The sequence below is a fragment of the Microcaecilia unicolor genome, chromosome 8, assembly GCF_901765095.1.
Source record: "Microcaecilia unicolor chromosome 8, aMicUni1.1, whole genome shotgun sequence".
NCBI classification, from domain to species: Eukaryota; Metazoa; Chordata; class Amphibia; order Gymnophiona; family Siphonopidae; genus Microcaecilia; species Microcaecilia unicolor.
In genome coordinates this window covers 61079445-61326678 of record NC_044038.1, presented here as the reverse complement: position 1 = coordinate 61326678, position 247234 = coordinate 61079445, and the positions used below count along the sequence as shown (strand labels likewise).

Genomic DNA, 247234 nt, shown 5'->3' with positions numbered 1-247234 from the left:
AAGAATAAAAATAAATACCTGAGTCCCGTCAGCTGAAGATGTCCTCTGGTGGCCAGAACAAGTGATTTCCCTACTTCCTACGGCTGTCATGCCAGCCTCTCTCCTGCTACACACACTTGGTTTTCACACATCTGCAAAAACCGAGCATGTGCGCATAGGCGTAGTTTGACTGTTCCATTGGTGGTGGTGGGAAATAGGAACACAGTTTATTGGACAGTGAAGATTGTTTCACTGAAATGAGCTAGCACCAAGGGAAGTTTGTCTCATGGTGCCCACTCACAGCTCCAAGGGCAGTGCACACTATCCCTCTCCCCTTCCCCTCACACACTTCCCTAGAATATCAATACACCTCCTACTGGGAAAACAGAAGTTGGACTGTTACAAATCCATAGGTGGAAAATATATCCTAGCAAAACACAACACCACACTGCAAAATTAAATAGTAGTAAATCACCTGGACTGGATGGCATACATCCAAGGGTACTCAAAGAACTCAAACATGAAATTGCTGAACTGCTGTTAGTAATATGTAACCTGTCGTTAAAATCATCCGTAGGGGTGATACAGGAAATTATAGACCGGTAAGCCTGACGTCAGTGCCGGGCAAAATAGTGGAAACTATTATAAAGAATAAAATTACAGAACATGTAGACAAACATGATTTAATGGGACAGAGTCAGCATGGGTTCAGCCAAGGCGAAGTCTTGCCTCACCAATTTGCTTCATTTCTTTGAAGGCATGAATAAACATGTGGATAAAGGTGAGCCGGTTGATGTAGTGTATCTAGATTTTCAGAAAGCTTTTGATAAAGTTCCTCATGAGAGACTCCTGAGAAAATTAGAGTCATGGGATAGGAGGCAAGGTCCTGGTGTGGATTAGGAATTGGTTAATGGACAGAAAACAGAGGGTAGGGTTAAGTGGTCATTTCTCTCAATGGAGGAGGGTAAACAGTGGAGTGCCACAGGGATCTGTACTGGGACCGGTACTATTTAATATGTTTATAAGTGATATGGAAATCAGAACGACGAGTGAGGTGATCAAATTTGCAGATGATACAAAACTATTCAAGGCTGTTAAAACACATGCGGACTGTGAAATATTGTAGGAAGACTTTAGGAATTTGGAAGACTGGGCGACCAAATGGCAGATGAAATTTAATGTGGACAAATGCAAGGTGATGCCCATTGGAAAGAATAATCCAAATCATAGTTACCTGATGCTAGGGTCCACCTTAGGTGTTAGTGCACAAGAAAAAGATCTGGGTGGTGTTGTAAATAATACACTGAAATCTTCTCAATGTGCAGTGGCAGCCAAAAACACAAACAGGATGCTAGGAATTATTAGGAAAGGGATGGTGAATAAGAATGAAAATGCCATAATGACTTTATATCGCTCCATGGTGTGTCTGCACCTTGAGTATTGCGTTCAGTTCTGGTCGCCGTATCTCAAAAAAGATATAGAGGAATTATAAAAGGTTCAAAGAAGAGCAACCAAAATGATAAAGGGGATGGAAATTCTCTCGTATGAGGAAAGGCTAAAGAGGTTAGGGTTCTTCAGCTTGGAAAAGAGACTGATGAGGGGAGATATGATTGAGGTCTACAAAATCCTGACTGGTGAGAATTAGTATAAGTAAATCGATTTTTTACTCGTTCCGAAAGTACAAAGACTAGGGGACACTCAATGAAGTTACATGGAAATACTTTTAAAATAGGAGGAAATATTTTTTCACTCAATGAATAGTTAAGCTCTGGAACTCTTTGCCAGAAAATGTGGTAACAGCGGTTAGCGTATCTGGGTATGGAGTGTTGCCACAATTTGGGTTTCTGCCAGGATACTGCTAGATGGAGAACTGATCTGACCCAGTATGGCTACTCTTATGTTCTTATGATCTCGGCAACTCAACCACCTGACCTTCCATCTCTCCACAACAGCACAACAGAGGCTTGGCAACCCTACTACCCAACCTTCCATCTCCCCACAACAGCATAAAAGGGGTCAGGGATCCTACCACGTCTACCCCCCCCCCCCCCCACACACACACATAAAAGGCAATTCTTTAACACAACACCTATATTTAGGCACTTGATAGCAGTCGATTCTATAAAGGAAGGTAGGCACCTACTTTCTTTCACAGAATAGGCTCCTAGCAGGTACTTAAATATAGAGTGTCCTATTATAGAATTCCCTTAAAATATCCCTTCCAAATCTTCTTTTCTCCCTGAAAACGTTGTACAACAGTTTCTTCATTTTCTTGCTCCTCATGCTGACCTCCACTTTCATCCTCGAATCCATCATAGGCAGTCAATGATTCAGCTGTTTGGGGAGGTTCAGATGGGTGGGACTAAGGTAGTGGGGTGGGATGGGGTAAGTTAAAATCCTTAGGGTGGGGGGAACTCCTACATCAACAGTAAACGTACAGTAGGAGCATTTTTGAACACAGCAAGGAAGGACCACTTTAAGGTCTCTCTGGTGCAGAACCAACAACTGCCACCCCCAATTATTTCTCTTACTGATAATATGCACACTGAACACCACTCCAGGAGTGCCAAAAAAAATCTAAATAATGTACAACAAAATATTACAGCACAACACCACAGTGGAGGAAACAAGGACAGCACAACAACACAGTGGTGGAAGCAACATATTAAACAGAATATTATTTGCAGTATTCTGGTAATATACGCAGATATTTTAAAACTTGGCTAACAATCAGTTCTAGCTCTCCAGTCCAGCGTCTTCATCAGGGGCGTAGCCACGGGTGGGCCTGGACGGGCCCAGGCCCACCCACTTTCCCTCCAGGCCCGCCCCAACATCGTTGTACCAAGGCGGGGCGATCCGCCCCGCCGGCGTCGCAGCTCCATCGAGGAGCAGACCACCCGGAACCCAACCTTAAAAGAAGAATCGGACGGTGAAGCGCCTCGCGCTAGCTGCTCTCTCTACCCTGCTCTGCGCTGCTGCAGCTGTAAAGCGATTTGCTCATCGGCCCTTCCTTCACTGTGTCCCGCCCTCTGATGTAACTTCCTATTTCCGCGAGGGGCGGACATGGTGAAGGAAGGGCCGACGAGCAAATCGCTTACAGCTGCAGGCAGAGCAGGGCAGACAGAGCAGCAGACACGAGGCGCTTAAGATGGAGCATTAGCAGCAGTGGGGTGTCAGAGGGAGGGGAAGGGAAAGAGGTCAGATGCTGGAAGGAAAGGGGAAGATGGCAGAGGGGACAGGAGCTGGATGGGAGGGTCAGAGTGAGAAAGGGAAGGGACACGTGCTGGTTGGAAGGAGGAAGAAAGGGGCTGGATGGGATCCTGAAAGAAAGAGTCAGAAAGAAGGGGAGGAGGAAGATTTGGAAGAGACAGTTACTGAATAGAGAGTGGGAAGGGACAGGTGCTGGTTGAAAGGGAGAGAGCTACTGGGACATGGGAGGGAGAGGAAGAAGGGACTGGAGGGAAGGGAGAAAGCTGCTGGGACATGGGAGGGAGAGGAAGAAGGGACTGGCTGGAAGGGAGAGAGCTACTGGACATGGGAGGGAGAGGAGGAAGGGGCTGGAGAGCTGCTGGACAAGGGAAGAAGAGGAAGAAGGGACTAGAGGGGAGAGAGCTGCTGGACATGGGAGAGAAAGAGGGGAGATGGATGAAAGGATGCAGAGAAAAAGCGGAGAAACTAGAAGGATGTGGAGAGAGGGAGGAGACTGAACAGACAAGGGTAGAGAGATAGACACTGGATAGAAGGAGAGGGGAGATAGAGACACTAGATGGAAGGATCAGGAGAGAGGGTAGATGAGTGGAAGGATAAGGAGAGAAAGAGGGAAGACTGGATGGAAGGGTAGGGAGAAAAAGGAGACGCTGGATGCAAAAGAAAGAGGGGAGACACTGGAAGGATGGGGAGAGAAAGAGGGGAGCTGCTGGATGGAAAGAGGGAGAGGACAGAGTAGGGAAAGACTGGAGAATAAGAGGAAGGGGCATGTGGAGATCAAGGGTGAGGAAAAGATGAAAAGCCATAGGTGACGAATGGACAGGAAACCCTGGCAAGAGAAAGACGAAGGAAAGCAGAATCTAGAGACTGGGAGCAACAGAATGAGAAAAAGTAAATGGCCATACAACAAAGGTAAAGAAAATAATTTTATTTTTAATTTAGGATAAAGTAATATGGTACCTGTGTTAATAAAGTTTCAGAGACCAATACTTCCTTCCTTAGGTCAGGAGAGGATACCATAACAGCATTATACTGACCTGAGGCAGGAGGTTTTGGCCTCTGAAAGCTCATTGAAAAGGATGTTAGGCTATTAAATAAATTATTTTCTGAAACCTGATGCACTGAAAAGTAGCACTTTACCCCTGTGTTACAAATGCATCTGATTAGTGTGACTACATTTTGCTGGGGAAGGGGGGTAGAGAGAAAATTTTGTGCCCACCCACTTTAGGTTCAGGCCCATCCAAAACTGGCAGTCTGGCTACGCCACTGGTCTTCATGTTGGCCATGTTGACAGTAATGTTCGGCAGCACTGTAACAGAAATCTTGTGGTTTCCAGCAACCATAAACTGATTTGCCTACTACATTACGAAATAGCCACCAGGCTTCAGATCTGCCAACCTTTAGTTTATTGTTGGGTTACCAACCATATTTGGATTAAGTATCATCTGTACTAGCTGTACCTAATGGTTAGAGCAGCAGGTTGCCCACTAGGGAAGTCAGGGTTCAAATCCCACTGCTGCTCCTTGATTTCTAGAACAAGTCACAACACTCCATTGCCCCAGGTACAAATTTAGACTGCAAGCCCTCCAGGAAAAGGAAATATCTACTGTACCTGAATGCAACTTGCCTTGAGCTACTACTGAGAAAGGCGTAATCCAAATTCAAATCCAAAATTCACTAACAGACATATTTTAAAGTAATACAAAACCCTACAATTGTCACACAAGAAGGGCCTACCTAAGAAAAAGCTGCACCATAATAAGTGTTTACCTAAGACAAGCTGCACTAGAACATCAATACACCTACTGGAAAACTAAACAAGCCAGATTAGTACAGATTGATCCTGCATAGGTATTCAATGCTAGCAGAACACCTGGCCTCTTCCAAACACACAGAATGCGGATAAACCCTCACCAAATATATAACTACAGACTAAAGCGAATGCTACATACCTGTAGAAGGTATTCTCCGAGGACAGCAGGCTGATTGTTCTCACTGATGGGTGACGTCCACGGCAGCCCCTCCAATCGGAAACTTTACTAGCAAAGGTCTTTGCTAGTCCTCGCGCGCGCATGCGCGGCCGCCTTCCCGTCCGAACCGGCTCGTGTTCGTCAGTCCCATATGTAGCAAGACAAAACAAGGGAAGACACAACTCCAAAGGGGAGGCGGGCGGGTTTGTGAGAACAATCAGCCTGCTGTCCTCGGAGAATACCTTCTACAGATATGTAGCATTCGCTTTCTCCGAGGACAAGCAGGCTGCTTGTTCTCACTGATGGGGTATCCCTAGCCTCCAGGCTCACTCAAAACAACAAACATGGTCAATTGGGCCTCGCAACGGCGAGGACATAACTGAGATTGACCTAACAATTTATCCAACTAACTGAGAGTGTAGCCTGGAACAGAATAATCATGGGCCTAGGTGGGTGGAGTTGGATTCTAAACCCCGAACAGATTCTGAAGCACTGACTGCCCGAACCGACTGTCGCGTCGGGTATCCTGCTGCAGGCAGTAATGAGATGTGAATGTGTGGACAGATGACCACGTCGCAGCTTTGCAGAACTCTTCAATAGTGGCTGACTTCAAGTGGGCCACCGACGCTGCCATGGCTCTAACATTATGAGCCGTGACATGACCCTCAAGAGCCAGCCCAGCCTGGGCGTAAGTGAAGGAAATGCAATCTGCTAGCCAATTGGATATGGTGCGTTTCCCCACAGCCACTCCCCTCCTGTTGGGATCAAAAGAAACAAACAATTGGGCGGACTGTCTGTTGGGCTGTGTCCGCTCCAGATAGAAGGCCAATGCTCTCTTGCAGTCCAATGTGTGCAGCTGACGTTCAGCAGGGCAGGAATGAGGACGGGGAAAAAATGTTGGCAAGACAATTGACTGGTTCAGATGGAACTCCAACACTACCTTCGGCAAGAACTTAGGGTGAGTGCGGAGGACTACTCTGTTATGATGAAATTTGGTGTAAGGGGCCTGGGCTACCAGGGCCTGAAGCTCACTGACTCTACGAGCTGAAGTAACTGCCACCAAGAAAATGACCTTCCAGGTCAAGTACTTCAGATGGCAGGAGTTCAGTGGCTCAAAAGGAGGTTTCATCAGCTGGGTGAGAACGATATTGAGATCCCATGACACTGTAGGAGGTTTGACGGGGGGCTTTCACAAAAGCAAACCTCTCATGAAGCGAACAACTAAAGGCTGTCCTGAGATCGGCTTACCTTCCACACGGTAATGGTATGCACTGATTGCGCTAAGGTGAACCCTTACAGAGTTGGTCTTGAGACCAGACTCAGACAAGTGCAGAAGGTATTCAAGCAGGGTCTGTGTAGGACAAGAGCGAGGATCTAGGGCCTTGCTGTCACACCAGACGGCAAACCTCCTCCATAAAAAGAAGTAACTCCTCTTAGTGGAATCTTTTCTGGAAGCAAGCAAGATGTGGGAGACACCCTCTGACAGACCCAAAGAGGCAAAGTCTACGCTCTCAACATCCAGGCCGTGAGAGCCAGAGACTGGAGGTTGGGATGCAGAAGCGCCCCTTCGTCCTGTGTGATGAGGGTCGGAAAACACTCCAATCTCCACGGTTCTTCGGAGGACAACTCCAGAAGAAGAGGGAACCAGATCTGATGCGGCCAAAAAGGAGCAATCAGAATCATGGTGCCTCGGTCTCGCTTGAGTTTCAACAAAGTCTTCCCCACCAGAGGTATGGGAGGATAAGCATACAGCAGACCTTCCCCCCAGTCCAGGAGGAAGGCATCTGATGCCAGTCTGCCGTGGGCCTGAAGCCTGGAACAGAACTGAGGGACTTTGTGGTTGGCTCGAGATGAAAAGAGATCTACCAAGGGGGTGCCCCACACCTGGAAGATCTGGCGCACTACTCGGGAATTGAGCGACCACTCGTGAGGTTGCATAATCCTGCTCAACCTGTCGGCCAGACTGTTGTTTACGCCTGCCAGATATGTGGCTTGGAGCACAATGCCGTGACGGTGAGCCCATAGCCACATGCTGACGGCTTCCTGACACAGGGGGCGAGATCCGGTGCCCCCCTGCTTGTTGATGTAATACATGGCAACCTGGTTGTCTGTCTGAATTTGGATAATTTGGTGGGACAGCCGATCTCTGAAAGCCTTCAGAGCGTTCCAGACCGCTCGTAACTCCAGGAGATTGATCTGCAGATCGCGTTCCTGGAGGGACCAGCTTCCCTGGGTGTGAAGCCCATCGACATGAGCCCCCCACCCCAGGAGAGACGCAACCGTAGTCAGCACTTTTTGTGGCTGAGGAATTTGGAAAGGGCGTCCCAGAGTCAAATTGGACCAAATCGTCCACCAAAACAGGGATTTGAGAAAACTCGTGGACAGGTGGATCACGTCTTCTAGATCCCCAGCAGCCTGAAACCACTGGGAAGCTAGGGTCCATTGAGCAGATCGCATGTGAAGGCGGGCCATGGGAGTCACATGAACTGTGGAGGCCATGTGGCCCAACAATCTCAACATCTGCCGAGCTGTGATCTGCTGGGACACTCGCACCCTCGAGACAAGGGACAACAAGTTGTTGGCTCTCGTCTCTGGGAGATAGGCACGAGCCGTCCGAGAATCCAGCAGAGCTCCTATGAATTCGAGTCTCTGTACTGGGAGAAGATGGGACTTTGGGTAATTTATCACAAACCCCAGTAGCTCCAGGAGGCGAATAGTCATCTGCATGGACTGTAGAGCTCCTGCCTCGGATGTGTTCTTCACCAGCCAATCGTCGAGATAGGGGAACACGTGTACTCCCAGCCTGCGAAGCGCCGCTGCTACTACAGCCAAGCACTTCGTGAACACTCTGGGCGCAGAGGCGAGCCCAAAGGGTAGCACACAGTACTGGAAGTGACGTGTGCCCAGCTGAAATCGCAGATACTGTCTGTGAGCTGGCAGTATCGGGATGTGCGTGTAGGCGTCCTTCAAGTCCAGAGAGCATAGCCAATTGTTTTTCTGAATCATGGGGAGAAGGGTGCCCAGGGAAAGCATCCTGAACTTTTCCTTGACCAGATATTTGTTCAGGGCCCTTAGGTCTAGGATGGGACGCATCCCCCCTGTTTTCTTTTCCACAAGGAAGTACCTGGAATAGAATCCCAGCCCTTCTTGCCCGGATGGCACGGGCTCGACCGCATTGGTGCTGAGAAGGGCAGAGAGTTCCTCTGCAAGTACCTGCTTGTGCTGGAAGCTGTAAGACTGAGCTCCCGGTGGGCAATTTGGAGGCTTGGAGGCCAAATTGAGGGTGTATCCTTGCCGGACTATTTGGAGAACCCACTGGTCAGAGGTTATGAGAGGCCACCTTTGGTGAAAAACTGTCAACCTCCCCCCGACCGGCAGGTCGCCCGGCACTGACACGTTGATGTTGGCTGTGCTCTGCTGGAGCCAGTCAAAAGCTCGCCCCTTGCTTTTGCTGGAGAGCCAAGGGGCCTTGCTGAGGCGCACGCTGCTGATGAGAGCGAGCGCGCTGGGGCTTAGCCTGGGCCGCAGGCTGTCGAGAAGGAGGATTGTACCTATGCTTACCAGAAGAGTAGGGAACAGTCTTCCTTCCCCCATAAAAACGTCTACCTGTGGAGGTAGAAGCTGAAGGCTGCCGGCGGGAGAACTTGTCGAAAGCGGTATCCTGCTGGTGGAGCTGCTCTACCATCTGTTCGACTTTCTCTCTAAAAATATTGTCCGCACGGCAAGGCGAGTCCGCAATCCGCTGCTGGATCCTATTCTCCAGGTCGGAGGCACGCAGCCATGAGAGTCTGCGCATCACCACACCTTGAGCAGCGGCCTTGGACGCAACATCAAAGGTATCATATACCCCTCTGGCCAGGAATTTTCTGCACGCCTTCAGCTGCCTGACCACCTCCTGAAATGGCTTGGCTTGCTCAGGAGGGAGCTTGTCCACCAAGCCCGCCAACTGCCGCACATTGTTCCGCATGTGTATGCTCGTGTAGAGCTGGTAAGACTGGATTTTGGCCACGAGCATAGAGGAATGGTAGGCCTTCCTCCCAAAGGAGTCTAAGGTTCTAGAGTCTTTGCCCGGGGGCGCCGAAGCATGCTCCCTAGACCTCTTAGCCTTCTTTAGGGCCAGATCCACAACTCCAGAGTCGTGAGGCAACTGAGTGCGCATCAGCTCTGGGTCCCCATGGATCCGGTACTGGGACTCGATCTTCTTGGGAATGTGGGGATTACTTAGAGGCTTGGTGCAGTTCGCCAGCAATGTCTTTTTTAGGACATGATGCATGGGTACTGTGGACGCTTCCTTAGGTGGAGAAGGATAGTCCAGGAGCTCAAACATTTCAGCCCTGGGCTCGTCCTCCACAACCACCGGGAAGGGGATGGTCGTAGACATCTCCCGGACAAAGGCCGCAAAAGACAGACTCTTGGGAGGAGAAAGCTGCCTTTCAGGGGAGGGAGTGGGATCAGAAGGAAGGCCATCAGACTCCTCGTCAGAGAAATATCTGATGTCCTCCTCCTCCTCCCATGAGGCCTCACCATCGGTATCAGACACAAGTTCATGAACCTGTGTCTGAAGCCGTGCCCGGCTCGACTCCGTGGAGACACGGCCACGGTGTGAGCGTCGAGAGGTAGACTCCCTCGCCAGCACCGGCGAAGCTCCCTCCACCGACGTCGTCAGGGAGCCTTCCTGGGAGGCGACCGCAGTCGGTACCGCAAGCGGCACCAATGTCGGAGACCTCACCCCGGGCAAGGGGCCAGCCGGCGCCTCACTCGACGGTACCGGTGGCGCAAGCACCCCCGGTACCGGAGGGGAAGGGCGCAACAGCTCTCCCAGGATCTCTGGAAGAACGGCCCGGAGACTCTCGTGCAGGGCGGCTGTGGAGAAAGACATAGAAGCCGATGCAGGCGTCGAGGTCAGAGTCTGTTCCGGGCGTGGAGGCTGTTCCGGGCTGTCCAAGGTGGAGCGCATCGACACCTCCTGAACAGAGGGTGAGCGGTCCTCCCGGTGCCGATGCCTACTGGGTGCCGACTCCCTTGGCGACCCAGAGCTCTCGGTACCGATGCGGGAAGGAGACCTGTGTCGATGCTTCTTTGACTTTTTCAAACGAAGCATGTCACCGGAACTTCCCGGTACCGACGAGGAGGACGTAGAATCCAACCGTTGCTTCCTCAGGGCCGAGGCCGAAGAAGGTCGGTCTCGGGGGGGCTGTACCACAGGAGCCCTCAGGGTAGGGGGAGACCCACCCGAAGGCTCACCGCCACCAGCAGGGGAATGGACAGCCCTCACCTGCACTCCAGTCGAAGCACCACCGTCCGACGACATCAGCACTAGTGGAGGTCCCGGTACCACCAACGCCGACGCAGCCTTCCGATGTCTCGGTACCGACGATGCAGAGGGTCGATGCCTCGATGCAGTCGATACAGCCGATGCCGAGGTCGGAGGTCTTGACGCTGTCGACGTCGATGCACTCGATACCCCCGGTGCTGTTGTCGATGAAGAGCCCAAGAACATCACGTTCCACTGGGCCAATCTCGCTACCTGAGTCCTTTTCTGTAAAAGGGCGCAAAGACTACAGGCCTGCGGGCGGTGCCCAGCCCCCAGACACTGAAGACACGACGCATGCCTATCAGTGAGCGAGATTACCCGGGCGCACTGGGTGCACTTCTTGAAGTCGCTGGGAGACTTCGATGACATGGGCGGAAAAATCACGCCGGCGAAATCAAAACTCGTAATTGCGGTAAAGGCACCAAAAAGAGGGAGAGAAAAAACTTGAACCGAGGCCTCAAAAGGGCCTACCCCGAAAACGAAAGTAAACTTAACGGGGCAAAAAACTGGAAATACGGGAAGGGGAAAAAGACCAAAAAGGTCTTTCTCCAAAATCCCTTTTTTTTTTTTTTTACTCTAGCGAAAAGCCAAAAGACGCGCGAGGGTCAACTTAAGGGGTGCAAATGGCGCAAGCACGACCGTCCCGAGTGTGGACAAAAGAAGACTGATGAACACGAGCCGGTTCGGGCGGGAAGACGGTCGCGCATGCGCGGTGCGCATCGGCGCGCGAGGACTAGCAAAGGCCTTTGCTAGTAAAGTTTCCGATTGGAGGGGCTGCCGTGGACATCACCCATCAGTGAGAACAAGCAGCCTGCTTGTCCTCGGAGAAAAATAGAAATATGTAGTCAAAAATTAAACTGAACTCCTAAACAGCCAGACTTTGCACACTATACACCAGAAAAACAGCAGTGTGTTCCTTTATACTGTGTAAAATATAAAGACAGAAGTTGTAAATTTCAAAACCTGACATATTCTGTAAACTACATTACAAATTAAAGATGACCATTTTATACCTATGAGCTTCTTAGCATTTAGCACATGCCAATCATTAGTGTGTGCTAAATCCAGTGCGTTTTTTCTAATGAAAAAGGTGCCAGTACTCAAATGCCAAACTATCCTTCAGGGGTGGGGTGATCACTGAGGGACCCACCCCACAATAGCCAGGCCCCCTGCAACCAGTCACAGAATCTATGACAAGGCAGAATTGGCATGTAGAGCCTGAGCTCTTTGATTAAAACTTGGGGACCATGGGTCAATTTTAGCAGACAATGGGAAAGGTGCCGGTACTCAGTAGTACCCCCTCAAAAAAAGCCCTGTACCTTAATAAAAGGACCTCTAAGCATGGTATACTATCCGAACCAGAAGAAGGTGGTTTAGGCTTTTGAAAGCTAACTGAAAAATGTATTCACTTAGACCAATAGAAAACCATTATCGTATTTTCAACTTTGCACTGTTTGTAATATACTAGTTTTTAAATTAAAAATTCAATTTTTTTTTCTACCTGTGTGGTCTGGTTATTTAATGTTTCTAATCATGTTGATTCCAGTCTCTGGTTTCTGCTAACTCTCTTGCCAGGGTTTCCTTTTTGATTTGTCATTTTTCTCTCTCCTCCTGTCTTCTTCATTACATCTATATCAAGCATCTCCCCCTCTTTCTCATTCCTTTCCATCCAGTGTCTCCCCTTCATCCCTCCATCGAGCATCTCCCCCCTCTCTCTCCTTTCCATCTCTGATTCCTTTCCATTCAGTGTCTCCCCTCCCCCTTACCTCCAGCCATCTCCCCCCACTATCTCCCCCTTCGCATCTCCCATCTCATTCCTTTCCATCCAGTATCTCCCCTTCCTCCTTCCCTCCAACATCTCCTCCTCTCTCTCCCCCCCCCTCCATTGCCTCCCCCTTCTATTCACTGTCTCCTCCCCTCTATCCTCTTCCATTCAGTGTCTCTCCAGATTTTCCCCTGTTCCATCCAGTGTCTCTTCCTTCCATTTAGAATGTCCTCTCTCACTCCCCTTCCCTGATGCAGCCATCTTCTCCCTCGCCTCACCTGTCCTCTCACTTGCTCTCACCAGCTCCCTCCCCCCCCCCCCCCCCCGGGGCAAGGTTAGGGACATAATTGCCAAAATACTAGCTTCTCCTCCTGGCTGCTGCTGTGGTGGCCTGGAGAAATCATGAGCTTCCATGCTCTGCCCTGCCCTTCCCTTCCTCTCACTCACTTTCTCCATCCCCCTGCACCCGACACAGATACAAAACATACTAAAAATGTGAGTGGGGCTGTGCTCCTGCACATGCTGCTCCCTGTTTCCTTCCTCCTCTCTCCAGAAACAGGAACTTACATTATGAGGTGGGTGGGGGAGGAGGAGGGAAGCCGGCAGTGGCGCACACAGCAGGAGTTCAGCCCCCGCATATGTTTTCATTATGCTTTGCCAAGGAGGGGAGGTGGAAGGAGTGCGCTAGAGGCAGGGAAGGAAAGGAAAGGGAAGAGCATGGAAGCTCATGGTTCCTCCAGGCTGCCACAGCAGGAGCAGGGAGGAGAAACTAGTGGTGGGCGTTTGCTTATGTCCCTACCCCTGACCAGGTAGGGGCAGCTCATTTGGGGGGGGGCAATGTCCCCCTCACCCTCCAAACTATGCCCATGCATGCACTTAGGGTGGGGGGTTGGTGCAGCAGCAATGAGTGGAAAGCACCACAGCACCGCCAGCTATAGCAGATAGGGAAATCACTTGTTCTGGCTGCTGGAGGACATCTTCTGCTGGTGGAGCTTAGGGATCCCCATCAGCCACAAGGGTGCCAGAATTATGGATGGGCCTGAGCCCAAACTGGGTGGGTCTAGGCCAATCCATGGCTATGTGTATCCCTTTTTAGGAGAGCCGTGTTGATCAGAGACTGATACATTGCTTTTATTAGAACTAGCAGGTAATGCATGTTATTCTGCTGGTTTTCAGTTTTGGTGCAGGGACCCTGAAATAACTTGCTTAAAGTACACAGTCTGTGGCAGACAGAAGATCTGAACTCATGAGCTACGTCATTTCCCAAACTGAAAGGCTTATTTCTAAAACCCACCAAGTCCACTTTCAGCAAAAAATGAGCTATAATTTCATATGGACAAAGGACATTGTTAATCTACCAGTATAATTAATTGTTGAGATGAAAAGTGCATTTGTCATTCGCCTGCAGCAAAGTTAAAATAAAATTTGTTTCCTAAAATCAGCTAAGTCCAGGCGGATGTTAATTCCAAAACCAGTTATATCTTATACATTCTATGGCTGTAACATACCAGGTAGCCTGGCATGCAGTAGCCAATAATGCGGTATGCCAGTTTTGTCACATGTAGTGACACATTTGGATAAACAGGCAACAGATAAATTCTTTGCAGTTTTAATCTTAATTCAATATTTTTAATATATTGCACCTAACGCATTATGGGGTCCTTTTACCAAGCTATAGGAAAAAGGGCCCTGCAGTAGCCATTTTTTCCATGCAACAAGTAGAAAGCCCCCCCCCCCCCCCCAAAAAAAAATATGGCCACGCGGTAAGATAACTCTTACTGCATGGCCATACATATACCTATTGAGATGGTGGTAAGGGCTTCTGCGGTAACCCGGCGGTAACTGGGCAGCATGCGGTGATGCCTGATTACCGCCAAGTTACTGTCACGCTAACCATTTCCAGGGTTTTAATTATTTTTCCAGAAATGGCATGAGCTTGATCTGGAACTACTGCCGGCAGCTGTGTTGGGCTGGTGGTAGTCCCGGAATAGCGTGTGGTAAGCCCACGTTGGGATTACCGCCGCTTCTTAAAAGGGCCCCTATATGATTCAGTTTCTAGATTTATGTGATAAGACTGACAAGGAATGAAATGCATAAGTTTTTACATTTTTTCCATATATAACACAACTCATGCAAGATTTTATAAACTTTTAATTATGTTATTTTTCTAAATGTATATTTACTCCCTCTCTTGTGAGAAATGAAAAATATTTGTTTACATGAAAAATGGATTTTTCTCTGATGCAGCTAAAATGGACTCACTCAGTAGACCATGCTGCCTCTTTTTTTCAATAACAATACACCAGTAGTGAACTTTACTTACAAAGATATCCTGGGTATTCCTCAGCTGAAAGTCATTATTCCCCATGATTCCTGCCACAGATCATGGTGAACTTTAAAAGAAATCTATCACTACGGTTCTTCATTCTTGGATTATCTGTGCCTATACAAAGAAAAGTGTGACAAAAGTAGACTTAATTGACAAGAAAAACTGCGAACAGAACAGGGCACTAGGCCAAAAATGAGTCAGCAAAGGAGAGAAGGGGCCGGAAACAGAGATTTGAACAGAATTCTAATGCAGAATTTTTTAATGACATACCATTGAATATAATAATTTAATTCTCATAAGGCTACATGCAACTACAATGTTGAAAGTGTCTTGCTGGCTTGAGGATGAAGCTCCAGCCGACTACCTTTTAGGAATGGATTTATAACAGTAGGATTAACCTACAATAGCTTTGCTTTTCAAAAGAGGGCTTAATAAGCCAGTAGGCCCATGAGCTAAATCTGAAAAGTGAGTCTTGTAAAAACAAAACCAGGTCATGAACAACTGTAATTTATGTTTAAATCATTTTTATTACTGTGAATAGAAAGACCTTACAGTAAAATACTTTAAATCATAGTGTTATCACAGACATTTTTCACAATCTTAACCATCAGAAAACCTGCAATAACCATTTCTTTCAACATATTTCTTTGTCCCTACCTATCTTACCCCACTACCCACCCAAACACCTTCTTCCCGTCCCTTCTCCCCCCCCCCCATCTTTTCCCCCTTTCCTTCCCTTCCTCCCCTTCCCCTTTTATTACTCTGGATTGAACAGGTCCGTACTCCTCTGTTGCTCTGCCTCTTAAAGGCTATCTATTCAAGAGACAACTCCATGCCATTGGGGTTAACATCAACACAACACTGCTGCCAGTTTTCTCCTTTCACTGAGGAAAAGTTCTGAACACCCATCCTTTCCATCCGCATCAAAGTAATCATACGTAATCTCCATCCTTGTAAAGTGGGATATCTGTTTGTAATCCAGTCCGCCAGGATGCATTGTTTTGCTGTGATAACAGTTTTCTCTATAAAAGCTTTCAGTCTTTTCACACTACGGAGAGGGGCTTGATAGCGACCGAACAACATACGAGCATCAAGCTGCCAATTCACTTTCCACAATTTCGACACTTGGGCTACTATAAGCTTCCAAAATGCTTGTATTCCTTTGCAAGACCACAACATATGGCCCAATGTTGCTCCATCAGTCCCACACTTCAGACAAGACCCCCAAGGGGACATTCCCATATGAAATGCCCTCCGTGGTGCAACGTACATCCTCAGTGCGATTTTATACTGCACATCCCAGTGTACTGCATATCCTGAGCGTTTCCGTATGGACAAAATGTGATCTTTAAGTTGCTCTGCGGTCACCTCCAGTGATAAGTCCTTCCCCCAACATTCTGCCAATCGCTTGCACTCTACCTCCGGGGCCATGTCTTTATGTGACGGTGATGGTATGCCAGTGGTACTTTGTCTTGCACTCCAAGAGAGTAAGCGGAGGACAGTTCATCCTGTGCATCTTCTGTTAAGTCTTGTATGGATGTAATGTTGCAGTTGTACATAATGGAAGTTGTCTCTCCGGGAGATTAAGTACTCTGTTGTCAAGTCTTGAAATGGTTTGAGTTTACCTTCCAGAGTCAGGACTTGTAAAAGGTACGTGATCCCCTTCTGTTTCCAGTTAGAAAAGGCTGAACGAATGCATCCTGGTTGAAATTTAGGATTATTGACTATGGAAAGGAATGGGGTTACTTTGGGAGAGAACTGGTGCAAACGACAAATCCATTTCCATGTCGCCTTTGCTGAGCTCATTATTCCTGTAAGTTTCAAGATTCTAGGTATCTCCCCACCTCCAGTATGTAAACAGGTACTGAAATGGGTCTCCGGTAGCAAGCTCAGTTCCAAATCTGTATTTGAAAAGTAAGATGTCTGACGGAACCAGTCATTAATATGTCTCATGCTACTGGCCACCGTTATACTTTTAACACTAATTAACCCCATTCCCCCGTACTCTGTTGGAGTATACATTGCTTGTAGGGAAAGGCATGCACCCTTCCCTTTCTAGAGGAATCTCCTTAATATTTTATTCAGCTTGCGTTCTTCTTTATTTTTAAGGAACATAGGCAACAATTGGAACACATATAACCATTGTGGTATTATAAACATATTATACATTGCTATTCTTCCCCATAAATTTAATGGCAGAGTTTCCCACCCCCTTAGCCTCTGTTCAGTGTCCCTCAGTAATCACTGTATGTTAATTGTGTATACTTGCGTTAGGTTCTCAGGTATCAGTACTCCTAGATATTTTAACACCCCATCAGCGTGTTTAAAGGGGAACCCGGCCTCTTCATTGAGTGCCCATCCTGGAACTATTGACAGGGCCTGGGACTTGTCCAAATTTAAGGAGAAGCCCGCTACCTGCTTGTAATCTTCCAGTACTTCTAGCAGCGGGTTAAGGGACTGCTTGATATCTGTGACTATAACCAGTAGGTCATCTGCGTATGCCAATACTTTAAGCTGATGGCCTGCCAAACTTACTCCTTTTACTGTTTCTGCTCTACTGATTTGCCTCAGCAACGGCTCCAAGGAGAGCACAAACAGTGGAGACAAGGGACATCCTTGTCTTGTGCCGCGGCCTATGCTAAATTCCTCACTCAGTGCCCCGTTGGCTAATATGGCCGCTCTCGGTTGATTATATAAGGTTTTCACTGCTTTCTGGTATCACTCGCCGAATCCCATATGTTTCAAAGTTTGGAAGAGCAAGTCAAAAGCTTTTTCAGCATCCAAACTTAGTAACATTGCAGACTCCCCACCTCTTGGCACCTGGCCATGGCTACCAAAGCTTTCCGGATATTCTGGACCGAGGACCTATTTCTAACAAATCCAACTTGTTCTGGTCCTATCAACCTAGGCAGGACTGGGGCCAGGCGTTCTGCTAAAATGTTTGCTATCAGTTCGGTGTCAACATTTAATAAAGATATGGGTCTATATGACTCTGCTAACTCTTTAGGCTTGCCTGGTTTTGGAATGGGTGTTATCGTTGACGTATTAGCATATGGAGGAAAGACCCCACTCTCTATCACCTCTTCAAAATACTCTAGCAATGCCCCCCCCGGCCTTCGGCGGTAGCATTTTATAGTATTCTCCGGAGAACCCATCTGGCCTGGGTGCCGAATATGTTTTCAAGTTTTTCACCACTGCCTGTAGTTCTTTCATGGTCAGCGGGGCGTTCAAAGCCTGCTGCTCCATTACTGACAATTTGGGGAGCACCGCTTGTGCCAGATACTGCTTTATTTTTTGTGGACTCCCAAGCTGTTCCTGTTTATATAAGGTAGTGAAATGCATAGCTAGAATTTGTGCAATCTGGGTTGGATTGTTTGTTATCTTTCCCTGTTGGTCTTTTAATGCATCTATCGTTCTCGGGCCTCCCCCGGTCTTTATTACCCGTGCTAACAGGTGGCCCGGTCGGTTACCATATCTTTCTAATTTGTATTTCTTATATAATTGGGAATGTGTTTCTTTTTCATATAGTAAGGTATTGAGAGACACCTGAGTGGCCTTTAAGTTTTCTAGCATCAATGTTGTTGGGCTCTGCGCATGCACCCTCCTCGCTTTTTGCAATTGCCTTTCTAACAATAACACACTGGCTGCTGCCTTTTTTTTCCTAAGGGTAGCATATGCTATGATAGCACCCCGCAGGACAGCTTTAGAGGCCGACCAGTATAGGGATGCCTGATCTTCATGTTGTGCATTGAATTTTACATATTTGTCCCACTTCTCATTAATATAGTTTTGAAAATGGGGGTCTGTAGATAAGTATGCTGGAAATCTCCATTTTCTCCCTCCCTTTTCACCAATATTTGTTTCCAAGTCTAGCCACACCGGAGTGTGGTCTGATATCTCTTCCGGCCCTATTGTTACCTTGTGTATTCTGTGAAACATCCCTCGCGCTATTAACATGTAATCCAATCTGGCCTGCGTCCCATGCGCCCGGGATCTGTGTGTAAAATCTATTTCTGACGGGTGGAGGGCCCACCATGTATCCACCAAGTCTAAGGTCTGCACCATGTGTGACAAAGTATCCCCTGTATATCCTTGGTAATGCTGGGAAGTGGGGTTTGTGCAATCTTGTTCTTGGTCCATGACCAAGTTGAAGTCTCCTACTACCAGTAGCGGCCGGTCCCCGTATTGGTGACATAACTGAATTATAGTCTGATAAAACTTTGGGTCCTGTTTGTTTGGCCCGTAAATTACTAACAAATTTATTTCTAACCCTTGCAACCATACTTTTAACATCAAATAACGCCCTTCCTGGTCTTTCACTGTCAACTAGGCTCTGTAGGACAGACCTTTCTTAAATAAAATAACCACCCCTCCCTTCCGGCCTTGAGGGGAACTCGCGAACACCTCTCCAACCCAATTTCTTTTTAGCTTGTCATGTTCTGCTGCGGACAGGCGGGTTTCCTACAAACAGGCTATGTCTGCGCCGTGCCTGCGTAGGGCTGTGAGTATTTTTGCACGTTTGATCGGGGATGTTATCCCTCCCACATTCCATGTGATTATATGCGCGGGCATAGCCTTGACCATTTGATATACCCTAGTGTGTTTAGTGTTGTCTGACATCTGTTCGCTACCTTATGTATTTCTCTCACCTGTTGTGTCCAATCACTTACGTCATACCACCCGTGGTGTAATATTGAACCTCGCAAAGCTGCCCTCTGACCTTGCAACACTGGGAGTACTTGTGCCTTACTATCCCCCCTTCCCCCTGCTCCCCACCCTCATCCCCCCCCCCCGCCCCCCCCCCCATTATTAACCACTACGTTACCCCACATCATTTCCCCAGGCCACTGTGCCGAAAATGTGAAAAACCACGTTCCTGTGCTGTGAGACCCCCTCCCCCAAACATTTCCCCGTCCTTTTTTCCCCCACAACTTTTTCACTCCAACTTGCCCTTAGCAAACAAAACAGCAATCAGATCCAATGCCATTATCTTCAATGTTCTTACTTAGGTTTCATCCAATAACTGTTGGCCTGCCAACGCTGTACGCGCTTCCTCCACGGTGTTGAAAGTTTGCCAGCTATCTTGCAGAAACAAACGCATTTTCGCAGGATATTGCAGCGCAAACTTTATCTTTTTCTCAATCAACTTGGTACATAGGGGGTGAAACTTCTTGCGCTGCTCTTGGACTGCCATCGTATAGTCCTGAAAGATCAGTATATTTCGACCGCCATATTTTAACGAGTCTCTCCGGAGCTTGAATCCTTGTAGTATTTCTACTTTGTGTTTATAATTTAGGATTTTTGCAACCACCACTCTTGGCCTATTATTATTTTCCGGTCGTCGTCCTACTCAATGCATTCGTTTTATGAACAACGAGCCTGATGAATCCGTGAGGGCCAACTCTTTTCCCAGCCAGTTCTCCAGCCAGGATTCTAGGTTGCGTTCCGGGAGCTGTTCTGGGAGCCCAACTATCCACACGTTGTTCCGTCTTGAATGGCTCTCTAAATCCTCCAACTTTATCTCTTGGTCTTTTAGCTGTTGTTGCAATCTGCGGATATCCGGGCCATAGCCACGTGAGTCATCCTCGATCGCCGCCATTCTGGTTTCCAGGTCTCCCATCTTGATCCCCAGGCTGTCTAACGTCATCTGAAAGGTATCCAATTTATTGTGTAAAGCCGACCACTTCGGGGCCCATGCTTTCTCGATCGCGGCGGTCAGTTGTACCAGCTGGTGCTCCGTAAAGCTTGTTGGTGGCGTTGCGGTTCCCGGGTTTTCCGCCACATTTCCCTCCAGGGTCCCCGCTTTAGTTTTATCTTTTTTTGTAGCTCGTTGCGCCATGCCTCCCGGCGATTTATTAATATATTTGTCCATATGCACGTTACCTGCTAGGCTGGCGATGTAAAAGCAGTTTCTAGCAGCGAAAATAGGTGTTTTGTGGGAGAGGATCTCAAAGCCAGAGCAAGTCACGTCTTGCTCAGCTCATAGCGTCACGTGGTCTCCGAACAACTGTAATTTAAACTTGTAATAAAGGTTCAAGAATTGCATATGCAATATAATACACTGTTTTCTAAATTAACATTTTCAATAGACTTACATTAAAATAAATTTTTATAATAAACAGTTTTGTGGGTGCAAAACCAATCTTACATTCTCTTGAGTGGAGGAGTAGCCTAGTGATTAGTGCAGTGGACATTGATCCTGGGGAACTGGGTTCAATACCCACTGCAACTCCTTGTGACTCTGGGCAAGTCACTGAACCCTCCATTGCCCCAGGTACAAATAAATACCCGTATATACTATGTAAACCATTTTGAATGTAGTTGTAAAAACCACAGAAAGGCGGTATGTAAAGTCCCATTTCCATTTCCCTTATGGATCCAAATCCACAGCCCCAGTTATACTGACAAGCAATGAAACAGGCCATAATTTAAAAAATAGATTTATTTTAGAAGCACATAAATTACTAGAATAAAGGAGGCAACAATAATAGGAGAGTTATGTACAAATGCTAGGCCCTTCATAGCAAAATGGCTTACACTTATTAAAAAGAATTTAAAGCAAACACACGCTTAGGCCGTAGGCCTAGAATCTGGGGGCCACCTGCTTATTACCCGATAGCAATACAGAGCAGGTTTTATACAAGCTGGTGGTGAAGTCTTCTCCTGGAGGGATGCTGTCCATTTGTGTCAGCAACTTTGCAATTCCTGGAACCTGGATCCGATCAGTCCAATGACATGGGCTCTGTGGCCTTGATTTCATGCCCAGGCGCTGAAGTGGCTGGGTTAGCCTGACCTGGGATACATGTCACTGTACAAGAATGTTTGTCAAGTGATCGCATTAGGCAAGTAGTTCTTAAGCAATCCCTTTTGTTGCTGATGCAGGACCTTGGTAAAAATTAGGACACAGTTCATGCTGTATTGATGCATAGCTTGAAGCATCTGGTGCTGAGGTTGTTACCCGCTCTGGTAGTGGTTACCTATGCAGGGGTCTTACCCCTAGAGTTTGTTGTAGTATTTGTAACTGTCATTGTGGCCCCTTTTACTAAACCGCGTTAAGTGCTAACATACGTTTAACAAGGGGTAAAATGGCCTAATGCAGGATGCATTCAAGCGTTTAGCATTAGTTTTGTCATTTGCTAACTGTGATATCTATTTACTTTTGGGAGGGGGAATATCAGGGATGGAGGATAGACATAGAACCACTATTCAGGTGATATTAGCGTGTGCTAACTGTATAATGTTGACAATGTGAGAGCTCTGAGTGGTCCTTTTACTAAGGTGTGCTGAAAAATGGCCTGTGGTAGTGTAGATGTGTGTTTTGAGTGTGCACAGAATTATTTTTTAGTGCACCTACAAAAAATGCCTTTTAAAATATTTTGCTGAAAATGGACGTGCGGCAAAATGAAAATTGCCGCAAGTCCATTTTGGGTCTGAGACCTTACTGCAAGCCATTGACCTAGCAGTAAGGTCTCATGTGGTAACCGGGTGGTAATGGTCTACGTGCGTCAAATTCCACTTGACGTGCATAGCTGCCGTGCGTCAGAAAATAAAAAATATTTTATGGATGTACATAGCGGATGCACGCCAAAATTGAAACTACCACAAGGGCCACGCAGTAACCGGGCGGTAATTCCAATTTGGCACATGTTGGGCGCATGTAGGTGTCCAAGTGGCTTAGTAAAAGGGCCTCTTAGTGCCTCTTAATTGGAGATGACAAGGGGTCCCACATTAATTTTTTTCAGTGGCCACATGCTAATGCTAACAGCTTATCACCAAAAATGTACCAAATTTACGCACTTGCTAGAATTGGGTTTTATCACCTGAGGAAAGTCCCACGTTAGGACGTGCTAAGCCCATTTACTAGCATAACTTAGTAAAAGGAACCCGTATAGTACCAAACTGGACACTGCAATCAGGCCCTGTCACCGGGCTAAGCTTAGGGTAGGAAAAAGTTCTCCCCTATACAGTTTCCAGTCAGCTGCAGGAAGGAAGGACCTTTGCTGACACAGCTGGCCAGGGTTGCTCTCTGATGATGTGGCTGCTAGTGTATGAGAACCAGGGCCAACTCAAGGGATTGTGGTGCCCTTTTAATATAGATAACTGTAATAAAAACAACAAAAACCTAAACTGGAGTATTTTATAAAAGCAGGCATTTATAACATTTCCCTAGCGTCATAGGAGCCGACTCTGTGGGTGCTTGAGCACCCCCAATATTGAGAAAATTCCTTGTATTTGTCCAGGGAGGGGTTATTTCCACTGGGCTTAGCACCCCCAATAATTTTGAAAAGTTGGCTCCTATGCCTAGCGTATACATTTACTCTTGCTCTCTCTCCCTGTTCACTTTCTCCCACCTGAAAGCTTTTTGCTCTCCTCCCAATCTCCTGGACATCTTCATACACTTGGTCTGCCCTTTCACGTTTCCTTTTATTGTTCCCTCTCATACCCTCTCCATGCTTACCCCCTTTTCCTGTCAGAAATTCTTGCCTTCTATAAATCCCTTCCCATCAGGAACTTCTCCTACTGTCTCCACCTCATTCCCCTCTCCTATCAAATCCCTCATCCTCACTGGACACCTTCTTTTCTCCACCAAACACATCTACTCTCTTCTTTACTCCCCCATTAGGCACCCCCTTGTCTCCTTCTTCTCCCATCAGGCATCTCTTTTCCCCCTTCTTCCCTATTAATTTCAGGTATATTTATTGGCATGAATATTTCATGTGTTTGACAAACTATTATGCATCTGTACTATCCTCTTCCTCTCTCATTTCCATCAGGCAGTGACTACATTTTCAACCTGCTCCCCCATCTAGCACCCTTTCTATAACAGGTATCCCTACTCTCGTCCTCTTTCTCCACCAGACACTCTCCTCTCATCTAATCCCTCCCTTCCATCAGGCATCCATCCCCTTACTCCCCTTTCTATATCTTTCTTTCCCCATCAGGTTCTACTCATCAATCCCCATTTCCTCATTAGACAACTTCTTTCCCCTCCTACTATCAGGTACCTTTGTTTCCTTCATATTTCCTCTTAGGCATCCCTACTCTCCTCCTTCTCCATAAGGCACCTCACCTCTCCACCATTGGGTACTTTTCTCTCACTACCATGCATCATCCTTCCTCCCCTCTTCTATATTAAGTATCCTGTTCCCCAATCTATAAGAACCCATGTCTCCTTACCTCCTGTTGTTTATGCCTCTTTTCTTCTTTTATCTCTCCTGTGTTCCAGCTCATACAGTCAGCATAGTTCACTGCTGGGGCCATAGGAGCCAACTTTTCAAAATTATTGGGGGTGCTAAGCCCAATGAAAATAACCCCTCCCTGGACACATACAAAGAATTTTCTCAATATTGGGGGTGCTCAAGCACCTACAGCACCCACAGAGTCGGCTCCAATGGCTGGGGCTGCTTCTATCCCCATGCCCCCCTCTCTCATGCAGCTCCATGGAGTTCAAACAGAAGATCAGTGAATGGCATGGGAGGGCGAGAAGCAGCAAGAGGTGAAAAAAGGGAAACCCATAGAATTCAAGGTCTTGCAACACCTCTTCTTCTGGATTCTGCTCTAGCCACACTTAATCAGACAGAACAGTGTCTGGTTAGCCCCAATAACTGGACTCTGTACAATTACCTCAAAAACCAATGTAACTGGTGGAGCAATGGTTTGACAACACCCATTGCCGTCTGATGCCTAAAACAGCTGCCCTATTCACTCCCCTCCTCCTCCTTCAGTTCTGGCATTGCCTTTAGCCACTCTCACTACTTCTTAACCTTCTTTCATTTTACACTGATAACTAATACCTAGCTCAGACATACATTTATTTCCCAAATGATTTTAGCATAAGTATATAAGTATTGTCATACTGGGACAGACCGAAGGTCCATCAAGCCCAGTATCCTGTTTCCAACAGTGGCCAATCCAGGTCACAAGTACCTGGCAAGATCCCAAAACAGTACAATACATTTTATGCTGCTTGTTCTAGAAATAAGCAGTGGATTTTCCCCAAATCCATTTTAATAATGGTCTATAGACTTTTTATTTAGGAAGCCATCCAAACCTTGTTTAAACCCCGCTAAGCTAACCACTTTTACTACATTCTCTGGCAAAGAATTCCAGAGTTTAATTACACTTTCAGTGAAGAAATATTTTCTCAGATTCATTTTAAATTTACTACTTTGTAGCTTCATTGTGTGCCCCCTAGTCCTAGTATTTTTGGAAACAGTAAACAAGCGATTCACGTCTACCTGTTCCACTCCGCTCATTATTTTATAGACCTCTATCATATCTCTCCTCAGCCGTCTTTTCTCCAAACTGAAGAGCTCTAGCCACTTTAGCCTTTCCTCATAGGGAAGTCGACCCATTCCTTTTATCATTTTTGTCGCCCTTCTCTGTACCTTTTCTAATTATACTATATCTTTTTTGAGATATGGCGACCAGAATTGAACACAATATTAGAGGTGCAGTCGCACAATGGAGTGATACAAAGGCATTATAACGTCCTCATTTTGATCATTTTATCACTTATTCAGAGTCTATGATAATGAAAGAAGTGAAGGATCATTTGCAGGTCATTCCCTAGCGTAAGTGAAAATGATTCTGCATACCACATACATATGGAAAATGGAACATATGATTTCTGATTCATCTTTGTTACAGAATTTCTCTGTTTACTTTCTTCTCAGTTTCAATAGTCAGGGCTTTTATTCAAGCTGGAAGAAGATAATATTGATTGACAGATATGCCATGATGTAATTTCAGGGGCACATTAAGGTCTTTAGAAGCTCTATTCATGGTTTAGGTATATCAAATAAATATGAAGAACCAATTTACAAAGTTTGGATTTAAATGTGTAAATCAACAAAAACCCCTGGATTCAATATAGCATGCCTAGAGATCGACACTGAAATTCAAGTGTAAACTGTAACAATACACGTAACTTAATTGGCTTAACAAGCCAATCAATATTGATAACAGCACTTAACAAGCAATAATGAGCACTAATTGGCAATAATTAGAATTTACACGCACAACTCGCTAAGCATATTCTGTAATGCAGTGTGCCTAACTTCTAACTCATGCAGCCAAAAATGGGCATGTTTATGGGTGTGGAAATGGGCATTTTGTGGGTATTCCAAAATTTATGCATGTAGTTATGGCACGGTGTATCTAAATCTATGTGCCGGGATTTACGCTATATTTTCATTGGTGTAAATGGACACACATAGTTTTAGGCCCTGGGATATCAACTAAATGTATTCTATATACTGCGCCTAAATCTAGGCACCGCTTATAGAATATACTTAGGTGGAAATGTATATTGTGTCGATTTGTTAGGCACCATATATAGAATCCCCCCTATATGCACATGGCAAGGGGGTAGAACTATATAGGACCTAAAAAATACACATGTCCTCATTTAGCAGACAAATATTCAGACCGCAAATCAGATGTTGAAATTATGTGGAAATTGTTCAAAGAGGAGCTACATGACATCTGCCTGAATACACTGGGTCAGGCACAAAAGAGTGGACAAGTGAAGAAACTTGGAAATTTATAAGAAAGCAAAAAGAAATTCAGTCATTAATTGCATCACAAGATGATACTTAAAATTAGTATTACAGCAGTATAGTCAGCCAGATAAAGAGTACAAGACGTGAGAAGATGAGCTGAAGAAAATGCTCAAAAGCAGAAGCAGCAGCACCACAAAATAGAGACTTCAAAACAGTGTATCATATCACAATTGGTTAGCAGGAACAAAAGAAAGAAATGTACCCCTTGTTAAAGACAAAGTCATTACAAAGAAAAAAAAGTCCAACTTTGGGAAGAACATTTTAAGGAAATGGCCCAAAGCTTGAAACTAATCAATAAACACTGTCACAAAATCCCAAAGGGAGAGACAAAATGTAGAAACTAGTAATAGAAAGTCAATCCCTAAATCCACTAGTGAACAACAGCGGGGTTCAAAAGGATGTTCACGGAGAATGTTCTGCAGAATGTTCTCCGTGAACATCCTTTTGAACCCTGCTGTTGTTCACTAGTGGATTTAGGGATTGACTTTCCAAAGCTTGAAACAATACTCCAGCCAATTGCTGAAACATCAGCAGAGCTGTAGATCAAAACCAAGTCATTCAAAACAAATGAGATAATCAAGGTTATAAAGGAACAGAAAATCTCCAGGATGAGACAATATGCAAAACTCTTTGCGGAAAGGATCAAATCAAATGATAGAATGGCTATTACAATTTTCTAATGTGGCATGGATAAGGGAAAAAAACACCCGATGACTGGAAGAAAGCTATAATTGTAAAGCCACCAAGGAAAGGAGATCTGTTGGACTGCAATAATTGGAGAGGAATTGTTCTATTATCTGTACCTCCAAAAAGTTTACAGTTGAATGATTCTTAGCCAGATTAAAGCTCATGTGTATAACTTACTATAAGAACAAGCAGGGTTCTGACCCAACAAGTTTCCAAGTTTTTTTTTCATTTGATATACTGCCTATCAGTCAATGCCATCTGGATGGTTTATAAATATTCAATAATAAAAGTAATATGATACAATATTTATAAGGAAAATCCTTAGATCAATGTGCATTTACAGCCTTCACCGGTATCCCATTAACCAGAATATGAACCGCAACAGGAATCAAGAATTATAGGTTTTCTCAAAAAAAGTTTTTAAACTAGCTTTGAAGTATAAAGTTTTCCTTGCACAGGTATAATGGAAGGTTGTTCCATAAGGATGGTTCCGTAACACCAAAAATTGAAGAATGTATAGTGTCAAAACAGATCTGATGGAAAGATAGAATGACCAGAAAAGTTGTTGAGATGAATGCAATTAATGAACAGGTGTATAGAGTACAAATAGGCAAGATAAGAACAAAGGTATTCCGGAACGAATGCTAATATTTTATAAGTGATTTGGTAGTCCTTTCTCTTAAGTATGACTGCAGTATTTTGTGTAAGTTGTAATCTTTTCATATCTATTAGTGGAAGCCCATAAAAAGCTGTCTTGATTAAAAAAAAGATTTAACTGAATGAATCTGTTTCAATTTAGAACATTTTTTATTTATTTAGATTTTGCTCACACCTTTTTCAGTAGTAGCTCAAGGTGAGTTACATTCAGGTACTCTGCATATTTCTCTGTCCCAGGAGGGCTCACAATCTAAGTTTGTACCTGAGGCAATGGAGGGTTAAGTGACTTGACAAAGATCACAAGGAGTAGCAGTGGGATTTGAACCTGCCACCTCTGGATTGCAAGACTGGTGCTCTAACCACTAGGCCACTCCATACTAGATCACACCAATGGTCCATCTAGCCTAGTATCCCATTGCAGAAATCCACATAGTGGCAACATTCTTTGCTACCAATCCCAAGGGAAGCAGTAGCTTCCTCATGTCTGTCTCAATAGCAGACTATGGACTTTTCCTCCAGAAACGTGTCCACATTTTTTAAAAAAACCCAGATATGATAACTGCATATAAAAGCATTTTGAACAATGGACAAAATGTGTAATTAAAAATTCAGTTGGTCATCGACAATGATTCCTAAGATTTTGAATGAGTGGACAATATCAATTTTTATACTATCCATAATATGAGGTGCATATATAAGGAGCATTCAGTTGTTCTTGTGAAAACTAAGCTTTTGTCTTATCTACATTTATAGTAATTTCATTTTATGCAGTGTTAGCCAAGCTGCAATTATATCAAGCTTATCATTCAGTGCTGAGATGTCTGATGATTGTGTCAAATCTAAAGTAATCAAAATTTAGATGTCATCTGCATATGCAAATGAAGTGAAGCTCAACAGATCCCATGTGAATCAGTATTAGAATATAAAATCCCAGTAGTCATAAATTTTGTGGATTTTGAAAAAGCATTCAACAGCATTGACAGAGATAGCTTATGGAGTATTATAAAATCATATGGGATTACTGTCAAGTTTATCAGAGTTATGAGAATAGTGAACGCGTCAGAGCGGAAGATGATTACATGATTTGGAGTCAAGCAAGGTTGCATATTGTCACAATTCTTATTCAGCTGGCAACCCCTAATGGTAGTCTCATGGCACTAACCACTAGGGGTCAGGTTTCTGTAAAAAGACCAAAGGCTATCACTAGCCTAGGGGTTGCCTGTGCCATTTTGAACCTGGTAGCCAGGAAGGGCAGAGCAACTAGGGATCACTCCTGCTTGACTTCACTTAGGACCAGGGAACTTTGAAGATAGGCCAGGGTGGGGGGAGGAGGTCCATGGGAGGATCTGTGAGTGGGGGGAAAGGACTTCTGGTCAGGGTAGCTGGATTTGGAGGAGCATCAGGGAAGGTGGCTTGGACATGGGGAGAGGAATTGGGGGCAGACTGAGGGGCTGTGATTGGGGGAGGATCAGCTTAGGGGTCTCTGGTGATATCATCCTAGGGGGAAGGGGCAGCTTTTTTTTGGCTACTACCAACTCCTTTACCAGCCAGGAGCATCAGCCGCAGCTTTGTCTCACAAGCAGTTATTCAAATACAACTGGAGTTTCTAACTTGTGGTACTCAGATAACACTGAATGGTGACTCCCATGGTAAAATAAAGGGGTCCTTTTACCAAGCTGCGGTAAAAAGGGCCCTGTGGTAGCAGAGGGGTCCCTTTTTGCTGCGCCCTGCGGCCCTTTATACCGCAGCAGTAAAAAGGCCAAAAAATGGCATGGCAATGCGGTAAGATTTCACTTACCACATGGCCATATCTGTGTGTGTATGTGTGTGTGGGGGGGTGTTGGTGAGGGGGAGGAGCACTTAACACCACTCATTGGGGTGGCATTAAGGGCTTCCACGCTAACCCGGTGGTAGCTGGGTAGCAGGGCTGCCCAATTACTGCTTGGTTTGTGCCGCACTGGAAAATATATAGGTATTTTCTATAGCGCAGCATTTGGCACGCACCGGGACTGGAACTACTACAGATTCCTGTGTTCCAGATTAGCGTGTGGTAAACCCGCGTTAGGCACTAGAAGCCCAACATTTACTGCAGTTTCATAAGTATTTCCTTTTAATTTTTACTTACCTGGGTTTTTGTTCACCTCTACCTGATGATCTTAGTTTAAAAGTTCTCTTCAGTAGGTTAGCTGGTCTGAGGCAGAAGAGGAAGAGGTGGTTGAGGAAAGTGAAGAAATATGGCATTTAGGTTTGCTCTCCCTCTGTGTCTTATTCACTGCTTACCTATGGATCAGCTTTTTTTTCTGCATTTAGAATAGAACAGAGGTTATGCATCCATGATGGCCTACTGTGTGTGTTTTAAGTCCTTATGACTATCATGTCTAGGGTTAAAAAGGTCAAATAAGTCTCCACATTTCTGACATGAAGCTAAGGTCTCACAGAACTAAAGCACAACTTAATTTACATATATTAGTAGATTAACTTTAGCTCTCAATAAAACCAAGTTATATGCACCTTGAGGGTTCTTTCCAGAAATTTACATAAAAGCTATTTCTCTGCAAAGAAGAGGAAATCACTTTGAATCAATCAAGTACTTTTAAAGAACTTTGACCCATGGTTGACTAAGCCTATGATATCACCAAATGCTAGTAAAGTTCTATTTTTTCCCATCAAAATATAATTTAGCTATGGTTATTCTGCAGAACATACCGGGGGTATGAATTTACAAAAATCAGAGTTAGAGCAACATTTCAGGAAGGCCAGATTCTAATGAGTGTTTTTCAAAAGGTTTAACTGGCTAACTTTGGATGTTAATTGGTTCTATAGTAAATTTTAGAAATGCCATTTACACGTACAGAAAGCAGATTTACATAACTAAATTGTCATGTAAAAATAAGTAGTGATTTTAGAAATGGTGTTACTTTATATGTATCGGTGGCAGTAGATTTTAAAGGTGGTGCATTCTCAACATGGTTCGAGCTGTCTTTCAAAGTATTAGGGCCCTGTTTACTAAGGTTTGCTAGTGTTTTTAGCGCATGCTAGCACTAGAGACAACCATATATTCCTATGGGTGTCTCTAGCATTAGCACGCGCTAAAAACGATAGCGCGCATACAGCGCAGCTTAATAAACAGGGCCCTAAATCTATTATGTATTTTATAACAACACTAAACTATATTTTGGAACATTTTCCCATCACCACTTACACATGCTTCAAATCAAGCATAATCCAGCTAACATCACCTTTGGATTTACACTTGGAAGAATGCTTGAAGGGGAATTAAGCTTGCTTCTAATGTTCAAAACCATTTCCTTGAGAATTTGGTGTTTTGTGGGTTCGATCTCTCATTGATCATTCTTGTACATGCAGGCTTGCCTTTCTGTTTGCTTTTTGATGTGGTGTCCTGTTGAGACTCCATGACACATTGTGGCTTTTTCAGCACCATTTTGTCTTACCATTCCCTGAGAGCGGCATCCATATACGTTTACCTATGGTACTCACTCCAGGTTACTTGACTATATTGATTTCAAACATCCATCAGTGTCTCTACGACCCCTGAGGCAGGCGCGTTTGCCCTGCCGAAACACAGTCCTGTGTCAGGTTGATACCGGTGCAAATAAAGGTTTTCTCCTGGACAATTGCCTGTGTGGGATTTTTTTTCACATATACTCCCAGAGCTGCTACTTTTGTTGTCTCATCTTGTTTATTGCCTTTGTGTTCCCATAGAGGTGGTTTCCTGTTCTCCTTGCTTCGGCTTGCAAAATCTGTCCACATATGGCACCACTTACATGTATACCCCCAGATTCTATATAATGTGACCAAAATTGTGCATGCAAATCCGGTCGTATTCTGGATTTGCGCACACAATTTAATTACTTAGCAAGCCAATCGGTGCTGATAATTGGTAATTAACAATTATTGACCATAATTGGCATTAATTAGAATTTACGTGCACAACTTGCTAGGCGTATTCTGTAAAGTCGTGTGTGTAAATTCTAATGTGTGTTGTCAAAAGGGGCCATGGCTATGGATGTGGACTGGACGGACCGTGTGCATTTCAAAAATTTACGTAAACAGTTTAGACTACACCTACTCTGTGCCTAACTCAGGTGCTGGTATTTACACCAAGTTTTATTTGGTGTATATGGACACGCCTAGAGTTAGATGCAGGTATGGCTGCTAGGCGTATTCTATAAACTGCTCCTAAATCTAGGTGCAGTTACAGACTACGCCTAGGTGGAAATATTTTCAGCAATGATATTTCAGGTGCCATATGTATAATCTAGCCCATAATCAGCAAAATCATGTCTTAAATGTGTATGTAGCACTACTTATATGTTTAAACCCTGTAGTAATGGCACTTCCTATATAATAATTCTCACCTCCAACATTCTGACTTGCCTGGGACCGTGGCTCATTCTGAGTTGGTCTGCTAGGCTCCGTAGATCAGGCTGACATCACCTTAGCCATTATGATGTCAACTTCAGAACCCAGGGGGGAAAAAAAAACATGCCTCACAGCTGATCCATGTCCAGAGGAGGGTCGCTGGACATGGGTGGCTGCAGGGGGGGCAGGGGGTCGCTGGACATGGGTGGCTGGAGGGGGGCAGGGGAGAGAGGAGGTTCGCTGGACATGGGTGGCAGCAGTGGGCGCAGGGGGAGAGGAGGGTCGCTGGACATGGGTGGCTGCAGGGGAGCCGAGGAAAACCTTGCTAGCGCCTGTTTCATTTGTGTCAGAAACGGGCCTTTTTTTTTTTTACTAATTTTAGATAATGTGTTGTGCACAATGCCAAACATAAGTTCTTCTTAGGTGGTGCTATACACGTTTATAAAAGGTTGTGCATTTTCCAAGCCTTTTATAAAATGCACGGACCTATGCATCCATTTTCCTACCAGGACAACCTCTGCTTAAAAACAAAATGTTCACACATATTTATAAATGATCTAGAGATGGGAGTAACTAGTGAGGTAATTAAATTGGCTGATGACACAAAGTTATTCAAAGTCGTTAAATCGCGGGAGGATTGTGAAAATTTACCTTACGAGACTGGGCGTCTAAATGGCAGATGATGTTTAATGTGAGCAAGTGCAAAGTGATGCAAATGTGAGCAAGTGCAAAGATCACCTCCATGGACACCAGAATGCGGAGTTCCACAAGGCTCCCCCCCCCTCACCAACCATCTTCAACCTAATGATGATACCTCTAACCAAATTATTAGCCGATCAAAACCTTAACCCTTATATATATACTGACTATGTCATGATCTACATCCCGTTTAAACACAACCTAAACGAAATCACCAACGAGATCAACCAAACTTTCAGAACCATGCATAGTTGGGCAGACTCATTCCAGCTAAAACTCAATGCCTAGTACTCACTTCACAATACAACACAAACAATTACTCCACTATAACCACACCATACTGCACCCTACCTATATCAGAAAACCTGAAGATTCTTGGAGTCACCATCGACCGAAACCTCACTCTCGATACCCACGTGAAGAACACAACAAAAAAGATGTTCTACTCGATGTGGAAACTCAAAAGAGTTAAGCCTTTCTTCCCGAGAAATGTTTTCCGTACTTTGGTACAGTCTATGGTAATTAGTCACCTGGACTACTGCAACACCCTCTACGCTGGCTGCAAAGAACAAACTATTAAGAAACTCCAAACAGCCCAAAACACCGCAGCCAGACTCATATTTGGAAAACCCAAATACGAAAGTGCGAAACCCTTAAGAGAAAAACTTCACTGGCTTCCACTCAAGGAACATATCGAATTCAAGATCTGCACAATCGTACACAAGATCATCAGATGCCCCACTGTACATGTCTAACCTTGTGGACCTACCGCCCAGAAATGCCAAGAGATCAGCCCACAAGTTCCTCAACTTGAATTTCCCTAGTTGTAAAGGACTTAAATATAAGCAGGTATACGCCTCTACCTTCTCCTTCAGAAGTACACAGATATGGAATGGGTTACCTCCAGCCCTAAAAACCATGGACAATCTAAGCAACTTTCGCAAATCTCTGAAAATACATCTCTTCAATAAAGCCTACGAAAAGAACCCTTAAAGACACAAATTCACCCCTAATATATCCCATCTAACACTATCCTCTCTAATTCCACATCCATTTTCTGCATACTTTCGATTGTATAAATTATTCTGTCATGGCTCTGTCATAACAACACTCTGTAAGCCACATTGAGCCTGCAAATAGGTGGGAAAATGTGGGGTACAAATGTAACAAATAAAATTAAAAAAAAAAATGCATGTGGGAAAGAGGAACCCGAATTATAGCTACGTCATGCAAGGTTCCACGTTAGGAGTCACAGACCAAGAAAGGGATCTAGGTGTCGTCGTTATGTTGAAACCTTCTGCTCAGTGTGCTGTTGTGGCTAAGAAAGCAAATAGAATGTTAGGTATTATTAGGAAAGGAATGGAAAACAAAAATGAGGATGTTATAATGCCTTTGTATAGCTCCATGGTGCGACCGCACCTCGAATATTGTGTTCAATTCTGGTCGACGCATCTCAGAAAAGATATAGTGGAATTAGAAAAGGTGCAGAGAAGGGCGACGAAAATGATAAAAGGGATGGGACGACTTCCCTATGAGGAAAGGCTAAAGCAGATGGCTCTTTAGCTTGGGGAAAAGGCGACTGAGGGGAGATATGATAGAGATCTATAAAATAATGAGTGGAGTTGAACGGGTAGATGTGAAGCATCTGTTCACGCTTTCCAAAAATACTGGGGCTAGGGGGCATGCGATGAAGCTACAATGTAGTAAATTTAAAACTAATCGGAGAAACGTTTTCTTCACTCAACGTGTAATTAAACTCTGGAATTTGTTGCCAGAGAATGTGGTAAAGACGGTTAGCTTAGCGGAGTTTTAAAAATGTTTGGACGGCTTCCTAAAGGAAAAGTCCATAGACCGTTATTAAATGAACTTGGGGAAAATCCACTATTTCTGGGATAAGCAGTATAAAATGTTTTGTACATTTTGGGGATCTTGCCGGGTATTTGTGACCTGGGTTGGCCACTGTTGGAAACAGGATGCTGGGCTTGATGGACCTTTGGTCTTTCCTAGTATGGCAATACTTACGTACTTATGTACAGCAGCACAGAGGGTTCAAAGCACAGAACAAATTCCAAACAGCAAAAAAAAAGCACCTTCAAAAAAAGGGGACACAATTCCTTTAATTGTATAGCTTGAACATCAATCTTCCATAAGATGACCCGACATGGGCCATGTTTTTGCACACAGCGCCTGCGTCAGGGGTCAAATGTGTAACAGCATCAAAATGATGAAATGTGCAGAGTACAAGCTTTCTCCCTTGCACATATATTAGTAGCAGAGCTGGATCTGTGAAGCAAAAACCAATCTATTTACAAAGGGACTGGCTCTGCTACTAATATAAGTGCAAGGGAGAAAGCTTGTTCTTTGCACATTTCATCATTTTGACACTGTTACACGTGACCCCTGTGACCCCTGACGCAGGCGCTGTGTGCAAAAACATGGCCTGTGTCGGGTCATCTTATGGAAGATTGATGTTCAAGCTATACAATTAAAGAAATTGTGTCCCCTTTGTTTGAAGCTCTTGGTGCTTTTTTTGCAGTTTTAAAATAATGTTTTCCATTGACTGGCTACATATACAGTGACATTTTAGGAAGGACATCCAGCTCAGAACATGGATGTCCAAGTGTCATATATTTTAGAACAGGATCTATCATCACAAAGCCTGTTCTTGGATTTATAAAAATGAGATTTAGAAGTGCATGCAATATGGATTTCTTAAGTGTTGGTTTTCACACATCTAAAACACGAATAGAACTTCTAAAATAAGGGCCTTAACCTCCTAAATTTACAAGGTGGCCAAATTTAGAGTGTCAAAAAAAGAAATTGGCTCTGGGAGTGTTCCTGAGACTGGCTTGACTTAGCTAGTAAGTTCCAATTTTCTAATACTAACTATGAAGGCAACACCAGTCACACAAAAGCATCTTAAATTTAACAGGTCAAATTTTGACAAGCTATACATAGAAACATTTTCACCTGGAAAGCTAGCTAGATAAAGCTGAGAAAACAATTCAGCCGACATTCAGTGGTGGCGGCCAATGTTTAAAAAAATTAGTCCCAGTTATTCAGCACCAGGCCATGTCCAGGCACCGGCACTGAACATCCAGGGCTAACTATGGATGTCCTTTCTATTGGAGCTCATGCGGGTCCTGGTTGATATTCAGCCAGGACCTGCATAAGACACTGAATATCAGCTGAGATCCACTTAAAAAACAAACAAAAAAACCCAGGTCTGGTGCTCCCCCATTCTTATCTCCCCTCTGACCCCCCAAGGAAATAAGAGCTTCCCTGCCCCCCCCCCCCCACCTACCTGGAGAAGACCCTGGTGGTCTAGGGGGAAATCAGGCAGGCGCATTGCTCACTCGCTCCTGCCCAATGCTGACCTGTAGTTCAAAATGGCTGCCACGACCTCTAATGGCAGCTTTGTGGTACTTCAAGTACTGCGGAAGTACTCATGGTACTTGAAGTATTCTGAGGCTGCCACTAGAGGCCATTTTGGATTGCAGGCCAGCACTGGGCAAGAACGAATGGGCATTGCTCCTGCGCGATTTCCCCCTAGACCACCAGGTAGGCCTGGGAGGACCTAAGAAGGTGAAGGGTGGTGGGCTGGGGCAGTCTTATATTGTCTTCTAGTAGGTGGGAGGAGGAATCATGAGGGATGTTCCAGACACTATTTGAATTTAACTGGGCACTGGCCAATATTCAGACTGGTGCCTGGTTGATCTTGGCACATAAAGTTAGGACAGCCTTTTCTTCCTAACTTTATGCACTTTCCTAGCCAGTTAGTGGTCTGAATATTGTAGCTAACCGGCTAGGGCCATGCTCCACCCCCAACCTTGCAGGTTGGGGGTTGGCTGTTTAGTGGCAATATTCAGCGGCACTGTCCAATTATGTGCTGCTGAATATTGCCGGTTAGCCCCAGTCAAGTGATTTAAATATTGGGCCAAATAATTTTGTTTTTTTATTGCTGATGCTGCAAGTTTTGAGTTTGATTTGCTGGACCAAAGGCTCATGTGAAGTATTATGAGGCACTGACCCAGAGGTGGGAAAACTCTCTGCTAACACAATCGTTCCCTACTCATATCCCTCCATAATCCTGTCCCTGGGTAATGACCCTACTTCCACATAAATGCCATTGTCTGTTGCATCCTCATCCAGATTCCAAATTTTGGTCCCCTCAGCAGCTACCTCTCCTTCTTGGCTGATTATGCCACATGCCTTCTTGTCCCAGTTATAGAAATTGGATATGGCTGAAAATCTGTCTAATGATAAATGTTGTTGCAACAAAGGCTATTGAACCAATTATGAAAACTTATTATTCACTAACCTATCAGTTTTCTCATCTCATCTGCAGACACCTGGACCATCATCCCTTAATGATAATATTTTGGCCCTTAGCTAAAAAGAAGTATAGTGAAGGAGGGAGCTCTCTTCTTATCTGTGCTGTCATTTATTAACTCATCCTGCTCTGATACTGTAAATCTTAGCTTGCTCTTTGAATCCATTGTGTTTAGAACCTGTAGCTTAACATGGTAAAAAAAAAATTACAAGTAATGTCAGTTGCTAACATGGCTTTATTTTGTCATTTTTGTCCAAGGGAATAACAATTTTTGACTAAGAAAAGGGAATAGCATATCATTCCACAAGATAATGCTCAGAATAATAAATAAAAAAAGTAAAGAAAGCTGCCTGAGTAAAAAATGTTTTACAAAGAAGGATGTAATAGATACATCTCCCTCTCTAATAGATAAATCACAAGCTCAGATGTCACAAATTGGGGATGGAGAGATATCTAGAAGTCATTGTCACTGTCATCAAGAGCCTCTGGCTTCTTTGCTCGACGGTTTGCCTTGGTGGGTGAAATTTCAATGCTGTTATTGTCATTTTCCAGATCAGCATCTTCATCATCCTCATCTTCATCCTCATCATCCATGTCCATTTCACTATCATCAGAGTCATCCTGCAGGAAAGAGGATTCAATCACAAGTCAGGGCTCTTACTTGATTCTCCCAGAATAGCCTATGAATCTTACTTACTATGTAGTCATTATCTGCCAAGCTTAGAAATAATAACCTGGCACACTATGAAGATACTCCAAAAGAAAGGAGAAAACCAAAAACTTCCATAGAACAGCACAAGCAGACAAATCCCAGGAGTGGAAGGAAAAAAAACCATCAAGATGATCCAGTATAGTAAGAACAGATTTCTTGACTGCTCACTCAAGTCCCAGACAAGCGTACATAACACAGGCTGTGTTTCGGCTTAGCAGTCTTCATCAGGAGTTAAAAGGGGCTACATATAAGTGCTGATGGTGAATATAATAAACCTCTGCAGTAACAGAACCTGATCTGTGATGTGTACACTGTGCTCAAAGAAAAATGCAAAATTCAAAGCCTCACAGTCTCTGTGAACCTATTCCACCAAATTTGTACCACCAAAGCATATACAAATGCTGCGGCATTTGTTTTGGGAAGTCTCAGCAGTTAACGCCTGATGAAGGCTGTTAAGCCAAAACATGGCCTGTGTTGAGTACGATTGTCTGGAACTTGACTGATCAATAAAGAAAATGGTTCTTACTACATTGGATCATCTTGATGTTGTAACACTATCAAGATACATTCAGGGCACAGGGACAAACTTGCCAAATAGCTAACTGGAAAACACTAGACTTATCTTGGATTTTCAAAATTTCACATTCTAATATATTCTGGCAGTATTAAGCTTGTTATTCCACTAGTTCATTTACACACTTGCTCAATTATCCATGAGGAAATGAAAAACAGTACCAGAATGCACTGGGATAACAAGTATTATTGAACTTTCAACTCGGAAAAAGCATAAACATATTTACCAGCATCTGGTATATACATTTAACACATCTGATTGTGAAAGGCAGGGTTACAACTATCAGAATCTATTGGGATGAAGAATATAAAATATGCTGGTGTTTTCTGTTGTATTCCACTGGTTTTGCAGCATTTACCTCAGCACTTAACAATGTTTGTGACCCCTGAGGCAGGTGGTTCTATCTGCTGAAACACGGTCCCGTGTCGGGTCCTTTTGATGGTGCTTGCTCAATAAAAACTATGTTTATTATCCATCTGTTTGGCTGGAAGTCATTCTTTATTGAGTAGTTTGGCTTACCATAGGGGTTTGTTTCCCATTTTTCTTGCATGTGGGGAAATGTAATAAGGCATGACAAATTCACGGTAAGGGTCATGGATTTGATATACTGCCTGTGGTACCACCAAAGCAGTTTATGTATTATATTCAGGTACTTTCTCTGTCCCTAGTGGGCTCACAATCTAAGTTTTTGTACCTGGGGCAATGGAGGGTTAATTCACTCAAACCTGGGTCACAAGGAGCTGAAGTGGGAATTGAACATTGTTCTCAGCTCACTAACACTAACCATTAGGCTACTCCTCCACTAATCACAATAACACCGGTTGTTAACCTGCTACTACTACTTCATATCATTTTTATAGCACTACTATACAAATGTAACACAGTAAACAAACATGTAAGAGACAGTCCTATGAAGATAGTGGTTTTTTTTTTTTTTTTACAATTTTACAGAGCAGGCAACAGATGCTGAACTGGCAACTCTGGAAATCAGTAATTCACATTATAGGAGCAGCACTGGCTGGTGGCCATGAAAGCCTCTTCACACTGCTTTGCAAATGTGAAAGCTGACACAAACAGCTACCTATTAATGATGTGTTATGTTCACCTTTTGGTCATATAAAGCCTGGGACTCTAGACTAAAACCAACAAATCATTTCATAGGCTAATGCAAACAAAAAAATAGTAAATGAATGAATGACAAACATTACTGTTTTCTAACTTCCTTTTCCATGCATCCTGGTCTTTACTGCCTTGCTTTCCATAAGACATAGAATAAGATTTAGAAAACACAGAAATCATATGGCATAGTACTAAGCTCACAACTCAACAAGATCAGAGTGCCTTTTGCCTTTTATGATCAGAGTATTAATAGTTAAGCAAATCATTGAAGTGTTTCCTAAAATTATAATACGGTTAGACATTTGCACAAATTTCCTGGCAAACTATATAATGGGTACCGTCAGTGAAGTGAAAGTAAATTTGTATATGTTTGCTCTCTAAATACAGTTCAATGGAGTTACAAATGTGGGTCATGTGATGTGTATTGTTTGACAGTGACTGGATAACTTTCTAGAAAAATCTTCCAGGTATATATGGAAAGGAATCTGGATCAATTGCCACTCATATGAACATAACGTAAGAATAGCCCAGTATCATGTTTCCAACAGTGGCCAATCCAGGTCACAAGTACCTGGCAGAAATGAAACTGTAGTAACATTCTAGATACTAATCCCAGGGTAAGCAGTGGCTTTCCCCATGTCTATCTCAATAGCAGACTATAGACATTTTTCTCCAGAAACTTGTCCAAACTTTTTTAAAACCCAGATACGTTAACCGCTGTTACCACATCCTCCAGCAACGAGTTCCAGCAAGTTAACTATTCATTGAGTGACAAAATATTTCCTCCTATTTGTTTTAAAAGTATTTCCATGTAATTTCATTGAGTGTTCCATAATCTTTGTATTTTTTGAAAGAGTTAAAAAAAAATCGATTCATTTCTACACTACTCAAGATTCTGTAGACCTCAATCTTCTCTCCTCCTCAGGCGTCTCTTTTCCAAGCCAAAGAGCCCTACCCTACCCTAACCTCTTTAGCCTTTCCTCATATGAGAGGAATTTCATCCCCTTTATCATTTTGGTTGCTCTTCTTTGAACCTTTTCTAATTCTGCTGTCTTTTTTTGAGATACAGCAATCAGAATTGAATGCAATACTCAAGGTGAGGTCGCACCATGGAGCAGATACAGTTGTCTTTTTTACTATCCATTTTCTAATAATTCCTAGCATACTGTTTGATTTTTGGACACCGCCTCACACTGGTCAGATTTCAGCATATTGTCTACAACTGACACCTAGACCTTTTTCTTAGGTGCTGATTTCCAAGGTGGACCCTAGCATCAGGTAACTATGATTCAGATTATTCTTCCCAATGTGCACCACTTTGCATTTGTCCACATTAAATTTCATCTGCTATTTGGATGCCCAGTTTTCCAATTTCCTAAGGTCTCCCTGCAATTTTTCACACTCCGCCTGTGTTTTAATGACTTTGAATAGCTTTCAGGCTTATTTTCGAAAGAGAAGGGCGCCCATCTTTCGACACAAATACATGTTATGATTTCCTTCAGTCTGGTTGTTAGTTTTATGTAGTGCCCTCTTGTTTTAGTGTTGTTTGAAAAGTTAAGCAACCGTTCCTTACTTAACTGATTTATTCCTACATAATTTGCAGCTGTTTTCTTTTAATAATAATAATTGAACTTTTCCATCCCCGTCATCATTTTGTTTGTCCTTATTTTAATCTTTTCTAGTTTCACTATGTCGTTTTTGAGATGGGATGACCAGAACTGCATATACTACACAAGGTGCAGTTGCACTATGAACCTATAGGATCTCAATTGTTGAGAAGATCTATACATTTTCAATACCGAAGCAATACTTTGAGGAGCATCATTACTCAATGTCTTACATATCAAAACTAGAATGAAAAATGTAATATGCTAAATAATGGGTAACCAATGCAAACCTTTTAAAATTGTAGAAATACTTACATCATCCTCACTTTCTCCACCATGCATTGTCCCCACAATACGTGCACCATTTCTTCCTTTAGATAGAAAGGAAATATTATGTAATAAAACAAAGTACAAGCTTATGTGTTAAAGGCTAGATTTTATATATAGTGCCTTAAAAAAATTGGTGCCGAAAAAAAAGCGCTTAGCACTATTTTGTAAACCTTGCCTAATGTTAGCAGCCATTCCCAACCCAGTCCTTGTGGCACACCTACTCCCATCGGGGAAAGAAGAGGAGATACATAAACAGAGAGAGATTAAGTGCAGGCATGAAACTGGAAAGGAGGAAAGAAGAGACAGAGGGATAGATGGAAGAATAGGGAGAATCAAGGGACAGTAGATACTGGAGAGTTAAAATATAGCACCTTTAGAAGGAGAAGAGACAGATGGCATGTTGTGAGTGTGGGTGGACAAGAGGAGAGAAATAAGAAAGGAGAATAAAAAAAGAATGAAGACTAAAAGAAATGAGGGAGGGAAAACTAAAACGAAGAAAGGAAAAATATGAAACATGTGGGGAAAGCATGCAAAGCATGGCTCATGAAAGTCACTGGGCAACCCACTCAGTGGCGTAGCCAAGGGTGGGCTTGTGCTCAGGTGGGCTTGAGCTCAGGCCCACCAGTAGCAGCACACCTATGATGTGGCTGGCAGAGATTCCCAAGCTGAAATCTCCCAGCAACGGTCCCCCCTGCATACCTTACAAATAGCAGATCTTCGCCTGCAGGCAGCAGCAACTGATACATACTGCTCACACCGACCCCAAAGCCTTCCCCTCTGACGTATTCCTGTCTATGCAGAAAGAGGAAGGATGTGGGGCCAACATGAGTCCTGTGTATTAGTGTATTAGTTGCTGCTTACTGCCGGTGAAAATCTGCTATTTAAAAGGTGTGCAGGAGAGGGGGGATATTTGAGAGACCATATGGCATGCAGGCGAGAGAAGGAGAGACCAAATCACCTGTGGGATGGGGTGGGGTTCTTCTGCTCACCCATCTTGGGCCCAGGCCCATCCAAAATTGGGTGTCTGGCTATGCCTCTGAACCCAGGCCCATCCAAAATTGGGTGTCTGGCTACGTCTCTGAACCCACTTAAACCTCCACTGCTCAGAAACAGTCATACATCCCTTACACTCTTAGTTTTGGAAGTAGACCCCATTGGGGAGTATCATAAATTTCATCACACTCATTAATATCTCATATGATGTTGCTGGTCAAGACTGTTGTTACACTGAGGTAAAAAAAAAAAAAAAAAGACCTGCCTTTAGTGATAGGTTTCTACAGTAAAACATGTTGGAATCAACACTTAACTTATTTAAAAAAACAAACAAACACACAAATTTAAGATTGTGGGTGCTTACACTTACAGTAATTTTCTTTTAATTTTTAAAAGTGCCCTAAAGGAGAGATTCCCCATAGCTTCTAGTAAAATGGTCCAGCTGACATTTCACCTTATGCACTGAATTCCTTTCAGACATACAAGCCAGGGCATGACACTAATCTGATCAGGTGAATGTGCCCTAATGCTTAACAACCGGGTCATGTCATCTTTGGAAATCAGAGTATAGTAACTGTGGACTAACACAATTCAGTATGTATGTAAAAGGTAATCTATAAGCCTTTCACTAACTGCTTTCAAAAGAGCAGTAGATCTGAACACAACATACTGAAAATAACAAGTGCTGGTAGGGTTATTTGCCAGGTGTACTTACTATGATGCTACACAGTTCCCAGAGACCTCTTCAGCCTTACTGAACACCTGAGCATGCAACAAGTTTATTTGCTTTAGACAGGTCTTCATTTTCATTGTTCTGTGACTGCAACCCCATATATTTTTCTTGGAAATGTTTTGGAAGGCAGGTCAGAGGGTGAAGCAGAAGAGAAATGTACCTTGCATCATGACGTTCCGAGCCGTTCGTGGATTCACTGGCCGTTTCTCTTCTATGTCGCTGTCAGAACCCTCATCCTCTTGGATCTCAATGTCTGAATCATCGTTGTTATCTACCAAAAAAATGGAATGGGAAGTGAGTTCTGGATTTAGTTTTTCTCACTGGTTATCCAAACTATCATTCTTTAATATTAGCATCTATTTAATGACAACACAGAGCACACCATACATATATTCTGGCTTTAATTCATCATTCTACAGCCTCAGATCTCCTTAGAGCAGGACCTAAGAAGGTTCTGCTACTGTATTCTTCTAGCAATTACCCAGTTCCACGATAAAACAGTGTAAATGCACAGAATGAGAAGCAGATGGTTCCCCGGTAGACAGTCAAGTTTTTCTCTTTAATTAATCTTTACTGACTGGCCACAGATTTACAGTGGAAATAGCCTGAAGTTGCATTTTGCTTTCTCAGATAAAGGAACATGGGAAAGCTACTTCTGGGTTTACTGAAATGTAATTTTGACTCTTTACATAGGTAGGTAACTTCACTTTCTTTTAGGACAAGAATCATTGTGAATCCTTATTTATGGAACTCTCTAGGAACAGAATAAAGGGAAACAATATATAATGTGGCATAGCAGCACAGAGAAACCAATATTTTTGGTAGCAGTAGGCATTTTATATTCTTTCTCATTTTTTTTTAAATGGAAGGCTGCCTGAAACTAAAACAGAAGGGTGGGTGGGGGGGGGGGGGTTGGATTCTAAACAACAAATAAATTCTGGAGAACTGCCTGGCCAAACCTCTTGTCACACTGACAGTCCTGCTCTAAGAAACAGATGTGAATGTATGGATGGAAGTCCATGTCACAGCTCTGCAAATCTCTTCTATGGAGGCTGATCTGCAGTTGGTCACTGACACAGCCATAGCTGTGACATGACCCTTAGGAGTCAGCCCAGTTTGGGCATAAGAGTAAAAGAAAAGCAGTCTGCTAGCCAATTAGAAAATGTGAATTTTCCAACAGCAAGCTCCATTCTGTTTGGGTCAAAAGAAACAAAAAGCTTGTTAGACTTTCTATGTGCCTTAGTCCGCTCCAGATAGAAGGCCAAGGCTCTCTTGCAGTCCAAAGTATGCAGTGCGCTTTCACCTTAATGGGAATGAGGTTGGAAGGACTATTTGACTGGTTAAGGTGGAACTCTGACACAATTTTAGAAAGAAACTTTGGATAAATGTGTAGAACCACTTGGAGCTCACTAACCCTGTGCACTGAAATAAGTACCACTAAAAACAAGATCTTCCAAGTCAGATACTTCAAGTGGCTCACAAGGATTTTTCATCAGTTGGGTAAGGACAACACTGAGGTCCCATGACATGTAGGAGGTTTGATGGGAAGTTTCTTAAGTAGCAAGTCTCACATACAGAAAACAACTAAAGACTGTACAGAGATGGGTTTACCTTCTACCTGATGATAAGCTCAAATTACACTAAGATGAACCCTTAAATGTAGGCAGTATTCAAACAGCTTTTGTATAGGGCAAATTAAGAGATCTATAACTTCTCCTAAGACTAATCCATTTGAAACCTTAAACCCTTTTAGTGGAATTCTTCCTAGCAGCTAGCTTAGCCTTGTACAGAACAGCACTGTGAAAACTGTTTTATTCTTCTTTGGAGAAGTAGTCTAATGGTTAAGGCAGTGGCTGAGAACTAGGGAACTCAGATTCAAATCCTATTGCTGCTTTATGTGATCTTGGGCAAGCCACTTTACCCTCTACTACCTTAAGGAACAAGCTTAGATTATAAGCCCTCAGGGACAGGAAAAATGCCTATTTTACCTGAATGTAATTCACCTTGAGCTACCACTGAAAAGGTGTGAACTAAATCCAAATTCTCTCCCCTCACCTTTCTTTCATTAATTAAACAGCTTTGTAATTATCCATAAAACAAATAAACCTGTGCAATTTGTGTCTCAGCTACCTTATGTAGTATAAACCTCCTTCCAAATGCTCCAGATTAATCACTGCAGGATGGTGGCCTTGATGTACCAAATATGGTATTTCTGAAGTTCAAGGATAAGCTAAATCCTCACTAAAGAGATATGTAAAGAAAAACTGTGAAAACTTAGCAGTATAAATACAAATTAATGGAATCAGATGAATCAACTCCTGCAAGATCTTTCCAGGCTTTAACCTAATTTATTGAAACTGTATGTGTCTTTTGGGAGATGTGCATGTCTGCCAAGTGTTCAAAAGCGTGTACAGCCAAATGCAATATTATGACATGTACAAGTGGAAGACAACAAGCACTGATATCATTTTATAGTATTCAGGGTCGAAAAGGATGGATTAAAAGATGTATAGTTGGGGCCATATAAGGCACACTAACATTGGGTGAATCTCTTCATAAAGGCAGTTAATAAATTCCAATAAATAAATAAAGCAAAATCCTGCACAACCTTACTGATTATATTTTTCTACAACTGCATGAGAATTACAGAAACATAAGGAAGCACTCTTAGAATGGCCTCACACTTTCTTTTTGTGTGATGGTCATGATTAACATTCAGACTATAGTATACTCTAATATATGGACGGTTTTGCCCTTTTTCAACCCTCAAAGGCAACTGCAAGGTCAGAAACTTGCACTTGATAATCTTAAAATAATGAGGTTTTGTATGCACAACAGTGATTGCATCCAGGCTCAACAAAAACAACAAACATTGGTCAATTGGGTCATCGTAAAGGCGAGGACATAACATAGATTAACTAGAAACTACATACAATCTGAATGAGAATGCAGCTTGGAACAGAATAAAATGGGCTTAGGAGGGTGAAGCTGGATCCTAGACCCCAAACAGATTCTGCAACACTGTCTGCCAGAACCTACTGTCAATTGGGTATCCTGTCAAGGCAGTAGTGTGATGTGAATGTGTGGAATTTCTTCAATGGAGGCTGACCTCAAATGGGCTACTGATGCGGCTATGGCTCTGACATTAGGAGCCATGACATGACCCTCCAAGGTCTGCTTAGCCTGGGCTTAAGTGAAGGAAATGCAATCTGCCAGCCAAATTGAAACGTGCATTTCCCAATGGTGACCCCCCATCCTGTTGGGATCAAAAGAAACAAAAAGCTGGGTGGACTGTCTGTGGGGCTTTGTCCGCTCCATGTAGTAGGCCAATGCAATCCAAGGTGTGCAAGCTCCTTTAACCAGGATGGGCATGAGTTCAGGGAAAGAATGTTGGAAAGACAATCGACTGGTTCAGATGGAAATCCAACACCAGCTTCGGCAGGAACTTAGGGTACGTGCAGAGGGCTACTCTATTGTGATGAAACTTAGTATAAGGTGCATTCACCACTAAGGCCTGAAGCTCACTGACCTTACGAGCTGAAGTAATAACCATCAAGAAAATGACCTTCTAGGTCAAGTACTTCAGATGGCAGGAATTCAGTGGCTCAAAAGGAGCATTCATCAGCTGGGTGAGAATGACGTTGAGATCCCATGACACTGGTGGAGGTTTGACAGGGGAGTTTGACAAAAGCAAACCTCTCCTGAAGCGAACAACTAGAGGCTGTCCAGAGATGGGCTTACCTTCTACAAATTGATGATAAGCACTAACTGCACCAAAGTGAACCCTTACAAAGTTGGTCTTGAGACCAGACTCTGACAAGTGTAGAAGATATTCAAGTAGGGTCTGTGTAGGGTAAGTATGGGGATCTAGGGCCTTGCTCTCACACCAGATGGCAAACATCCTCCATTTAAAAGATAACATCTCTTAGTGGAATCTTTCCTGGAAGCCAACAGGACCTAACAGACACCCTCTGAAAGACCCAAATAAGCGAATTCTAGGCTCTCAACATCCAAGCTGTGAAAGCCAGTGACTGGATGTTCGGATGTAGAAGTGACACCTCTTTTTGCATGATGAGGGTCAGAAACACTCCAATCTGCATGGTTCTTCGGAGGATAACTCCAGAAGAAGAGGGAACCACATCTGCTGCAGCCAGTGCGGCGTGATCAGATTTCATGGTTCCACGGTCTTGCTTGAGTTTCAACAAAGTTTGAGGCTATGCATACTGTGGAGGAAGGCATCTGATGCTAGTCTGTTATAGGCCTGAAGCCTGGAACAGAACTGAGGGCCCGTATGATTGATCTGAGTTGCAAAAAGATCCACCGAGGGGGTGCCCCACACTCAGATCATCTTGCAGGCTATGCCCATATTGAGAGACCACTCGAGAGGTTGCATTATCCTGCTCAGTCTGTCGGACAGGTACTGTTTTCACCTGCCAGATAAGTGGCTCGAAGGAACATGCCATGTTGGTGAGCTAGTGCCACATCCGGACGGCCTCCTGACACAGAGGGCGTGATCCGGTGCCCTCCTGCTTGTTATCCCCTGGCAAGGGTCATCCACTAACCTCTGCTGAACAGAATGTTCCAAGTCAGAAACACGCAGCCATGAGAGTCTACACATTGCTATACTTTAAGCAGAGATCCTGGATGCCACATCAAAAGTGTTGTAAATGCCCCTGGCCAAGAACTTTCGACTTACCTTCTGCTGCTTGACCAACTGGTGAAAAAGCTCGGCGTGCTCTGGAGGGAGCGTCTCAACAAGGTTCGACAGCTGATGCACCGAGTTTTGCAAGTAGACGCTCGTGAACAGCTGGTAAGATTGTATATCGGAAATGAGCATTGAAGCCTGGTACATGTTCCTCCCAAAAGAATCCATGGTTTTAGCTTCTCTGCCTGGGGGCGCCGAGGCATAGTCCCTGGAACTCTTGGTTCTTTTGAAAGTGGACTCCGCCACTATGGAATTGTGAGACAACTGAGGCCTATAAAAACCAGGCGCACTGTGGAGCCGATACTGGGTGTCAATCTTCGTGGGCATGACAGGGACCAATGGAGGGGACTCCCAGTTCCTAACAAGGACTTCCCTGAGTAACTCATGGAGAGGTGCATTCACAGCCTCCTTAGGAGGAGATCAGTAGTCCAGAACCTTGAGCATCTTAGCCCTGAGGACATCCTCCACTTCCAAAGGAAATGGAATGGCATCAGCCATTTCCTTTACATAAGATGAAAATGAAAGGCTCCCTGGAGGAGACTTTCTCCTTTCAGGTGGAGGGGAGGGTTTAGAAGGAATTCCATAAGACTCGTCTGAGGAAAAGTACCTGGGATCTTCCTCTGAATCCCATGAGCGCTCCTCTTCGGACAGTATCTCTCGATGAGATTGTCGAGACTGAACCAGCCTCGGTGCTGAGAAACCATGTCCTCGAGAGTGGCATCGATAAGCCGACTCCCGTCTCTATTCCAGCGAAACTTCCTCCACTGATGTCGAGTGCCAGCTTGGGTGGCAGTTGACACTGGTGCCGCAGGCAGCGCCGGCTTCGGAGGCAACACTGCAGGATGAGCGCCAAGTGGGGCTGCAATGGGAAGCAGGGTACTGGCAAGCACCCCCGATGCCGATGCACACCGTTGCATAAGGCCACCCAGCAGCTCGGGGAGCAAGGCCCGGATATGCTCATCGAGGGCCAAAACCAGGAAAAGCTGGGATGCTGGATGAGATGCAGGTTGCAGAACCACTGGGGTCGACACAGGAGCTGGATCTCAGCTGCTAGGAGACAGATGCATAGGCACCTCCTGTAAGGAGGGGGAGCGGGTGCCAAGTCCTTCGATGCCCCGGAGCTCTCGGCACTGTGTATTGAGGGTGACCGATGACAATGCTTCCTTTGCCCGAAGCACGTCACCAAGAGGGGCATTTTCGAAAGAAATGTCCAAGTTGCAATTTGGACGTCTTTGCAAAACATTCAAATCCGGGGGCAGGGAAAACCGTATTTTAAAAAAAAGATGGACGTCCATCTTTCATTTCGAAAATACCAAGGACGTCCATGTCAAAAATATCCAAATGCAAGCCATTTGCATGTGGGAGGAGCCAGCATTTTAGTGCACTGGCCCCCCTGACATGCCAGGACACCAACCGGGCAACCTGGTGGGCACTGCAGTGGACTTCATAAATTGCTCCCAGGTACATAGCTCCCTTACCGTGTGTGCTGAGCCCCCCAAAACCCACTACACCCAACTGTACACCACTACCATAGACCTTACGGGTGAAGGGAGACACCTACATGTAGGTACAGTGGGTTTCTGGTGGGTTTTGGAGGGCTCACTGTTTCCTCCACAAACTTAACAGGTAGGGGGGGTATGGGCCTGGGTCCACCTGTCTGAAGTGCACTGCACCCACTAATGGCCTAGTGGTTAGGGTGGTGGACTTTGGTCCTGAGGAACTGAGTTTGATTCCCACTTCAGGCACAGGCAGCTCCTTGTGACTCTGGGCAAGTCACTTAACCCTCCATTGCCCCAGGTACAAATAAAAGTACCTATATACAATATGTAAGCCGCATTGAGCCTGCCATGAGTGGGAAAGCGCGGGGTACAAATGTAACAAAAAAAACTGCTCCTGGGACCTCAAAATATTTTTAAAGATGTTTTTTGAGGGTGGGAGGGGTTTAGTGACCACTGGGAGAGTAACAGGGGGTCATCCCCGATTCCCTCCAATTGTCATCTGGTCATTTCGAGCATCTTTTTGTGCCTTATTCATTAAAAATGTCTGGGTGAAAATGTCCAAGTTTTACTTTAGGACGTCCCTGCTTTTTTCAATTATGGCTCAAAGACGTCCAAGTGTTAGGCATGCCCAAGTCCCAACTTCACCATGCCTCCGACACGCCCCCTTGAAATTTGGACATCCTTGTGATGGACTGCAGTTGGAGACGTCCAAAATCGGGTTTCGATTATACCGATTTGGATGTCTCTGGGAGATGGACGTCCATGTTCCAATTTATGTCAAAAGATGGACGTCCATCTCTTTCGAAAATGAGCCTGAAAGGCTCCTTGGTACTGACAAGGATGATGACGAATCCTCACGTCGCCTCGGGGTCAGGTCCGAAGATGGAAGGTCCCAGGGGCCCTTGCACAGCAGTAGGCCTCGAGGCAGGTGCAGACCCACTTGATGCTTCACTGCTCCCAGTGTCTATGGGTCTAATAGCAGCCAAGCTTATCAACGCTCCCAATGCTGGCGCAATGCTCGGTGTCGATGCCGATGTCAAGGAACCAGACTTGGCTCCTCTTCATGCGAAAACAGAGAACACAGTTAGCATGGCTATGGTCGGGCCCAAGACACTGCAGACACCAAGAATGAGTGTCTTTCCCTGAGACTATATGACTGCATCGGGTACAGCACTTGAAGCCACTGGTAATCTTCGTAGACATGGATGGAAAAACTTTGTCGGCGAATGCCAGGAGCCTAAGAAATAAGATGGGGGAGTTAGAATATATTGCACTAAATGAAAAATTAGATATAATAGGCATCTCTGAGACTTGGTGGAAGGAGGATAACCAGTGGGACACTGTCATACCGGGGTACAAATTATATCGTAGTGATAGGGTGAATCGGATTGGTGGAGGGGTAGCATTGTATATTAACGAGAGCCTTGAATCAAATAGATTGAAAATTCTGCAGGAAGCAAAACACTCCTTGGAATCACTGTGGATTGAAATTCCATGTGCAAAGGGGAAAAGGATAGTGATAGGAGTGTACTACCGTCCGCCTGGCCAGGACGAACAGACGGATGCGGAAATGTTAAAGGAAATCAGGGACGCAAACAAACTGGGCAACACAATAATAATGGGGGATTTCAATTACCCGCATATAGACTGGGTTAATGTAACATCTGTACACGCAAGGGACATAAGATTTCTTGATGAAATCAAGGACAGCTTCATGGAACAGCTAGTTCAGGAGCCGACAAGAGAAGGAAAAATACTAGACTTAGTCCTTAGTGGTGCTCATGATCTAGTGCAGGGGGTAACGATACGAGGGCCGCTTGATAACAGTGATCATAATATGATCGGTTTTGATATTGGCATTGAAGGAAGTGAAACTAGGAAATCAAGTACGCTAGCGTTTAACTATAGAAAAGGTGATTACGACAAAATGAGAAAAATGGTGAAAAAAAGACTGAAAGGAGCAGCTCGCAGAGTAAAAAACTTGCATCAGGCGTGGATGCTGTTTAAAAACACCATCCTGGAGGTTCAGGACAAATATATTCCACGTATTAGAAAAAAGGGAAAAAAGACTAAACGTCAGCCGGCGTGGCTAAACAGTAAGATAAAGGAAATCATTAGAGCCAAAAAACAATCCTTCAGAAAGTGGAGAAGAGAACCAACTGAAAGTAACAGGATAGATCATAAGGAATGCCAAGCCAAATGCAAAGCGGAGATAAGGAGGGCAAAAAAGGACTTTGAGAAGAAATTAGCGTTGGAAGCAAAAATACATAGTAAAAACTTTTTTAGATACATTAAAAGCAGGAAACCGGCCAAAGAGTCGGTTGGGCCGCTGGACGAAAATGGTGTTAAAGGGGCGATCAAGGAGGACAAAGCCGTAGCGGAGAAATTAAATGAATTCTTTGCTTCGGTCTTCACCGAGGAGGATTTGGGGGGGACACCGGTGCCGGAAAGAATATTTGAAGCGGGGGAGTCGGAGAAACTAAACAAATTCTCTGTAACCTTGGAGGATGTAATGGGTCAGTTCAGCAAGCTGAAGAGTAGTAAATCACCGGGACCTGATGGTATTCATCCCAGAGTATTAATAGAACTAAAAAATGAACTTGCGGAGCTACTGTTAGAAATATGCAATCTGTCCCTAAAATCGAGTGTAATACCGGAAGACTGGAGGGTAGCCAATGTTACTCCGATTTTTAAGAAAGGTTCCAGAGGAGATCCGGGAAATTATAGACCGGTGAGTCTGACGTCGGTGCCGGGCAAGATGGTGGAGGCTATTATTAAGAATAAAATTGCAGAGCATATACAAAAACATGGACTGATGAGACAAAGTCAGCACGGATTTAGTGAAGGGAAGTCTTGCCTCACCAATCTAATGCATTTTTTTGAGGGGGTAAGCAAACATGTGGACAATGGGGAGCCGGTTGATATTGTATATCTGGATTTTCAGAAGGCGTTTGACAAAGTGCCGCACGAAAGACTCCTGAAGAAATTGCAGAGTCATGGAATCGGAGGTAGGGTATTATTATGGATTAAGAACTGGTTGAAAGATAGGAAGCAGAGAGTAGGATTGCGTGGCCAGTATTCTCAGTGGAGGAGGGTAGTTAGTGGGGTCCCGCAGGGGTCTGTGCTGGGTCCGTTGCTTTTTAATGTATTTATAAATGACCTAGAGATGGGAATAACTAGTGAGGTAATTAAATTCGCCGATGACACAAAATTATTCAGGGTCGTCAAGTCGCAGGAGGAATGTGAACGATTACAGGAGGACCTTGCGAGACTGGGAGAATGGGCGTGCAAGTGGCAGATGAAGTTCAATGTTGACAAGTGCAAAGTGATGCATGTGGGTAAGAGGAACCCGAATTATAGCTACGTCTTGCAAGGTTCCGCGTTAGGAGTTACGGATCAAGAAAGGGATCTGGGTGTCGTCGTCGATGATACGCTGAAACCTTCTGCTCAGTGTGCTGCTGCGGCTAGGAAAGCGAATAGAATGTTGGGTGTTATTAGGAAGGGTATGGAGTCCAGGTGTGCGGATGTTATAATGCCGTTGTATCGCTCCATGGTGCGACCGCACCTGGAGTATTGTGTTCAGTACTGGTCTCCGTATCTCAAAAAAGATATAGTAGAATTGGAAAAGGTACAGCGAAGGGCGACGAAAATGATAGTGGGGATGGGACGACTTTCCTATGAAGAGAGGCTGAGAAGGCTAGGGCTTTTCAGCTTGGAGAAGAGACGGCTGAGGGGAGATATGATAGAAGTGTATAAAATAATGAGTGGAATGGATCGGGTGGATGTGAAGCGACTGTTCACGCTATCCAAAAATACTAGGACTAGAGGGCATGAGTTGAAGCTACAGTGTGGTAAATTTAAAACGAATCGGAGAAAATTTTTCTTCACCCAACGTGTAATTAGACTCTGGAATTCATTGCCGGAGAACGTGGTACGGGCGGTTAGCTTGACGGAGTTTAAAAAGGGGTTAGATAGATTCCTAAAGGACAAGTCCATAGACCGCTATTAAATGGACTGGAAAAATTCCTCATTTTTAGGTATAACTTGTCTGGAATGTTTTTACGTTTGGGGAGCGTGCCAGGTGCCCTTGACCTGGATTGGCCACTGTCGGTGACAGGATGCTGGGCTAGATGGACCTTTGGTCTTTCCCAGTATGGCACTACTTATGTACTTATGTACTTATGTACTTATTAAATGACACGATGGTGCCTGAAAAAGGGACAAGGCAAGGTAAAGAAAAGGGAAAGTCCTGGCTGAAGTCAGGGCCTAAAAGCGGCCCAATGATGATGGAAAAACAATAAAAACCAGGCAAAAGAACTCTAAGGAAAATAAAGGCAAGGTAAAATAGGTTCCAACAAGAGAAGCTTAATTATAAAGACGAAAAAATAGCCAGAAGGCACAAAAAATAGCTCTCTAAACCGAGCGAATGAGGAGAGGGCAAGGAAAACACCTTCTCCTCACGCATAAAAAGAAGAACTGAGGAGACCATGTTCATGCGATGGGCGGGAAGGCACTCTTCCATGAGTGGTGCAGCATGGCTCGCGTTCCACAAAGCTCTCTTTTAGTTATGGCAAATACCAGACTGGGCGATGCGGATCAGCGTCACCCACTTGTGCTTGTCCTTGGAGAATTTTCTTTACAGTTCAAACGACTATGAATAAGAACAGACATTTAACTTACCTAATCAGATTGCATAAACTGATGCAAAACTAATGGTCAATGATTGTGCTAAAGAAAAGTTGAATAAAAGTGTCCAGGAAAAATCCATACAAGTAATATCATCAAGAAAAAAAGATATTCACAAACAGAACCCATAACTGATTATCATGAGTAAGCCACAAGTTTAGTTTACAATTAATTCAAAATACTGTAGTTAAGCTCATTCATGGAGCTGGAAAATACGACAGTGTTACTCCTCTTCTGAGGTCTGAACACTGGCTCCCCATCCAATTCCGTATCATATTTAAGGCACTAGCTTTAACACATCAAATCCTTTATTCCGGAATACCACAGTTTCTGCTCAGATCACTTCTTCCTCACATGCCAATTCGCTCTCTACATTCTTCTAACCAACATCTCCTCGTCATTCCATCTCATCTGCAGATTCATTCACACCATGCCAGTTCAACTTGCTTTTCCATGGTTGCCCCTACCCAGTGGAATCTCATACCCTTAGATCTTCGTATTGAGCTCTCTTTTATGAATTTAGGGCAGTCTTGAAAATGTATCTTTTCAGAAAAGCTTTCAGTATTATATAATTTAGATCCAAAAACCTTGCTATGCAATTCAGTCGTTGATTCTCTGCAGGCCTTGGAATTGACTTTGTTATTTTGTCTGTCCATTTTCTCCTCATTCCCTTCCCTCCTTTTGTTTTCATTGGGGTTATTTCCTACCCCATGTTCCCCTTCCTTATAATTATAACATTTGTAACCTAGGGGTCCTTTTACAAAGCTGCAGTAAAAAGTATGGGTGCATCTATTAGGCACACGCTGGGCCATTTTTTACCATGGCTGGGAAAAAGGCTATTTTTAATGGGCTCGCGCTAATAATAAAACTAGTGCATATCTATTTACGGCCTGAGCCCTTACTGCCTAGCAGTAAGGGCTCACATGCTACCCATGAAACATGTCGTGGGCACGCTGCTGGTTACCACCGGGAACACCCCCCGTGGTAGAAACTTATCTACCGCGGGATTCGGTGTGCACCAAACTCAGAATTACTGCCGGGTGCATGTGCTACCCCAGCAGTAGTGCCGATTGAGGCACGCTACTCGCGTGTTAGTCATCCCATTCCTTGGTAAAAGGGCCCCCTAGTTTTCTAATGTGTCGCTCCATTACTCTTTTTTTTTTCTGTATACTCCCTATTTTTTTAGTTTCTTGTATTATCTACTGTAAACTGCTTAGATTTTGTGACTTGCAGAATATTAAATAAAGTTGAACCTTGACTCTTTATTGATGGTAACAGTCTCCATTTTAGTTTTAATGTGCCCACTGTTGGCAATCAGATGCTAAATGTAGGTGATTGAGCATTCCACCGTACTTACTTCCAGTCTTCAGCAGCTGTGTCTCCTCCTCCTTCAGCTTGTTCTGCATTAGACGTAGTGTATTCTCTGCCTCCTAGTGAAACACAAATCATTAACAGTCAGCACAGGAGTGACACAGAACAGATGAAAGCTGAAAAGGGAAGGAGGAAACTTGAAATCCTGCTACCTCAAAATATGGTCAGGTTGAAAAGTGCACTAATTATATTTCTCTTACATATTTATTTATTATAGCATTTTCCCACTAAAAGCAGGCTCAATGTAGCTGCACACAGCTCTGGAATTCTCTACCAAAACGCCTGAAATCTAAGAATAATCATCTAGAATTCTGAAAAAAACCTAAAAACTCACCTGTTCAAGAAGGCATACCCCACAGTATCTGACATAAACACCGAATAATGAAATATGGCATTTTAATCAGGAAATGGACAGTTTTCAACCCAGACGCATGATCACACCCTAACATTTTGTCTGAATCACCCCAACCTATTTATCGATACTTCTTTACTGTACTTGTCACTGTAATAGTACCCCTATACTATATTTGTTCACACTGGAGTCTGTAACCACCTCTCCAGAACTATGTAAGCCACTTTGAGCCTACTAATAAGTGGGAAAAGGTGGGATACAAATATAACAAACAAATAAATAAATAAATATAGAGAGATATGGCTAAGTTCATCATCAATATAGATTTTCTACCCAGGCAGAAGAAGTTGCTGCAATGAATCAATGCATTCTCATTCTCCCTTATACTAAAGGAAAGAAAGACCAGGTATGGTAATGGATGTACTGTACAAGCACAGCAAGTTGCCTTATCACTCACATATTTTATTTCTGAAAAAAGGACTACATTACAAAGCCTTTCATCACTTACAAAGAACATAAGATTAACATCCGCTCAATCACCTTTCACATCTAGACCATGCAATATCCAATAAAAAGATCCTGCTGATCATATGATTGGAAATCCCTTTGTTCATTACAGATTGTGATGATGGCATTAACTAACCATACACTTTCATCCCTTTGTATGGATGTATCCTGTCCTTTTATACAATTGTAGTTCCTGCTTCTTAATACTGGATTGTACACTGCCCAGCTCTGCGTGTCAGTATGGGCGGTATAGAAAGTTTAATCAACTGTACTGTAGATTCTTTAAGCAGCCTTCGGTACAACAGAGATTTTAAATAGACAATGATTTCTATAAATTGAGAAGTAATTACCATTTGGGGCAAAATTTTCAATAGAGTGTCCACCTGAAAAGTTACATGTGTTATATTTAAGACCAAACAAAACAAATCAATTTCAATAAGTTAACCACCTAAACAGAATTCCTTTTGCAAAAGTAAGGTATGCATGCAATTTAATAAATTCTCTTTGATCCCCCTGCTCCAGAGCTTTTATACAGTCAAGGTTGCCTGTGCTACAAAAGTAGATGTGTACTTTTCAGATAACTGAAGAGCTACCAACCTACATATGGCTGATGTAAACGGGAAAGGAAAGGGGATGAGACTTGTTATAACACGTCTTATAGCCCACCAATACCTTGTCATTTCGAGGCGGGGTACAGAAACCAAGATGCCAGACCAAAGATTATGGGAATTACAGTAAAAATTTCAAACAACTTACTATACTGCCTGTGGTTATAATCAAAGAAGTTTACATATTACATATGGGTACTTATTTTTGTACCTGGGGCAATGGAGGATTAAGTAACTTGCCCAGAGTCACAAAGAGCTGCAGTTGGTATCTAACCTAGTTCCCCAGGTTCTCAGGCCGCTGACTAACCACTAGGCTACTCTTCCACACACAGGTTAGCTATATTTTACCCATATTAACGGTGACTAAGATGCCTATTTACTAAAGTGCAGTAAGTGATTACTGTGTGAATTAGTGCATGGTGAGATTTAGCATATTGTCAAGGTAACAGATACTGCATAGCCATGATGCCAGGGCCGCCGAGAGACTGGGCCGGGCCCGGGACAAGGCCGCCCCTGGGCCCCCACCGCCGGGCCCTTGCACTATATGTAGATCCTTCAAGAGGTAGTGTGTCATGATTTAGGCTCTACACCTTTTCTGATGTTTTGGTGCCACCTCAGTAAAGCCAAAACACAATCTCTCCACTGCAAAACACTATACACAAACTTGTGCAAAAACCCACTCATAACCTTACCAAACCATAACAGCACTAATTCCAAGGACAGGACGAACTACAACCTTATGCGTGGAAAGGCAGCACTATAATTACACCGGGCTCTAAAACACCAGTACACAACCTAATAAAAAACAAAACAAAAAGGGCTGCAAATACTACACACTAGCAGAATACTGTACCTTGATCACACATGAAAAACACATGGCAACAGATATGACATAAGGAACTAGAAATAAAAAAATATGAAGGCAAAATACTGAACTAGAAAGTTACCTCAAGAAGTCAGACTCAGCATGCAGCAATACTAGAAAAATTGAAACCTGCATGAAAAATATCACAGATACACATTTCCAAAAGCTGACATATTCCAATTAATAAATTCTGAATAAAATACTTTTTTCTACCTTTGTTGTCTGATCATAGTTTTTCTATTCGCTTTGGTCCCAACTTCTGTTTTATGCAGTGTCTTCTTTCCATTTGATATTTTTTCTCTCACCATCCTCCTGTGTCCTTATGCGTCCTGTCTACCATCTGTAGCCCTGTCCCTATCCTTCCTCAAGTTTCGGCATCTGTCCTGAAAGTGTTCCGATCCAGCCCTTAAATTGAGCATTTCTCCTCACTCTCCTCCCCTCCATCCATGTGCATGTATTTCCTGTCTTCCCTCCCCTCCATCCATATCCAGCATTTCTCCTCTCTTCCTTTTCCCTCCATCCGTGTGCATCTCCTTCCTTTGTCTTTCCTTCCCTTCATCCTTGTCCATCATTTCTTCTCTCTTCCCTGCCCTCCACTCCATCCATCCATGTTCAGCTTTTCTTCTCTCTTCCCTTCCCTCCATCCATATGCATCTCCTTCCTGACTTCCCTCCCCTCCATCTATCCATGTCCAGCAACTCCTCATTCTCTCCTGGCCTCTCCTCCATCCAACCATATCCAGTAAATTTCCTCTCTCCCCTGCCCCCTCCAATCATCCATCCATGTTCAGCAGTTCTTCTCTCCCCTCTGCCCTGCCCAGCAATCTCTTCTCTCTCCCCCCTGCCCTTTTGTCCAGCAATCTCTTCTCTCTCCCCCTGCCCTCTTGTCCAGCAATCTCTTCTCTCTCCCCCTGCCCTCTTGTCCAGCAATCTCTTCTCTCTCCCCCCTGCCCTCTTGTCCAGCAATCTCTTCTCTCTCCCCTGCCCTCTTGTCCAGCAATCTCTTCTCTCTCCCCCCTGCCCTGCCCTCTTGTCCAGCAATCTCTTCTCTCTCCCCCCTGCCCTCTTGTCCAGCAATCTCTTCTCTCTCCCCTGCCCTCTTGTCCAGCAATCTCTTCTCTCTCCCCCCTGCCCTGCCCTCTTGTCCAGCAATCTCTTCTCTCTCTCCCCCTGCCCTCTTGTCCAGCAATCTCTTCTCTCTCCCCCTGCCCTCTTGTCCAGCAATCTCTTCTCTCTCCCCCCTGCCCTCTTGTCCAGCAATCTCTTCTCTCTCCCCCTGCCCTCTTGTCCAGCAATCTCTTCTCTCTCCCCCCTGCCCTGCCCTCTTGTCCAGCAATCTCTTCTCTCTCTCCCCCTGCCCTCTTGTCCAGCAATCTCTTCTCTCTCCCCCCTGCCCTGCCCTCTTGTCCAGCAATCTCTTCTTTCTCCCCCCTCTGAGATCCAAGGCCTGCCCCCCCCTCCGAGATCCAAGGCCTCCCCCCTCCCTCCAAGATCCAAGGCCCTTCTACTACTGCTTATCATTTCTATAGCGCTACTAAACTCCCTCCCTCCCTCCCAGATCCAAGGCCCCCCTCTCCTTCCGTCCATCCGACTGAATTCCAAGGCCCCCCTCCGTCCCTCCCTCCGAATTGCAAAAGCGATCTTGTTCTTACTTCGTTGGGGGTTGGCGAGAGCAGCATGCAGAAGAGAACGCAGGGAAAAGCGTGCAGGCTCCCGCTTCAGCCTTCTCTCGTTGTCTGTGGTCCCGCCCTCAAAGGCGGGACCAGAGCTGAGAGACAGACAACGAGGGAAGGCTGAAGCGGGAGCCTGCACGCTTTTTACTGCGTCTGCGTGCTGCTCTCGCCGTAACCCCCGACGAAGTAAGAACTGAACAAGATCGCTTTTGCAATTCGGAGGGAGGGAGGGACGGAGGGGCGACCACCCACGGACTCGGCGCCGGGCCCCCCTGGAGGCCCGGGCCCGGGGACTTTTGTCCCCCCTGTCCCCCCCTCTCGGCGGCCCTGCATGATGCTTACAGCATACTAATTCACATTGTTTAGTAAATGCTTATCCTGGAAGGAGGTAGGAAATGGGTTCAGAATGGGTGATTTATGGATAAAAAGAAAAAACAATCAACAATCCTAAATCATACTGACTGTGAGAAAAACACACCTCATTCCAGTGTCTTACTATATTCAAATACAACATAATTATGCCTTTCTCCCACACAATCTCACTTTACAAAGGTAAAAAAAACCACACAAATTAGCAGGTATTTGTTCTGGAATTATACTACTGGAACCCACAAATAATGGCATTCAAACTGAAAGTCTATTATCAGAGATGCAGAGATGTACAGAAGCAATTTTCAAACTATCTGCACTGAAAAGTCTGTGCGTACTTTTTACATGCAGTTTTTGCACTCATTTTCAAAACAGAAGTACATGCGAACTCTCACTTTGAGAGCTGCAGTGGGGACACCTGCTTTTTGTGAATGTAGTTGCTTGGAAAGTATTCATATAGGGATGAAAACACAATACACAAGTGGACATTTCATCTGCCAATCTTAACATGTGACTTTTAATTCAGCTAAAGTCCACATGTTGTGGAACAATGCTTGTGTACATGTTTCAATGGAGAGGCAATCCACTGCAAAAACACAAATCCAAAATGATGAGTAGTAAATAATCTGAGCTAGCTGGATTTAGAAAACTTCTATTTTCATAAATCTAATATAGCATTTAAATAAATGGTGACAACAGTCCATATAAGAGGCAATTCTATAATTGGCACCTCAATATTGGCGCTAAAATGGAGCATGCTTAGTGACAATTCTTTTATGTTTAAACAGTTTTTTATTGAATTTTCAGCATATTAACCAGTTCAATACAGTTAACTGAACAAAGTTTCCCAGCGGATCGGTCAATATACATTTGGTGCCACATAAGACATTATTCATATATTTTTGAGTTAATGATCCCCCCCGTTCCCTCTAGTCCTCATACCCCCTTCCCCTTGAAACTTTAAACATCCCTCTGAACAAATAACAAATATCAACAGTATATGTAATCCTTTGCAAGCATTAACTATCGGCTCCTAGCCGATAATTATCTACAGTTAAGTATAGTCCCCCATTCTACGTTACTATATGTTTTTGTCAGTTATGTTTCAACAGTTTTTATTGATGACAAATATATATATATATATATATAACACAATCAAGCTTATCATATAACTGCAAACTTAGAATTATTCACCAACATTAACCTCTTCCCCCACTTCCTCGTCTCCTTAATGTTCTACAGCCCACCCTCCCCTCAGACTGTTATACATCTAATTCCCTGTTATGTTCATGTTGAAATATCGCTCTTCACTCTCAGTACTGTCAGTTATTTTATACAACTTGTCTCCATCATTCCTCTGTCCCTCCCCTTCTTCTCTGCCCTCCCCACCGCCTGAGAAGCTTATCAACTGCAAGAGACTGAAAGGTCTCTCCTTATGCATCTTGAGCCCTGTGTCCAAACCCTATTTCCACATTGGGTCATATACAATGTTACCTAAAGTCATCTCCTCTGTTGTTAGTGACAATTCTTTTAACGACACTTAGGCATGACTAAGTCATTATAGAATAGTAGCACAAACCCACACTGGCATGCCAACAATTAGGTACAACCCCTTACAACGTGTCAATGGTAGGTGTAAACGGTCATGACTACGTGCGCCAAGTGACCAGTGTAACTAAAAGCATTATATAAGTTATGAATGTTACTTGGTGCAACGCCCATGGTTTTCCTATGTTTACTCTCTCCTTGCAGTTATGCGCCACGGCACTTAGGCACTACTTTACAGAACAGCACTTAATGTAGTTATGTACAAAAATGCCAATTAGAGGCGCCTCTGACATGTGTAAGTGTCGTGTAGCCCTAGGCATGAGCTTATTCAATTACCCCAAATAGAGTCCAATCGTATAGCTATCAGCCCATGTTTCAGCTTTTCCACTTGCTTCAGGGGCTACTGAAGATAATTGGTGTGGTGTTACCTTAGTGAACGTTGAACAGCAATTACGCAAACATCTTAAAAAAAAAAGTCAACACCCACCACAATGTAGAAGGCACAAGCATGAAGATTCCGTCATTTAAAATCAGGTTTTTTTAAACATCTGCATAACTGTTGTTCAACATTGAGCCCAAAAGATGCGCTCACACTACTTCAAGCTACTTTTTACTGCAGATCAGTAAAAGAACCCCTAAGTCATGTGCATGGTTATAGAATACGCTTCAATTTCTATGCGGAAATCTCAGCACGATATATAGAATCCAGGGGAATATGGGTTTAAATTTAATGCAAGCAGTACACATGCAGGTTTCTCTCATGCATATTTATTTCAGATATCCTGAAAACCTTTCCTGTTTGTGGCCCTTGAGGGTTAAGGTTGCGCACCCCTGTCCTAAAAAATGATTGAACGTTTGAAGATGCAATATTTTTAAGCTACTATGGATTTTTTCCTCAGACATCTCATACAGGTGTTACCTTTTCCCAGCTACTTAAATGGATTCCTTTTAGATAATTTATTTTTAGCAATCTAAATAGTCTACTTCCCTTTCTGTATTAACAAAATATTTCATAGTAAATAATGACAGAAATTTGATATGTTGACCCATCCAGTTATTTCTGCCTACATTACAAAGATATACCTGTAGAGGACAGTTTTATAACAGGGCGTAACATATGAGCCTAGTAGATGACAGCATATAGAGTGTAATTGCCACACTGGATTAGACAAAAGGTCCATTAAGTCCAGTATCCTGTTTCCAACAGTGGCCAATCCAGGTCATAAGTACCTGGGAGGAGCCCAAAATGTGGTTTCCATACTTCCCTCCAAGAATAAGCAGAGGCTTTCCTAAAAGCCACTTAAAACAGTTTTATGGACTTTTCCTCTGGCAATTTGTTCAAACCAGTTTTAAACACAGCTATGCCTACTGCTTTTACCACATCATCCAGCAACAAGTTCCACAGTCTTACTATCTGTTAAATGAAAAAATATTTTCTTCTACTTGAAGTACCATGAGGCTTCTGCCACAAGTCACGCAAGCCATTCTGAAGCAGCCTCTGACCTGCATATGTCCCAGCTGGCCCGCATAAACTCTGGTAGCAGGGGTAATGTGAATTAGCCTAGAATATTCAGTGCTGGTGCCCAAATACAGGGCTAATTCTGCCCATGGTGGTCAGTGCTTATAAAAAGACCACTGCGGGCTAAATATCGACCAGAATGTAAAAAAAAAGAAAAAAAAAAAAAAGAGACACCCTTTTAAAGAATTGTTACCCTCTTACCCCCTAATTCTATAATCTTAGGGGACTTTTTACTAATGTGCACTGAAAATGGCCTGCGCTGGTGTAGATGCATTTATTGGACGTGCGCAGGTACATTTTTCAGCACACCTGCAAAAAAGGCCTTTTTTGGGGGGGCCAAAAATGGACGTGCAGCAAAATAAAAATTGCCACACGTTCATTTTGGGCCTGAGACCTTACCGCCACCCACTGACCTAGTGGTAAGGTCTCACACGTTAACCGGGCGGTAATGGTCTACGTGCGTACAATGCTGATTACTGCCCGGTTAGCACCACGCACCGGAAAATTTCTGGCATGCTTAGTGGACGCAAGTAAAAAATGAAATTACTGCCCAGGCCACACGGTAGTTCAAAATTGACGGATGTAGGACACGTGTAGGTGCCTATGCGGCTTAGTAAAAGGGCCCCTTAGTGCCTAAATGTGCCATTTGCATGTTAAGATTATAGAATTCTAGCTCGTATTGTAATAAACACAGGACTGCCCTAGCCTGAGGAGGCCGTCAGAGGGCGCTGTCCCAGGGAAAAGTCTGGAAAATGCCCTGATCTGGTCACTAGAGGGAGCCAAAAGGGGTACATCCATGTAATGACCTGACGGGACAGCTAGGGGATGCTCATGGTATAGAACCTGCCCTTCCCTGAAGAGGCCACCAGGGGGAGCTCTCAGAGTAGGTGAGGGAAAGGTGGCGAGAGTTCTGGGCCTGGACCTTTCTGGAACCAGGGGGAGGGGCCTAAAGAGGTGGGGAGGATTATTAGCCACCCTATAAAGAGCACCCTCCAAGAAGAGAAAGGGGAGAGGCGATGGGGGACCTGGAATGGATAGAGCCTGAAGCCAGAAGGAGAAAGCAAAGGAAGAGACCTGCTGGAGGAGAACTCCCCCCCACCCCTCGGAAGGTGAGAGAGAAGGTTCACTCTAAAACCCAGAAGGTACTTACCTGGCTATGGATATGTTAGTAATGGAACTGAGTATCATTTGAAGTTCACTAACAGATGTGGGGTGGAGGACAGGACTGTAAAGTTAAAGTGAGTGATAAAAGTTCTGTCCAGGTCTCCCAAATAAGTGGGCTCAGTTGAAGAAAGCCAAAGGAACTGTTGCTGGAAAGAAGTTGTTCCCCACAAGACTGGAGCAGGGTGCTAATAAAGTAGATTTGCATCTGGTGTATCTAATTTGCATATGTGTGAAAGCAGAGAAACCAGGGTTATATTCCCAAAAAGGTGACAGGGGGCCCATCAGGGGTACCAGAAATGTGACCGGTTACCAGAGGATACAGCAGGGAAGGATTTCCAGAATTGGTGATAAATGAAGAACAGTCATCTGAGTTAAAAAGGGAAGTCCAAACATTAAGACTGAGATGACAGGCTGCTGTACAGGAGAATGTCTCTGAGCCTTTCTCAGAGGCAAAGCGCTAATGAGCCCTGGCTGAGGGCTTGTGATGCTTGACAGGAGCCACCAGGGGGTCTTCACACGAGAGTACCCCTGGGGGATAACAGTATATGCATGAATATAACATTTTTTTAAATTTGTACCCCGCGCTTTCCCACTCATGGCAGGCTCAATGTGGCTTAGGTACTGGTTGGGTGCTAAGTGGTATTTTACCAGCTTAATACATGAGGGCATACACGTGGGTGGGTCCTACACTTAGGTGTGTAACTTACAGAATATTATAAGCTATGCACTAAAATACAACATTTAAGAGGGAGGTTATCAACATGGGCTACTGTTGGGTTGTGTGCTAAAATAACCTGATTTATCAGTAGCTCATGTTGATAACTTCCCCCCTTAAGCATTTTTACATGGTGTGCAAATGCCGACTTGTACTCTATTCTGTAACAGAATTGGAGTGCCCATATTCCATTATAGAATTTCTGCCTGATATTTATAGCTATTTAACTGGTCAGAATGGATGCTGACTGGATAACTAGCGCTTAACTGACTATCCACCAATATTCAGGAGGAATAACCAGCTATTCTCTGCTGAATATCTGCGGTTAGCAGGTCGTGGATTACATGATATAACCGGCTCTCCGCTGATTTTTAAACCAGGTTTGGCAGTTAAATTTGGCCGCATCAAACCCTGGTATATCTTTGGCTGGTTTAAAGATAATCGGCTAAGTCTGAATATCGACATAGCTGGTTATCTTCAAACTAGCCAACCCCCCCCCCCCCCCGGATATTTAATGCCTGTCACCGGAAACGGCCCAGCACTGAATATCCGGGTTCAGTGTGGATCACGGGAGACAGCCCAGCTATCTCCCATGGTCTGAATATCGGGGCCTTTGTGCTCAGTGTTTTAGCGCCTAAATTTGGGTGACCTTTGTAGAAGTGCCCCTTACTGTACAAGTATGCACCAGCTTGTACTGCATATACTTTTAGGCACAACCTAATGTTATGAGTCCATTTATGCCTGAAAAACATTTTATGTGCAAAAATGGTTTTAGAAAATTACCCTCGTAAAGATCAATTGGCCCATCTGATCTGCCCATTTAGACCCTAAAGTTAAAATGATCAAACACTTTGAAGAAAAAAAAAAAGAAGAGACTGATTTGGTCTCCTCCCCCATTACTGGCCAAAAAGCTGTCACTGTGCACCCTTTTAAAAATTCTTTGCACATCTAAACCAACAAACAGATGTTAACAACAATGAAGTTAGAATTCACTATAGGCTTTAAGTCACTGTGGCATTATAACCCAACAGTGAAAACAACATTGTTATTTTATCAAACTGGGCACTGACAACAGACTTCCAGTCTGTGACTGAGAACTTGGATGCAGAGACAAAGAACTTGGATGCAGGATGACTACTAAAGGTGAGTCAATTCCGGTGCGTCAATGACTGCTTTCAAACTCAGAAACCTACAGAACCCTTTGAAAATGGAGCTGAAACACCACTGACTCATTAGCCTTTATGACCTGGCATCAGGAGGTCTTAGTACTTATTCATCAAATCAAATATTTTTCACATGAACAACAGTAGGGGAAGCATAAAAACGTAGCAAGTGAAAGATAAACATATTTGTACTTAAGGGAAATACAACATGCGCTATCTAGCAGCTCTAATCCTGAAGGAAGTGAATTGCATGGTATGATTTCATAGGTCAGTGAGCAAAAAGGTACATAACTTTCCATTTTTTCTAGTCCAGAGTCTTTTCAAGGGGAATTTTATCCACATGAAAAACCCGCTTAATTGAATTAGTAAGTCTCAAGCTTTAGGGAAAATTGTCTGTTCTTTAAAATAATTTTTAGCAGATTTCTTTGGTCCCTTGAAATGTTCAGTTCATTCTATATTAATGTTTTGGGCGGACAATTTTCAGAAGCCATTCATTTAGATAAACTGTCTAAAAACTTCCCATCCGTTCCATAGGTAAAAATATATATGAGGATCTACAAAACAGAAGGAATAGGTAAAAATCAATCAGTACTAAAAGGGAAGAAAACAACAGAATCTGCAAAGGAAGAGAAAAATCTCTTCATGGAATTGAATCAGCAGGGGAGAAACAACAAGTGGAAAATTCGTAAGTATAGCAGGAAATACAAATTCTTACTCCAGGAACCATTCAAGGATCAATATCGGACACATCAATGGTTTAGAAGAGGTGAATTGAAACCTAAGGAAGAGCGATCGATAGTTGCAGCCCAGGACAGTAGATTACGGACAACATGATTTACAGCAAAAACTGAAAAAACTGGTGCCACAGACATGTGTAGATTCTTTAAGAAAGAGCTGGAAACAGATACTCATTTCATGGCTGGCTGCAAACTGTTGATGGTGGAAAATGTTTATACAGAAAGGCACAACAAGGTGCACATCTCATTCACTGGAAACTCTGTGAGCATTATAACATCAGTGGGCCATAAAAGCGTTGAGATCATGACCCTAAGAGAATTGTGGAAAACGAAGAGGTTATGATCACCTTGGACATCCCCATCCTGACTGAAAAAAAGCTGGATGCCAGAAAACCAGATATAGTAGTAGAAGAGAAAATCACCAGAACGGCATAGAGGTGTCGATCCCAAGCGATTACTCCTTTTACAGGCTCCGCTTAATCAGATCTATGCAACCCTTGCTACTACCCTCAGCACTGACCATTCTCTTACACTCATGAGCACTAAGTCAACTGGACTACTGTAATTCTCTATATAAAGTAATTCATATAAAAGATCTTCGCCGTCTTCAATTAGTTCAAAATATAGCAATACATATCAACAGAACCAGTAAATTTGACATTACCCCCCCCCCCCCTTATGTTATTAAAATTTACCCACTGGCTTCCCATCTCATGTCGTATTATGTACAAATTACTACTTTTGGCATTCAAAATCCTATCAGGTGAACCTTCCTACCTCTCCCCATTTAGTCTAGTTTTCTCATACCCTCAGATCTCTCACTCAGAACCAGCTTTCGGTACCTAATGTCAAAGATATCATTTATGAACACACCAGAGCATCCATATTTTCTATTCAAGGACCCCAACTGTAGAATTTGCTGACCCTACACCTCCATCTACAAACATTCCTCACCCAATTTAAGGCAGATTGAAATCCCCCTTTAAGAAAAATTTTTTTTACCCTTTTTATTGTAGATTGTAAGCCACCTAGATGGCTTTGCTGTGTGACAGGATAGCAAATATTAATAAAACTTGGACCCTCAAGCACCAAGAAATGCAGTCAGACTAAGAAAATACATAAATATTTCTCATTGTTTTGGGTGTCACAGGCTTGATTAAAAAGAACTTCCAAGCACACCTGGATAAGTTGCTTATACATCTTGCATCTTATGAACTCCAGAAAGAAGCTTTCTTTGGCACAATGCAAAACCATCCTCCACAAGCCCTAGCTTAGGAGTGAGGTTCATTCGTGTCATGGTATGCGCAAAAAACCCACTTGGAGAAATTGACCCGAAACAAACTTTAACCAGCAGAAAAAGTAAGCAAGGTTAGGCCAAGGTTTCATTTTCAAAACTACATGCAAACTTTTGAAGAGAAAAAGTACCTAAAGAAGAAGCTGTTTTTTAAGCTGCTGACAGCCATGGACTGAATTAAGCCTGGATATTCAATGCCAGGCCATGTCTGGCCTTCAACACTGAATATCCAGGTACATTTAGAGGCATATTTTCAAAGCACTTTGGGAGGCTAAGTTCCATAGGTTTCTATGGAACTTTGGGAGGCTAAGTGCTTTGAAAATATGCCTCACAGTCTCCTGGAAGTTAACCGGGCACTAACTGACATTCAGATCAGTGCCCAGTTAGCTCAGTGAATAAAGTTAGGACAGCCCTTTTGTGGGCTTAACCTTATCTGCTTACTTAACCGGTTAGCAGACTGAATATGACTGCTAACAGGTTAAATGCTGGCTTTGCCCAAGTTCCACCCCTGGACAGCCTCGGCACTACCTGGGAGAGCCTGAGCGGGTACAGATAATATTCAATGACATTACCTGCTTAAATGCCACTGAATATTGCCACTTGGCCAACTCAGTGGGATTTAACTGGGCAGAAGCTTATCCTGACCAGTTAAACCCTTTTGAATATCAGGCCTATAAAGCAGTGGTGTGTTGGAGCCGGCTGTTATTTTTTTCAGAATTTTGGGAGCCGGTTGTTAAAGTAGCTACTTTAACAACCGGCTCCCAAAATTTGGGCTCTGGTCCCCACCTGGCAGTGTCGATGGTGTCCCCTGTGGCTTTCAGCATCTTCTTCTCACACGCAGCACCACTTCTCTTTCTCTCTCTGTTTCTCCTCCTCCCCCAAACCTCTCTTCTTTAGCTGCACGTGAACCCACACTTAATTTTTTTTTAAGCAGTGTTAATACATCAACAGGAATAGGCTGCTTCAGCCAATCCCGGGGGCCTTCCTTCAGCCCTCGGGGGCAGAACACGCTGAAGGAAGGCCCCTGGGATTGGCTGAAGCAGCCTGTTCCTGCTGACGTGTACCAGCACTGCTTAAAGAAAAATTAAACGCAAAAGATGGGCAAGAGGCAAGGAAGTGCGAGGGGAGACAGCAGAGAGGTGCTGCTTGGGGGGGGGGGGGGGCAACAAGGGAGACAACCAGCTAGGTACTGCATATGGAAGGGGAGGGAGGGAGGGAGATGCTGCATCAAGAGGGGTAGGGTCCAGATTCGGGAGAGAGGTGCTGCATGGGGGGAGGGCAAAGAGGGAGACATACTGCATCATGGGGGGGGGGGGGGGGGGGGGGGGAAACAAGGTAGGCAGCCAGCCAGGTACTGCATGGGGGGAGGTCGGAGGGAGGAAGAGAAGTGCTGCATTGGGGGGGGGGGGTAAGGAAGGACTACTACTACTACTTATCATTTCTATAGCGCTACTAGACGTATGCAGCACTGTACACTTGAACATGAAGAGACAGTCCCTGCTCGACAGAGCTTACAATCTAATTAGGACAGACAAACAGGACAAACAAGAGATAAGGGAATATTAAAGTGAGGATGATAACATAAGGGTTCTGAACAAAGTGAACAAGGGTTAGGAGTTAAAAGCAGCATCAAAAAGGTGGACTTTTAGCTTAGATTTGAAGACGGTCAGAGATGGAGCTTAACATACTGGCTCAGGAAGTCTATTCCAGGCATATGGTGCAGCAAGATAAAAGGAATGGAGTCTGGAGTTAGCAGTGGAGGAGAAGGGTGCAAATAAGACAGATTTACCCAGTGAACGGAGTTCCCGGGGAGGAATGTAGGGAGAGATGAGAGTGGAGAGGTACTGAGGAGCTGCAGAGTGAATGCACTTATAGGTCAATAAGAGGAGTTTGAACTGTATGCGGAAATGGATAGGAAGCCAGTGAAGTGACTTGAGAGGGCTAATATGAGCATAACGACCCTGGCGGAATATTAGTTGTGCAGCAGAATTTTGAACAGATTGAAGAGAAGAGAAATGGCTAAGTGGGAGACCTGTGAGAAGCAAGTTGCAATAGTCTAATTGAGAGGGGATAAGAGCGAGGATGAGGGTTCTGGTAGTGTGCTCAGAAAGGAAAGGGCGAATTTTTCTGATATTATAGAGAAAAAAACGACAGGTTTTAGTAGTCTGTTGAATATGTGCAGAGAAGGAGAGGGAGGAGTCGAAGATGACCCCAAGGTTACGAGCTGATGAGACAGGAAGGATGAGAGTGTTATCCACAGAAATAGAGAATGGGGGAGGAGGAGAGGTTGGTTTAGGGGGAAAGATAAGAAGCTCAGTCTTGGTCATGTTTAATTTCAGATGGCGTTGAGACATCCAGGCAGCAATGTCAGACAGGCAGGCTGAAGGAGAGAGTTGCTGCATGGGGAAAGGAGAGAGGTGCTGTATTGGAGGGAGCAATGAGGGAGACAGGTACTGCATGGGGGGAGCAAGGAGAGAGTGAAGTGCTGCATCAGGAGGGGGTAAAGAGGGACAGAGTTGCTGAATAAGCTGTTTAGCCACGCCAGCTGACGTTTGGTCATTTTCCCCCTTTTTCTAACATGCGGAATATATTTGTCCTGTACCTCCAGGATGGTGTTTTTAAACAGCATCCACGCCTGATGCAAGTTTTTTACCCTGCGAGCTGCTCCTTTCAGTCTTTTTTTCACCGTTTTTCTCATTTTGTCGTAATCACCTTTTCTAAAGTTAAATGCTAGTGTATTTGATTTCTTGAGTTCACTTACTTCAATGCCAATATCAAAACTGATCATATTATGATCACTGTTATCAAGAGGCCCTCACACCGTTACCCCCCACACCAGATCATGAGCTCCAGTAATGACTAAGTCTAGTATTTTTCCTTCTCTTGTGGGCTCCTGAACCAGCTGTTCCATGAAACTGTCCTTGATTTCATCAAGGAATTTCACCTCCCTAGTGTGTACCGATGTTACACTAACCCAGTCTATATGTGGATAATTGAAATCACCCATTAATATTACATTGCTCAATTTATTCGCTTCCCTAATTTCCTTTAACATTGCTGCGTCCGTCCGCTTGTCCTGGCCAGGTGGATTCTATGACAACTTTCTGCTATACCATTCAGCTTTAACTCTCCAGTTCTTCCATAAGGTTAATAAACAAAAAAGATGTTGGCGGCTTTATTTAACCTATATAACAAAAGATCACATGGTCCAGCTCAGCCAATAACATAATCTGGTTAGATTAATGTCATCCATTCATTCTCCGCATACAAACCCTTTGGTATGACAGTATTCAGATGATCAATTCAGTAATGTTCCTTATAATACAAAAAACAATATCTGTTTTATAAGAACATGGATAAAATGAGTTCTTTGCAATCTTAAATCACAACAAATGTGGCAGCTGTCAATGGTGTCAATCCACCATAGAAGGTCCAACTTGGGAAGACCTGCAGACAAAATACTATCAAGGAATAATATAACATGTGCAACTTCTTTTGTAGTATTATGTAATCTTATATCCCTGCAATCTAATTTATGTGGGAAGATGTAATAGGAACATAAGCACTGCCACACTGGGACAGAACAAAGGTCCATCAAGCCCAGTATCTTGTTTCCAACAGTGGCCAATCCAGGTCACAAATACCTGGCAAGATCCCAGAACACTAAAACAGATTTTATGCTGCTTATCCTAGAAACACGAGCCAGCACACATAGTTTTCTGAGGCAGTAACCGGATTTGGTGGCACTCCCCTTGACAAAGTGAAACGAAACGGGGACCTGTCGGGGTTTAAGAGCGCACCAACCTGCCTAAGCTAAGTGCTGAGTGTATTATAGTATTGAGGGTGTTGTAAAAGTTAAAAAGCTATTAGCCACATGCGATTTTGTTTGTAGATTTAGGATGGTGGAGGCTGAGTCAATGATTAAGAAACAAAGCACGAATAAGCGATTCACTTGATGAGACAAACATTATCGTGTATAATATATGAGACTCTACCTCGCCTTAGTTTATTGTCACAGCACTTGCGGTTATTTCATTTGCATTTATACACTCTGTGTATATTTTTTGTTATCCTGGTAATAAGCAGTGGATTTTCCCAAGTCCATCTTAATAACGGCTTATGGACTTTTCTTTTAGGAAACCTTTTTTTAAATCCTGCTAAGTTAACTGCTTTTACCACATTCTCTGGCAACAAATTCCAGAATTTAATTACATGTTGGGGGGCCCTTTTACAAAGCGGCGGCTTACCGTTCGCTAAAAGAGAAGTACCACCAGGCTACCGCAGCAGCCTGGTACCCTGTTTCTCCGAAAATAAGACATCCCCTGAAAATAAGACCTAGTAGAGGTTTTGCTGAATTGCTAAATATAAGGCCTCCCCCGAAAGTAAGACCTAGCAAAGTTTTTGTTTGGCCCCGATGGGACAAGGACACAGAAACCTTAATTTTTTTTGCTGCAACCCAAAGACGAAATAACATAAAAGAAATGCAAGAAACAAGACTGAGGTGGAAAATCTATCATCCAGCGGACTCCTACTGTTATGGTATAAGCCAATCATCAGAATTAAATGTGTAGCATGATGTTGTGTTGGATCAGATATATATATATATATTTGTGCAGCTTTTAAAAATACACTGCAGCAGAACTGGCTTTCATTCCAAAAGCCCTCTTCCCCCATCTCCCTTTGGGGAATCTCATTCCTTAAACAAAAGACTTAAGACTGCTTTAAAGTTTTAAATGACTCTATTCCCTCTGATCAACACAAACAAAGAGTGGACCTAACCAGTAGAGGGCAAGGAGACAAGCAGGTGGGAAAAAGGTGTGAATACCCATTTGGGGAAAAACAGACAAAGAACTTCAGAGGGGAAACCCATAACAAAGACATTTGCGTGTCAAAGGTTATACCGCCCCTCCCATCAGCTTTCAGACATGTGCCCCCCCCCCCCCCCCCCCCCGTGTGTTCTGAGTATATGTTATCTTTTATATCTAACTTAATTTATTTAATTTATTGTCAATTATCACCTTTGGTGTTGGTGGAGAAATTAATATCCTAAACTTATAAATACAGCACCTGCTCTTAAATATAAACAGTTAGCGAGTGCTCTTTTCCCAAATAATCATTGCTTGTAACACTACCATCCTCCTTCACGCTTTTGTGAAGATCAACTACCGGGAAGTGAGCCGGAAGAAAGAAACATTCCTCTTGCAGAAATAATAAAAGAAAAGAAAATGAGTAACTGAGCCCCTTTCGGCGCTGGGCTTCATCGCCCAAGGGCTAAGTCAGACTAGAAGGATGGAAAGTGTTGCGAATGTACCAGGAGGAGTGCATAAATCACCACCAACGGGGAACGGAGCTACCGTAGAATTTTTTTTTAACGTTTGTTAATACGGTAGGGAATGATCCTGTGCCCTAAGCCCTCTCACAACCTCCCGAGACCCCCAGCCAGAGCAGCCCGGCCCCACATTCATTACCTTCCCTAGTTCAATACCCCTCCTCCAGTCCCAGCCAGGGCCAGGCGGCTCTGCTCCGCTCGAGTCCTGCGGTCACTGTGGGCAGATAGGCGAGCCACGGCCTACTCCTGCAGGATACCGCCCCCCACTTCAATACTGTTCCCGACCGCCACAGTCCCCCTACTACTCCCAAATAAGACATCCCCTGAAAATAAGACCTAGCGCATCTTTGGGAGCAAAAATTAATATAAGACACTGTCTTATTTTCGGGGAAACACGGTAGTAGCTCCCACCCTCCAGCACACACCCAGTGTATCTTGCGGTAATCGCGGGGTAATCCGCCGGGGTAGTGCAGGAGCCCTTACTGCCACCTCAATGGTTGGTGTAAGTGCTTCCACTCAAAATGGGCATGCGGCAAGTGCTTCACTTGCCGCGTGGCCATTTCTTTTTAAAAAAAAAAAAACCCTGCCTTTTACCTGCTATGGTAAAAGGGAGCATCAGCGTGCGTCAAAAACACACACCGACTCCAGCGCAGGACCCTTTTGCCGCAGCCTCATAAAAGGACCCCTGAGTGAAGAAATGAGTAATCATCTGGTACATCTGCGAACAACTTCAGATTGTGATTGTGAATTTGCAAGCACCATTGATGGTGAATTATTTATCAAGTTGGGTGGTAATTTTCAAAGTTTTTAGAATTGTAAGGAACAATACTGGATTTATCTCTGAATATTGCCACACCAAAGAGTCTGAATGTGGAGACTGAATGGATGATGTTTCTTTTATTGTTTCTGGCAGCCCAAAGTCTTCCTCTATTTTCCTCATCCTCCGCCCAGTCTACTAGCTGCTTGCATCACTGCTCTTGCACTTGTATTTTTCAATCTGCTTCTCTCACCCAAACCTCCTGCTAAGAAATTCATTCCTTTGCTTGCTGTATCCTCAAAGCATGGAGCCACATGGAGCTTGGATAGTTTATAAATGAGAATATTTGAAAAGTTTTTGATAGCTCTTTTATGGCCGCGTCATGAAAGGCCACTGTTGGAGGAGGCTCCAGGCCGTCCACCATTTTTGTCAGTTATGTACTTACTATGATCTCTGCTGGACCGTGGCGTTTTAATAGGCATACTTTGTCTTCTGAACCAAAATGCCCCAGATCATAATGCCCTGATGTTCCAAACACTATTATTGTTGCTTCTCTGTTACTTATTAGACTGAGTCCAGTGTGAGGAATGAGCTTTTAAGAGGTTTGCGTGAGTTAAGCGAAGACAGCAGACTCAAGGCATCCGCTCAGGTTGCCACCATTACATGACCCCTGAATGGATGATGTTAATCTAACCAAATTCTGTGATTGGCTGAGCTGGATCATGTGATTTTTTTTAAAATATAGCTTAAATAAAACTGTCACTGTCTTTTTTTTTTTTAATTAACCTTATGGAAAAACTGGAGAGTTAAAGCTGAATGGTTTATCAGACAGTTGTCATAGAATCTCTTCTTGAGGACTGGTTTGTAAGCAGATTAGTTTTTCAAAAGAGTTCATTTTATTTTTATATTACCCTTGATACACCTTGAGGCAAACAGTATTCCTGTTTCCTGCTTGAGTATGATTCCTCTGAATGAACTGTTCCCCTCAAGGTCGAATACAGATGTGATAAATTTTATTGGTTTATTAATATTTTTAAAAATTGAAATTTTGAAATTTGAAGATTGCCTTAAATTTGGAAACTGCTGTTATTGGACTAATGACGATTGATAATGCCTGCTACCCAGTGCTAACATAAGCTCTTGAGGGCTAATTTCAGACAAGTCAATAAAATTAGTATAATATCTATTTAGATAAGAATAAGTGTATGGCTTGTTTAATTTTTATCCCATTATTAAAATGTTTTCTACAGAATGCCTTTTATTTTATGAAGGCAATATAATTGTTACAAAAACAGGCTCCTAGAATAAGACCCTGAGGAGCACAAATGCTCTCACACAAAATTAAACCTGCTAGGAGGATAGGCTTGGAGTAGGGGGTGGTGGTGGGTCCCCAGTATGCTGCTATAAGCTATCTGACACTCGGCCTGCACTTGTTTGTGCAAAAGTGAAGGACTAACTCCCAGGTGGACTTCTACAGTCTGAGTCCCATATATAACAAGCCAGATTGGAACAGGCTGGAGAGGGCTTGGACAGCACCTCCAGTAGCTGGAACATAAGGCCAGTGCTGGGTGAACTTCTACATTCTATTTCCCCCAAATGGAAAAACCAGGATCAAGCATTTTTATACCATATTCATTGTTGGTTTAATCATGAATTAATGAGTGTGACTGTTGGGCAGACTGCATGGACTGTTCAGGTCTTTATCTGCTGTCATCTACCTATGTTAAAATGCTTGAGGAAGTGGATGTATATTCCCTAAACACCATAGGGAATGCACATCTAGATTTCAGTCCTCCCTAACTCTGCCCATAACATGCCCACAGCACACCCCCATCCAAGATGGATCAACTTTCCATATGCACGGATAAAAACAGGCTTTCTAAAATCAGATTTCACATGAATGCCATATATGAAGTGCCAGTTTTCACATGTGCATATCACAGGGCTTCTAAACTAAAGGCGTAACTACTTACACTTTTGTACCCAACAGGTGTTCCATGACAGCATATGCTTTCTGCAACCTCATTCAGCCCCTGAAGTAATTGCCACTCCCAATGTATACTCCCCCTCCTTATCTTCCTGCACCCTTCCCGAACATCACCTCCCCCAATTAATATATTTCTTCTCCTCATTCACTCAAATCTCCCACTTCCTCCCCTCTCAAATCAACCTCCTCATACCCCCCCATATGCATTGGATATTGTGCAGTTTTAGGAAGATCAGTTCTCCCTGTCTCAACGTCAGCCTCCTTAGAAACATAGAATCATGACGGCAGATAAGGGCCAAATGGCCCATCCAGTCTGCCCTTCTTCAGTAACCACTAGCTCCTTTTCTAGTGGTCACTGAGGAAGGGCAGACAGGATGGGTCATTTGGCCCTAATCTGCCATCATGATTCTATGTTTCTAAGGTCAGTTCCTTTTCAGCCAACTTCCTAGTCCCTCCAGCTGCACAACAATGCAATCACTCCTACTGGTCTCTCCCACAATATTAGGTTCAATATTCAGTATCCTTTTCATGTCCCTGTCCATGCTTTACTCTTAACAAGTCTATATGGCACGCCACTTCCTGCCCAGCGCTCCGTTACTTGCCACCAGCCACCCCGGGTGTCTTTCACACTTTTCCATTTCCATCACTAGCACCACTTGAATGTCCTCACCACTGAGCACATTTCTTCTCTGAAACCCCTTATCACTTCCAGAACGCTTCTCTCTACACCTGTGTAGTTGGGAGCAACTGCTCATCTTTCGCCATGTCCACCCAAATGTAGTGCGTGTCAGGCTTTGGTTACATCCCACAGATGAGTGCTGTTTGCCAGCAACATTCAAATTAATTTGAAAGGGAACGTATGAATAGTACTTGATCTTTCCTTTGTTCAATATGTCTTTGACTTGCTGCAGTTCCCCTCTTCCTTTCCAATGTGAATGCTGACAGGTCCTGACACATGTGAACCTGTGTCTCCTAGTGTTCAAGAGCCAGTAGCAGCCCTACCATTAGGCCAACTGAGGCGGGGGCCTCAGGTGACACTCTCTAGGAGCAGCACTCTCCTCAACCCTCTTCCCTATGTTTACCTTATTGTATTTCATTTCCAAAAGGTAGCAGTGGCAGCGATTCCCATAGGCTGCCCTGCTGCCGGCACCGGCCTCTTCTCCCTACTGCGGTCTGCCTCTTGATGTAACATTCTATTTCCTCAGAGGCAGGATGCAGTACAGCGAAGAGGCTGGTGCCGCGGCAGGGCAGCCTATGAGAATTACTGCCGCTGCAACCTTTTGAAAAAGAAAATTTTTAAGTAAATGCGGGGAAGAGGGAAGGGGGAGATGCCAGATCGGGAACGGGTGGCATCTCATCCTTGCTTCTGGCAGCAGATTGCCTTGGGCCTCTCCTGCCAAGAGCACCATATGTCCTAGCTTTCTTAATGATAGCATATGAATCTTTATACTTGGAAAAAATGCACGACTACTTCTCTTAGTTGGTTAGTTGGAGGCTTTCCCAGTGCACAATTCACATGTTCAATTTCACTTGTTTATTATTCCTTTTTTTGAGATCTAATCTTTCCCTTTTTACCAACTCCTCCACATTTTCTAGCCCTGCTGTTTAAGGCACCCCTCTGAACTGCATATGGTTTTGCCTGTTATGATTCTTGATGTCATCCAATTTATACTACAGTTCTTGCTACTCCTCCCGCTGGCAGCTAATTTTTCCTTCAAATGCAGTAATGTTTTCCACGTGTTTCTTCAACTTGCTTTCTGCTTCCAACCAGGGACAGACTGACTATTGAAACAACAGGGAAGCGCCCAAAGGACTAAAACAGTAGGGGACCCACTCTCCCCTAGCTTCCATCTATTTTAATCATTTTTAATAGGTGGTTAGGGGTCCATGATCCTTAGTGCCCAGAGGCTCAGATCACTGTCAGTCCGCCCCTGCTTTCACCATCCATTCCTCTAATTCCTGCAAGTGCAATGGATATCATCTATTTTAGACATAACTTCCACGTGCAGCTCAGTGGTCAGCTCTGTGAAACACTTCTGGCTATGAGTGCTAGAGCACCAGGCTCTGTGCCAGCTGCTCTTTAGTTTCTTTTTAGAGCTCACAGCTGCTGCAGTGGGAAGATGTCATGGAATCAGGGCAGGTTTGTGGGGAGGGGACAGACTAAAGGGCGGCATGCAAGAAGGGGAAATGCTTGAAAGGGAGAGAAGGCGAGATGCTGGACCACAAAGAGAAGGGGAGCGAGAGGGAAGAACTCAGTACAGCAGTGTTTGGGGGGGGGGGGGGGGGAGGGAGCAATGCCCCCTTATCTTCCCAAGCTATGCCCGCAACTGTGTACTCGAACTTCTAAGTAAGAATAGCAACAAGAACACTGCCTGAGTTGTGTGAAAATGTAAGTACCTCAGTAAACAGAACAAGGTCCTGACAAATCTGTGAAAACATTTGCAGCTTCTCAAACAGTAAGAATGTTTTTGCTGTCAAATTGCCTTTTCTGTTCTGAAAAGAAATAGCGTTTTGACCTCTCGAGGGTTTGTCTCTACATCTACAGTGAGCATCTCCCTGTGAGTGCAGAAAAGCAGCACATTTGATATTTTTCCTTAATAACCCCGTGATCCTGCATCATCACACAGATATGATTGTTCTAGTGAGTAAAATGCGCATTTTTTTCTAACCTCTTCTGGGGATGAAATATAAATACTGCACTTGTAAAAATGACAGCAAGGGATGGAGATGCTGTTCTGTTCATTAATTTGCTGCTCTATGTACTTGTTTTTTCAAAGAGCACAGCTGTGTATAGTGGAAATCTATTTCACATAGAAGCAGAGACCATTATACAGAAGTTAAACCTTCCTGGGGCCAAGAGATTTTATGGATGAGAACTGTAGGTAGGGGCTGATATAAGTCAATGTACTGACATGACTAATAATTTCACATCTAGAGGACAATACGAAGCACAATGAAGAGTCTATTCCTTGCACAGCTCTGCGACTATTAGATGAATAAATATCAACAGTTACTTTTGTTGAGAAATTGTCAGTTGTACATTTATTTATTCATTCATTCAATTTGATTATATACCTGATCAAATAATCTCTAAGCATAGTACAATTCAATAAAAGTAAAAATCAATCATCACTCCACCTGCTCTGCCTAATAAAAATAAAATTAGCATCAGTAATCATAACACAGAATATAACAAAAATATTTTAAAAAATCACATCACCGTCTAAACTAAAAAGGAAAAGTAGACAATCCATTAAAAGAAAAAAAACAAGCTTTAACCAATTTTCTGAACTTAAGATAATTAGACTCTAATTGAATACCCAAAGGCAAAAAGAGCAAGTCTATAAGGTGTGCCTCCAATTAGGCACCAATAACATACACATATTTATACAATAATAGCTCTTACACGTGATTGGCATCAATAATTGGCAGTTATGAGCGTAAGCGCTAGCTGCTATTCTATAAAATGTGCATGTAAATCTCTTAACATGTAACTGCATGGTGGCCTTAATGTGGGCGGAGTATAGGCGTGTCTTGAGTTTTGCCTAGTGACATGTACAACTTATAGAATAATAAGTAGCATACATGGCCATACCCACTTACACCTGCCATTGAGTTGACATAAGTGGTCGTGCCTATATTTTGGTGCGCCAATGCTACCTTATGCTTGTAATTATGGCTCCCAACTCTCCTCATTACACATTCTCCCTCAACCTTCTCTGCAGACTTGCTGCTGGCATACCTCCATATTGTTGTTTTCTGTCTGCATCAAGCAGCTCTCAGTGAGTTTGGGCAGAATGTTGCCCAGAATTCAACACTATTCTTGCAAGACCAAGAACCGTACAGGACTTCAGGTACCGTTATGTGCTGGAAGAAAATTGAATAGCTATTCCAGAGATGATCTAACAAGCTTCCATAGAAATATTGAGGAGGGGTGATTAAAAGCTGGGGGAAAGCCAGCTTGAAGGGAATGGAAGTGGAGATAGGATGATGGAAACAGACTGACTGATACTGGTTTAGAGAAAAGTGTGCAGGAGCTGGTGATAGCGGCTGTTGGATCCCTAGCATTGGATGTGACAGACCAGTAGCCAAAAATGCTCTAGAACAGTATTCTTCATTGCAAGGCCCTTCCTTTTCCATCGCCTTCTCCTCCATTAGGCTGGGTTTTGTTGTATCAAAGACATAAATGACTCAGGATGGTAAACTGGAGAAGCAAAGAAGAAGAGGAGGAAAAGGAGCTGATAATGTCCACTGGATGTACTGAAGTAGCCTGGATGACTCAGTTGGGTGACAACAGGAAACAGGTGGCTTCTAAAGATATACAGACCTTGTTCTGCCCATGGAAATGATGCAGGAAGGGAAGAGGAGCTGGTGTTGGGCAGGGGTGTTTTTGTCCCTTTCTCTCTCCATTTTTGTGGGGCTGAACAGAGCAACTGCTGTTACTGGAAAACACAAAGTTGGAAGGAGAATTTGCCTGAGGTTAGTGAGAGCTGAAGCTGCTGCAAAAGATGACTGGGTCAGAACTTATGCAGTGTTAGACTTCATCCACTCTTCTTCATTTTCACAGATCCTCTGTGCTTATCTCTTTCTTTCTTGAATTGTTTTTCACTGTTCTGGCCTCCACAATTTCCAGTGACAGGCTATTCCCTGTACCGCCACCCTTCCTGGGAAGCATTAGTTTGCTATGTTACTCTTAATCCTACTCCCTTTCAACCTCATATCATGTCCTTTTGATCTGTAAACTTTCTTTCTACTTGAAAATGCTTGCTTTGTCTGCATTATTTACGCCTTTCAGGTATTTCACTCTCTCTATCATAGTCCACCCACCTCCCCTCAATCAATGACACACATTTACACAGTAATACAGTAAATAATGGCAGATAAAGACCTGAATGGTCCATCCAGTCTGCCCAACAAGGTGGTCAGAGCCACACCCACCGCTCTGTGTGGGCCACAGTCACCAATGCTTAAGCACTGGTTGGCAAGTCTCCACCATGTCAACCACATATAGGCTGCCAAACATGATGGCATCTTCTGAGTCCCATGAACGTTCCCATTCAAATTTCTCACCATACTCAGATTAGGCTGAGTGAGTCAGTGAAACCATGTCCACGCCCTGAAAAGTGCTGAGGTACAGCCTTACCCTCCGACTCCAAGGAAGCTTCCTCCCCCGATGTCAAGAGCGGTATTGTGTGTGTGTCGATGTCAATAACCTTTGAGGTGCCTGTGTTGAGGATCTCTGCACAGGCATGGATGGAGACTCAGGAAGAATCTGGGGCTGATCCGCAGCTGGCTCAAGCGCCCTCGATGACTGAGCAGTTGCTCCTCCCTGAACATGGCTCAGAATTGCTCATTGAACATAGGCATTGGCAAAAGGGGGAGCCGGGAAAGCGATCTAGGTGTTGTCATTGATGATACGTTGAAACCTTCTGCTCAGTGTGCTGCTGCGGCTAAGAAAGCAAATAGAATGTTAGGTATTATTAGAAAAGGAATGGAAAACAAAAATGAGGATGTTATATTTGTATTGCCTTTGTATTGCTCCATGGTGCGACTGTACCTCGAATATTGTGTTCAATTCTTGTTGCCATATCTCAAAAAAGATTTAGTGGAATTAGAAAAGGTTGCAGAGAAGGGCGACGAAAATGATAAAGGGGATGGACGACTTCCCTATGAGGAAAGGCTAAAGCGGCTAGGGCTCTTCAGCTTGGAGAAAAGGCAGCTGAGGGGAGATATGATAGAGGTCTATAACAATAATGAGTGGAGTTGAACGGGTAGATGTGAAGTGTCTGTTCACGCTTTCCAAAAATACTAGGATTAGGAGGCATGCGATAAAGCTAATGTAGTAAATTTAAAATGAATCGGAGAACATTTTTCTTCACTCAACGTGTAATTAAACTCTGGAATTCGTTGTCAGAGAATGTGGTAAAGGCGGTTAGCTTAGCGGAGTTTAAAAAAGGTTTGGATGGGCTCCCTAAAGGAAAAGTCCATAGACCGTTATTAAATGGACTTGGGGAACAATCCAATATTTCTGGGATAAGCAATTTAAAATATTTTGTATGTTTTTGGGATCTTGCCGGGTATTTGTGACCTGGATTGGCCACTGTTGGAAACAGGATGCTGCTCTTAATGGACCTTTGGTCTTTCTTATGTACTTATGGCAGCCTGAGAAAAGCATCAGTGCGGGATTTGGCTGCCCGGAGACTTGTGCACTGGCACCTCTTCCAAAGAGGGGGAGTGCTCCTCTCAGTGTCGGAGCTTCTTGAGTACCGGCAATGCCGATGCTCTGGTGCTCCTGGCACTGTGCATCGATGAGGACCGATGCTTATGCTTCATGGGCTTCCTCCAATGCTCAGCATCATGGTCCTTTGGTGCCAATGAGGACAATGTCAAACCCGTTTGTGCCCTCTGTATAGAGTCCGATGTTGACCGGTCCAGGGGCCTACTCTCAGCACCCAATGTCAAGAGAGGTGGAGACTTTTTCTTGATGCTGGTGCACTCCCAGTGGATGCTGAAGTCTTGGTAGCCATCAAGGTCAATGCTTCTGGTGCCAATGTCAATGCACTGTTCTTCGAGGAACCAACAAGTTTCTCCTGTTGGACCTGCTGCGCCCCTCTGTGTCCTCAGCTGCATTTTCAAACAGAGAGAACAAGAGCTAGGCTCATGCTTAGGCCCAAGGCACCCGATGCACCAAGAGTGCGGGTCTGCCACGGAAATCACCCGCTTACAATGGGTGCACCTTTTGAAGCCACTGAGAGTCTTCCGGGACATCGATAAAATAATCGCGGCCAAATTAAACTCCTCAAATGTGAACAGTAAAAAGGGGCAGCATTCAAACTGAGATCAGTGCTCTAGCCTAAACAGCCTAGCTATTCACGAAAATGAAAAGAAACTTTGTGCAAAAAACTACGAAAATTAGAGGGAAATAGAATAAATAAGGAAAAAATAAAAAATATTGGAAAAAAGAACAAAAATACCCACGTGGGAAGGCACTGCGAATGAGAGAAAATACGCACTGAGAGTCTTCCCTGCTCTGCTTAAAAACGAAGACTGAGGAACACATGCTCGCACGTCGGACAGGAAGGCACCAGCACATGCGCGGTGGGACACAGCTAGAAAGTTCTAAGCTAGTATCACTAGGTATTCAGCGTCTGCACCGAATTCTGTCGGATGACGTCAACTAGCTGTGAGAATATACAGGCCTGCTTGTCCTCAGAAAATGGTCAGTATAGGTCTTGGTCTCACTTGGAGCCTTGAGGCAAAGTTGAATCAACTCCTCTAGAAAATTAGAGCTTCTTTTGCAAAGCCGTGTAGCGATTCCCTCGAAGCAAATGAGAGGAAGCCCATAGGAATTGAAAGGGCTTCTTCTCATTTGCCGCATCGAGAATCAGCAGCGCGGCTTTGTAAAAGAGGCCCTCAGTTAGATAAGTTTTATGCTAGGAGGTCTTCAAGATTAGAATCGAAGGCAGGCCAGGCCAGACAAGTCCTATGAACCACCAAGACCAGAAATCAACTGGTTGGAATTTCTGGCTGACTCAGGGAAATGTTACAAATTACCCCTTTACAGTTATAATGCTAAATGTTAAAATTTTGCTGCTTGTTGCCTGTAGATGTGATTGTGCTGGCTGGCTCAAGTTAATGAACAGAAGCAGCTCATTCATAATTCAGATGGCTCTCTGTAGCACTGACACATCAACACACATTCTCTGTACCCCGTGTTTACTCCATTTCAAATTATTATATTTAGAGAATATTTTTTAATTTTCTCAAAATAAAAATACAGAAATGTTTAAGAAGAAATCTTAACAGAAAGGGTAGTGGATGTGTGGAACAGTGAAGGAGGTGAATACGAGAACAGTATCTGAATTCAAGAAGGCATGGCATGAGTACTGAGGATCTCTGAGAGAAAGAGGATGGAATTATAGCTAGTGTGGATGGGCAAACTGGAATAAGCCATCATATTTTACCTTTGCTGCCTTTTCACCTAATAAAATCTTAACAGTAACCAGAGCAGGGTGGGCAACTATGATCCTCAAAGGCCACCAGCCAGTCAGGTTTTCAAGGTTTCTACAATGAATATGCATGAGATCTATCTGCATAAAATGGAAGCAGTATATGCTTGTCAATCTCATGCACATTCATTGTGGAAATCTTGAAAACCCTCGACCGCATGGGCCTTTAGAAGAGTGGCAAGTTTCTCTGCAAGTACCTGCTTGTGCTTAGAGCTGAAGTGAGACGCTCTCGGTGGGCAATTTGGTGGTTGTTGATGTGAATGCAGGGCATAACTGAGATGGATTATATAGAGAGCCCACTGGTAGAAGTTACAAAGAGCCACCTGTCTTGGAAAAAATGTTGCCTCTCCCTGAATGGTAAGTTACCTGGGCCAGTTACCTTTACTGCGGCTATGCTCTGCTGGAGCCAGTCAAAAGCTTGTCCCTGGATTTGACTGGGGAGCTGGCTGGGCCTTGTGCATACGCTGTTGACAAGAACAAGTGAGGGACGTTAAGGTACTGGGGCCGCTTGATAACAGTGATCATAATATGATCAGTTTTGATATCAACCTTGAAGTAACTATACATAGGAAGTAAAATATGTTAGCGTTTAACTTTAAAAAAGGAGACTATGATAGAATGAGAAGAACGGTAAAAAAAACCCCAAAAACTTAGAGGGGCAACTGAGAGGGTAAAAACTGTACAACAGGCGTGGATGCTGTTCAAAAGTATCATCCTAGAGGCCCAGGCCAAACATATTCCACGAATTACAAAAGAAAGACGGGTGTCCAAAAGACAGCCGGCATGGTTGAAAAGTGAAGTGAAGGAAGCTATTAGGGCTAAAAGCACTGCTTTTTTTGTGCCGGTACGCGCCAGTACGGCGTAATGGCACCTTTTTTGTAGGTCCCCTCCCCGACCCAGTCCCCACCTGCCCCTACCAGCTTCGTACCGCCAGACGACCCTCTTCTCCTCCGCCCGGCACCTGACCCAGTCTTAAAAAAAATGTATGAAGCGGCGGAGCGGTGCCTCGCGTCTGTGACCGTGTAAAAGAAGAAAAATCACCTCTCATCGGATGGCCGGAGGCAGGAGCAATCGGACTACAGTTTCTGGGTTGCTGTAGGGAGGGGGCGGGAACTTTCTGTGTAGCTGCGCGGTGTCCGGACACAGGTCCTGGGCTTGGTTATGGCTGATTCTGGCGCTCCCAATCTCGTGGCCTGCCCTGTCTGCTTGCAGGAGCTGCCGACCGGCCGCATTATTCGCACCTGGACTGCTGCTTGCAGCGGGGCGATCCCACCGCCCTTCAGGGCAGCAAGAGGATACAACTCTCGGGACAGCAAGAGGTGAAGGAGAGCGGCGCCACCACCGCTTTCCCTCTCTTTTCCAAGCCTAAGACTGGGGTGGACAGTGCCTGCCCCTCTCCTCCCACCAGAGGCCGTGGGGCCAAGAAGGACGATAGCTAGGGGCTGACAACTGGGGCTTCCACTTATCAACAGAAGAGCATGCCCGAGAAGCTGGATGGGAAGCCTCTAGCTGACAAGATGAGGCTGTGCAGTCTGGAAGATTACGTGGGGCAGAGTAAAGTGCTGGGGGAAAACACGCTGCTCAGGACTCTGCTGCACGCCCACGAGATTCCCTCCATCATCCTCTGGGGACCGCCCGGCTGTGGCAAGGTGAGTGTTGGCTGTGGCACAACACCTTGAGGACTGGCCTAGGGCTCAGCTCAATTTTTTTCTCCACTGTTGTCTCCCTTTACATTTACGTGAGACACCTCTACCCCCTCAAAATCCAGTGGAGGTCCTTGCTGTTTACAAAACATTGTGTCTCTGCTCTGTGATCTGAGACATTCATCTGGCAAACTGTTTTAAGGTAATCAATCTCTCCCTGCCTCCTCCTGTGCTTCAACCTGGCCGGCCTTCCCTCACTCATTGTTGTGTCCCGCTCTTGCGGAAATAGGAAGCTACATCAGAGGGTGGGACACAATGAGTGAGGGAAGGTAAGGAGAGTTGCTAGACATGGGTGGAGGGCAGGGGGGATGGGGGGGGGGCTGGACATGGGTGGATGACAGGGGGGACAGGGGGTTTGCTGGACAGGGGTGGATGGCAGGGGAGGGCAGGGGGGACAGGAGGGTCACTGGACATGGGTGGATGGCAGGGGGGGTTGCTGGACATGGGTGGATGGCAGGGGGGACAGGGGGGTTGCTGGACATGGGTAGATGGCAGAGGGGACAGGAGGTCACTGTACATGGGTGGATGGCAGGGGGAAGAGAGAATCGCTGGACATGGGTGGATGGCAGGGGGGACGGGGTGGTTGCTGGACATGGGTGGATGGAGGAGAGGGAAGGGAGAGAGAAGAAATGCTGGACATGGGTGGATGGAGGGGAGGGCAGGGGGGAGAGGAGGGTTGCTGGACATGGGTGGATGGAGGAGAGGGAAGGGAGAGAGAGAAGAAATGCTGGACATGGATGGAGGCGAGGGAAGAGTGAGGAAGGAGATGAGATGAGGGAAAGGAAAAGAGGAGAAAAACTGCACATGGATGTAGAAAATAGGCAGAAGCTGGATCCACTTGGACAGTCAAGTCTGCGGAGGACCCAGCTTTTACTTACGGATGTAGGGCAAGAAATGAAGAAGAAAGGCGGAAAGTAAAGAAATAAATGGAAAGGAAGCCTGGAAACGGAGTTAAAAGGACAGATATACTGAGCCAATCAAGAAAAACAAAGTCACCAGACAACAAAGGTAAAAAAAAATCATTTTATTTTCATTTTAGTGTCTGGAATATGTCCAATTTGAGAATTTACATTCTGCTGTCTTATTTTGCACTGGGTATACTGGAGCTGTAACAGCTTACAGAAATTATTTATAATGAAAAAAAAATCATGTTATTTTTTTCTCCTATACTAGTATAAAATTTTCAATGATGTCTATTTATACGCGCTATGGCTGGTATAAGGGGTGTGGCTAATGTGGGTGTGGCTATTATAGGGTTGGAGTCATATGTGGTGACTCCGCCCACAATGAGTACTGGCACCTTTTTTTCTACAAAAAAAGCACTGGCTAAAGAAACGCCTTCAGAAATGGAAGACGGAACTGTCTGAAAATAACAAGAAGCAACATAAGGAGTGTCAAACAAATGCAAGGCACAGATAAAGAAGGCCAAGAGAGATTACGAAAAAAAGATAGCATTAGAGGCAAAAAAACATAGTAAAAATTTTTTTCGGTTATGTTAAAAGCAGGAGCCGGCAAGGGAATCGGTTGGGCCGCTGGACGATCGAGGGGTAAAAGGGGCAATCAAGGATGGCAAAAACGTAGCGGAGAGATTGAATGAATTCTTGCTTCAGTCATCACCGAGGAAGATTTGGGTGGGATACTGGTGTCGGAAATGGCATTTCAAGCGGACAAGTCAGAGAAACTTACTGAATTCACAGTAAAACCCGGAGGACGTAATGGGGCGGTTCAGCAAACTGAAGAGTAGCAAATCTCCTGGACCGGATGGTATACATCCTAGAGTACTGATAGAACTGAAAAATGAGCTTGTGGAGCTTCTGTTAGTGATATGCAATTTATCCTTAAAATCGGGCATGGTACCGGAAGATTGGAGGGTGGCCAATGTAACGCCGATTTTTAAAAAAGGTTCCAGGGGAGATCCGGGAAATTATAGACGGTGAGTCTGACATCGATGCCGGTGAAAATGGTAGAGGCTATTATTAAAACAAAATTACAGAGCACATCCAAGGACATGGATTACTGAGACCAAGTCAGCACGGATTTAGTGTGGGGAAATCTTGCCTGACCAATTTACTTCAATTCTTTGAAGGAGTAAACAAACATGGATAAAGGGGAGCCGGTTGATATTGTGTACCTGGATTTTCAAAAGGCGTTTGATAAGGTACCTCATGAAAGGCTACAGAGGAAATTGGAGGGTCATGGGATAGGAGGAAATGTCCTATTGTGGATTAAAAACTGGTTGAAGGATAGGAAACAGAGAGTGGGGTTAAATTGGCAGTATTCACAATGGAGAAGGGTAGTTAGTGGGGTTCCCCAGGGGTCAGTGCTAGGACCGCTGCTTTTTAATATATTTATAATGATTTAGAGATGGGAGTAACCAGCGAGGTAATTAAATTTGCTGATGACACAAAGTTATTCAAAGTCGTTAACTCGCGAGAGGACTGTGAAAAATTACAGAAGGACCTTATGAGACTAGGAGACTGGGCGGCTAAATGGCAGATGATGTTTAATGTGAACAAGTGCAAGGTGATGCTTGTGGGAAAAAAGAACCGAATTATAGCTACGTCGTGCAAGGTTCCACGTTAGGAGTTACGGACCACGAAAGGGATCTGGGTGTCATCGTTGATAATACACTGAAACCTTCTGCTCAGTGTGCTGCTGCGGCTAGGAAAGCAAATAGAATGTTGGGTATTATTAGGAAAGGTATGGAGAACAGATGTGAGGATGTTATAATGCCATTGTATCGGTCCATGGTGCGACCGCACCATGAATATTGTGTTCAATTCTGGTCGCCGCATCTCGAGAAGATATAGTAGAACTGGAAAAGGTGCAGCGAAGGGCGACAAAAATGATAGCGGGGATGGGTCGCCTTCCCTAGAGGAAAGACTAAGGAGGCTAGGGTTTTTTCAGCTTGGAGAAGAGACAGCTGAGGGGAGACATGATAGAGGTATATAAATAATGAGTGGAAGTAGAAGAGGTGGATGTGAAGCGTCTGTTCACGCTTTCCAAAAATACTAGGACTAGGGGGCATGCGATGAAACTATATCCCTTTCGTGATATAAATTTAAAACAAACAGGAGAAAATTTTTCTTCACCCAACGCATAATTAAACTTTGGAATTCATTGCCGGAGAATGTAGTGAAGGCGGCTAGCTTGACAGAGTTTAAAAAGGGGTTGGACGGTTTCCTAAAGGGCAAGTCCATAGACCGCTACTAAATGGACTTGGGAAAAATCCACAATTTCGGGAATAACTTGCATAAAATGTTTGTACATTTGGGTAGCTTGCCAGGTGCCCTTAACCTGGATTGGCCGCTGTCGGGGACAGGATGCTGGGCTCGATGGACCTTTGTCTTTCCCCAGTATGGCATTACTTATGTACTATAAGTGCGCTGGGACTGAGCGCTGATGATGCTGGTGAGAAGGGGCTTACCTACATCTCTGAGAGTAGCAGGCATCTCTCATTGACTTGCCCAAAAACTTCCCAGATGAGGAAGATGCAGCAGACATCCAACAGGGGAGAGAGTGTCAATGGTGTCAGAGTTATTTCTTGATGAGGTCAGTGACCTCCTCCACCATGTCTCCAAACGGTTATCTCCCTGGCATGTGGCATCCGCCAACCTCTACTGGACTGGAGGTTCAAGTCAGAGACACGCAACCATAAGAGTCTGCGTTGTCATTATATTCTGGGCAGAGATCCTGCACATCACATCAAGGTGTCATATGCGACCCTGGCCAAGAACTTTCTATACGCCTTCTGCTGCTTGATCAACTGGCAAAGTGATATGCCCTGCTCCTTGGGAGAGAGTCCACAAATCAGACATATTGTGCATCAAGTACTTGCAAGTACAGGGTGTGTAGAGCTGGTAAGATTGAATATGGGAGATGAGAATAGATGCCTGATACTCTTCCACCCAAAAGAATTCAGGGTTCTAGCTTCTCTGCAAGGGGGTGCTAAAGCATAGTCTCTAGAACTCCTGGCTATTTTGAGCTCGGATTCCACAACCAGGAAATGTTGAGGCAATTGAGGTTTATCAAACCCTGAGGAACTCTGGATCTGATACAAGGTGTCTATGTTCTTGGACAGGACAGGGGCCGACAGAGAAAACTCTCAATTCTTCACCTTTCAGGATCCAATGAAGAGGAACTGTCACAGCCTCTCTAGGAGGAGATTCGTAGCCTAGGACCTCAAACATCTCAGTCCTGGGCTCGTTCTCCGACTCAAATGATCCGACTCCAAACGAATGGCAGTGGCCATTTCCAGCACAAAACCTGGAAAGAAAAGGCACTCGTGAAGACTTCCTCCTTTCCTCTGGAGGGGAGGAGTCAGATGGGATGGCATAGGACTCCTCCTCTGAGAAGTATTGTGGACCCTCATCAGACTCACATGAGCACTCCTCATTAGTGCTGGCAAAAAAATCCTCCTGGGAGGGCTAAGACCAAGCCTGCCTTGAAGCAGAAGATCTATGTCCTCCAGAAGGGCACTGAGGTGTGGGTTCCAACCTCGATGAAGCTTCTTCCACTGACACTGAGGGAATGCCCACCTGGGCAGCTGTCGACTCCGGTGCCGCATGTGACACCGGCATCTGAGACCTCACCGAAGGCTGAGGGCCTTGCGGGGCAGTGGGAAGTGCAACGGCTGGTGCAAGCACCCCAGATGCTGATGCATACTGCTGTAAAAACCCCACCAAGAGCTCGGGCAGCATGGCCCAGATGTGCTCATCAAGAGAGACCATCGGGAAAGGCTGGGGTGCCAGTTCAGAGAGACTGCTGAACTGTCAGGGTTGAGATGGGTGCCTAAGCTTGGCTGCGTAGAGACCCACGCATCGGCACCTCTTGTATGGAGTTGGAGCAGTCCTCCAGGTGCTGACACTTCTTGGGGACCGAATCGCTCAGTGCCCCAAGAGCTCCCGGCACTTTGTGTTCGAGAGGGATCAATGCCATACTTCTTGGCCTTTATCCGATGTCAGTCATCAATGCTCCTCAGTGCCGACAAGGATGATGCCAAATCACCACGTCGCCAGTGTTGGGGCCCTGCACAGTGGCTAGTGTCAAGGCAGGTGGAGACCCATTTTTGATGCGAGTCCACTCCCAGTGCTGAGGACAGGCCTCACAACCACATGGACCGTGTACCTGATGCAACTCCTGACATTGATGCCGACATTGACATTGAGGTTTTGGAACAGGCTCCAACAATCTTTTCCCTTTAATCCTTTCTGGCCAGCTGGGTTCTTTAAGTACGTAAGTACTGCCATACTGGCAAAGACCAAAGGTCCATCAAGCCCAGCATCCTGTTTCCAACAGTGACCAATCCAGGCACAATACCTGGCAAGATCCCAAAAAAGTACAAAACATTTTATACTCTTATCCCAGAAATAGTGGATTTCCCCAAGTCCATTTAATAATGGTTTAAGGACTTTTCCTTAGGAAGCCGTCCAAACCTTTTTTAAACTCCGCTAGGCTAACTGCCTTTACCATATTCTTTGCAACGAATTCCACAGTTTAATTACACGTTGAGTGAAGAAATATTTTCTCCCAATTCGTTTTAAATTTACTACATTGTAGCTTCATCGCATGCCCCCTCGTCCTAGTATTTTTGGAAAGCTTAAGCGGGACACTTCACATCTACCCGTTCAACTCCACTCATTATTTTATAGACCTCTGTTTGCATCTCTCCTCAGCCGCCTTTTCTCCAAGCTGAAGAGCCTAGCTGCTTTAGCCTTTCCTCATAGGAAAGTCGCCCCATCCCCTTTTATCATTTTCGTCGCCCCTTTTCTGCACCTTTTTTAATTTCCACTATATCTTTTTTCAGATGCGGCGACCAGAATTGAACACAATATTCGAGGTGCGGTCACACCCATGGAGCGTACCTAACATACATAGTAACATAGTAGATGACGGCAAAAGGCATTATAACATCCTCATTTTTGTTTTCCATTCCTTTCCCTACTAATACCTAACATTCTATTTGCTTTCTTAGCCGCAGCAGAACACTGAGCAGAAGGTTTCAATGTATCATCAACGACGACACCTAGATCCCTTTCTGGTCTGTGCTCCTAACGTGGAAGCTTGCATGACGAAGCTATAATTTGGGTTCCTCTTTCCCACATGCATCACTTTGCACTTGCTCACATTAAACGCCATCTGCCATTTAGACACCAGTCTCGTAAGGTCCTCTTGAAATTTTTCACAATCCTCCCCATGATTTAACGACTTTGAATAACTTTGTGTCATCAGCAAATGTAATTACCTCACTAGTTACTCCCATCGCTAGGTAATTTATAAATAAAGTAACATAGTAACATAGTAGATGACGTCAGAAAAAGACCTGCATGGTCCATCCAGTCTGCCCAAGACAACTCATATGTGTATACCTTACCTTGAATTTGTACCTGTCCTTTTCAGGGCACAGACCTGCCCAGCAGTATTTCCCGCCTCCCAACCACCAGACCCGCCTCCCATCATTGGCTCTGGTACAGACGTATAAGTCTGCCCTCCCCTATCCTAGCCTCCCAACCACCAACCCCTCTTCCCCCCACCTGCTCCGCCACCCAATTTCAGCTAAGCTTCTGAGGATCCATTCCTTATGCACAGGATTCCTTTATGCATATCCCACGCATGTTTGAACTCCGTTACGTTTTCATAAAGCAGCGGTCCCAGCATAGACCCCTGAGGAATCCCTAACTACCCTTCTCCATTGAGAATACTGACCATTTAACCTTACTCTGTTTTCTATCCTTCAACCAGTTTTTTAATCCACAATAGGAAATATTACCTCCTATCCCATGACTCTCCAATTTCCTCTGGAGTCTTTCATGAGGTACTTTGTCAACGCTTTCTGAAAATCCAGAATACACAATATCAACCGGATCCCCTTTATCCACATGTTTGTTCACCCCTTCAAAGAAATGTAGTAGATTGGTGAGCCAAGATTTCCCTTCACTAAATCCATGATGACTTTGTCTCATTAATTCATGCTTTTGAATATGCACTGTAATTTTGTTCTTAATAATAGTTTCTACCATTTTGCCCGGCACTGACGTCAGACTCACTGGTCTATAATTTCCCGGATCTGGAAACTTTTTTAAACTCGGTGTTACATTGGCCACCCTCCAATCTTCCGGTACCATGCACGATTTTAAGAATAAATTACATATTACTAACAATAGCTCCGCAAGCTCATTTTTCAGTTCTATCAGTATTTGGGATGAATACTATCGGTCCAGGAGATTTGCTACTCTTCAGTTTGTAGAACTGCCCCATTACATCCTCCAGGTTTACAGAGAATTCATTAAGTTTCTCTGACTCGTCAGCTTCGAATACCATTCTGGCACTGGTATCCCACCCAAATCTTCCTCGGTGAAGACCGAAGCAAAGAATTAATTTAATCTCTCCGCTATGGCTTTGTCTTCCCTGATTGCTCCTTTTACTCCTTGGTCATCTAGCGGTCCAACTGATTCTTTTGCCGGCTTCCTGCTTTTAATATAGCTAAAAAATGTTTTACTATGTGTTTTGCCTGCAACGCAATCTTTTTTTCAAGTCCCTCTAGCCTTCCTTATCAGCGCTTTGCATTTGACTTGACATTCCTTATGCTGTTTCTTATTATTTTCAGTCGGTTCCTTCTTCCATTTTCTGAAGGATTTTCTTTTAGCTCTAATAGCTTCCTTCATCTCACTTTATAACCACGCCGGCTGTCATTTGGTCTTCTGTCCTCCTTTTTAATACGCAGAATATATTTTGCCACGGCTTCCAGGATGGTGTTTTGAATAGCATCCACGCCTGATGTAAAAGTTTGACCCTCGCAGCCACACATCTAAGTTTTTTTTCACCGTTTTCCATTATGATTACTGTTATCAAGCGGCCCAGCACCATTACCAACCGCACCAGATCATGGGCTCCACTAAGGACTAGGTCTAGAATTTTTCCTCTCTCGTCAGCTCCTGTACCAGCTGTTCCATAAAGTTGTCCTTGATTTCATCACGGAACTTTACCTCCCTAGCGTGCCCCGATGTTACATTACCCAGTCAATATCGGGGTAATTGAAATCACCCATTATTATTGTGTTGCCCAGTTTGCGTCCCTAATTTCCTTTAACGTTTCTGCATCCGTCTTTTTCTTTCCTCATACGAAGGTAAAGAACACAGCTGGAAGGGGTATAAGAATGAATGTCTTTGCCAGAAATGGTCCTATTGCACTGGCTACAGCGCTTAAAACCAATGGGAACCTTTGATGACATGGAAGGAAAAACAGCCATGGCCAAATTAAATGGCTCAATGGTGACTAAAAAAAGGGGCACACACCAGAAAATTAGAGGGAGAAATACCTGAACAGAGCTCAGGACTAAGAGGGCCTATTGAGCACATCAAAAATAAAAGAAACCTAAAAGTGGGGGAAAAATAAAACTAAATCTATACAGGAAGGGAGTGGACCTTTCTGAAGAAAAGATAACAAAAAGTCAGGGCAAAAACTCCGAATGGAAGGCACAAAAATCAAAAACGCATGCTCATGTACCAGACATCGTGAGGAGCGTGGGACAATCACGTTCTCGTCTCACTACAGGTTAGACTGATGGCTCTGTGCTCTTGTGGCGGGTAGGAAGGCACTTGCGCATGCACATACTCTTAAAGCTCTAGTAGTTTCACTGGGTGACATGGATGACGTCACCCACATGTGAGAGAATATGACCTGCTTGTCCTTGGAGAAAAGGCCTTATGGACCAAACTCAACAATTTAAACTTCATTTTAAACTCAATAGGCAGCCAAATGTATTGAATATACAAACGTGTTATATGGTTCTCTTACACCCGTAAGAGGAACCATATAACACCTGCCAGCAATTTAATCCTGTAAGAGGAACCATGTAACACCTGCCAGCAACCTAATCCCAGTATTCTGAGGATAGCCACGTGATCAAATAGCGAGTAATCTCAGCATACCACATTCCGTAATCCAACCTAGTGACTAGAAGAGCATGTACTAAAGTCAAAAAGGCGATAAATAAATACTAATAAATAAATAATACATGGCATGCATGAAATGTTCCATTGTTTATGGTATAATCTTGATGAGTGTAGGGACTTGATTGTTTATATTGCAGGACCGAGGATTTGAAATTCCTTACCTTTTGAGGTAAGGGTCTTGAAGAATTTGAATGAGTTTAAAAGGCTGAAAAACTGTGCTGTTTCAGCAAGCATTTAATATTTCTACAGGATAATTGCCGCTGATTAGGACTGTTGCACTTTGATAATAGTGTTATTGTTTTTATGTGTTTGTCTTTGAATGTGAGATTTATAGTAGTATATTGTTTTATTTGATGTACATGATTGTGCATGCTTTTTGTATTCTGCTCAGAACTGTAGATGGTACGGATGAGAAATTTTATAAATAAATAAATGATTCAAACTATTACTCGTTAAATCATTTTGCTATTTTCTCTGTGTTCAGAAAACAGGTCAAGCAAAGGAAATCTTTAATGTGGCCTTGCAATATTATTAAGGGGCTCATTTTTGAAACATGGAGGGAACATCCTGCTGTTGCCGTGGACATTTTCTCAACACGGGGACCAGTACCGCCATTGCACATTTTGCATACTGTATTTTCAATTGAAAGAAACATTTATCTTAAAATGTCTATGATGTTTGCAGTGCATCCTCTTTCTAAACATTTCTTTTCTGTATTTTTGAATATTTAATTCTTCCATTATGCACTTGCGCTTTTAGACATTTTCTGATAACATTTATTTTGCCATTTGAACGTCATATCGAAAATACCCCTCTAAATTTTTTAAAACCCATTGTGCTTTCTATTAGCAAAGGTTATAAATCTGCACTGCTTGGCATTTTCCCAAATTAATGTTCACTGAAGAACACACCGAAATCATCAGCTTGGAACCAAGTACCTCGGCATCTCTTTACAAACACTGATACAGACAAGAGCTATTTAAAGACAATTTTTTCAGGTAATGTTGAGATTAATGTGAATGAATCATATACTGAGGAGCCTCTTTTATTAAAATGTGCTAGAATCTGGGCTTAAAGCATGGTAAAATGGGATTTACAGTAGCTTGGCCCAGATTTAAGCAGCACTAGAGTTGCAGGAGTGGCCTAGTGGTTAGGGTGGGTGGACTCTGGTCCTGGGGAACTGAGTTCAATTCCCACTTCAGGCACGGACAGCTCCTTGTGACTCTGGGCAAGTCACTTAACCCTCCATTGCCCCAGGTACAAATAAGTACCTGTATATGTAAGCCGCACTGAGCCTGCCATGAGTGGGAAAGCGCGGGGTACAAATGTAACAAAAATAAAAAATAAATAAATAAAATGTGGGAGCACTTACCACATTTTATTAACTCAGCATTTTTTTATGTGTTTCTGTGGTAGTCTGTTTGCTCATACTAACCACAGGTTAAGGGCACTGTTCCTTCTAAGCCCAGCGGGAGTCCTCTAACTAAATTGCTGCTAGTGGGGGATGGTGCTTCAATATTGTGTTTTTAATTGCTAGGGACAGGCAGGTTATCTAGAGTCCTGCAGAACTTGCCTGTCCTTCACTATTGAAAATGTAATAGTTAAACACCACCTCCCACTAGCAGGACTGTGGGTGGAAGACTCCTGTTAAGCTTAAATGGAACAGTGATTAAGGGCTTAACCTCTTTTACTAAAAGGGCCCTGAATAAGTATAGTTGTTAAGTGCTTCACAATCAGTATTCATTGTACAACAGCTGAAGTGTGCTGGATATTTACAATCTTCAAAGAATACTGAAATTAATGAAAATGAAAAAAATAAAAAGGTACTAAGTAAATACAATAAATTTAACCCAGAGGATTTAAAAAAAAAATGTAGCTATTAAAGTTTACTTGTTTTAAACATCTGCTACAAAGAATCACTTTAGAAGCAATTTTCAAACTGTCCACACTGGAACAAAGACTAAGTCCAGGGATATTTTAACCTGTACAGTTAACATAAATTTTTCAAAGGGAAAGAATATGCGCACTTTTACTTACCTGAGGATATTTGCAATTATTCTTTAGTTGGTAAAAAAAAAACACATGTAATTTTGAGAATGCAATTTATGCATAATATTTTCCTCTCTTAACCTAAAAGATGCCTTTTGAAATGTCTCCTCTTAATACATTTAAAATACACATATACCCCCCAATCTTTATAATGTGACTTAGGTTGCGGGGTCGTATTCCGATTTGCGCTTGCAACTTAATTGGTTTAACAGCCAATCAGTGCTGATAATTGCCACTTAAGCACTGGCATTAATTAGAATTTACATGCACAACTTTCTAAGCATATTCTGTAAAGTGATGCACGTAAATTCTGAGATGCAGATCTGAAAAGTGGGCATCGCCATGGGTGGGTCACAGACGTTCCTTGAATTTATGCGCACTGTTATAGAATATAGCGTGTAACTTAGGCATGGGCATTTACAACAGGTTTTAGTTGGTTGTAAATGGTTGTGACTAAATTTAGTCATAAGAACATGTGCTAGGCGTACTCTATAAACCGTGTCTAATTTTAGATGACGTTTATAGAATAGAGCTAAACGCGTTTTTAAAACAAAAAATGCAAACAAGAAACAATAGCAATACCCGAATCAAATATTACTACTACTACTACTACTATTACAAACAGGAAAACAATACACACTAGTTCACATCTAGGGAGCTGATAAATTGATCATAAGAAGAATATTTACCAAAATAGAAAGCAGGTAATACAATATTTTGAATGTTCTCCATCAAACTCAATCCTATAACCAACTACTCAGGAAACTTGTCCAGAAAGCACTGGTTTGTCCAAAAGAAAAGATTCCAAATGAGAAGAATCTACAAAGGTATATCTATTGTTACCACAGTGGATCAGGCATTTGAAGGAAATTTTAGGAAAAAAGCTGCCCCCACAGCCAAAGCCTTAGGCTTCAGCTGCAGGAACTGCTTTCTACGGACCTGAGTTTGCCTGGGTACATCTAGATTTGTTGACCACAGAAAGGCACAGTCTTCTTTTGCGTGTAATGTTTTTTTCAATTTCAAAAGAAATTTTAACTAGCAGAGTAGGTCTCTTTGCTATCAAATCCTGTGTGGATTCCGGAAACTGAGAGACATCAAGGCTTTCAACAGGAGTAGATACAACTTGATCCATTTCACCTTCCTCTCTTATTTGTATACAACTTCTCTGAACATAATACATACTCTCTACAGATAAGGAATCAGCTTGAGGGAATTGGAGAACATTCTTCAAATACATTTTTAATAGCTCTAATGGAGCCAGATAATGAGTCATCAGGAAATTAAATATCCTAAGGTTCTTAATTCGCAACTTATTTTATTTATTTATTTAGATTTTGCTCACACCTTTTTCAGTAGTAGCTCAAGGTGAGTTACATTCAGGTACTCTGGATATTTCTCTGTCCCAGGAGGGCTCACAATCTAAGTTCGTACCTGGGGCAATGGAGGGTTAGGTGACTTGCCCAAGATCACAAGGAGCAGCAGTGGGATTTGAACCGGCCACCTCTGGATTACAAGACTGGTGCTCTAATCACTAAGGCCACTCGTCCACTTCCTTATTTTCCAAAGCTTCCAGATGTGAATGGATTAAACAACTACCTTAACAGCAGAAAGAAGCAGATTGTAAGTAGCAACAGACTGATCAGTCTTAGTAAATGTTGTTTCCAACTTCGAAAGCCTCTGGTTGTGCTCACATATCTTAGCTGAACTTTCTTGAGAGAATATACATAACTGAGGAATAGTCCACCTGAAATAAATGTTCAATCCTCTTAACAATCTGCCGAGTGTCAAATATCTTGCAATGAACCACAGTCAAGATAGCACCTTCCTTAGGCAACTCTGAAGTATTGGGTAAAAATATTTTTTACTTGCATAAATCACTAGGCATGTCAGTGTTATTTTTAGAGGAAACAAATTGCGGAAACTACCATGACCAGGCAGATTTAGAAGGTGACACAAGGACACCCCCCAACTTGTACTCAAACCAATACTTAGGGGACTTTCTTACTAAGTGCCGTAAAATCTGGGCTTAACGCAGTATAACTCAGGGACTTATCATGAACTAAGCCTAGATTTAACATGGCAACTTTTTTAGGGCTTTTCCTTCCTCTTTCTTATTTGCAGGTCGAGCGCTAATGTTCCTATTAGGTGTGTGGTACCTGCAGAAAGTTAACAAGGGAACACTTAGCACCTCCTATTTAGGAACGGCTAAGTGCTCCTGCAATCAATTAGTTAGCACACTTAATCATAACATGCTAGCTGGGTATCGCTTTCCATTGTCCATAGGCTCCTGCCCATGCTAAACATTCTTAAAAATTAATATGAATGATTATAGCTGTAGCACATGGAAACAGGAAAAATATCACCAAATGCTTTATTTGTGCGGTATCCCGTTGTTGCATGCTAGACTGTACGTTAAATGCTTAACACCTTTAGTAAAGAGCTTCCTTCGATTCTGGCCTTACCTTAACTTCATATTCATCTACCATTTTCTGGGTAAAACGGACTATCAAAATCCACCTTCTGGCTTATCTTCCCTGCACTGCAGCCCTGACTTGTATCTATGAAAATCCTATATTTGTATTCAAAACAAAATTGTTAGTTTCCATCCTAGTGTTTAGAAAGAAGAGTCACTATACTTTCAGGGGTATGTTTACTAAGGTGCGTTAGTGTTTCTAACGCACCCTTAAATTTAAGGCGCGTTAAACGCTAACGTGACTATACATTTCTATGGGTGTTTAATGAACGTAAACCATTTACGCGCGTTAAAAATGCTAACGTGCCCACAGCGCGCCTTAGTAAACATAGGTGTCATGCTTTCTTTGATGGTACACTGTGCATAACCATAAAAGCAAAACAGTAGTCCACTCTTCTCCCAGCAATCCTAGAGCTATAGTTAACCAGAGAAGCAGAAAATCCAGTTGGAAATCAAACCCAGGTTATGCAAGGGGCAGCACATAGTGTTAATAACAAGGTCACAGAGTTGACTACCATATTATTTAGCAAGCAAATATATGTACTTTCACCTCAAACCTCTCCTGTTCCATCCTGTGATAGTCATCTAGCTGCTGCTCCAGGTAACATAGATTACGGAACTTTTCTAGGTAGATTTCATACTGTTTTTGAAGTTCTTCCTCAATTTTCTCATACTCATCCATAAAGGCTGGCCTGGACAGTACAAGAAAAAAAAAAAAAATTAGAAAACAAATAGCTATGGAGAACAGATAAAAACTGTTATGGCACAAGAACCTCTGGGGTCCCGGGGCCAAAATCTGCCTACAACTGTTACAGAAATAAAGCAGTACTACATACCTGTAACAGAGGTTCTTGAAAGACAGCAGTATAAATCATCTACAAAAGTGAGTGACACTGACACCAAGTGGCTCTCTGAGGGCTCAAAAACGTTTCTCAACATGCTTGTACCTTCCCACGTATTGTGTGCTTGAGGAGGCACTTCAATTAGTCCATGGCTTTACAACTCCTCTCTGGGAGGCAGGTGGGATTCTGTGGTTGATTTATCCTTCTGTCTACAAAGAATACACGTTACAGGTAAGTAACTTTGCTTTCTCTGTTGATAGGCAGGATGAATCAGCCATACAAGAGAGTTTTTCTCTGTTAAGGGCTGCTTTGACACTTGATCACCCCTGTAGAACCAATGACCACTTTTTGTAAGGAGTGTTTTTAAGATGGAACACGTTGGACTAGCAGATTTAAGGCAGCTTGAGATCTCGTAGATTTGATAGAATTGATGTTATCTAAGCAATAAGACTTTTTTTTTTTAAATACTGCTTGTCCCATTCCTCTGTCTGTTCTTGAAGCCTGATTCTGAAAATAACATGAGACAAAGGTGTGCAGCAAGGATTATGTGGCAGCTAGACATGTCTTCTATCAAGATCTTTTTTAAATAGGCTCTGACATAGCCTAATCTGATATGCTTTTATTTTGTCCTCTAGAGCAGTGTTTCCCAAGTCCAGTGGTAGAGTACCCCACACCAGTCAGATTTTCAAGATATCCACAATGAATATGCATGAATTTAATTTGCATACACCACCTCCATTATATGCAAACCTCTTTCATGCATAGCCATTGTGGATATCCTGAAGACCTGACTGGCAAGGGGTACTCCAGGACTGGACTTGGGAAACACTGCTCTAGAGAGTGTCATGCTAAGAATGGGATAGGCAAAGATTTACTAAAGATACAGAACAGAGTGAGAGCAAAACTCTTGAACAGAGACAAGGAAAATGATATAAAACTAAACAGATCAAATTTATTGTCAATTAATTATGATTTCTAACATTAATACTAATATACGTAATCATAATATAAAAACATTTTTTTGGTGCTGCTGCCAGGTCAACAGTGAAAAATCAAACGCTCTCCACCAAACCTCAAATACAATGAAATATTAATACTGTGTTGAATCTTCAGACCGGAGCGTGAATATATGCATATGCACTGTTTATCAAAGCTCCTCCTTGTCAATCATTGAATGCAAATAAAGATTCAAAATTTCACCATGTGAATATTTTTACATCAACATACAGTCAACATTATAAAAGTCCAGGATCTCCTCTGCTGAAAGCATTGTAAAAACAATACATCAGAGCCTGCCATGAGTGGGAAAGCGCGGGGTATAAATGTAACAAAAAAAAAAAAAATAGTATTCCTATTAAGTATATATATAGATCTGATGTCCTGTGGTCAGAAAATCATTCTATAAGTGCCTTCCCATCACATCAATAACTAATGTATTGTTAGAAGGACACTTATCTTGGTCGAACAACTGTAATTTCTTTCACTGCAGGGTCATCAGAAACTCGCTCATTCATCCATTTGCTCAACCCAAGATTCAAGTCAGGGCACTTTATCTTTCAGCTTTCCTAAGTGGAATGTATGCTATGAGAAAGTGCTTTCATAGTACTCTGCTTCTTCTGCTCCCTGTCAAAATCTCTTCCAGTGCCTTCCCTCGATGCTGTAACTAGCAGCTTCTTATTTGTTATGGTTTCCGTGTAAATCAGTCTGTGAGGTATACTATAAATGATGCACCCCAAATCACAACTTTTCCTGAGTAACATTGTTGTCTCTAAGGTTACAGCCTCCAGATCATAGCTATAGTTTAGGGGGGGGCACAGCTCCTCTTCAGAGACTTCAGATGTTGATACTAAATTGTTCTCTTTCCCTCCACTACCAATATGACCACTCTTTCTCTGGTAGACTTTTTTTTTAAAATAATAGTTAATGCTATAGCTTTGAACAAGGGTGGGAGGCTACTTCTCAAAAGATCACCTACAGGTCGGTGCTGGAATGCTGGATGCTAAGCGTGGATTCTATAACAGTAATTGTGCATTCAATTATGGTATACGTCCACATTTATACACCTAACTTTAGGCTTGAGCACTTATGCTAGTCAAATGGCTGGTGTAAGCGTGAGCACCTAACTGTAGACAGTTACACATTTAACTGCAAGTATTCTATTTGTTGTTAATTTTCTTTATTGAATTTTTCAATTTTACAAGATAAACTTATAAATGAAAATACAGCAGTAAAATTGTCATAGGTTACTATTACCATGAAACAATCAACATGATCTCAAACTAATAAGTATTTCAGTATACCTAACAAATATTAACTATGAAACATGGAGGGGCATAATCGAACAGAAACGCCTATCTCCATGGGCGTTTATCTCCGAGAACGGGTCCGTGAAGGGGCGGACCGAAGCGTATTTTCGAAAAAACATGGACGTTTATCTTTTTTTGAGCTGGGCGTTTTTGTTTTTCAGCGATAATGGAAACCGAAAACGCCCAGCTCAAAAACGAATAACTCCAAGACATTTATTCGTGGGAGGGGCCAGGATTCGTACTGCACCGGTCCACCTCACATGCCAGGACACCAACCGGGCACCCTAGGGGCACTTTTACAAAAAAAAAAAAAAAAAAGGTAAAACAGCTCCCAGGTGCATAGCACCCTTCCCTTGGGTGTTGAGCCCCCCAAATCCCCCTCAAAACCCCTGCCCACAAGTCTACAACCATTACTATAGCCCCGAAGGGGTGAAGGGGGGCACCTACACGTGGGTACAGTGGGTTTGGGGGGGCGGTTGGAGGGCTCCCATTTACCAGTACAAGTGTAACAGGTGTGGGGGGGGGGGGGGTGGCCATGAGCCTGGGTCCACCTGCCTGAAGTCCACTGCTCCAGTGACCTGCATACTGCTGCCAGGGAGGTGGGTATGACATTTGAGGGTGAAAATAAAAAGTTGTGAAACGGCATATTTTGTGGTGGGAGGGGGTTTTGTGACCACCTGGGGGAGTCAGGGGAGGTCATCCCGATTCCCTCCAGTGGTCATCTGGTCAGTTAGGGCACTTTTGGGGCCTTAGTTCGTGGAAAAACAGGGTCCAGGAAAAGTGCCCTAAATTCTCACTAAAAACGCATATTTTTTTTCCATTATCGGCGAAAGGCGCCCATCTCTGATCGGCAGATAACCACGCCCCAGTTCCGCCTTCACCACGCCTTCGACACGCCCCCTCAACGCTGTCCGCATCCGCGACGGAGTGCAGTTGAAAACGTCCAAATTCGGCTTTTGATTATACCGCTTTATTCGTTTTTGGGAGATAAACGTCTATCTCCCGATTTGGGTCACAATATAGGCGTTTTTCTCTTTCGATTATAAGCAGGATAGTCTACTTTCTTAGACCACAACAATCAGAAAGGGAGAGGGGAAGTAAAGCAATTAAGGAGATAAAACAAGAAACTCAAAAAGTAAATATCCTGGCTCGTATTCCCCCGTCAAATTTCCATATCCTTAATATCTTTTACACATTTACTTGGATAGCTTTTTAGCATCTATAAACTTTTTTAGCTGGTCTGGTTCAAAAAATATATATTTATTCCCTAAATACTTGATACAGCATTTGCAGGGATAAGCCAGCAAAAAGGTAGCACCCATAGTTTTAACCTCTTCTCTGTAAGCTAGAAACGCTCTCCTGAGATCCTGAGTAGTTTTTATCACGTCTGGAAAAATCCAGATTTTTTGACCATGGAAAAGTTTAGTTGCATTCTTGAAGTAAAGTCTTAATAACGCATTTAAATCTTGCTTGAAAACAAACGATATCAGTAAAGTCCTTCGACAGGTTATTTCTGAAATAGATTCTTCCAGAAATGCTGATAAGTTTTGCAAGTTTATCTCTGGACCTTGATTATTATCACTCGGATTCGCTTTGGAGATTTTATCTGGCAAATAGTAAACTCTGTTAATAGGTGGTATTGCTGATTGAGGATAAGCCAGAACTTCCATTAAATATTTTTTAAGGAAATCCACTGGGGTAACTCCAATTTGAAAAGGAAAGTTCAGTAACCTCAAATTTAATCTTCTGTTATAGTTCTCTAAATGTTCCAATTTTAAAGAAATTTTCATTTTATCTTTTATCAAAGCATCTGTAACAGATTTTAACCATGTTATTTCAATTTTTTGAGCAAATTGTTCAGTCTTAACAGTTTCTAAGGTTGATGTTAAAGAGTCAAGCTTATTTATCAGCAATGCTGTATCTCGAGAAGTTTTTGTGACTGTAGTTGTTAGTTGTTGAAATGCTGCCCAAATAGAGTGTAGAGTCACCGCTTGGGGAACCTTAGGCTCTGTGATCGAACCATCTGTGTCCTGGGGAACAGTTCTGCCGTCTGAGGCCCTTTGGTTACCGACTTCCGGTCCCATCGAGTCCTCATCGCTCATCCGAAGGGCTGCAGGGCAAAGCGGCGGATTAAGCTCTGGCGGGGATAGTGATGTCTCCGACCCAAGCGGAAACGCCGCTCCTTCGGCGGATCCAACAGCGGGATTCCTCACGTCAGTATCCACAGGGGTGCTCGTGGCAAACTGTAGGAGCGTTCGCTGGCCCGAGGGAGTGATTGGGCCGACGGTAAGACACCCTTCACTGCATCTTTTCGCTTTGTATGCGGCATATTGGAAAAAGGTAATGTTAAGCAAAGCTCAGCGTTGGCTTCCCCAGATCCTCAAGCCCAAACTGCCATCTTGACTCCTCCCCGGAGCGATCCCTCTAACTGCAAGTATTCTATAACCCATGCACACAACTGCCAGAAACACACCTCCTAGGTCCATGCTCTCTTGCAATTGTGCACTCTAGAATTTGTGCATACAATTTACAGAATACAGACTGGGGCAGTTATATATATAACTGCTAATTACTGCCAATTAATTATAGCCAATAATTGCATTCTAGTTGTAAAGTTGGAATTTGTGCATACAATTTACAGAATACAGACTGGGGCAGTTATACATATAACTGCTAATTACTGCCAATTAATTATAGCCAATAATTGCATTCTAGTTGTAAAGTTGGGTGTGCAACTTTATAGAATTAAGAAGAAGATGCAGAAACCAATAAGGCTAAGGTGCATAGTTATGTGGGCTACCATAAGATGTCTTTCCCAGTTGCCATACTGGGAAAGACCAAAGGTCCATCAAGCCCAGCATCCTATTTCCAACAGTGGCCAATCCAGGTCACAAATACCTGGCAAGATCCCCAAAAAGTACAAAACATTTTATACTGCTTATCCCAGCAGTAGTGGATTTTCCCCAAGTCCATTTAGTAATGGTCTATGGACTTTTCCTTTAGGAAGCCGTCCAAACCTTTTTTAAACTCCGCTAAGCTAACCACCTTTACCACATTCTCTGGCAACGAATTCCAGAGTTTAATTACACGTTGAGTGAAGAAAACGTTTCTCCAATTCGTTTTAAATTTACAACATTGTAGTTTCATCACATGCGCCCTAGTATTTTTGGAAAGCGTAAACAGGCACTTCACATCTACCCGTTCAACTCCACTCATTATTTTATAGACCTCTATCATATCTCCCCTCAGCCGCCTTTTCTCCAAGCTGAAGAGCCCTAGCTGCTTTAGCCTTTCCTCATAGGGAAGTCGTCCCATCCCCTTTATCATTTTCGTCACCCTTCTCTGCACCTTTTCTAATTCCACTATACCTTTTTTGAGATGCAGCGACCAGCATTGAACACAATATTCGAGGTGCGGTCGCACCATGGAGCGATACAAAGGCATTATAACATCCTTATTTTTGTTTTCCATTCCTTTCCTAATAATACCTAACATTCTATTTGCTTTCTTTGCCGCAGAAGGTTTCAACGTATCATCAACAACAACACCTAGATCCCTTTCTTGGTCTGTGACTCCTAACATGGGACCTTGCATGACGTAGCTATAATTTGGGTTCCTCTTTCCCACATGCATCACTTTGCACTTGCTCACATTAAACGTCATCTGCCATTTAGATACCCAGTCTCGTAAGGTCCTCTTGTAATTTTCACAATCCTCCCCGCGATTTAACGACTTTGAATAACTTTGTGTCATCAGCAAATTTAATTACCTCACTAGTTACTCCCATCTCTAGGTCATTTATAAATATGGTAAAAAGCAGCGATCCCAGCACAGACCTCTGGGGAACCCCACTAACTACCCTTCTCCATTGAGAATATGGACCATTTAACCCTACTACAAACACAGGACCCATTTTATGCAGTAAGACCTTGTTATTAATAACTTGGGTTAACAGTATAAAAACAAATCTTAATGGTAGTCCATGTTAACTTCCCATTATGGCTGGCTATAAATAAAAACTGGTTTATGCACATTCCATGCTACACTAACCAGTAATGCTCATATACTACCAAACAAAGGGCAAAACAGACCAATCTACGAGTCTTTTTCCAGCACACTTCATCATACCAAACCATCTGAGAAGAAAAGGTCTGGAGTAACAAAGGCAGAGATGTGAGCTTGATGAAATTCAGAAACATCTGAAGTGGCTGAAAAGTCAGCACTTGTGCTTAGCTGCTGCTTTACAATGTCATTATTTACAGCAAGGGAACCTAGTAAAGGATCTTGTTCTAAATCCCTAATTATTTTTAGAACATTAGAGTAAGATGCAAGACATAGGGCTGGTCCCACAAGTTACAGGACCAAAGTTATATTATTCTGCAGGCAACAAAATGAACATACCCCCCTCCAAACCTATATTATAACAGAACTGGTGAATCACTTGGGTTGCTTTTTTTTTTTTTAAGATTCTATTTAAATAATAAAACTTTAAAGTCCATCCAAATTAATTGAGGCCTTCCTGTTCCTCCTCTTTTACTTTCATGTCTTTAACCATGAACATTTTGCTACTTCAAAAACACTCGATTGGGAGGTCTTGATGCCAATCAAGATGGCCACTTGAGCTTTTTGCTCTGTGCTTGGCCTCCCACTAAAACCTTCCATACAGTCAGTGGTGTCCTGGAGCCGGCTCGCACCGGCTCGCAAGAGCCGGTTGTTAAATTTTCTTCCGGCATGCGAGCCGGTTGTTGCCGGCTCTGGCTCTCCTCCCTCCCTCCTCCCTCCCTCCGGATCCGCCTCACTGCCTGCTTGGTTCGTGAATTCTTCGGGGCAGGCAGTCTTGCCTGCCCGCTTGCAGCGCTGACTGTCCTCCCTTGCCGATTCGCCCTTTAAAAATGGCCGCCGAGACTTCCAGAGGCGGCCTCGCGAGACTTCGGCTGAAGTCTCGGCGGCCATTTTGAAGCGCGAGTCGGCAAGCAAGGGAGGACAGTCGGCACTGGAAGCGGGCAGGCAAGACTGCCTGCCCCGAAGAATTCAATAAACAAGCGGGCGGTGAGGGACCGGATCGGGAGGGAGTGGCAGGGGGGTAAAGGGAGTCGCTGCTGGGCATGGGTGGATGGAGGGGGTCCCTGGGTATGGGTGCATGCAGGGCAGGGGAGAGGAGGGTACACTGCTGGACATAGGTGCATGCAGGGCAGGGGAAAGGAGGGTCACTGCTGGACATGGGTGCATGCAGGGGAGAGAAGGGTTACTGCTGGACATCTGGGTGCATGCAGGGCAGGGCAGAGGAGGGTCGCTGGGTATGGGTGCATGCAGGGCAGGGGAAAGGAGGGTCACTGCTGGACATGGGTGCATGCAGGGGAGAGAAGGGTCACTGCTGGACATCCGGGTGCATGCAGGGCAGGGGAAAGGAGGGTCACTGCTGGACATGGGTGCATGCAGGGGAGAGGAGGGCCACTGCTGGACATGGGTGCATGCAGGGGAGAGAAGGGTCATTGCTGGACATCTGGGTGCATGCAGGGCAGGGCAGAGGAGGGTCGCTGGGTATGGGTGCATGCAGGGCAGGGGAGAGGAGGGGAGAGAGAAGAAATGCTGGACATGGATGGAGGGGAGAGAAGAGTGAGGAAGGAGATGAGATGAGGGAAAAGGAAGAGAGGAGAAAAACTGCACATGGATGAAGAAAATAGGCAGAAGCTGAGGACCAGAAATGAAGAAGAAAGGAGGAAAGACATAAATGGAAAGGAAGCCCTGGAAATGGAGTTAAGAGGACAGATAGCATCAGAATCGGATACTGGGCCAGCATGATCAGAAAAACAGTCACCAGACAACAATGGTAGAAAAAAAATCATTTTATTTTCATTATAGTGTTTGGAATATGTTCACTTTGAGAATCAGGTGCTCAACATTAAAAGTTTATATTTATTTACTTATTTATGGCATTTTATCCCACATTAAACATGAATTAGATTGGAACCTGGGATCATTTACATTTTTTTCCTGGAGAGAGTAATGCATTGCCCCCCCCCCCCCCCCGGCTATAGCCAGCTCTGCAATTTTGGGGGGGCGCCGAGGTGGACGGGGTGGGGCGCAGTGGTGGACGGGGGGGGGGGGGGGGGCGCCGAGGTGAACTGGGGAGAGAGCCTGTTGTTAAACATTTACCCAGCACACCACTGCATATAGTCCACGAACCTTCTTGGAAATGCTCTTAACGTATTGGAGACACGGCAACTAGCAAAGGTGATAAAGCTGATCCACCATTCGCCTTGACATCGGGTTTGAAAATGTATAAGATAGATCTGTTGACCTCGGAGAAGCCAATGCAAAGTAAAGACCAGGCAACTACCTAAAGTGCAATGATGGATAAATTGCTGACCATTAAGGCCATGGTTGGACATTTTTATAACAGCACTGTTAACCTGTTAGTTTGATCTACTCGTAGGTATTTGCCTTTGTTTGATGTATGCTACAATATTTGTATTCACTTTCACTACAGAAATACAGTTCAGCCCTTTTTTTCAAACATCTCTGGAATCCTGGCCCTGTTATTTTTTTCACCAATTTCTCTCCTCTCCACTTGCTCTGTTTTAGAAGAGTTTTGTACTTCTATAATTCTACTCTATGTTTCAAGATGTGGACATGTTTTTTCTTAATGAACAGTATCCTGATAGGAGTTGGTCAAGCGCATTGTGGTCTGATGACTGGTACCAGGTCCCCCCACATATGGTCTTGTTCAGTATGTGTGACCTTTTTCATGTTCGTTACTCTGGTTTTATTAGTTATGTTACTTGTAAAGGGGGAATCACATATTATTTCTGTCCTGGTCTTACCGCAGCTAATCCTGCAGATGAATACCTATGTTTGGATTTTATTGCTCATGCCTCTTCACGTTGTTTCTTTAAATATTAATGGTATATTAACCACCCCATAAAACAGACCAATATCTACGTAAGGAGTGTGCTGATGTTGCTTTTATTCAAGAGACTCCTGAATCCACCAAATTGGTGCATGAATGGAAAGGGTTGGGTTGCTTCTCCCCTGCTGAGGAAAATGGACTCTCTGTGTACTATCTTTGATAATACCAAGGTTTTGCTTGGATGTATATATGCACCCATGGCAGATATTCCTGAGTTCTTCCAGTCTTTTTTAAATTACTTGTTACCTTTTTTGAGGACACCTTTGCTAATCAGCTGTGATTTTAGCCTACCTCATGACCTTTAGTTGGACAGACAATTGAGGTGCAGACAGTCTAGTTCCTGGTCATGTCAGTCCCTAAGAAATTCATTAGGAGAGTTTGGTTTAGTGGATATATGGAGAACCTGATGATAGACTACACTTTTTACTTTCATTGCTGTATGACTTATAACAGGATCAATAACATTTTCCTCTCCAAAGACCTGGTTTCCTTGACAGAATTGGTGTTCATCTGTTCTATTCTAATCTCTGATCATGCCGCAGTTGAAGTGGACCTCTCCAGTCTAATGATCTCTTGGCACAGCACAACCTGGAGATTGAATACTGAATTTACTGTGAATGACATCCTCCTGCAGAAACTTAAGCAATTTTCACACCACTATTTTGCCGAAAATGTATCAGATTAAATTTTTCCTGCAATAGTTTGGGAGGCCTACAAAACAGTGGTCCAGGAACAGATTACTAGCCACAAAGCGGGGGTTCAAAAAAAGTAGAGAGACCTCCATCAGGCAACTTGAACATGACATTGCGCTGTTAGAACAGCAATATATGATCAGGTTCGACCATGCTATTTTTATGCAGCTCCAACAACATAAATTTGATTACAATCTTATATTAAGTCATCAAGCAGGTCAATCAATATTTTTCATAAGAACCTATTATTATGCATCTAACAATAATGTGGGCCGCTTCTTAGCAAAACATTTAAGGGGCGAATAATTCATAAATGGATTACTGTCATGCAAGATCCAGAAGGTTGGCTCTACACATTACAACAAGATATTGCCCAACAACTTGAGGACTTTTACTCGTACCTTTATGCCTCAGAACGTACTCATGTGACAACACAACGAGAAATGTTTCCACAATTCCTAGTTCATTCCAAGCTGCAGGAAACCCAGAGGCAGCACTTAGGTGCTCTAGTTAAGGAAGAAGAAACCCTTCTTGCAATCAAGCAGCTGGCCCTGATGGGATGCCTGTTGAATTCTATAAATCGCAATGCAAACAATTGTGTCCTCAACTGCTCAAATACTTTTATCTTTACAAGACTCCAGTGGAAGTCTGTTGCTCTAACGAGGCTACAATTATAGTGCTGGAGAAGCCTGATCGGGATCCTATTCAAGTGGCCTACTATCGTCCCATATCACTACTAAATGCTGATTATAAGTGTGTCTCAGCTCAGCTAGTAAGTTTGCTCTTTGCATGCAGTAGAAGCCATGTGGAAACCTTTTGTTCAACTGGTACAATGCATATTGATTTCTCCAGCAGATAAGGCTGTTGACTCTTGATTGCTTTTGTTTTTTGTTATTTTTATAAAACAGAGAGCTCTGGTTTTGGTGCAATACGTAAAGCACTTCTCCAAATTAAATCTGGTTGGAATTTATGTATATATATATTTCAGGTACATACTTTTTGATTCCCCTTGTTTCTTTTGTTTTTTTGTTGTGCTCTTTTCTTTTTCCTGGAGTACGATTGGATTATGTTTATACATTCTTTTTTTTCTGTTCTTAAAATCAATAAAGAAATTGAACTAAAAAAAACCCCACTCGACTGGTAGTCAGTGATATGATGACAAGTCATAGAGGAAAAAAAGACAAATCAATGGTTAGCAAGCTATCGTCTAGGTTCCCAGTTAATTAGGCTGAAATGCATACAGCTAACCAAAAATAGATCAAATAATGATGCCACTGCTACTTCTATTCTTTGCTGGACTTATAAAGTCTGGCAAGATGGTTTCCTTTTGTCTCTGAGTCAGGAAAGAAGGGAGTGGGAATAAGATAATTAGAGTGAATACATGGCAAGGTGTATCTGTGTGAGAAAGAGTCCATCTAGCAAGCTGGATAAAGTATGTGCTAAGTCTTCACACCATTCTATATTTATCACATTCTGCTGTCTAAAAAATACTATTCAAAATGCATTAAGAGTTAGTTTCACTGATCTATATAACATACTCTACTCCCCTCCTACACCAATATTGAGCCACACTGAGCCTGCAAATAGGTGGGAAAATGTGGGATACAAATGCAACAAATAAATAAATAAATCAGTGTTTCATTAATGCTGGCCTCTACAGGTTTATTAATTTCAGATATTTAGCACCAGTAGCTGGATACCGGCCACCAGCTAGAACTTGGCTGCCAGCACTTATCTGGGTACCAGCAAACTACAGACTGGTACTTGGATAAGTAACTGGTTACATTTAGGACAACCCTAAAATAGAGGAGCTAAGGGTAAACACACGGTCTGAGATCTGAATTTGGATTGAAACCTGTCTGACATAAGCCACATTTTCTGCATTCCTTCCCTCTCGTTTCTACCTGGCAAATCCTTTCTTATCTTGCCTGTTCTGTTTACACTGTGTTTTTAAAAACTGTTATTTATTTTATTTTAGTTACATTTATACCCCGCGCTTTCCCACTCATGGCAGGCTCAATGCGGCTTACATATACAGGTACTTATTTGTACCTGGGGCAATGGAGGGTTAAGTGACTTGCCCAGAGTCACAAGGAGCTGTGCCTGAAGTGGGAATCGAACTCAGTTCCTCAGTTCCCCAGGACCAGAGTCCACCACCCTAACCACTAGGCCATTCCTGCACTGCATTTGAAAACCATTATAGTTTCATAGCTAGGAAACCCACAGATCTTGCTTCTTAGGCCCTACCCCTTAGCCCAAACAGTGGTGTAGTGGGGTTGTTTAATGTAGCTTTGGAGATAGGTTTCACAGATTCTACAGATACTTGGTTGTTTAGGCCCTCCCACCCTGCCCCTCATCCCATCCATGCAAAGGGTAACACTATATAGTTTGCCTTATCCACTGTGTATCTCCAGAAATTCATTCTATCCTGATTACATCTGTTTTATTTGTAAGCAAATCATTTCTGACTGAAGTAACTCTCCAGCCTTCTATTTTGGCTCAGTTGCCATTCCTGTGTCTAGATAAAAAGGATCTCATTTCACATATGCACCACTTTGTTACTCTTCTATATACCTATAATAGAACTAAGGATCGTAATCTAACTTCTCCATCCCTTAAAAATGTTCCCAATAATAGGCAAGGAAGTATATTGAACTACTCCCACAGAGTAATCTGAACAAGTTCCTAGATATCTCACAATAAATCTATCTGCTTCCTGTATCCCCCAGAATAGGGTAAGTGAAAAAAATAGAGTTGGGACTTTGCAGCCCTTTCATTTTCCTACAAGCTCCTACACTTGAAATATGGCAAAAGCAACACCGTGCCCTTAAAGCTGCAGCTCCCATTAGAGCTATTGCCTCTGTCCAGACTGAATGCTTGGTCCATGGCAAGATTTTCATGTCATAAATGTATGCACATTGAATCCCTCATGAAAGAAGTACAAGAAATATGAGAGGAGGTGGCAAAACTAAGAAGCATCTGTGACCACCAGAAATTCATCCCAGAGATGCATGTTGAAACACTGGGGATCTCCAGCAAAGGGACACAAATCTTGTGCAGAAAGAGGACAGCTGGACAAAGGTCACCAGATCCTGCATTATCAACTCCCCAACTCCATCTTCAGTTGGACTGAAGAATCGGTTCGCAGCCCTGGAGGCAGAAAAGCTCAAAACATCTCAAGAACACTGGATCGGTGGCCAACAAGAAACGAAAGGTAGTGGTTGTTGATGATTCTCTTCTGAGGGGTACTGAGTCACCCATCTGCAGACCAGACATGTTGTCCAGGGAGGTGTGCTGTCTTCCTGGTGCCAAGATTCAAGATGTAGCGAAAAGATTACCTAGACTTATCAAGCCTGACTACTATCCTATGCTGCTCATCCATAATGGCACAAAAGATACTGCTAGGCATCCTACTGAACAGATCAAACGTAACATTATGGCTTTGAATCAGAGGGTAAAGCACCTAAGTGCGCAGGTGGTGTTCTCATTGATCCTTCCGATTGAAAGTAAAGGCCGAATGAGGGAAGCTTGAATCCTGGAGCTAAATGTGTGGCTGTGTGGATGGTGCCGACCCAAGCACTTCGGTTTCCTGGACTATGGGATGATTTTCCAAGAGCTACTAAGCAGTGATGGTGTCCATCTCTCAAGTAAGGGACTTAGTGTCTTCAGTACCAGACTAGATACTGTAAGAGGGATTTTAAACTAAATTTGCTGAGGATGGGTGAGAAAAGCCCAAAAGTCATTAATAACCCTCAGGAAGGTAAGACAGCACATACTCTTATTGAAAGGGGAAAAAAGAGCAACGTCTGGAGAGCCTTATATACCAATGCCTGTAGTATGGGAAACAAATTTCAAGATCTAGAAGCTGCAATGATAGAAGCTGACTTGGATTTAGTGGCGGTCACGGACATATGGTTCACGAAGAACTATGACTGGGATATATTTATACCTGGCTATAATCTACTCAGGAAGGATAGGGTAGGAAAAATGAGTGGAGAAGTGACATTCTATGTTAAGAATAATATTAATGTGATAGAACTGCACAATGTATGGGGTAAGGAAGAAGCGCTGTGGGTTAAACTGGAAAGAAAAAAATGAAAATATATTTACATTCGTGTAATATACAGGTCACTTTCACAGTCAGAAGAATTGGACAGTGACTTAATTGAAGACATCCACAAGATAGCTAGGAAAGGGGAAGTACTACTGATAGGTGATTTTAATATGCCAGACATCGATTGGGGCGTCCCTGCTGTGGGATCGTCTAGAAGCAGAGGGTTCTTGGATTCTTACAGGAAGAATTGTTTCAGCAGTGGGAGGCGGAACCGATGTGGGATTGTATGGTGCTGCTTATTGGCTATCTGTTCGCAAACTCTAGCACACTGTTTATCAAGGTCTTCAAGTAAATGTTCATATAGAGTTGGTATGACTGGATGTGGGAAATGAGCATCAAGCCTTGAAAAACCTTTCTCCCAAATGATAGAGTGTGTGCATCCCTGCCTGGGGGAGCCAAGGCATGGGTCCTCGAACTTCTGACTCTTTTGAAAGCAGATTCAACCATCATGAAATGGTGCAGAATCTGCAGCTTCTCAAATCCAGAGGCCTTTTGGACTCTTTAGATAGAGTCTGCCTTCTTAGGAATAATCTGCATAGAAAGTGGGGTCTCTCAATTCTTCATCTGTACAGCTTTAAGGATGTTGTGAACAGGCACTGTCACAGCTTCCTTGGGATGGGACTTGTGGTCAAGGACGTCCAATATCTCAACCTTAAGCTCATCCTTGACCTCTAATTTAAATGGAATGGTCTCTGCCATTTCCCTCAAAAAAACCTACAAAGGAGTGTTCCTCTAGGGGAAATTTCTTCCTTCCCTGTAGTGGGAAAAGCTGTAAAGGTAAGGAATCTCTCCTCCAAGAAGTCCTCTGACTGAACAACAGATCCCCAGGTGCTGTTCGGCTCTGACTCAACAAAATATTCCTCATGAGTAGACTGAGTCTGTGCTTGCCTCGGTCTACTGGACGGATGGCCAAGCTCAGGGAAAGAGCACTCAAGTGCGGATTCTCTTCTGCACTCTGGGTCTGCCTCCCCTGATGGACAGAACAGAAACACCGCATTGATCGGTACAGGCATTGACAAATGTTTGACGGGTAGGGGGGCATGGATCTCCAAGATAGGCTGGAATGACACCATAGTTGGCACGACTGCCCTTGATGCCTTGGTGTCGCACTGCTCCAGGATGCACCCCAGCTCCTCTTTTAACATGACCCAGAGCCCCTCCTTGAGGGCAGGCATCTGTAAAGACATGGCTATAGAGACAATCTGTGAAGATGTTGGTGCTGAATCAGAGGCCCAGCATTGGAGTCCTTGTATGCCAGTGAGGGCAAAGTGGAATCCATGCGGGTCCTCGGTGCTGGGATGCCTGGCTCAGACGGGCACTATTGGACCTCAGTGTTGAGACAGGGGAGACTTCCTCGATGCTGATGCCTCTCCAGCGTCCAGTGCAGCTCCAGAAGCCATGGGAATCAACGCCTTCAATACTAATGCCGACATATCGCACTTTTGCATGCCAAAAAGTCTCTGATGCATGGCCTCTCTCTTTTTTGGGGTTCTCTTCTGCATTTGAGCACAAAGAGAACAATTAGAGGACCTATGTTCAGGATCCAGATCTTTAGGCACATGTCATATGGATCAGTCACAGACATGGTCTTAGAGTAACTTATGCTAGCATTCTATAGTGGCATCTTGGCACTAAGTGCATGGCATTGGGGTACTTACATCTTGGTGCCAATTTATAGAATTGCCTCTTCCGTGTTCAGTGATGTTGAGTAACAAGAACTGCTTCTATATCTTCTCACCTGACACTTTGTAAAGTCTGGAAGCGTTTCTGATTTCTTTCCAGTTCCAGTTTTCTCTTTTCAATCTTGGCCTCCAAGCTAGCCTCATCAGATGCCACGTTATTTAGCATGTCCTTAGTTTTCTGCACTTGTTCCTGGTGAAAGAGGGAAAGAAAGTGTGGTTGAGACATGTTAGCATTCAAAATTCACAGGAATCTGTTACCAATACGGTGCGCTATTTTACACCTCATCCTTAGTGGAATGCAGCATCTGGTGCAAGAGAGTTGAGGCCACTCAGCAATAGTGGTCATCATGTGATTAAATTTGACTGAGGCAAAACATTAAGGAAATCTACTAGGCTAGCATTTAACTTCAAAAGGGAAACTATGATAAAATTAGGAAAATGGTTAAAAAGATAACTAAAAAGGAGCAGATGCAGTGGTTAACATTTCACATCTTGGAAGCCGAGACCAGATATATTCCAAGTATTAACGGTTAAAAGGCAAAGTGAAAGAGGCTATTTTGGGTCTAACATCTTTCAAAAAATGCAAAAAGGAGCTAAACAAAGAAAACAGGAAACAGCATAAGAACTGGCAAGTTAGTTGCAAAGTACTGATAAGGAAGACAAGTTTTATTTCAAATTAAGCTGGTCAAAGAGACAAAAACTCATAATAAAAACTTTTACAGGTACATTCAAAACAAAAAGCCTGTGAAGGAGTTAGCTGAACCATAAGATGATCACAGGTTAAAAGGGGCACTCACCTGAGAAGCTAAATTAATTTTTTGTTTTAATCTATACCAGAAAATAGTATTCAGTGGTGAGGAGCTGAAACAAATCTAAGTGAACCTGGAAGAAGCAATAGGTTTGGCTCTTGTTTGCAAAACAGGATGTTCCAGGTACATTGGTTAAAATCTCCTTCTGATATCCACAATTTGTCCTGTGGTGTGCCTCAAGGCTCTGTTCTTGGACACCTTCTTTTTAATATCTTTTTAGCTTCTTTTACAGACATTGGAGATTATTTTTTATGTTTATACAGATGACATCCAATTATTGTTCTCTTTGGAATCGCCAACACTGAGAACTGTCATTCTAATATCAGATAAACTAAGCATCATTGCAAATTGGCTTATTGTTAAAGCTGAATGTTTTCAAAACAGTCCCCTTATATTTTGCTTGATCTGATTTATTTACTTTGTTATGTTTGCCTTGCATTCAGAGGACTCAAAGCCCAGTGAAGAACTCAATAAAAATTCTTGGTGTTACCAATGTCAATCATCTTACCTTCAGCAAACATGTTTCGATGTTAATTCAGAAATTACACTGAATTGTGCAGCTCATTCTTTCTTTGATATTGCATCACTCTGTTTGTCAATTTATTCTTTGGTAATATCACACCTTGACTGTTATAATTCAATTCTGCATGGATGCCATCAGATTGAAAGAATTCAAATGATTCAGAATAGTGCGGTTAAATTAATTTATGGGGCAAAAAAATTGATAGTGTTACTTTTCTAATTTATGAACATTGCTTCCCATCCATTACCAGTCACCATATAAATATTAATACTGGTTTTTCTATACTGGTCTTCCTTCATTTATTTACAAGTTTCTTGTTTCATATTTACCAACACGCACGCTCAGTTCGTCTCAACTATGTCTGTTAGAATTCCATCCCATCTAGAAATTTGCTCTCATTTGGCTAGAACATCTTGCTTTGAGGTTATGGTTCCTACCCTTTGGAATTTTGATTGGAAGTTTCTTTTAAAACTCTTAAGAGTACACTTAAGAGACACCTTTTTGCGAAGCCTTTTCCTTCCATGAAAATATGATTTCAGGATCTAACAACAGCTATGGCAGTGTATCCCTAGTACAGCAATGCTCACATAGGTAATGTCCATTGCTGCACACTCCTACCATCCTCTTGTACCTTAGAGTAATTATGGGGCCCTTTTACCAAGTTGCAGTAAAAAGTAATCTTACTGCACCCTTACAAGGGTCTTCCCTGTGCACAACGGCCATTAAAAATATATTTATAATTTCAAATATAACATATCACCAATCATATGTGATATACAGGAAATATACAGAAAATAGATCCAGGAAATATTTATCAATTACAAATAAAGCAAAACAAAAACTTTTAAACATTCATCTACAAATCAGAAAACTTATTCCAAGAATAGGGAAACAGTAATAACAGAGAACAACAAAAAAAGTCAATCAGAAGGAATCACCACCCAGATATACAAATTACCCAGCCAGCCCACTAGCAGTGAATATAGTGATCATACAACATTAATATCTTCCTTAGCATTTAGAAAATCCTCCAGTTGCTTGGAATAAACAACTGAAAATGTTTATCCTCAAAAACTAACAAACAATTACAAGGAAAACACAATACAAAATGGGCTCCGAAGGCCTGAACTCTGGCTTTCAAGGCCAAAAAGGTCCTCCTCCGCCTCATCTGTTTAACTCTATCTAGATCAGGAAAAATCCTTATTTTTGATCCTATAAACAGCTCATTTAAATATATGAAGTAAAGTTGTAATACTGTATTGTGATCTGGTTCCAACATAGAGTTAACACCAAGGTTGTTCTCTGGGTAACTACTTCAAGATATACAACTCATAACCGTTTCTCCTTGACCTTGATTTTCTGCCACACCAGATCTTCCTATCCCCAAGATATACTGGTCTTTTGTTATAAGTGGCAAAGCATCCACAGGCATCTTCAATACCTCAACTAGATATTTTTTTAACCATTTCTATAGGAGAGATCAACGGAGACTTTGGAAAGTTCAGGAATCTCAAGTTGTCATCTAACTTGATTTTCTAAGTACTCCAATATGCGATGTATATAGTTCTTATCTTTAAGTGAAGCTACTTTCAACAGCTTTAACATTAACTTCCAAAGATTCAACCTTAGAGCATTGCTGGTCCATAACCTGCGCTTGTGCTAGAACAACAAGCAGAACTTTAAATTGCTAATTTTTAAATGAAGCCAATTAAACCTTTAGAAAACAGATCTGATAGCAATTTATTTATAGTCAAGCACCTGTGAGTTGAGACTCAAAAACATGCATTTTACTTTCTTGTTACTTCCTGAATATGTCAATTACTCCCAATTGTTTAAATAGGTAAAAGGTAACGCATTACTTTCATTAAAAACAATGTGTGATTATATATATACATAATTCATCAAAACCCCACTTCACCTGCAAAAGAGAGTTCTGTTACTATGGAATCAACATGTTGACTACGGCAAACTAGAACAAGCAAGTTACGGAGATAATCTTCACTCAAAAAGAATCTAAAGAAAAGACCACAGTGCTTTACAACAACCAAACATTTGTAATATATTTCAAGATTTATATGACTTATCTATTAGATTGTAAACTCTTTGAGCAGGGACTGTCTTTCTTCTATATTTGTGCAGCGCTGCGTACGCTTTGTAGCGCTATATAAATGCTAAATAATAGTAGTAGTAGTAGGCTTCTAGTCCTTAGATGTGATTTGTTAACATCACATATGCTTTACGTGAAAAATTTGTACTGCTATTAAACACAGACAGCAGTGGCGTTCCTAGGGCGGCTGACACCTGGGGCGGATTGCCGATGCACCTCCCCCCCGGGTGCATTTTTACCTGCTGGGGAGGGGGAGGGGTGCCGCGCACCTGTCGGCTTCGCTTGTTCCATGCTCCCTCTGCCCCGGAAAAGGAAGTAACCTGTTCCGGGGCAGAGGGAGCACGGAACGAGCGGTGCCGACAGGCGCATGGCACCCCCCCAGCGGCGTGCACCCGGGGCGGACTGCACCCACCGCCCCCCCGGGAATGCCACTGACAGACAGTACAGTGCAATTCGCTTAAGTGCAAGAGTCTGGGACCAAAGAAATACATGCAGTTAACTGGAGTGTGCACTTAACTGTTGTGACCTAAAGAAGCTCGAAATCTGATAAACACATGTACTGTTTATTATATGTACAGTATACAGTCTCCGTTAACTGACGTTAGGCTTACTTGAAGTAATCAGTCATAGTCCTCTGTACACTATTATGTCTGTGAGTTCCATAGACTACATCTGCCAGACGGTAAAAACTGTCATAGCACTGACATCCAGTGGCCTCCAGATAGGCCCGCACGGTGTTGAGACTAGAGACCTGCACAGGAACGGAAGCAGTTCTGCGGGGATCCCGTGCGGACGGAAGTAGTTCCTGCGGGGTTCCTGTGGGGACGGAAGCAGTTCCTGCGGGGTTCTCATGGAAGTGTATGCTGCACTTGCACCAGCCTCTCACCTACCGAGTACCAAGTTCTTTGAGTGCTGTCTCCTCCTCCTCCTCCTCCTTGCTTTAAGATGCAGAAAGTCTCCATTAAGAAGGTGGTAGAGATACAAATGGTGATAACATTCAAAAAGGCATGGGATGAACACAGAGAATCTCTAATTATAAGATGGAAGTTATAAAAAACAAACTGAAATGGCTGCTTGTGTGTGGATGTGTCGAGTGACACTTAGCCCTAGTTCATCACAGCCAGAGTCACCATCTGATACCGGGAGACCCTTTACGGTCTGTCTCATATATGGCAGTCTGGTTTAGTATGGGCTGGAAAGGGTTTAGACAGCAACTTTAGTGGCTGGAACAAGAGGACAGTGCTGGACAGACTTTTACGGTCTGTGTCCCGCAAATGAGAAGATAAATAGGCTGCAGTGGGCTTCGAGGGCAACTCCAGCAGTTGGAATATAAGGATAGGGCCAGGCGGACATCTATGGTCTACGTCCCAGAAACGCCACAGAAAGACCATAATCAAGTATATAATATCACATTCATTGTTGATTTAATCATGAATTGATAATGATTGTGACTATTGGGCAGACTGGATGGACCGATCCGGTTTTTATCTGCTGTCATTTACTATGGTACTATTAATCCTCTCTGCTCACGTGCTGATACACAGACCTCAGCTCCGACATAGGCACGAGCATCAGATGTCACCTGACCTACTGCCGCGTGCATGTGGCAATCTCTTAGCACACAGTGCCAGTGAATCAGAGAAGTCTTACATGTGCACACCAGATTGTTCCAACTTCCATTCCTTCCTTGCCTGCAGTGCTGCGGCTCAAACCCAGAGAGAGACTGAGAAAGCCAACAGCAATTTTTTTAATGTACCATTAAATTCTTGCAGGACTGGGTAAGGACAAGTTAAATTCTTGCGGGGACGGGTGGAGACGGGTTAGATTCCCTGTGGGGACGGGCGGGGATGGGTTGGATTCCAGTGGGGACAGGTTGGATTTCTGTCCCCATGAAACTAGTTGAGACTCTCCAGCACTCTTGCAAAACTGACAGGAGATTGTTGAATTTCGTCAGCATGTGCCTCGCTGCTCATTTCATCATCTGTTTCATCATCAGCCGTTGCCTGCGTATAGGCGCATAGCTCGACATCAGTGCTGTCGGCAGCTGTTTGTAGATCGTAATCAACAGCTACATAGTGATAAAACTCCTCTTCAGAAACACCGGCTGGGATGTCAATAGCCTGTTCATCTGACACATTTGCAACAGCTGCATCTGTTTCGTCCCTCTCCACATCCTTAACAAAGCTTGCCTGCTTTTAGCAGTTCACAATGGTTGCCTGTGTAACATGATTCCAGGCTTCTTTCTGCATATGTAGGGAATCCAACAGTGATAGATTAAGAGCCAGTTCAACAACACATTTATCCTTGCCAGTCTGGTCATCCATAACGCTCATCAGATGACCTACCACAGGACCACCCATGGCTACACCACTGGTTCATGTATGTGACACACTGCACTAAAATTCACAGCTGAAATCATGCCTAAATATATCATTGTTTGACTGTAAGTTTAGCATGAATTTGCCTACTCCATAAAAACTGTATTTAACACATCACTCCCAGATTTCTCATGTATACAACAAAACAAATATATATTCAAGTTCTGGTGCAACCTCAGTAACAGCAACACAAAATCCCTCCACTGCCGGATACTGTGAAGCAACAGAAAAACCTGCAAATATGCTACTCAGAAACTATGTAGCAGACCTGCAACATTTTCAGTTGGGACTTGAGGCAGCAGTTATTGATGGGGGTAGTGGGGAAGCTGAAATAGGGCCCAGTTATGGGAATTTTAAGAACCCAACTCTCAAGATTTCTGGTCTCTCCAGCTTGCAGGCACTGATAGTTGTAAGAAAACACAGGCTTGAGGTCTACACCAAATTTTTTGTGACAAACCTTCCACCTCTTGAGGACACATCAGTGTGTCCTGAGACACTGGTTGAAAACCACTGCTATAAAATAAACAACTTCTCCACCTCCAAACGCAAATGAGCTGTTATAAAATTACCCTTGTATCATTAAAAATGGGAAGAGTAATCTGAACAGTCAACATAATTTCAGGGTACCTTACAAAATGGGACTGTATTCTAATTAGAAATAAAAGCAATGCATACCTTTACCTTTGAATGACAGAATGAATCTCACTCTTAGGCCACGTTACATTGGCTATGATTTCAGTGTCATACATTTTCTGCTAGCAGTCTTCTTATTTGCTTTCTGCTAAAGAAAGCTTCCATCAGAGGTTCATAGCATGAATATGGACATTGGAAAAGCCACTGCTTGCCCCGGGATTGGTAGCATAGAATTTTGCTACTTACTGGGTTCTACCAGGTACTTGTGACCTGGATTGGCTACTGTTGGAAGCAGGATACTGAGCTAGATGGGCCATTGGTCTGACCAGTATGGCTATTCATATGTTCAAAATACACTTGAAAGTTCTCTGCCATCAGGTCTCTGGTTGTAGGTGGCAGTGTTTTGGCCTTTTGCTGCCATATTCTCTTGATCTCTGGTTGCATCTAATAGTACCTGGTGATGTCCTTTGGTGCTTATTATCAAAGCACATAGACTTAACAAAGTTACGTGAAAAGGTATTTTTGAAAGAAACATCCTAGTTATGATATGGACGTCTTTGCAAAACTGCGAAATCCAGGGGCAGGGAAAACCGTATTTTCGAAAAAAGATGGACGTCCATCTTTCGTTTAGAAAATACCGTCAGAGATGTCCAAATCCTTAAATTTGGACGTCCCTAGATGTGGACGTCCTTGCATTTGGACGTTTCTGACTTTCAGTGATTTTCGAAACCAAAGACGTCCATGTCAAAAACGTCCAAATGCAAGCCATTTGGACGTGGGAGGAGCCAGCATTTGAAGTGCACTGGTCCCCCTGACATGCCAGGACACCAACCGGGCACCCTAGGAGGCACTGCAGTGGACTTCATAAAATGCTCCCAGGAACATAGCTCCCTTACCTTATGTGTTGAGCCCCCCCAAAACCCACTACCCACAACTGTACACCACTACCACAGGCCTTACGGGTGAAGGGGGGCACCTATATATGGGTACAGTGGGGTTGTGGTGGGCTTTGGAGAGTTCGCTGTTTCCTTCACAAACGTAACAGGTAGGGGGGGGGGGGGGTATGGGCCTGGGTCTGCCTGTCTGAAGTGCACTGCAATACCCACTAAAACTGTTCCAGGGACCTGTATGCGCTGTCATAGACCTGAGTATGACATCTGATGCTGGCACGAAAAAATGTTAAACATGTTTTTTGAGGGTGGGAGGGGGTTAGTGACCACTGGGGGTGTAAAAGGAGGTCATTCCTGATTTCCTCCGGTGGTCATATGGTCATTTTGGGCACATTTTTGTGCCTTATTCGTAAAAAAAAGGTGTCCGGGTGAAAACGTCCAAGTGTTCGTCAGGGACGTCCTTGCTTTTTTCGATTATGAGTCAAAGATGTCCAAGTCCTGCCTTCGCTAAGCCTCCGACACGCCCCCTTGAAATTTGGACGTCCTTGCAACAGACTGCAGTTAGAGACGTCCAAAATCGGGTTTCGATTATACCAATTTGTCCATCTTTCGCTTTATGTCGAAAAATGGACATCCTTCTCTTTCAAAAATGAGTTGATAGTAAACTATGCAACTTTATAAGTCTATGTGCTTTGAAAATGAGCCTCTATGTCTCCTAATCACTTGGTACAGATACTTCTGTATTGGAAATGCTTCTTTTACCTACTATATTTTAAGTTTCAACATTTTATTGATGATATTTCAATGGAACTATATCAAACAATATGGGTATACAAAGAGTCAAATATCAAAACCTATCAAATAAACACAGTATGACAGAATCAGTCATCAAACTTCTTACAGTTTTATTCCCCCACCCCTACTTGAAATCCTCCCCCACTCTTTATTTCAAATTTATTAATGAAATAACAAGACATCAAAAGAAGAAAAATAACAAACCGTACAGAGAGATTAGTTTCTGATAGCCCCGATCACGATCAAACCAAGTACAGTCATACCTCCAACTAGAGCTTCCACCCCCGCTCTCCCTTCCCAATACACAAAGAACTACAACAATCCAATTAAGGGGAAACAGTAAAACTGCAGTAGACTCTTCTATCCTCTGCCAGGTGTATACATATAATTCAAAATCAAGCTTCTTGCCATCTGTGTGAGAGACTGTAAATATGGATCCCATACAGAAGGCACTGGTGTACCTACTACTTTTATCGCACACTAGTGGAAATGAGAATGTCTAGTCTTCTTGTGCTGAGCATGTTATCAGTGTGAATCAGCAGTCTTGTACTAATGGATTTTTACTGGATTCTATCAGCATGCAAGGAACCATTTAAAAATTCACTGGCAACCAAACTAAAATAAACTTCTTCCCAAACTTTTTACTGGATGTGAAGTTCTGTAATTTATAGTTTGGTATATATTTTTTTTCTTTGTTACAGACACTGCTTTCTCAGTGGGAAAATTGTGACTGATGTGCTGCACACAGTTTGTCAATACAGGGTTGAACGGTAGACAAACTTACACGCATTTCCCTGTCAATGTCAAAAAGTATGGACCTATTTTTAGACTCTATTTTAAGAGTTGAAAAGGCAGTCTCACATAGGTATGAAGTAGAAAATAGAATTAAAATATATAAAGCTCTATTTGAGATTACAGGGTACTCATTTTTCAGAGAAGTCCAGAATGAATCAAAAGAGGAATCAAGGAATCTCAATTTTAACCTGGTATCTAAAGACATGTCAAATAACTCTTCTTTCTCTGTGGAAATCAGGTCTGATGCTATGCTGATATTTTGTTCTCCAGATGCTCCAAATGGTGATATTACCCATGCTATTCCAGTGGTTGAAACAGATGGGAAGTATTTTTTCAAATCCTGTTGAAGAGTTGACAAGTGATCAGTGATCAACATTTTTAACTGAACTTTTTGTCCAGCTGAGCAAAGGCATTCATTGCAGATGGAAAATTGGATACATCACCAGTTTCTACTGCCGATATCCACATGGCAATCTTTTTTGAAAAACTATTCATTTTATCACTTGCTGAGATTACATTTTCTTTTTGTGCCCTGCATAACTGGCATTCAAAGAACTGAGTTTCTGGAAAACATCAGCAAGATAGGCCAATTCAGTACACCATAGTGTGTCGTTCAATTTATCTGAAAACTCTGGTTTCTCTATTTCAAACTATTGGTGTAGCTCTTTTTAAGTTCCAGGACACAATTCAGTATTTTGCTTCTTGAAACACACCAGATTTCAGTATGCAACAACAAAATTTTGTGACCTGCACCCATTTCTTCACACACTTTTTCAAACAATCGGTATTTCATTGGGTGAGATTTGAAGTAGCTGATCATGTTGATGACTGTTTTCCTCCATCCGTGCTTTTCACCATGAGTGTTTCCCAATGTAATAAACATTGTGTTGTAATTAAAGATGGGTTTTCTTTTTTTGCAAGGCTGAAAAATCCTTTCATTTGCCCTGCCATAGCTGTTGCACCATCAGAACAAATCGAAACACAGACATTCAATGCAAATCATTTTCTTGAAAGTATGTGTTTACCGCACCAACAATATCAGCATCAGTTGTTCTAGTTTGGAGCTATCGACAAAACAAAAACAGCTCAATAATTTCAGGCCCTTCATCAAATTTTACAAAGTGTATTAATTGAGATTTTCCCCATATATCAGTGCTTTCATCTAATTGTAAGGCAAACATTTTGCTTGCCTTCAATTTGTCTTTAATATTACTTTCAATATTTTACATTTCACCGATTCTTCGATGGAGTATGTCATTTGACAAAGGCACCTTTGACATTTCTTCCACTGCTGCAGAACCAAACATCACTTAGACGATTTCTTTGTATGCTGGTAGAATCAGTTCCTCCCATACAGTTTCAGGATGCCTGTTGGTGGGCCTGTGGTAGTAGAGGTACCTTTGCTCACATCTGGTGGACTTGTCCAATGGTTGTGAGGTTTTGGGACCTGGTATTTGCTTTGATATCTGATATCATTGGGTTGGCTCTCCAGAAGTCTATGGGTTGTGCTCTTTTACATATCAAGCCACAGGAGCTTCTGGAGAAGTTTGCTCATTTAGTTTTCTATATTGCCATCGCAGTTCGTGGCAGTGTCTTGGAAACAGCTCTTTCTGCCATCCTGTTTGCAATTCTTAGCTAAAGTAGACTTTCTTTGCAGGATGTCTCACCTAACAGTGCTGTGTTGTAATCGCTTGTTCCATTTTATCCGAGACCGAGACCCTTATGTTAAATGGCAAGATCATACAACTGTTTGAGTTATAATGTTTACTGACCGCTTTCCCCATAGCTGGTTTTGTTAGTTTTCTCTGTGGGGGATGTTTTTCTTGGACTTGTGTTGTTGGATGTTATTGTATTTTCTATGAACAAGTGTTAAAAATATTTGACAAAAAATAGAATCAGTTCCTCCCCAATATTATGTGCTTTATGTTGTTTGTCTGCTATTATCTTTGAAACTTTGTATGATGCTAAAAGAGCTTTCTCAGATATTTTCAAACTTTTTTGCATCGTCGAAGATCTTTTTAGTGAGGAAAGGAGATGAAAAAAGTAGCCTACTGGCTTCTGTGCAATATGCCCATGGTTCTGCTCTAAATGTCTCATAAGTTTATTTGGCACCATCGATTGACTTGACAGAGTCATGCCATATACAGGATATTGTGGAGTGGGGTGGGGTGGGGTGGGATGGGATTGTTGTCCTCACCGGTCCAAGTAAACCTGAAATGCAAATAATCTTCATTATGTTTACAAGAATGTTCTTTGCCCATTTTTGATCTGGGATGTGTGATAGCATCACTAACAGAAATGTTCACACCAGCACAGATATTCAGAACTAGAGTACTTGCACTGCTTGTGCTTGGATCTTCAAGTGTGGCTTTCTTGTTAATAACAAATCTATCCACGGAAGTTATAAACTGTAACTCTAAGAACAGAAGTAACTGAATAAGGTGGTTAAGAAATATTCTAACTTAGGTCCTTCTCCCTGCCAAGGGTCAAAAAACTATATTAACATTTTTCTCTTAGTCCTACAATTAGGCCACTAGGGTGGGAAGGGGATTATACCCATTCAATTGCACCTCTTTCCTCCTCCATTACTTTTAGTCCAGCGTCTCTTTCATTCCCCCCTCCCCATTGCAGCCCCTATCCCTCTCCCTCATTTCTCCTCCCCCCTCCTATCTATCCTTCTCCCTTGTTTCTCTCCTGTCCGTTGCAGCATCTATCCCTCTCCCTAGTTTTTCCCCTCCCACTGCAGCATCTATCCTTCTCCCTCTCCCTCGTTCCGTCCTGAATGCAGCATCTATCCCTCTCCCTTGTCCACTCCCCCCCCCCCATGCGTCTATCCCTTTCGCCCCTCCCTGCAGTCCCTCTAATTTGATTAGGTTGCCGCTGGTAGCACAGCAGCATACTAACTAAAACAGTTCGCTTCGGAGCTTCGGCCGTGACAGCCCTTCCTTATGATGCGTCCCACCCTTGGCAGAAGCAGAAGCTGCGTCACAGGTGGCAGAACACGTCACAAGGAATGCCGTCAGGCCAAAGCAAGCTGTTTTAGTTAGTATGATGCAGGCATGATCTAAATCAAATTAGAGGGACCGCAGGGAGGGAGTGAGAGGGATAGATGCTGCATCGGGGGGTGGGGGGATGAGAGAAGTAATGAAGTACTGGTACTTTTGGGAGCTAAGCCTCCCCAAGCCTCTTATACCAAGCACCTATGGTGCCTAATTTTACGCAACCTGTACAGAATTATCCCCTATACCTCTAAAATAAGGTTAAACAGAATTTCCCACCTCTGTGTGACAGCTTGATTGGATACTGCGAACACACGCTTCACAGATAAAAAGAATCTGTAATGAAATTAATTTTTTAAAAAACAACAAAAGCAAAAAGACATTTACCAGAACTTCCTTGATTGCGATCCTCATCACTTTTTCTGTCTCATTTATCTCCAAGGGTCTGGCAATAGCTGCTGTTCTCACTTCCTACGTAAATAAGACATTAAAAAACAATCATTCATGTAGGAAACAAATGACGATTCTTTGACTTTCACATATCTACAGAACTAAAAAAGACATTGATTACTATAAATTGTATCCCAACAGAATACAACTAATATTTATGCATTAGCTTTTCCAAAGTGAGACACTCAGTGTTTGGAAGAATGTTGAATATTTCACAAGCAGATTGAAAATGATCATTTTACGTTCATTATTTATTTATCAGTTTAAATAACTTGAAGTTTTAAGACATTTTGGTGCCTTGCAGACATTTTCAGGCTTTCAATCTGAAAAAAAAAGACTGAGCTCAGAGTGAAAAACAGGAGACATATCCTTTCTGCAATTATGGTCTTTGAACAATAAAAGGTACCAGAAGATGCCAGAGTGACATTATAGTGATAGTATCAAAGTTACTGTTAGTTTGTAGCACACTTTATTTTTTAATGTTTTACCACTGGGAACTGTACTGAAACCACAGTCATGTCACATGCACTGCCACACAGCTATTAGATGCTAAAGCTTAGTAACTTCTGACTCTAGATTTCACTGTGTAACCTAAGCACTGTAAAGTTTTATGTCTAGGGCTTCTTTAGTTAGGTGCTCACAATTTGTAAATTTAGGTGTTTATTGTCCAGTTAATTAGGAGTTCTTTCACAGCATAAAAATCTGTGTTTTCACAGTGCAGAAACCATTCTGAGGAGTTGTCAGAGTGGACCCCCCCCCCCCACACACACACACACACAAAATCAGTGTGGTCCATTGCAGATAAGGCAAGTGGTAAAAGTACAGTAATGAGACCCTGTTAGAAGTTGATGGTGTCATTTTGAACTCGAGGCTGGAAGGACACTACCTGGGATTTGGAAGGCAGGCCCACGGGGGCTAAAGGGATGTTGAGTTTGTGTGTGTGGGGGGGAGGATAATACTCCTGCCCCCCTTAATAAAGGGGCTGGGATAAAGTATCAGGCAGCAGCTGGAAATATAACACTGCTTAGGAGGTTGATTGTAAGCAGCATTAATCTTGTACCACAGGAATAACATACAGACCTCACAGATTTTAGACTTCAAAACAAGAGAACTAGTCTAAGCTAACTTTTAAAACTTATTATGTTTCTTGATACTAACAAAAACTGGCTTATCTCCCAAATTACAAAATATACCTGATTAAAGATCAGTGAAAGAATGTTTTTACACTGTCATACTCTCTGGAGTTAAGAGATATTAAGATCTTAAAAGCATGAGTCTAAATCCCTCAATGCCTGCAAATTCACTAAACTAGTAGCCATCTGTTCCCACTTTAAAAACTAATAAACTAAAAACAAACTGCAGAATAGAGAGAAAACAGTTTTGTACCAGATGTTTTCAACATATGCTATTTTAATTGTGCCATACTTTTTACATGAAATAGGAAACATAGGGGATAAAAGGAAATAGCGATGATGATAAAAAAGTGATAGGCAGAATAGAAATAATTTAAATAAAGAGAAAGGCCATGCATTCCTTTCAATCAGCTTCATATTCTGCATACCGTATTTTTAATTGATACATCATGGTTAAGTTAGACTGGTATTACCTTGTGTTGATTATTTTACTGACTGTTAAAAAGGGAATATTTTTCGGTAGTCTTTTCCAATAAGTAACATTTAAGCCCTTTAACATATATATTAGGAAAGAAAGCATCATACTGTCTGCATTGCTGCAAAGATTTTGCACCAATTTTCAAGGTGAAAATATACACATATTTACATTTTGAAAATTGCCAGAAGAAGTAACTACAGACACTTGTACCTCTCTTATGGATAATTTTTCCAGCCAACCACCACATGTTTTGTCAGTATAAACCTATATTGTACTGCTTCAATCTCTACCCTAACACCCTTATCCCCTCACCGAATGCCCCCAGTCCAGTGCAGATAAAAAGTACAGTGTGGTGGAACAACATGCATGCTTTTATCAATATATAGGATGGGCAATTTTCAAGTTCACTGTTTTACCTGTGGAAATGGTTTTGAAAATTGCCCTCCTTGACTTTGACATGATCACTACAGAATGAATATTTAATACGATCTCTCACTATGAATGTATTCACATATTCTAAAAATGTCAAATACATGTCTTGGTTTTTGGCTCTACATTTTAATGTAAACTGCCTAGAAACTTATGAGTCAGGCGGTCTAGAAATCCAATGTAATGTAATAATGTCCATTATTTTACTTGTGCCCACAAATTTACATTAAGGAAAATGCCTATTAAAATGAGGTGCAACAATGAGCAAAGGTTTCCTGCTTATCTTGAAGCTCAGTGAATACAGCACTGGGTAAGTACAAAGCAATCAGGAGTCAGATGGGCCAAGTATAAACCAGTGTAGATAAATCAAGGCTGACAGCTAAGTGAAAAAAAACAGAGGTGGGAGGGTCTTTTACTAAAGCTTATCTCGAGTTATAAGCAGCAGGGCCCTGCTGCAGATAACTCAAGCTAAGCTTTAGTAAAAGACTCCCAGACAACACTGCCTACAAGTCATGCAATCTTGAGAACTATCAGGCCTGCCTGACTCATCCATGTCCACAGCTCCAAGGGTTGACATTTTAATGATTGAACTGTACATGGGCCAGACATCGGGCTCCCCTGGTGCTGATGAGGATGACACAGAATCCTCATGTATCCTTGGTGTCGGATCTGATACAGATTGGTCTCAGGGCCTGCTACTAGTGCCTGACGTTGAGGGGAGGAGGAGATCTCCTTGATGTTGATGCACTCCCAAGTGTTGGACCCAGCTATCAGGGTCAGTGCTTCAGATGCTGATGTTAATGGCCTGGACTCTGAAGAGCCAAAAAGTTCCTTCTGACGGGCCTGACATGCTTTCTGTGTTCTTTTCTGTATTTGTAAACAAAGAACACAGTCATGGTGAGGCCCCAGACACCCCCACACACAAAATGTGTTTGTGGGTCTTCTGGGGCATGTCAAAAAGAACAGCGGCTAAATCAAAAGTCTCAATGATGAGGCCAAAAAAGGCCTTACCTCAAATTGAGCTTGATGCTCCAGCCTAATAGGGACTTGGGAGCTGCAAAAAAAGAAAGAAACTTTAAAAAGTGCCAAAAAAGGCTAACAGTATAAAAAGGAGGGAGGAAAAAAAAATAAAACTATGAGGGGAAAATATCAAAATGCCCCACACAGGAAAGCACAAACTTTTGAAAAAGAAGCACTAAGGGGGAGATCCATTAGACACAACCTCCCTGCTCCGCGGAAAAACTAGACTGATGGGTCCGTGCTTGTGTGTCGGGCAGGAAGGAACTCGCACATGTGCAGTGGGACCACTGCCAAAAGCCTCTTAAAGATATAGTGTGCTGGGCAGCATCTGCACCGGGCTCCACTGAGATGACGTCACCCAAATGTAAGGATACATCTGCCCTGATTGTCTTCGGAGAAAAGTTAAGGAAAAGATTTTGTCCTCGGAGAAAAGTTAAGGAAAGGATTTTCTGTGCTTTTATATCAAAAGTCCAATAAACTAAGGAAAATTCTCTGGTTTTTCTAAATCCTTTCCAATTATGTATCACCCTTTTTAGAGAAAATGTGCCATTGTTAGAGATTCTTTCTACTCAGTAGAGTGACAGGAACAAGGACATTAATGCAACTACTTTAAGCTTTTTGCATAAGAACCTCTCTCTTCCAGAAGGTAATGCCATCCTGCATTTGCAGAATGAAAAGTCATCAAAAAAGGCTGCTTAGTAAGATATTGCCAATGCCAAGAGCCACTAGAACCCCTCTTATGTTTATGCTGTAAAATAATTAATGGCGTGTGTTAGTCCTACCATTAGTTCACAGTGTTCCCAAATGAATGAAGCTGTTCAGGTCAGCACTCATTGAAGTACTCTGCAGAGCTATATAATCTATTTTTTCAAATTAGATGAGAACATTAGAGAATGAACAGCAGCCTACTGGCTCCACACAAAAGATTGTACCACTGACTAAAGCAGCAGCTCTCTGACTAAACTAGTAGGAGAAACCTGCCTAATCTAGCCTGGTTGTTCATATCCACTCCCTTATCATTCTATCCTCTTACACAAGGGTTCAAATACCTTTGAAACACATTATTTCCTGGAATGAACTCCAGGTATCCAGCTAGGGGCAATTCTATAACTGGGTGCCCAAACTTTGGTACCTAGAGGCATCACACCAAGTGTTAATTCTATGTCAGCATCTGGCACCCAGATTCTATTGTAAAATACTGGCATAATTATCCATCTATGTGCTTACATTTAGGCGTGCCCACTTATGCCATGTCAATAGCAGACGCAAATGGGTATGCATAAATACGGCACTTTAGTGCATCATCTTCAGTATAAGTTACGCACGTAAATGTTGGACCTGCCCATGCACTTCCCCTGTTCACGCTCCCTTGCATTTACACACTACGTTGCACGCTAAAATGATAGAATACCACTTAGGGCCAGATTCCATATAAGGTGCTTACAAAATCCGTGCGATAAACATTTCCGCCTAAGCGTATTCTGTAAGTGACGCCTAGATTTAGACACAGTATATAGAATACGCTTTGTTGATTTGCTAGTGCCCCAACTTGACATTTCGTTCTTTAGATTGTAAGCTCCTTTGAGCAGGGACCTTTTTGTTTATTTTGTACAGCGCTGCGTAACCCTAGTAGCGCTCTAGAAATGTTAAGTAGTAGTAAAACTGTGAGCCTCCATTTACACCAAAGAAAAAGTGGCTTACATCCGTGCGTAGATTTACACACACTGCACCATATTCTGTAACATGTGTAAAGTTGGGAATGCCCAAGGAACGCCCATTTCCCTTCCCATAGCCATGCCCCTTTTGAACTGCACGCATTAAAATTTGAGCGCAGTTCATTACAGAATATGCTTAGTGAGTTGTGTTTGTAAATTCTAATTATTGCCAATTAGTGTCACGTCTGTGGTCGTGACCACCCTCAGACTTACCCTATTTCTGGGAATCAGTGTCTGTGCTGGTTTCTGTCTACTTCTGAGTTGGCTCTGTTTCTGTCTCTGGGTGCTGACCCAGCATGGCGCTGATTGCCTCAGTATACTGCACCTGTGTGGGTTTAACCTCTCTGTGCTTCAGTATACTGTTCCTGAGTTAGCTCTATCTCTGTCTTTGTGGGCTGGCTGCTCTAATGGCTTCACTACTCTACACTTGTGTGCATTGGGCCTCTCTGTACTTCAGTGGGCTGTTCCTGAGGTAGCTCTGTCTCAGGCTGAGTGGGCTGGCTGCTTCCAGCCTGACACTAATTACCTCAATAGACTACACCTGTGTGGGTTAGGTCTCTCTGGGCTTCTCTATGCTCCTTGCCTGTGGCCTGAAGGGGTGACCTCATCTGTCAGGGCCTTCTTAAGGAACTGGTGTTCTGGTCTTCAGTGCCTTTGCATTGCCAATGCCTACGCAGTGCCTTAGGTCCCAAGGTTAGTGTGCTGTTTGCACAGTTAGCTTTCCTTGTCTTTTCTTGTGGGCTTCCAGCCCTTCTGCTTTGCTAGTTACTAATCACCTATGGGCCTTGCCTTCTGGCTCAGGGTATTTTGCTCGTAGGCTTTCTGCCTAGTCTATTACTTACCTGTGGGCTTCTTGCTTTCATGCTCTGGGTATTATTGCTCTGTGGGCTTTTAGCCCTTCTGTGTCTATTGTTCTGTGGGCTTCCAGCCTTTCTGTGCCCCGCGAGACCTGACAATTAGTGCGTGTCATTATCAACACTGATTAGCTTGTTAAGCCAATTAAGTTACATGCAATGTTATAGAACACGCCTGGATTACGGCACGGATCTCTAGGCACGCTATATAGAATCCAGGGGTTATTGACCAATTAGCACTTGTGTGCATAACTGTAACAGTCACGCGGTAAGTGCTAGAATTCTATAACTTACATGCCTGCTTGGCCCCTAAATGTAGGTGCCAAGTTAAAGAATGAAGGGAAATAGTGCATGTTCTTTTACAGCATAGAAGCTAATGGACAACTTTGGCTATACTTGGTAACACAGCATCCCTCCATGATTATTGAGTGGTTACATGACAACAGTCCATCCAAGAGGCCATTTACTACTGCTACAATCTAGATCCAATACTAGTCTAATATTTAAATCCTATTTTATCTAGAAACATCTTCTAAAATATAGCTGAACAGTGGCCTGAAGCCATAAAGCTTGATGCATGTAATAAATTTTTAAGTGCAATTTCTGATGCTATTTCATCTATATAAAAAGTCTCTTTGAAAACTACATCTAAAATCCAAATCCAAACTGAAAATTGGTGCAAGCTCCACAGGTAGTATTTCTTCAACAAAATCAATACTGGTATAGACTCGAAGTGATGGTGTTTTCTTTGCAAACCCTGAAAATTATCTTATCACAGAGCTCATCAAATCCCAGGTGCCCTGAAATTTGACTATGGCCTCCAGATGACTGCATGCCTCGCTCTGTCTCCCGCTCCTGCTGCTACCATCACTGGATTGTTTCCTTCCAGTTAGAGACTGCACAGCCAGCGTGGCTCTCAGTAAGTTTAAGTAACACAATGCCTGCATTCCTGCACTGCTTTACGAGACTAAAGGACAAGTGTAGGATTTTGAATACTACACATCTTGAGCTCCTCAAGAACTTTGGAGTGCCAGACAAGCAATAGCAGCCTCAACCATGGTGAGCAAAGGAGGGGGAGAGGTATTTGGCTGGAGTCTGGGGATGGATGGCTGACTGGGGGTGAAAAGAGGAGGAGGACAGCTAGAGGAGAGGGGGTTGTGCATGAATCAGCATTGAGAGTTGTGTCTCTGTACCAAAGCAAAGAATTCTGGATTGGTTAAATCAACATTGATTTTTATATTGCTTATTGCACAAACAGGACATTGTTCTGAGCAAGAGAAGTAGTTGATACAGCTGACTCTACTGTGTTCTCATGGCCTTGGTGGATATTGTACATACCAAGGTGGTTATTTTAGAAGCTTTATTCATGTTTTGGACGACTGAAAACTGGCATTTAGATATCCATATAAGAAATTTCTGATGGTAAATGAGAACTGAAGAGGTATACTTTCCTGCTTCTACTTTTATGGTACTATAGAATCATTAATGAATTCTCTTGCTAATCTCAAGTCTACTCTTGTGAATGTATATGTTACTCTATTTTAACTTATGTAAGCCACATAGAACCAAACTTGACATTTGGATGTTTGTGGGATACATTATCTCTGTGAACATTAAGACATTCAAAAAAATCTGCTGTAACATTGTAAATCCTTCAAACCAAAATGGCTCTACATTTAGATCAAAGACAGCACTGTAAAATCCATTCCCAGCTTTTACACTGCTGTATTTGATCTGAATGTACAGCCATTTTGGTTTGAAGGATTACAATGTTACAGCAGATTTTTAAAAAATGTCTTAATGTACATGAAGGTGATGGACTAATTTTATTTTACAGCACAAGTTGGAACTGTGCAGTAGTCTCCTGGACAATGTTTTCAGAGATCGCTTTAAGAGTTGAAAATTTTGTGCTTTGAACTACATCGCTGGATTTTTGAGTAACCTATACATTAATATTGTGAGCTGGTCACCCTTCCAGGCTCTGGCCAGGGCTGACCCTGCTTAGCTTCCTTCACACACAGTCACGGTTGGGCTCTACACTCCTCGGTAATTCACCAGGACTCAGCCTCAAACACAGGGGAGTTCTCTGCCTCCTCTTCACCTTTCACAAAGGTTCACCAACACCAGGCTTCTTATAACTAAAGGTTTTATTAGTTGCCATTTAACATAATCTTCATGGCTTATTCCTTCTTTAACTTAAACATTTCTTCTTCAATTCAAACATTTCCTCTTTAACTCAACCATAACCAAAAAGGCATTTACTCAGAGTCCTCTAATTAAACCCTTTTCAGACATAAAGCAGTTCCTCAGACTTTCACAGTTCAAACAGCCAAACAAAAGCATTTACTTTTCTTTCTCAGAGGGCAGTGCAGATGTCAACATTTCAGCAGAGAGTTTCAAAAGTCCACAGAGTTCAGCCAGTATCTTCAAAGGGCTCTTATTCCTCCAGCTGCCAGGTCTCCAGCTCCTCTTTCTCTTTCACCACTCAGGCAGGTATAAGGTGGTTAATTAGCTTCTTCACCCCTTTAGGCTCTTCCCCCTAATTCCAGGCAGGACCCAGACCATAACCACCTACACCTGTTTCTAGCCCAGGATTCTCCTTGGTCCTAGCAACCTCCACCTGGACATTCCCCTACTGGCTCCCTCTAGCGACTCATCCTGGACATTTCCCCCAGGATAGGACAGCCCCTTATTCTTCACAATATGCATATAGATTTGTATTATTAAGGCTATATATACATAATAACTGATAAGTATTTTTGGATGAGGTTACATGTGTTTACTCAACTGTTCATAGGGACTGCTGGTTATTTGTTTAGTAAGAATTATATAAATTAAAATAATTAGTTTATATTTATAGTGAAGTATGTGAAATAAATACTTGATAAATGTTTGTTACTTATCTAACAGTGTTCTTATAAATTAACAATTAGTCAGATTTTCCATACCACCTCAGCAGTTGTGAATTAAAGCTTTAGCATGAGGGATCAGCTAGGCCAAAGGTGGTAATGCTGGAATCTCTTTGGAGGACCATTAGCACTCTGGATCTATATAAACTGACAGTTTCCTTATGGGACATTGTTGAAGGATTAGAAGGAAAAGTTTGCCTTTTTGTGGATAACACAAAGATAGCCAATAGAGTGGAGGGAGTAGAAACCATGAGAAGGGATTTCCAAATGTTAGAAGAATGGTAAAGGGTCTGGCAGTTAAAATTTAATTATACAATAATGGGACCAGCTGTCTAAGCCGAGGTAAATTGTATCTCATTATCTATATAGCAAAGTACCTCGACATAAACTGTATTAATTCAAAGTACTATCAGATTTAATAAAAAAATATACTCAGCCTCACCCATTCACTCATCATTCATTCCTAATCACACATCTTACTGTGGTGCGATTAATGCAGAATTACATCAAACAATTTTGAGATTAGGCATTAATTAATCATTGAGTCCTTTGAACTAAATCCTCCGATTCAAAGGCAAAGTCACTGTTGCTAAAGTTGTTACAGCCACGGTTATGTGATCTCAATCAACCCGCTGAGAGACTCTGGTGCTACATAACACGCTAGTTTATAGTCCAATTTTGTCAAGCAAAATAAAGTACTTAGCGTCCAACGGCAATCAGTTCTTCAATGTAACACCCATTTCAGTCAACTTTGATGTCTTCCACATTATCGCCGGACACACAGGTAAGAAAGTAATTAAACCCTCTTCTGCTTCTCAATGCAGAACCACATTTTGAGATCTTCTTCAGGAGAAGCAACCTATATCTTTTTACAACAATAAACAAATGATACACTAACTTATAATTTCATATACTTGTCACAAATTGCTAATCCTAAACCAAAGTTAAATAAAAACTAAAGTAATCATCAGCATAGCGGCTGCTTACTGGGGGGACTAGCATCAATCAGGTGTTGACCCGACACCAAATTCTAAGCGGATATCCTGTCAATTAGCTGGGGAGATTTAAATAGACCAAGTCTTCACAGGCGTAAAACACGCCTATCTATACAGTCAATCACCATTCTACTTCAAGGTTTAACCTGCTGGGAATAACTGTGCGCCACATAAATATCTTTGTTCAATGTTCAACAATACTTCTCTAATGTCACCTCCCCCTTTTCAGTGTCACCTGTAGGAGTGCCATAAAATGTAAGTGTTCTACTTGTGGCCCTTTGCAATCCAATGGGCCACTAGGGGAGCTTCAGTTCGGGACTTTTTATTACTACTGATGTGTTCTGCAATTCTTTGCTTGAGTTTCCGTTTGTTATGACGGGTTTTACATTGAAGAACTGATTGCCATTGGACACTAAGTACTTTATTTTGCTTGACAAAACTGGACTATAAACTAGCGTGTTATGTAGAGCCAGAGTCTCTCAGCGGGTTGATTGAGATCACATAACCGTGGTTGTAACTTTAGCAACAGTGACTTTGCCTTTGAATCGGAGGATTTAGTTCAAAGAACTCAATGATTAATTAATGCGTAATCTCAAAATTGTTTGATGTAATTCTGCATTAATCGCACCACAGTAAGAAGTGTGATTAGGAATGAATGATGAGTGAATGGGTATGGCTCATATTGTTTTATTAAATTTGATATTACTTTGAATTAATACAGTTTGTGTCGAGGTACTTTGCTATACAGTTAATCTTGAGTTAAAATTTAATGTCAAGAAGTGCAGAGCAATATACTTGGGGCGCAAAAATCCAAAAGGGATATACCAGATAGGAGGGGAGAGATTGGTAAACTCGGCTCAGGAGAGGGACTTTGGGGTGATGGTGTCCGAGGATCTGAAGGTGACATAACAATGCGACAAGGCAGTGACCATGGCCAGAAGGATGCTAGGCTGAATAGAGAAGGATATAACCAGAAGAAAGGAGGTGTTGATGCCCCTTTACAAGTCGCTGGTGACGCCCCACTTGGGAGTATTTTATTCAGTTTTAATTTGGAGGCTGTATGTTGCTAAGGATGTAAAAAGAAGTGGTTCAAAGAAAAGCAATAAATTTATGTAGCATGACATATGAGGAGAGACTTACTGACCTGAACACGTATATGCTGGAGGAAAGTAAAAACAGGGGTGATATGATACAGACATTCAAATATTTGAAAGGTATTAATCCGCAAACAAACCTTTTCCAGAGATGCGAAGGCGGTAGAATTAGAGGACATGAATTGAGGTTGAAAAGGGGCAGACTCACGAATAATGTCAGGAAGTATTTTTTCACGGATAGGGTGGTAGATAACTGGAATGCCATCCCACAGGAGGTGGTGGAGATGAAAACGCTAACGGAATTCAAAAATGTATTGGATAAACACAAAGGAATCCTGTTTAGAAGGAATGGATCCAAAGAAGCTTAGCGGAGATTAGGAAGTAACACCGGTATTTGGGAACAAAGTCAGTACTGGACAGATTCAGCTTCAGAAGTTGGAGAACAAGGCCAGTACTGAACAGACTTCTACAATCTAAGCCCTGATCATGGCTGAATAGATATGGATGGGTTGGAGTGGAGCTTTTCAAGGGCTTCGATGATAACGTTGGAAATTTTAGAAGGACAGTGCTGGGCAGACTTCTACAGTCTATGACCTGAAAACAGCAAGGACAAATCAGGATCAGGTACACATATGAAGTATCACATACCATATGTAATGAGTTTATCTTGTTGAGCAAACTGGATGGACCGTGCAGATCTTTATCTGCTGTCATCTACTATGTTACTATGGGATTCATTTTCAAAAGAGAAAAAAATGTCTAAAAAGTGGCATAAAGCAGCATGTGGACGTTTTTCTCACAAAAACGTCCAAATCAATATTTTCAAAACCTATTTTTAAGACGGTTTTCTATGCTGTTCTTCTGCAGTGTGTCCAAATCTCAAGGGGGTTGTTGGGGACATGTTAAGGGCGGGATTTGGGCATTCCTAAGACTTGGACATTTTTCAGCCATAAACCATCCAGGACTAAAACTAAGATGTTCTGAGCTAGACCTGTTTTTATAACAAATAAGGCACAAAAAGGTTTCCTAAATGACCCGATGACCACTGGAGGGAATCAGGGAGACCTCCCAGTGGTCATTGACCCCCTCCCACCCCCTCAAAAATGTGAATAAAAATAAGACTTACCAGCCTTTATGACAGCCTCAGATGTTAAAGTCAGGTCTATTAGAGAAGCACGCAGGTTCCTGGAGTAGTGTAGTGGTCGATGCAGGCCACTATGGAGTAGAGGACTCAGGTCCCTATCTCCCTCTACCTGTCACACTTGTGGTGGAAACTGTGACCCTTTCCAAAGTCGCCAAAACCCTACTGTACCCATATATATGTGCCCCCTTCACCCATAAGGGCTATTGTAGTGGTATATGGTAGGGAGTAGTGGGTTTTGGAGGACTCAGGGGAATTCGTTGCCAGAGAATGTGGTAAAGGTGGTTAGCTTAGCGTGGTTTAAAAAAAGGTCTGGTCGGCTTCCTAAACGAAAAGTCCATAGACCATTATTAAATTGACTTGGGGAAAATCCACTGCATATTTCTGGGATAAGCAGCATAAAATGTATCTAACTTTTTCGGGATCTTGCCAGGTATTTGTGACTTGGATTGGTCACTGTTGGAAACAGAACACTGGGCTTGATGGTCTATCCTAGTGTGGCAATACTTATGTACTAAGATAAGGGAGCAAAGGTGACGTGTACCTGGAAGCATTTTTATGAAGTACATAGAAGTGCCTTCTAGGGTGCCCCATTGCTCTCCTGGGATGTCTGGGGGACCAGTCTACTGAAAATGCTGGCTGCTCCTACATCCCAATGGCATGAATCTCTACGTTTTGCACTTATACATTTTTTTTTCAAAAATGGACCCAACCCCCACCCCCCCAAAAAAAAAAAAAAACAATAAGACGTTTTTCTTTTTTGAAAATGACCTTCTTTCCTATTCAGATTTTGGATGTTTGTTCAAAATGTCCAAAATCGGACTTAAACATCATATCAAAATGTCCCTCAACGTATAGTTACTTCTAATAGTTACCTTTGTGCTTGAAATGGACCACAGTTGGATTTTGACTGTTTCTTGTTTCAAAAATATGATTTTTTTGGGGGTGGGGGGAATCAAAAATATATGTTTTTCCTGACGTCTCTAAGGTGATGCAACTAGGGATCAAGATGTTTTCTCCTTGGGGCTGGTTTCTACTTTCTTTTCCCTGTAAATACTGTAATTCTTATCATGAAATTTAAGACCCTAAACAACTTCAAAATTTCTTGCATACATATTCTAATCCTAGTAAGGAGGCTGTTGGCATGGAGGCTATGTGAAACTAATAGGATACGTGGTTCAGATTATTAGATTGTTTTTTCTGCCAGATCTTTCCCTTGGCCTTTTAATAGGGATGATTCTGCTGGCATCTTTTTCTTTTTGTCCTCCCTCCATCCCCCTTCTCCCCCTAAGGTTTTGTGGACTATAATTGGTTCTATTGCACTGGAGATGTTTCTCCTCTTTTTTTTTTAATATGTAATGTAGCATATGTAATAACTAATTTAAATGCAAATAAAAGCAAACTATAAAAGCAAAATTAAAACAAAAGCATTTTCCCTTATTGAAATACAAAATGTCCATTGTACACTAGTGAGGTGATAGAAGTAAGACAAACTGTGCTATGATTTGTGAACTTCAATCCAATAAAGAAAGCGTCTCTGAAGACAGAAGGATTATTAGACTTCATAACTGGTAAGGTGTTCTGACAGAGGATGGGCCAGAGCAATAATACAAGCTACTAAAGCTTTCTGAGCAGTGTTATCTAAGCACATGGAGACGTGGCCTAATGGTTACCACAGTGGGAGAACCTGGGGAACTAGGTTTGATTCCCACTGTGGCTCCTTGTGATGCTGAGCAAGTCAATTAACCCTCTATTGCCCCAGGTTCAAAACTTAAGATTGTGAACCCACTAGGGACAGAGAAAGTACCTGCATACAATATATATGTAAAATTGCTTTGGTTGTACCAGGGAAAGGCAGTATATCAAATCCACGACCCTTTACAAGTCCCATCACACAATGTTTCCTCTAAGGAGTGGCCTGGTGTGTGCAAATTTGTTTTCGTGTGAGCAACAAGTTTTAAAAACCAACAATTTTTGAGCACCAGTATTAGCATTAATTTCTGTATATTGCACAAAAAAGCATTTTTGTGAGCAATCATGTAAAATCTGTGAGCGACGCATCTAAAATGTAAGAGCAATCGCTCATTTGCTCCACCTAGAGGTAACATTGAACACAGGGCCACCTCATTTCTGCTTATGGCTATAAGAAGGCGACAACATTTTTTGTACTCTGTGCTTTGGTGAATTAAAGGCTGGGGTTTAAAAGAGCTATTGTAGGTTTACTGATAAAGACAGTTAGAATTTAAAAAAGCAAACTTTATTAACTAGTCTCCATATCCTTTTTCCCCATAATTTTAAAACATGAACCATAGAATACAGCACAAACAGATAGCCTTTGGAAAGCACAGCAGGGCCTAGTTCAGTCTTCATTTCCAACCACGTTCCCCAACTCCCACCCACCTCTAGCATGTCTCTTCATTTATAGTCTTAATTTATAGTCAATTATTTTAATTAGGATAACAAGAAGGGAGTTTTCATTAGAGTTTTAATTACGTTTATTGAATCATTATCTTTGGCTTGGCCGGGTATTATTTTCTTACATGCTTATCACCTTTCTATGTAGTCTAGTTGCAAATTCATGATTTAAGAGATGCCTCTATACTTCTTGTCTATCCAAGTTTTAAGACTTACTGTGTGCTTTTGTGTTTTCCCTGAACACTTTTGTGGTGCTAAAATTGAAACTTTAATTTAAAAAAGACAAACATATACAACAGAGTCCTGGCAAGATGTTCTGCCTCAGATAATAGACAAAATAACCAAAACAGAGTTGTAGTTGGTCTGGAGTCATGTATTAAAAGCCTCTTTTTTTTTTTTTTTTAGAAAGCTCTACAGACTTTCCTCAGATGACACATGAAAACACCAGTCACGGTGACTATGTGTCTCTCTATTTGTGTTCTTCTACTGAGGTGGCCCATTATTAGAGAACACTAGAGCTGTGCTGAAAAGGTTTATAAATTGCTTTTGTCACTCACAAAAAATAGTTATTAAAGTGAAGCACACTGCACTACAGTGTTGATCCATAAAAATAAGCTAGAAAACTTCAGTCATCAAAAAAAGCAGCGTTACCAATTAGCGTGCACTGAATGTGAAGAAGCCCATGGGAATTGAATGGGCTTCTTCGCATTGAATAAATGCTGATCAGTAGTGCTGCTTTGTAAAAGGATCCCTTAGTTACAGGAATTAGGACAACCTTTTCAGTCAACTAGATTGTTAAAGGACAACGGCAACCACCCCCACCCCCCATAATCGATATCTTAGAAATGCTGAGGGCAGTATTAGCAGGCTAAAGGGTAACTTATTAATACAAAGGAGTATGTCTATTAAAGTGCACTAATAAATGGGCTTAGCATGTGTAAACGTGGGGACTTTCCCATGCACTAAGCACACTCAGGAAATAAGGCAAGTATTTCTTTTCAGGTCATGTGCTAATGTTCGCATTAGCATGCGTATCCTGAAAAAAAAAAAAAACAGATGTGGAAGCACTTACTGCCTCTTTAGGAGGCGGCAAGGACTCCTGTGTTATGGAGCGTTAATTCTTTAGTGCACTCAATGTCAACAAGCTAGATGAATAGTGCATATGCACCCATTCTCCGCCCCTGACATACCCCCCTCAAAAAATAAATAGAAAAATATAAATAACTTGCGCTTAGCAAATGCAAAGTATTACTTACCGGAAAATGCTTTGATATGCTTTGCTATAAGTGTTTTTATACATGCTATGCATGCATTAGGGCGCAACACCCTTCAGTAGATGTACCCCTAAGTTATAAGGTAAAATTATGTATCATACCTGATAATTTTCTTTCCATTAATCATAGCTGATCAATCCATAGACTGGTGGGTTGTGTCCATCTACCAGCAGGTGGAGATAGAGAGCAAAGCTTTTGCCTCCCTATATGTGGTCATGTGCTGCCGGAAACTCCTCAGTATGTCGATATCAAAGCTCCATCCGCAGGACTCAGCACTTAGAGAATTACACCCACAAAGGGACACTCTGCCCAGCTCACCACCGCCGAAACGGGGGAGGGGAATTAACCCATCTCATCCCCACACAAGTGGGGGAGGGGAATCCGTCCAGCTCATCCCCGCGGAGCGGGGGAGGGACACCACCCCGCCGATGCGGGGGGATCTGGCTTATCCTGCAACCGCAACCGCGGGAGGAGCTGACTGACCCTAACACCGCCGAAGCGGGAGGGGTACAAAGCTGCCCTACAGCCGCACGAAGCGGGAGGGAGCGCCAGCAGAATTTATGTCTCAATCCAGCCCCGTAAAACGGAGGGGAGAGGAATGCAGCAGCTCACTGTAACACAAACTCGTCTCAACTCTTGAAGAATCCAATTGAAAAAAACTTGAACACGAAGTCCTCCTGACCAGGAACTGATGACTAAACTTGAACCTGAAATGCAACCAGAATATAAACAGTACGATATCTGGGAGGGGCTATGGATTGATCAGCTATGATTAATGGAAAGAAAATATCAGGTATGATACATAATTTTACCTTCCATATCATCATGCTGATCAATCCATAGACTGTGGGATGTACCGAAGCAGTACTCACCAGGGCGGGACATAGAAATCCCTGACCGCAACACTGAAGCTCCAACCGGGCCTCCGCCCGAGCAGCCACAGTCAAGCAGTAATGCCTGGAGAAGGTATGGGCCGAAGCCCAAGTTGCCGCCTTGCAATCTCTTCCAAGGAGACGGACCCGGCCTCTGCCATCGAGGCCGCCTGAGCTCTAGTGGAGTGAGCCTTCAGCTGGATAGGCGGCACCTTCCCCGCGGCCACATAAGCCGCTGCAATGGCTTCCTAGACCCATCTTGCCACTGTAGGCTTAGCAGCCTGCAGACCCTTACGAGGACCTGCAAACAGGACAAACAGATGATCCGATTTCCGGAAATCCATTGGTCACTTCCAAGTATCTGATGATGACACGTCTCACATCCAGATATTTTGGAGCAGAGTATCTCCTCTGGGTAGGTCCTCCCTACAAAGGAAGGGAGACAGAGCTGCTGATTCACATGGAAGCGAGAACAATTCTTGGGCAGGAAGGAAGGCACTGTGCGAATAGTCACTCCTGCCTCAGTGAACTGCAGAAAAGGCTCTCGACATGAGAGTGCCTGGAGCTCGGAAACTCTTTCTGGCTGAAGTGATAGCCACCAAAAAGACTGCTTTCAACGTCAGGTCTTTCAGAGATGCCCTCGACAAGGGTTCAAAAGGCAGGCTTCTGCAGGCTCTTAGCACCAGGTTGAGATTCCACGCAGGCACCACTGAGTGCAGAGGAGGGCGCAGGTGATTAACTCCCTGAGAAAACGTACCACATCTGGCTGCGAAGCCAGGGAAGCACCCTTCAGGCGGCCCCTGAAGCAAGCCAGAGCCGCTACCTGGACTTAAGGGAACTGGAGCAACAGCCTTTCTCCAGACCTTCTTGCCGGAACGCCAGCACTGAAGAAATTGGAGCAGTGAAGGGAGGAAAGTGAGCCTGCTTCACACCACGCTGCAAAGGTACGCCAAGCCCGGCGTCAGCAGTAGAAGGTAGAGCGCTTCCTCGCTTCAGCATAGTGGCGATGACCTTGTCTGAGAAAGCCCTTCTTCCTTAGACGCTGCCGCTCAATAGCCAGGCCGTAAGACCAAAGGGGGAGGGATCCTCCATCACCACGGGACCCTGATGCAACAGGCCCTGCTCACTGGCAGCCGCAGAGGGTTGTCCACTGATAGCCTTATCAGTCCGCATACCAGGGACGTCTGGCCCAGTACGGACCCACCAGGATTATTCGGCCCGGATGCTTTGCCACCCGTCTAGTACCCTGCCCACCATGGGCCAGGGCGGGAACACATAGAGAAGCTCCTGTGTCGGCCACTGTTGGAGAAGAGGCATCTACTCCCAGAGATCGAGGGGTCCCGTCCTCTGCTGAAAACGTGCGGCACTTGGCAATTGGCGAATGACGCCATCAGATCTAGGCTCGGCTGGCCCCAGCCCTTCGTGATTGTCCAAGACACGCCTGAGCAGATACTGGCCACTCTCAGGGATCCAAGGTATATGGCGACTGAGAAAGTCCGCCTTGACATTCATGACTCCGGCAAGTGGGCCGCTGACAGCTGTTCCAGGTTCGCTTCAGCCCACTGGCATAGATTCATGGCTTCCTGGCTAGAGGGGCGCTCTTGGTACCTCCCTGGCGGTTGACATAGGCACAGCCGTGGCATTGTCCCGACAGGACCCGTACTGGCTTCTAACGCCAGTACCGGGAGGAACTCCAAAAGCGCCAACCGAATGGCTTGAGTTCCAGGAGGTTGATAGACCACTTTGCCTCTGCATGGAGACCAGAGCCCCTGCGCTGTCCTTCCCAAGCAGTGGGCTCCCCAGCCCGTCAAAGAGGCGTACTTCATGACGACAATCCACTCGGGGTCACAACGAGGCATCCTGCAGACACTTGTCTGTCTTCAGCCACCAGCTCAGCGCCTTGCGCACTGCTGGGGTCCAAGGGAAGGCGCACAGCATAATCCTCCGACACCGGAGTCCAGCGCTGCAGCAGACGAGGTGTTGTAGTGGTCTCATATGAGCCCTGGCCCAGGGCACTACTTCCACGTGGCCGTCATAGAGCCAACAGCTGCACATAGTCCCAAGCCCGAAGCGGGAGAGGCTACTAGGAACTGGTCCACCTGAGCCTGAAGTTTGACAATCCGATTGTCCGGCAGGAACACCTCTGCCCACTTGGGTGTCGAATCGAACTCCCAGATACTCCAGGGACTGAGTCGGGCGCAGCTGGCTTTTCTCCCAGTTGATGATCCACCCCAGGGAGCTCAAAAGAGCAATCACCCGGTCCACAGCTTTGCCGCACTCTGCATAAGAGGGGGCTCGGATCAACCAGTCGTCAGATAAGGATGGACTTGTACTCCTTCCTTTCGCAGGAAGGCCACGATGACCACCATTACTTTGGAGAAGGTCCCGCGGAGCAGTAGCCAACCCGAACGGGAGGGCTCTGAACGGGAAGTGTTCAGCCAGGACTGCAAACGCAGAAAGCGTGATGAGGAGGCCAGATGGGAATATGCAAGTACGCTTCCTTGATGTCCAAGGTGCGAAAGTGCCGAACTTCAAGGCCCGATTGACCCCTTTGAGGTCGAGGATAGGCCGTACAGAACCTCCTTTCTTGGTACCACAAAGTAAATGGAGTAACGTCCCTTGCCAAGCTGATTTTCTGGCACCGGAACGACCGCACCCAGGCGGATCAGATTGTCCAAGGTCTGCTGCACTGCCACAGCTTTGACCGGAGACTTGCAGGGAGGACAGTACCAAACCCGTCTCTTAAGGGTCGGCAGAACTCTAGCTTGTAGCCATCTATGATGACTTCCAGCACCCAAGCGTCTGAAGTTAACCTGGTCCACCGCCCAGAAACGAGGGACAGGCGTCCTCCAATCTGCACTGGGCCATGGACCAGGACCCCGTCATTGGGTACGAGACCCTGGGGGAGGACCGGAGGACGCACCTCCGGGACGGCGGTCTCTGCGAAAGGAATGCTGCTTGGGGGAGAAGTTCCTCTTGAAGGAAGAGGGGGCAGAGGAGCCCGACTTGCCCGGGCTCGGGTACCCGACGGGCTTCCTGAAACCGTCCCCTGGAGATACCGGGGCGAGCACTGGCCCGAGCCCTGACCTCTGCTAACCTCTTGCCCTTAGACATGCGAGATCGGTCACAATTTTGTCCAGCTCGACCCCAAAGAGCAGCTTGCCTTTAAAAGGCAACTTAGCCAGGCGGGACTTAGAGGTGTGGTCCGCAGACCAATGCTTCAGCCAAAGCCACCGCCGCACAGAGACTGTCTGAGCCATACCTTTAGCCGAGGCTCTCAAGACATCATACAGTAAGTCTGCTAAATAAGCCAAGCCCGATTCCAGGCCGGCCAATCAGCCCTCAAGGAAGGATACGAGGGGGAAGCCCGCTGCACAATCGTCAGGCACGCCCCTGGCCACATAGGAGCCGCAAACTGAGGCCTGCAAACTTAGGCAGGCCGCCTCGAAGGACGACCTTAAGGCCGCCTCCAATCTTCTGTCTTGGGCGTCCTTTAGGGCCGTGCCACCTTCCACCGGCAACGCCGTTTCTTAGTTACCGCAGTGATTAAAGAATCCACGGTAGGCCAAAGAAAGGCCTCCCGTTCACTTTCAGGCAAAGGATAGAGGCAGGACATAGCCCTAGCCACTTTGAGGCTCGCTTCCGGGACATCCCATTGAGCCGAAATTAAGGTGTGCATGGCATCATGCACATGGAAGGTTCTAGGCGGGCGCTTCGTCCCCAGCCATAATGGTGAAGCCAACAGGGGCTGAGGGAGAGACGTCCTCTGGAGAGGAAATCTTCAAAATGCTCATGGCCTGCCACTAACAGGTTGAGCAAATCCTCTGAGCGAAAGATCCGCACTGCAGAGGGGTCATCCGCTCCATCCGAGCGGGAATCGTCTCCTCCAAGGAATCCCCAAAGGACCGTTGGGAGAATCAGATACGCTGCCCTCATCTACATCAGAGGAAACAGTCCTCTAAGGCCTGGAATCCACCCGAGGGCGTTTACTTCCGGGGGCCTCAACCCCTTTATCGGACAAGGGAGAAGGGGCAGCATTTGCATAAGGAAGGCCTGATGCAGCAGCAAATAAACTCGGGGGAGAAACCCCCCAGACTGTGCACTTCAGCAGCCTGGGCCACAGCCCTAGACGCACCCTCAACCGGCGCTCGCAAGAGGCGGGGGAAGAAACATGCTGCGCATCCAAGATGGCGTCCGGCGCGACACTCCGCGAAGGAGCCGCGCGGGAAGAACGGCGCTTAACTTTAGCCGCTTTTTTGCCATCGCCCAAATCAAGGGCGGCCATGGCATTAACGTCTCCTAGCTCAAGGGCGGCCCAAAGAAGAAACCGTCCGAGCAGAGTGGCCGGCCAAGATGGCGGAGGCGAGCAGCGGGGGATGGCGTTTATGGCGGGAAAAAACCGCCGCACCGGAGGAAGGAACCCCGGGACACTGACCGGCCTCCAACTGACACCCAACAAGGGCGAATCAGACTTTAAGGACCCCCGCATCCCCGCTAGAAGCGCACACGCGGTCCGGGGAGCGATTCTTCGCGCCCTCGCCCTCCGACGCCATAGGCCACGTGGAGATCGATCGGGGAACCCCATGCCCGCTATAAAAAGGTAAAAATTACCTGCTTCTCGCTCCGAGCTGTAACGACCCTGGTGTCCAGTGAGTAGCTGCAATAAACGTTTAAATAAACGTCGAAATAAACACCCTTAAGGACGTCCAAAAATTTTTTTTTTTTTTTTTTTAACGGAGCCAGCGGGAGGGGGGTGAGAAAAGGAGGGACCTGGCGCCACCAGGTTTGCACTTACTCAAGAAGAGCCCTCAACCCCAGGTGCTCAACAAAACCTAAAAATTAGGCTTGGAGACCTAGCCAGAGCTGCTGCTGTGTGTGACCACCATCCTGCTGAGATAGAGAACATACTGGGGAGTTTCCGGCAGCACATGACCACATATAGGGAGGCAAAAGCTTTGCTCTCTATCTCCACCTGCTGGTAGATGGACACAACCCACCAGTCTATGGATTGATCAGCATGATGATATGGAATTGGTATTACTGCAGCCAGACTTACATATATAAGTTTAAAGCTTGTCTAAATTTAACCTGTTAGAAACCGACCAGGACGGAGCAGCTATAGTTTAGCCACCGGATGCACTATGTTGTCTTAGCCAGTTAAAATATAGGTGGGCCTAGAGGAGTGGTTGCAACAGGGAGAAAACTTAGCCAGTCAAAGCGGACTTTCTCTAAGCATGGCAAGCATAGCTGGTTAATATAGGAAAACTCTTATCTTTATTAGCTGGTTATCTTTAGCTAACTAGCTGTACTTTACTGTCCATCTTTAGCCAGCTAAATACAGCCTTCAGCAGTTTAACTGGCTTAGTTCAGATGGGAAACTAAAATGTATAAATAGTAATCCTAAATCTGGTTGGAAATTTTGACTAACTGGGTTAGGCAAATTTAAGTTAGGTTCAGCTGAAAATCTACCTACAGATAATGGAGTAAAATTAACCGATTATCTGATTTGCTCAACAGCTGTTCGGAAGCTGATCTCTTATTAGATTGTAAGCTCCTTGAGCAGGGACTGTCCTTCTATGTTAAATTGTACAGCGCTGCGTAACCCTAGTAGCGCTTTAGAAATGTCAAGTAGTAGTAGTAGTAGTTATTAACACTGAAATATAATCTATATCAAGACCTCTCATTCCAACGGAAGCAACTCATTTCAAAACCATATATGTACATTTTTCAACCACTCCTATTTACAAAGGTGTGTCAAACATTAATATGTCAAAATGTGCATTATTAACTGCAGAACTGCAGGCCTCATAGGAAATAATGGGGCCTATGATATATGACATTGCTTTGGTGTGCTGACACTTAGGGGCCTTTTTACTAAAGGCCAATCCAGAACTACCGCCGTGCTACCACAGCAGCCCGGTGGTAATTCCACCCCAGTGGGTGTTAATTCCTGTGCTACAGAAATTTATTTTTGTATTTTTACGGCCAGGTTAGCGCGGCGGAAGCCCCTTCCTCCATCTCAATAGGTGGCAGTAAGTGCTATCCCCACCCCCACATGGCCATGCGGGCCAAGTGCGAACTTACCACATGGACGTTTCCTTTTTTGGCCTTTTTACAGTAAAAGGGGCCTCGGTGCGCAGCAAAAACATGTGTTGCTGGTAGCGCAGGGTCCCTTTTACAGAAACATGGTAAAAGGGCCCCTTATCTCAGTTCTCAGTTTATCATAAGTTCTCCTATACTCTGCATAGGTCTGTTTCTCTGTGCCTTTTGTATCTAGAAGGGAGGGAGTTTCAGCCATGCAGGACCCAAGCTAAGGCTGCACCAGACACTGGGTTCTGAAGGGTGCTATGATCAGACATTCCTAGCCATGGACTGTTACTGAAATGACTGGTCTAACCGGGAGCAAGGTGTTTATAAAGTAGTTACAAGTGAAGGTTCATGGTGCCATCTCTCAATAGAGGCCAGATACAAGTGAGCTGAAAGCCCAAAGCAGTGAAAGGAAATTACCAGGCCCAAAACAAAATGGAGTAATTTTTGTGTTGTCTTACTTTTCTAAATAGTTTTTTAATCCCTGCTAATATAGATTGTGTAGTTTAAATACAAATAATTTTGTCACTATCTTTCTATATTGCTATCTATTCAGCTCTTTCATAAAACCAACAAGTATGTTACTATTATCTCAGAAGGGTACTCTCCTTTTATATACAGAATATATTTAAAGTGTTCAGTTCCCACAGGCTGACATTCGGCATGATCTCCCAACACTTACCCTGAGGTCCACTTCTTTACCAAGCAAATCATACAGGGATGCACCTTTGGATGTGATTTCAGAAGCAAGTTGTCTGGCTGCCTTTAAATCAGTGATCTATAACAACAAGGGGGGAAAATTATTTGACCTCAGATTTGTTTGTTTTTTTAAGTTGAACTATATTGAGTTTACATTTGGAGACAAAATTAAGATGTCAGCTCTGTTTTTCTGGTGTGGCTGGGTTAGGCACCAAGGCAAAAGCGATGAGGGAGGAAAATAATTAGCTTTCATACTTCTCTAGCAATATCGTTGACCCCTGATCTGCAACATCCTTTGCTATTCTAGTACCAAGTTTCACACACAGCTCTGTTTTTTCTGCATTTGGGGGTCCTTTTAGAAAGCGGTGGTGAGCCCAATGCGGGCTTATTTGCTCGCTAAAAGCGAAGTTACCTCCGAGCTACCGCAGCAGCCTGGCGGTAGCTCCCACCCCCAGCACATGTCATATCTGGTACACAAAAATATTTTATTTTGTAGTGCCAGTGTGTACTGCTATATTAGGTGAGCTTCCTGTTCAACTGGAACCAACATCTATTAGATTTCATATTATTACTTACAATTCCGAAAATTGCTAAAAGCTCATTTTTTCATCAATTAATTCCACAATTTCATTACATAGTTAATATAACAATAACCAGTTGATAATCTTGTCTCTTTTCTGTACTGCAAATTTATCAATATGTCTACGATTTGTAGTTTATTTGCTAATCTGTTACTCTCAGCCACTTCATCGTACTGTATTTTTAATCTAAACTAAGCCAAATTGAACTTGAGCTTGTTTTGGGGATAATGTGGGATATACAATGTCATAAATAAATAAAATAAACTGAACCGTTTTACAACCAACATATAAAAAGCAAATACAGGCACTTTTTACATCTACCCTCCTATTCTAATTTCCCTAAACTCTCGTCCCCTCCCCAACCCCAGGCTAGCATCCTTTTCATGCATTGAGCCTGCCATGAGTGGGAGAAAGCGCGGGGTACAAATGTAACAAAACAAAAAAAAGATCTCTACCGTTCCCTCCCCAGGGCTCCAAGTAAATGATCCTTTCCATCCCCACTTGGATAAAGTTTACCTAAGCTCTAAATGATTGGATGACCTGCCCTCAAGTATCTAGAAAAAAGGGTCCACAGTTTTTTCAAATTCAGTTTCTTTCTCCACTTTTAAGTCAGTTAATTTTTCATCAAGTAGACCCTTTTTTTTTACCCTCAATAGTCATTAAAGGGAGTGAATTCTAAAAATGGTGCCAAAACAATCGGCGCCGAAAAAACCTGTTTAAGCGGTATTCTATAAGCCATGCCTAAAATTTGACACTTTATAGAATAACACTTAAGCAGAGAGGTTGCACATAAATTTAGGCACCGTCATTTGCACCAGCAAAAACATGGCATAAAGGCCTGTGCCTAAATTTACCCACAGAGCACTGTTATTCTATAATTATGCACATAACTCAAAACTACATACCTGATCCGCCCCAAACTCCCATGACCCTCCCATTTCCACGCCCTTTTTCAGGCAACGCCTAAATTTAAATGGCAAGTCCCAATTAAATCTAATTAGTGCCAATAATTGCTTGTTAAAAAACCAACTGACACTAATTGGCTCATTATTCCGTTAAATTGTGCATGCAAATCAGGGGCACACTTAAATTTGCATGCACAATTCTTGGTGACTTTTATAGAATCAGGGGGTAAGTCCAATTTTAGAAATCTCCCAAATTCTGTAAAGGGTGCCTTAAGTTGTGCGCGCTAATTTGACCACATGACCAAATTGTGTGCAAAACTTAACTGATTAACAAGCCAATCCATGCCAATAATTGGTACTTAACCAATTAGTGGCACTAACTGGCTTTAATTAGAATTTACACACACAACTTTCTAGGCCTAAGGTTTGCAACCCAGTCAGTAGGGGTTTTCAGGATATCCCTATTGAATTCAATGATATATTTAACTATCTCGAGATCTCCGTATTCCAATCCAGGCACATCCAGATATCTGATATTCAATCACGTGACTGCTAATCATTTAAGTGTAATACCCAAATTACTTTATTGATATGTATACTTTCAAATATAACTAGTATCAGATGTTCACGTATCTATTATACAAATTCATTCATCCATCCATTCACGCCACATAGTCCTTAACTAATGCTCTTTGATTCACATGATACCAAGTTTAGAACTGGATAATTTCTGAATAGAACCCAATATTGAGCTCACTATATATACACTTGAATATTGACTTGAGTTGGAACTCAAGTTCTTTGGAGACTCCAGAGTTTCTAAAGTCTCATGAAATGTCTTTAGATATTATAACCAATATCCCGTGTGCACAAACGTCCTCAGAGAAATTCTTCAGGAAAATTCCTTCCAGCAAAACTCTTTCAAGCAATTCTTCAGATCTCACCCTGCCGACCTCCGGTGGGCTGTAACAAACTCTGATGACAAGATACCACAGTCCTTTCTTGGATAGCTGTAATCCTTACAAATTAATGATCTCCACTGCTGTTCTGAATGGTAGACCTTAACTGTAGCCAGCAACTACATATTAACGTTAATGAGCCTCACGTCTCCTCGGGTCCAGGTCCAACGAAGGCCAGTCCTGGGGGGCCTGCATAACAGGAGGCCTCAAGGCAGGTGGAGACGCACTCGATGCCTCACTGCTCTCAGCACGAGTTGGTCTTTCAGCAGCCATTACCTCTGCTCCCAACGTTGATGCTTCCCTCGATGTCGACGCCACCAACCTCGGTACCGATGTAGACGTCGAAGGACCGGACCAAGCCCCAAAAAGCTTCTCTTGTTGGGCTTCTCAAAACGCTTGGGTCTGTTTCTTCATACGAAGACACAGACTACAAGCGACTGGGCTATGGTCGGGCCCAAGGCACTGGATACACAGGCGTGGGTATCGGTACCTGAGATGGTCTGGTTGCACCAGGTACAACGTTTGAAGCCACTGGGTGTCTTCGATGGCATGGAAGGAAAAACGGCTTCGGCGAAATTAAAGGGCGCGATTGTGCCTGATAAAAGAAAAAAGGCAGAAAAAGAAGGGAACAACCCGAACGTGCAGCCTAAAAACGGCTGCGTCAAAAAGAAAGAAAACTTTTTAAAGGGGCTAAACTAACAGAACTACGGGACCCAGTTTTTTTTTTAACACAATGATAATAAAATAAAGAAAAATTAGAAGAAAAATACGACTCGTCCTGGGCCTGAGAGGAGCGCAGAAATAACTACCGCACCTCAACGTGGAGAATGAAAAACTGACGAGACATGCTCATACAACAGGCGGGAAATCAGTCCGCGCAGTGCACGCTGCACGCGCGCCAGAAGAGTCTGGCAAAACTTTGTTTTTATTTTGCTTGCAAAATGCCGATTCCTGGGCTGACGCGGACATCGACCCACATGTGAGAACAAGCAGCCTGCTTGTCCTCAGAGAATGTGGTTATACGCAAAACTATTGTATACCACTTTGAACATTTTTGGGACTTAGAGAAAAGAACAGAACACACAAAATTGCACTTACTTTTAAGTATGCACAATTCTCATGCTCTATGTTACACATTTATGCACCCAGGGGTCCTTTTATCAAGCTGTGGTAAAAAGGGCCCTGAGGTAGCGGTGGGCGCTGTTTATGCCACACAGCAGGGCCCTTTTTACTGCAGCGGGTTAAAAAGTCCCTAAAAAAGACATGGCCATACAGTAAGATTATTCTTACCGTGTGGCCATGCAAGAGAACCAGAAATTATGGAATTATTTTCCATAGCGCCGGAAACAGTGCACACTCGAGCAGAACTGCCATCAGCGGCCACGTTGGGCCGGCGGTAGTTCCGGGTTCCTGTGCGGCAACCCTTCAATAAAAGGGCCCCTCATTTTATAAAACATGCACTTAAGTGTGAACACTGCCCAAATCCCATCTCTGCTAGGGTCAGTGAAACTTATGCATAGGGGCCAGATTCTGTCAATGGTGCCAAAATTTGAGCGCTGAAAAAAAAATGAGTGCTGAGCGCTATTCTATATATAGTGCTCCAAGCTGGGAGCCTTTTATACAATAGTGCAGTGATGGTGAACCTTTCAGAGACCGAGTGCCCAAACAGCAACCCAAAATCTAATTATTTATCGCAAAGTGCCAACAGGGCAATTCAGGGGAGTAGCTACGGGTGGGCCTGGATGGGCCTAGGCCCGCCCAATCTCAGCTCAGGCCCACCCTGTCTCAGCCTCTGCACCAATCAGGTGCTACTTTTTTGCTGCTGTTTGGGCTGCCCTGAAGTCGAGTTGGGATTTGGGAGGGGGAGGACCCTTCACTACAAGCGTACCTATATGCCAAGTGTGCTCTGCTTAAAGTTCCCCATGGAAGAAGGGTAAGGCACTGCTCCTGCTCTGCAGCAAAATTAGCCCAGGGCAGGAAGTTTTGGAGCTCAGGCACTGCTTTTTTTTTAAACTTAAATTGCTGCTCCCTCCTCCCTCCTCTGCTGTGCCGCTGGAGAAAAGAAATGCAGCAAAATCGGCCAGGGAAGTTATTTGTTTGGAACTGGGCACTGCTTTTTTAAACTTAGCAGCTGCCCCCCTCTCCTCATGCTGTGCCATGCTGCTGAAGAAATTTGGACACTCATCAGCCCCAGACACCGGGTTCAGCGTCTGGGGCTGATCCATATTTCTCCAGCAGCATGGCACAGCACTGGGGGGGGGGGGGGAGGGCAGGGCAGAAGCTAAGTTAAAAACAAGCAGCGCCACAGCTCCAAACAAACAACTTCCTGGCCCAATTTTGCTGCACAGTGGAAGCAGCAGTGCCGCACAGGTGCGTGGGGGCAGGAGCAGAGGCTAGAAGTGCGGCATTCCCCCCCCCCCAGTCAAGCCTACTCTCCCCAGTGGCCTCCTCTTCAGCACACTGTTCAGGGCCTCATCAGGGGGTACTTCAGTAGACTCTGCAGGGAAGTGCTACCCAGGTTAAAAAAAAAAAAGTTTCTGTGTAAAGTTGGATTGCTGGGGTGGGGGGTTGGGGAGGGCTTTGCACTGGTCAGGTTAAACAAAACAGTTGTATGTATAATGGTGATGAAAAAAAAGTTTTATAATTTCATTTTGGTAGGCTTGGGCTCTGCAATCCCCAGGTTAAAAAAAAAGTTTTATATTTCATGCTGATGTGTTTCTGGTTGGGGGTGGGAGATTGGAAAGGACAGGGCTGATGCTGGAGTACAGGGAGTGGTGTGGGGTAGGAAAGGGTAGTACTGATGCCTGGCTACAGGGAGGGATGGGGGAGTAGGGAAGGGCAGTGTTGATGTTGGGTTATAGGGCAGTAGGGAAGGGAAGGCACTGTTTATGCCAGGCTACAGGTCAATTTCTAATTTTTGGTAATTTATTCTGTAACTGGCCTAAACAGCCTAATAGTGTGGGTGGCTGTTTGATTGTGTTGTGTTCATATCTGTCCTTTAACAGTACAAAGGACTTACACGTCCAACTAAAGTTGAGATTCCTGAGGCAGATGCCCCATGCACCAAAACACAGGACGGCATCGAGTCTTGATACCTTTTTTTTTTAAAAAATAGATCCTATGAACTGTATATCATTTTAGTTGACCTTTGTTTTTGATATCTACTATAATAAAACTCACCCTCAACGTTCTGAGGACACTGACGTCAGTGAAGCCAAGACCTGACTTCCTGCAAAAAGGTTTGAAGGTTCGTGGTGGTGAAGCCACCAAAATCGCTCCGGGCCCCGCCCTCAAGGGCGGAGCAATACCAGAACAACAAAGGGGTTGGCAGGGAGGGAGGCAGGGAGGCGGGGGGGGGGGGGGAATCGCTCCGGGCCCCTCCCTCGCGTCAAACGTCATGACGTTGGGGGCAGAGCAATGGCAGAACAACGAAGGGGTTGGCCAGGGAGGAAGGGGGGGGGGGGGGGTGTTGGCGACGAAAACCTTGCTAGCGCCCGTTTCATTTGCTCTGAAACGGGCCTCTTTTACTAGTTTTTCATAAATATCCCTTGGTTGGCACTTTCTTGGTTGTTGTTCTTCTCTATTTATGTTGATGCAGGACAGCTGTTGGGCAGACTATTTACTTAGATATCCATCAAGAGCATTCCAAGGCATTATTTATATATACATACCACCACCCCCCCCCAATTTATATAAACATACCCCCACAATATTCAGTGCTATTTAACCAGTCAGCAACATCCACTGACCACTTAAATATCATTTAACTGGCTAACCGCAAATATTCAGCGGAAGATAGCCAGTAATCTCCGCTAAATATTTGCGGCTAGCACATAGCGGCTAACCAGCTATGTCGCCCATTTTAGCCACTTAGTGCCGATGGTCAGTGCTGAGTTAAGCAGTTAAATAGTACTGCATAAATAGCATAGATAGGATCTTAACCATTTAGCGCTGAATATCTGTTAACCATTTTAAGTTCCAGCGGCCAAAAATAAAACCAGAAATTCAATGTCGATTGCCGGATAGGGCGCAACATTGAATTTCCTGGTTCAGCACTGGCAGCAGGCTTTAACTGCACAGCCTGCCAGCAGTTGAATATCAACCCCATGGTGCCCACCCATATTAGCTCTGGGCCCACCCAAAATGTCATGTCTGGCTACGCCACTGGGGCAATTTAACTTGAATAACAGAACTTTAAAAGCATTTGGCATGCTTTTGAATAATTAATGTGATTTTTGCTGTTGCATGCATGCCGATAACTTGTCTAACCTTGGCTCATACTTTCCTCTCTCTCCTGCCCTACCCTCCATCCACCCACCCATGTCCAGCAACTCTCCTCTCCCCTGCCCTCCATCCATCCATCCATACCCAGCAATTCTCTTCTCTCCCTTGTCCTGCCCTCCTGCATCCATCCATACCTAGCAATTCTCTTCTCTCCCCTGCCCCCCTCCATCCATACCCAGCGATTCCGTTCTCTCCCCTGCCCTCCCCTCCCGCTCCCATCCATGCCCTGCATGTAAATCTTTTTTATTACCTCTGTCGAAGCGGCCGCGTCTTTGAAAGCCCTGCCCGTCTCTAGCCTTCCCTTCATGAGTTTGTTCCCTCAGTCAGTCCCGCCCTCACGGAAATGATGTCAGAAGGCGGGACTGACTCTGAGGAAACGAACTCACGAAGGGAAGGCTAGAGACGGGCAGGGCTTTCAAAGATGCGGCCGCTTCGACGGAGGTAATCAGCACCAGCGGGGAGGACATGCGAGGGGATGTTGGGTGGGCATGCCTGGAGGGAAAGTGGCTGGGCCCGACAAGGCCTGCCTGTGGCTACGCCCCTGGGCGACGGCACGCATGCCCTCTCTGGCATGCGTGCCATAGGTTCGCCATCATTGCAATAGTGCATAGAGTCTGGATTCATACCCAATGTTTGGCATGAGAATTTACACCAACTGAAACCTGGTGTAAATCTTCATGCCTAAATTAGGCGTGCATCCCTCAAATTCTATAATAGTGCGTGCATCTTTAGTGAATGCCACTGACCCACCCATGCTCCTCCCATGGCAATAGCCTCTTTTCAGTTGCATGCTAAGAGATTTATACGTGCATCCTTACAGAACAGTGCTTAGCAAAATGATCACGTAAATCCAAATTGTTGTCAATTAACACCAATAATTGTTAGCGCCCAATTATTGGTGCCAATTGGCTCATTACTCAATTGAACATGCAAATTGGGATCATGTGTAATTTTGAGCATCATATATAGAATCTGGGGGGAAAATGGGTATGTGTGTCTTTTTAAATTACTAGGGCAAAAGTGGCAGAAATCTTGCAAGCACAGTCATTTAACTTCATGCCATCATGCATTCCTTCACATTAGTTTATATTTTATGAGAGACCACATATTCACAAAAGGGACTTTAAAAAATTACCCTCACAAAGGTGCTTTACTTGTGGCAACAGCTGATAAAATTACCCCTAAACTATTAATTGATAGCCTTTCCACTGCCTTTATCAGCAGGCACCTACCCCTCTACCACAAATTTTCCCACTCACGTAACAATCCCCTGAGAACTGAGCATAAGAGTATATTTTTCTTATCTATGTGGTAAAATCCATAAATCTTGTTGGTGTACTTTTGTGACTGTCTCTGGGAAAACATGACTAAAACTGTGGATCCAACAATGTTGAGAATAGCCAATGTTCAAGTCATAGGTCCAAAAGTAGTCACATGTTTGAACTTCTGTAACCTTTTGATTTTTGTTCACTTAAAAGGATGGTATTACGACTGTTGTATTACAAATTGGTTTAACAAAATTCATTAATACCCTTTTTATTTCTGGTGACATGTTTTCCCAGAGACAGACACATTTTAAATCTAATTACTTGGCAGATTCCATCTATTTAAAACTTTGTGTAGGAATCCCCCTGTTTACTAAGGTGCGTTAGCGTTTTTAGCGCATGCTAACGCTAGAGACACCCATATATTCCTATGGATGTCTCTAGCATTAGCGCATGTTAAAAATGATAGCACACCTATAGCACGGCTTAGTAAACAGGGCCCTTAACATTAACTGTTTAATTATTCTGCTCAAGAGTTTGAGTTCCATTACCTTGGAGCCCAGGTCAAATTTAAATTTGCTGCTGTCCTCCTCTGTCAGATTTGTAACATCCATTCCCTTAGTTTTCATAGCACTATAAAGAACAGAGGTGATCTTTAATAGTTCCTTGACTGCATAGCCATCTGCTTGGTACAGCTTTTTAGTATTCAGCTTTATATGAGCTTTGGTGGCCTGTATACACAAAAAAAGGCAAGAGAACAATGATCAGTCCTATAATCTACCTTCTCTTCAGCATGCTTGAACAAATGATTGACAACAAATCACCACACTGATAACAAGGTGTAATGTCATGCTAATCGACAGCAAACACAATTTATGAATGCAGTCCATTCACAAGGTTTGCAACAAGCTTGAATTGGGTTAAACTCTTTTGGGGTATATTTGTAGGAAATGATCCAGAGTATTGTTTTATATTTCTAGGCTTTCCCATCTGAGCTATTACACCTAGACAAGACTGAGTTGTACCCCTAGTTCCCAGAGATTCCAAATTTCGGTAGATTACACTTAAATGGCTTTTCTTACTCCAGGACCTAGACATAGTAACATAGTAGATGACGGCAGAAAAAGACCTGCACGGTCCATCCAGTCTGCCCAACAAGATAAACGCACATGTGCTACTTTTTGTGTATACCTTACCTTGATTTGTACCTGTCCTTTTCCGGGCACAGACCGTATAAGTCTGCCCAGCACTATCCCCGCCTCCCAACCACCAGCCCCGCCTCCCACCACCGGCTCTGGCACAGACCGTATAAGTCTGCCCAGCACCATCTCCGCCTCCCGCCACCGGGTCTGCCACCCAATCTCGGCTAAGCTCCTTAGAATCCATTCCTTCTGAACAGGATTCCTTTATGTTTATCCCACGCATGTTTGAATTCCGTTACCGTTTTCGTTTCCACCACCTCCCGCGGGAGGGCATTCCAAGCATCCACTACTCTCTCTGTGAAAAAATACTTCCTGACATTTTTCTTGAGTCTGCCAACCTTCAATCTCATTTCATGTCCTCTCGTTCTACTGCCTTCGCATCTCTGGAAAAGGTTCGTTTGCAGATTAATACCTTTCAAATATTTGAACGTTTGTATCATATCACCCCTGTTTCTCCTTTACTCCAGAGTATACATGTAAAGGGCCGGAAGTCTCTCCACATACGTCTTGTAACGCAAATCCCATACCATTCTCGTAGCTTTTCTTTGCACCGCTTCAATTCTTTTTACATCCTTAACAAGATACGGCCTCCAGAACTGAACACAATACTCCAGGTGGGGCCTCACCAACGACTTATACAGGGGCATCAACACCCCCTTTCTTCTGCTGGTCACACCTCTCTCTATACAGCCTAACAACCTTCTAGCTACGGCCACCGCCTTGTCACCTAACAAGGCGGTGGCCGTAGGTAGAAGGTTGTTAGGCTGTTTTCTCGCCTTCAAATGCTCAGATACTATCACCCCAAGATCCCTCTCCCCATCCGTACCTATCAGACTCTCCCCGTCTAACACATACGTCTCCCGTGGATTTGTACTCCCTAAGTGCATCACTTTGCATTTCTTCGCATTGAATTTTAATTGCTAAACCTTAGACTTCTGCTTAACCAGTTTAAAAATGGAATTATGGTAACAGAACATGTAATATTTGCTTTTATCAGCAACAATATTGATTTGGAGGCCATTTTCAATCACTCCACATTGGGACAAAGTTTGCTCATGGACAACCAACTTTTCCTTGTTTCAGATATGGAAAAAAAAGCGTAACGGGGTGGATTCATGAAAGTGCGTCAAAAATTAGGCATGAAAAATGCAGGCGCTAAGCACCAATTCTATAATGACAACTGTGTAGAAAATTGCCATTATAGAAAACAGCGTAAAGCGGCATGCGTGCACTGTGATGATCCTGTTCACCCTTGAGTACTGCATCTAGTTCTGGTCGCCGTTTCACAAAAAAGATATAGAGGAATTAGAAAAGGTTCAAAGAAGAGCAACCAAAATGATAAAGGGGATGGGAATTCTCTCGTATGAGGAAAGGCTAAAGAGGTTAGGGTTCTTCAGCTTGGAAAACAGACGAGATATGATTGAGGTCTACAAAATTCTGAGTGGTGTAGAGCAAGTAGAAGTATATTGATTTTTTACTTGTTCCAAAAGTACAAAGACTAGGGGGCACTCAAGGAAGTTACATGGACATAATTTTAAAACAAATAGGAGGAAATATTTTTTCACTCAACGAATAGTTAAGCTCTGGAACACTTTGCCAGAAGACGTAGTAACAGCGGTTAGCTGGGTTTAAAAAACGTTTGGACAAGTTCCTGGAGGAAAAGTCCATAGTCTGCTATTGAGACAGACATGGGGAAACAACTGCTTGTCCTGGGATTTGTAGCATGGAATATTTGGGCTTCTGTCAGGTACTTGTGACCTGGATTGTCCACTGTTGGAAAAAGGATACTGTGTTAGATGGACCATTGGTCTGACCCAGTATGACTACTCTTATGTTCTTATGTAAGTCATTATCTCACTATTACCTATGTGTAATCAACTGTCTTTAACTAATCAGCCTCCCTTTACTTTCTAGAAGAATTCTACCCAGTGTCTTCTCTCTTCTGTATCATTGTGGTTCTTTGTCTCCTTTTCTTTCCTATATTAAATTTGTAAACCGCTTTGACAATTTTCTCATAAGTGGTATATTAAGTCTTGAACAAACTTGAAACTTAAATAGTTCAGGAACTAGAAAACTGCCATAAGGTTTGGCCACAGTTTGGAAAACAGGATACTGGGCTAGATGGATCATTGTTCTGACCCAATACGGCTACTCTTATGTTCTTAATAATAATCTATAATGTCTCTATTTACTAAATGTGGGAAGGTTTTACAGATACTGCACCTGCCAAAATTAATGTGCAGCAACTGCAAAGCCTCTGTGAGCTGTTGAAAGCATTCCCATTCTGGGGAGGGCTGCTGTGCAGCTAATGCAGAGAAAAAAAAAAGAAGCTACTGCATATTAATTGCATGCAGATATATGCGCGATGTAGTAAACTACACTTTTTGATGAGCTGCTCTGCATCACCTGCCATGTTAACAGTTAATCACGCAGTAATAACCTCTGTATTAACTTTAAGGCACAGTCCATGTCCATGCAACGCTCCCTTTGCATTAGCTCAGCACAGAAACTGTGCATTTGGCCATGGTTAACAGTATCAAGCTCAAAGCTGATCAAAGCGTTGATGCCCTTGTTCTTCATTTTGTTTTATCCATAACATTTGAAACCATTGACCGTGGCCTGTTACTTTCCCAGCTTAAAATGCGAGTATAAACAATCTAGTGTTGCAATTGTTCTCTTCTTATTTATCAAACTGGTCTCAAGCAGTTTTCTGTAATGATTGTCTGATTTCTGGCTAATGAAATATGGAGTCCCATACGGTTTGCAGCTGTTCCCAGTTCCATTTAATCTTTATCACCGCTGGCCAGAATTATTGAGGCATTTAATTTTCATTTTTACTTTTCCACTGATGATGCACAGTTATTTACATTCATGCCGGCCAGAAACCTGTAAGTGAAATTTTAAATAAGTGTTTGAGGACCAAGTTATTAGCTGGACCCTCACGTATGTGCCATGTGTCTCTGTCAGAGTAATGACAATTATTAGACTAGCCTGTAATGGCTGGCGCTCCAAGTACAACTGCATGACTGATGGCAAAGTTTAGCAATTTGTTTCAATAATCAATTCAAAATGAATAATCAGGTTAGCAGAGTGGTAGGCTCCTGCTTCTATTATCTGCATATGATACATCAATTAAAATCAATTTTCACTCCATCAAATTTGGTCTTTGTAGTTCTCCGTGAAAGTGATCAACCGGCTAGACTACCTCAATTCTATCAAGGCATGCCAAAGTTATGCCCTAGCTGACATGAACTGCTTCAGAATACGGCTGCTAACTGCAGCTAAACAATATTTTCATATCAAACCTATCCCTTGCAGTTTACGTTGGCGCCCTTTCAAGGCCAGGTCCAAATTATTTTGCGGCATATTATGAAATATGTTAACCACTTTTCTAAGCAGTAATGCATAAATCTGCTGAACTTAATGTTAGACAGATAGGACTAAATTCTATAAAAGAGCTGAAAAAATAGTGCTTAGTGCTACTCTATAAACAGCGCCTTTTATAGAATAGCACTTAGTGCCAGTAACAGCAAATACATTTAGGCCATTTATACCAACAAAACCTTGGTGTAAATCCCAGCATGATTCCCTTTATTCTATAACAACGTGTGTAAATTAAAGAAATGCCCCTGATCCACCCATGACCCTCCTATGGCTGAGCCCCCTTTTTGGATCTGCGCCTAAAATTTACACGTGGATCCTGTGCCTAAATTTACAAGGTAAAATTATGTATAATCATACCTGATAATTTTCTTTCCATTAATCATAGCTGATCAATCCATAGACTGGTGGGTTGTGTCCATCTACCAGCAGGTGGAGATAGAGAGCAAACTTTTGCCTCCCTATATGTGGTCATGTGCTGCCGGAAACTCCTCAGTATGTCGATATCAAAGCTCCATCCGCAGGACTCAGCACTTACAGAATTACACCCACGAAGGGACACTCTGCCCAGCTCACCACCGCCGAAACGGGGGAGGGGAATTAACCCAGCTCATCCCCACACAAGTGGGGGAGGGGAATCCGTCCAGCTCATCCCCGCGGAGCGGGGGAGGGACACCACACCCGCCGATGCGGGGGGATCTGGCTTATCCTGCAACCGCAACCGCGGGAGGAGCTGACTGACCCTAACACCGCCGAAGCGGGAGGGGTACAAAGCTGCCCTACAGCCGCACGAAGCGGGAGGGAGTGCCGGCAGAATTTATGTCTCAATCCAGCCCCGTAAAACAGAGGGGAGAGGAATGCAGCAGTTCACTGTAACACAAACTCGTCTCAACTCTTGAAGAATCCAAGTGAAAGAACTTGAACACGAAGTCTTTCTGAAATAACTGAAGACTAAACTTGAACCTGAAATGCAACCAGAATAAAAACAGAACAGATATCTGGGAGGGGCTATGGATTGATCAGCTATGATTAATGGAAAGAAAATTATCAGGTATGATTATACATAATTTTACCTTCCATATCATCAAGCTGATCAATCCATAGACTGGTGGGATGTACCGAAGCAGTACTCACCCAGGGCGGGACATTGAAATCCCTGACCTCAACACTGAAGCTCCAAACCGGGCCTCCGCCCGTGCAGCCACAGTCAAACGGTAATGCTTGGAGAATGTATGAGCCGAAGCCCAAGTTGCCGCCTTGCATATCTCTTCCAAGGAGACGGATCCGGCCTCTGCCATCGAGGCCGCCTGAGCTCTCGTGGAGTGAGCCTTCAGCTGGATAGGCGGCACCTTCCCCGCGGCCACATAAGCCGCTGCAATGGCTTCCTTGACCCATCTTGCCACTGTAGGCTTAGCAGCCTGCAGACCCTTACGAGGACCTGCAAACAGGACAAACAGATGATCCGATTTCCGGAAATCATTGGTCACTTCCAAGTATCTGAAGATGACTCGTCTCACATCCAGATATTTAAGAGCAGAGTACTCCTCTGGGTAGTCCTCCCTACGAAAGGAAGGGAGACAGAGCTGCTGATTCACATGGAAGCGAGAAACAATCTTGGGCAGGAAGGAAGGCACTGTGCGAATAGACACTCCTGCCTCAGTGAACTGCAGAAAAGGCTCTCGACATGAGAGCGCCTGGAGCTCGGAAACTCTTCTGGCTGAAGTGATAGCCACCAAAAGACTGCTTTCAACGTCAGGTCTTTCAGAGATGCCCTCGACAAGGGTTCAAAAGGCGGCTTCTGCAATGCTCTTAGCACCAGGTTGAGATTCCACGCAGGCACCACTGAGTGCAGAGGAGGGCGCAGGTGATTAACTCCCTTGAGAAAGCGCACCACATCTGGCTGCGAAGCCAGGGAAGCACCCTTCAGGCGGCCCCTGAAGCAAGCCAGAGCCGCTACCTGGACTTTAAGGGAACTGAGCGACAGGCCTTTCTCCAGACCTTCTTGCAGGAACGCCAACACTGAAGAAATTGGAGCAGTGAAGGGAGAAAGTGAGCCTGCTTCACACCATGCTGCAAAGATACGCCAAACCCTGGCGTAAGCAGTAGAAGTAGAGCACTTCCTCGCTCTCATCATAGTGGCGATGACCTTGTCTGAGAAGCCCTTCTTCCTCAGACGCTGCCGCTCAATAGCCAGGCCGTAAGACCAAAGGGAGAGGGATCCTCCATCACCACGGGACCCTGATGTAACAGGCCCTGCTCCACTGACAGCCGCAGAGGATCGTCGACTGAGAGCCTGATCAAGTCCGCATACCAGGGACGTCTGGGCCAATCCGGACCCACCAGGATTACCCTGCCGGGATGCTTTGCCACCCGGTCTAGCACCCTGCCCAACATGGGCCAGGGCGGGAACACATAGAGGAGCTCTTGTGTCGGCCACTGTTGGAGAAGAGCATCTACTCCCAGGGATCGAGGGTCCCGTCCTCTGCTGAAAAAGCGCGGCACTTGGCAATTGGCCGATGACGCCATCAGATCTAGGCTCGGCTGGCCCCAGCGCTTCGTGATGTCCAAGAACGCCTGAGCAGATAGTTGCCACTCTCCGGGCTCCAAGGTATGGCGACTGAGAAAGTCCGCCTTGACATTCATGACTCCCGGCAATGTGGGCCGCTGAAAGCTGCTCCAGGTTCGCTTCCGCCCACTGGCAAAGACTCATAGCCTCCTTGGCTAGAGGGGCGCTCTTGGTACCTCCCTGGCGGTTGATATAGGCCACAGCCGTGGCATTGTCCGACAGGACCCGTACAGGCTACAACACCAGTACCGGGATGAACTCCAATAACACCAACCGAATGGCTCTGAGTTCAAGGAGGTTGATAGACCACTTCCTCTGCAGGAAACTAGAGCCCCTGCGCTGTCCTTCCCAAGCAGTGGGCTCCCCAGCCCATCAAAGAGGCGTCTGTCGTGACGACAATCCACTCCGGGTTCACCAGAGGCAATCCTGCCGACAACTTGTCTGTCTGCGTCCACCAGCTCAGCGCCTTGCGCACTGCTGGGTCCACGGGAAGGCGCACAGCATAATCCTCCGACATCGGAGTCCAGCGCAGCAGCAGAGATAGCTGTAGTGGTCTCATATGAGCCCTGGCCCAGGGCACTACTTCCATCGTGGCCGTCATAGAGCCCAACAGCTGCACGTAGTCCCAAGCCCGAATAGGAGAGGCTACTAGGAACTAGTCCACCTGAGCCTGAAGCTTGACAATCCGATTGTCTGGCAGGAACACTCTGCCCACTTGGGTGTCGAATCGAACTCCCAGATACTCCAGGGACTGAGTCGGGCGCAGCTGGCTCTTCTTCCAGTTGATGATCCATCCCAGGGAGCTCACAAGAGCAACTACCCGGTCCATAGCTTTGCCGCACTCTGCATAAGAGGGGGCTCGGATCAACCAGTCGTCCAGATAAGGATGGACTTGTACTCCTTCCTTTAGCAGGAAGGCCGCTATGACCCCCATTACTTTGGAAAAGGTCCGCGGAGCAGTAGCCAACCCGAAAGGGAGGGCTCTGAACTGGAAGTGTCGCCTCAGGACTGTAAAACGCAGAAAGCGTTGGAGAGGAGGCCAGATGGGAATATGCAGGTACGCTTCCTTGATGTCCAAGGAAGCCAAGAACTCTCCTGCCTTCACTGCCGCTATAACAGAGCGGAGAGTCTCCATGCGAAAGTGCCTCACTTTCCAGGCCCGATTGACCCCTTTGAGGTCGAGGATAGGCCGGACAGAACCTCCTTTCTTTGGAACCACAAAGTAAATGGAGTAACGTCCCTTGCCAATCTGATTTTTTGGCACCGGAACGACCGCACCCAGGCGGATCAGGTTGTCCAAGGTCTGCTGCACTGCCACAGCTTGACCGGAGACTTGCAGGGAGAGAGTACAAACCCGTCTCTTAAGGGTTGGCAGAACTCTAGCTTGTAGCCGCCTCTGATGACTTCCAGCACCCACGCGTCTGAAGTTATAGTGGTCCACTCGCCCAGAAACGAGGACAGCCGTCCTCCAATCTGCACTGGGGCGTGGACCAAGGCCCCGTCATTGGGTACGAGACCCTGGGGGAGGACCGGAGGGAGCACCTCCGGGACGGCGGTCTCTGCGAAAGGAATGCTGCTTGGGGGAGAAATTCCTCTTGAAGGAAGAGGGGGCAGAGGAACCCGACTTGCCCGGGCGGTACCGACGGGCTTCCAGCAACCGTCCTCTGGAGGTACCGGGACGAGTACTAGCCCGAGCCCTGACCTCTGGTAATTTCTTGCCCTTAGACGTGCCGAGATCGGTCACGATTTTGTCCAGCTCGACCCCAAAGAGCAGCTTGCCTTTAAAAGGCAATCTAGCCAGGCGGGATTTAGAGGCGTGGTCAGCAGACCAATGTTTCAGCCAAGCCACCGCCGCGCAGAGACTGTCTGAGCCATGCCTTTAGCTGAGGCTCTCAAGACATCATACAGCAAGTCTGCCAAATAGGCTAAGCCCGATTCCAGGGCCGGCCAATCAGCCCTCAAGGAAAGATCCGAGGGGGAAGCCCGCTGCACCATAGTCAGGCACGCCCTGGCCACATAGGAGCCGCAAACTGAGGCCTGCAAACTTAAAGCAGCTGCCTCAAAGGACGACCTTAAGGCCGCCTCCAATCTTCTGTCTTGGGCGTCCTTTAGGGCCGTGCCACCTTCCACCGGCAACGCCGTTTTCTTAGTCACCGCAGTGATTAAAGAATCCACGGTAGGCCACAGATAGGCCTCACGTTCACTCACAGCCAAAGGATAGAGGCGGGACATAGCCCTAGCCACTTTAAGGCTCGTTTCCGGGACATCCCATTGAGCCGCAATTAAGGTGTGCATGGCATCATGCACGTGGAAGGATCTAGGCGGGCGCTTCGTCCCCAGCATAATGGCAGAGCCAACAGGGGCTGAGGGAGAGACGTCCTCCGGAGAGGAAATCTTCAAAGTGTCCATGGCCTGTAAAAACAGGTTGGGCAAATCCTCTGGGCTAAAAAGCCGCGCTGCAGAGGGATCATCCGCTCCATCCGAGCGGGGATCTATCTCCTCCAAGGAATCCGCAAAGGACCGTTGGGAGACCTCAGACACGCTGCCCTCATCTACATCGGAGGAGACAAAGTCCTCCAAGGCCTGGAAATCAACCCGAGGGCGTTTACCTCTGGGAACCTCAACCTCTTTATCAGAAGAGGGAGCAGGGGCAGCGTTTTGCATGAGGAAAGCCTGATGCAGCAGCAAAACAAACTCGGGGGAGAAACCCCCCAGACTGTGCACTTCCGCAGCCTGGGCAACAGCCCTAGACGCACTCTCAACCGGCGCTCGCAATAGCGGGGGAGAGACATGCTGCGCATCCAAAATGGCGTCCGGCGCGAAACTCCGCGAAGGAGCCGCGCGGGAAGAACGGCGCTTAACTTTAGCCGCTTGTGCCGTCGCCCAAATTAAGGGCGTTCATGGCATTAATGTCTCCAACCTCAAGGGCGGCCCACGAAGAAGCCGTCCGAGCCGCGTGGCCGGCCAAGATGGCGGAGGCGAGGAGCGGGGGATGGGCGTTTATGGCGGGAAAAAACCGCCACGCCGGAGGAACGACCGGGACATTCATCGGTCACTAAACTGTCACCCATCAAGGGCGAATCAGGTTGTAAAACCCCCGCATCCCCTCTAGAAGCGCTCCAGCGATCCGGGGAGCGACCCTTTGCGCCCTCGCCCTCCGACGCCATATGCCACGAGGAGAAGAATCGGGGAACCCCCTGCCCGCTATAAAAAGGTAAAATTACCTGCTTGCCGCTCCGAGCTGTAACGAACTGGTGTCCCAGTGAGTAGCTGCAATGAACGTTTAAAGAAACGTCGAATTAAACGCCTTTAAAGACGTTTAAAATTTTTTTTTTTTTTTTAAACGGAGCCAGCGGGAGGGGGGAGAAAAGGAGGGACCTGGCACCACCAGGTTTGCACTTGCTCAAAAGAGCCCTCAACCCCAGGCCTCAACAAAACCTAAGGATTAGGCTTGGAGGCCTAGCCAGAGCTGCTGCTGTGTGTGACCACCACCTGCTGAGATAGAGAACATACTGAGGAGTTTCCGGCAGCACATGACCACATATAGGGAGGCAAAAGTTTGCTCTCTATCTCCACCTGCTGGTAGATGGACACAACCCACCAGTCTATGGATTGATCAGCTTGATGATATGGAAGTGTATATTTTAATTAAATCAAATTAGCACCAATAATTGCTTGCTAAGATCTCAATTATTAATTGGCTTGTTATTCAATTGTGTGCAGAAATTGGGCACCCCCCCCCCCCCCCCAAATTTGCACGTACAATTTTAGTGACTTTTGTAGAACTCAGGGGATAATGTTTGTGTTCTGCCCCCATACTTACGGAGGCAGGGTGTACTGTTATATATATTTAATATGAGCATTATTTGTATTCAATTGCATTGTCTGTGTAATAGCACGGTATATTAGGACTGCTTTTCCTATGCAGTTTCCTGTAAGTGACACCTTGTGAGCTTTCCCTATTGGCTGTTACCTCTGAGCTAGGGCCAGCCCTCCCTCTCTGCTCCTGCGGGCTATGTGAGATAGCCCAGTCTTGCTAGCATGTTTTGTGATCAGCAGCTGTTCTAGGGCTGATCCCTCTTTAATTTACTGTAATTCCATCAAGAGTTTTCACTATCTCTCCAAGTCATTCCCCATTTATTTCCCCTGAGTTTATCCCCCTTATTTTCCTTTGACTATTACAGCTTTTCGGTTCTGGACATCTCCTTGCCTCGGGGGTGGCTAGATATAGACTCTATATGCAGAAGGCAACAGTTCTTTTCTAAGCAACTAAACTGTTAATTGGGTTTTCTTTATTATGAGTACTACAATAAAGAAGATTTGCTTAAGAATTGAGAGTCTACTGGTAATTGAGGATGGTTTAAGCTGGCTGTTTAGCTACACTATACTTTGCCTAGAACAGTATAGTTTGCCAGTACCGAGTTTCTTGGGTTGACCATACATTACTATTCAACTTCCAATCTTCACGGATATCTAGAAACTACATAGCACTGGTATACACTTTGGAAGTTACCATAAATCTAACGTCTACAAATCACAGCTTTGGACTACTGAGGTAATTAATAAAAGGTTTTAGAGAAACATTACATTTTCTTTTTGAAATATATTATACATTCAAATATTCATATCATGTTTGGTAAAGAAGCAGCACTATGGGTTAATCTTGAAAGAGGGTCTGGAAAATGATTTACATTGGTGTGATATACAGGCCTCCTTCACAGTCTGAAGAAAAGGCCAGAGATTTAATTGAAGACATTCACAAGACAGCTATGAAAGAGAAAGTACTACTAACAGGTGATTTTAATATGCTGGATGTTGATTACTGTATCCCTGCTGCGAGGTCATCTAGAAGCAAGGAGATCTTGAATTCTCTACTGGAAAAACTGTTCCAGCAGTTTGTAGTAGAACCCAAGCAGGATGGAGCTATTCTGAACCTGGTGCTTACAAATGGGGAGAGTGTTTCTGGTGTTAGGGTGGGTGATCATTTGGCATCTAGTGATCACCGAATGGTGTGGTTCAATATTAAGACACAGGAGGAAAGGGCGTATTAGACTTCAAAAGAACTAACTATGTCAAGATGGGGGAGTAGCTCAAGGAAGAGTTAGTTGGATGGGAACAGCTGAAGAAAGTAGAACAGCAGTGGGCAAAACTGAAAGAAGCTATTGTAAAGGTGACAAACCTTTATGCTAGAAAAGTACATAAAAGTAAGAGGAAAAGAAGGCCACCAAGATCATACTCAACACACCCTGGCTTTAGACTGAGGTTCATTGCTATCATTATTTGCACAAAACGAACTAATTTGAAGACAGTGACTCATAAGAGAAATCAATCATCTGCAGTTTAGAAAGAAATTGAAAGCCAGGTTACTTATTCAATATTATGGCACCTATGGGTTGTTTTAGTTTCTACATTGATATTTTATTTAGTGCTTTTGTGTAATTTGTAGTATATGTTTATTTGCTGAATTCTTTTTATTGATACAATAGTGACTATAAACAAGCTAACACTTATTGCGAAAGGCAGTATATCAAATAAACAAATGGAATGGAATGGATTGAATTAGCTGTTGAGTGCAGAAGTTAGCGCGCAGTACTTCCTGCAGTAAACCACTCATGAACTTTAGTAAATAGGCCTCTACGTGGGTTGGGTTTTCTGTTTTATCATGTAAACACAAATCATCATTTTTCTGCACTCTTACATATGATGTTCTAGTGGCTAACTACTGTGCATGTAATATTTTAGATTCCACATTTAGATGCTGACTCCCCATTAACTACATCTGCTTATAAACCAATATTGCAAATAAACATCCATAGGAGAAATCTCAAGTAAGTGAAAACAGCAAAAAGACATCTCTGTGGATGCAGGCTCCCATGGACTCACCATGAACTGGGCAACAGCCTTGATGAAGAAAACTCGATCTTGCTCAGTTTCTACATCCATAGGGATGTCAGTCTGAGGCTCATACCTAGAAAGAGAAAAGCCTCTAGTCAAAGAGGTGGTATGCAAAGAGCTAAGGAACAGTCCAAAAGTCTGATATCCTGTTCAGTAACGTGTAGAAAGAAAATCAATGTCTAAAGAGAGAAATTAAGTATAAAATCAGATATATCACAGAAAGTCTCTAATATACATATAATATGTGTGTATATATATATACAATCTTCATCCCTCCTGACCCTTCACAACTACCTCATTTGATCACTATACAACCTTGTATTTGTTCTCAACCGACTTGGCGAATGCCTTGACGGTACTGTGTAAGCCACATTGAGCCTGCAAATAGGTGGGAAAATGTGGGGTACAAATGTAACAAATAAATAAATAAATATTGCAGAAAATGGGCAGACTAGATGGGCTTTGAAATATTTACTCTATATTTCTCTGAGAGAAAAGCAAAAGAATAAGACATGCCATGCTGGGACAAACCAAAGGTTCATCGAGTTCAGCATCCTCATTTCTCCAATTTGATTTAAATCTGCTATTGGTTAGTTTCATAAAATGTCTCCTGCTATCTGAAGGAGTAAATAACTGTTCCCCATTCACCCATACTACCCCACTCATGATTGTATCAACTTTAATCATATCCCTTCTTAGTCCTCTTTTTTAAAAGTTAAGGGACCCTTTTACTAAGCTGCAGCAAAAATTGGCCTGCAGCAGTGCAAGCACGTCTTTTGGGCAGATGCTGGGTCATTTTTTGCCACGTCCTGGAAAAGAGGCCTTTTTTTTAAGGGGCCAGAAAATGGACGTACGGCAAAATAAAAATAAGCGTGCATCCATTTTCAGTCTGAGACATTACCACCACCCACTGACTTAGCAGTAATGTCTCATGCGCTACCTGGGTGGTAGGCATGCAGCGCAACCCACTGCAGTTTACCGCCAGGTAAGCGCCACGTGGTAGAAAATATAAAATATTTTCTATCACATGTTTTTGGCATGCATCAAATTCAGAATTACCGCCCGGGGCATACTGTAAAAGAGCCTCTCAAAGCCTTATCCTGTTCAGCTTTTTTTTCCATTAGGGAGCCATTCCATCCTCTTTATAAAAATTTTTGTCCTTTTCTGTAACTTTTCTAATTCTGCTATAATCATGTTTGAGATGGTACAACCAGAACTGCAGAGAGTACTCAAGATGCAGTTGCCCCAACAGATTCATGAAGAAGCATTATGCTGTTTTCCATTTTATAGTCTATTCTCTTCCAAATTATTACTAACATTCTATTTGCTATTTTTGACCACTGCTATACACTGAGCTGGGAATTTCAACCTATTGTCCACTTCCCGAATTGTGACACTTAATATGGAACCAAGCCTTGTGTGTATATAGTTAGCATTATTTCCCCTATTTGCATCACTTTGTATTTGTCCACATTAGATTTTATTTGCTATTTAGATGCTCAGCCATAGCCTGCATGTTTAAAACTCCTTAGCAAATATATAAAATTAAGATGAAGGCACTGAAGGTCCCTCAGCTCCAACCTTCTGCATCTTATATGAATATTTTCTAATATCCATAAGAATCTGGTGCAGGTTACTGAGCACAAAAATAACTTTTAGGAGTGGAAAACAGTAATGTCACCTAATTCCAACAGATTCTATGAGTACCTTACTGTCGGCCCAGCTCTATGAATCAACTCATCCTCTCAATCCGCTCACACCTTCCTACATTCAGTACCTCGTCCAACTACATCAACCCAAAAGAACCCTAAGAGCCTTAAATGAAATCAAACTAGTTACACCAACTTCACAAGAATGCCGAACTCACAACATGAGAATTACAGGCAAAGGAGCAACTGTGGAACATAAGACATAAGATTAATAACATACTATCTGCATTTCAGATGCTCAGTTAAAACTTGGTTATTCCATAAACACTTTGCCTCAACCTCAGGAAAACTAGCCCCACATCTATACAAGACATGGAACATGAAACATGAAACCACCTGCTAAACCTAGCAGAACACTCACACGGAACCTAATCTTGTCCCAATAAAAATGGTGAAGGGTCTACATTATATGAGTTCCAAAGACTATCAAGTTTCATATTAAATATGATCTTACATAAACAATTATGCTGAACCATGTCTAGCTAGTTAATAAGATGTAATGTAATATTGTTTACTGTATACTTAACAGTTCCACTGTAAATTATTACTAATTAATGTTTGCTAATCTTTTGATAAACTGTTAAATGTAAACTGATTAGAACTTGTTGATAAAGTGGGTTATAAATGCCAAATTAAATTAAAACTAAAATATGAAATTGTGGCACATGACAAGAATATGTAGGGTATGACTTAGGAAAAGGTAGTTTTATGTAACACCATTAAGATGTAACAATGGTTGAGCTTGTGCAGTTGGACTTCTTCTTGGCTGAGCATCACTCAAAATGTTCACTAAGGCTTTACGCCCATTCTCTGTCAATGCAATAAAAGCTTGGTGAATTTTTAGCCCTGCAGCTCTATAAGCTAATAAATCATCTGTGAAAGGTCTCTGTGTCAAAGATTTTCAAACTTAAGTCTGATCACAAGAATACTAAGTGACTTTCTGACAAGCAGGTATTCAAATACATTTCACAGCCTTCTACTTTAACCAGTATGCACTGCCCACTCTTCTAGTGATGAAAAGACTAACCTTTTTACAAGCCAGATTAGCACCTCTGAAACCAGTGGGAAGTTGGGTGTGCGGAAATTCTCCATAGAGATGAGTCGAGGGTAACCCAGGGCCCTCATCATTTCTGTAAAATCTGGGAGGAAAAAAGAAACCATTTCAATTAATCTAGTTTAAAACAATTTTGCTGTGTTGCTATATGAATCAAGGCAGCTCAAAATGTTGCACAGAAACAATATTACAATAACAGTAAAAAACATAACAACAATCAATACTTAAGTAATAAATTAAGAATTAAGATCAGCCGAGAAGGCATTGTTCGAGATGCCATCTTTCCATGTGGTGAGGCTAGAAGAATACTGGGCCTCGATGTTTCAAATTGTTGGACCTAAATTGTAGAATACTCTTCCTTTTTATTTAAGAAATATCCGACAAATAGAAGCATTTAAAAAAGAATTAAAAACATATTTTTTTTAGGCAAGCTTAGGGGCCAGTTTGAAATTATTTTAAAGACTTAGCCTACCAGAGATGACATGTTTTAAACAAGGCAGTAAAGCTTTGGATTTGTTAGTGATTTTGTCTGTTATTTTATTATGTATCTATTGATTGTGATTCACTGAGAATTTTAGATCACATGGACTATAAATGTTGTAAATAAATAAATAAACACTAAGGGGCAGTGGCGTACCGAGGGTGGGGCGGTGTCTACCACGGGTGCAACTACAGGAGGGGTGCTGGGAGCTGCTGCGCGGCTATCGGCTCTGCCGGGTCCGTGCTCCCTCTGCCCCAGAACAGGAAGTAACAGCAGAGGGAGCAGGGAACTGGCAGAGCTGACAGCCGCTCGGCTGCTCCCTGCACCCCAGCAGGCAAGAAGAATGCACCCGGGGGGGGGGGGGGCTTGGAGGTGATGCGCTGGGGGGGGGGGGGGTCGTACTGCACCCGGAGGGGGATGGATGATGCTGCACCTGGAGGGGGGTGTGCAGCGGCAACCGCCCCGGGTGGCAGCCAAGGAATGCCACTGCTAAGGGGTTTGTTTATTAAACTGAACTAAGCTACCACTGACATGAAAACGGAGTGGAGTAGAGGAGCCGCCTAGTGGTTAGAGAACTGGGCTGACAATCAAGGAATTCCAGCTCAAATCCTGCAACTGCTCCTTATGATCTTGGGCAAATCCATTGCCTCAGGTACAAAAGTTAGCTTGTAAAACCTCTGGGGAGAGGGAAATACCTAGTATAAATACCAATAAATAAATAAATGGGAAAGGAAGGGGAAGGGATTTGATATACCATCTTTCTGTGGTACAATCAAAGCAGTTTTACATATTTTATATATAGGTACTTTTTCTGTACTTAGGAAGGAAATCTTTTCTTTATCCCATCACCCTATTTTCTCCAAATGTATCTTATGTGGTTGTGGCCAAACAGTTCAATTTTAATTTCACCAGCCTAAAGTACTTTGGGGCCTGTTTACTAAAGAGTAGTAAATTTTTGCACGTAATGCAACTTTAACGGCAAAAATTAATGCATGGTAAATACAAAGGCTGTGCGCTGTTGTGGGTATACACAGTATGTCCCCTGCAGTTATCGCACAGAAAAGTTCTTTACTAAATGTTGTAGTCATAATTAGTGCAGGTGCATTTATCATCAATTAGTACCTAATTTAATGACACTTGTAACTGCTAGCATTCTATAACTATGCAAACAATTTTGCACGCTAACCCTCAGATTCTATATAGCATGACTTATGTTGTGTGTACAAATCTGGTCGTATTCCAGATTTGCGTACGCATCTTAATTAGTTATCAAGCCAATCAGCGCCAATAATTGCCACTTACAAGCAATTATTGACATTAATTGAAATTAATTAGAATTTATGCACACAACTAAGCGTATTCTGCAACATGATGCATGTAAATTCTAAGTTACATCGTTGAAAAGAGGGTGTGGCCACGGGCATTTCTCAAATCTATGTGCATTGTTATACACTATACCTGGTCCGCGCTTAATTTAGGCATTGCGATTTACACACAGTTTTACTTGGTGTAACTGCCCACAACAAAATTTAGTTGCATGGACGTACACTCGGCGTATTCTATAATCCATGTGGAAATGTAGTCATTCTATAAAGTATATCTAAATTTAGGCATAGTTTATAGAATACACCTAGGCATATTCTTTTTGGCATGGATTTTTCAGGCGTCATATATAAAATCTAGCCCTAACCCCCGATTCTATATTGTGCGACTTAAGTTGCGCACACAAATCCAGTCGTATTCTGGATCTGTTTGCGCAACTTAATTTGTGAACAAGCTAATCAGTGCCAATAATTGCCACTTAACAAATAATTGACACTAACTGGCATTAATTCGAATTTATATGAACAACAGTCTAAGCCTATTCTGCAACATGATGTCCGTAAATTCTAAGTTGCATAGTTGAAAGGAGGATGTCGCCATAGGTGTGAAGTGGGCGAGTTGTGGACGTTTCTCAAATCTATGTGCATTGTTATAGAATACACCTGGTCTGTGCCTAATTTAGGTGTTGGGATTTACACCAAGTTTTACTTGGCGTAACTGCCCACAACTAAATTTAGTCACAGAGATAGGCACTCGGCATATTCTATAATCCATGTAGAAATTTAGGCGTGCATTATACAAATGACTATGTCATAACAAACTGTGTAAGCCACATTGCGCCTGCAAATAGGTGGGAAAATGTGGGATACAAATGCAATAAATAAATATGCTAGGTGTATTTTTTTCGGCACAGATTTTTCAGGTTCTGTGATGAAACAGTGGGTTTCTGAGCCAGAAAACTGTATTATTTCATGAAGTGTATCTCACCTAATTGGCCAGTAGATGGTGCTTGTTTTGAGTTTTAAAGCTGCTGCAGAAAAAGACTTTCTGTCTTCCATTTTCAGCAATCTGTAGTACCATTGCGCAGCTACTTTCAAAATTGATGCCCCGGATTTCAAATCTAGCCTGAAGGTACTGGATTTTCCACAGTTTCAGCCAGGGAGAAGAGACAGAAAGATCTCTTTACTGAGACCCTGTGAGCATTTACATGTTATAACCTGTGAGCAGCTATATTTCCTGACCTCCTTAGGTACTACCCAGGTAGTAAACAAATGTTTAAATGGTTTTATAATTGATCCCTATTCAGTTACCTGTTATTGCTTGCTGAGTTCATCTTTTTCTATTTACTGTTCATGTTCTGTGACAAAAAACCTTATTTAGTTTATTGACTCTGCTGTCCTGGACTAAGAAACCTGGTTTGAGTTTTTGGGTCTGTGGGTGCTTTCTGGCAACTGTGGGACCCCTGGAGTGTGGGCCCCAGTGCCCTAGAAATCACCGGGGAATAACCTGAGAGTGGGAGACTAGCCCAGAGGCAAGCGGTACTCATTCGGTGGGTGCAGGGTGTTTGTATAGTGCACGAGCCCAAGTGCAGGTGAGGCTGGGAAGACCCTTCATGTGGCCACAGGGTAACCCCAGGCAAGCGCTAGGTGTTTTGTGACAGACCTTGTCCTTTTTTTTGTGAAAGCAGTGGGACTGTCAGGCTCAGTGCGTGGGGAGAGGGTCACCGTTCACTGAATGGTTCAATTTTTTTTTTTAATCTGTAACCTCCAGACACAGAGCACAGTGAATGAATGCAGCAGTAATAGGGTCCCTTCCCCGTTCAGGTTTTTTTTGGTAGTGTTAGGAGATCAGCAGCGTGCTGATGGCAACTGGTAGCAGCCCTCAGACACCGAATACACCTGACCTAACACAAGAGCGACTGGATGACCTCAGCGGGGAGGAGCTGCAGGACTGGCCTATGAAGAATTCTCCTGAGGGGAGACCAGACTCCTTGTGGGCAGAGGCTCGTGAGTTGGCAGGGCTGGATGACAACTGAGAACCAGCAGATCTACATGGTAGAACAACAGCAGCTACACCAACAGTGGCAAGAGGAACGGGAACAGCAGTGTGAGGAGCGGGAATTCCAGATGCGGTGTAAAGAGCGTAAGCAGGAATTCCAGCTGCAAAAAATGAAGTTGGAGATGGAAATGGTTCATATCCAAAGCTCCAGCCAACCTCTGCGCCAAGGCCTGGATCGGGCCCAACTTGTTTGCACAGTTTGATGATACCTGAGGTAACACTGATGGATATCTAACTGCCTTTGAAAAAATTTGCCGCCTCAATGAGATTCCTCAGAAAGACTGGGAACACTATCTGGGAGGAAAGCTCACTGGAAGAGCACTTGAGGCATTCCAAGGACTGTCTATGGAGATGTACTCCCAGTTTGAGGAGGTGTGCAAAGCTTTTTTGAACCATTACGCCATTACCCCTGAGACCTACAGACTAAAGTTCCGGACTTTGCAAAAGGAGGCAAATGATACTCACAGCAAGTTTCAGTGATCCAATTAAGATATAAGCATCAGTGGTGGCTCAGTGGAGCTGAGATTAAAAACCTGGAGGCCAGCCAAAACTTGATGGTTCTGGAGCACTTTCTTCAGCATTGTCGTCCAGAGGTGAGGGAACATGTCCAAGATCACCAGCCACATACTCCAGACAAGGCGGCTGAGTTGGCTGACATCTTTATGGCTAACCGTCCCTGGTTGGCAAAGAGAAGCTCTCCTTATCTGCAGAAGCTGGGAACTAAGGGCAGCCAGGGCCCTGTCAAATATCCCTGCAACCTCAGAGACTGTTAGCAAACCCTCCAGTATTCCTCAAAAACCTAAAGACTTTAGGTGTAAACATCCTTGTTACCATTGTGGGTGTATAGGCCATTTCAAAGAGGATTGCCCAGATAATCCGAAGCCTGCACTAAAAAGTATTTCAGTACCTGTACCAAAGCTGGCTTTCATGGGTGGCTCCAGTCCCACAAAGGAGGCCCATGCAATTGCTGCAGCATAAAAAGTTAGATGGGTTTTCACAACACTACAGCACCCCATTAACTGTGAATCAGACCCAGGTAGCTGGGCTTGAGGACACTGGCTCTAGCAAGACTTTATTATGACCAGAGCTAGTGCCGGAAGACTCTATTCTTCCAGGGCACACTGCAGAGGTAGTGTTAGCCAATGGATCCAGAGACTATACCCATTGCTCGAGTACTCCTGGATACAGACAAGTAGGCATAATGAAAAACATGCCGGTACCAATGCTGTGTGGGACCGACATGGGTTCAATGAACACTGCCCTTGATAGCAGAGTCAGCATTTCTGATATGGTGACCCATAGGTAGGCCTGGGCAGCCCAACAAACAGAAGCAGCAGAGATCTTCTCTTCATTCCAGATACTGAGCCCATCCAGGTGGAACCAGATGACCAAGCAGCAAGACAGGCGCCTCAGTGCTTCCAGCAGCAGCAGTTCCTGAGGTAACCAGGGCTATGAGTATGGAACAACCTGGCTTAACTGACATACCTATTGAGCAGATTGTTGACTCTGATCTGTCAGAATCACCAGCAGAGACCCTTCCAGTTACGGATACTGATATAGGACAGACACATGCTTTTCAGGAAGCACAACACTCTGACACTGACCTTGAAGCCCTGAGGCAAAGGGCTGGCCAGCCAACCAATGAGACTTGTAAAGATCATATCCTGTTGATCTCAAGAGGCCCTGGACAGCAGGCAAGCAGCTTATAGAGCCCAAAACATACTGAGAACAACTCTTACAGATTGCATGAGATTTTCACTAGCAGGACATCAGAAGGTGACACACACACGCACTAGATTGACACAGAACTTCTATTGGCCGGGAGTATCTCGAGCCATAGCTGATTATTGTCGAACCTGTGATGAGTGCCAGAGTGGGTAAAACCCAAGATCACCCCCGAGCACCCCTGAAACCTTTACCCATTATCAGTGAGCCATTTGAGAGGATAGCTGTGGATATAATGGGGCCTCTAGCTGTCCCTAACCGAACTGGGAAAAGATATATATTGACACTGGTGGACTTTGCTACCAGATATCCTGAAGCGGTAGCCTTATCCTCAATAGAAGCAGAGAAAGTTGCCACTGCCCTGCTAGAAATATTTCCCGGGTTGCATATCCACAAAAAATACTCTTAGACCAAGGGACACAGTTTATATCAGAGCTGATCCAAAATGTACACACAGGATTATGGAATTAGGGGGTTAGTGCATGTCAAATCAATTTAATGCATGTTAACCTATGAATTACCACGTGTTAGGTTCATGGCATCAAACATTTCTTCTTAATTAAAATGAAAGCATAAAACAAAGTATCCAAAATTCACAAGAAAAGCCCAAACAAACCAAAGATGAACTAAAACCTTTGCCCTGTGACCATCCCTATTGTATCATGTGGACTTAAACTTTTTAGCAGGCTATTTGCAGTGATCTATGAATTCTGTCATGCATATCTGATCAGTTTTTGGGACAGATTTATCAAAAATTTTCTTGGTTTTTCAAATCAGGCCTTGACTTCAACGGTTCAAAGTTTCCGGTTACTAACAATAGGGTCCTTTGACTAATGGACTTCATAGGGAATGGAATGACTTCCCTATGAGGAAAGGCTGAGAAGCTTAGGGCTCTTCACCTTGGAGGAAAGGCGGCTGAGGGGTGATATGATAGAAGTCTACAATGAGCGGAGTAGAGCGGACAGATGTGAAGCGTTTGTTTACACTTTCAAACAACAAAACCAGGGGACACAAGATAAAGCTAGAATATCGTAGATTCAAAACAAATAGGAGAAAGTTTTTCTTTACTCAGCATGTAGTTAGACTCTGGAACTCGTTGCTAGAGAATGTAGTGACAGCAGATGGCCTTACGGAATTTAAAGGGGGTTTGGACAGATTCCTGAGGGAAAAGTCCATTGAACATTATTTTTTTTTTGGGGGGGGGTGGGGGGGTTGCCGGGTTCTTGAAGCCTGGATTGGCCGCTGTCAGAGACAGGATGCTGGGCTTGATGGACCCTTGGTCTTTTCCCAGTATAGCGGTACTTATGTAATTATGCCACGTGGTTCATAGATGTAAAATAGGATGTGCAGCATTTAGCAAGGTAATGTCTGTTAACTTGATAAGCTTTTGTAAAAGGGCCCCAGTGTTTTTGACAATTGAAATTGCCACCTGGAATCTTGTAAAGATTCATTATAGTCTTTTCCTTGTTTGTAGGAATACATTATTTTCCAATGATCAAACAGCCGCTTAGAGGAGCCCATGGTTGTTGAAAATTTAAGCTCTCAGTCTGTGACTGTTCTGTACAAGGGTCAGAGTAGTTCAATATTTCTCCTTCCCTCCCCTTCCACCAGGTCCAGCATCACTCAACCCCCCACCCCCCAGCTCCCCCACTGGACAGCCCTCCCAACCCCAACCAGATGTCCTGACTCCCCACACACCTCTAAAGGCAATCACTATCAAAATGGTGGTGCCTGACCCCTAGCAGTACATTATTTGTATACAGATGACTATACATTTTAATAATTATTATTATTTGTGGGAATTGCAGTAAGGTGTCAGGACGCTTATTGGTGGGTATGTTCTTTATTTGCAACAAGCTCCTCTTTGAACCAGTTCAGTTCCTTTTTTACTGCAGAGACATAGAGACAGATAGGGCAAGCTCAACTGACTACATATTTTCTACTACGCTATGGCATACTTCATTCTGTTGTAATATGCTTTATACACTCTATGAAATGAAAAGTTGGAACATAAATCCTTACATTTAATTAAATTAACAATTACTTTAAAAAAACTTAATTTTTAACTTTCTTATACAAAACTCATTCTCGCTTTGTTTTTCAAATTAAGTAAAACCATAGTGTGAACAACTTATTAGGTCCCAAAAGCATTCTTTCACACAATTACAGGAGTAATACAAATAAACTTGTTATACTACATTCTTCAACTCTGCTTTCACATCCTAATTTTTTTCCAATTTCAGCATTGTGTTTTTCCTTTCTCTCACAATTCTTTAAGTATGTTTCTTAAAACAACCAGAACTTATTATAAACAAACAAATTAAAACAACCAGTCGTCAATTTGATACATGTTTCTTGAAATAAATAAGCCAAGATATAATAGCAAAACCAGTAGCTAATCAAGGAGTCCTTTTACTAAAGGACAATAAAATTTTCAGTTACTGCAGCTTAAGCCAAGACTTTACCACGCACTAGCTTCCAATTTAACATGACACCTTTGGGGATGTTCCCAGTATTTTCTATTGCAGGTCATCCATTTGTTAACATACAGTATCTGCTCCCAGTTAATGCAGAAGAACTTAGGGCTTCTTTTACTAAGCTGTGCTAGTAATTCCCACACGGCAAATGAGAGGAAGCCCAGAGGAACTGAATAGGTTTCCACTCATTTGCCGCGCCAGGAATCAGTGCACTTTACTAAAAGAGACCCTTAGCACTTTCTATTTAGGAGGTGGTAAGTGGTCTTGCATTAATTCCACGTTTGTTGGTTAGCACACGGTATTGCCACAGACTAGGGGCGTAGCCAGACCTTGCAGTGGGAGGGGGCCAGAGCCCGGGGTAGGGGGACACATTTTAGTCTGCTGCATTGCCTGACCTGCTCTCTCTTCCTCCTCATGCCCTGCACGCTCCTTTAAGTGAAACTCAGCATACTCAATTTTACTAAAAGGAGAGTGCAGGACATGAAGGGGAAGAGAAAGCAGGGCAGGCAACATGGCGGCGCTGGACAAGGCTTACGCTGACTGGGGTTGGGGACCCCCGCCAGCAAAACCAGAGGCCCGGAGGAAATTTGGAGGGGCCAAGGCCCCGGTGGCCCCATGTAGCTATGCCACTGCCACGCACTAATTGAAAAACACCTTTCACAACAATTCCTCTGGCCCATGACATTCCCCCTAAAAAGAAAAGCACTCAACACGCTCAAACTGCAAAAATACTGCAAAGCCTCTTAACATGGCTCTGTGCTAGCAGTTACTGTATGGTAATTAAGGGCCAGATTCTATATATGGTGCCTGAAAACTCTGTGCAGAATAAATTTCTGCCTAAGCATATTCTATAAGTGGCACCTATACTTAGGCGCGGTATATAGAATATGCTTAACTGATAACACAGCACACATCATTTACACCAAGGGAAATATTGTGTAAATGCTGGCACAAAGATTTAGGCGCAAAGGTGTGCGTAAACTTTGGAACGTCCACAAAACCCCATTTTCCCACCCATAACCACGCCCGCTGCGTGCATTACAATTTAAGTGCAGTGCGTTACAGAATATGCTTTGCGGGTTGTGCACGTAAATTCTAATTATTGCCAATTAGTGCTCATTATTGCTCGATAAGACTTGTTATCAATGCTGATTAGCTTGTTAAGCCAATTAAGTTATACATGTTGTAATAGAATACGCTTGGATTTCGGCGTGAAATACTAGGCGCAATATATAGAATCTGGGGGGTAAGTGCTTAACGCAGTTTAGTAAAAGAACCCCCAAATGTAGAACACCAATATACTATGAAAATGGACACCAAAAACTAAAATTTATTAAAAATTCACCTACTAAACTTGCTATAACCTGCCTTGAAAAATAACATATTCTCCTCTTACTAAGGTCCCCTTTTACAAAGGCGCGTTAGCGTTTTTAGTCTGTGCTAAACACTAAGACACCCATTATATTCCTATGCGTTTGTTAGGGCCCTGTTTACTAAACCACACTATAGGCATACTACTACTACTGTAGGCATACTACTACTACTTATTTCTAAAGCGCTACTAGACGTACGCAGCGCTGTACACTTGAACATGAAGAGACAGTCCCTGCTCGACAGAGCTTACAATCTAACTTTTTAGCATGTGCTAAGAGTTAGCGCACCTACTGCACGGCTTAGTAAAAAGGGCCCTCAGAGTTTAGCGCACACTAATTTTAGCGTGCCTTTGTAAAAGACTCCATAATGTTCCACTGCAGTTAGATCATGAACCAGGAAAGAGTTTTCACTTGAACATTTTCAAAGCATATGTATGAGACATCTAAAACTGGAGTAAACACAAAGGGCCCTGTTTACTAAGCCGCGCTGTAGATGTGCTAACCTTTTAGAGCGTGCTAACGATAAAGACACCCATTATATTCCTAGCAAGTGCTAAAAAGTTTACATGGCTTAGTAAACAGGGCCCAAAATGATTAAAAAAAACAGGGCCCAAAGTGATAAAATGTAATTAGCTTCATAAACTTTTCAATTACATGGTGAGTCCAAACCAAACCTACAAACAAATAAATAGAAATAAATCAAAACATAAAAAAGAAAAAATAAGATTTTATTTGACTAACCTAATACATTTTTGATTAAGAACATAAGAGTAGCCATACTGGGTCAGACCAATGGTCCATCTAGCCCAGTATCCTGTTTTCCAAACAGTGGCCAAACAGGTCACAAATACCTGGCAGAAACCCAAATCGTGGCAACACTTCATACTACAAATCCTAGGGCAAGCAGTTGCTTCCCATGTCTGTCTCAATAGCAGACTATGGACTTTTCCTCCAGGAATTTGTCCAAACCTTTTTTAAACCCAGATAGGCTAACTGCTGTTACCACATCCTCCGGGCAAAGAGTTCCAGGACAATATAAGCAAAAGATCACAAGTATTAGAATACACAAGCACACTTATGGTCAGAATACTATGAGCACAGATAAGTGACCTTTTCAGTTTGATTTGAAGTTTTCATGTAATGTATTTAATGAAATTAAGGGGGAAAGAACTGCATGTTGAAGGTTTGTGAAGAAGTTTGAAAAGTACAAATAGCAGTTGATAAAATTAAGAGAAGGCTTTTATGACTTGTGAAGCTGTTCAACTATAACTCTGACACTGCTCAAAGATCTGTCTATAGGTTGGAAATTAACCTGGACATTTGAGCTTCTGAAGTGTTTTCCTCCTTTTTTTAATATATAAAATAGTTTATATACCTTATAGTGATGGACTGGGTGAATAGATAAGAACAATAGCTTGCACTGAGCTTTTTGGAATATTTTCATTGAAACAAGTCAAGAAGCCATACTAAGAAAGTTAAGTTAAGATGATAAAATATTTTGACACCAATAATAATAGCCTTATAAACCATAAAATTGTACGGTCAATACTGAGCTGGCAGCAGGTATTTAAACATTGACTCCGGCAGGCACAATTAGGTCCTGATATTCAATGCTGGGCCATGTCCAGGCACCAGCATTGAATATCTTGGGCCATGCTGGTATGAGTTGGCTGCAAGATCTTTTGTGGGTGCTGGCTGATATTCACCTGGGATCTGCTCCTGATCCCCTTTCCTCCCCCCCCCCCCCCAAGACAAGAAGACTCCCTGACCAGGTCGTCGTCCCCCCACCTGACTTTTGAAAGCCCTGGCAGGTATAAGGGGTCTTAAGGGAAGCAACAATGCCCACGCGCTCTTGCCCATTGAGGCTTTGACCTCAAAATGGTAGCCACAACCTCAAGCGGAGGTAGCCACTAGAGGTTGTGGTGGCCATTTTGAAGCCAGGGCTGCAATGGGCAGGAGTGAGTGGGCATCACTCCTGTCCTTAGAATCTCCTAGACCATCAACATTACCAAAGGTAAGTCCAGAGGGCCTACAGGGAGTGGAGGGGCAGGATATCTGATTGGGGGCTCTTCTTGCCTTCGGGTGGGTAGACTGAAGGAGCACCACACTGATATTCAGTGCTGGTGCACTGAAAGCTAACTGGGCAAAGATGCCCGGTTAACTATATGGGCACCAGCACTGAATATTACTGGCATCTGCATAACTGCCAGCTCTTCCCCCTCTGTCCCTGTAACATCCCTCTCCTGTCCAGTTTCAGTTTCACCAGTTAATGACAATATTCAGTGGCACTGCCAGGAACACCAGCAGCCAGCCCACCGAGTGTGATTTAAATTGGAATGCTTTTTTTCCCCCCCCCATTTATATATCTTTTGTTTATGCCGCCTGTCTTAAGGAAGGAGATCTTGGCTAGTCAAAAAATGTATTGTTCAATAACAAATAAAAAAATTATTTTTTCTTTTTCTTCTTATTTTAATTTCTGTGCATTAACCTTTAAAGTGCACTACCAGGGAAAGGGCTATTTAAACCTACAAGTTACACTGGAAAGGTAAAGCACACCGGTAGAGAGACCAACTATACATTAACAGCAAAGAGAGTAAGACACCAGTTCCCATTTCCCACTACCCATCAGTTAAACCTGCACATTCTGCCCTTTCCTACGCCCTATTTTATTTTCATAATAAAGTGAACGACATCATCTCTTACTTCGGAGGTCTCGGAAAGACATGGCTGTAGTTGAGCTTCAAGATGGGGGAACAGATGAGAAACGACCCGCCCCAAAACCCGAGTACATCGGGACTGCTAAGACTTAGGTTAAGAGAACGCACCGCCTTTGCGTCCGTCTCTATGACAGCCAAGGCGGTTACGGAGTCGCACAGCGACCAAAACACCGGAAATACCGAATACCGAAATGTGTACGTCCTGAAATAAAAGTATAATTAGAAGGAGATGGAGCGTAAAAAAGGCATTCCGATGTTGCAGTTAAAAGTGTGTCCAAAACAAGGAGGTTAAGTTGAGAACAGGAGACAGCATGAGTCTATCTGGCTCAGCCATTTAAAGTAGTAGTAGTATTAGTTATGTATGTGGACTGAAGGCAGTAGGCGGAGCTTTCCGTCACGTCGGTTCACTCAAAACAACAGCAAACGCGCCATTGAAAATAACAGCAATGAGCAAAACGCTTATTAGAAATAAGGGACTAGCCTATGCGTGGCCCATCCGTGAAAAGTCTAAAGCTGTTCCAATTGGATAGGCAGTGCCTTAAAAGGTGGAGGATAAAGGTTGGGGTTTTTTGACAGCTTTTTTATTTTGAAAGCTTCCCATATCTAGATATAAATAATAATATCATGAAATAAAATTTGAATATCAGCAAAACAGCTTCAAAAATTATTGTATCTGGTAGAAACAGCAGTAATAAACTCTGCATTTTGTGTTAAATTTTCTACACTGTTCTGTAGAATATAATAATACATAACCACATTTCAGTGAGGATATCCAGTTTCCTGATGGTTGTAATCTGCCTTGGGAAGCCCGGTGTTATAAAGATGGAATATATTGAAATTAAATAGAAGTAAAATTAAACTCTCCTTTCATTGGGGCACATGGAATCACATCTTACTTCATCTCTCTTGTAGAAGTTTACATTTTAGATATACAGATGGATTATTCAGTTTTGAACATGTTTCAGGGACAAGTGGTTTTATAAGTCAAAATAATAAAAATATTTTGTTCTTGTGATGATTTATACTGTGGTCAAAACTGAAAATTCTTATCTCTATCTGGTCGATAATAAAAGGAGCTCATTGTGAACACTATCCATCCTAAAAGGTTGTTATGTTCCATACATGAGGAATTGTGATATTGAATAAATAAGTGTATATTTGTACTCCTAGTCATGCATCCAAAGGTTATATAATCTTTTCATTAAGGCTAGTTAATCATTTAACTTATTAGTGGAACATAACCACAGAGGCATGGTATGTTTGCATTTTCAATATGGTAATACTAGAGCCCAGCTAAGGAACAGGTTATTTTGAGTTAGTCTTCACTGGACCAAACTTGCTTTCCTTGTGCCATCACCATCCATTTGGATAGGCAGTGCTTTAAAAGATGGAGGATAAAGGATTTGTTTTTTGTTTTTAAATTTGACATTTGCATCTCACATTATCCCATACATGCAAACTCGGGTTCAATGTAGCTTACATTTGAAAATACAGTGAGACAGAATAATAGAATTCAGTAACATCATAGCATTCAGTAACATCATGGCAGCAAATCAATGGATATGTCTGAAACATTTAACAAAGTTGAGATTATCCTAAATACCTAACTGGGCATTTAAAAGTCTGTCCTTTAATGATGCCGCAAGTTCAGAAATCATAGTCATAAGTATAGACAGTTATTCAATGATTATCACGTGCACATACCAGAACAGGCATCCATACACACATTGCAAAAGTAAACAACAACTTCTACAGAGTACATCCCAAAACTTAATTTGTATGTTTTAATCATCTTTACTCAAATCACATCATGTTGGTAGATAAGCTTGATGCAGAACAAGAAAAAAACAGTGAACCATCCAACATGGCACAATATAAATTTTTACAGAAAACATACCCCAAGAACTCTTCCTCTTCCGCACTCCCCTCCCTTTCTATAAGCCCACCTGACCACTTGCCTAAATAACACAACTGATGTTCAGATCAGTAGGCCCCAAAGCAGTAAAAAAAAAAAAACAAAGTAATGAACAACACAATTTATACCAAATTGTTTAACTACCTTAGGTTTAACTTTTGGACTTAACAAGCAATACCATGTGCATGTAAGGTCTGGATAAATGAATTAAAACCATCAAAGTTTTAAGCAAATGCCCCAAATATATAATACTTGTTAGCAATAATTAAGCGTGATGGAATATTCACATAGCAGGCAGCCAACAGATTTTTTTCCACTGTACATAATAGTGTGCTGCTTGCTACTATATTTCGGCGGTGTATTGTTTGCCTGCTTAATAAAATCACACATCTATATACAAACATACAGCCGGGAGACAAAGATTTTTCTTAAATGCCTTTTACAACTAAACAGACTTGAAGACGAAATAAATATATACAACAGAACTGGAAAATGTTTGCATATTTACTGACTCTGGACAGTTCTTCCCTTATTATTCAATACCCCTCTTTGAAATAGTAGTAATAAAAAAAATCAAGTACATTTTTATAATATACCACTGCATTCCACAAAACAAAAGGAGCACGTTCCCACATACCAACTTTTTCTTTTGATATAGGGCAGGCACAGGGAAAAAAAGATGTTAAATGCTCCCAGGTTTCAATCTGATTAATTTAGTTTTTTAAAAAAATGTTTAAAAAAATCATTGTACTTATAAACTAGCTCTACCCAGCCATGCGTTGCTGTGACTCAGTCTGGTTAAATGGAAAAGAAAGAAAAGAGGAAGCGCACATTTCTAATATGTTTAATTTCACAATGCTTGTGGGTATACAATATTTTTTGTTGTCCCATTGTGTGTGCAGAGATAGAGATTGTCTGGTTTGCCGACTGTAGAACATGCAACATATAATCCATGTGTAGATTTAAACGGGTGAATTCTAAAGATTGGCCCTGAGCTTTGTTGATGGTGATTGCAAACGCCAATGGAATTGGGAATTGCAATCTGTTAAATTGAAATGGCATATCTGTTGGAATCATAGCAATGCGAAGAATGAGGACATGTTCACCTTTGAAAGGTCCTGTCAAGATTGTTGCTTGTACGACATTGCTCATTAATTTTTTTACTGCAAGCCGCGTGCAGTTGCAAAGCTTTGGCTGGTTGATATTTCGCAACATGATAATTGGCACGCCGATTTTCAATTGCAGTACATGCGGTGGCATCCCTGGCAGATTGAGTGAATTGAAAAAGTCTGTTGGATAATTAAGCGCTTCATCTGCTTCCAGAACAGTGTCGACGGACTTGTATGTGAGTGGTTCGCTTTGAATGTTAGACTGAATAATATTGTTCAGTTCATAGACGTCTTTGTTCTTGGCCACAAGAATAGCTCGTTCACTCAGCGAATCGTGATTCTTATAATTGGTGTGAATATTGGGAAATACTTTTTCAACCAATTGTTCTTTTGAGGTCACTAAATTGCAGAAGTTATGAGGCAATGAAATTCGTCCTGAGTCAGATCAACCAGCACCTTTCCATTCCCAATTTTCAGTAATTGATGTGAGAATATCTGAGCTGATTGATCGTTTTGCAGCTGGACACGCATATTTGTAGTTAAGTTTAACGTCTTTATGTGTTGCCACAAAGTAGAGTATTTTAGGCAAGCATTTATTTCATCCGCTGGTGTCGATCGAAGAACTACAGGTAATGTTTGCCTGAAATCTCCTGCAAGCAATATTAATGTGTTCCCAAATGGTCTGATGTTTCCACGCAAATCTTGCAATGATCGATCAAGAGCCTCGAGCGATGTTTTTCGCTGTGCTGTTTCCTCGGCACGTATTTGAACCATTCTTTGTTTCGCTCGTTCGCTGATGCCCGTTCTTCCTCAGTTTGATTTGCAATTGTAGGTATATAAAAACATGCGCGTATTCGAATGCAATGTTGTGTCGAAATTTCAAAGCAATTGGTGAAGAACTTTCAGAGATTTAAGCCACTCTCAGCCTGTCGCATTGATTCTGTTGAGAACGAAGCAGATCTGAAGCTGCAGAACGCGATCGCCGTGCATCATCAAGTCTGGCTGCACATCGCTCTGCTGCTTCCTCGGCACATATTTGAGCCAATCTTTGTGTGTTTTGCTTGTTCGCTGATGGTTGTTCTTCCTCAGTTTGATTTGCAATTACTCGCACTGCTTCCGCTCCGCGAGTATGACAGCTGTGACATCTATATAATAGAAGGTATATAAAAACATGCGCGTAATTTCAAAGCAATCGGTGAAGAACTTTCGGAGATTTAAGCCACTCTGAGCCTGTCGCGTTGATTTGAGAACGAAGCAGATCTGAAGCTGCAGAACGCGATCGCCGTGCTCGTAACCGTGCATCATCAAGTCTGGCTGCACGTCGCTCTGCTGCTTCCTCGGCACGTATTTGAGCCATTCTTTGTCTGTTTCGCTCGTTCAGTGATGGCTGTTCTTCCACAGTTTGATTTGCAATTACTCATCGCACTGCTTGCGCTCCACGAGTACGACAGCTGTGACATCTATATAATAGTAGGTATATAAAAACATGCGCGTATTCGAATGCAACGTTGTGTCCAAATTTGAAAGCAATCGGTGAAGAACTTTCGGAGATTTAAGATTTTGAACAAACGAACATTTACATTTTAATTTTTTTATTTATATAGATTGAAACTCTGAATGCTGAGCATCTGATTCCCATAACATGATGTCTATTTCGGTGGCCCTTTACTAGGTGAAAAGAAAAACCCAGCACTAGTACAATGCGTGCTAGGATGCTATATAACCAGCCCCTCCATATAACCATCCCCTCCAAATGACACAATGATTACGATTTAGAACTAGTTACTACTCTAACTGATTAAACTGGTGCTTCCTCTGTAGACATCCATATGTTGTACAAGCTGGCATGTTTGAAAATATAAGTGAGATTAAAAAAATGTTACCAAAATTAAAAAACGGCAATGTGGACATTAACTGTTACCATGTACTAATTGCTTTATTAAAACACTTAGGGCCCCTTTTACAAGCTGTGGTAAAAGGGGGTGTGGATTTACCGCATGCTGAGGCCCCTTTTACCACAGCAGGTAAAAGAAGACGAAATGGCTATGCTAAGTGTACATTTGCTGCACAGCCGTTTCTGGGGAGCCCTTACTGCTAACCTGGAGGTAATAAAATAAAATTATTTTGTCACCCTGGAAATAGCGCACTGGGGGTGGCAGATTGGTGCACGACAATTCTGCAGTAGCTCTACCACAGTGTTGTAAAAAGGCCCCTTAACATGAAAATCTGTATTAAGGGGTGTGGACTGCACTTTGCAATTAATGTGGTTGTCATTGCCATGTTTTAACTGCTAACAAGGCCATCTTGATATTGCAAAGTAGCAACCATTGCTCTGTCTTAACTGTTTGGCTGTCTTCTCCACAATACTGGGAATGCTTCCAACAGCTAATGCAGAGGTTTTAACACAATTTAACTTGAGCTGTTAACACATGTTAGATACAAAACATTAGCACAGGTTAGTAAATAAATCCTTCAAATTTTTTAAAATTTACATTATGAAAAAGAGCTGTGGATGTCGAGTATTAAATTTTAAAATATTGTAGGACTTATCTAATCACTCTTGCTTTGGTACTCTAATACTGGAAAAAGAGAACATTTTTAGCAAAAGGTCTAACTTTGAGTTCCAACTTTGCATTTGTTTGAATTGTATGCAACAAAAGAACAAACAAGAAGCAAAGATGTTTGTAGCACATTAATTACTATGCGTAAATGTATACCTAATGTAAGATATACAATTCCACTGGTAACTGATGTAACCACATCTGAAGCCATATTAGTATACCATATGGTTAGTGTTCTCTAAGCAGAATTTTCCCATTACTTTACAACTTTAGAGTAATGTAGGTCCTCCCCAGAACTCAGGCAGATTACTGAGAACACAGATTACTGGGCATTTCTTTTTTCTTTAACCAGTACAATACAACACATTGTCCTTTAATTCATTGTTGTCATTGCATCGAATGATCTGTATTTTATGATCTAAATCTGTTTTTGACATTAAAGTTTCACTAGTGTACTACAGTGTGACATAAAGGTAAGTATCTTCGCTTTCTCCGAGGACAAACAGGCTAATGTTCTCACGTAGGGAATCCCTAGCATCCAGGCTCACCAAAAACAACAAACATTGGTCAATTGAGCCTTGCAATGGCGAGGACATAACACAGATTAACCTGAATCTATATACAGTCTGAATGAGAGTGCAGCTTGGAACACAATAAAAAGGGGCCTAGGAGGGTGGAGTTGGATTCTAGACCCCAAACAGATTCTGCAACACTGTCTGCCCAAACCGACTGTCGCATCAGGTATCCTTCTCAAGGCAGTAGTGTGATGTGAATGTGTGGTCTTGCAAATTTCTTAAATGGAAGCTGACCTCAAGCGGGCTACCGACGCAGCCATGGCTCTGACATTGTGAGCTGTGACATGACCCTTTAGGGCCAGCCCAGCCCGGGCATACCTTCAGAGTACATTCTCAAGGATCTTCCTCCACACCCATCCCGCTCTCTGTTGGAGTTCCTCAGGGATCTGTCCTTGGACCCCTTCTTTTTTCAATCTACACCTCCTCCCTGGGCTCACTGATCGCATCTCATGGTTTTCAATATCATCTTTATGCCGACGACACCCATCTTTTTCTCTCCACTCCAGACATCACTGCAGAAACCCAGGCCTGCTTATCCGACATTGCTGCCTGGATGTCTAACCGCCACCTGAAACTGAACATGGCCAAGACCAAGGGAGACTTCTCCTCTCCCTCCACTCTCTATCTCAGTTGATAACACCCTCATCCTCCCTGTCTCATCTGCCCGCAACCTCGGAGTCATCTTCGACTCCTCCCTCTCCTTCTCTGCGCATATCCAGCAGATAGCCAAGACCTGTCGCTTCTTTCTCTACAAAATCAGCAAAATTCACCCCTTCCTCTCTGAGCACACCACACGAACACTCGTCCACTCTCTCATTACCTCTCGCCTTGACTACTGCAACCTACTCCTCACTGGCCTCCCACTTAGCCATCTATCCCCCTTTCAGTCCGTTCAGAATGCTGCTGCTCGTCTTATCTTCCGTCAGAACCGACATGCCCATATCACCCCTCTCCTCAAGTCACTTCACTGGCTCCCGATCAGGTACCACATACAGTTCAAGCTTCTCCTACTTACCTACAAATGCACTCGATCTGCAGCCCCTCACTACCTCTCTACCCTCATCTCCCCTTACGTTCCTACTAGAAACCTTCGCTCTCAGGTCAAATCCCTCCTCTCAGTACCCTTCTCCACCACCGCCAACTCCAGGCTCCACCCTTTCTGCCTCGCCTCACCCTATTCTTGGAATAAACTACCTGAACCCATACGCCAAGCCCCCTCCCTGCCCACCTTCAAATCCTTACTCAAAGCCCACCTCTTCAATGTCGCCTTCGGCACATAACCACTATACCTCCATTCAAGATATCTAGACTGCCCCAACTTGACATTTCATCCTTTAGATTGTAAGCTCCTTTGAGCAGGGACTGTCCTTTTTTGAGAAACTGTACAGCACTATGTAATCCTAGTAGCGCTTTAGAAATGTTAAGTAGTAGTAGTAGTAGTAATTGAAGGAAATGCAGTCTGCCAGCCAATTAGAAATGTTGCGTTTCCTGATGGCGATCCTCATCCTTTTGGGATTAAAAGAAATAAAATGTTGGGCAGACTGCTGTGGGGTCTGGTCCACTCCATGAAGTAGGACAATGTTCTCTTGCAATCCAAGATGTGCAAGCTGCTTTCGCCAGGATGGGCATGAGGTCAGTGATGAATGTTGGCAATACAATCGACTGGTTCAGATGGAACTCCATCACCACCTTCGGCAGGAACTTAGGGTGCGTGCGGAGGACTACTCTGTTGTGATGAAACTTAGTATAAGGCCTGAAGTTCACTAACTATACGAGCTGAAGTAACAGCCACCAAAAAAATGACCTTCCAGGTCAAGTACTTCAGATAGCAGGAATTCAGTGGCTCAAAAGGAGCTTTCATCAGCTGGGTGAGAACCACCTGGAGATCCCATGACATGGGTGGAGGTTTGACAGGGGGCTTTGACAAAAGCAAACCTCTCATGAAGCGAACAACTAAAGGCTGTCCAGAGATAGGCTTACCTTCTACACTTTGATGATAGGCACTAATCGCACTAAGATGAACCCTTATGGAGTTGGTCTTGAGACCAGACTCAGATAAGTGTAGATGGTATTCAAGCAGGGTCTGTGTAAGGCAAGCAAGGGGATCTAGGGCCTTGCTTTCACACCAGACAGCAAACCTCCTCCATTTGAAAGAATAGCACCTCATTGTGGAGTCTTTCCTGGAAGCCAGCAAAACCCAGGAGACACCATCCAAAAGACCCAAGGAAGCAAATTCTAGGCTCTCAACATCCAATCTGTGAAAGCCAGAGACTGGAGGTTGGGATGTAGAAGAGACCCCTCATTCTGAGTCATGAAGGTTGGAAAACACTCCAGTCTCCACGGTTCTTCTGAGGATAACTGCAGAAGTAGAGGGAACCATATCTGTCTTAGCTAGTACTGCACGATCATAATCATGGTTCCGCAGTCTTGCTTGAGTTTCAACAAAGTTTTCCACAATGGATGTATGGGAGGATCAGTGGCGTTCCTAGGGGGGGTGGCGGTGGGTGCGGTCCGCTCAGGGTGCACGCCGCTGGGGGGTGCCGCACGCGCCTTTCCTCCGTTCCATGCTTCTTCTCTGCCCCGGAACAGGTTACTTCTTGTTCTGGGGCAGAGAAGAAGCATGGAATAACGGAGGACAGGCGCGCGTGGCACCCCCCCCCGGCGGCGTGCACCCGGCGGGGGGTTCCTTCGTGGGGGTGTCCTTTCGCCGGGGGGGGGGGGGGTCCGCGCTGCATTGGGGGGGCGCTGCACCCGGGGTGCGGGGCGCATCGGCGATCTGCCCCGGGTGCCAGCCCCCCTAGGAACGCCACTGGGAAGGATACACATACAAAGGACCTGTCCCCCAGTGGAGGAGGAAACTCTAAGTCATCTAGACTACTGCAATGCACTCTATACTGGCTGTAAAGAGCAAATCATCAAGAAACTTCAAACAGCCCAAAACACTGCAGCCAGACTCATATTTGGTAAAACAAAATACAAAAGTGCCAAACCCCTAAGAAAAAAGCTACACTGGCTTCCACTCAAAGAACGTATCATGTTCAAGGTCTGCACTCTGGTTCATAAAATCATTCACGGAGATGCCTCGGCCTACATGTCAGACCTTATTGACCTGCCACCCAGGAACGCTAAAAGATCAGCATGCACATTCCTGAATCTTCACTTCCCAAACTGTAAAGGACTAAAATACAGATTTACACATGCGTCCAGCTTTTCCTACACGAGCACACAGCTGTGAAATGCTTTGCCATTTGACGTGAAAACAACGTGCGACCTAATCAACTTTCAGAAATCACTGAAGACTTACCTCTTCAACAAGGCATACCACAATGAACCATCATAGGAACTGTAAGGCATCACCGCTTACCTGATATCCCGAATGTGATCTCTCTATACCTGATTGCTTAATTCTAGTATGTTATCCACGTTCTTTATGTAATACCAATTGTATCTTTTACTCTGGAATGGCGATTGCCATGATGGAACATTGTAAGCCACATTGAGCCTGCAAATAGTTGGGAAAATGTGGGATACAAATGCAACAAATAAATAAATAAAGTATCTGACGCTAGTCTGTTGGGGGCCTGAAGCCTGGAACAGAACTTAGGGACCTTGTGGTTGATCTGAGTGGCAAAAAGATCCACTGAGGGGGTACCCCACGCTCGGAAGATTTTGTGGGCTATGCCCATATTGAGAGACCACTCATGTGGTTGCATTATCCTGCTCAGTCTGTCAGCCAGGGTATTGGTTTTCGCCTGCCAGATAAGTGGCTTGAAGGAACATGCCATGGTGGCAGGCCCAATGCCACATCTGGACGGCCTTCTGCTACAGAGGGCATGATCCGGTGCCCTCCTGCTTGTTGGTGTAATATATTTCAACCTGATTATCTGTTTGGATGAGCACAATTTGATGAGATAACCGATCTGTTATCAAATTGTGCTCATCCAAACACCTTGGGTGTGAAGCCCATTTACATGAGCCCCTCTCCCCCATCCCGGGAGAGAAGCATCCGTCATTAGCACCTTTTGTGGCTGAGGAATTTGGAATGAAAGTCTAAGAATCAAGTTGGATTGAGTGGTCCACCACTGAAGGGAGCGTACAAGCTCTGGGGATGCTTGGATGACATCTTCCAGGCTCCCCGTGTCTTGATACAGCTGAGAAGCCAGAGTCCATTGAGCTGATCTCATGTGAAGAAGTGTCATGGGTGTAACATACACTGTGGAAGCCATGTGGCTCAATAATCTCAACATCTGCTGAGCTGTGACCTGCTGAGAGGCTTGAACCCTGGAAGCGAGTGCAACAAGAGTGTCCGCTCTCATCTCCGGAAGATAGGCTTGAACGTTCTGTGTATCGAGCAAGGCTCCTTTGAACTCCAATCTCTGGACAGGGCGAAGTTGAGACTTGGGGTAGTTTAAAACTCAGAATCCAAACTAAAGCTAAATAAATAAAAAACTAAATACATGGTCATTACCAACCTATTTGACCAAAACGAATACAACAGTTTCACAGTTGACAACACTTCATTCCCCATTGACAATAATCTGAAAATTATAGGTTTAATTATAGACAAATATTTAACATTTGATATTCAAGTTTCCTCAGTAATCACAAAATCTTTCAGGTCTCTTTGGAAACTAAAAAGGATCGGATCCTATTTCTCATCAGAAACATTCAGAGTATTGGTACAATCATTAACATTATCCCAATTTTATTATTGTAATGCCATATATGCTGGCTGTCAGGAGTACCTGTTGATAAAACTACAATCAACTCAAAACACTGCAGCCAGGTACATATACAAAATCTCTCATTTTTTAAAGTGCCACCCCTTTATTAATCAAATTACACTGAATTATCATCAAAGCGAGAATCACCTTCAAATTATGTACCTTTATCTTTCAAAGGTGGCACAGCTCCAGACTATATGTACCATTAATAAACTTACCTCAATGAAATGCTAAATATGAGGCAAGAAACTATCTCAGACTACACCTCCCAAATTGCAAAAAAGAGATCTACAAAACTGTCCACTTTGCAGACTTCACTTACCTAGGAACCAAATGGTGGAACTCCTTACCACCCAAAATAAGAAATATACAGGAATATACTAGATTCTGCAAAATCCTCAAATCGTTCCTATTCAAATAAACCCTCACAAAGAACAACTAGATCTCAAACAACTAATTATTACCTGAATTGCTTATTACTCTATTTACCATTAACCTTCTCTTTGCTTCATGTACAATTTCTCATACATAATAAATTTTCTAAATGTTAAACATTCATAGCTATCCCAGTACGTTTATGATACTGTATTGTAAAATTGGATTCTTACAACAAATTACTTTCTTATGTATTATTCATTGTTATATATCCTATACTGTTTATTGTAAGCCACATTAAACTCAAACTTGTTTGGGATAATGTGAGATATAAATGTCATAAATAAATAAATAGAATAGAATAGTCATCTGCATGGATTCCTGAGCACCGTCTGGAGAGTTGCTCTTTACCAGCCAATCATCGCTAGACATTTGGTGAAGATCCTAGGAGCTTACGCAAGGCCAAAAGGCAACATGTGGTACTGAATGTGATGTGTTCCCAGACGAAATTGAAGATACATCCGGTGGGCTGGAAGTATCGGGATATGAGTATATGCATCCTTTAAGTCCAGAAAGCATAGCCAATCATTTTTTCTGAATCATTGGGAGAAGGGTGCCAGGGAAACCATCTTGAACTTTTCTCAGACTAGGAATTTGTTCAGAGCCCTTAGGTCTAGGATGGGACGCATCCCTCCTGTTTTCCTTTGCACAAGTACCTGGAATAGAATCCCCGCCCTTCTTCCCCTGGTGGAACGGGCTCGACTGCATGGGCCTTTAGAAGGGCTGAGAGTTCCTCTGGAAGTACCTGCCTGTGCTGAGAGCTGAACGAATGAGCTCTCAGTGGGCAATTTGGAGGTTTTAGATACCAATTGAATGTGTATCTGAGACGGACTATTTGAAGAACCCACTGGTCGGAAGTTATAAGCGGCTACCTTTCGTGTAAAAACTTCAGCCTCCCCTCGACCGGCAAGTCATCCGGGACAGACACTTTTACTGCGGCTATGCTCTTCTGGAGCTAGTCAAAAGCTCGCCCTTTGCTTTTCCTGGGGAGCAGTAGGGGGCCTTTGGCGCATGCTGTTGATGTGAATGAGCACGCTAGGGTTGAGCCTGAGCAGGCTGGTGAGCCGAAGGGTTGTACCTATGTCTCTGATAGTAATAGATACTCCTCCTTGGTTTGCTAAAAGTCCTCCTAGCTGAGGAGGTAGATGCAGAAGGCACCCAGCAGGAAAGAGAAAAGATGAAATCAGTATGTTTATTGATTTGGTCTGCGATCTCCTCAACCTTCTCTCCAAAAAAGGGTTATCCCCCCAGCATGGGGCATCCGCCAACCTCTGCTGAACAGAATTTTCCAAGTCAGAAACATGCAGCCATGAAAGTCTGCGCATTGCTATACTCTGAGCAGAGATTCTGGATGCCATATCAAAAGCGTCGTAAGTGCCCCTGGCCAAGAACTTTCAACACACCTGCTGCTTGATCAACTGGAGAAAAGGCTCAGAGTGCTCCGGAGGGAGCATCTCAACTAGATCTGACAGCTGTTGCACCGAGTTTCACTAGTAGACGCTCATGAAGAGCTGGTAGGATTGTATTTGGGAGATGAGCATTGGGGGGAAATCTTAGGTAACTGTGAATGAAAGTTCAGGGCACGATAGCCCAGGTTGAGGCAGCTTCTGACTGAACTTTAATCACACAGGAACAGGCACAATCTGTTAATAAAAAAAAAAGATTACATATAATTCAGTGTTCAAGTAAGAGGCATGCCAAGATTGTCCAGCCTAAAAATATAAGTTAATGCACTAGTATTTATGGAAGAAAAGTGCTTCAATTTTCCATGTTTTAAAGATGTTATTTCCATGTCATAAAAATCAACAAAATTTCAGTCTGTTTTTAGAGATATCATATTAAACTCATTCTCTACAATATTGATGTCTATTTAACTCTAAAACTAATATAAAAACTCTCAATGCAGATTACACATCCACTGATAGATGTACCAGAAAGCCAAGATGGGACCTCATATGATTGAGATAATCAGCTAAAGATCTCATTGAGTTCCAAACTTGAAATAACTAGATCCTAAAGTCCCACCTTATTGCTTTGGGGTTTTTTTTCCCCTGCTTAAAACGTACCACAGAACATCAGATCTAGCAATGTTTCCCCATAGTGAACCAACATAGTCTCTGTATTTTGTATGCAGACTGCTTCAGGGGTCCCATTGGGTTTCATTAAGTGTTGGTACCCATCTTGCATTTGACCAACTATCTATACAGTTCTCATAAAGTCAAAGACATATTACAAATATCGTTACTTTGATAGGGATGTAAAGGAATCTGAATATTTTTATGCTTCTCTGACTGGAGATAATCTAGAATATGGGTGAACGTAGAGTGGACTGAACCACTCTGCTATGATATTGCCCTGCAGGACTGACCACAGTGGTAAAGTGCAGGAATTGGTCAGTTTACAAGAGAATTTTGAGCAGTTGGTGAAAGGAGAAGGCAGCAACCTGCTGATCTGGTTCCAAGGTTCACTACATGAAAGACAAAAGGAACCTGTGAAACAGGGGTGTAGCCAGACAAAAGATTTTGGGTGGGCCTAGGCAAGAAGTGGGTGGGCACCAAGTGTTCCCCCACCACCACCAGAAAAAAATATCTCCGCTGGCAGGAAAACACTTCTTTCCACCTTGGCAGTCTGCAGCAGGCATGCGCTGAAAACTGAGCATGCGCAGGTGCTGGTATCATGGAGAGTAGTGTTTTTGTTACCATCAGCTTCAACTGGTGGAGCTTGGGATACCCACCAGCTACCACTAAACGTATGCTACTGTTTGGTGGGCCTTAGCCCTAAATGGGTGGGCCAGGGCCCACCCAGGCCCAGCTGTGGTTATGCCACTGCTGTGAAGGAAGAAGCCTGTCTTACTTTCACATTCTTTTGTTAGTGGGAGCAGAGAACCAGACAGATGATCCCCTATTGTGTGTGTGACCTTTCACTTATTGAAGCTGTTTTTAGGTGTGACCCAAATGGTGCTTAATCCAGGAGTCCATAACTGGAGAGGAGAAAAGGATTTGCAAAGAAGAAATTTAAGCAGAAGGAAATCAACACTGAGTGGTTCCTCAGGGAGTGAGGAAGCCCAGTGAATGCACCGAAAAAACCTCCAAAATCCATAAGAAGGGAAAAGAGTGGCCCAACTGTGTGTAGAAGAAAAAGATTTGAACCCTAACCTACATTTTGTACTTGCATGATGTAAAACTGTTGCTATTGGCTGGGAACAATTTAGGGGTGTGGCGGTAATAGTTGGTGTTTTACAGTACCTTAGTGTACCATAGGAGTCACTACCATGGGGCATCAGTGCTATATGTTAGTGACTTCTGTGATACATGAATAAGGCGTATTGTAATCAACCTTGCAAGCTGCAATATTCATTTTGTGTGCATTGGGCCACTAACCCACAACCCCATGCTCCCGGGGAGCCTTCATAAAGGAACTGAAGTGTTATTCTCCCTTCTCCCTCCCCTGAAGACACCACCCTGAAAAGACCCCTGAAGAGCCTCCTGTTCCTGTAGAGACAAGGACCCCCCCCCCCCCCACACACACACACAAGAGTCTCAACCTCTTATAGGGTCCCTTTTACAAAGGTGGGCTAGCATTTTTAGTGCACGCTAAAAATTAGCATGCATTAAACACTAAGACGCCCATTATTTTCCTATGGATATCTTAGCGTTTAGCGCACCTGAATTTTAGCGTGCGCTAAAAACGCTAGTGTGCTTTTGTAAAAGACCCCCATCATCCATAGTGGTCTAGAGGTTCTGGGGCAGGAATGATCCCCAGTCACTTCTATTCTTGCTGGTGCCGGATTCAGAATGGTACCAGCAACCCCTAGTGATGGTCTTGCAGTACTACAGCTAGGGGTTAAGCTGCCCCTTTATGACGGCACCCAGGAGTATTGAGTCAGCTTTGAGCCGGTATTATTTTTCCTGGAATAAAGGGGGGGGGGGCTGGATTTTGATATACTGCCTTTCTCTGGGTACAACCAAAGTGGTTTACTTATACTAATTGCAGGTATTTTTTTCCTGTCCCTAGTGGGCTCACAATCTTAAGTTTTTGTACCTGGGGCAATGGAGAGCTAAATGACTTGCTCAGGGTCACGAGCAGCTACAGTGAGAACCAAACCCAGTTTACCAGGTACTCAGCCCACTGCACTAACCATTAGGTTATTCCTGCACTTCACAGTGTTCACCAAAAGCTGTGTTATTCAATTTCCATAATAATTAGGTGTTTTGTATGCATTTGCATGCTTTGCATCTCATTTTGTTTCCTGCAGTGACAAACTAACATGGTTTATGATAATGTAATACATGATACTGTCATATAACAAGCACTAATAGGCAAATATTGAGCATTAATCGCCTAAACTCATCTTATTATCTGTTTCCCCTAAGTGAGCCCATAGTCTCTAATGAGCATCTCTAGAGAAGCTATACAAAAATGTTGCCCAATGTGGAGCCCAAGAACATCAGAAATGTGAAACTGGGTGTTTCTAGGTTGAAATTACAATGTCTGAAAGTGCTGGAATTGTAGGTAAATTGATGAACTGTACCTTTTAAGATGGCCACAGTATCCATTACAAGAGCAGAAGATGGTAGAAGTGCACAAACCTTGGGAGAAGAAGCAGGGCCTGAATAAGGCATAAGCCCCATGCCTAGGGCCAAAATGTATTACGAGACCCTGTCAGATGTGCTCAGCACTCAGTTTTGCCAAATGTCTGACAGTGGGTTTTATATGATTTACTATGTATGATTTGATGTATAACATTTATGTACATTTTGTAAGGCACTTAGGACCTCTTTTACAAAGCCACACTAGCGATTCCCGTGTGGCAAATAAGAGGAAGCCCATAGGAATCGAATGGGCTTCCTCTCATTTGCTGCATCAAGAATCAGTAGCGCAACTTTGTAAAAGAGGCCCTTAGGGAGGAAGTTATCAGTGTGGGCTACTGTTAAGACGTGTTATTTTACTGTTAACGCAGGATACAGAAACAGTTCTAACATCCTTAGTGAGTTGCATAGCAAACTTGAAACTGGTCTTATTGCTCTGGTTGTGTCTCTCTATCTCTCCACGACATTTGATTTGGTTCATCATACACTTTTCTTAGTATTCTGTTGGTATTACTGGTACTGTTCTGAAATGGTTCACATCCCACCTGCAAAATCGTACTTCTCGAGTATGTACTTTGATGGCTTGTTCATCTTTGCACTCTCTTTCCTGTGGTGTTCCACAAGGCTCAATTCTTTCACCATGTCTTTTAAACCCGTTTTTCAGTCCACTTGCACTTCTAATTCAGACTTTTACTATTGATTCCTATTACTAAGCAGAAGATATTCTTTTAATTCTTTACACTGACTCAAGCTCTCTAGATCTCCTACCTCTTCAAAGAAGCCGTGACGAAGTTGCTAAGTGGTTTCAAACCCACTGTCTTGTATTAAATCCAGAAAAAATAGTAGCTTCCTTGGTTACTGGCTCCTTAATTCCTCCCTCCCATAATACTATTCTATTTAACCATCCAATTGCTACAGTGTCATTGTTCAAGTATCTAAGAATGTACTTAGACTCCACACTTTCTTTTAAGCAGCAGGTTTCCTCTGTTGTAAAACTGGGTTTCTATTCTCTTCGTAACAGCAGTTAGAAACTATCTTGACTCTCATTCCCTACTACTTCTTTTTTTTTTTAACTTTAGATTTTATTGCATTTTTCTTATGTGTACATTGGTCATCATCAAACCATAAAATGTACAACAATTTTGTGCCTGTCTCTTAACCTTATCTCAACATACAGACTTTCTAACTGCCTGGTAACACACAACCACAATCCCTCCCCTATAATCCCAACTATGTCCTATAACTAACTCCCTCCACCCTTTTTGCCCCCTGCTTTTTCCCCATATTAATTATTCTCTTTTCTTTCACTGATGAAAGGATCTATTTTACCCCCAAACCCCCCCTCCCCCCCTGAAACCCCTGATCCTACCCTCCCCTTGCCCTCCTTAAATAAATCAAACCTGAAGCACCTTCAGATTGCAAAACACAGTGGCCGGAATACTTTGCAGAATTAAATGTAGAGACCATGCAACTCCACTATTAAAATTATTGCATTGACTTACTATTCCTTACAGGGTCCATTTAAGATACTTATCCTTACTTATAAAGCCATTCATGAAGGTAAACCGGGTACTTAGCCTCCATTACCATTCCTTAGACTCTAGCCTGTTGCCTCTGTTCATTGATCGACCACCATCCATCCCTATTTCAGGCCAAATGGGAATCAACTTGGAATACTGTATTCTTTGTTCTTTTGCCTTTTCTTTGGAATTCTCTCCCACATACCCTTAAAAACAGAGACCTGATGGGAAAAGAGCTGTTATAAGGAGCTATTGTTGACGGTCGGTTCATAATATAATGCTCACAAGTCTTGAATAGTAACTTGATATACTGAATATCCCCTCTTTTTATTATATTAAATTTAGTTTCTTTTATCTTCACATAAGTATTTTGCGTTTGGACTGGTTTGTATAGCACAGATTTAGTTTTACCTCTCCAGTTGGATTTTTGCAGTTGAAGTACTGTGGACCCCAGGGCGGACTGAGGGTGGTCTGGACCCCCCACCTGGCCGCTGCCTGACAACTCCACTACCACCACGCTCTGCCCCCTACCGCCGCAGCCAACGCCCCCGCTGACCCGGTCCTACCTGAAGAGCCCAGGTGGTCTGGTGTTCTCTGCGGGGAGGGGGGGGAAAGCATGTCCTTTCCTGCCCACTGTGCTGCCACTATTCCCCCACCTGCCGCACCGCTGTGTTTTCAAAATGGCGGCTGAGACTTCTCGTGGGTCTTGACAGTCTCACAAGACTTCCGCAGGGAGTCTCGCCACCATTTTTAAAATATGGCAGTGCTGGCACAATGGGCAGGAAAGAACATGTTCCTCCCCTCCCTGCAGAGGCCACTAGCTCACCACCGGCGTGCCTTTAAAGGTAGGATCAGGGAGGGCTGTAGTGTGTGGCAGGCATCCGGGCAGAGCCTCTGTGCCCTCGGGCATGCTTCTGGGTCCTGTGCCTACCTTCCTTCAACAGTTTGTCTTCATTTTGGAGGACCAGAAGGGCTTGTTGGAAAAGTTCCTCTTCCTTCTGGCCTCCATCTTCCACCTGCATGTGAGGGCTTAGTAGTGGGCACAATAAATATTGGTAGCAGGGCCCACAGGTACAGGAATGACTAGGTCATTGCTGGGAGGGGCCCTGTTTATTAAGGTTGGAATAAGTCATCTAATCTTTTAAAAGATTGGCGTTTTATAGCAAGCACCATCTTGATAATATTGTAGCTTTAAGAGTGGCTACGGCAATATAGAAGGTAAGCCAGGCATTTAAGTATTTTATACTAGTGAATTTTGTTTTACTAACACTTTTTAAAATCTATTATAGGACCAGCCCTAATGCAGTAATGTGAAAAATGGCCCATGTTGGCTAGGGTCCTTACAGATTTATTTATTTATTTGTTGCATTTGTATCCCACATTTTCCCACCTATTTGCAGACTTAATGTGGCTTACAATAATACAGCCTAACAATCGTCAATCAAGAGTAGATAAAACCATTGGTTACATAAAGAACAAGTGTAACATAATGGATAAAATCTGAGGATTTGAAGGCGACGAAACAGTGTGACAAGGCGGTGGCCGTAGCTAGAAGGTTGTTAGGCTGTATAAAGAGAGGTGTGACCAGCAGAAGAAAGGGGGTGTTGATGCCCCTGTATAAGTCGTTGGTGAGGCCCCACCTGGAGTATTGTGTTCAGTTTTGGAGGCCGTATCTTGTTAAGGATGTAAAAAGAATTGAAGCGGTGCAAAGAAAAGCTACGAGAATGGTATGGGATTTGCGTTACAAGACGTATGAGGAGAGACTTGCTGAACTAAACATGTATACTCTGGAGGAAAAGAGAAACAGGGGTGATATGATACAGACGTTCAAATATTTGAAAGGTATTAATCCGCAAACGAACCTTTTCCGGAGATGGGAAGGTGGTAGAACGAGAGGACATGAAATGAGATTGAAGGGGGGCAGACTCAAGAAAAATGTCAGGAAGTAGTTTTTCACGGAGAGAGTAGTGGATGCTTGGAATGCCCTCCCGCGGGAGGTGGTGGAAATGAAAACGGTAACGGAATTCAAACATGCGTGGGATAAGCATAAAGGAATCCTGTGCCGAAGGAATGGATCCTCAGGAGCTTAGTCAAGATCGGGAGGCGGGGCTGGTGGTTGGGAGGCGGGGATAGGGCTGGGCAGACTTATACGGTCTGTACCAGAGCCGGTGGTGGGAAGCGGGACTGGTGGTTGGGAGGCGGGGATAGTGCTGGACAGACTTGTACGGTCTGTGCCAGAGCCGGTGGTTGGGAGGCAGGGCTGGTGGTGGGGAGGTGAGGATAGTGCTGGGCAGACTTATACGGTCTGTGCCTGTGCCAGAGCCGGTGATTGGGAGGTGGGGCTGGTGGTTGGGAGGCGGGGATAGTGCGGGGCAGACTTATACGGTCTGTGCCCTGAAGAGCACAGGTACAAATCAAAGTAGGGTATACACAAAAAGCAGCAAATATGAGTTATCTTGTTGGGCAGACTGGATGGACCGTGCAGGTCTTTTTCTGCCATCATCTACTATGTTACTATATAATGGATAAAATCAATTCCATAAATCAGAAAACAAGCTGATTAAACAATTCGATAAATCAAAAAAAAAACCCAGATAAGTTTTCTATTCATATTTTAAATAGTTAATATGAATGCAGTTTAAATTAAAAGTGTGGACCGATGAAGATTAAAAGCGAATCATAGGGCTATGTATCTATGTGTGAAATGAGTCGCTTCTGAAGTCTGTATAAGCTAATAGCTATGTTTGGAAATCCTTAAGGGTAATGTCTTTGCTTATAATTGGCATTGCTTCATTGGAGCTTAAAGCAGTAGCTAATTAATTTCCTATATTGATATCACTGCCCTGGGAACCCACGGGGTTCATTTTCAAAGCACTTAGACATACAAAGTACCATAGTAACTTATGGAACTATGTGTGTATAACTGCTTTGAAAATGAGCCCCCATGTGTGTGTGCAATGGATTAACTGTTATTATGAATAGCCAAATTAACCAGTACTGTTGAAACCATTATTATTTTTTTTCAGGTTTCTGACCGGTCCTTTCTGCCTCTGCTTCCTCAATAAACTTATGTCAAGCCTCCCAGACTACAACCTAATGCAACAATGTTTTACCCAGTGTGAAATGTACAAAATCAGGAAAGATTAGTGCTATTCCTAGAGTGATTAGTAGTGCTGTCCAATTCGGCCAAAACGTTTTTAATTCCATTTGATTTGATTCACTCATATGAACAGATTTTTCAATTTGATTCAGCTCTTTAAGGCTACTATCAATAAATAGAAAATAAAATTAATTTTTCTACCTTTGTTGTCTGGTCTTTTAATTTTTGTAAACATGTTGGTCTCAGTCTCTGGTTTCTGCTTTCCTTTGTCTTCTCTGAGTTCTTTTGCCAGGGTTTCCTGCTCCATTTGGCATTTCTTCTCTGTCCATGTCCATCATTCAACTCCCCTCTGTGTCCCTGCCCCTATCTTCCTGCATGTTGAGCATCCCCTTCTCTATATCTTTATTCTTGCCCTGCCTAGTACCAACCCTCTGTGTCCTTATCTCCCCTCCTCATGTCCAGCATCGCATCTCTATGTCCGTATCCCTCCTCATGTTCACCTCCTGCCCTTATTCCTCCTTCCATCCTGTCCCTCTCTTCCAGGACCAGCATCTCCCTTCCTTCTCTCTTGTCCTCCCCTCCCCTTTCTATTCAGTGCCTGCCCTCCTCTCTCTCTTCTATCCAGCATCTGCCCTCCTTCTCTCTCTCCTTTCATCCAGCATCTGCTCTCCTGCTCTCCCCTTTAATCCAGTGTCTGCCTTCCTTCTTTGCCCCTTTCCATCCAGCTTCTCCTCTCCTCTCCCTCTTCCATCCAGCATCTACTCTCCTCTCCCCTCTTTCATCCAGCATCTGTTCTCCTTATCTCCCCCTACCATCCAGTGCTTGCCCTCCTTCTCTCTCCCATCTAGTATCTGCCCTCCTTCTCCCTCTTCTATCCATAGAGTGTCTTCTTTCTTTCCCCCCTTCCATCTAGCATCTGCTCTTCTTCTCTACCCCTTCCATCCAGCATCTGCCCGCCTTCTCTCTCCTTTCCCATCCTTGGTCTGCTCTCCTTCTCGTCCCTTCAATCCAGCCTCTACCCTCATTCTTTGCCCCCTTTCCATCCAGCCTCTGTCCTCACTCTCTCCCCACCTCTTCCATTCAACCTCTGTCCCCTTTCTGTTCCCCCCAATCCAGCATCTGCCTCCTCTCTGTTCCTCCCTCCCACCCTGAAACCACTGCTGCTGCTACTTCTGCTTTTCTAGATGAGCAGCAGTGGTGGCAAAAGAAGCTAAACTCACCATGGGACTGGACTCTCTGTTGGTGCGGCTACCAGTCCCTCCCCCTTGGATGTCATTTCCTGTTGCAGGGCAAAGCCAGCAGCCTGTGCCAATACAGAGTCTGGCTCAGCAGTGAGTTTAGCTTCTTTTGCTGCCGCTGCCTCCACTCTAGAGAAGCAGCAGCCATGGCTTGGGTGATGGAGAGAGGAAGGTGAGGAAAGTCCCATTTTTCCCATAAATCAATTTGCCCAAACAAAATCGACAAATTGTTTTGAATTGTGAATCAGAAAGCACTAGTGATTGATTATTTACAAAGTTTTAGAAAGGACTGCAAAACTTAGCTTTCCAAGATGCCTTTTATGTTATATATTGTTTCAACTTTATCTTTTATAGTTTTATATTGTTTGTATGGTAAATTAATAATCTGTAACTTTATGTTATTGCTTGCTGTTAAGTCACCTGGAGCATTGTTTTAGGCAGACAGCTGAAAAGTGTAAAAAGCATAAATCTATAAATGAACTGTCAAGAAGCAGAAGGGCTACACGGTGATTCCCAGAATAATATAATGAGGGACACAATGAGCCTGGTCGTGATCTTTTTTATAACTAATACAGGGGATTTCTCATTTTTGTTTTCATTCAGTTAACAAAGTGGTTAAAAAACAAGAATGGTGACTCAAAATTGTAAATCATAATGGTTGTTATTTATCATGTTTTTGAGACCCATTTACAAGACATAAACATGCCATTTTGTATATAAACATGCTTGCCAGTCTTTTTCCATGACAAAACTATCAAATTGCAAGGCTATCAACTGTCCAACATATAAAACAAGGCAACAAAAATCTAAGATCTTCAAGAAATTTTTGCTATTATACTTGCTATCTTGTCAACAGTTGGCAAGCTTTACACAAATGGGTCAATATTAAACACAGAATATAAGAGGGAGGGATGGGGAGAGTGGATAATGTCTATCAGATTTATTTTTGTTTCCATTGATGACCATGGAGAAGGAAAACACTTGGTTGTCAATGATGTTGTGTTACATGTGTTTGTTGGGTAGGGGGGAACAGATTTTGAGGGGTTTGTAGAAAAGCTAATACCCCAGTTATTGAGTAAGTTTGTCGATTTTGATTCAGTTTTATGTAAACAATGTGAAATGACTAGTAGTCCAACATATGCATCGTGATCTGTGCATATTGACAGTTTGGTTTATTCTTGTTTTGATGAAGTTGGAATAAAAATCATTGAATTTGATCACCCCAGGTCCCACTTTCCTTTCATGCACAGACCTCTATGTCAAATGGTGGCAGCCTCAGATCACCAATACCACTGTGAAGTGTGGCAACAGTGGGACAGAAATGACTGGAGATCACTCCAGCTCTGGATTCCGAGAATGAAGTAAGATACTGGGAGGATCTAGGGTAGTGGTTCTTAACCCACTCCTTGGGACACACCTAGTCAGTCAGGTTTTCAGGATATCCGCAATGAATATGCACGAGATAGATTTGCATACAATGGAGGTAGTGCATTATTATCAAAACGAAAGATGGACGTCCATCTTGTTTTGATAATACAGGTTGCCCAGCCCCTTTACGGGGCCGTCCTTAGAGATGGGTGCCCTTAAAGATGGGCGCCCCCATTCGATTACCCCCTCTGTGTCACCTACGAACCTTAATGCAATATAACTCTGTATTTCTCATTCCGGAAATGGCGATCGCCATTACGGAACAATGTAAGCCATATTGAACCTGCAAATAAGTGGGAAAATGTGGGATACAAATGCAATAAATAAATAAATAAATACAGATTTATCTCATGCATATTCTTTGTAGGTATTCTAAAAACCAGACTAGCTGGGTATGCCCCAAGGACTATCTTGAGAATCCCTAATCTAGGGGAAAGCAGATAGGTTAGGAAATGCTTTATTTTGTAAGCTTGGTAGTGCATTTATTAAGCGTGGTTGGTGGCCAGTTTTTGGTGTATGCTAATTTTCCACACAAGAAGAACCTTTTTATCCTAACCTTGCCAGATCACATGTATGTGTGGACAGTAGCCAAATAGTCTGGATTCCCCTTTATTTTTTTATTGTTGAAAAGATAAACTGTGAAAGTGGAGCTTTCTGACTGGGCTGAGTGTGAATGTGGTCTATGAAGGAGCAAAGGTGGAGAATTTTGCAGTGAATGTGGAGCACAACTGAAAACAATAATAAAAATAAAATAAATGTACTACCAGAAGCAGTCAGTGATCTCTTGACAGCTGAACTGAAATAACAGCAATTAGGACCAAATTTGCACACTCATTTTTTAGCACCATTTATAGAATTTGAGGGTTACAACAGCATGAGATTAACAAGCAAGTTCTATCCCCAACCTTTCAAAAATGGCTCTAATTCTAGTAAAGACTGCTCAAAAACAGAAAGAAATGACAGTAAATCTGTTAAATGGACAGCTTCAATAAGGAGAAATTAGGTCTTATCTGCTAATTTATTTTCCTTTAGTCCCCTCTATTTTCTACCGCAGGGCCCTTATCCGGCGGTAATCGGCAGTTGGCGCATGCTGCACACTTACTGCCCGGTTAGAGCGTGAGACCTTACCACTAAGTCAATGGGTGGTGTTAAGGTCTCAGGCCAACAACGGACACGCGCTGGTTTTCATTTTGCCGCATGTCCACTTTCCAGCACATTAAAAAATCACTTTTTTCAAGCGCACTCAGGAAATAGACCAGGGCGCATCCGGAACATGTGCCTACACCAGCACAGGACACTTTTGGGTGTGCTTTAGTCAAAGGGCCCCATATAGGTTTATCTGAAACTAAATAGTTCTCAGTCTCCATCTGCTGGTAGGAGTATATAACCCATCTGTGCAGGTGTAAATGGATCTTATATAAGCATTGTTTGATTTTTGTTGTTGTTGTTTATCTCCTTTACTGTTGGAGGGTAATTCACACAGTGACCTTTACAGAACATTTTTCAATACACCCAAAACTGTATCATAAGGCTAACCTATCCTTTCCCTATCACAGTTTTATGTAAAATTTGTCTTTATTAAAACACTATGCATTACAAACAAGTAAGCCACAACACAACAATGAATACCAAAGTACTGCTTACAAAGTAGAATACACAAAGAAGAACATTTTGCAATAGTATGCATCCCCTCCCCAACCCATTCCGCTCTCCCACCCTGATCAAACTCCCAGCTAGGTGAGAAAGAATTAATTAATGAGTCTACTGCAGGGCTGCTTGCAGCAAGGTAGATCTTTTTCTCTTGACATGTCTCTCGATTCAGCAGGGGGGATTTGCAGTTTAGTTTTTAAAAATTGCCTTTGTTTATTCTACACTCTTTTTGTCCATTTTGTAAAATCTTTTTAAATGCTTTTCATTTTCCTTTATTGCTCTCTTATTTGTCAGTCTTGCTTTTTAAACATATAATTCATTGTTCCACTTGTAGTTCTTCTCCTTTCATTTGAAAACAGCACTACAAATAATAATAAAAAAATTTAGGAGGGGTAGTAAAATGTAAAATTGTCCTTTAAAAACTGGGTCACTTGACAGATTTGTTTGATACACTGGAAAACAAAGATACTTGTTACCAAGGGAGGCAGAGGCTAAAACAAATGTCTTTTAAATATCTTCTTACTGCATTTTTCAATCTTGTTTTACATATCAAAAAATCTTCCTCACCTTTACCCACACTCCTCTAAACCTTTTTTTTTTTTACCTCCCCCATATGGAGAATTTTTCTAGCAGCTGATAATGGAACCTATGCATTAGGTTAGAGGGGATACAAGATACAGTATTGTTCTTACAATTGGGGAGAATGTTACAGCAAGTTCTGATGTTACAGCAAGTGATCAGTAGGATCCAGTGATCATTAGATGAGTAATCTCTTGTAGTTTTTATTTTTGCTCTGGTGTAGGTCTTCAGGTTTGCTTCCTCTATGCAACAAGACTTCTATTGTTTTGGTAACCTCTGGTTTGTAGTGTTTTGGTGTGATTTTCCCAGTTTAAAGCAACAGACACCCATAATTTATAAGGGCACAAGCAGTGTGGGTTAATTCAAAAGCCATTGTATAGACATCAGGAAAACTAATTTTTACAAGATAAAGGAGTATCTCAATAAGTCATTATCTGGATGGGAAAATTTAGGAGAAGTAGAAGAACAGTGGGCAAAACTGAAAGAAAGCATTGTAGAGGTAATGAATGTTAAGAAAAGTACATAAATGCAAGAGGATAAGAGATCACTATGGTTTTGAAAGAATTAGCCAAAAAGGCAAGTCAAAAAAAGAAAAGCTAGCATGAATAAACTAAGTGGACTGAAGTTTGGACCCGGTGTGTAGAACTGGATTAGAAACTGGTTGACTGACAGATGACAGAATGTGGTGGTAAATGGAATTTGCTCAAAGGAAAGAAAGGTGAGTACTGGAGTGCCTCAAGGATCGATATTGAGGCAGTTCTATTCAATATAATTTGGAGCAACATTGCTGAAGGGTTAGAAGGAAAAGCCACTAGCTATGTTTTTTTTTGGGTGTTGGAGGATTAGAGGGGCTGGAGATCCACCAGACCTCAAGCCCCCGTGCCGTCATGTCAGGGGGGACAGGGAGCTGGAGGTCCAGCCTCCCATGTCACCATCCTGGGGATGTGTGGGAGCCTGGGGGCACTAGACCACCAGTGCCTTACTTTTGGCAGGGGGGGGGGTTGGGGGTCCCATGGACCCCCAGGACATGTTGGCATCTTGGGCTAACAGTGACAGCCTGAGCTGCCTGACTCTGATGGGGGAGGGAGCGCTGTTCTCTGATCATAGGGCAGAATATAAGCAGAGCTCGTTTAAATCTAATTTAAATGTGCTCTGTGCTATTGCTTTGCTCGGGTGCTGTTTGCCCAATGATCATGGGGGCACAGATAAATGCAGGTGCTAGTGGCCTCTAGCACCTGAATTTACCTTTGATCATCGTGGCCTCAATTTGGCAGAATTCCCCAAATGCAAAATAATCACACAAATATAGCAGTAAAGTTCTTATAATACTGTTTCTTTTCAGTATCTATTCATACAATTTAAGCCACTTTAATAGCCAACATTACATTTCTCCCTTAAATTTACCAAATAACTGGCAAAATCTACTCAGCCACATTAAAGACACCATCAGTGCTTCAAACTTTCACACTCAGGTGCTTCTTTCACTCACTTTTATGATTAAGTACATTCTCAGAGAGACACACAGATTTTCAGCCCTTCTGAATAGCAGAAACAGTGTGCATCACCTAAGGCAACAGACTCTGTTTCTCAGGCAACCAACTCACTGACATCACCTGTAATGTCACTGTTCTCGCCACTCAGTCTCCTGGCCAATCAACTACATACACTCAGAACCCTGAATTATTTTTGCATGCATGCTAATTGATTTTTCAAACCAAATTCTCCATTTTGAATTTTCTGTTTCCTATAGACTTGTATAGGTAAAATACAACTTTTCTAATTTTACCACAGAAATTACTGGAAAACTTCACACAACTCATACATGAGCTCAAATTAGTCCTAGTAATTTTCCCATGTTTTCAAAAACAGTAACATACGGTTTCACACTGTTCTCAAAATAAAGGCAAAATTGTACTTACAACTCCTTGACGTCTACCTTAAAACTGAAATTAAGATCCCCTCATGTCCCCAAGTGACAGGTCTTCTCAATAGGCGTCCTAAAGCCTAGCCAAAGAAAAACCACAATTTAAACAAATATATTCCTATGGGCATCCTTATCATTTAGCCCATGCTAATCATTAGCATGCACTAACCCCCCTTTTACAAAGCCACATGGCAATGCCGACACAGCCCATTCACTTTGGTGCGGCTTTGCAAAAGGGGAGTAAATCTGTTAACGTGCCTTAGTAAAAGGATCCCTTAGCTTTGCAATAGCAGGGCCATATACAGGCAGTCCAAGAATGCTTGAATCATAGTTGTGAATGTTACATTCTTTCCTATTGACATATTGTAGTTCTTTTCCTACCTTTGTTTGTAATCTTACAGTTGTAAACCACATAGATCTACTAGTTAACCATAGTTAGCGATATAGCAAATTTTAATAAACTATAAACGTGGTATTGCCAACACAGCCCATTCAAAGTGAAATGGCTGTGTCGGCATTAGGGCATCACCAGACGCTAGCGCAGCTTAGTAAACAGGGGTGCACATGTTCTGTGATATAAACAGAATTCTAAGAAATAGCAACCTGAGGGTCCTCCAATACCTTAAATTGTTAGTTAATATGGAGTTTTAGTGCTGGGGCATGTTAGATGAGTATTTAAAGTCGCCCACTTGGAAAAATTATTGTTGTCTTTTCTAAGAGATTTGCCCAATATTTACAAGCACTTATCTGCGTAGCAGTACATACTGCCTGGTAACTGCTGCTGACCAGGGCCAGTCATTGAGTTTCAGCAGCATTATGCAGATGTGCTATCCATAGAGAGCTGGGATGGTTACTGGGCAGAGTCAAGGCAGTCCTTGGAGTGCTCCAGTTAGTGGTAATATTGAGTCTGATAACTGGATAACTATCTAGATCAGCGGTTCCCAAACTGTGCACCACAGCAAACTCTCTGGAGTGCTGCGGCAAATCGTGACCAAGCTCCCGCTACCACCTGAACCACTACTGCAGACAGCAGTGGCGGCAAAACAACAACAACAAAAGCAAGCACAGGGCTGCAGTTCTGCAGTCCTCTGCCCTCCGGAACTGGAAGTTGATGTCAGCAGGGGCAGAGGACCAGCAGAGCCAACAGCACATGCTGGAAGGCTGCTGCGGTCCTGCGTTTGCTTTTGTTGTTGTTGTTGCGGCCACTGGGGACACAGACAGCCTTCGGGACTTGCTTTTGCTGCCAAGGAGGTTGGATGAAAACAGGAGATGGAATGAAGTAAAAAAGTTGAAGCCAATAGGTCAGTCTCTGTTTCCCCATTCAAAACAAAGCAAGCAAACCTATGAGCTGCTGCATCCAAGTTGTCATTCTTTATTGTTGGTAACATTTTTTATTTAATCTCACTTATATTTTCAAACATGCTGGCTTGTGCAACATACAGATGTACACAGAGGAAGTATAATAACGGAATAACTTTTCATAGGTAGAGTAGTAATTTGTTATAAATCATAATCAGTGTGTCATTTGGAGGGGCTAGTTATAAGGACACCCTAGCACTGTTATATTGTGCAGAGAAAATAATGGAGACCTGGGGGGGGGGGGGGGGCGGGGGATCGGGGACCTGTGTGGCCTGAGGGGGGAGGGCACAGTTCGGTGTGGCCGGGAAGGTGGGGGGGTTGCTACGAAAAATTGCTCGGACACGAAGGATGCCATGAACCGAAAAAGTTTAGGAACCACTGATCTAGATAAAATTAAGACAGCAAAAAAGCTGTCCTATCTGTATCTGATTAGGCATCTGGAAGGCTGACTGAATATCACCTCACTGACCTATTTGGATATCCAGTGCTGGCCACTATGGGGTAAATTCTATAAGTGGCATCTACAAAATGGCACCGGAAATTTTACACACTGAGCATCCTTTATAGAATAGCGCTTAGGGCATAAACCATGCCTAACTTTAGGCACCGGCAATTATGCCTGCTGAAAGCAGGTGTAAATGCCAGCACCTAAATTAGGCGCAGTTTGGCTGAATTCTATATTGACATGTGTAAAATTCTGGAACACCCCCAAAATGCCCCTAGCCACGCCCCCCCAAATTTACGCATGTTAGTATTTATGTGCAAATCATTATAAAATATGACCAATGCGTAAATCTGAATTAAGGCCAATTAACGCCAATAATTGGTTGTTAGTAGCCCATTGGTGCTGATTGGCTTGTAAAGCAATTAAGATGCACGTGCAAATTGGCTACCTGTGCTGATTTGTGCGCGCAACTTTAGTCACTGTTCATAGAATTCAGGGGTATCTGTATATCAGTGCTGAATATCTGAGTTTATTTCAGCTGACTGCCCTGGTGGAAAATTGACCTGATGATGATACAAGACCAATTTTCATATGGGAAACTAAGATAAAGATGTGTAAAAAAATATAAGAATGTATACATTTAGTCTTAAGGGAGGCTTTGATAAAAGCTCAAAAAAGGAAGCAAGATAGTCAAGCAACACTGGGAACTGAGGGGCCCTTTTACAAAGGTGCACCAAAAACTGGCCTGCGGCAGTGTGAGCGTGTATTTTGGCCCACGCCAGACCCTTATTGTACCATGTCTGGAAAAAAGGGATTTTTTTTAATGGGCTGGAAAATGGATGTGTGGCAAAATGAAAACCATGGCACGTCCATTTTGGTCTCAGACCTTACCGCCACCCATTGACTTAGTGGTAAGATCTCATGCGCTACCCGGGTGGTAAGCATGCAGCACACACCAACTGCCGTTTACTGCCATGTAATTGCCTCGCGGTAGAAAATAGAAAATATTTTCTACCGCGTGTTTTCGGCATGTGTCAATTTCGGAATTACTGCCGGGGGCATGCGGTAGCTGGGCAGTGATGCCAATTTGGCACACACTGGACACACGTAGGCCTTTATGTGCCTTTGTAAAAGGGCCCCTGATAGTGTTAGGAATTTAAATGGTACTTCCATTTAAAATCCAGCCTTTGATAACGACTCTTGGGCTGAAGCAGTAGGCCTGACTTTTTTCATACTTCACACACAACTGCAGCTTTCCAAATCTGATAACTTGTCCTGATTCACTTCCTGGTGATGAGGTATCTCTCTGATTGACAGAGCTGATTAATTTTATAATGGACAAAGGACACATTTCTTAAATCTGATACACTGGGTGATGAGTTAAGAAAAGCCCATTCAGCCCAAGCAAAAATAGCTACAGATTCTGACAGCATGTCAGTATGAGGTTTTTATAAGCTATCTTCTTCTGTCTTATTATTTTTCTCTCACTAGACATTGACACATCACACCTGATCATGAAGGCAAATAATTTTGTTCATTTTGGTGTGGTGTTCATTAGAGAAAACATTGCCATTGTAAAGCTTAATTGCACTGATGACTGAAGCACACTAGCTGCTGCAATTGGCTGCATCCTCCTCATGTCAAAAAATGCAAAGAATAGGTTATCAAAGACAGAGAAGAGAAAATGGCCTGAGAGAGATGGGTAAGAAACTACAGGAGATTACGGTGAAAGAGGGAGAGGCAGAGAGGAGGAGAAAGATGGAGAGGAAAATGGAGAAAGGGAGCTGAGATGAAGAGAATTGATAAGAGCAGTGGTTCCCAAACCTGGGCCTGGAGGCACCCCAACCAGTCAGGATTTTAAGATATCCACAATGAAATATTCATGAGAAAGATTTGCAAGCACTGCCTCCACTGCATAAAAATCTATCTCATGAATATTCATTGTGAATATCCTGAAAACCTGACTGGCTGTGGTGCCTCCTGGATCAGGTTTGGGAGAGGAAAAGATGGACAAGTAGAGGGAAATAAACAGAGGTTAGGGGAAAGAGTTGGGTAGGGAAAGACAGAAAAAGTTGGAGGAGGGAAAAATGCAAAAAGAGAGAGAGAGAACAGTGCCAGGAACACTGGGGCAGATATTCAACATTACGCACCCACTCGATTTACCAGTGGCTGCTCTGGCATATCACTCTTTCCTTTGGTGGCAGAATCACTGCTGGTGGTAGCAAGGTAGCAGAAGCAGCACAACCCCCTTCTCTCTCTCTCTCTCTCTCTCTCTCTCTTCCTTCCCGCTCAGCATCTCACTTTCTTTTCCCCTCATTCTCCTTTTTCTCCTCATTCGATTCCATGCCCTGGATCTCCCTGCGCAACTTCTTTCTCCACCACCCTTTCCATGAACTGCATGCCTCTTTCTCCTCCTTGCCCTGCATTCCCTTTCTTCTTCCCTTCTACTTCATGTCTAACAGTATCTCTCTTTTTCTTCTTTCTATCCCTTACCCCCTTCCCTTATTCTCCTCTTTACCCCCTGCCCAGCAGCAGCTCCCTCTCTCCCTCAACTCTCCACTCAACCCTCTCACATTGCCCAATAGCAGTCCCCACCATCTCCCTCCCACTCCCTGACCCCTATTTTCACTGTTGTCACTTCAGTAACAGTGGCACAGACTCCCTCCATTATCAGGCAGTTTGTGAGATAACACAAAGCCCTGCAAAAAGTCACTCACAATGTATATAACAAACCTGCCACATACTATTTATTTTATTTATTTATTTATTTGTAGCATTTGTATCCCACATTTTCCCACCTATTTGCAGGCTCAATGTGGCTTACATTATGCCGTAATGGCGATCGCCATTTCCAGGTTCAGATTTTCAAACAACAGCAACCTTATATGAAAATTCAACACTACAAATTACTGGTATCTTAAACACTTTCTACTGGGAAAACAAAACAAACTGGAAATCTAGAAAATCCATACCTACACAAAAACTGCATACTCGCAGAATATTTCACCCCAATCATAAACACAGAATTCAAGTCCTCACAAAATACAGAATAAGTGACCACAAATTTGATATAAAAATAAGCAAACAAAAACGGAATTCTTCTTTACTGTCTGGTCCAACAGCTTTCCCTCCTCTTCCATTTCCTGCAGACAAGAGGGAAGGGGGAAACAAGAGGAGTGAGGGGGCTAAAATAGGGAGCAGAGTAGATTTTCTTTGCTGTGCTTATTGCTTTATCTGCTTCAGGCTTGCCCCTTTCTTCATGTTCCATGCAGGCTGACTGAGAAGGGAAGGGCTGGAAGAGGACGTAGACACCCTCGGTGAACCTTCAGCCATGTGCTCACCCCTTCCCCTGGGTGGCTCAATGCCTCATCTTCCCTTCCATACCACTCCCCCCATGTCCAACATCTCCCCTTCTATTCTCTCCCCCCCCCCCCCCCGGTGTCCAGCATCTTTCCTTCCCTCACCTACCCACTAGAAGTCCAACATCTTTCTTTTCCTCTTCTAGTTCCCCAAATGCCTAGCATCTCTGCTTACCTACCCTCCACCCTTGCCATGTCTGTCATCTCCCTCCGTTTTCTCTTTCTTGGCCTGTGTCTTCCCATTGTCTGTGTCTGTATTTACTGCCTTTGCTGCCACCTCCACTTCATCCTCTAACTGTATGTCCTGTACCTCTAAAGGTAATGTGCGTGGCGCAGGACCTAGAGTACAGGCCCATACTCAAGCCCCGCCATATCCCGCCCCTTCCAATGCAAACTTCCTGTCAGAGGGGGTGAGATGTGGCAGGGCTTGAGCGCAGGTGGGTGTTGAAAGATCCTGTGCCATGCTGGTTGCTTTAAAGTGCTGCTGGCCTCAACCCTGCTACACTGGAGCCCCACCTGAATTCTGCCTTCCTAGACAGACACTTAGTCTGCCTAGTGGTGAGACTGGCCCTGGAAGTAAAGGACTGTTCTTTGCTGCCAGAGATTAGGGCACTGGCCAGTAGAGTCATAGGGGTGGAGTCTTTGTGTTCATGCAACAGGTCCTCTGCTATGCATAGGTAAAAGCAGTTCTGCAGGTGTCTCTGTCCCTCCCTATGTCCAGTTTCTCTCCTCTCTCTTTCCTTCCTCCTGTACCCCTTGGCCCCTCCCCCCATGGTCTGAAATCTCTACATTTGTCCAATGTCTCTCCCCCACCTGGTCCAGTCTCTCATTCCCTCTCTTCTGTCTGCTTCCCCCTCCCGAGGTCCAGCAGCTATCCCCCTTTCCCCCCACAGCAGGTTTGGCATCTCTCCATCACCCCGGTACCCTCTCCCCACAAGGGTCTGGCATCTCTCCAGGCCCCCTGCGGTTCTGCAAACTGCAGGTGGCTGCTACCATTGGGCAGCCACAGGCATTTTGCCAGGCTCATTCAATGGTAGCTATGCTCTTGTGGAAGGGGCTTATGATCCAATCTAAGGGGGTCTTTTACTAAGGTGCACTCACGTTTTTGACGCACACTAAAATTGTGTGTGCGTTAAACATTAGAGACGCCAATGCATTCCTATGGGTGTCGCTAAATTTCCTTTCAGCAACCAGGCAATACCTCTAGACCCAGAAAAGCAGGCTGATCTGATAGGGTACTAAACAAAATGCTCAATCACAACAGTGTAAAAGTCCCAGAAGTACAAAACAATTTAACTTTCATTATGCTTTCTAGCCATTTCTCTACCATGGTTAGAAGGGCTACTTAAACTAATCTACAAACAATGGGATTTCACTGATTAAAGGCATTATAAAGAGATTTGTGTTAACAACTGTAACACTAACAAATTGCTTCTTGCCAGGCATCCACACAACTACAGCTAAAAGGTTTTCAGTTTCTTGACACCGGTGTTATATTCATAGCAGCCTCCTCCGCAGTTGGGACTGAGGCCCTCAATATTCACCTTTTCTCTTACTATGTTGCCAATTAAAGTTCTTAATTTTTGTGTCAGACAGCGTGCTAGGGGGTGGGTTGGGGAACTGCTTGCACTTACAGTGGGTCATAGTGGAACGTCCAGTTTGTGGATCTTGGGTAGACTGTAGAATCTGGGGTTCAGATTTTACCTCACTTCCAGTGTTGCATAGTAACTAAGTAAATGTAACTAGTTACTGTACTTAAGTAAAAAATGTATCATTTTTACTTGTACAGAAGTATAGGAAATATTTTTTACTTTTACTGAAATAATAATTTCACCAAGTTTTACTACTTTTACTCAGTTATATCTGATGTTTGCAGTAAAAAAAAAAAAAAAAGTAAACCCAGAAGGGTGACATAAACGACAGTTCTTCAGTAAACCAAATTAATCAGCAAAACCTGGAACAGGATTTTGCCAGGGCTGTCGGGAGAGGGGGGGGGGGGGGAGAGTCCCCCTGGCCTGGCCTTCAAGGGGGGCCTGGTACTGGCAGTCAGGATAAGATCCAGCATATTTTCCTCCCTTCCAAACACCCCCCTCCTCCAGGTCTTCCACTTGCCTGGAGTCATTGAATGGCAGGTGGCAGCGGCTATATGCGTGTATGCAGTTAGACACGAGCATTGGCGTCAACCATAGAGCTGCTGTGTTTGTGCCGAAATGCCAGAGATTTGCACTTAGTTTATGCAGGTAAGTTTGAGTCCTGCCTCTGCTCTGTCCAGACTGTACCTATATGTACACCCTAAGGTTGTGGAGTCGGAGTTGGAAACAATATATATGTGTGTCCTGGATCTAAACTACTGGTAAATATGTTATATTTACTAGTAATTAAAACTTATAACAGGACTGCCATGAAACAGTTTGAAAAATATGCACATTTAACAGCAATTCTAGGCAAGTTCTTTGCACAGTTAAACAAGATATAAGGAACTGGTCTAAATTACAGTGTGCGTAGCAAGCTAGTCCAGGTGCAGAGTGGTGTTTAATCAGTCACTGAATGTATTAAAGGCTTGGGAGAACAGCCAGGATTTCACCTGCTTCCTGAAGTGGATCTTAGCTGGAGTTTTGGTATTTGTGTGCCTATGTGCACACATAAGCACATTAATGCCATTATTTTAAACATTTACGCATGTAATCAATGCATAAATGTTAGCACCCATTTCATAGAACTACCCTCATAGATTTAAACTGAATTTCAACCTTTTGAGATACCCAAGCAGTCATAGAAGGAAAAGAGAGGTGCAGCTCATCTGAAAATGTCTCCATAGCAAGCCATCCCTTGCTCCTAGCGCACTTCCCAAAGTTCTAATTAGAATTGCCGTTACCATGGTGACAAAACTTTAGAGTGACAGGGTAGTAAAGAGACTGTTCTCTTACACAATGTACCTATTTCTCTTCTCGCACACGGGCTGTTCTGCATGTTCTTTTATTACCAGGTTTTATTTGAGAAATTACTATAGAACAAATTATTACTATGTTTCCAAGTTTCCAGAATCCTAACTACGAGATATCTTTTTATCAAACCCAGATAAAAACTCTGCATGGACACTTTTAAGAAATAAAAGAAAGTCATTTTATATTTAATGAAGGATATGAATCACTCGAGTTATATTCAGCCTGAGCGGAGATGGGTAGCAGGAGGTATTTAATTAGATATTTCTCACCATAGTCTATTTGCTGCCCTTTTCTTTCAGTGCTTCTCACAGTTCTTTCCTTCTTCCTCCTGGTGAATCTCCTCTTCATGCTGCCTGTTGTTCCCTCTTTCCCTTTCTGCTGTGTCCCCTCTCCCTGCTTGCCTGCCCTTCTCTCTTTGCCCCTCTGATGTGTCTTCTGTTCCTGCTCTCCTGCTTCTCTCTCTCTTCCCCTCTGGTGTATCTCCTCTTCCTGCTCACCTCCCTTCTCTCTTTCCCTCTCTGTTGTGTCTCCTCTCCCTGCTCACTTCCGTTCTCTCTTTCCCCCTTTGCTGTGTCTCCTCTCCCTGCTCTCCTGCTCTTCTCTCTTCCCTCTCTGCTGTTTCTTCTCTTCCTGCTTTCCTTCCCCTCTCTCTTTCCCCCTCTGATGTGTCTCCTCTTCCTGCACTCCTGCTCCTCTCTTTCTTCCCCTCTGGTGTATCTCTTCTTCCTGCTCACCTCTCTTTCCCCCTCTGCTGTGTTTCTTCTCCCTGCTTTCCTGCCCTTCTCGTTTCCCCCTCTACTGTTTCTCCTCTTCCTGCTCACCTCTCTTCTTTCTTCCCCCCCTGCTGAGTCTCCTCTTCCTGCTCTCCTGCCCTTCTCTCTTCCCCCTCTGCTGTTTCTCTTCTTCCTGCTCTCCTTCTCCTCTCTCTTTCCCCGTTTGATGTGTCTTCTTTTCCTGCTGTCCTGCTCCTTCCTTTCTCTTCCCCTCTGGTGTATCTCATCTTCCTGCTCACTTCCCTTCTCTCTTTCCCTCGCTACTGTGTCTCCTCTGTGTGCTCATCTGCCCTTCTCTTTTTCCCCTCTACTGTCTCCTCTTCCTGCTCTCTTTCCCTTCTCTCTTTCCCCCTCTGATGTGTCTCCTATTCCTGCTCTCCTGACTCCTGCTCCTCTCTCTCTCTTCCCCTCTGATGTCTCCTCTCCCTTCTCTTTTCCCCATCTGCTTGTCTCCTCTTCCTGCGCTCCTGCCCATTTCTGTCTCTGCACCCTCTGGTGTGTCTCCTCTTCCTGCTCTCATGTCCTCTTTCTCCTTCTGGAATGTCTTCTCCTGCCCTTATCTCTTTCCCTTTTTGGTGTGTCTCCTCATCACACCCTTCTGCCCTTCTCTTTTCCCTCTCTGATGCATCTCCTCTTTCTGCTCTCCCCCTCTTCTCTTCCTTCCCTCTCAGCAACCCTTTATCCTTTCTCTCCCTATCAATATTAATCATACAACACACTTCTTGTAGCATTATCAAGTATGTGCAGTGCTGTACAATGGTGGTATGTTTTCTGGTAAAATATTTCCTGTCCAAAAAAGCATATTGTTGGAGATGATATTGAAAAGAAAGATGTGCATGTTGATTATTCTACTGTAGTAAATATAATGGAAGATGGTCTTTAGTTGATATTTATCTTTTTGCAGACGCTCCTCCATGATGCAGTCTAGTGAAACACGGTACTATATCAGATGACAGCTTCCTTCCTGTAGGACTGACTACTTAGCTGACAGCGAAGTAATTTTATATTAAGAAGATTGAATTTATATTTAATTTGTTGGAAAAATCGGACTGATGAGGATTTTACTATGAAGTTTATTTGGCTTTATTTTCTTGTATCTGAAGGTTCACAAAAAATTACAGTTTGAGGGTCTATTGGGATTATATTTTATAAAGGTAACTATTTGCTTTTAGAAACCTGCTTTGGCAATTTCTTGTATGAAGTTACATGTGATTTGAGGAAACTGTACCTTTTCTTCCTAAGTCTTCATAAATATGGGCATACTTTATAACATATGTCTGCATCTTTAACACAGGAATGCCTATGTGTATTTAGCATAAATGTGCATGCTATACCTTCACAGAACATAATTTATGCATGTTTACACCTGAGCGATTGTATAAGCACCTATCCCCTGCATGTACTGCTGTTTTATGTTTAGAAAAGGAGATCTTGCATAGGAGTAGAGGAGTAGCCTAATGATTGGTTCAGTGGGCTGAGAACCAGGGGACCAGGTTCAATTCTCACTGCTGCTCCCTGTGACCCTGGGCAAGTCATTTAACCTTCCATTGCCTCCCGTTGACAACTTAGATTGTGAACCTACTAGGGACAGAGAAAGTACCTGCATATAATAGGTAAACCACTTTGATTGTACTACAGAAAAGCAATATATCAAATGCATTAACCTTACCCTTATAAAATTACTACCAAGATTACAAGGATTGTTAGGGAGGTGAGTGGAATTTGAACTTTGATTCCTCTTCCATTGTTCTAAGCCAGTGATTCCTAAACCTGTCTTGTGGGAACCTCAGCCAGTCAGGTTTTCAGGATATCCACAATGAATATGCATGAGATAGATTTGCATACTCTACCTCCTTGGTATGCAAATCTATCTCATGCATATTCATTGTGGATATCCTGAAAACCTGACGGTCTGGGGTTCCCCCAGGACAGGTTTGGAAATAATTTCCTAGCTCAGCTCTGCTCTTCTGTCTATCCTATGTGGTCTTAGGGTAGTTGGGGTGCTAACTACCAACTCATTTGGGACCCCTAGCTTTTATGACGTCTAAACAAGCCAAACATTTTCAATTTCACTTTGCCCTATTGCCTATCACCCATGACACCTACAAAAACATTATATATTTGAGGATAGCAGAAATTTGAGTGGGAAATGTTTCACTGATGTTCTTTCATGCCATAATATTGGCATGAAAAAGTGAAAATATATGAAACAAGAATCAAGGTGTGCTTCAGTAAATATTAAACCAATCACACTTGTGCCATGGTTCTTTCTAACTTTCTTTGAGGGAATTAGATAGTCAACTGTTAAAATGCAAATAGAACAACTTCCTTACAAAAGCTTCACCTTCAAAAAATAAATGGTTGTAAAATTGCCCTAGAGACTTAAACTTTGACATGCAAATTAATTGGCAAGCAGATAGGAGCAGGAAGGTGTTTCATCCGGTTCATGCTAGTGAATTTTCAGACAGGCCAATGCTCAGAACTTACCTGGCTTGTAACGTTTTGTTTAGACCGGTTTTAGCTGGTTTCACATGTATGTTATCATGCGACTAATGCACAAAGGTTTTCGGCACTGCTTTTACTGTTCATGGAAGTAGCAACCGAAAAGAGAGTGCAAATGTGTTAAAACAAGCTCATTAGTACTAAAAATGAGCTCTTTAGTATTAAAATGAGCATTCCATGTGATGCACAGACATTTCTTTGCAATGTACAGAAGGGAGTGCCTACCTGTAATGTTCAGATTTTTCTGGCAGGTCTGAGGTGGCTTTGCATGTGAAAGGGCTGCTTCTTGATGAAGTGGTCTGCTTGAAATTTTCAATAGTATCTGCACTTTTCATGTGCATGTATTATATGTATGTGTTCCACTCAGAACAATACAGAAAAGTGTAATGGAACAAAAAAAAAATATATATATATATCTTGATGCACCCATATGACGTCCGTCTATGATGCACACGGAAAGTGGTTTGCATTATGGCAGAATCTCTTCTGAGGTTTCTCTCATTATAAAACTTTTTACTATATCTTAAGTGCGTGTATCTTGTGCATCTGTCTTGCATGTGTACCTTGTGCATGCATTCTGCTGCAACTGGAAAGATGGATGGAGGTTTCTTCCTGTGCCAGGCAATACATCAAGTTCCCAGAGGAGGAAGCCAAACTGCGGGAGTTAAAAAAGGACTTTTTCCAAATTGCTGGTATACCTAATGTCTTGGGTGCTATTGATTGCTAGGCGTTTTCCCTACCAAATTGTACCCAAACTTTCCATGCATCACATTTTCATGCAATTTCCTTTGGGCATTCATTGCTGTTCCACGCTCGGTAAGTTCAGCCGTGGCTATAAATGCATGTGGCTATGAACAATGAGTTTTGAGCATCAGCCTCAGAGTTCTTATTTTCATCTAGCAGATTTATTTTGCTTGCCTGAAAGAGAATTAGTCCTTCCAGCATGAATGAATGAGTTCAGAGATAATTTTGTATTAAAAGAAAACAAGGTACCAGGTCAGAAAGGAAGGGGACATGACAGCATAATAGTGTGATAGACATGAGAGCATGCATGCCAACTTTTCTTCCCCTGTTTGGTATGGGCTGTCCTCAGTGTTGTTCAAAGTACTTCATCAAAGTACTTAAGTAAAAATAAATGTATATTTTAATACTTACGTAAAAGTAAAAAGCACAGTGAAGAACACATTAAAACTTTTACTTAAGTAAATGTAAAAAAATGATTGCCTATTATAATACTTTTTGAGTACAAAAATAAAAGTATCCACAACTACAATGAATGTAACTATTATTAACGTTTTTACCTAATATCTTAATTGCTCTACAGTTCAATCTACTTTGCTTTTAGTAGAGCTAAATTTTTGAAAATGACTGTCACTTATGCGAGTGTGCTTCTGAGTCATTAATCCAACACAGCTAAAAAGGTTCAACTACTGCACTAACAGAAAGTGGATTGTTCAGTCTGATAAAAAGTTCCTTCAAATCAGGCCAGACTGCAATATTACTGATGCCATCTGACGGGGTCTGCAGGTTGACCCTCTGCAACACTTGACTTCCATATAGCAAAGAGTACTTTATCATCATTATTGTCATTATCATCTGCATTAGAAGTAGTGCTGTCTAATTCATCACTTGCATCTTCATCTTTATCTTCATTATCATCGCTATGCTGTCCAATTACAAAGAAGGCTTTCACAAAGTTGGAATTATTGTCTTTTTCATCTGATGGCAAACTCTGTTTGAATATCTTTGAGAATTGACGCAAGAACGTCAAATGTGTGGAAACCCTTCAGTCTTAAGGGCTGATGGCGTTCAGCATAGTGTCATGGTCGGTCCAAAACAGCTGATGATCCGATCCTGCGGCTGGGGAGGCTTAGCCTCCCCAAGCCTCTTATACCGGGCGCCTATGCATTTAACAATTTCTGAGTCATATTGCCCCCCTCCCCTTCATATTGATTTGTATTAAGATTGAAAACTTCAAACCTTGTAATGTATGATTCTTCTCCATCCAATGACTCACTAAAGGCGCTTCAACACAACCCCGTCTGATGTTACTCAGGTGTTCTCCAATTCTGATCTTTACCTTTCTGCTTGTTTGGCCAATATACCACATTTTGCAGGGGCAGATGACAACTTATATTACTCCTGCGGAGTTACAATTCACTTGACTTCTCACATAGAATGTTTTATGTAAATGCTGATTATATATATATATAGCATTCCCCTCAATTGTATTACTACAGTAACGGCATGATGCCAACTAGTAAAGCCAACCTCGCCAACTGATTGACATTCCATTTACAGACATTAATTCTCCCAAATTCTGGCCCCTGTGATATGCAAATTGAGGGGATTCACTAAACACCAAATGCACTTTCAATATATCCCAGTAATGTAAAATTACATTCCATAATTTCATGGTCTCTGTTGAATAAGGTAATACACACACTAAAGAGTGAAGAAGTAAAGATTTTTGAGAGTCTCCTAGGATATTTTCTATGCACAAATCGATTTGTCATTATTTTTGCATGATATTGAAAACTATCTTGGTCTGAACAGAGTGTCTTGACGCTAAGGAATTGTCCTGTGGGAATACTTTCTCGTAGGTGTTTTGGATGGTAACTTGCAAAATGTAACACTGAAAAGGGTGGAAGGGTATGCCAGTGTACAGCATGTGCCCAGGTGCAGTTGGGCCTGAGCAGTGCTGGGGACAGACCCTCCAGGTGGCCGAAGGGTTAACCCCAGGTGCGTGCCAGGCATTACGTGACAGCTTCATTATATTCCACTCCCGCAGAATCTTCCATGGACAATGATATTTATCTATCTAGTATGGAGCTACCACAGACTTCTACCTCAGACTCAGCTATGCTTGATGTGCATACTTAATCTTAGGAGGTGAAGTGGGCAATTCAACAAAGTCCTCTGGGAAAGGCTTCAGGCCCAGATGGGCTGTGAAGTGAATTTTACAAATTGTTGACAGCTGTTGTAGTACTTACTTTGACCTCAATATTTAATGTAATCAAAGATCAGGGCTCTCTGCCTACTTTACTTAATACCACGCAGATCATAGTTCTCTTGAAGCCAGAGGAGGATACAGGGCACCCATAATCTTACCGTCCAATTTCCTTATAGAACTATGAGGCTAAATTGCTAGCAAAAATTGTAGCTAATAGGTTGTCTTGGATGCTGTCTTCTTTAATACTGCTTTATCTGTGGTTGCGCCATCTCTAAAAATATAAGATGGATTCTGGTCACCCTGGAAACTGCACACTTTGGTGGGATTCCTTCACTTCTCATCAGCTTTGATCTCAACAAGGCTTTCGATAGGGGGTTCCTCTTTGGTGTCTTGAGGGCTTATGGGATAGACGTATTTTTCCATTAGAGCAGTAGAAGCCCTATATTCTGATCCTAAAGTGAGGGTTTAAGCCAATGGTTTATTATTTGATTTATTTCCGATCCAGAGAGGAACTTGTCTCCTCTGTCTCCTTCACTTTTGGTTTTGACATTAGACCTCCTGATCACAGAAATCCAGGGTAACCCGGAGATACAAGGATTGAAAGTTGGAAACAGCTTTTGCAGTTGATTTGCTGGTGTGCATAACTGAACCTCACTCTTCTTTCCCTGTTCTTCTGGAGAGCCTTTGGGAATATTTATTTATTTGTTTTTACATTTATATTCCACATTTTCCCAAACACTGTTTAGGTTCAATCTGGCTTACAGATAGAAATATTTAGAGTTCACTGCAATTAAGCTGTGAAGAAACAGTGTGTTTTAAGCCTGTAAAATGTATTAGATATTTTCCTTCACTAATTATGTCTTGAAGTGTATTTCTCCTATTTAGCCAGCAAGTAGTGTTTCTCTGCTATAAAGCTGTTACAGAGAATGAATGCTCTTTTCTTTAGTTTAATACAAACAGGAAGCAAGATGCAAGATGCAGTATATTTTTGAAATGTTGTGTTCTGGGCTCTGATTGGCTTGGAATTTGAAGCTAACTAGTAGTTTGGTTTTGAGTTCAGTCCTAGACAGCAATAAAAGAGAGCAGGATCTTTTTGCTGAGGCTCAGTGAACAATTATATGTCCTGATCGTCCCAGGTACTTTTTAGAAAGTAAACAAATGTTTAGTTAGCTTTCTAACTGATCCATTTTTTTAGATACCTGTTATTGTTTGCTGATTGCACATTTTCTGTTCAAGTTCTGAGAATACACACCTTTGTTTGCCCTGCCTGTCTGGATTGATAAAGAAGCCTGGTGGTTTGTGTGTTGGATCTCTGAATGCTTTCTGGGAACTGAAGGACCACTGGGCGTGTGGCCTCCGGAAACCTTGAAATCACTGGAGCTGTGCTGGGGCTAGACCCTCTAAGTGGCTGCGGGGTAACCCCAGGCGGGTGGCTAGGCATTTTGTGACATAAGCATAATGTATTTTACAATAAATCTTATGTCAAAACAGAAAAACATGTGAATTATTTCATAATGTTATAGAATGATTAAATTTCAGTTTAGTAAATTTTTTTTCACTCACTGTATAATTAAACTCTAGAATTCATTGCAGAGAATGTGGTAAAAGCAGTTTGCTTAGCAGGGTTTAAAAAAGATTTGGACAATTTCCTCAAAGAAAAGTCCACTAGCCATCACAACCGCTCATTCCTGGGATAAATATTTATTATTTTTTATTTTGCTCACATGTTTTTCAGTAATAGCTCAAAGTGAGTCTCTTATTACGTCCCCTTTGGCATTTATGGAGAGAATTAGTTCATTCTTGGCACCAGGATTCTCACAGCAGTATTTTCCTACATTTGGTGGGAAATGCAGAGTTCTTGCCGGGAATAGAAAATGTGGTGTTTAGTCGGTGGAAGGCACAGGGTACTATCTTAGTGGAACACCTCGTACAGAAGATGGGTCCTTTTTTACTTTCCCTGAGTGACAGCAAAGATTGTCTTTTGGGTCAGCAGATCAATATACCTCATACGATCACATTTCAACCTTGTACTTGTTATCAACCGACTGGGCAAACCAGGGGCGTATCTGGACTTCAGCGGTAGGGTGGGCAGAGCCAAGGTGAGGGGGCACAATTTAGCCCCCCCTGTCGCCATCGCTGACACCCCCCCCACCATTGCCGACATCCCCTGCCGCCGCCAGCACTACCTCCAACAAGTTTGACCCCCCCCTCTCGACCCGCCCGCCCGCCATCCGTCACCGTCTGTAACTTTGCTGGCGGGGGACCCAACCCCCCCCCGCCAGCCGTTCTTCTTCCTGCAGATCACAAGGCTTCATTCTGTTTCTGTGAGTCTGACGTCCTGCACGTTGTATGTGCAGGAGGACGTCAGACTCAGAAGAAACCAAACGCAGGAAGAAGGACTTCGGCTGGCGGGGGTTGGGGTCCCCCACCAGCAATGTGGGTTACAAATGCAACAAATACATAAATAAATAAATATGCATATGTACAATTATTGCATTTTCTGACCTCTTTGTCTCCACAGAGCGTATCTTTGAGGTTTGAAGGACAGATGCATGAATTCTTGGAAGGGAGTGCTTTGGGTCAGGTGTCCATCTCCCGGTTTCATAGGGAACTAAACAAATGTCAACCCCCTAAAATGTATTTCATTGGTTTTGGAGGCCTGGACCAGATATCTTGGTAGATGTATGTGTCTTATATCTTTTCAAGACATTTTTAAAGCATTACCTGGTGTAGTACATAGCACTGAACTACATAAATGTTGTTTCTGTACTATACATAGGACCTACTTTTCTCAAAAGCAGGCTTTTCATGGTGGTTGTGCCAACACTCCTCATTGTCTGAAATGTCAGTCTGGTGAGAATTCTTTCACTCATGGTCTTTGGCAGTATAGACAGATAAAGGCTTTCTGGCCAGCGCTGTTTAATTATCTGCTGCTAGTACTGGGTCACACATTCACATTTTCCTTTGAAGGGATCATTTTTAATAAACCTGCTCTACTGGGAGTTCGGGGTCCAGGTAAAAAGCTATTTCTGGGTAAAGCTTATATAGTTGGGGAAAAAATGCATACTCAACCAATGGCTACAACATTTCCCTCTGTTCCTTTGGTGTTGGAGGAACAAACTTCATGCTTTAATGCTATGGGAATCTTATGGGGTCCATTTCTTTCCAAAAAGGCAAAAAATATTTTTATCTGTTTGGGAACCATGTTTTACAGTTGATATCCCCCAAGACCTGTGCCAAGTATTGAATAGGTTACAGGAAGTGACTAAAGTCTCTGCTGGAACTTATTGAGCTCTCGGTGGGAGGGGGAAGGGATTTAAATATCTTGGATTAGTGATATTAGGCTGTGATGGTTTGGGATCCTAAGAATCAAAGACCCCAGACCAATGTTTTGTTGTTCTTTGCTCTTCTTATATATATCATTTTCTGATGTACTATTCAAGGGGAGGGGGAGGGCTTTGTTTGCTACTTTTCAGTTTTGCACAATTTTGGTACCTACTCTTTACATAATTGAATACAAAGATTTTCTAATAATAAAATTTGAATGCTACCAGGGGAAGACTTTTAAAAACTGACAACTTGAATTTGGTCTGTTTTGTGTGTTCTTATCGCCATTGGAATGCATCTACGTTTGATCTTGGTTTGCATTGACAATAAAATATATATGTGTATCTAAAACTAAAGTAGAGCACAACCAGACTAAGAAGCAGGAGAGATTGCAGAAAAGAAACAGTCGCAGTGACCACGGACCCGAAACTCTGGCCACAGTTGGCCATGGATAGCAACCAGACTGTATGACTACAAAGATAAGTTCCAAGAGTCTGAACACTTCATAGAATTTTGATTAAGATTGATTTAGACTTAATACAGAGTGAATACATTTTGAATTACTGGAGGTTTTTATGCCAGTGATGCGAGTGAGTACTCTGTAAGGATACGACTGTGTAAACTGCGAAGTTTGGAGTTACATCATGACATGTGACGCTTTTCCTCATTTAAAAAAAATATCAAAACACGCTGTTTAAAGAAGAAAAGATTCTAGTGTATGATTAGCTTGTACAATATATATATATGTCATAAAAATTGAATGCTACCATATTGCTCCCTGAGGAAACCCATGGAGGACAAAACTGTTTAGAGATGGGAGATGTGAAGATTATGGAAGCTGAGATATTTGTGCATTTTTGGAGATTGTGAATGTTATTGGCATCGCTGGCAGTGGCTAGCAGGACTTTGGAATTTATTGGTGAATCCAACATTATTGAAAACTGTTGTAAGATAAGTTTGAATTTTTAAAAACCTGTTTTGAATTTTGAATGGACATTATTCCTGTAATAGTAAAGATGGAGAATGAGAAACATTTTCAATTGGGACATGGGTGGAGAGCACTAGGGTTTAGTAAAATTGAGTGTAATGCTGAAGGTTTGTAGGACCTGACCGTGCACTGGTCAGTTGAGCCTTCAGTTTTTATAATTTAAAAAAATGTTTGTGAATGTGGTTTGGTTTATATTAAGGATCTGCTTCATTTGTTTAGACTACTGCAGCAAACATATCTAAACCAAGACACCTTAAACTTATCAGGACTGGGTGTGCTAAGTGTTCTTTGGCACTCACAATAGCAAAAACAGCCGAGTTTGCATAATGATTAAAAAAGGAGCAGCTATTACAGTATTCAGACCTAGACAGAGAATTATGATGATGGATTGCTCACAAAGTTCCAGCACATTAATCTTGGTAAATTTGTATACCATACCCCAAGTTCAAACCAAGACTCCTTTTCTCAAAACGTAAGAAAGCATCGTTCTAAATACCAGAACACGTAAATGAACTCAGACAGATCATCAAGGCATGTTCAATGTCTAGGTATTCAATGAGTAATTAGAATTTTCAGCCTAGCATGATTTATGCAGCTGGCCAGTCTGGCTGAAAATCAAGCCAATAAAACTTAATCAGTAACCAGTGGAGTCATACAAGCTCAGGTGTTAGATTTGCTCTAAACCTTGAGCCCGTAAGTATATGAGCCACATCATTCTGAAGACTGCTCAATATGCTTCAAAGCCCTGACAGTGGGGCACTGAAAAAGTTTATTTAGCACCAATACACCTGGGCCATGATAGTAGGAAGAGGGGTGGTAGGAGTTCTAGCTACCCATCCTGGAACTGTGAACATTCACAAAATTTGAGGGCCACCACTTCTTATTGTTGACCTCGTGCATCCGCCCTGAGGGCAGGGAGCCCCAGAAATCATGTGACGGTAATGCCCATTGACTGAATTAAGGCCCAGAACTACAGCGTTTTGGGAGGAGCCCTGGCATATGGCCTCCACATGATGTTTGTCAATGTAATTACTGGGCTGGGTTAGTTAGGAGGACATATCAAATGGGGGGGAAATGCCCAATAGTTGTGACTGAGGAATCTTCGCATCATAAAACCCATGCCTGCACGAACACTTCCTTTTTCAGGCCAGTGAAAGTGCATACTTTATGAAATACCCACTTTTTTATTATCTGCTAAGCAGGGGTAAGTGTTCAACTAATCAGATCTACTTGCTGAACTTCCTAAGCTACATTAGTATATCCATTGTAAATTTACTGTAAAGTACATGAAGCACAGAGCAATAACATAAAAGCATAAGAATTGCCATCATTTGTCAGACTGATGGTCTTTCTAGCCTAGTATCATGCTTCTAACAGTGGCCAAGCCAGGTCACAAGTACCTAATAGAAATCTCAACAGTAGCAAGATTCCATGCTACCGACCACAGGGATAAATAGTGGCTTTCCTCTGTGTCTCCCTGAATAGCAGTTTATGGACTTTTCCTCCAGGAACTTGACCAAAGGTTTTTTTAAGCTCAGATATACTAACTGCTTTTACCACATCCTCTGGCAATTAGTTTCAAAGCTTAATTATTAATTTAGGGCCAAATTAACCCTCCATTGCCCCATGTAAGCCGCATTGAGCCTGCCATGAGTGGGAAAGCGCGGGGTACAAATGTAACAAAAATAAATAAATGGCGTCTTAAAAATCGGCGCCATAAAACCAAGCGTTTAGTGCAATTCTAAACACTACACATAAAGTTAGGCATAGTTTATAGAATATGCTCATGTGCTGTGCTTGCGACTAAAATTTAGGCACACTCATTTAGGCCACCTAAAACCAGTCCTAAATATTTGCATCTAACTTAGGCACAGATCGGGTGTATTCCATAATAGTGTGCATAGTTTTTTTGAAAAGCCCACAACCTGCCCATTCCAAGTCTATGGCCAAGCCCCCTTTTCGGCTGTGCATATTAGAATTTATGCATACCACGTTATAGAATACACCTAGAAAGTTGTGTGCATACATTTTATTTTAAAGCCAATTAGTGCCTCTAATTGGTTATTAAGTACCAATTATTGGCGCTGATTGGCTTGTTAATCAATTAAGTTCTGAATGCAATTTGGCCATGAGGCCAAATTATTGTGCACAACTTAAGGCGCCATTTATAGAATTTGGGGGTTAGTGAAAAAATATTTTTGCCTATTCATTTTAAAAGTATTACCATGTAACTCAATGAGTGTCCCCCACTCTTTGTACTTTTTGAAAGATTAAATAATCAATTCCTATTTACTCGTTCTACTACGCCACTCAGGATTTTGCAGACTTGTATCATATCCCTCTTCAGCCCTCTCTTCTCTGGTTGTGGAAGAAAGAACAGCACAGAGACAGAGAGGATCTTTCACAGGTTGAACATACCGCCATCAGAAAGTGTAATGATGGAAATTTCCTAAGGGCACAGGAAGTGTGGGGTGGGCCAAGGAGATGAAAAACATCAAGAGCAATCTTGAAAGAACATGCACTGGTGATGGGGAAAAAGACTCACACATCAACAGGGAGAACTGAAAGGTACATTAACTCATGGGTACTGGAATGTGACTGTTATGCTGAAACTTACCTTGCCTTTTCTTAACTGAAAGACATAACAAAATGTGGCACTCTCTATCCCATAAATAACAATAAAAACATCATTAATACAAGAAAGAACAAGCTTTCTCTATATTGTATATTGTGTCCAGCTTACAAATTTGTGACAAGTTCAGAAATACAAGTGATAGGTTCATCTATCTTATGTCTGTGTTCTTCAGTGCAAGGCCTAGGGGTCAATGGTGACACCTAGAGACTACAGGGGCAACTCCCTTTATTATTCTGTTTTTCTTCACTATTCTCTGGCTCTTCCCAAGCTTGTGACAGAAAGCAGGAAGTGGATGGGGAGAAGGGCTGCATGCTTCAAGAACAAGGCATTTCTTAATAGAAGAAGAGAGTGCATTTGGAAATGCCTACCTCCTTGAGGATACCAACAATGAAAAGTTTAAAAGTGGGCTTGAAGGTAGGGTTACCATATTTTGTCCCCCCAAAAGGAGGACACATGCCCCACCCCCTTTCACACCCCACCCACCCCCTTTGACGCCCTTGCTCCGTCCCCTGTCACATTTTCCCCTCCCCCCTGTCACACACCCCGTCACCCCCCTCCACTTACCTTACTACTGCCCTGGTGGTCTAGTGACCTCTTCGGGGAAGGAAAGAGCCCCTTCTTTCCTGCCCGGAGCGCTTCCCTGCATGCATCCTTCCTGTTCGTGATCTCGGCACCGATTCAAAATAGCCGCCGAGGGTTGAAGTCTCGCGAGGTCACTTCAACTCTCAGCGGCCATTTTGAATCGGCGCCGAGATCACGAACAGGAAGGATGCATGCAGGGCAGCGCTCTGGGCAGGAAAGAGGGGGCTCTTTCCTGCCCCGAAGGCGGAAGAGGTCACTAGACCACCAGGGCAGTAGCAATTAAGGGGAGGCTAGCAATCTGCCCGGACATGTCGGCACCCCACATAGGAAGATATTTGCGGTCCTCCTTCAGCTCATTTGGAATCAAAATGGCCCCAACTTAAAAATTAGGGAAAAACACTGTCTGTCTTAAGTCCTAAAAATGATATAAATGCTAAAAGAAAGGAGCAGGAGGTCAGTTTGTGTTTCTGCAACAACAACCAGGGTGCCCTTTTCCATCTATAAAAGGCTGAAGGATGTGACAATCAACCATTTATTACCATCTTGTCAACTGCCATCTGTCAACAACTGGAGGGTGGGAAAACTGTAAGTGAATACTAATTGAGCACTGATATATGTTTAACATCTGTCAATATGAACAGCAGATATCCTAAACTGTGTGTGTGCTTGAAAGACCCTCACCAACCTGGTGAGTAGGTTTAACCATCTAAGGGATCCTCTAAAGTTGCTTCATCCCTGGCACCAGCTGCGATTAAGGCGCACTACACGGTCCTGCCTGCGTGAAAGCAGGAAGTTACATCACGTAAGATGGAACTGGCAGAGGGAAGGCCCCAATGCTGGTCATAGTAGTGTGCCTTAATCGCAGTCGGCGCCGGGGATGAAGCAACTTTAGAGGATCCAGGAGTAAGGGAGAGATGCTGGATTTGAGGAGGGGGGGGGGAGAAGGGAGAAATATATTGGACCCATTGAGGGAGAGGGAGGGAGGAAGAGGGGGATGCATATATATGGGCTATGAGAGTGGAGGTGGGAATTGCAAAATTGAGATGTGCTAAACCCCGGGGGGGGGGGGGCGAAACTAGAGAGAGATGGACATGTGCTGGGACCAGGGGGGCTGGAAAGAAATGGAGATGCACTGGGCCAGTGGGGGTGGGGTGAAGGAAAATGGAGATGTGTTGGGCCAGCGAGGAGAGCTGCAGGGAGATGGAGATGTACTGGAATGGGTGGGCTGGAAGGGGATGCAGATGTACTGAGTCAGGAAGGAGTTGGAGGGACATTGAGATATGCTAGACTGGGGTGGGGGCTTTGGAGGGTGATGGAGATGTGCTTGACTGGGGGAGGGGATTGAAGGGAGAGGGAGATGGATATATTCTGGACCTGCCAGGAAGGGAAGCACAAGGGGGGGGGGGGGGGAGAGAGAGAAAGAGACCAGACTAGGGGAGGGAAGAGACAGAGACTGGATCAGGGGGTGGGAAGTGGAACAGAGGAGGAGAGACGCTAGACCCACAGACAGAAAGAAGGAGTTATGCCAGACTATGTGGGATATGGGAGGAAGGGAAGAGAGAGGGGATGGATAGGGCACAGACAAGAGCTGTTGGGCATAGAGTAAGAACAGAGACAAGGACATAGCAATGCTGGAAAAGGGGTGGATTGGGATGCTAAGAGGGCAGATGCTGGACACAGACACAGAGAAGAGATGATGGACAGGACAGATAGGGACGCAGAGAAAGAATGGATGACAGACATGGAGAGAGAAGAAGTTTTTATTTATTTATTTACCTTTACATTTATAGCCTGCTTTAATCTCAAAGCAGGTTACATAAAAACATTCATAAAAATATCACAAAACACCAAATTATAATTAAACAAAAAATAATATTATGTACTGCAGCAAGGGCTGTAGGACAGTCCAAGGAATAAATGTCCATAAACTCCTGTACAAAATAAAAAGTCTTAAAAAGTTTCTTAAATTGCTAGGATATAATCTTAAGTAACCAGGTAAATTATTCCACAATTCTACACCTGCAAAAGAGAAGGATCGTTTTTATGTGTCAGAGAAGTGGCAAGTCGTAATATATAATTGCTTCACTGTTTGAAGAGTTCAATTTGGTCGATACGTGGTCAAACTATCACTAAAATATTGAGGCATTACACCATACACTTGCTGATAGATTAATACCATCGTTTAAAATAATATCCAAAATTTTGTAGGTAATCAATGAAGACTTTTAAAGGTTGGCGTAGCGTGTTCTTACTTTTTCAGACAGTTAGTAAAAGTACTACTGCATTTTGAATAACTTGCAGAGCCTGTACCCTAGCTGCTAACATTCCAAGGTATAAAGAATTGCAATAATCCAAACTAGAAAAAAAAGATGATATCATTTTTATTGGACTAACAATACATTTTTGACTAGCTTTCAAAGGTAACCCTTCTTCTTCAAATCGGAAATCTGAAGAAGAAGGGTTACCTTTAAAAGCTAATCAAAAAATGTATTGTTAGTCCAATAAAAAAGGAATCATTTTATTTTATTTTCTCTGTTTTGATTTATTCTATTTATTACCTTTAAAAGAGGACTAACACAGCTACCACACCACTTTGTTTCATATGAAACTTCTAAATAAAGAATTTAAAATAATTTTTAAAAATGTTCTTTACCGTGTGTTAAGTGTATTCACAATTAGCATAGATGTATTGTTTAGGAAGTGGTAAGTGCAACTACACTAAATAACAATGACAGCACTTTAAAGAACTGTGTGCTAATTTCAGTGGGTGGTCCATGCCCATCCCCCCCCCCCCCCCCCCCCCCCCCCCCAGAACAGGTTAGGCAGTTAGGGCTGAATTTAGTAAATGGCACTCAAAATCTGATAAACAAGGAAGGGAACCCTACGGAGAAAATGTTGTCCAACCAAGTAGCGAAGGAACGTAGGCCAACCAAAAACAAGTAGGACTTCAGTGGTTAATAGATAAAAAAGTCTTTATTGCCAAAAAGTAGATACAATGGACTCAACATGGTCCCGTGTTTCAGCAACAGTATGCCTGCTTCAGGAGTCTAAGTATCTGTCAAATTGTCTCAACATCTATTCACAGAAATCACAAAACAACTGCTACAACAGTTTGTCCAAATCGGCAAACAAAACCCCAGTTATTTTTATGGTAAGTGCTTTTCTGTGAATAGATGCTGAGACAGTTTGACAAATACTTAGAAGGACATAATTGAACGGGGTGCCCAAGTTTTCATGAGGGCATCCTCGCAGGACGGCGCCATGAAGGGGCGGGGAAACCTGTATTATCAAAACAAGATGGGCATCCATCTTTCGTTTCAATAATATGGTCGGGGACGCCCAAATCTCAACATTTTGGTTGACCTTAGAGATGGTCATCCCCGGTTTTTGGCCATAATGGAAACCAAGGACACCCATCTCAAAAATGACCAAATCCAAGCCCTTTGGTCGTGGGAGGAGCCAGAATTCGTAGTGCACTGGTCCCCCTGACATGCCAGGACACCAACCAGGCACCCTAGGGGGCACTGCAGTGGACTTCACAAATTGCTCCCAGGTGCATAGCTCCCTTACCTTGTATGCTGAGCCCCCCCCCAAAACCCACTCCCCACAACTGTACACCACTACCATAGCCCTAAGGGGTGAAGGGGGGCACCTACATGTGGGTACAGTGGGTTTTGGGTGGGTTTTGGAGAGCTCACATTTACCACCACAAGTGTAACAGGTAGGGGGGGGGGTGGGCCTGGGTCCGCCTGGCTGAAGTGCAGTGCACCCACTAAAATTGCTCCAGGGACCTGCATACTGCTGCCATGGAGCGGGGTATGACATTTGAAGCTGGCATAGAAGCTGGAAAAAGAAAATGTTAAAGTTTTTTTTAGGGTGGGAGGGGGTTGGTGACCACTGGGGGAGTAAGGGGAGGTCATCCCTGATTCCCTCCGGTGGTCGTCTGGTCAGTTCGGACACCGTTTTTGAGGCTTGGTCGCAAGACAAAATAGAACAAGTAAAGTTGGCCAAGTGCTCATCAGGGACGCCATTCTTTTTTCCATTATCGGCCGAGGACGCCCATCTCTTAATCATGCCTCAGTCCCGCCTTCGCTATGGTGCCAACACGCCCCCATCAACTTTGGTCATCCCTGCGACGAAAAGCAGTTGAGGATGCCCAAAATCGGCTTTCAATTATGCCAATTTGGGCGCCCCTGAGAGAAGGACGCCCATCTCCCAATTTGTGTCAGAAGATGGGAGCCCTTCTTTTTCAAAAATAAGCCTGTTAGACTCCTGAAGCAGGCATACTGTTGCTGAAACACAGGACCATATTGAGTCCATTGTCTCTACTTTTTGGCAATGCTTTTTATCTATTAACCACTGAAGTTCTACTTGTTTTTGGTTAGCCAAAAAAAATTGGCACTCATGGTATTCTATAAAGGGCATTCCGGGACCAGCCCCCTTTCTAGAAAGTGCATAGCGCTGGGATCCACGCTCAACTTTGGGCACAAAGATTTACACCACCTGGATTACTGTAGCGGAATTTACGCAGGTTGCCATGATTATCTTTTGAAAAAATTCCAGACTGCACAAAACACTGCGGCGAGACTAATCCTGGGAAAATCACGTTTTGAGCATGCTCAACCTCTGTGTTCATTCTCCACTGGTTGCCCGTGAGGGAACGTATCTCTTTCAAAATCTGCTCACTAACTCATAAAATCATTTACGGGCAAGCTTCGGAGCACATGCTTCACCTTGTCGACCTCCCTCCCAGAAATGCAGTAGCCACCTCGCGCTCGTATCTCAACCTGCACTTCCCAAATTGTAAGGGCATCAAATACAAGAAGATCTTCACTTCATCTTTCCATTACTCCAGTGCCAAGAATTGGAATGTTTTGCCGAAATACTTAAAACTACAAGTGGATCACCACCTGTTCAAGAGGCTGCTGAAAACTCACTTATTTGGATCGGCCTACTCCCCCTGCACTCTTACCGATTAATAGTCCCACTTACCTATCCCGATACTGTATTGCCCCCTCCTTTTCCTTGCCTAATTCTTTTACCATATCTCTTATTGTATTGTCATTTTACTTAATCCTATGTGAGCCACATTGTACCTGCATGCATGGGAAAATGTGGGGTAGAAATGTACTATAAGTAAATAATACGCACCATTCTATAACACCGCACATCTTAAGGGAATGCTTCTGACATACCCGTGTCCCTCCCATCATTACTATTGCATCTGCTGCTGACTGGTCCATTGAATCCAAATTTGAAAAGGCTTTAAAAAAAGAAGGGGTCCTTTTACCAATCCGGAACTACCACAGGAGCCTGGCAGTAGTTCCCAATCCCAGCGTGCACCATTTCTGGCGCTACAAAAATATTTTCTATTTTTGCAGCACCCTCATTGGGTGGTGGTAAGTGCTCCCCTCAAAATGGCCATGCGGCTAGGGCTACCATATGTCCTCTTTTTGGACTTCTTCAGATATATCCTCTAGGATTTGTAATTTTTGGGGAAAAGTCCTCTTTTTCCTTTATGTGCCTATGACCAACACACCTACCCGCGTAATGAGAGAAACCATTTCTGACCTATTAATCAGTCTGGACACATGAGCAGGGCCGGTCAAACCTGGTAAGTGGGGTAAGCACCCCAAGGGGGCGCCTGCCTTCAAGGGCACTGCTGCAGCGCTGCACTGCCATACCGCGCCGCCCTTGGGGATTTAAATTTTTTATTTACCTCCGTCCCAGCGGCCGTGTCATTTCAAAGCCTTGCCCGTCTCTAGCCTTCCCTCCCTTCGTGAGTTCGTTCCCTCAGAGTCCTGCCTTCTGACGTCATTTCCTCTTTCCTCGAGGGCGGGACTCTGAGGGAACGAACTCACGAAGGGAGTGAAGGCTAGAGACGGGCAAGGCTTTGAAACGACGCGGCTGCTGGGACGGAGGTAAATTTAAAAAGACTTAAACCACGCAGGGTGGCAAGAAGAAAAAGGGAGATGTTGGGGGGAGAAGAGGGTGGAGATGGTAGACGGGGTGGGGCAGGGCGGGGTGGGGGGCACCAACTGATAGTCTGCAGGGGGGCACCAGAGACCCTAGGACCGGTCCTGCACATGAGAGCAGTAAAGATTTTGTTCGTGCAGCACAACATTAAGCATGTGTCATGCAAAGACTTTCACAGGTATCTCAGAAGGCAGCCAAAGTTGTTGAGGAGTATGAGCTCTTCTGATAAGTACACTTGGACTCAGACTCAGTCAAACTCAAACTCAGAAGTTTTTGAAAATAGATCTTCTACTGCTGTACTATGTCAGTCACTGTTTGATGTGTGTTCATTAACTAAAGGCTACGAGTCAATATTTGTTTAGGAAAGACGGCAACCATTTTTATTTTTTCTGTCCTCTTTTTTGTCTCTGCAAATATGGTAACCCTACATGTGGCAAGTGGTTCACTTACTGCACAGCCATTTCTCAGAAAAAAAGACAGCATTTTACCTGCTGTGGTAAAAGGGGGCCTCGGCGCACATCAAAAACATGCGCTGATGCTAGCGCAGGCCCCCTTTTACCGCAGCTTAGTAAAAGGACCCCTTAGTTAATTCCATGACATAATTAGCAGCAGAAACTATGCTTTTCTTGCTGCTTACATAAGTACATAAGTAATACCACACTGGGAAAAGACCAAGGGTCCATCGAGCCCAGCATCCTGTCCATGACAGTGGCCAATCCAGGCCAAGGGCACCTGGCAAGCTTCCCAAACGTTCAAACATTCTATACATGTTATTCCTGGAATTGTGGATTTTTCCCAAGTCCATTTGGTAGTGGTTTATTGACTTGTCCTTTAGGAAACCGTCTAACCTCTTTTTAAACTCTGCCAAGCTAACCGCCTTCACCACGTTCTGCGGCAACGAATTCCAGAGTTTAATTATGCATTGGGTGAAGAAACATTTTCTCCGATTTGTTTTAAACAGTCACATTATAAGTGCTATAGTGGGTATGTCTATTTTCTTTATCCCTTTCAACCTTAGGTTTCTGCCTGCTTTGTTCTAGTCTCTGTCTCAACAGTTTCTGATATAACAAATCACCTGTGAACCTTTACATATTTAATTTGAACAGTCCTCAGTAGGGTCATATTCTCAATTAATTCCTGCATTTTCTATCCCAACATTCTTCCATATCAATGCCATACACTCAGGGCCGTGCCTAGGGTCTCTGGTGCCCCCCTGCAGACTATCAGTTGGCGCCTCCCCCCCCCCCCCCCCCCCCCGTGTGGCACAAGATGCAAAGGAAATAGGAGCTGAAAGATGGAGTGCATCTTTGTGGGATTGCTGAACAAATAGAAGGTTACAACCACAACTTTTCGTGCTTTCATGTTCATGAAATTAGTAATTAAATCTTTGATATCTAACTGGGCACATACATCATTCTCAATAGCAATCATGGCAAGGCTTACAAGCCTTTCTTGCGAAATACTTGATCGCAAATAATTTTTTATGATTTTTAACCGTGAAAATGATCGCTCACCACTTGCCACACTGACGGAATTGTCAGCAATATTCTTAGAAACAAATTGCTATACATTGCAAAATAAGATAGCAGATGTAAATTCTCAAAGTGGACATATTCCAAACACTAAAATGAAAATAAAATGATTTTTTTTCTACCTTTGTTGTCTGGTGACTTTCTTTTTCTGATCATGCTGGCCCAGTATCTGATTCTGCTGCTATCTGTCCTCTTAACTCTGTTTCCAGGGCTTCCTTTCCATTTATTTCTTTACTTTCCTCCTTTCTTCTTCATTTCTTGCTCTATATCCATAAGTAAAAGCTGGGTCCTCCGCAGACTTGACTGTCCAGTGGATCCAGCTTCTGCCTATTTTCTCCATCCATGTGCAGTTTTTCTCCTCTCTTCCTTTTCCCTCATCTCATCTCCTTCCTCTCTCTTCCCTCCCCTCCATCCTTGTGCATCTCCTTCCTCTGTCTTCCCTTCCTTTCCCTCCATCCATGTCCAACAATTCTCCTCTCTCCCCTCCCCTCCAAGCAGCAATTTCTCCTCTCTCCCTGGGCCCTTCCCTCCCATCCATGTCCATCCTTGTCCCTCTCTGCCCGTCCCTCCTCCATCCATACCCAGCAATTCTCCTCCCCTCCCCTCCATTTCCAGCAATTTCTCCTCTCCCTGAGTCCTGTCCTCCCATCCATGTCCATCCATGTCCCTCTCTGCCCTTCACTCCTCCATCCATATCCAGCAATTCTCCTCTCTCCCCTCCCCTCCATTTCCAGCAATTTCTCCTCTCCCTGGGTCCTGCCCTCCCATCCATGTCCCTCTCTGCCCTTCCCTTACCTCAGCTCCGCGCCGCCCTGGGGGCTTTAAATCTTTTACTTCCGACGGTCGCAGCAGCTGAGCAGTGCCAGTGAAAGCGCTGCCGATGTCTCCAGCCTTCCCTTCGCGCTTGCTCATTCGTTCCCTCAGTGTCCCACCTTCTTCTGATGTCATTTCCTTGTGAGGGCAGGACACTGAGGGAACGAACGAGCGAGCGCAAAGGGAAGGCTGGAGATGTCGGCAGCACTTTCACTGACGCTGCTCAGCTGCTGCGACTGTCAGAGGTAAAAGATTTAAAGCCCCCAGGGCGCTGCAGAGCTCAGGTAAGTGGTGAGGGTAAGCACCGCTGTGGCGCCCTCCAGAGGTCGGCGCCCCCCTGCGGTGCTTACCCCATGGCCCATACACTCTGGGAAATGTAAAATGCACTGTCTTCTTTATAAAATGATCAGTTCTACAGATGGGTCCTTTTTTGCCTCTCAGTCCTCGCCTCAGTTTAATACATGCTTGGTCAGACCATGACAGGAGAAATACCAATATGGTTTTTTTTCTGTGAGCTAATGAGGATCTTGGGTCAATAAAAATTTAATCCGAGATATGACTTGCAATGTGAGAGGAATATTTATCACCTATTCAAGGTCAAGCATCTCTATTGTGTTTTGAAACTCAGCCACAGTCCTGAATTTGTCATTCTCTACCTGCAAGTTGAAACCTGAAGCAATCAAAACTTTGGAGGGAGGCAGGGCTGCTTCAGAATGAAACCAGTCAGCCCTGCTGTATCAGTAGAAGAGATCTTTTACATTTAAAAATAAAACATTTTCAAGTTCAGCTATCACAAACCATCAGTTCCTCACTGTGAAAAAATCCCTGTGCCATCTGCCCAGATCCGTCTTCCGCATATCATGTAAGAAATTTTGAATGACAGTTTTACTGACTGCATGGCAACTTTACATATATTGTAAGCAATGCTGCATAAGTGAAGTGCTTGGCTGAGATATTCCTGTGATTGTATCATTGAAAGAATAATTGGTATGGGTGTATCAGAAATGCACAATGAAAGATTTTGTGTGTACATAGGAACATTAATTAAACAGCATGGTTATGTATTAGTACTTGTATTGTTACATAATTAAAAATCATGTCACCTGCTTCAATTGATTTTTAACTTGGCAAAACATAGGCTTTTCTAAATACATATCTATTTGTTTTCTTGGATCAGAATGCACTTCCAGAAATGTGTCTGCAACCTGAGAGTTGCAGAGGATCCGAGGTTAGAAGGAAAACAGGTAAAAGAGAGAAGAAAGAAAAAAGAGTGGAAGGAAAATAATGTGGATGGCAGAGAAAAAAAAAAGAATAAAGTGAGGAAGAGCAAGAAAGAAAAAGACACAAAGATTTTAATAAAAAGAATAACAGAAAAGGGAAACAGAGAAGACATATGGAACAAGGAGGGAACATGTAAGAGGGACAGAAAGGGGAAAAGATAAAGAAGGAAAGATAGGAGGAAGAGAGAGAGAAGAAGAGAGAGAGAAGATAGGAGTGAAACAAGGAGATAAGGAAGGAAAGGAAAGAGAAAAGACAGGATGAGAGAAGAAAAAGGGAGAAAAAAATATAGAAGGAGAGAGAAAAAGAGAAGGAAGGAGAGGCAAGAGAGAAGATGGAAAGGAAGACCATAAAAAGCTGCACAGTGTATACCCAGCACTCTGTAAAGCAAATGTATTGCTCTCACCCAGACTGCTGCAGCTGCAATTAGAGGCGTCATTCTTTGCCAAGGCTTCCAGCTTACTCATGCTCAAGCTGTACATATAGATTGTTGTGAGATCCCCCTCCAGTGGTACAGAAGTGTGGCTGCTGTTCTGGGACTTCGTTCTGGAGCTTATATCTCTCACAAGTCTACAGTTAGCCTGATTTTGGCTCTGCTTTGGATTTTCCATGGAGTGGTCAGACAGAACTGGGCTGCCTTCCTGAAGAGGCAGAGCTCGGAGGGCATGGGGAAGAGAGAAGAGGTTTACTCACACTGAGGTAAGTCACTTTCAAGAAAAGCAAGGAATGAGGAAAGGGGATGCTCTGTGCAGTGATTTTTTTTTTACTTTAGTATGGGACAAAAGCAGAGTTTGATAATGATTGTGAATTGTTCATGTCTACTAGTGCTCTAGGAATGACAAGTAATAAAGCAGGAATATGAATCATGGGAGTTGTGCTGGACTTGGACTAAATCAAAACTAATTTTTGCACTAAAGTCTTCAGTGTTTTTGTTTACTCTTTTTTTTTTTTAATTGTTTGGGCTTGAGTTTGCAGTACATCTCAACTTTATAACACCTGCAAGGATCTTTCAGTCTTAAGCAACAAGGAAATTCTATTTCTGATTTCAACTGAATTATTCTCCTCAAAAGATGTTGATAGATTCCCTGAACATAAAATTCACATCCAAATGAAGACAAATGCCCTGTGGTCAGCTGGTTCTCAGAGGCTCAGAACTGAGAGATGCTTTGAAAATCAGCCCCAAAAGTATCTTACTCAAGGTCACACGCATGGTCAGTGGCAGAGAGGAGTCTTATGTCTGGATGCCTGAATTTCTGTCCAATGTTCCAATCAGTACACTGAAGGAAAGAAAAAATTCCTCCTCTAAGAACACTAAGGGGCAGACCACAAATACTGTTAGATGCAGGAAATTACTTCAGTTGGATGAGGAGCATCACACAGTAGGCCTCATTCTAAAACATGGAAAAATAAGGCTTATAAAACTAAAAGTATGTTC

At 43.4% G+C, this 247234-nt stretch overlaps 1 protein-coding gene across 1 annotated transcript; it reads right to left on the bottom strand.

The window, feature by feature from the left end:
- Nucleotides 1-37104: 37104 nt before the first annotated feature.
- On the bottom strand, nucleotides 37105-187227 carry CLUAP1 (clusterin associated protein 1). The gene is made up of 12 exons (XM_030213087.1): nucleotides 186972-187227; nucleotides 174805-174916; nucleotides 172057-172141; nucleotides 159576-159755; nucleotides 151014-151109; nucleotides 127853-127936; nucleotides 115593-115726; nucleotides 99541-99682; nucleotides 55203-55275; nucleotides 43116-43226; nucleotides 41215-41270; nucleotides 37105-37508 (listed from the first exon to the last, which is right to left on the bottom strand). Exons 1-12 carry the CDS (start codon nucleotides 186991-186993, stop codon nucleotides 37341-37343), a joined length of 1263 nt encoding a protein of 420 aa, XP_030068947.1. The 5' UTR covers nucleotides 186994-187227; the 3' UTR covers nucleotides 37105-37340.
- Nucleotides 187228-247234: the final 60007 nt, after the last annotated feature.

Coding starts and splice junctions, on each gene's coding strand:
- CLUAP1 (XM_030213087.1), bottom strand. CDS start 186,993: ATGTCTTTCCGAGACCTCCGAA. Junction 55,276..99,540: donor TGGAACAGGAGAGGTTTGAG/GTGAAAGTACAT, acceptor GTGTTTCACTAG/GAGGCAGAGAATACACTACG. Junction 37,509..41,214: donor GTGGAGAAAGTGAGGATGAT/GTAAGTATTTCT, acceptor TCTTTCCTGCAG/GATGACTCTGATGATAGTGA.